The 288358-nt window shown below is 41.5% G+C and overlaps 1 non-coding gene across 1 annotated transcript; it reads right to left on the reverse strand.

Moving 5' to 3' along the window:
* Positions 1 to 154467: 154467 nt before the first annotated feature.
* On the reverse strand, positions 154468 to 154572 carry LOC115802654 (U6 spliceosomal RNA). Its single transcript, XR_004023166.1, has one exon. It is a non-coding gene; the product is annotated as a U6 spliceosomal RNA (small nuclear RNA).
* Positions 154573 to 288358: the final 133786 nt, after the last annotated feature.

Consider the following 288358-nt stretch of genomic DNA (forward strand, 5'->3'; position numbering starts at 1 on the left):
CCACCGTCTTTTCTTCTTGGTTTGGAATGGAAATATCTAGTGTAGGAGTGATGGGTGACAGGAGGGAGGAGAAACTCTAAGAATACATATATAATTTGTGTGAGAAAAACATACAGAAAACTCAGTAAAACTAAGATCACTTGTCTTTTAATTTTTTTCTGAAAGGGAGAACAGTATACTTTTAATCTTAAATACTGAAACACCTTTAATTTCTGGAAGACATTTCTGAGACACTTATTAAAAGAAAGCAGAAGCCAACTTCTTAAAGAGGCGTGCCAATGTGGCCTTTCGAGTTTATGCACTGGTCTTAATCGCAATTTAAGAATAATGTTGGAAAAATCAGTATCAGAACAATTCAAAGAAACTCACATTTTAAAATCAAGTTTAATTGTCTGCCTCCATTACTGCTGTGACTGGACTTTTTCTTCTTGGTTGTGGGAAGGGCAAATTCTAAAGATGTCTCTTCAATATCACATGACGTCATGCACATGTGGCATCTCATTTTAAAAAACGACACAAATGAACTTATTTACAAAACAAACAGACTTAACAGATATCGAAAACAAACTTACGGTTAGCAAAGGGGAAACGTGGGGGGGAGGGATAAATCAGGAGTTTGGGATGAACATAGACACACTATATATGTAAGATGGATAACCAACAAGGACCTGCTGTAGAGCAAGGGACTCTACTCAATATTCCGTGATAGCATATATGAGAAATGAATTTGAAAAAGAATGAATACGTGTATATGTAGAACTGAATCACTTTGCTGTACACCTGAAACTAACACAGCATTGTAAATCAACTATACTCCAATAAAATTAAAAACCAAAAACCAAAAAAAAAATCCACTTAAAAAAAAAAATGTCTCTTCAAGATGGCTGACCCCGGGTGGTTCAATCAAACACTCAAACACTAACCTAGGCACTGCTGTGAAGGGGCTTTGCAGACGGAATTAAGGTTACTGATCAGCTGACCTTAAGGCAGGGCAACGATCCTGAGTTTTTAGGATCATTTTTAGGAATGAGGATTCCTGGGCTCAGTGTCATCACGTGAGCTCTTAAATACAAAAGAGGGAGAGGCAGAGGGTCAGTCCAGGCTGACTGAGGGGCTTGGAGAGATGGGGAAAGGTTAGGATAGAGGGCCTGACATTGCTGACTCTGCAGGATGAAGGAAGGGGACCACCATCCAGGGCAGGTGGTGGCCTCTGGAAGCTAAGAACACCTCCCAGCCTCCAGCCAGCAAGGGAATGAGGCTCTCAGTCTACAGCTGCAAGGACCTGAATGTGGCCACTGACCTAAAAGAGCCAGGAAGTAGGTCCTCCCCAGAGCTTCCTGAGAAGAGCCGCTGGCAGACACCTTGACTTTGGATTTGTGAGACTTCAAGCAGAGAGACCAGCCAAGCTCCCTGGACTTCTGATGTAAACCACTCTGAGATAGTTAAGTCTGTGTTGTTCCAACCCCCTAAATTTGTGGTAATTTGATACGGCAGCGATGGAAAAACCACTTCATTTGCACAGCCACAGAAGAAAAAAATATTCCTATCTTTCATAAATGTTCATTTTAACATTTCTGCTAAAGTATTTCAAAACTTTGAGACAAACTTTTTGCATTTTCCAGTGGAGGCATTTTAGAGGTTCTGAATGATGAGATACCGTCGTTAGGATTTTTAGATGACTCTTGCTGCAGGAATGGTAAGCTAAATGCATCTCTCGCCAACTCCAGATAACCTAATGTGACTTTTCTTGGTTTACTACCATCAGATGGCTTGCTCTCAACATGAGTGCAGGATAATGGCACTGCTGGGTGCAAATTTCCTTTTAGTGCTTTAGGGGTGAAGCGAGTCATGCTTTAAAAAAATCCAAGATTTATAATGCTGCATAGAAAGGTCACACAGCAAAGACACTTTGAGCAGCCACAGAGCCTTGTTAAAAACAGCTCACAGGTTGCCCGTGAAGAGTCTGGTTTCACTGTCTCTCCTCGTCACTCTAAATAAGTTCTTCAATTAGAGGGTTTCTCACCTGTTATGGTACCGGTGCCATTCTCCTGATGCTGAACAAATGTTAAGGTTTTATTTAAAAGCTGTACCCTTAAGCAGCTCGTGGGCCATCCTGAGAATAACTTACAAACAAAAGACAAGACTTGTACCTTTCACTATGGGCCCAGGGCATGTGTGTTGTCTGGCTTCACTGCCCTTTGTAAATGATAATGGTTCCTGGAATTCTGGCACAAGACACACAAAACGACTTCATGAGAAAAATGTCAAGGCATCAATGCACCATAAAAATAATCTAGAAAATATAATTTGGAAACACAAGGTTTTTCTAACACTCACTTTATTATATTTACTCTTATTACCAATCCTTTTATATGTGCTAATATGGGACGGTTTTCATCTGTTAATGAATTAAGAAAAAAAGTTATAGCAAAGACAGGATAGAATGATTCCATTTTTGTGCAAAAGGGAAGCAGGGAGAGGATCCTTACATGTTATACAGATTCACCGGCTATCAGACCAGTAGACACAGTGAACGAATCCATTATTTCCAATAATCCAATATTCCCCTAAAATTCCCCAAGAAACACAATGTGCTACTTTAGTTTTAATCACAAGTACTCACCACAGAATATGTTCTTTACAGAACATGCTAAAAATCAAGTATATAGTTTATTTCCACATCAAAGAAATTGAGAATTGCTTCAGGTGTAAAGCAAAAGTTCTTTCTTTTTTTCTTCCACATGGACACACCTCAAGGACAGTGTGCCCATGACCGACACCCTCCCATCAGCACTGGCCACTGGCAGTGTGGGGAGATGTCGGGGGGGCTTGTGGGTAACAAGCAGCTACAAGGCAGCCAGCCACAGCCTTACCCCTGCTCTCCATCTGGTCTGCATCACAGCGGATGGACAGAGACACTTACCTCTAAATTAGTGGTGGTGTCCTTGGTTTGTTTGTTTGGTTTTAATTCTGATTTCCCTCACCATGGAGCCCCTGAATTACACTGGGGATGAACAGAATAGGAAGAATGAGGGTGACAAGGAGCCTTTACGAAGGATATTTGTGGTCACAGTGATCAACAGAGGTGACTAAAGAAGAAATCTTAAAAGCTGAGAAAAAAAAAGAGAGAAAAATGTAATGGAGAAAAAGAAAAGTAGTGCTAACTGGGACCTGTTCAGGGGGTTTCCTTAAACGTTATTTTGCTGTGCACCGAACACGTTAACTTGCTGGATAAATATGGTGTCACTCTTGCTCGGATCCTGTGTTACCCGCACATCTACATCCAGTCAGCCAGCAGGTTAAGTCAGCGCCAATGTCAAAGCATCTCCAGAATCCTCCTCCATGGCTACTGCCAGGTCCATAGCACTGGCATCTCTTGTCTCTTAATCGGTCTCTCTGCTTCTGCCCTCATTCTGAAACTGAGCAGGACCTTGTAGGACTCCTGGGCATAAAAGTCTGTCTGTGTCCCCCCGTTTCTTGTTTGTAGGAGATAGGCTTCATTCAGCCTCCATGACCTTCCCTGAGTCCCAAAGGGCAGGTTCAAACAGTTGGTTGCTAATTAGGGAAGAGGGGGGATGTGGAGACAAGGGAGGAGCAGTCAAAAGAAACAACAGCGCAGCCTTGGGGCAGGGTCCTGGTTCCCCCTCAAGGATACACATAACAGTATCTTTGAGCTGTTCTGCAGATACTAGAACCCTACCAGGTGGGAGAAGTTAACTGTCTGCTGCCCACAAGCACACACATCCCTTCTGGTTCTGTTGGAACCAGAAGGTTGATGATGCTGATCCCACGTACCTCCCCACAAACCAATCAGAAGAATGTCCACAAGCTCATCATGCCCTCTGCAAACCATTAGGATAAAACTCCTCACTACCCCCCCCAGGTCAGGACACACAGTTTTGAGGGCATTAGCCTGTTGTGTCCCCTTTGCCTGGCAAAGCAATGCTTTTCTACTTCACCCAAAACTCTGTCTCCGAGATTCAATTCGGTACCAGTGTATAGAGGCCAAATTTTGGCTACAGTTCCCCCACCTCCCAGGGAAGCTTCAGTGATTCTTCCAAGATGTACATTGGGGGCTTCCCTGGTGGCGCAGTGGTTGAGAGTCCGCCTGCCGATGCAGGGGACACGGGTTCGTGCCCCGGTCTGGGAAGATCCCACATGCCACGGAGCGGCTGGGCCCGTGAGCCATGGGCCCGTGAGCCATGGCCAATGAGCCTGCGCGTCTGGAACCTGTGCTTCGCAATGGGAGAGGCCACAACAGTGAGAGGCCCGCGTACCGCAAAAAAAAAAAAAAAAAAAAAAAAAGATGTACATTGGAGCACGAGTCCACCACCCCAAGACCTTCCATTGTACTCAAACTCAAGGTCCTGCCCATGGCGCATGGCTGGGACACTCTTCCTTCTTTGTCACTTGGCCAACTCCTACTCATCTTTCTTGTCTTTTTCACAGGAAGGCTTTCCCTGTTCCCCTGACTGGGTGAAATCCCTTTGTTCTATGCTCATTCATTGTACGCTTTCATAACTCTCACCCCACTTATATTACTCGCTTACTGCCCCCTGGCATCTGCCCATTCCACACTCAGGTCACAGAGCATCATGCTACTCTGGGAAAGAGCTAGAGGCTGGGCAGCTGGCCTGCAAGAAGGACAGCTGTGGGAAGGATGGGCAGCCATGCAAGCTGACAAAGTGAAGACAAACTCTGACTAGGGTTAGGAAAAAACAGACAGATGCCCTCGGCCAGCAGGTCTGCACTCCTGCACTCAGAGGCACAGGCTGGCAGTAGGCAGCCCTCGATGGTCCTGTGTCTCCACCCAGGGCCTATTTTGGTCTGTGACTAAATATGCATCGCGGCTTGTGATTGATTTCTTTGCTTGTCAAGTGGATGATAACTTTCTAGCATGGGTAGGAGACAGAGGACTAAGTGACAGCAATACTAATGTACTGTAGCCACAGAAAGGACATAAAATTGGAAACCAGCCTCCAGCCGCCCACTCCTTCTCCAGCCCTGGTCCATAGAGAGTTCAGAGACAGACCAGGCCACCTTCTTATCTCGTTAAAGGAATTTCAGGCAAGACACTCTGGAGTTGCAGGTACTGGGGCTTCTTGGGGAGCCAGGGAGAAGGATACGCACAGGGACACACCATGAACAGCTCCACACCCTTCTCTTAGCAGGTCCTGATTTGTGTAATACAATGTTTGTGAAATGTTGGCATTCATTTGTAAAGAATGGAAGTATTTTATGCTCTGAAACTCAGCCTGGGGGAGTAGAAAAGCTTTGGTGTCAAATTTCCACTCTGATATTATCAGCCTGGCCTTGGACAACACATTTAAGCTCTCTGACTCTCAGTTTCTCCATCTGTAAAGTGGGCTTATATTTGAGAGGATTAGACGAGGCATAGTCTGTGAAGCACCTAGGAGCCAGAGGGGACCCAACGCTTAGCTCTCAACTCTCCCTTGATCATTCCCAGTAGCTCCCAAGACTTTCATTCCAATTGCATGATATCTGCTGTTCAGAGCCAGCAGCCAGCAGTTAAAGTGAGTTTCCTGTGGGTCAGGCCCTGTGCCGAGCTATTTATGTGCATGGCTGCAGGACCAGCATAAGGGTGAGGTGAACGAGGCCTTTACTCAGTGCAAAATTTAGGGGGGGTACTCCAAAAATTCACTGATCATCAGAAATAATAGGTAATTTTTAATTGTGATAAAATATAAATAACAAAAGTTATCATCTTAACCTTCTTTTTTTTTTTTTTTTTTTGCGGTACGCGGGCCTCTCACTGTTGTGGCCTCTCCCGTTGCGGAGCACAGGCTCCAGACGCGCAGGCTCAGCGGCCAAGGCTCACGGGCCCAGCCGCTCCACAGCATGTGGAATCTTCCCAGACCGGGTCACAAGCCCATGCCCCCTGCATCGCCAGGCGGACTCTCAACCATTGCGCCACCAGGGAAGCCCCACCTTAACCATTTTTTAGTGTACAGTTCAGTTGTGTTGAGTACCTTTACACTGCTGTATTAAATAATTTTAACACAATATTTTTTCATCAAAATTGATGAAAAATCCATGATGAACAAAATATCAAAATTTTATTTTATTTACTTACTTTTAAGTTTTTTAAATTAAGTATTCCTTATGGAACAACTATGCCTGTCTGTTATTAACGTCAGTTCTCTGGTGCTTATAGGCATTAGAGTTTCAGAACTTTGGTACTAATGAGATCATTTCCTGTTTTTTAATTTTTAAAACATTTTTTTAATTAAAAAAAAAATTCTCTTTTTTTGGCCGCGCCATGCGGCTTGTGGGATCTTAGTTCCCTGACCAGGGATTGGGCCCAGGCCCCCAGCAGTGAAAGCACAGAGTCCTAACCACTGGGATGCCAGGGAGTTCCCTCAAATATCAACATTTTAAATAAAAGAGGGCTCCAACTCTGCACAGCTCAGCCTTCCTCGCCTCACCCTTGTCCTTGCCCTGCATCAACACCATCACCGCCGTTCATGGATGGAGAAACTGAGGCTTGGAGAGGCCACCTCAGGTGCCCAAGATCACACAGCTAGTGGGTTTCCAGTCAGATCTGGATTTGAAGGCCACTTCCTCTTGGTTTGGACTTTACAGTTAAGATGGTATCTCATAACAACATCACACCTATCTCAAAGACAGGGCGTCTGAAGCTTCTCGTGCATGGCCTGGACTGGTCCAGGCTCAGCAAACAGAGCCAGTGCCATCATGGCCCCACCTGCCCCTCAGCTCCACAATCCCCTCCCCTTGCCTCTCCCCCGCCCGCATCCTTCCTCCTCCCTGTGGGCACAGCTGAATCTCTACGGCACAGGGAACACTGTGTCTCTAACAGCTTACCGCTCCACGGTTCCCCGTGGCCTACAAAAATAAAGGAACCTCTTCAAAATGACCCTCCCTCCCAACAGTCTTAACAATCGGCTCCCAAAAGACCCTTCCCCTCCCAGGGGCCTCTCAGGTCCTTCTCTGCCAACCACACCCTGACTAGCCCCCCTCAGCCACTTGCTCAGCCCCAGTGGGCCTCGGGCTCTTCCTGCATACAGACCCTATGGCCTGGACCACACCGCTCCTCTACCCCCTTCCCCTGAAAGCCTTCCTTCCTCCCAGTGCAGGCCTCTGGGCTGTCTTCCTGGAGTCCCTCAGGTGGAATCTATGATTCCTTCACTCAGAGGTCTTCTAGAAATTCTGCATAAACTTTTTATGGCACTAAGGGCACACATTACGCCCTATAGCTCAGGTTCCCTTCCACCCTTTTAGGCCATAAGTATCATGTCTTATTCATGTGTGTTTCTCTGGCACCTAGCAGAGTCCTGGGCACATACAAGAAACTCAATACCTGTTTGTGTGGAACAAGAGACGTCACCCATTTTATCTACGCTGTTGATTTGGCACTTGACCGAGGCGATGATGAGATGGCTATGGCTGTCCTGATTCTTTACGAGTGGGGCAGGCTGGCTGCATGCTGAGTCCTGATAGGCTGACGCCGAGGCTGACCTCATGGCAGAGCATTCTATTCGATATTCGGATTCTGAAAGCCCAGGTTTAAATCTTGGCTCACAGCTTTCTACCACGAGCCCTAAGACAAATTGCTAAAGTTCTCTGAGCTGCAGTTTCTTATTTAAAATTGGGGGATAAAACCCCACACAGTAACCTATCATTTATAAAGTTGTTGTGAGAATTAAGTGATGATTAGTGATATTAGAGAGTTTTGGTCCATATTTATTATCTAACTGTGCTGATAAACCAACAGTCCAACAGCCTCCTTTCAATGAGGTGGGAGAAGTCAGCATCGTAAGAACCAGGTGTAATAAGACCAAACTGCAAGGACAAACGGAACTGAACAGGAGAAAATATATTCTGCCATTTGGTGAAACTGATTGATGTGGTGGTTTTATTTAACAGAAATATCACAAACACCCACACTGGAAAATAAGCAGGTACGTGGCTCTAACCAAGAAATTGATCTCACGGGGAAACTGGTGATCATGCAAGTAACATTCTCTCTGCAACTGGGAAGATTTTATGAGTAGCCAGGAAAGTTAAAAGGTTCCTTGCTTTGGTGAAAATTAGTACAGGACACTTTTTAGGCAGCCAGCAAAGCAGCAACAGAAGGACTGTTCACTGATTCATTCATTCATTCATTCATTCATTCAGTTAAGAGCTATTTATAGGGGTCTATCAGGGCCAGAGGCTGTTCTGGGGCAGGGAAATCTATGACGATAAAGGACACGATCCTTATGTAGATAAGAACGTAGCTTGTGGAGCAACTGGCCTGACACACACAAGAACACAGGCAAGGACATCACTCCAAACTGTCAGAAGGTTTGATCAAGAGCTCAGCATGCTTTGCAAAGGCATTAGGGAGGGGAAGGTGTTGAGGAAAGTCTCTCTGAATAGAAGACATTTAAACTGAGCCTAAAGGTAAAAAAGAGAGAATAAAGTCCTCCAGGTGCTGGGAGTCACAAGTATAGGTCCTGAGGTAGAAAAGATCTCAGTGTATAGAGCAATAGAAAAGAGGCCAGCATTGCAAACACAGTGAGGGCAGAGGGGCCCAGTGTGGGGCTGGAGGCTCGGAGTGTCTGGCCAGCTCTGACCATGTAGCTGCAGTGATTTGTTCCCAGTCCTCAGAGTTTTAAAGTGAAAACTATAACATTAACGTAGTGCCTTTCTTTTCTTTTCTTTTTTTTTTTTGCGGTACGCGGGCCTCTCACTGTTGTGGCCTCTCCCGTTGCAGAGCACAGGCTCTGGACGCGCAGGCTCAGCGGCCATGGCTCACGGGCCCAGCCGCTCCGCGGCATCTTCCCGGACCGGGGCACGAACCCGTGTCCCCTGCATGGGCAGGCGGACTCTCAACCACTGCGCCACCAGGGGAGCCCAGTGCCTTTCTTTTAAGGACTCATGCAGAGTGCTATAAAGACAAATGGCCTTAATAATCCAACAGTTGGAGAGAAAACTTCTCTGGAATGAATAGACAAAAGAAAAGGCAAACAAGGTGAGAAAAAGAGAATAGTCTAGCCCAGAAAATGTAATGGGATGGACATACATAAAATAGGCAGGGAAACAATTTGACAGTTCCTAAAATCTTATACCAAGAGGGACCATACGATCCAGCAATTCTGCTCCTAAATGTATGCCCCAAAGCATGAAAATAGGGGCTCAAACAAATAGAGGGACATGTTAATAGCAGCATTAGTCACGGTACCCAAAGGGCAGACACAGCCCAAATGTCCATCGATGGATGAATGGATAAACAGAATGTAGTATATCCATCCAAAGAAATATTCGTCAGTCCACTATAAGAAGGAATGAAGTACTCATCCAAGCTACAACATGGATGAACCTTGAAGCCATTATGCTAAGTGAAAGAAGCCAGTCACAAAAGGCTATACATTACATGACTCCATTTAAATGAAATATCCAGAATAGGTAAATCCAAAAAGACAGAACACAGACTGGTGATCACCAGGGCCAGCAGGAGGGAGAATGGGGAGTAACCATTTAATGGGTTCAGAGTTTCTTCTTGGGGTCATGAAGATATGTTGGAACTAGATAGAGATGGTTGCACTACATTGGGAATGTACTAAATGCCACTGAATCGTTCACTTCTAAATGGTTCATTTTATGTTAAATGAAAGAAAAGTAAGCTGGGGGGAAGGAAATGCTGGGGATGTAGGGGTTCATGCCAGAGTCAAAATAGAAGGGGCCCCTTGAGGAGAGGGATGCAGTTTTGCAGCTGGTCAGATTGACCCACGGGCCAGGTGAATCTGATCTTTATGGTTCATCGTACTTCTCGACCTTTGGCTTCACTTAAATCAAAGCCTTCGGAGCATAAAAAGTTCCTATATAAAGAAGAGGAATCTTACAGTCCTTGAGAGGTGACAGGTAAGGGCTCCAGAAATGTTGGCTCCAACATTTCTCCAACAATGTTCCTGTCTCAGTGGTCACGTGGGTGCTTTAGACCCACAGCTTTGCCTTTCTGAGCTGTGGTCCCCTGCTGGCCTCAGTGGAAGGATGCTCAGACACTTGTCCTCTGAAGGTCTCTGTCTAAGCTTGCAGGGGATCCTGGCTGGGTGCTTGAGAGGAAACAGGAGGATAATCTGTCTCAATCATCTCCCCTCAAATAGAAATGAGCCCTGGAAAATCATAACAGGCCCCAGCATCAGTTCCTTTGTGAGTCTATTACTAGGGGTCCTGGCTGCTGACACCTGGCTCCATCTGATTTGGGAAGCACCGGCCTCTTAATCTATTTCAGCTGCTTAAAAGTGACAGGGGTCAAGGACAAACGACATTTAATCAGGTTTGCTAGTCAGGATGGCAGTGCTGCCTGCAGAGGAGAAATAAGTAAAGTTCCTTTATGTTCTAGGAAGAAACTTATCAGCACTCCCTTCATGCGTGCTAAGGAAAAATAGCCTTTCAGGTCCTATTAAGATTCTAAGACCTGAAACCAGTTTCCTCCAAAACATGGGAGGAAGGACCCGCTCTATGCAACAGACCACAAGCCACACTTCCTGGCAGGTTTTACAAGGACGTGGTGCTTTTTCTTCCCTGAAATAATTATTTTTTGCAGTAAGCTTCATTGGCTGTAACCACTTGACCCAAACTTGTGCAAAATAGAGAGCTCTTAGAGCAGTGAGTGCCAACTGCAATGACGATGCTTTTATTTGGCAGAGCCCTCGTTTGTTTATATAAATTAGCCTGCAATTACCAATAACACTGTTGGTCCAAAATAAGGTCAGGCCAAATGTAATGCTGGGAAGAACAATGGTCTGGACACGAAAGTCCAGACAGGGCTATCATGGAGAATTATGGGGGATGATTAATTAGCTGGCCTCTTCCTGGGTATCGCCGTTCTCTCATAACATCTTTGTGCTAACACAGCTCCTTTCTGGTAATAAGTTACCTTAAGAGAAATGTAATTAGCTGTTGGGATTCATTAGCCCCAGTCAGTGCATCCACAGCACGGCATCTCCTTGCTACTGGAGTGCCTGTTAATGGGGAATAACGATGTATTTGTCTTTCCATGGGACAATAACAAATGACATAGGCTTAGTCTGAAGTCCTGGCATGTTTGTCCTTTTACTTAGCAGACTGAAAAACTGAAAGTGACTTTATGATACAGACTTAGAAAAGCACAGGGTCCTGAAAATCTAGTGTGAAGGTTGTCACGTTTTTCCTAACTATTGCTTCTTTTGCTTAAACCTTTTGGAGGCAAGAAAATGTAGACCAAGCATGAAATCTGGACAGGGCTCCCCTCTCTTTGACTTTTCTCTGCTTAAGAAGGACACTTTAGTTGGTACTTCCAGAAGCTTCTGCCACCTCAGAATGAGAACTTCCTAATAAGCACTAAAGAATGATTTTTACCTTCAGTAGCTTCCCCAGTGCTCGGGGAACTCTCTGTGAGATGCTGAGGATCGCGTAGCAGAGAGGCAACATGAAAGTCCACGATGCAGGTACCCCAGTGGGGAGTCTCTATTCTGCCCACCTGCACCTCTGCTTCTTATGATCTTCATGCAGCCATAGCTCTCTGAGTACAAAGACCCCATTTCTCATCCCTCCCTATCGCAGCTTCAAAGGGTGATGGAGAGGAACCCAGGGAACCAGACATCACAGTCAGCCTCCCCTGCAGCTGTCTGTCAAATGCCCTGCAGTGAACAGTCATGGACACCTGTACAGGGACACAAGGAAATCACTAACCCAGGAAAGGGGGCCTGTGAGAACAGGAGGGCAACTGGAAAATTTTCTACTCTTTTTTTCAAATATTCTTGGTCACCTAAGGAAGAAATTAAATTTATTTCAAATAGACCCAAGGAAGAGAATAAGGAGAGCGGCAGAATTAAGAGACAGGCTGGGTGGGGCAGAGCTGCACATCCAGCTCTTCACTCTGAATCCATAAGATGGTGGCTAGGAGGGTGCTCTCTGAACTGGTGCTTCTGGACAATGTTATTCATGGCTCTCATTGACTATGTTTGTCTTTCCTCCAAGAGCAGTCATAACTGCAAGTTGGAGATCTTCATCAATGTTACTGAACATGGGTTAGCCTCTGTGTGTGCTCTGATGTTCTTCTATGAATTGTACCACCTCCTTGGTTGTTTTGTCCCAACTCTGGTAAATATTGGCTCTATTTCAAAATAAATGTCACTTTGAAAAGGGAAAGGAGAAATGGTATGAAAACAGATGGATTGAAGTATTGGAGAAGATTAGTATGTAAGCAATAAGTAAAACTGTTTGGCGAGCTCTTTCTTCTTCAATTTACGGTTAATAGACTTGTTTCTTAGCTTTTCCTCCAGGGAAGCTACTTCTGAAGCAATGTAATATAATTTGGGAGGCAGAAGAAGGAAAATTATATTTTTAATATTAAGAAGTTATGAAAGATTTTAAGAAGGAACCAGCACTTACAATTTGCTTTTTATTTATCAGGGAGCTAACACTTTATAACCCAATGGTTTACAGGAATAAATATTAAACATCATTGTCTACCAATTGGGAATTAACTAAACTTTCTCATTTAACCTTTTTTTTGGTTTTTTTTGTTTTTGCGATATGCGGGCCTCTCACTGTTGTGGCCTCTCCCGTTGCGGAGCACAGGCTCCGGATGCGCAGGCCCAGCGGCCATGGCTCACGGGCCCAGCCGCTCCACGGCATGTGGGATCCTCCCGGACTGGGGCACAAACCCGCGTCCCCCGCATCGGCAGGCGGACTCTCAACCACTGCGCCACCAGGGAAGCCCCGCTGTTTTGTTTTTGTTTTTTTTTTGGTTAGGGAATAAGTACGATTTTGGCTTTGTTATACAATAAATTAAAATAGGCTTCATACTGGTCAACATGACCTTGCTAGAAGAATGTTCTAATTTATTAAAAATTGTTTCCCAAAGTGAGAACAGACAGTGAAAGCCAACTATTGGAGTATTATTATGGGCTGAATTATGTCCTTCCCAAGCTCAGATGTTAGGTCCTAACCCCCTGTACCTCAGAATGTTACTGTATATAAAAATTGTCTTCAAAGAGGTAATTAAGATAAAAGAAGGTCTTTAGCCTGGGCCCTAATCCAATATGGTGTCCTTAGAGAAAGAGGAGATCAGGACACAGACGCACAGAGGGGAGACCAAGTGAGGACATGGCCAGTAGGCGGCCACCTGCAAGCTGAGGACAGAGGCCTCTGAGAACCAGCCCTGCCAACATCCTAATCTTAGACTTCTAAGCTCTAGAACTGTGATACAACAAATTTCTGTGGTTTAAGCCACCCCACCTGTAGTGCCTTGTTACGACAGCCCAAGCAAAGTGATAAGGGTACAAACCACCATCTCCTTCTGATTAGGTAAGAGGAAGTGAGTTAGAGGCATTGGGGTGCACCATGGAAACTGGAGCCCCCGTCAGTGATGGAGCTGCAGAGATGGGTAAACCAACCATCCTCTCTGATGGACTCCTAAGACCCCCTACTCATTCTGTCCCTCTGAATTCTGTTCCCTTCCTTCAAAGAGGACCTTTATCATTGAGTCATGACTCAAGAAAACCATCCACTTTGCCTCCGTAATAGATACACTGATCAGGAAGTGGAGAACTGCTCAGGTGGGGAGCACCCTCTGCTTTGGGAGCACCCTCTGCTTTGGGAGCAGGTGTGGGAAGATGGAGTGTGGAAGGGGTGAGTGATGTCGTGTCTGTGCACAGCATCCACGTAGACTAGGTCCTCCCCTTTTCAGGGCCTGGGTAAGAGTACTCAATTCAGTGGCAACACAAGATTGGGATAAATCCAGAGCTCATTCTACAAGACTTAAAAATACTTTAAAAAACAGATTCTTTTTTATGCATTAGATGCATAAATGTTATGCATTAACATCTAATATTATGCATTAGATGCATAACACTGGCAACCAACTGAACTTAACATAAAAATAATAATAATAATTCTTTCCTGCGTTTAACACAAGAGTAAACCAGATAAAATAAATTTCCTAGGAGCTTTCTAGGGAGAGTGTGATTATCACTAGTATGACTTCGTGATGGGGTTTTCTCAAGGTCACTCTAGAATTAGTGGCACCACGGGACCAAGCGCTCATCCATTATATGGGTTAAAATGACTAATTGAGGGTCTGAGTTTAATTATACTCATAAGCAAAGGCACAGTGCAGCCCTTTTGACGGCCTTAATAACATTCTCTGTACACAAAGAGAGATGGAAAAAATTAGGGTTGTATATTGTTGTCCTTCCAGACAAGATGCTGAAGTGGGACCAGAATAATAAAAATAAAGAAATGACTGGGCGGCACCAGGAAATGAGCTGTGGATGTTAGTTAGCAATGCCAGCCTTATGTAAATTATTTCCGCTGGAGATGAAGTCCTACGTGCTCACGACGAAATGTAACACAGACAGACCGTAATGCCGATCCGATCCGAATTGCCATTTTGAGCTGGCAGATTTTTAAAAAGTGAAAAGGGATACTCAGCAAGGCTTTACCCACAGTTCACGCTGAAATGATAATAATGGCCAGGAAGAGATCTTTAGGATATTGATTTATGACATTTTATCATTAAAAAAATATATTTATTTATTTATTTTTGGCTATGTTGGGTCTTTGTTGCGGTGCGCGGGCTTCTCATTGCCATGGCTTCTCTTGTTGCAGAGCACGGGCTCTAGGCGTGCAGGCTTCAGTAGTTGTGGCACGTGGGCTCAGCAGTTGTGGCTCGTGGGCTCTAGAGCACAGGCTCAGTAGTTGTGGCGCATGGGCTTAGTTGCTCCGCGGCACGTAGGATCTTCCCGGACCAGGGATCGAACACCTGTCCCCTGCACTGGCAGGCGGATTCTTAACCACCGCGCCACCAGGGAAGTCCCTGATTTGTGATATTTTAAATGGAAAAACACAGTCACCTTTCATACTAAATCCAGAGAGCATTCATTCTGTACACAGCTGCTGGAGCCGACTTCCTTAAATGAGACTTAAGTCATGTCACGTGCTCTGCACGAGACCCGAGAATGACTGCTGGCTGTCCATGGTACCCAACAAGTTCACAGTCAACAAGTCCTCTTAGCTTTCAGAAGCAAGTTCAAAGTCAGGAGGGAAAGGGAGCCTGGCTCACAAATGGGCAGAAAACATAAGCCTCGGATCCACACGTGGGGAGATGCTTCTTTCACAGCCACCCACCAAAGAGGTTGGATTTGAACTTCTCTGGCGGAGGCAGCCTCACCTGGGCTTGCAGAGCCAATCCTGCTGCAGGGGGTGAGCTGCCTTGAACGTGAGCTATGGAGGGGAATGGCCTTGGCTTAGGGAAAAATGACTTTCTATCTGGATCTGTTTGTATCTGTTCAGGGTGTGGGCACTGTTTGGGGACAAGCAGCTTCTCTGAGTTATTCACCCCTTAATTTCCCTGTGCTATGTCCTCTGGTGGCTGCTCTGCTTGGCAGACTCCACTGGGTTCCTTACTAGGGTGACCTTATCAGGCTCCTGGAGCTGCCGGAACAAAGTGCCACGGTCTGGTGGTCTAAAGGACAGAATGTTATTCTTGCATAGTTCTGGAGATTATAAGTCCAAAACCAAGGTGTCAGCAGGGCTGTGATCTCTCTGAAGGCTCTGGAGAAGAACCCTTTACCTCCTCCTAGCTTCCCGTGGTTGTTGGCAGCCCTTGTCATTCCTTGGCTTACAGCTGCATCACTCCAGTCTCTGCCTCTGTCTTCACACAGATTTCCTCTCTGTGTGTCTCTGTGTGTATGTCCTCTTCTTATAAAGATACCATGCTTTAGGTCTTTGCTGGTGGCACAGTGGTTAAGAATCCACCTGCCAATGCAGGGGACATGGGATCGAGCCCTGGTCTGGGAAGATCCCACATGCTGCGGAGCAACTAAGCCCATGCACCACAACTACTGGGCCTGCGCTCTAGAGCCCACAAGCCACAACTACTGAGCCCACGAGCCACAACTACTGAGCCTGCTCTCTAGAGCCAGCGAGCCACAACTACTGAGCTCGTGCGCTTAGAGCTTGTGCTCCGCAACAATAGAAGCCACCACAACAAGAAGCCTGTGCACCACAACGAAAAGTAGCCCCTGCTCGCCACAACTAGAGAAAGCCTGCACGCAGCAACCAAGACCCAACGCAGCCAGAAATAAATAAATAAATTAATTTATTAAAAAATAAATAAATAAAGATAACACACTTTAGATTTAGGGCCTACTCTAATTCAGTGTGACCTCATTTTTTAAAAAAAATTTATTGTATAGTTGGTTTACAATGTTGTGTTAATTTCTGTTATATAGCTAAGTGATTCAATTTTACACATACACATTCTTTTTCATATTCTTTTCCATTATGGTTTATCACAATCTATTGAATATAGTTTCCTGTGCTCTACAGTAGGACCCTGTTGTTTATCCATTCTATATACAATACTTTGCACCTGCTAATCCCAAACTCCCAATCAATCCCTCTCCCACACCCCCTCCCCCTTGGCAACCACAAGTCTGTTCTCTATGTCTGTGAGTCTGTTTCTCTTTCGTAGATATGTTCACTTGTGTCGTATTTTAGATTGCACATATGAGTTACATCATATGGTATTTGCAGTATGACCTTACCTTAACTTAACTAATTATATCTGCAAAGACCCTATTTCCAAACAGGGTCACATTCTGAGGTTCCTGGTTGACACAGATTTTGGGGGACACTTATCCAACCTACTGCAATGACCTCAGCTAAAATGAGCTTGTCCATAGGCTGAGTCAGTGTGACCTTCACTAGTGAGCCTTCAGTGTGCGGTTGGTCAACACACATTTTGGCTGAAGGTGATAATTATTCCAGCCAAAGGTTACTGGAAGGTATTTGATTACACACTGTGCAGTGAAACAATCACAGGTACATAATTGAATCAATTTCAAGGTCTAAATCACTTGATTAAGGCCATAGAAAAGTGGTTTCCCTGGAGGCATCCTTAAGCATAAAAAAGAAAATACTACCACAATAACTTCATGCATAATTAAGTCCTAGGCTGATCTAACATTTTCCCAAATTTATTTTAGGACATATTTATAATTTTTTATTAAAAATTAAAGCTTTAATTGAGCAGAATTGGAACAGAAGACAAAATTAGAAAAGGGGAACAAATGAGGCGTGTGCACTGGGGACAGGGTGGGAGAGGGTGGGGTTGGGAGGAAGTGTGCAGAGATGAGGCCCACCCCCTGCCCAGCACCCCCAGCTCTAACTGCCACCAGCCCCACATGCCACCACCTCCCAGAATCCCATAATCTAGCTGTGATCACTCTTACCAACTCATTTCTCCAACAAAATTTAAGAGATCTGCTTTTCCCTTTCTATCCTCTTTTCTCAGTGATGGATAGATATTTCAGGGACAAACAGGTCAGCTTTTGAGAAATTTCATTTCCTACCCCCAAAATGAATTTTAAATGGAAAAGGACTAAGGGCTTTACCTTTTCATTTTATATTTTATATGTGCTTAAATTTTTGCTATGTCAACGTGATATGCCATTTCCTATGAAGATTCACCATGTCTTTTTAGAAAAGGCAAAGCCCACAAAAGGAAACGAAATTGAGTTATTTCTAGTGAGGTGGATGGACCTAGAGTCTGTCATACAGAATGAAGTAAGTCAGAAGGAGAAAAACAAATACCATATGCTAACACATATATATGGAATATTAAAAACAAAAAATGGTTCTGAAGAACCTAGGGGCAGGACAGGAATAAAGACGCAGACATAGAGAATGGACCTGAGGACACGGAGAGGGGGAAGGGTAAGCTGGGACAAAGTAAGAGAGTGGCATGGACATATATACACTACCAAATGTAAAATAGATAGCTAGTGGGAAGCAGCCACATAGCACAGGGAGATCAGCTAGGTACTTTGTGACCACCTAGAGGGGTGGGATAGGGAGGGTGGGAGGGAGGGAGACACAAGAGGGAAGAGATATGGGAACATATGTATATGTACAGCTGATTCACTTTGTTATAGAGCAGAAACTAACACACCATTGTAAAGCAATTATACTCCAATAAAGATGTTAAAAAAAAAAAAAAAGACAGAAAAGGCAAAGCCAAGAGGCTCTTCTCTTTAGAATGTTCCCAGTTAGTATGTCCTGTGCTTGAGGCTGGTGGGGTGGGCACCACCATCGATATTGGTACAACATGTACTGCCAAAGAGAAGGCTCAAGAAACTGGACCGTCCTTTAAGATATTTTAATTTGTCTAAAGATTGGACAATGTTAGTGTTCTAGATTTTAGCTTACTAAGGCATAGACCGTTTTTCCAACTTAAATTTCACTCTGATAAGCTTTTGAATATTTAAGAGTGGTACAATTTGCATTTATAATCTTTTTTTTTCTTTCTGAAAAATAAAAAGGTGTACTCCTTCAGAATAGTAATTGCTTACATGCCTAACCTCAGCCTCCCGCCCTGAAATGACTTAAACAAGTTTGAATACTGCTAGGAACAAAATTTGAGAATAATGTTCTCTGATAATGATCTGATCAATTTACTTTTACCTACCATATGCTCCTACTCGAGTTATAAGGTACACTAGGTTAGGAAATACTATCCTTGGAAAAGAGTTTTATTTTCTTTTACATTTCATTTTCTTTATATATTCTTGAAACTGTAGCTATAGAAACAAGCCAAAAATATTAACTCATTTTATGTCATCAGTAAAAGGATGGAGGAATCTAAGGACTGGATAAATAATGTCAACTCTACTATCTAGAACATGCCTTAAAATTTAATCTTAAAAAAAAAGACACTCATCATTCTAATTGTCAAAATTAAGATTTAAGATGGAGATGGAGAGAAGGGACTTAGGTAGGGCTTTGTGACTAACTCTGTCTGGGTTCCCTGCCATCCATACTTTGGGTCTTAGAGGAGGAGAAGGGAAAGTAAGAAATAAGGGGGAGGGAGAAGACAGATGACAATTAAAGGCAAAAGGGATGTTGGCTAAGTGGATGTCACTTGGTAAATGTTGAGAAGCAAATTAAAAGAACCAGCATGCTGTCCATTCATTGGTCGTGTGTTTGTTTGTGTTGCTCTAGCACAGATCTGCAATTTCATCTCACATAACATTATATTTCCCCTCAGTGTGGTAGAGTGGGGATGGTCTGGATCAGGAGTCAGGATGTGGGTGAAAATACTGGCTTCACGACTTGCTACACATGAACTTTTGAACTTATGATAAATACGAGAATGAATGATGTATTCAAAGCAGAACTTCCTGGTCCTTGGAAGTCAGGAATTTTATGAATAAAAATTCTCATTTTAATTTTACATAAAAATCGTGTCTCTATTCACAGTGTGTAAAATGATTGAATGAATATCTACTATGTTGCCAGGTCATAACTTGCAATGACTGAATGAACAAACTGCCCCCCCATACACTCAAACAAAACACAGGCACACAGACACACACACACACACACAGCTCCCATCTTCAATTTCTCTGCATTTCTTGGGAAAGGAGACTTCCTATTCCGACTCAATATCAGAGATAATATCACCTGAGGACAGATACTGAATCCAAATTAACTGACATCTCACATATTAAATATATTAAATAGTGACCTCATGCTATCTTGCTTATTGTACTTTTTTTTACACAAAGTATTGTTTGACAATGAATGGTAATGAGAAAAATACAATCTCAAAACAAATTTATAAAATGTATGATTATGTCAAGGACTAAATTTTATTTAACTCCCAACAGAGGCTTTGGAGAATTTCTATAACTGAAGTATATAAAAGGAAATAATTTAAAAGAATTTTTGACAACAGAATGGTCCTTGACAATAATGCCTTAGTTTTCAAGATGGTTCCCTAATAAAGAAGATCTAAAAAAGGAAGAGAAGTTCAGTAGTAAGAAATATTTTGTACACAGTTTATTTTCTTACAGTTACTAATTTTCTTTGCCTTGACCCAGTGGAATACCCATAAATCACACCAAGGGAACTGAATTGTTTTCCGGTTGTGACAACTTACTTGGTTTATACCAAAGTAGTCACACACACACACACACGCGCGCATGCACACACGCGTGCGCGCACACACACGCGCGCGCGCACACACGGCACACTTTGTAGAACAAATGCAAGTTATTGTTTTCTTTTACCAGATAAACAAGGTCCTAAATCACATGCTTATGTTTTAGCCTGATTTCATGGAATATCATAGTGATGGTTATGACACATTGGAAAAGACTTATAACATGCAACTGAGGCATTTTTACAAAATTTAGGTAACTTTCAAGAGTAAAAAGAGTGTTCAGTTGGGGAATTAAGGATAAAGGAGCAGCAGCTGCTCAGGGAAGGATTTTTTTTCTGGCAATGGGAGAAGTACAAGAGAGCAAATCCAACTCCAAGAAAATATTGAAGTCTCTCCTGTGTCGTGTTTGGCAAGTTCCCAAATAGAGGCAATTTTTGGACTCAGGGCCCACTGCCTGAAATCCTGGCTGAGTCCCTAGAAGGAAAAAGACCCTGTAACATATCTATGTGGCTGACAGGGTCTTGGTGCTCAGGCCTGCTGTCAGGCCTGAACCTCTGAGGTGGGAGAGCCAAGTTCAGGACATTGGACCACCAGAGACGTCCTGGCACCATGAAATATCAGTCGGTGAGAGCTCTCCCAGAGACCTCCGTCTCAACACTAAGACCCAGCCCTACCCAATGGCCAGCAAGCCCCAGTGCTGGATGCCCCATGCCAAACAATTAGGAAGATAGGAACACAACACCACCCATTAGCAGAGAGGCTGTCTAAAATCATACTAAGTTCACAGACACCTCAAAATACACCACCAGACGAGGCCCTGCCCACCAGAAAGACAAGATCCAGCCCCACCCAGCAGAACACAGGCTCCAGTCCCCTCCACCAGGAAGCCTGCACAAGCCACTGAACGAACCTCACCCACTGACGGCAGACACCAAAAACAATGGGAACTATGAACCTGCAGCCTGTGAAAAGGAGATCCCAAACAAAGTAAGGTAAACAAAATGAGAAGACAAAGAAATATGCAGCAGATGAAGGAGCAAGGTAAAACCCTACCAGACCAAACAAATGAAGAGGAAATAGGCAGTCTACCTGAAAAAGAATTCAGGGTAATGATAGTAAAGATGATCCAAAATCTTGGAAATAGAATGGAGGAAATACAAGAAATGTTTAACAAGGACCTAGAAGAATTAAAGAACAAACAAACAATGATGAACAATAAATGAAATTAAAAATTCTCTAGAAGGAATCAATAGCAGAATAACTGAGGCAGAAGAACAGATAAGTGGCCTGGAAGATAAAATAGTGGATATAACTACCACAGAGCAGAATAAAGAAAAAACAATGAAAAGAATTGAGGACAGTCTCAGAGACCTCTGGGACAACATTAAACAAAGCAACATGTGAATTATAGGAGTCCCAGAAGAAGAAGAGAAAAAGAAAGGGTCTGAGAAAATATTTGAATAGATTATACTTGAAAACTTCCCTAACATGGGAAAGGAAATAGTTAATCAAGTCCAGGAAGCACAGAGAGTCCCATACAGGATAAATCCAAGGAGAAACACACCAAGACACATAGTAATCAAATGATCAAAGTTAAACACAAAGAAAAAATATTAAAGCAGCAAGGGAAAAGCAACAAATAACATAGAAGGGAATCCCCATAAGGTTAACAGCTGATCTTTCAGCAGAAACTCTACAAGCCAGAAGGGAGCGGCAGGACATATTTAAACTGATGAAAGGGAAAAACCTACAACCAAGATTACTCTACCCAGCAAGGATATCATTCAGATTCAACAGATAAATTAAAAGCTTTACAGACAAGCAAAAGTTAAGAGAATTCCACACCCCCAAACCAGCTCTAAAACAAATGCTAAAGGAACTTCTCTAGGCAGGAAACACAATAGAAGGAAGAGATCAAAAATCAAACCCAAAAGAATTAAGAAAAAGGTGATAGGAACATACATATCGATATTACATTAATGTAAATGGATTAAACACTCCAACCAAAAGACACAGACTGGCTGAATGGATACAAAAACAAGACCCGTATATATGCTGTCTACAAGAGACCCACTTCAGACCTAGGGACACATACAGACTGAAAGCGGGGGGATGGAAAAAGATATTCCATGCAAATGGAAATCAAAAGAAAGCTGGAGTAGCAATACTCATATGAGACAAGACAGACTTTAAAATAAAGACTATTACAAGAGACAAAGAAGGACACTACATAATGATCAAGGGATCAATCCAAGAAGAAGATATAACAATTGTAAATATTTATGCATTCAGCATAGGATCACCTCAATACATTCGGCAAAAGCTAACAGCCATAAAAGGGGAATTTGACAGTAACACAATCATAGTAGGGGACTTTAACACCCCACTTTCACCAATGGACAGATCATCCAAAATGAAAATAAATAAGGAAACACAAGCTTTAAATGATACATTAAACAAGATGGACTTGATTGATATTTATGGATATTCCATCCAAAAACAACAGAATACACATTCTTCTCAAGTGCTCATGGAACATTCTCCAGGATAGATCATATCTTGGGTCACAAATCAAGCCTTGGTAAATTTAATAAAATTGAAATCATATCAAGTTTCTTTCCCAACCACATGCCATGACACTAGATCTCAGTTACAGGAAAAAATCTGTGAAAAAAACAAACACATGGCAGCTAAACAATACACTACTTAATAACCAAGAGATCACCAAAGAAATCAAAGAGGAAGTCAAAAAATACCTAAAAACAAATGACAATGAAAACACGATGACCCAAAACCTATGGGATGCAGCAAAAGCAGTTGTAAGAGGGAAGTTTATAGCAATACAATCCTACCTCAAGAAACAAGAAACATCTCAAATAAACAACCCAGCCTTACACCTAAAGCAATTAGAGAAAGAAGAACAATAAAAGCCCAAAGTTAGCAGAAGGAAAGAAATCATAAAGATCAGATCAGAAATAAGTGAAAAAGAAATGAAAAAAACAATAACAAAGATCAATAAAACTAAAAGCTGGTTCTTTGAGAAGATAAACAAAATTGATAACCCATTAGCCAGACTCATCAAGAAACAAACGGAGAAGACTCAAATCAATAGAATTAGAAATGAAAAAGGAGAAGTAACAACTGACACTGCAGAAATACAAAGGATCATGAGAGATTACTACAAGCATCTATATGCCAACAAAATGGACAACCTGGAAGAAATGGAAAAATTCTTCGAAGAGCACAACCTTCCAAGACTGAAGCAGGAAGAAATAGAAAATATAAACAGAGCAATCATAAGCAATGAAACTGAAACTGTGATTAAAAATTTTCCAAAAATCAAAAGTCCAGGACCAGATGGCTTCACAGGCAAATGCTAGCAAACATTTAGAGAAGACCTAACACCTATCCTTCTCAAACACTTCTAAAATATAGCAGAGGGAGGAACACTCCCAAACTCATTCTACGAGGCCACCATCACCCTGATAACAAAACCAGACAAAGCTGTTACAAAAAAAGAAAACTACAGGCCAATATCAATGATGAACATAGATGTAAAAATCCGCAACAGAATACTAACAAACAGAATCCAGCAGCACATTAAAAGGATCATACACCATGATCAAGTGGGGTTTGCCCCAGGAATACAAGGATTCCTCAACATACGCAAATCAATCAATGTGGTAGAGCATATTAACAAACTGAAGGAGAAAAACCATATGATCATCTCAATATATGCAGAAAAAGCTTTCCACAAAATTCTACACCCATTTATGATAAAAACCCTCCAGAAAGTAGGCATAGAGGGAACCAACCTCAACATAATAAAGGCCATATATGACAAACCCACAGCCAACATCATTCTCAATGGTGAAACTGAAACCATTTTCTCTAAGAGCAGGAACAAGACAAGGTTGCCCAGTCTCACTGCTATTATTCAACATAGTTTTGGAAGTTTTAGCCACAGCTATCAGAGAAAAAAAAGAAATGAAAGGAATACAAATCAGAAAAGAAGAAGTAAAACCGTCACTGTTTGCAGATGACATGATCCTATACATAGAGAATCCTAAAGATGCTATCAGAAAACCACTAGGACTAATCAATGGATTTGGTAAAGTAGCAGGATACAAAATTAATGCACAGAAATTGCTTGCATTCCTATACACTAACGATAAAAAATCTGAAAGAGAAATCAAGGAAACAATCCCATTTACCATTGCAACAAAAAGAATAAAATACCTAGGAATAAACCTACCTAAGGAGACAAAAGACCTATATGCAGAACTATAAGACACTGATGAAAGAAATTAAAGATGATACAAACAGGTGGAAAGATATACCATACTCCTGGATTGGAAAAATCAACATTGTGAAAATGACTATACTACCCAAAGCAATCTACAGATTCAATGCAATCCCTATAAAACTACCAATGGCATTTTTCACAGAATTAGAACAAAAATTTTCACAATTTGTGTGGAAACACAAAAGACCCCGAATAGCCAAAGCAATCTTGAGAAAGAAAAACGGAGCTGGAGGAATCAGGCTCCCTGACTTCAGACTATATTACAAAGCTACAATAATCAAGACAGTATGGTACTGGAACAAAAACAGAAATATAGGTCAGTGGAACAGGATAGAAAGCCCATAGATAAACCCACACGTATGTGGTCACCTTATCTTTGATAAAGGAGGCAAGAATATACAACGGAGAAAAGCCAGTCTCTTCAATAAGTGGCGCTGGGAAAACTGGACAGCTACATGTAAAAGAATGAAACTAGAACACTCCCTAACACCAAACATAAAAATAAACTCAAAATGGATCAAAGACCTAAATGTAAGGCCAGACACTATCAAACTCTTAGAGGAAAACATAGGCAGAACACTGTATGACATAAATCACAGCAAGATCCTTTTTGACCCACCTCCTAGAGAAATGGAAATAAATACGAAACTAAACAAATGGGACCCAATGAAACTGAAAAGCTTTTTCACAGCAAAGGAAGCCATAAGCAAGATGAAAGGACAACCCTCAGAATGGGAGAAAATATTTGCAAACGAAGCAATGGACAAAGGATTAATCTCCAAAATATACAAGCAGCCCATTTAGCTCAATATCAAAAAAACAAACAACCCAATCCAAAAATGGGCAGAAGACCTAAATAGACACTTCTCTGAAGAAGATATACAAATCTTGGGTATGCAAATATTACACAAACCCGCTATATCATCTTCTTGTACAAATTCACTGTATCATTTTTCATATAAATATATATATTTAATGCATAAAAATGACTAGAAGAACAAGTGCTGTGCGTTTATTTTCTGCTTTCAGAAGCACCAAAGACATGGACATATATACACTACCAAACGTAAAATAGATAGCTAGTGGGAAGCAGCCGCATAGCACAGGGAGATCAGCTCGGTGCTTTGTGACCACCTAGAGGGGTGGGATGGGGAGGGTGGGAGGGAGGGAGACACAAGAGGGAAGAGATATGGGAACATATGTATATGTACAACTGATTCACTTTGTTATAAAGCAGAAACCAACACACCATTGTAAAGCAATAAAGATGTAAAAAAATAAAATTAAAAAATTAAGAAATTAAAAAAAAAGGAGCACCAAAGAACCAAATTCTTTCTAAATATTGTGATAGAAAAAAAATGTTCCCTGCAAAGGTATAAGCCCAGATCTGATTTATAAATTGAGATGATCTGGTTATTAATTTACATTTTAAGGACTACATTGAAATCATTTATGCAGTGCCAGGAGGACTTTTGCTGAGTCTACTGCATTATCCATAATTTAGCATAGTTATATGTGTTTGAAATCCTTTTGTTTTGGTGGATTTGATTTATTAAACCTCAATTACATACAAATAATGGTATGTGCCATAAAACTTCTCTAACATTTGATAAGATATAGAAGCTACCATTTTAATAAGAATAGTATGACTAAAAAGAAGAAAAAAATTCCAAGATAAAAAGTAGAACTACAACAGCTATGGAGATAGTTCTCATAGCTACAAATCAGTGATGGTTAAATTAATCGAATGGAACAAAATATTGATATTTACTGTTGTCTACAGGAGGTACCTTAGAAATGAAGCCTGCAGGGCAGCCCATCAATTTACAGCTCTGCTCTTAATGTCACCTCTCCCCTCCCTACCCGCTTCTACTCTGTCCTGTAAAATTGCTCCCAGACATAGCTGACCATTGTGTTCTCTTGGTCAAAGCTTCACCATAGCTCTCTGTTCCTCACAGACTCAAGTCTATTCTTCTTAGCTCTGCTTTGAATGCCCTTTATCACCTGGAATGAAACAACTAAACAAGCTGCACTTCCTAAAGTCTGCTAGGTTTGTAGACTGCCTGCAGATCCTGGAGTTAGTTCTCCCACGTCAGCGTCAGGGTGTTCCTGCTGTTCCTCTGGCCTCGAGCATCTCCCAAAGCATTGACTGGTGATGCCCTTTCTCTGCTTGACCCCAGTCTCACCTGGTTCTTGAAACGTTTTGTGACCACGCTCACTGAGTTAGCCACTCCCTTCCCAGGTTTTCTTTCTATACTATCCTAATCATAGCTTTATATTATACTAAGATATAACACTAGACTCATTGTATGGGTACCACCGTCTTCCACTAGAGGAGGAGTTTCTGAAGGGCAGAAGAGGTTGCCATGTTTATTTCAGCCTCCCTGGCCCTTCCCTGGCACACAGCAGGCACTTAGCAAATGCTCATGGATCAAACTGCTGAAAAGCAGGAACAGCATACATAGTAATTTCTTCACGGTAAATAAAGATCTAGGTTTTGTTGAAAAAATTAAGAATGTAACTACAACCTCACATACTAATATGTAGAATCTTCCATCATGATATAAATATTTATGACTGTTTTGGTGTGTTTCCAACTTGGTTCTAAGTAAATGGTAATAGTAGAAATTTCTTGAAATCTTTTATCTGCTGAGTCTTTATTTGGTAAGTTCATTTTGGCCCCTTCCCAAGGCTATTTTCTTCCTCTCTTAGTCCAACCTGTTCATTAATGTAGACTGATTCATAAACACATTTAAATAAGAGAGAAAAAATTATATTTCTTTTTGTGAGAAGGGAAGTGTAACCGAGCAGGACACTGTAAGGTCTTCCCAGAATAGACTCCCACCTATGTCGTCCACCTGCCTTTTGTCTGTAGAAAAACTTTAGCCAAAGAATACATTGAATCAGAGAAGTGAGAAAATGCAAAAAGAAAGGAAAACAGGCAAGCAAGACAAAGTAATAATACTTTATCTATTAAACAAAGTCAAGCACCTTTAGTTCCTCCTCAAGGACTATAGATGATATTCTGAGCCATGTCCTTTGAGCTGTTTTGCAGATACTGAAACGCCCACCAGGTGGGAGAAGTTAACTGTACGCTGCCCACAAGCACGCAGACCCCAGACCAGCTGGAACCAGAAAGTTGATGATGCTAACTCTTGATTACGAGCCACCAACCAATCAGAGGAATGTCCATGAGCTGACCACGCCCCGCTCATTGAACACTATAAGGCCCTTCACTGCCCCCTCCCGTGTGGGACACACTGTCTTGAGGGCAGTAGCCCGCTGTGGTCCCCTTGGCCTGGCAAAGCAATAAAGCTATTTCTTTCTACCCCACCCCAAACTCTGCCTCTGCATTTCTATTTGGCACCAGTGAACAAAGGCCAAGTTTTGGCAACGGAAGGAGTTTAATGAATTAAGAGGGAAGTGAAATATTCATATTTTGATAGATCTTGCTTTGTCATTCACATGATAAACTCTGAAAAGTGGGAAAACCCTAAACCTGGTTTCAACTGGACTAAAAAAAAACGATTAGGCTACATGAAACACTTTCTAAATCAGATGTCCTCCTTTTTGCTTCCTGTGATGTGGTCAATCCTGGCTGGCAGCAGAAGCAGCACCGCTCAAGCCTCTGTGTGTGCGAATTTGGCCAGATGACCTACAAAGGGGACCGGTGAACTGACACTAGTCTGGTTTCTTCATCTGACTTTTCATCAAATGAAGCTGAATGCTCGTATATCAGTATCCTTCATCCTTATGTCAAACATCCTGAATATATAATTATGTTACTATATTATTCAGAGAGAATTTTAACTGATGGAACTTAGCAGATCTTTACAGACTATATGTATACAATTGATTGAGGCACTTCCTTCCACAATCTTCATTAGGAACAATGACACTCTTTACAAGTCAAGGATGTTAAGAAAGGAAAATTACTTGTAACAGCTGCATATAACTGAAATAGAAATATTGGGTAAGGAGGGTCAGAAGTGCTTATAGTTTTAGCTTTGGAAGAGTTATATTTCTGCTGGTGGGGCAGGAGGTTTCTGAAGGATAATAGAATTTAAGAGGTTATAAGATGGACGTCTCAAAAGTGGGGTTTAGAAAACTGTAAATTTGACTTATGGAGGAGCCTATCCAGAGAAATCATGCCAAAAGATCATTATTTCATGACCTTGAGGAAAAGCAAAATTGTCAGAGGGTTTCCTATTCCTGCCCATGAATGCACACTGATATTTATGGAGGCCAACTCTCTTTATCTCCCTTTATGCATGCCCCATTCACACAAACACACACACCCCTCTCAAGACTGCAGGCTGAGAGCACTGTTGTAAATATACATGAGATCATTATTATTAATGTCACCAAGGTGATTCTGTTCTTTCTCCAGGAGAGACTGGTTCTTATACCTAGAAACTGATCAACTGTAAGAGAAATGGCAGCTTTGAGGCAGCCAAGCTGAAGCAATTCTGTACATTTTACTTTTGAAATAGAGATTATTTGACTAGGTATTTTAAATCACACCCATCCTATCATTAAGTTTAACCGGCAGAGATTTCCCACTTTGGTACAACGTACAACATCCTTGGGAACACAGTTTCTAGAGTATGGAAGAAGTATACATTGATTATTACATTCTTTTCTGAGAGCAAAAACTAAACAAAACATCTAAAACATCTCAAGAGATTTCCGGGTGATGAGTTTTGAAAGAAGGCATTGGGAGATAATTAGAACACATTTGCTACTTTTATTATTTTAAAAAGACATTTCACACCACAGTCCTTATTAAGGAGCTATTTTCAAGAAACACAGGCTCTTGCAGTCACACTGAAATTTTTTTAAAAATAAAAATAGCTACTGGAGACAGTTAACTAGATCCCTATGTATTTGTCATAGACTCTTCTTCTAACCAATTGGTCTGCCTGGTTATTCAAGATGCATGATATATCACAACAGGGAAATGACTGTTAACTATTGTTTTCAATCAAAGAAAACTATTTTTGGTTGGAATGAAAATATTTATTTCTTTGCCTAAGGCCTAAGAAAGCATGTTAAATAAGTCAAATACTGGGGTAGGTAGAGGACAGTGGAAGATGCATATATGTCTTCAGTACCTCGTTAGAAATGATCTTCACCAGCTTCTTGCACTGTTGCCGTATCAGTATTCCAAAACACTCTGATCCTTAGCAAAACAGCAATTAAAGTTACAGAAACAAAAAGCACCCGTTGACAGAGGGAGGTAGCAACAACACGGGACTCACCTTAGGCATCCAGTGGCATTTCGCAGCACCTGTGAGGAATGCAGCTGTATCTTCCGATCGTCCTGAAGAGGTGAATTTTCCCAGCCTGAGTGGGGGATGATCACGGCATTGGTCAACACGGCCAGGGTGTCCTGTATGATTGGCATTTTGAGTGCATCGCAAGATGAAAGGTTCCAAAGGACTCCTGCAAGATACACACAAACAGAGCTTTTGGACGGCCACTGTTTTCCCCAGTTAAGAGCACAGGGAGGAGAGACAAAGATGGTGTAAGCACGTGTGCTAGGGCGTGCCCTTCATTTTAGAGCATCTGTGTGAAGCCATTACGAACGTGCTGTGAAAATCTGACAAGTACGCAGAGGAACTATAACATGATTATCTTTGCTCCATCGTGGAGAGTAACTGAGGTTGAGGGCGCTCATGGAATTGAGGATACCAACCAGGCTTCCATCCACAATTAGTACAATGGACCCAAGTACCCAAATTCTAACCAAGACCAAAGAGCTGTGAAAGTTATCTGAAACAGGCTAGTAAGACATCTGAAATAGACTAGTGAGACATCTTTGTTTTATCCAGGACCTCAATATGCACCTGTGGTCTGTTTGATTCACTTAGTTTCCATATAGAACCAGCCATCATTGTACAGGACCTTTCAAGAATCTAGTATCAGGTCTGATGATAACAAGCCCAACACGAAATGTAAATTTAGTGTCACTTGTGACCGTTCTGTAAGCTTTTCTCTGAAAACAATGTCCATGGAGGGCCTACAGATTGTTAACAACAAAGAAAGCAGGAGAAAGGGGAGGGCGTGTGAACAATAGACAAAGAGACTTTAAAGTGGGATTAACTTTAGAAAAGGCCTTAAGAATTACATATACGTTATAATATCATTTGAAGATGCTTTTAAAATAATTACTTTTTGTTGTTCAAAATTGTACACCTAAAGGTAAAAAAACTACAGCAAAGAATAATATTCTCTTTTCGTATGAAAGAAAGACTGCACTTTCCTCAAGACTAACGTAAATAGACACCATCACTATGAATAAAATATCATAGTCATCTTTAGAAACACAACTTCCATTTTACTTGTTTAATAAGCTTTCAATAGATTTTAAAATGAGGTTGTGTTCCATTTACCATGTTATGAATAAACAGAACTCACTTATTTCTGAAATTTGTTTTATTAGTTTCTTGCATTGCACATGTTGAACTATCCAAAGGCATTAATAACACTAACCTGAAAGTTAATGATATTTGCTTGTTAATAACTAAAATAACAGTTTTAAATCAGTTCTATAAAAAGTGTGACTTTAGAGACAAACTTTTCCACTGGTCTTTCAAAAGAACATTTGCTGGGAACTTTATTTAGGTAAATGCAAAGGAAACAATATGGTTTTGGTGCTGAGAATGTATAAGTCAGTCCTTCAGTACAGAGGATTGGACTGAGGGCGAATCCTGCCTGTCTGTTTTTGTAAATAAAGTTTTATTGGAACATGGCCCTGCCTGTTCACTTACATATTATCTATGGCTGCCTCTGTCCTACAAGGGAAAAGCTTGAGATTTTGTGACAGAGACAGTATGGCTCACAAGCCTAAACAATTTACTGTCTGGCCTTTTACAGAAAAATCTTGTGCACCTCTGTGTTAGTATGTGGATCATTTTCTACACATTTCTGTGTGTGTGTTTACCTTGCCATTAGAACCCTAAATTGACTGTATAAAAAAATGCTTATTGGTACACAGAAGTTGCTCAAAATATATTCTGACTTGGACAGATGTGAAATGCTAGGAGTATTATCATATGCATTTATTTTGAATTAAATAATATATGAAGCTTTTTTTTTATTCATCCCATTAGGAAATGTTTTACTGAATTTTGGGTAATCAAAATAATCAAAATGAATACTTCCATTCACTTGTAGTCTAACAACAGTATTCCTTTTCCTAGTAAAATAATCAGTTTTCAGCTTAAAAAAAGCACATTTAGGACTTCTCTGGTGGTGCAGTGGTTAAGAATCCACCTGCCAATGCAGGGAACACAGGTTCGAGCCCTGGTCTGGGAAGAGCCCATATGCCTTGGAGCAACTAAGCCCGTGTGCCACAACTACTGAGTCCATTCGCCATAACTACTGAAGCCCGTGCACCTAGAGCCCTTGCTCTGCAACAAGAGAAGCCACCATGATGAGAAGCCTGTGCATCGCAATGAAGAGTAGCCACCGCTGGCTGCCAGCGTGCAACAACAAAGACCCAAGGCAGCCAAAAAAAAAAAGGACATTTAAATGAAATTACTATTTACACCATATTTGAGGATAACTTTTAAAAATATCATATTAAAGGGTTTTTGTCTGTTTTTTTTTTAACTAAGGTATAGTTGACTTACAATATTTGCATTAGTTTCAGGTGTACATCAAAGTGATTCACTTATATATATATATTTTTTCTGATCCTTTTCCATTATAGGTTATTGTTTTTCTAAGTACACAACACACTTATGCAGACACAAAACAATTTTTTTTCATTCCTAAATCCTGATTTGAAAATGCCAATACATGAAAACTGAGGCTTGTAAATGTTTTAAATATGGGTGGCATATTTTGCTATAAAATACATTTCCTCTAAAGACTAAATAGTAAAAGACTTTTGCATTTTTCCATGCAATGAATTTAAAAGAATCTAAAGGCATTCTATGATAATAAAACAATTTTTACTGTTTCCTAACAAACAGAAAAGAGGTAGGAAAGGAAAGGGGGAAAATCAAGAAAAGGTAAAGGCCTAATCTAATATCTGACGAGAAGTGAAAAGGATGGGAAAGAAGATGGCCTTTCAGGTAACTATCGGGCTGTTCTCTGCATTACCTTTCTCATGAATTCATCAATTAGTGTAACCGAATTCCGAACCAGGCACGGAGAGAAGCTTCCTATTCACATTCCCTCTGCCTATCCAGACGGCTCCATCTGTGTTTCACATTCCAGTGAACTTACCACAGTACTTGACCCAAATCTCTGAACTTTCTATCCCAGTTTCTATCTGCAGCCCACGTGTGCTTCCTGGACTTACAAGAAACGCAGCGGATCTCTGGTCAGGGGTACTTTTACCACGTCTGCTTGGATGAGGACTTGGTCAAGTGGATGCAACATGGCAGAATTTCTTTTGGGGGAATTCAGCAAACCAGTTAGTTGCAGGGTGCCCTCCAAACCTGGAGTTTTGGTTAGATTATCTGGACACAGAAACAAGCTTGAGTGTAGAATCAGCAGTCTCTGGGGACGCTGAGATAAATGTCTGGCAGGAGTCAAAAGTGGGAAACAGCTGGGAAGCCTATACCTGTCTTGCCAGACACACACACACACACACACTTACATCTATGCATACACATTCACACACTCACATACACACACCCCCACCCTCACAACTATGCACACACTCACACACACTCACACCTATGCACGCACACATTCACACACTCACATACACACACATCCCACACTCACATCTATGCACATACACATTCACACACACATCCATGCACACACACATACACATGCCCCACACTCACATCTATGCATACACATTCACACACTCACATACACATACACACACACTCACATCTATGCACACACATTCACACTCACACACATCCACACACATCCACACACTCACATCTATGCACACACATCCACACACGCACATTCACACACTCACACATCCACACTCACATCTATGCACACACACATTCACACACACTCACATCTACACACACATTCACACACTCACACACATCCATACACATCCACGTTCACATCTACACACACACATTCACACACTCACACACACGCATTACATATACTCACACATACATACACACACCTACACACACAACATATTTACACATTCACACATATACAAACTCAGACACATACACTGACACACACACACACACACACGCTCACACACAGACATTCACACACACACATCCATTAGTCCCCGACGAAGGGAGAGAGATTAGTGGAGAAAAACGGACGTATCTAGGCATTCTCTGTGAACAGAGGAGAAATAGGTGTTTTGCTCAAATTTCTCTTCACTTCTCCCTCTCCTTCTTCTGGGGTGGTTTTCTGACATTCCCTTCAAACGCAGGAGCCCGACCCTTCTTCCCCTGAGTGAGGGCTGCACTTAGTGCCTCGCTTCTGACCCGCAGAATACGGAGGTGGTAACTGAGTGACTTCTGAGACGAGGTCAGGGAAGAGGTACTGCTGCTCCCGCCCAGCTGTGTCTGGGGTTGCCTGTCGGAGGGGGAGCCTGCCGTCACCCTGTGAGGACCCTCAAGCAGTATGAGAAGAGGCCTATGGGGAGAGGAACGGAGGCCTCCCGCCAGTAGCCAGTAGGGAGCCGTCTTGGAAGTGGACCCTCCAGCCCGAGTCAAATCTTCAGACGATACAGCCTCATCCGCGTGGGACCCTGAGCCAGAAACACGCAAACCTGCCACTCCTGGGTTCACTCAGACACTGTATGGGATAAACGTCTGTTGTTTTAAATTGTTAAATGGGGGGGGGGGCTGTAATTTGTTATGCAGCAATGGTAATTAATGTTCCTTCCTTTCCCTTCCTTCTCCTATCCCTCTGTCTGCTGGACACTTTTCCCTTTACAGCACTTTCTTCCTAGTTATGCCTCTCATTCTGACTTAGATTCACTGCTTTTCTCCTTCCCTACAAGCCCTCCATCCTCTCCTAAGGTCTACTGTGAGAGTACAGGAGATACAGGAAGGGAATCCAGCTCAACCTTGTAACTAAATTTAAAATGCATTTTAATTTAGGTGACAAATGATATTTACCTTTTAAAAAGGCATCGCTCTTCATGTTTGTGACTTATGAGATGGCCAAACTTTAATTTGGAATAATCTTGTATTAGTTTCCTATTGCTGCTGTAACAAGTTACTGCAAGTGTAGTGCTTAAAATAAGGCACATTTGTTATCTTACAGTTCTGGAGGTCTGAAGTCTATAATTGACCAGCAGGCAGTGCTCCTTCTGGAGGCTCCAGGGGAGAATTTCCTTGTCTTTTTTTTGGTTTGTTTTTGTTTTAGTTTATTGCGATACACGGGCCTCTCACTGTTGTGGCCTCTCCCGTTGCAGAACACAGGCTCCAGACGTGCAGGCTCAGCGGCCATGGCTCACGGGCCCAGCCGCTCCGCGGCATGTGGGATCTTCCCGGACCGGGGCACGAACCCGTGTCCCCTGCATCAGCAGGCGGACTCTCAACCACTGTGCCACCAGGGAAGCCCCCTTGTCTTTTTAAGCTTCTAAAGGCTGCCCACGCTCCATGGCTTGAAGCCTGCATCATTGCAACCTCAGCATCCATGACCAAATCCTCTTCTCTGACTGATCCCCCTCCCTCCCTGTTACAAGGACACTTGTGATTACATTGAGCCTGGCTAGATAATCCAGGATCATCTCCCCGCATTTCAAGATCCTTAACTTAATCCTATCTGCACAGTCCCTTTTATCACGGAAGATAACATCCACAGGCTCTGAGATTTAGGACCGTGGACATCTTCAGGGGGCCATTGTTCAGTCTACCACGCATCCCTTAAAATATTGTCATGCTTCAAATAAAATTAAACTTCTGACTGTAGTTTCATGATCAGGCCCTTTTCCCTAATTCTCTAAATTCATTTTGAATCAGATTCTTTGGTTCATTCATTTACCCAGTCTGCGCATATTAAGGACCAGGCTCTGTTGGATACAGTGGGAACATTAGTGAACAAAACAAAAAGTCCCTGCCCTCATGGCTCTGCCATGGCTGTAACTCATTACGCTCTTGTCATTGTCGCCTTATTTCTTCTCCTTGGACAACAAGCTCGTTGGTAACTCACATTTCTTGGACTTGCTGCTCTCTCAGTTTGGAACACTCTCCAAGGCTGATCCTTCTTTCTGTTCACATTTACCTTAAATGTGCTAAACTCAGACAAGCTTTTTTGGATCTGTCTAAACTACCTTCCCAGACTCTTGCTCTCAGATCTCCTATTTTAATTTTCAGCAGAGACCGCATCACCATCTCATATTTCCCATGCTTTTTCTTTGTTCCCCCAGTTTTATGCAGATGTTATCGACAGGCAGCACTGGGTGAATTTAAGGTGTCCAGCATAAGGATCCGACTTACACACGCCATGAAATGATGACTACAATAGGTTTAGCGAACATCCATCACCTCATAAAGACACAACATCAACAAAATAGAAAAAAAATTTTTTTCTTGTAATGAGAACTCTTAGGATTTAGTCTCTTAACGACTTCCACATATAATGTACAGTAGTGTTAACTACGTTTATCATGTTGTATGTTATAACCCTAGTACTTATAACTGGAAGTTTGTATCTTTTGACTGTCTTCATCCAATTCCCCCTTCTCCCGTCCTCTGCTGCTGGTAACCACAAATCTGATCTTCTATGAGTTTGTTTTTGAAATATAATTGACCTACAACACTATGTTAGTTCCTGTTACACAACACAGTGATTTGATATTTCCATACATTTTGAAACGATCACCATATAAGCCTATTGTCGTCTGTCACCATACAAAAATATTACGTAATTATTGACTATATTATCAACACTGTATGTTTCATACCTGTGGCTCATTTATTTTGTAACCGAATGTTCATATCTCTTACCCTCTCCCTCACCTATTTCTCTCCTTCCCCCCAGCCCCCCATTCCCATGCTTTTTCATTACTTGCTTTTCTTTCATTCTCTCACTGCTCTTCTCCACAAGGTCCCAGCCAAGACATGAAGGCAAGGACCCTGAGTGTTCAGAGCATACAGAACACGTACAGCACACAGAATATGCTCTGACACACATTAGGTGCTCACCTAATCGGTGTTAAATGATTACAAGAATTAATAATTGGCTGATATGACCTTTATAGGATGATGCGTGCTCCAAGCAGTGAACATTTTAAAAGTATTCTACTGTTAGCAAAATGAAGTAATGATTTGAAAGAATAAAATAGCAGATGCAGGGCTTCCCTGGTGGCGTAGTGGTTGACAGTCTGCCTGCCGATGCAGGGGACGCAGGTTCGTGCCCCGGTCCGGGAAGATCCCACATGCTGCGGAGCGGCTAGGCCCGTGAGCCATGGCTGCTGAGCCTGCGCGTCCAGAGCCTGTGTTCCACAACGGGAGAGGCCACAACAGTGAGAGGCCCGCATACCGCCAAAAAAAAAACAAAAAAAAGAAACAAAAAAAAAAAACAAAAAAAAAAACTGGGGCTCTGAACTTATACTGTGTGCATTTGTGTGTGAGCACATGTGTGTATGAATATACAAACGTGCAAGAGTATGCATGTGTGTATACGCGTGAGTGTACATACGTGCACATGCACACACAAGCATGTGTCTATGTGTGTGTGCACACTGTAATATGAGTATTTGTGTGCATCACATAAATACTCTCACCTTGTCCCTCAGACGTCATGACCTTCAAGGTGCAATTGTTGAATTAGAATTGTTTTGAGAATCCTTCCAGACGGTATATGTGATAGCCTCAAAAGATTAATAAACCACACTAATTTAAGGCTTTTAAAAATAAAAGCATTGATCTTGAGACAATGCTAAAGTTTACCAAAATGTTGCTGTAATAATGGATAGTTCAAAGCAATAATCAGGTGGGACTACATCAAAAGTAAAAAGCTTCTGCGCAACAAAAACAATAACAAAATGACAAGGCAACCTATGAAATGGGAGAAAATAATTGCAAACCATAGATCAGAAAAGGGGTTCACCTCTAAAATATAGAAGAAAATCATACAGCTCAATAACAAAAAAAAGAATAAACAATCTGATTAAAAAATAGAGGAACTGAGTAGACATTTTTCTAAGAAAGATACCCAAATGGCCAACAGGTACATAACAAGATGCTTAGCATCACTACTCATCAGGAAAATGCAAATCAAAATCACAATGAAATATTGCCTCCTACCCATTAGAATGCCTAACCATCAAGACAAGAGATAACAAGTGCTGACGAGGATGTAGAGAAAAGGAAACCTTTGTGCATTGTTGGTAGGAATGTATGTTGGTGCAGCATTCTTCACAATAACAAAAATATGGAAACAACCTAAATGTCCCTCAACAGACGGACTGAAAATGAAGATGTGGTACAATGGAATATTATTCAGTCATGAAAAAGAAGGAAATTCTGCCATTTGGACAACGCAGATGGACCCTGAGGGTATTATGCTAAGTGCGATAAGTCAGACAGAGAAATACAAATACTGTATGATATCACTCATGTGGAATCTAAAATAGCCAAACTCATAAAAACAGAGAGTGGAATGGTGGTTACCAGGGGATTGGGGTCAGAGAATTGAGGAGATATTGTTTAAGGTACAAACTTGCAACTAATGGTTAAATAAGTCCTGGAGATCTAATGTACAGCACAGTGATCACAGTCAACATTACTGTATTATGAACTTCAAAGGTGCTAAGAGACTAGATCTTAATTGCTATCACCACAAAAAAGAAGATAATTATGTGACATGATAGAAGTGTTAACTAACACAAAGATGGTAATCATATTGTAATATAAAGGTGAATCAAATCAACACATTGTATACCTTAAACTCACACAATGTTATATGTCAATTAGATCTCATTAAATAACTAGAAATTATTTTTTAAAAGTGTGTTATGTAAAGGCCACTTGGATAAGTGTGTTATTTCAGGTAATGGATGTGATAAGAAATGTGTGTGTAATGCATGCAGGGAAGTGTTTAAAAATACATGTAATAAAGATGGTTATGAGTGCATTAAACAAAGAAAAATAATTTTATTTTAATACCTAGTGTCTTGCATCATAGGAAATTTTATTTTTTCTTTATTTTAAAACATTTTATTTTATATTGGAGTATAGTTGATTTACAATGTTGTGTTAGTTTCCGATGTACAGCAAAGTGATTTGGTTATACATAGACATATATCTATTTTTTTTCAGATTCTTAGGAAATTAAAAAAATAACTGTATATATTAAAGTTTCAGAAAATTAGAGTAGGATGATGGATATAGTGACAGAGCCTTAATGGATTTTATCAATGGAATATAAGTATTTTCAGGATATGTGTGGGGAAATAAGTTCTATTTGAACTTTTGTCTTCCTTTGTAAACCTTCTCTCAAGAGCAATTCATTCTTTGACAATAAATGGTCCCACCAATTTATAATAAACCTGAGATCATCGAAAAATAATTTTAAAAAACTAAAAAATGGGTAGTTCCTTAAGCCAAAACTCCTCAAGTTTTCTTTTAGGGGTCCCGGGAGTTGGCTGACCAGAAAAGTGACCTCTGAGTTCTCCTCTTTAATATTCCCAGGGAGGAAACTGCGATGACCTTGGGGCTTAGGTGAGGGTTAATCCTTTTAGAATCTGACTCACTGAATCATTGTAAGTTGAGAGTCTCACAGAGGTGATGACCAGATCAGAGGGCTGCAGGGGCTGGTAAATGTCTGTGGTGAGCAGGCAGAAGAACTGGGTTGTCACGGTCAATAACTATACACTGTCACCCTACTGTTGCCACCTACGGCTTCTGGTCCAAATACAGAATTCTTTTAAAAATAATCACATATGCAGAAACATTGGGAGATCAAACAGATTTACCCTTGCTTATTTTCAAAATATGTACAGAATATGCTTAACTTCAGGATGGATGAAGAATGGGCTGTTCTTTACACTAGAAAGCAATTCAGATCTTCGCTATTACACACCAGGGAAATTCTGGTTTAAGCCGATTAAATCCACCTGGGCCCCCCTGAGACATTTTAATTCCCGAAGTTCTAAATCAACTGTGTTACAAGATACAGCCATCAATGTTGAGGTGTTGGCTTGTTCCAAAGCCAAAACTGATCCCAGCAACACTCTCATATTTAAATTTTAGCACCAGCAGCTTATATTAAAAGTTTAAATCAAGCTGGTATAGATGAACAAAAAAGGCCCATGTTTGCTTAAATTTTTGATGAGTAGTTGAGAAACTGACCTTTACTGTTGTTTCAGAGCCTGAATTAATGTCATTTAAAACAAAGTAATTTTACAGACAAAAGATGATGACTAACTTTTTTTGAAGAAAGAATCAAGACTCAGGTGTGTCTATGTTGGGGTCTGCAGATTCTAGTTTCTTTAGAATTCTTCTATTAAGTGTTTACAACAAAGGAATAACAGGTCAGATTCTACTCATGGGAATTGAGTCTTGTCTCCAGCTGGGACAAGGCAATGTAGCACCTAAGAATGGGGAAGCTCTTCCCAGGGTAATTTTTAAAAAAAAATTAAATTGCAGTTGAAAATAGCTTGGATGTGAAGGATACCGAATGTGCCACCCTGAAATATGCCTCTGTGGCGTATGTATAATTTTGAGCTAAAGGCCAATGAGCACCAACAGAGGCAGGAGGAGCTCTCAAATCAGCACAAGTTCTCCTTTAATAAAGGAAATTTCCATTGGTCAAGAAGTCTACCTCTCTTATACCAGGAAGAGGAATATTCTTAACAACTCATCAATGAAGAAGGCACTGACTTAAATTTGCATAACAAACCGAAACATACAATCCTTGTTTACCATACTTTTCCGAGTCATCTTCCCATAACTTATCTCCCCCTCCTGGAAGTCCACACTCCTTTTCCTTTGTTTAGCCTAAGATGGTATATAAGCCCAAGGTCTACCCACCTCTTTGGGTTATTCATCACTGGGTACTCCCATAGGTATGTGCCATGCACATGGTAATAAACTTCTGTTTTTCTCTTGTTAATCTGTCTTCTGCCTGTCTAAATTACAGGACCTCAGCTGGGCAACCTAAGATGGGCACAGGAAAAAAAATCTCCTCCCCTACAGATATCAGTGTCTGATAGTAACCATCTGTGACAGTCACGGGTTCATGGCTGATCACAGCATTTTGTAAGTGAACCATAGAATTCTCTATTTCTCAATTCCCAAGTGATCAAATTGGGAATATAAAAGTGGGCTTGCTTGAAACTATAACCTTCCCCAATGACCTTGGATATGCCAGAACCTTGGAAAAATGTCACCAAAGCACCCAGGCTAAATTTTATAATCTCTGGAAACTGGCCCTGGGCCTCTTTTTCTAAAAGTGATGGCAGTTAAAGATGATGTCCTTTTTCTGACAATTATCATATTCTTATACGTGCTAATAAAAATAATTTCTTATTACTTTGGTTGTGTTTCTTGGCAGTTTTGTGCCCTCAAAGTATATGTATTAAATAAAGTAGCTTATGTTTGGGCCTTTCATAAATGACCGAGAAAAGAGAGCGAGAGAGGGAGGGAGTAAAAGAAAGACAGACTGATGGACAGACTGTGTGTGTGTTTGTGTTTGTGTGTGTGTGCGCACATACACGTGCGTGCAGGGAGAGAGAGTCAAAGGCAAACATTCTCATTATATAATGATTGGGGAAAAATGTGGGAAGTAAACCACCATAATTTCTGGTACAAACTATTAGGTATAAAATAAGCTACAAGGATATACTGTACAACCCAGGGAACACAGCCAATATTTTCTAAAAACTAGAAATGGAGGATAACCTTTAAAAATTGTGAATCACTATATTGTATACATGTAACATATAATACTGTACAGCAACTACACTTCAATGAAAATTTTATTTAAAAAGCACACCCTTAGTTCCTATGGCTCTCAAAAAAAAAAGCAGTCTTGATGAAGACACAGATGGGTAGAGTAAAAACAGCTGGGAACCAGAGACTGAAGTTTTAATTCAGCTCTCACATAATCAGGATTGAAGAGAATTTAGTTTTTAGTAAGCTTGCAATAGGTGCCTTCCTGAATGGATGAGTAATTGAATGAATGAACAAGTAAACGAATGAAGTTACTGGGATATGATGATGTACAAGGATCCCAAATTTTCACAGAGCGTGGCTGAGTCAGGCATCCAAATAAGATCACGCTGAAAAAAACGAGAATAATAATAGCCAAAAATACCTAACATTTTTGAGTTCTTGTTATACACTCGGGTCTTTGCTAATCACCCAGTACGTATTAACTCAGATAAACTTCAACCAACTCCATTTTACAGATGAGGAAACAGACACAGAGAAAGTGAGTCCCTCATCCAATGGCATTGCACTTGTAGGTGAAAGTGAAGGTCAGATGAGTCTGACTATGATATATATGAACAATCAGACAAATGTCAGACATATAAATCTGCTACTTGAAATGCGAGAGAGGTGATGTGGCATGCAGTCCTTTGAAGCAGAATACATGAACAGGAGAGAATGTTCTCCTTTTCATCTCTTGCCAGTTCCTTTTTAGCCTCAGGTCATATAACTTGAGAAATTTCAGGAAGTCATTTAAGTTCATAGAATGAAGAACATTCAGTTTTGAAACAACTTTTACAAATAATTTTTCTTGCAAACATTTAATTCTGCTGACCTCTACTAAAAATATTATACACACATAGCTATAATCGTCCATGGAAAATACTGAACAAAAAATCAGACTGAGATGAAGGGTAGTTTAAAAAACTCAATCCTTCCTCTGTCCACCATATTCATTTTAAAACTAGGTCTTATTTTCAGTTACATCAAAATTGTCTGACACTGGTGTTCCATCATAATGATACTAATGGTAATCATAAGCCCTCATTTATAGGGACAATATCAGGTCACATGCACTGTTTTATTAAATCCTTAACCCAAGCCTGGGAGGGAGGTACTGCTATTGATTTCATTTTACAGATTCATAACTAAAGATTTAAGAGGCTACACAATCTCCCAAGGACAGGTAACAAACAAGAGAGACAGAGCTGGGCTATAAATACAGGCTCTCACACTCCAAATTATCTTGCCTCTTAGAGAGACTCCATTCAGAGGTTATTTTTCATGGAAAATATGATGACAGTGAATTAGAACATTAAGACGCAATTATAATCTCTGATGATCAATCTCAAATTTATATTTCTGAGTTTCACTTGCGTAACTCCAAGTTCGAACATTCATTATTGCATATTTTCCTTCACACGTATTTTCTTCTCTCTTACATTCCTCAAGAAAATCGCTTACCCAAATCAGAGATTTGGGAAAATGTGCATTTCTTTGTGTCATTTCTACGGTTTTAAGTTTTCAGCAGACATTCTGAGTGCCTAAAAACAAGGTATTGCTAGGAACTCTGGGTAGTATATAGTAAATTAAGCAGAGTCTACTTGGGAAGATAAAATGTACACTTGCCTGATGAAAAATGAAATTTACACTATAGAGTTGTATACAATAAAACCCATTAACTGCCAGAGATGATATGCCATGAAAATTCAGGTTAGGAAAGATCACCAAGGAGGGGATCAGAAAGGCTATATGGGGGAGGGGTCTTTAATGAGCCCTTGAGGGACGAGAAGAATTATCCAGGGAATCTGAGCAAGGCATCCAGAAAGAGAAAGCAAATGCCTGAAGGTGTGAACGGGTAACAATCAACGTCCATGGACCTAATTGTATGGTAGATACCCACTAAAATGTCATTGAGTAAAAAAATACATTTCTCAACAATCAAATGGATACTTATCATTTAGACAATCATAGTCTTACATTAGAACAGTAGTTGTCGTTCTATCCACCATGGGGAAATTAAGAATAATACTGATGCAGTCTCCATCTCTGGAAATTCTGATATAAGTGGTCTCGGGTGGGCCCTGACACCAGCATATTTTTTAAAGTAGCCAGAGTGAAGAATTACTGGAATTTATTGTATCTTAGCCTTGGTGAATTTAATTGAGTTATGGTCAGTTTCTTCCATGATGACTTCTCGCTGAAGAACACAGAAAAACTACCAGTTATGACTAAAGGAAAGTGATTAATGAGCCTCATACTTTGAGATCTTGGTACCTGAACATCATCATGACCCAACAGCATCATTCAATCCTTTACTTGTTCATTCATTTGATTATTTGTCCATCCAGTCAATAGAATATTCTTTGTCTGAAAGAACTGTTTCAAGCCTTAGAGCAAGCGAGCCACCTAAGAATTCAATTTCACAAAATTCAGCCATTTTATTGGAGCTGAGCTGGGGAGACAGCAATGAAAATGCGGCAGCAGAGGTCTCAAGTGTCAAGGAGCTTTGGTGGAGCTACTGAGAGTAGCACGTCAAAAGGTCTTGCAAAAGTCAAGTCAGACAGAGAGAACATCCTCTTTAGGAAACACAAGGAAGGTCTGTGTGGTTAGACAGCGTCTGGGGTGGGGCAATGGGCATGCCATCTGCTCCCTCTGCACTAAGTGATTTTCAGAAAAGACGATATAGTTTACGTCAAGACTATGAGAAGAGAGTGGGATGTAGGTGTTCTGTGTTTAGGATCCAAGGAAAATCCCTGTGCTTTTGTCTTTTACGTGTCTAGATAGGAAAACTGATGTTCAATGATAAAGTCAAGGCATTTGATGTTCACTTTCCTACCAAATCCGTGTCAACAACACTATGACGTCTTTTTTATTTTTAGTTGTTTTTTGGCTGTGTTGGGTCTTCATTGCTGCGCGCAGGCTGTCTCTAGTTGCGGCGAGCGGGGGCTGCTCTTCGTTGTGGTGCGCAGGCTTCTCATTGCGGCGGCTTCTCTTGTTGCAGAGCACGAGCTCTGGGTGCACGGGCTCAGTAGTTGTGGCATACGGGCTCTAGAGCGCAGGCTCATAGTTGTGGCACACGGGCTCAGTAGTTGTGGCTCGTGGGCTCTAGAGCGCAAGCTCAGTAGTTGCGGTGCACGGGCTTAGTTGCTCTGCAGCATGTGGGATCTTTCCGGGCCAGGGCTCAAACCCGCGTCCCCTGCATTGGCAGGTGGATTCTTAACCACTGTGCCACCAGGGAAGTCCAGCACTATGGTGTCTAATACTGTCTGTAGTCAGGATTCACATTGCTCTTTAAAAATATCACCTGTGCCCTTGTGCTGAACCCCCCAGGCACCCATGCCCTCAAACATGCAGTTGGTTTCAGCCAATGGAGAAATCTGTGGGCAGTCAGGAGGCACGAGGTGAGAGGGCTGGGGTGTTTCTGTTCCCCATGCTCCCCCCTCCTCCGTTATACCTGTAGGGCTGAGACCCTTAGTCACTAGAGCACCCCCAGTCCAAGGCTCCTGATCTCCTGGGCTCTGGAAACACTGTTTCCTCCCACTGCTTCTACTGATAATAGACACTGTCTGCCTGACCACCTCTGGCTCGGTCCCTTAGTGCTGTCCACACCTTGGAAAAGAGTCCCTTCATATAAGTCTCTCCAGCATCCTAGCTGAATGTGCCTTCCGTGTCCTGCCAGCACCCTGATGAGAGCAGGTGAGCGGGGCGGGGGGCACATCTTAAAAAGGGTCTTGGAGGCCACGATCAGAAGTTTCTGTTTGAATCGATAAGTGCAGAGGGACATCACTTAGCAGGTAACTGTCATGATTGGATCTTTGTTTTACAAGGTTTCATTCTTTCCTAGTGCATCTACAGCATGAAAAAACGAAGGGCAGGGCTTCCCTGGGGGCGCAGTGGTTGAGAGTCCGCCTGCTGATGCAGGGGACACGGGTTCATGCCCTGGTCTGGGAAGATCCCACATGCCACAGAGCAGCTGTGCCCGTGAGCCATGGCCGCTGAGCCTGCGCGTCCGGAGCCTGTGCTCCACAACGGGAGAGGCCACAGCAGTGAGAGGCCGGTGTACCGAAAAAAAAAAAAAAAAAAATGAAGTGCAACATAAATTCCCAATTGTTTGCCCAGCTACAAGGGTAACTTAACAATTTCTCTTTAAATTATTAAGATGAAATTCATATAACATACAATTAACCATTTTAAAGTATACAATCAGTGGCATTTAGGGCATTCACCATGATGTGCAACCATCACGTCTATCCATCCCAAAACATTTCCATCACCCCTAAAAGACAGTTGGTTTTTAAAGACACCATTCTGGAGGTTTTCAGCAGAGAATGGGCTGAAATGAGACAAGGAATGAGCAGACCAGTGAGAAGCCTACTTCGGATTTCCAGGGGAGACATGATCAGGTCGGCAGAGACGGAGGTGGTCAAGCTAGACCTGGCAGATGGGCTGGGTGGAGGGGCTGAGGAAATAGAGATATTCCGGCCTTGTGCAACAGGGGTGAGGCGGACTGGAGGACACAGAGGTCTGGAGGGCAAGCACAGATTGCAGCCTGGGGTGTGTCATCTTTGAGATGCCAGTTAGACACCCGGTGGCGATGTCAAGAGGCAGCTGGATGCAGGAGTCTGGAGCGCAGCACTCGACAGAGAAATCTAGATGGGATTTGAAACTGTGGGACTAGATGACGTCACAGAAATAGCGTTCAAACCAAGAACCGAAAGCCCAGGGCTGGTCCTAAGCACGCCTACATTTAGAGTCTGGTGGTGAAGGCATTTTGGCACAAAGAAGAAAAGCACTAGAAAAAATGTAGCTGCACAAACGGTTAACCTTGGGAAACACTGCTCCCAAGAGTCTGAGCTGACACCTTCCTCTGTTAGTTACTGTTTTTGTTTTGTTTTGTTTTGTTTTAATCACAGGTAATCTGAAAATTCAAGTTCTTTTGTTACGCGCGTTCATGAGAAACAGCCACAGTTCTCATTTAAAAGTATCTGTTTTAGGTCCATTGGTGGGCTGACTGAGGACAAATGAAAACGCGTTATCCAGACGATCATTACAGCATGTATTCAGTGACTTTAGGTAGAACAAATGACATGAGGGGATAAAATCACTTATTTTCGGTATTTCCCGAATCAAAGCGGTAGCAACAGAATCACAGCGTGGCAAAGCATGCATAATGGCAAAGCCTCTATTATGATTGGAATGTAAAACGTAATAGGATTTTCAGAAAACAATTTAGGAAAAGTGACAATCTTGCTTATTTAAATGCTATGTGACATTCAGTATTATTCCTTCAGGTAAAATTACAAAATTGATAAAATGACTTTTAGAGATACTGCTGAATATGCTGAACAAATGTGGTGCATTTATCTGTTGACTAACTCTTAGGTTAGTGTAAAAACTACACTGTTTCCTGAGAATTGAAGGCAACTTTTCCTGAGTCATCATGCCCAAACTTTGGAGTTTCTAGGCTTTGTCTATTTCAAAACAAATTTTAGAATGCATCTATTTTTTTGACATTAGCAATTTCTCTGTATGGATATATAGACTATAAAATGAATTCTCTTTTACAGTATAGTTAATTTTTATCAGATTTTAAGTTTCCCGAAGTGCATGTCTTGCTATATATTTTAAAGTTTTCTAAGAAAACAATAGCTATTTTTTTTCTGATTATAAAATTAACACAAGGTAACCTTAAAAACTGTCTATTAAAAAAGGATGAAGGATAAAGGGAAAAAAATCTACCAAGAGATATTCAGATTTGAGGGAACACTTTTCTGTACATTTCTCTGTGCTTATCATGCACTCACGTGTGTCACTTTACAGAAACAGAACCACAGCACAAGTGCTGTTTAATATGTTTTTTGCACTCAACATATGTCATGGATATATTTTGATATCAACAAATATCTAGACACATCTTAATTTTTAACGCCTGGTAATGTTCTATTTGATGGACTGTTTTCATCCAATTGGGTACTGTTGGACATTTAGATCATTTCTGAATTTCTTTTTCCTTTGGCTAACATTGGCTCCTACTGTGTGCCAGAGAATATTTTAAATACATTCTATATATTAACTCATCTGCTCTGAAGATTTTTCTTAGTGGCTCCTCAATATAAATTCCTAAAACTTGAATTGCTGGATAAAGAGTCTTTACATTTTAAATACTGAGGCATATTGCCAAAATGCTCTCCAGAAAGATGGTAGTCATGACACTTTTACCAATAGTGCCCGTTTTGCAAGCCCTAGCTAACACTGCATGCCAGCAATCATTTTCATCTTTGGAGATCCAATACCAAACACAGTGTCTCCTTCCCATTGGCATTCCTTTTAATTAAACCTCTTCTTATGAGCATACGAGCTACTTGCATGATGTTTTTTTGAAATGCCAGTTCATATTTTTTGTTATTGTATTTCCCAATTGGGTCATGCATGGGAACAAACACATAAATAAAGCTACTAAAAGTTGCAAAGTTGTAAAGATCCCGAAGAATTTAGAAGGTATCAGAAGTAGTACTGATGCCCACAACCATTATTTATTCTTTTTATTTCTAATCTTCATCTTTTTGTGATCCTTAGTCTACTGATGCCTACATTTCACTTTTAATGGCACCTTTTAATTCATCTGTTTTCTATGACTAATACTTCTTTTTAAAATCCAGTTGGCATTTGTCTTTGCTATTTCCCCCTGACATGATTTGTCTACCTTGTGTCCTGCTAGGAGCAAGCTTACGCAATTATAAACAGAATGTGTAAAAAGACTTTGAGAACCTGCAGCCAAAGGACATGTACAGTTGACAATGGATGTTAACATTTACACACTGCCTCAAGGGCAAACTCTTTTCTCTGTTACCAGAGTCTAAGGCCATAAAGCTCTAGTCATCCATGTTAGTAAGTATATCCGTTGTATTGTGTTTGTAGGTTGAAGATGGTAGCATCAGTATGGTTGAAGAGCGGGATGAACTCAATCCATGGGATGAGCTCTTATCTATCTAGTAATTTCCACCCCTCTCTCCACACCATGCTACTCTGCGAAGCCCAGTTTCCTTACCCCAACTTGCAATAATGGGAACTCAGGATCCAGTATCATCCTAATTGGGCTCTATTGTCACAATTCTGGTTCATTATGTCTAGCTTAAAATCCCACATCATTTCTAACTTGAAATCCCACGATAATCTGACTGTCCTCACCACCTCTGTTTATCCCAGACCAGGCTATTTATTCCAATCCATCATGTCACTGCTGTCAGATTAGTGTTCCTACCCAGCAGTAGGGATTCATGTCACTGCCCTACTCAACAACCATCTGCTTGGCCCCATCACCAACAGATTTAAGGAAAATGACAGAATAAGAGAGCAAACTACATAAGAGCAAGGTGGTAGGATTTGCTGATATGCTTTCCATACTAGTTTCTTATATAAACTCTTAGCAAGAGTTAAGGATGATAACGTTAAAAGACAAGCTCTCTTCTGGGGTCTGAGCTAATGACGTTCAGGTACACAGTCCCGTGACTGAACGTTATAGACAGATGGAGTTTATAACACCTGTAAAGTTGGGTGAGTATTATATCTCTTAGCTAACCTCAACAAATTCCCAAGCACTTAGATTTTCAGCACGGAGTAAAGAAGAGCTTAGAGTTCTAAGAAGAGTGGGTTGTAGATATTCTGTGCCTTAGACTCAAGGAAAATCCTTGTGTTTTTGTTTCTAGGTGTCGAGATAGGAAAACTGATGTTCAATCACAAAATTCAAGGCATTGGATTTTCAGTTTCCTGCCAACTCTATATCTACAATACGTGATATCTAACAAACTATCTGTGAGTCAGGATTCACATTGTTATTAAAAAATAAAAACAGCAAACAAATCCTTGTCTACTCAAGGATCAAAGGCACTACTTAGACTCCAAAGTTTCTAAGAGAGAAATAATCAAAATATACGTAAAACATATAAGCACTGTAAATGATTAAGAACGACTTTTAACTATCATCTCCTAGAGACTGAAAAAATATTTATGAGAACATATTGAGGGTCATCATTTCTTTGGATCTTGCTCAGAGTAATTAGATCCACAATATCATTAAACTACATGGAATTGCTATTAGAAATGTTTGCATCATCCATTTGCATTCTGAAAAATATCTTGCAGAAACAAGTTTTGTGATCTTTGATATTGAGTTGCTCCTCATGGCAATATTTAGATAGCATTGTCAATTATTTTTCCAAGTGAATTATGCTTTGTGATAATAAAACATGTCATTCAATGGAAGGTATCCTTGATTTTATTACAGGAAAACATGCATCAATTTATCTAAAAACTATGTTAAGTTGTTTATATCAGATAAAGGTATATAAGGTAACACATTGATTCCAGGTAGCTACTGGTATGGTGATGGTGAAGACCGTGGTGGTGGTGAAGACTGTGGTAGTGGTGGTGATGGTGATGGTGGTGGAATTGGAGATGGTGATGGAGGTGGGGGTGGTGATGGTGATGGTGGTAGAGATGGTGATGGTGGTGATGGTTTGATGATGGTGGTGATAGTGATGGTGATGGTGGTGGTAGTACAGGAGGTGATGGTGGTGATGGTGTGATGGTGGTGGTGGTAGAGGTGGTAATGGTGGTGATGGTGTGATGATGATGGTGATGGTGATGGTGATGGAGGTGGTAATAGTGATGGAGGTGGGGGTGGTGATGGTGATGGTGGTAGAGGTGGTGATGGTGTGATGATGGTGGTGATAGTGATGGTGATGGTGGTGGTAATGGTGATGGTGATGGTAGTACAGGAGGTGATGGTGGTGATGGTGTGATGATGGTAGTGGTGGTAGAGGTGGTAATGGTGGTGATGGTGTGATGATGGTGGTGATAGTGATGGTGGTGGAGGCGGTGATGGTGATGGTGGTGGAACTGGAGATGGTGATGGAGGTTGGGGTGGTGATGGTGATGGTGGTGGAGGGGTGATGACGATGGAGGTGGTGATGGTGATGGTGGTAGAGGAGGTGATGGTGATGGTGGTAGAGGAGGTGATGGTGGTGATGGTGTGATGATGGTGGTGATGGTGATGGTGAGGGTGATGGAGGTGGTAATAGTGATGGTGGTGGAGGTGGTGATGGTGATGGCATTGAAAGTAATGAAACAGAAAAGGAAGAGTTGAAAAAGACAAAAAGTTGGCCTAGAATTCAAGCTGGGTTTATACTGTTTGAGGTGGTAATGAGATCTCTTTGCCCATTCTAACCCTTGCAATAGTGTTCAGGTATTCTCTACAGAAGGGTTAACATACTTTCACCTAGCAAGCTCCGACTCTGAAATCAGAGACAGATGAGCAGTCACTGAACCGGAGTAAGTCCACCGCTGCTCTAGTACTCTCTCTTAGCAAATAAAAGGAGAACAGTGGTTATTATCTGAGGAGTATGTTTGAGAGCACATGTGCAGCTTACTAAGGATGAATCTGGAACAGAGCTTCCAAATTAATCCAGGAGGGGTTTCTTGAGCACTAACTATGTGCTGGGTTGAGCACTGTGGACACACAGATGACTATGACACTGTCCCTGCCCTTAAGGAGCTTGTGGGTTAATGTTCACAATAGAAGATCATATCAAATATCTGCTATACAACGTAAACGGGAAATCTGTCCTATCAGCACTGGCTGGGGAAAGTATGATTAATAATGGCTCATGATGGAAGATGGTACCCACAAAATGAAAGGAAGGGCAAATGAGGAAGCCTGGTGTATCCGAGATGAGAGGAGTCGATGGAGCCTTGTAGAATTTTACAACTTTTAAAAGTGTATGCAAAATTAGAAATTTATAGTATATAAATTTTTGTCATTAAAATTAGACTCAGAGGAGTTGCAACTTTTAATCATTTCAACCTAGAAAAGAATATAATGATTGTTATCAAGTTAGTGTACAAGGAAGACAAATATATCATGAATCCTCTATTTAAATTTAGCTGTTAGAAAGATATTCTTAAAAAAAAAGACCTATGTTTTAGTGTTCTTTTTGAGACTACATAACTACTATATTCATAGCTCAAAAATTTTTATTTAAAATTACCCCACAGAGATAACTCGAATATTTTACAACTATTTATTAATTATGGAGTTGGTTGGTACGTTCCATAATAAGCAATTTTTCATAGCTTAAGTTTTCTCCATTTCAGATGGGCACATTTTCCTCGATGGAAACATCTCAAGATAAATCACATGGACATTCATTTTAAAGATAAAAGCAGAACACTGTACTGTATTTTCTAAAACAAGGCTATAGTTTAAAATATGGACTATGCCTTTAAATACATATATACATATATATTTACAGATATATCACACTGACACTCTATAATACCTCTAATTCTTTTCACAAAGGGATGTTTTGTTAGAGATGTGGTCTTATGAAATCATATTCTGACCTTCACTCCTAAAAGTTAGTAAGTTTGAGGTCTGAGGACATTTCATCTTATTTATATTCTCCAATTAAAGGTTTAAATTATTCTCAGAATAGGCAAGCCTGGATAATATCTAATTTTATAAATACATGTAACTGGCTTGGAGAAAGCATGTATTGGTATTCTAATAATTGATTCTATTTAAATAAGAAAGAACTTTTGGTTTGGGACATATGATGTTAGCCTTTCAATGTCCCCTTCTCATCCCAACATGGAGATAATGACAATGACACACTTTTCACTTGCTGGGAATAATGAACTAAGGACTCTGCTCTTTGAGGAAATAACTTACAACACTGATCTTCATGGAAGGAAGGCTGTGCCTAGGGCACTCATTCTGAAACTAGCAAAGAAAGTAGGAAGATGTGGACTTAAATTGTAACACACTTATTTCGAAGGTAGAATTCCAGGTTAATATTTAAAGCATTAAAAGAAAAAAAGATAATTGTGATTGGTTGAGAACTCACTTTAACATTTTAGACACTGAATCATAAATGATGCTCATGTTGTAGCATCTCTGCATCACGGTGCCTGCAAGGAGGTGGGCTGATCTATTGAGGTCCCTGACCCCCAAGGCAGGTAACACCTGTCCCTTCTCCGTCTTTGCCCAAAGGGCTCAGCTGGGCAAGACCTTCCTGGTCTGCTACTCCACAGCAAACATGGAGATGCAAGCTGGTTCCTCAGAGAACCCGACTGAAATATGCACACTTGTTATGATGCAAGCTGACTACTGCCATAAAGGATTCATGTGTGGCAGGGATGCTGACTCAAATCTAAGCTGGTACTTGTGTCCACTGCTGAGTTCAGACAGGACTTGGCACTCCTGGCAGCCTGGAGACATGGAGCTGGCAGAATCTGTTAGAATAGAGATTCAGGACGTTCTGGGGAAAAACTCAAGCCCTGTGCACCGTGGGGACCTAGATGTATCTGGGGAGGTCAGTCAGGCTAGGCCGTAACTGACCAGTGGGGCGGGAAAGCCTCCTAGGAGGGAACTGACTTGAGTGAGAACCAGCCACCAGATACCATGAGCAGGATGGAGTGATGGGGAACATGGACTCGGTGACCAGAGGGGAAGCCTTTACTTAGATCTGTCTCCAGCCCAGCAAGCAGAAAGGCACAGAAGTAAAGATGGAAAAAAGGTATTTGTGTAATGCCTGGGGCAGAAGAAACTCTGTAGGGGATTCCAGAACAAATGATAATGCAAAGGGCAGCCGGTCATTCCTCCTCTCTGGGTCACATACTACCTCTTAGCTACAGCCTCCTGGGGGCTCAGGACAGACACCTCTGGGGGTACTTCTCCCAGGGAGCAGAAGGCGAGACCATGTCAACAGGAGAGCAGTGCCTGCCATGCCCAGGGAAGCTGCGGTGAGCAGCGGGGAGGAAACTGCTGGAGAATTATAAGGTCCCTGCTAAGTCCAGGGTATAAAACAGTTACCCAAAGGGAGCTGGGGACAGCAGTCCTTCTAAGGCAGAACTGGGCCTGGCAGAGTAAGGATAGGGCTGTGCAAGGGACCTAAATGTTTGACAAACCCGGGGCTCCTCGCATGTGTGTGTGTCAGTGTGTGTGTATCTGTGTAAGCATGCCCGCAGGGCACAGACACGCTTGATTGAGTGTGTGCATGCCTAGGTAGGCGTACGTATGGCAGCGCCTTTTATTTTTTGGAGAAGAGGGATGAAAGGGAGACAGTTGGCATTTTAAGCAGATCTACCTTAACTTCAGCCTCTCTCCCCCCCCCCCCCCCGTGTCTGGGTAACTTTATTCTTCCACATCTCCCAAAGCTCTCAGAACACTTACTGCAGGTGATTCCCTCAACTTACTGCCTTCAGCTCTGACTACCAGTGATCTCTACCAAGGATTCAACAGTGTTTGTATAAAACAGATACAGCAGAAGAAATTGGGGACAGTTGGAAGACACGATGCCAAGAGTGGCTGCAGGCTAGGGTCCTTGAAAATTTCATTCGTCAGACAGACTTTTTGTGGCCTAATGATTTTTTTAAAACTAATTTGCATAGATGTAGCTGTTTCGACAGCAACTCAGATACTGTTACATTACATCTCGGCCCTAATGGAAGCTGTAGCAAAGCTACCTAGAGATGGCATGGGGACTCCCTGGGGTAAAAAGACTTTGAATAAGACCCTGATGTTTGGAGGTTCACCTGAAAACTGTAGCAAGGTATCCCTTTCCTTTCACTGATTGTGTGGCTTATTTAGTCAGACTTAGTGCTTGCCTATAGGAAAGTCCTCATCCTGGAATCACATGGCCATTTCTTTCTTTTCGATCCCATTTTCATTAGGTTCAAGTTATAAACACCTAGTTGTGCTCAATGTGAAGTTTATACATGACAATAAAATTTCACATCTGTGTTTACATACTCGAATAACTAAGTTAATATCAAGGGTAGTTTTGCAGAAAATTATTAAATTGACAAACTGCTTGAAAATCCTAAATGATGCATGTTCATCTTATAACTACAACTGAGGGTTAAACACAAATTTCTACTTCCTGTTAATTTAACAAAGCATTGGGAAGTCTCCTGAAAATGGCATGGAGGGTAAAGCAGTTTAACACCATCCCGCCTATAAATGCCCTTCGTGAAGGATACGTGTGATGGGGGGTGTATAAGTGATTACACATATCAGAAAATGACTTCAGAGTCAAAGGAAAAAGGGGAGCATCTGGAAAAGATACCCCGGAGCTGAGGCTCCACTGCCAAAGAGAAACAAATGTACTTTTCTTCTCTCTCTCTCTCTTTTTTAAACTTTTATTTCATTGCCCTGAGCATGCTTGGAACCAATATAAAATTAAACACCTGCTCCATCCAGACTATAAAGCCACTTAGAAAGCAAACAAAGAACTGAAACAAAACAAAAACTGCTACAGTTAATATCCAAGATCTCTTTTTATTAATAAAAACATTTTCTGACTGCTTTGGAGTTCGTATTTCCCAGCCTTACATTCCAAGCATGTTACAGCCTCTCACTAACTTTACAGGAAAAAAACTGTGAATGAAGAATAAAAAACGGAGGATAATGTTTTTTAGTCTAAAAAAAAAAAACTCAACATAAAATGTGACGAATGGAAGTAGCCTTTTTACTACTGATACTTATGAATGTAAAATATAACTATTAAATATATCTGGAAATCAGATTAGAATACCTGCTTATGTTTGCTTTTAGTTAGTAACTGCAAAGATAAGCTTCAAAACTATATTTCTGAACAGAGCGGGTATGCCATTTGAAGATGGAAATCAGTTTATGAATTAAAATCCATTTTCTCTAACAAAAAAAAATCCAACATGCGTGAAAGCCACATGGAATGTAGGGCAAGTGGCTCTTTCAGCTAATGTCTCTCATTATTTTAAATACTACATGCATTTGTTATGGGACTACTCAAAGTGAAGTACTGAATACTTTAATGCTCAAATTTCTATGTTTTAACAATTATTTGAAAAAATTTCCAAACTTTTAAGTTGGACAACTCTCATTCGCATAGTAAATTAATTCCTGATCACTCTTTGTTTGTGAATTAAGAGCGTGTGCACGTTGTTTCTCACTGAAGGGAACAATGCTGACCCTGGGAGGACCTCCATCAATATTCAGGTGAAGCAGATCAAGTTACATAGAGAATGGTAAAGCACCATCCTGAGGATGCCCTCCCCGCGAAAGGCGCTCGGCTTCTAGAAGGGTAAGAGATTAAAAGGTACACATGGATGGAGAGAGAAAACCGGAACTGTTTGAAGCAGGCGGCCTTGGGCCTTGAGGCGAGGAGAGGGGCAACATCAGAGATACAGAAGGGACTGACTCTCTGGGGAGAGCGCGGGGGGCCGGGGGCGGGGAGGGCACATGCTCTCCCACGCATGCGCGGGAGTGATGCACTCAGTTCATTCTTATTGGAGGAGAGGTGATTCTAGGATAACCTAGGGGAGCTTTAACCCCACTACCTTCTGGACTCGTGTTTTAGTCTCCTGCTACAATTATCTGAAAGCCAAACTCATGTCCATCTTTAAAACCCATGAGAGTCGTACCCCTTTGTCTGAGGGGGATGCGTTCGTTCCAAGATGCCCGATGGATGCCTGAAACCGCAGGCAGTACTGAACACTACGTAGAGTATGTTGTTTTCCTATACATAAGTACCTATGATAAAGTTTAATTTGTAAATTAGGCAGGGCAAGAGAATACCCGAATTGCCAGCATCACTACTTTTGCACTTCGAGGCCACTATGAAATACAATAAGGGTGACTCAAACACAAGCATTGCGATACCCCGACGGTCCATCCGATAACCCAGCCAGCTACTAAGTGACTAATGGGCGGGACACGCTGGACAAAGGGGCGATTCACTTCCGGGCGTGAAGATTTCATCACACCGCTCAGAACGGCACACGATTTAAAACTTATCAGCATTGCTTATTTCTGGAATTTTTACATAGTTTCAGACCATGGTTGACTGCAGGTAACTGAAACCGTGGAAGTGAAACCTCGGATAAGAGGAGAGTACTGTTCAAACAGTGCTTTCCTCGGTAAGTCTATCTTGATCTCTTCGACTGAGAATTCTCTTTGCTCCTGTAAGTTCTTATGGCTCTTTCTCGGTGCTTACTTTGTACCCATGTGTCTCCTCTCTCATACTTGACTGACAACTCCTTGCGGACAGAGCTCATACCTACATCATTTTTATATTTTACGTCATCCACTTGACCTTGCACAGGTATACACTGGAGAACACAGGAAAGAAAGAAGATGGACAGGAAGCCTGCCTGCTTATTTCTCTGGGATTACAGGTCTCTATGATACAGGTCCCTGTGTTAAGAAATCATTTCACAGAGATTCTTCTTCTGGGCATTCCCATGGGGGGAGGAGGGGGACACCTCATCAATGGCACCCAGCTGCCGTGATGGCAAATATACCCTCAGTCATGATGGGCAGCCCACTGGAAGAGAAAGTCGGTCTGTGAAGATAATTTAGTGCACGCAAACCCAAACCGAAGCTTCTCCCTGCCAGGCTGAGCTTCATCCTCTAAGGCAGGGGTCCCCAACCTCCGGGATCTAATGTCTGATGAACTGAGGTGCAGCTGATGTAATAATAATAGAGATAAAGTGCACAGTGAATGCAATGCGCTTGAATCATCCCGAAACCATCCCGCTCCCCCACCCCACCCCCGGTCCGTGGAAAAACTGTCTTCCACGAAACCAGTCCCTGGTGCCAAAAAGATTGGGGACTGCTGCTCTAAGGGACAACCAGGGAGGAAGTTTGTTTTGACCATTTCGTGGAGAATAACAAATAAAAACATCTACTGGGAAGGAAACCAGGTGTTGGGCTGGGGATGCAGACATTCTTTAATTCTCTCCTCTCCTCCAGGGTCCGGTGGGGATTTCGATGTGTGTTCGTTAACACTAGTTAATGTAATTTTTGTGATAATTGTAGAACAAATAGAGCAAACTCTCAAATATAATTAGGGAAAAGTGCTTCTAATTAACTTGTATCTCGTGGGTTGCAAAGTAGAGCCACAAATGAGTTATGCACTGTCAGACCTAACAAGTAAAACACACTGTACGTTTCCAACCAGACAAATAAACACAGCAAGACACAGTGCCCCTGGCAATACTTTCCTTTGAACCTTTCCGACGTGCGGGCGTGCTCTGAAACTTAATTGTAGGTAACCATGGGTATGTTTCACGTCATCAGCAACCAATGATCATGGCAGTGAAAAATGAAGACAACCTCAGACAGTCTGGGAACATCCAACACGTTACCTCGGCAGCATGGAAAATGGGATGCACTCGTGCAGTAGGCTCAGAGGTCCTGAGGAAACCCCAAAAGGTTTTTCAGGGAAGTAGAGGGCTGTGACAGTGGCAAGCCCCATCCCAGCTCACAGTACCAGCAATAACAGTTGCTTACTGCAGGCTGTAAGTTAGGGAACTGTTATAGGCAATTTCTGCTATGTTTGTTAGAAGTCACCCCACTGTTTCTCTCTCACCTGGGCAAGCACATTAGAATAAGCGGTAACCTCAAATTCTTTCTAATTTGCAAAAAATGATAAATGAGCCACATGTTTTCATAACTCAGTTACTATTAGCAACAAACTGCTCTGGCATCTCTCAAAATACGTCCATGCCTCCTAACCCACAGTGGTAACTGTTGGCCTGGAGAGAATAGAAAGTGATATTCCTGAAACATCCATGATCATGAGAACTGCTGTCGGATTTTATTAAAAACGTGGAGTCCCAGGCTATTACCATAGAGATCCTGGGCCTGGAAATCTGTATTTGATTGCTGGCGGTGGGGACTGGGAAATCATTGTTGTAAAGCAAACAGGCACTGGAAATAGAGGCCCAGGCATGTACCAGAGCCCAGCGGTGACATTGAGCAACTCCTTTAATTCCAGGCTCAGGGGACCCAGCACAATGATTGGTAAGTGGTGGGTATTGAGGAATGTTTGTTCATCCCTTTCGGGGATACAAGAATGCAGAGAATACCCTGATTCTTAGGTTAGGCACGTTGAAGAGCAGGAAGAATGTAATTCACAGGAAACAATATGACATGACAGCTGTAGATACATTCTCTGGTGTTCTACCCTATGGAACGTGTAATAAAGACGGGTTGTAGAACTGATTTACAGTCAACGTCTCATCTTACCATAACATAAGGAAGCATAAACTCCTTTAAAACACTGTATATCAAAATGTCTAGCTCATTGGAACACAGGTGCCACCATCTTGGTCGTTAATAAGAGAGCCACACCCTAAAGAATATGATCTATGACTGGATGGAGGCTGGGTTTCTAAAGACTATGGGACACAGCTGTGTTATCACCTACAACCTTCAGGCTTCATTTATGGGAGAGAGAAAGAAATGTCCATCTTAGTGAACACACCTTTATTTGGGGCTTTTCAATTTTTTTAAGCTGAGCTTCATTCCAAGTAATAAATTCCCATCACTTTCTGATCTCCTTAGCCGGCTTCATTTTTCATCACGGTACTTGCTACTCCCTGAAATTACAGGTTTATTATCTGTCTTGTCCACTGCAACATAAGCTCTACGGTGGCAGGCCTCTGAGTTCCTAGCTTGAAACATTCTGAAATGGTTCTGTTGATGCATATTGAAATTACACTTAAAGTCTTGCTATAGTTCACTTCTTTACTTTGAAATCAGCTGAAGTCCACGATCTCTCCCAACTGTGCCCTTTTTTTTCTCTCTTTCTCCATCCAGCTCCCTGGAGCACAGGTACCACCATCTTGGCCATTAGGAGGAGTGCCATACCCTAGAGATGGTCTCTGGCTAGAAGGTACCTGGGTACTTATTCCTATATGGCAAGCACCTAAACCTCACTGCCACATAGTAGACACTCCAGAAGCATTTGTTTAATGAATAATTAGACCCACGGCCTACAGACCTCCTTCAATCTCTAGGACTAACAGTAGGGGTGGGCAAGAAGTTAATGGCCTAAATTTCCTAATTTGATTAGGTCTGGTTGGAGAGGAAATCAGAACTACTGCTGAGGTTTGCTTTTGTCTTTTGTATTTGGATATAACAGGGCAATCTACTATAGAGAGAGGTAACCCTTAAAATGGTTAAAATGACAGAGGATAAGAGCAGACATCTCTATAAAAAAATGTGTGAGATACAGAGTTGGTTAGGAGATGAGCTGGGGTCAAGAGGCAGACGAAGCACAAACACTGATTTCTTCTCGCCTTCAGGGATCCATCAGAATTCACAGCAATCGGTTGGTGGGGAATGATTCTTCCCCAGGGCTGTTGTTTCCTTTCTCTGAATGGAGCACAATGAATGTAAAACAGTCTTCTCCCACACCCCTCACTCATTCTTCCCCTGGGAGTGGAGGGACTGATTCAGGTAGTCAGTGGCACGCAGGGCTTGGATCAGCTCTGAGTGGCCACGGGGAACTCTGGTTCCCCTGGGCTCCACGGGATGTGTCCCTGGAGGCTGGTAGCGGGGGAGGAAGGCTGCCCTGGCCCCTCTGCGGCTGTGCGTTGGTGGATACCTCTGCCTAATTCTGAGCTTCTGGATTAGCAAAACTGCTGGGCAAACAAACCTGCAGCCTGGGCTCCAACTTGACCCCTTAGAGTAAGGAGCTGATGAGGTAGCTTCCCTCTTTATTGCATCCAGAATTTGGCTGCGGAAGAGACGGTGTAACAGAGGGTCCTATGAACTATGACCTGGGTGCCAGCCACTTGCTTTTATGTATAATGTTTTATTAAAACACTGCCACGCCCATTTGTTTCCGTATTGTCTACAGCTGCTTTCACCCGGTATTAGAACTGAATAGTTGTAACAGAGACTCTATGGCCTACAAGCTAAAACAGTCACCATCTGGCCCTTTACAGAAAAAGTTTGCCAACTCCTGTTCTGGAATCTAGAGGAATGTTAGAAAAGCACATCGCTGCTAGAGTGCTTTCAGGTTCAAGGGCAAAGGGAAAGTAAAGGGAACGCAGAACTCAATTCCAGCAAACAGTTCTCTCCCTACGCAAGTTAGGAAGCAGCGTCCAACCAAGGAAGCCAGTGTAGCAGGTGGAAACTCGACCGAGTTCTCCTGAAAGGTATGGGGCACGAGCAGAGGGGAATGCTTCACAGACATGCATCCCATCGCAGCGGTTAAAAGGAAGACGTGGATCTCAGGGCCCAGAACACGAACAGAGACAGAGACTTGAGCAGCACAGAGCAGAGGTGCCCCTGGAAGCGCCCTTTTCAGCGACATCAACAGTGTCTTCAGGGACTTCCCTGGCGGTCCAGTGGTTAAGACTTCCCCTTCCAATGCAGGGGGTGCAGGTTGGATCCCTGGTCGGGGAGCTAGGATCCCACACGGCTCGTGGCCAAAAAACCAAAACGTAAAACAGAAGCAACGTTGTAACAACTTCAATAAAGACTTTAAAAATGGTTCACATCAAAAAATAAAAAACTTAAAAAAAAAACAAGAAAGAGTGTCTTCAGTCTGGGAATCTGTGGAGGGTGATTCTGCACCCTGCACGGGGCTAGGCGATTTCACAATTCCAAAGTACAAAGCAGGGAAAGGACTGTGTGGCACAGGGTTGAGAGACATCTGTGAACAAGTGAGCGTGGAAGGCATGTCATCAGACAGGACACACGCCCTCGGCGCAGAGCTGAGACACCCAACTCCCAAAGAGGAAATTAACAGTCAAAGGTTTCAAGCACGCAGGAAGGGAAAGGAGTCCCCTCTGGTGACACCTGCTGTGGTGGGTCCGTGCTGTGTCACCCCGCAGAGCTGCAGCCACGCCTCCCAGAATTCCCTTCCCTGCACGTTCCAGGTTGAGGTTGTCAGGGGAGAAATCTGCAGGCAATCTGGAAGGTTCGGGGGAGCAGCAGGCGGTGAGCTCTGGAGGGCGGGGGGCACCATGCTTCCCCACGTCCTGGGCCAGGCAAAGGGCTACGGCAAAGGGCGCCAGCTTTCGTGTGTCTCTCATGTAGCCAGCATGCAGCCAAGGAGAGGCAGAAGAGGGCGCCAGGCTATCCTCACGGGTGCCCGCTGGCCCTCGCTCTCCCCTGCTTCATATTCAGCTTTCCTTCCTCATCTTTACCTGCCGACCTACGTCAACTTCAGCCTCAGTGCCAGACACAGAGTTACAGCCTTCCGCAGACTTCTTCACCAGCTCCTGCTGGGATGTCAGGTCTCATTCTGATAATAAATCCCTTTCTCCAGACCACTCATTTTGCTCATGCTTCTCTGGTCAAACCCCAGCTGAACACACCTGGTGAAGGCATCTAAATATTCCAAGATGGCAGCAACGTATACAATTGCAATTTCCCAAAGAGGAGACTATATGCATGAATGCATAACACCTAGAGGAACCTTTGGCTGGGATTTTTTTCTCCTGAGTCAATTTAAGTTCACCCATTGTGGACTCTGGAAGCCGGGTACCACCAGACTGGTCTCGTCGGACTCACTGAATCCAAGGAGATCTTCATTTACTCATCTTTCCTCTGATACTGTGGTTGGCAAAATAATGGTCCTCCAACCATGTCCACAGAACCTGTGAATATGTTACCTTATATGGCAAAAGGGACTCTGAAGCTGCAATTAATTTAAGGATCTTGAGATGAGTTGAGTCTCCTGGAGATACCGGTGGGCCCAGTCTAGGTACGTGGGTCCTTAAAAGCAGAAGACCGTTCCAGGCAGCAGTCATGGGGAATGTGACTGTGGAAGACTCATCACTGATGCCATGTTGCCAGTTTTGAAAACAGAGGAAGTGGGTCACAGTTAGGGGATGTGGATGGCCTCTAGAAGCTGGAAAAGGCAAGGCCTGCCCCCCGTAAAGTCTCCAGAAAGGAACACAGTCCTGCTGACACCTTGATTTTAGCCATTTTAGCCCAGTGAGACTTGTGTTGGACTTCTAGCCTCCAGTGGAAGATAATAAATTTGCATTGTTTTAAGGGCTAAATTTGTGGAAATGTGTTGTAGCGGCAATAGGTAATCAATACGGACTTCAGTAAGTGACTGCCAGGGTCTTGACTCCGGCTGGTCCTGGGTACCCACCTGTGTCTGGGATAACCGTTCTTGAGGGCTGAGGGTGGCTTCTTTCTTAAAGGTGATGGGCACACGCCAGGGTTCACATCCTTAAACAGTGAGAAGAGTGGGAGCTGACACTGAAATAATGCATCTTCTGAGGGCCCTGAAAGTATGTCACCAGTTCCAGTGTGAGGTAGCCCCTGTTGCTGAAGAAACCAAACCCCAGAGAACCCTTCTGGCAGAGACTAATAAAGAAGTCTAGAGAAGAATAAAGAAGTTGGGGAGGATGGTTTTTACACTTTAGTTAACTTAAGAATCGTGGTCTTTGAACTTTAACACACAATGGCAAGAGATATTGATTTTTTTGGCTTTAATTCCTTTGAACTTTAATGTCTTTGGACTTCAACATGAAAGTGGATTTAAACTTCGATTTTTAATTTCTCCTTGGGAATTTGGTATTTGGTGGGGATTATATTAAAATTCAAAGCATCTCTACATTGCTGGCATTTCATTACTTGAATGTCTCTGTTCATTTTTACCTTTATGATGATACTTAACATTATTGCAAAACCTCTGATATGCTACGTTGGATAACATGGCTGGACATTATTTGGGATAAAAAATAAATCTGGATTTTAATTTTAAATCTTGGGAAGACAGTGACCCTGGATTGACTTAAATAATGTGCTATTCTGACCCATTTCATACCGCTTGGTATAATTTATAAAATGCCCACCAGGAGTCCCAGGTGAAGACCAAAAAGCCCCAGGAAGATGGAAGAAAGGCTACTTTGACAAAATGCTTGGCTCCTGCTTTGGAGAGATAAGCCATGCCTCTGGCTGATCATACAAATAAAATAAGAGAAAAAAACAAGGCTGGAGGATGCTAGTGGGGAAAATGCTTCTCCTCTGTTCCAATGTCTCCTTCCAAAAAGGGTGTTTGTTACACCCCAGAATTCTTTTGAAACAGTAAGCCCACTGGCTAACAGACACAGAGTAATGCCTCCAACCTGGCTTCCATCGGCAGTAGAGATAATATTTAGTAATATTTACACTTTGTCTACCAGACTTATGGTTTTGGAGGCTAGAAATCCAAGATCAAGGTTTCAGCAGGCTTGGTTCCTTCGGAAGCTGTGAGGGAGAATCTGACCACGCCTTTCTCCTGGCTTCTGGTGGTTTGCTGTCCATCTTTGGTGTTCCTTGGCTTGTAGAAGCACCACCTCGATCTCTGCCTTCATCTTCACATGGCCTTCTCCCTGTGTGTGTCTGTGTCCAAATTTCCTTTTTTCATAAAGACATCAGCTATATCAGATTAGGGGCCTATCCTACTCTAGCATCCGAACTTAACTAATTACATCTGAGTCACGTTTTGAGGGTCTGTGGGTTAGGACTTCAACATATGAATTTTGAGGGCATATAACTCAACTTTGGAGCCCTTTGGAGACTAGGCATTAAATCAAATGACCTAATGCCAGTAAGTAAAATAGTTAAACTGAGGCCTGTCTCCTTAATTAAAAGAAAAGACTATTTGGGTACACGAAGCATAAAATGAAAAAATATACTCTGCTCTTGGAGAAGTAGAACTCTTAAGGACACTTGCTTTCAACAGAAATAAAACTTATTTATTAAGTGTTATGGTTTAATAAAGATTGTTTTATTATGATTTGTAAAGCATTCTGAAATCTTTAGTTGGGCATTTCAAAATTTAGGTTATTTCCATCTTTAGGGAGAGAAAAGTTGTATTAATCAAGCCCAAAGGACAGGCAGCAGTTCTAATCAAAGTTTATTTGCTTAGGAACATTTCAAGTAATGACCAGCATGAAATAGCTTCAACTGGATTTAAATAAAATTCTGATCATCATCTCATAGTAATTATTGCATAGGAAGAAAATTATTTATTGCAAGGCCTAACAGGCAGTGGCAAAATATATTCTGCTATGAATAGATACTGAAGTGCAAACAGACAGCTGTTTTTTTTAAGCAAGCATGGTTATGTGTTGAATGTAAATGCATGTAAATAGCTCAATTTTTAACATTTTATTACTGTTCAAACTGTTTGCCAAGGAATACTCAGTAAATAATGTAAAGTTCTGCAAAGTCATTTAGTTCTTTTAGTCTTTTATTGTCTATAATTTGGTGCTCTCGACCCTTCTGGATACAGAGCTTAAGTCTAATCTAAAGTCTGGTTTATAAACATGCTTTATTTTTTTTTAAGTCACTAAAATTGTTCTTTCGAATATTTGTTTACAAAACATCCTAGTTTGTAAATATCTAGAGAGGAATTCAAAGTGTCTGTCACCCTCCCTTCCCCTATAATTTTTTTTTCAATGCACATCTATTTTCACAAATTCACTAACAGGCAGGAAGGAAAATACAACAGAAAAAACTTCGTGTACTAGAGGGGCCTGGGATGTCTTTATTCCTTGCTGAACGATTAGGTCTGTTGAAGAATTACAAAGGAAGTAATGGGCAGACTTGTTACGCTTGAATCACTGTTTTTTTGATTCATGCACGAGTGTCTAACCTAATTCCAAAAAGGTTTTGAGGAGGGTCCTTGTGACAACAGAAGTGAAGTGATCCTTTTACCCTCTACTCCACCCTCCAAAGCCATCACCTCTTTTTTTTTCCATAAATTTATTTATTTATTTTTGGCTGCATTGGGTCTTTGTTGCTGCGCACAGGCTTTCTCTAGTTGCGGCGAGCGGGGGCTGCTCTTCGTTGCAGTGCGTGGGCTTCTCATTGCGGTGGCTTCTCTTGTCGTGGAGCACAGGCTCTAGGTGCATGGGCTTCAGTAGCTGTGGCACACGGGCTCAGTAGTTGTGGCGTGCAGGCTCAGTAGTTGTGGCACACGGGCTTAGTTGCTCTGCGGCATGTGGGATCTTCCTGGACCAGGGCTCGAACCCGTGTTCCCTGCACTGGCAGGCGGATTCTTAACCACTGTGCGACCAGGGAAGCCCGCCATCACCTCTTTTTATGCTCATCTAGTTAAGCTTCTAAAACATGGACACATTTGCCAGGACATCTCTTTTAACAATTAGCAGCTAGTAATGCCAGGGTGTGACAATTCACAACAGTGTCCCCAACCATTACAACAGGCATTGGCAGAAGCATCAAGGTGGCTGTGCTGGTGTGGGTTAGCTGACCGCCAAGCCTGCATGTGCAGACGTCCAAGGCTTAGCACACACCCGATGCCCATAGACATTCAAAAGCATTTGAGAAATGAGCAACTAAGGAATGAGTGAAAGGCCTGGACTCACAGAGAAAGGCTTACTGGAGTAAAAAGCTCAACAGACTTGGGCAGAGACTGAAACCAAGCAGGACCCTGTGGGGCTCCTAGGCACAGAAGCCTTTCTGTGTCGCCCCCTCCCCGCCACAGCCCCGTTCCTTGTTTGTAGGGAACGGACCGCAGCTTCCATGTCCTTCCCTGGGTCCCAAAGGGCAGATTCAACCATTTGCTAATCAGACAAGAGCGGGAACAGAGAGACAAGGGAGGATCAGCCAGAAAACAACAGTGCAGCCTTGGGGCAGGTCCTGGTTCCTCAAGGGATACACAGAAGATATCTTCTGAGCTCTTTTTTTTTTTTTTTTTTTTTGCGGTACGCGTGCATCTCACTGTTATGGTCTCTCCCGCTGCAGAGCACAGGCTCCGGACACGCAGGCTCAGCGGCCATGGCTCACGGGCCCAGTCACCCCGCGGCACGTGGGATCTTCCCGGACCAGGGCACGAACCCGTGTCCCCTGCATCTCAGACTCTCAACCACTGCGCCACCAGGGAAGCCCTTTTGAGCTCTTTATAGAACTAAAACCCCCAATAAATAGAAGATGTCAGCATTCTTCATTCTAGAGAAGACCACCTGAGGCCAGATTAAAAGGAACCAGAGAAGCTCATCAAGAAGATCACCTGAGACCAGATGAAAGGAGTGCAGGCCCTGCACACACCCTAATCTTATCAGCAGCCCCACCTTTGAACTATGGTTATAAAACTCCTCCCCAAATCCCCCTGGGTTAGGATGCACAGGGACACACAGGAGCCTGCTGGCAAAGCAATAAAGCTATTCTTTTCTACTTCACCCAAAACTCTGTCTCTGAGATTCGATTCGGCACTGGTGCACAGAAGCCGAGTCCAAGACTCTCAGAGGAGAGGAAAGAGGATAACACATAAGAGAAATGGAGGACTGGATAACCTTGAAGTTCAATTGAGTTGGCGGTACTAAAATCGTGGATTCTCAAAGCTCTGCAGGAGCCAGCGGAACCCCAGCTCTCACAGCTCACTTTGGCGGTTGACCATGGCTGGTGCTAAAGATGAAAATGACTCTCTAAGCCTCTTGGAGGTGAATCCGTTTGCCTCATTTGACTTTTTTCTTCAGGCAGTGGAGTCAGCTTTGGCTAGATTTGCACCTTGCTGCTCTGTTTAAATGGAAGTCAGCGAGCCTCGCAGGCTTCCAGGCGGCCCCAGGTTTCCACCAGCGTGGAAATTTAGAAGGCTTTGTCACTAAAGACTGACCTGCAGCGGCAATTCCTTCCATGCTGGATTGCTCTCCTAGATGCTTGCCTCGGACTTCCTTTTCTAGAGGGGGAGCTTGGCCAACGTGCTTGTCGTTTTGCAACAGCATCCACCGTGGCAATTCCCGAAACCAGGAGCTTCAGCCAGTCTAAATGTTTTGACAACCTAGTTTTCTTTGAAAAAGGTGAAATTCGTGCCTGAAGTTCAGCCAGGCACAATAAGACCCTGCCTCTGGAAAGGCAGAAAACATCTATTGAAGTAGCAACCACTGTCACCCTGAATCTATTCGGCTCTGATGGCTTGGATGGCGTCATGGCAGAAAACAGCATTTTTTCTAGGAGAGAGTCTGGGCCACAAGCTCATGATGATGAGGAAACAGTGGGTCATGATTTGATAATGGGTGCAAACTTTTGTTCTTCTCAAAAGGAGCAGAATAAGAGGCATACGTTTTCTAGGTATAACAAGTCCAAGCATCTTTCCTACAGCCAAAGCTTCACCAGGAAAGGAAACTTGTGGACATTCTGAAGAGTTTATCTGCCTTTGATGTTTCCAAATGGGGCTCACACAGAAATTTTTGATGTTGCTCAGGGGCACATAATGAGTGACACCCAGCATCTGTCAGAAGCAGAGCTAAAGGCAAGGGAGGAGCCAGCCTTCATTTCTTTCACAGCGGCTTCAAATATCACAAGAAGCGCAGGGCGTGCTGTGGTAGACAGCGTCATGGGGCACAGGCATTGCTGCCATCTCCTTTCTGATTGAAGCCATCAACACCTCAACCTTTTGCATGGGGCTGAGTTTCTCTGGCAATGAGATAAGCCACCACAGAGAGTGCTTCAAGACAAGGGATCTGTGCTGGAGCAAATCCAAATTTTGGTAGAATCCAATTCTTTTCAAATCATGAAATGGATGCGTAAGTACACAGCAGGGTGTTCCTTTAGTTGTGTTGGCCTCATCCATCCACTGGCAAGGAAGCCAATGCACAGAAGCACCATGGTGTTTGTTTTCCATCATGCACATTGAGTCCTTTCACTTGCAGGCATTTCCAGTTTAAACATGATCCATAAAAATAAGCACAGGTGTTCATAACTTTAATGGCAGGGTATGTTTTCAGTTATTTCACTCATCCCCAAATTATCCTACACATCACAATATGTGCATAACAACAGTTTTTCCTTCCCTGACCATGTCACCCCATGCTAGTTTAGTGTGAAACATTACTATCATAACACAACCCTTGACAACTTTTTTTTTCCCCACAAAGACAATCCTCCACGTAGAGAAAGAAAAAAAAAAAAAAAAAGAAAAGGAAAAAGAAAAAAACAAAAGGAAAGACAATTGGGAGTCTAGTTCTAATTTAGCTAAGTACAAAGGAGATGTGACAATAATCTTAAAGGGTGTAAGTTAAAGAAAACATACTGCAGCTGGGAGTCCTGACCCAAGAATGAACAAATATTTATGACTCTAGCTTCGGTAATGTATTTTCTTAAATGAGCAACTGCGCAAATGCTCATCGGCATAGTTTCAAGGAACTTTTAGAGTTGAGACAGAAGGTCAGTGGAAACATGAATAATTAAAAGATCCTTCTCTGAGAGTCAACCTTGCAATCCCCTTGCCAAATACTTGAAGGAGTACTTTGATGAGCCAAAAAACAAATATCACATAGAACAGCAATATATGCATATATATATAATCAAGAAGAGTGATTTGAAATTCTGTCCTGAGACCACCGATACCCATAGCCCTCCAACAAGTAAAACTGCACATGTAAAAAGTGAGGGGCAACAGCAAATGACTAATGTTTCCTGTATCCATACATATTCCACAAAGGCACATGCTAAATGCTTTACATTTTTTCATGGATTAATCCTATGGCTCTATAAGGTAGTTACCATAATTATGTCCATTTCACAAAACTCCAAAGTCCTATGCCCATGGAAAGGCTTTCTCTTATGATCACTTTTGAGAAATTCCTTAATCTGTAATTTTATATAACCTAGGGGCTTTTACTAGGCATAAATATTTTATCCAAGAGATTAACTGTTAAGTACAATAAGCTCTCTGTTGTTAACCACACTCTAAACCAGAATATATACCTGATTAACAGTAACTCACATGCCCTGTCCTTTCATCAATTATGATTAATGTCATTCTAATGATGACCCATGGGTATTGTAAGATGTCAACTACTTCTAAATCAAATGACAAAGACTGAAACACGGTCATAGAATTTTAGGAGGGTTATGTTTACTGGATGCTAGTTATTTAATATGACCCATCTACCGGCATGACACCTGATACCCTTTCATTCACGTTTGTTATTTACGGAGACACATCGGGACGACTGGTGTTATTAGCTCTCAGAGAGGCCGGGACCATAATACTTGGTGAGCACATTGCAGCCGTGCTGGATGATGGGAAATTTATCTGAGAGTCAGTCATGCCGTTAATAAGGATTCTGACCTGTGACCAGCTCTCGGATCTCCAAGTCGGTGGTCTTGCGGAGCAACCTGACCAGTGCCGGGATGCCGCCACAGTTCTTCAGGGCGATTTTGTTGTCATCGTTGGCTTTCCCATACACCAAGTTTCTCAACGCCCCACAGGCACTACGGTGGACTTCTGTCATCCGATGGTCCAGCAGGTCCACCAGGAGCTGAATACCTCCTTGTCTCCTTATCTGAAGGAGTAAAGGAGAAAGGAAGGTTGCCTTAGAGAGGATGATTTCACTATTTAAACCCCAACAGGTTTTCCATATGAGGTAGTTGCTATCCATACAATTAATTACACTTAACTGAATGAAGGCCTTTTACAAAGGGAAAAGAAAACAAATTATTGCTCTCTTTAGATTCTATTGCTTTTACTTGTTTTAATATCCTACCAATAAAAATTCAAATGCATTTCCTTTCAAGGTGCAAAATTTTGAAAAGATGATTTTAACCTCCTAATGGGTGTCTCAGCCATTTCTCTCTATAAAAATATGCCACAGGGCTTCCCTGGTGGCGCAGTGGTTGAGAGTCCGCCTGCCGATGCAGGGGACACGGGTTCGTGCCCGGTCCGGGAAGATCCCACATGCCATGGAGCGTCTGGGCCCGTGAGCCATGGCCGCTGAGCCTGCGCGTCTGGAGCCTGTGCTCCGCAACGGGAGAGGCCACAGCAGTGAGAGGCCCGCGTACCGCAAAAAAAAAAAAGCCACATACTCAGGGCATGAAGCAGATGGATGGGCAAAAGAATGCTTCTCACTCCTAAGACTTATTAAATGTAACCGCTGTCTTAAAGGGTTGCAGGATTGCTGTACAAAATGTGAAAATGATGCTTCATAGGGGAATGCTTCCCTAACCTTTCAAAGGAACCAGAAGCCAAATGAAAAACCAGAAATGACACAAGTCTTTTCATCTGAGAAGACCTGGAAACTAAGAATGTCACCCACAATGGCAGCTGGTCTGAACACGAGGACCGAGTCATGTTCTGCGGAACGTAGGTATTTGATTAATAACAACAGTAAAATAATATTACATTTGGGTGTTCTTTTTACCCAAAGAAAACGTTTCTTTTTTTAAATAAGTAAATAAATTTAAAAAAAGCCCTTGCACTATGTTTCCAGATGTGTTTTCTCCTTGCTGTCCTTTAATAGTCAGACCCATTTCAAAATTTAAACTGCAAACAAATGGTCTAGTTAACATACAGAACATTTCATGGAGTTTTCATTAGCAGAGCTCTATTTGAATATTTCTGAATTTGGAAGAAGAATACATACCATTCACTCAGTAATATTCTTTCCTTCTTTTAATCTCAATATCCCTCAGGGGTTGAAGAATTATAATTTGGCATGAATAAATATAATCTGACACCTTCCCTACTTAGTTTTCTGATTACAGAAAACTCATTCATCCCACAGATGTGCAGGGGCACAGGGCCGAATCCCCAGACTCTTTCTACAGTGCTCTAGTGCCACGTTCTCCAGGAGGCCACTCAGCTACACTGTTTAAAACTGCCATCTGAATCACACCACCTCCCTAATCCAGCAGTCTCGTTTCACCTTAATCTATCATAGAATCCTTCATAGCATTTGTCCTAACTTCTTTATTATGTTTCTTGTTATTGTCTGTCTTCTGCTAGAATGTATATTCTTGGAAGGCAAGTCTCTTTGTCTTGTTCATTGTAGACCCCCATCCCTATTCCAAGTGCAATGCCAGGTACACAGTAGAAGTTCAGTAAGTATTTGAGTAAATGCGGAGGGATTACTTGTTATAGCAGTGTTTCTCAGGTCAGCTAACTCAAAACTGAGTAATAGTCCTCTTTAAAGGAAAACAAAACAAACAAACAAACAAAAAGCCCTTTTGTAAACATCTAAGAACATCTCCAAGGGGCTACTGCAGCTCTTCTGGGACCAGCTTACAAAAAAATGAGGATGCATGTCTCACACATAAGGTGGACCATCTCATGATTCAGAATATGCCTGGAGGAATTATTTTCATCCATCAACCAAATGGAAACAGAGAAAGTTGAAATCCTCCCAGAACTCATGGACTCTAGGTCCCTAATTTAGAAAACATGACTGTGGTGTCACACCTCCCGTGAGATCAGGACCAGGGATAGAGGAGAGGAGAGGAGAGGAGACCTCCACACAGCTCCACCCCCAGAGGGGGACAGGGGTGTAGAGACAGGCGTTAATGTCCCCGAGGTGACTGTACAGTCTGCATTAGTGATAGCACCGGTCCAAGGTGGCTAAAGGGACCATTGGGGCAATTAGAAAAAGCTATCAAAGGATCAGAAAACCACTTTTTCTCAACCTACAGTTTGACCCAGGGCCTGCTTGGCACTCACCCAAGAGAGCTGAAATCTCTTGCTATACATGTGACCCATAAATACGTCTGAGCTTTAACACATGCATTTTATTTTTATTTCCATTTGTACAAAAAAGGTTAAACTATGAATGTCATTTTCTCAATGTTTTTGTGTCTGCATGTATGTGCTGTATGTTAAAATTATCTAGGTTTAATTATTTTAATAATGAAACTATTATAAAAGTGGTAATAAAGCCATTCTTACAGTTCACCAATTGGTTATGTATTAAAGATAAATGGTGAAGTAAATCCATCTATCTCTCTACCTTAGCTATTCTGTATATTATAGTTAAGATTCCTAATTTACGATAATATATTTCCCATTCATATAACTTAATGAATTAAGCTATTAAAATACTATTCCAAAGCTTGAAAAGGGAAGATGAATTCAAAATGAAGGCAATATCAATTCTTAATGTATAATGAGAAAATGCTGTTTTCAGTGTGACCCTAATTAATGCCATATATCCAACTTTATAATGAAACCTTCAATTCTATTTTAACCCATTTAGAGCAACACAAAAAAGATGATAAACTTTTTCATTTGCTCTTATTTTGAGGGTCACCGGATCATCAATATAAAAAAAAAACTTTTGTTTTCTTGGGATTGAATTTTACCTAAGCATATGAGAATCCTACTTCAGTTTTCTGAAGCCAAACATTCGTCACAGTTGACCATCACAGACGTGAATGTGATGGTCAGGTCCTTGGTTCTGCCCCCTCCTGCAGTCTCCCCGCTCCCAGCAGGACCCGAAAGAGAGCCGTAGGGCAGACTTTCAATTCTCTTGCAGGGTCTTGATTCCTTGCAGGACCTCTGGTGGTATGGATGGGTCCAATGTTGCCCTGTTCACTTCCCCTCTGCTTTTCCCCTGGATCCTCTCTCTCTTCAACTTCTCCTGGCATCCAATTCTTCTAGTTTCTTCTTGTGTCCAACCTTAAGCTCTTATAAGGCTCCAAACAAACCCACTGTAAACATTAACAAAGTACAACTCTCTTTGAAAGATGATCAGGGGAAACTCTCCTTTCTAAAAAGGTACCTTTTTAAAAGGTACTTCCTCTCCCACTATTTTTCTTTAAAGCAGTCTATTTTTCTTTAATCCTCTCCAACGATCACTCCACATCCAAGAGGCGGGGCCCTTGTTTTGGTCCCCATGCTATCATTTCAGGCCAGTGTACCCCTTCTTCTTCCTCCCTTCATCATCCTCACGCAGAATTCTTCAAAAGTCAAATCTTTAAAAATTCTAGGTCTACTATTATTGAAACCAAGTCAATAAGATATTATATAATATTATATCCAATCTCTACAAATCATAAAATCAAACCCAGTAGCAGAATGCCTGTCATAGAGCGCTGAGTCAATAAATATGGATCAGATGAGTGGAAGAATGGTACAGTGCTTATCGTATGTCAGTTTCCTTCTCTCTCTTTAAAAAGTTTCTTTTAATAGAAGTTATTTTTTAGAGCAGTTTTTTGTTCACAGCACGTTTGAGCAGAAAGTACAGAGATTTCCCATATACCACTGCCCTTACACATGCACGGTCTCCTCCATTATCAACATCCTCCCCAGAGCCCTACATCTGTTACGATCTGTGCACCTACACTGATACACCATTATCACCCAAAGTACACAGTTTACATTAGGGTTCACTCTTGGGTGTTGTACATTCTATGGGTCTTGATAAGCATATAATGACATGTATCCACCATTATAGTGTCACATAGAATAATTTCACTGCCCTAAAAGCCCTCTTTGCTCTGCCTGTTCATCCCCCCCACCCCTCCTCATGAACCCCTGGAGAAATCACTGATCTTTTTACGGTCTCCACAGTTTTGCCTTTTCTAGAATGTCATCGAGTGGGAATCATCCAGTAAGCAGCCTTCTCAGACTGGCTTCTTTCACCTAGTGTATGCATTTAAGATTCCTCCATGTCTTTGCACAGTTTTGGCAGCTCGTTTTTTTTTTTAGTGATGAATCACATTTCACCGTCTAGATGTAACATAGATGATCCATTCACCTACTAAAAGACATCTTGGTTGCTTCTAAGTTTTGACAATTAGGAAGAAAGCTGCTATAAACATCTGTGTGCAAGTTTCTGTGAGGACATAAATTTTTAACTTCTTTGCGTAAATACCAAAGAGAGCTATTGCTGGGTTGTACAGTGAGAGGATGTTTAGTTTTGTAAGAAACCACCAAACTGTCTTCCCAAGTGGCTGTACCATTTTGCATCCCACCAGTAGTGAATGAGAGTTTCTGTTGCTACACATCCTCGCCATCATTTTGTGTTGTCAGTGCTCTGCATTTTGGCCATTCTACTAGATTGTAGTAGTATCTTATTGTTGTGTTTCTTTCTCTTTTCATTCTGACTGTGTGATTCCAATTTATTTACATTAATACAAATCATTGAAAAAAACTATCAATACTGAAATACATATAGGGAAACAATAGCTTGAGTTGGATCTGGACTGAACAAATCTCACATCTCCTACTTTCTTGAACTTGACAGGGAATGACTGGAGAGGGCTTTTCCTACATAATCTGATTAGACAATCTTTTTTTTTTTTTTTTGCGGTACACTTTTTTTTTTGTTTTGTTTTGTTTTGTTGCGGTACGCGGGTCTCTCACTTCTGTGGCCTCTCTCGCTGCGGAGCACAGGCTCCTGACGCGCAGGCTCAGTGGCCATGGCTCACGGGCCCAGCCGCTCCGCGGCATGTGGGATCTTCCCAGACCGGGGCACGAACCCGTGTTCCCTGCATCGGCAGGCGGACTCTCAACCACTGCGCCACCAGGGAAGCCCTGATTAGATAATCTTAAATTCGTTTATTAAATGATTCTTTGATACATGGTCCACTTTAGTTCCTGTGCCAATAGCTCATGTTTATTTCTCTGCTAAGCTGTGAACTTCAGGAATTTAGATGGAGGAAGTAATCTATATAAGAAGTAAGAAAGTTGGAGGCTAATGAACTCCATACCCAGGGGAAATAAAAATGAATTAACCAATCAAACAAAGCAAAACTTTGCCCTGCTACCTGTCCTTTTAGGTTGTTTACAAAGAGAACCTTCTTAAACCTAATGTAGACAGTCTCTTGGGGATGAAAGCTGGGTTGTATGCGCAAAGAATCAGTAAAGCTCATCCAGTTTGCACCAGGGAAGAATGAAACAGCTTATATACCTTTGCCATCCAGTCCACTGTTTTAAAGAGCTTTTTTCAATTTAGACTCTGGAACTAAAATTATCTAAAAATCATTCAGGAGTAGGATGCAGTGGTTTTCTTCTTTGTCCTTTCATAACAAGGCAGAATATATATAAAACCCTTTTAACTCAGAAAACAAATGGTTGGGCAATTAAATTAAATACAAGAAAAATGCGAGTAATGCAATATCGCCCATTGCAAAAAATGGGGCCTCACCATTTAATGGATCTGGTGCTCTTAACGTTATTTGCATTTATTGAGAATAAACTATATTTACCAAATGAATTAGCTATTATCATTAAGTTGATATCAACATCAATGAATAATTTAGAACATATCCAAGTAAAGCAGTGTTTGTATGTTAATGACAGCGTTCATAAAACTTTAATGGTGATGATGATGTATATCGGGTGGAAAAGTTATCAGGAAACAGGATTCCTCTTGGGAGGTACCGGCCTTCATTTAGAAAAATAGTATGAAAGGTTAGTTTGAGGATAGTCAGACCCTGAGGGCATGGGTTACAGGTGTTCATGGCAACAAATGAGATTGCTCACCTACTCTGCATTTAAAAGGGAGAGGAATTTGGAGCTGGGATTAGAAGAGAAAAGAGACTGGAGTGGCCTTTTGTCAACCTACTGGTTGGCGAGATAAGGACCTCAAACAGCTAAGGACCTGGGTATACATTTCTCTGCCTCTCTGGGATCTAGTCTACTGGAAGCAACATGGATATATTTTTGTGCTTCTGGCTTTGTGCTAAAAGAAACTAGGCTGGACCTGAGATGCAAAGTAAATTTAAATCCTAGTCTGCAGGACTAAGAACACATAGTACTTCCTCTTGCTCGAGATATTTATGATCAAGGCACAATGTCTGAGAACTGGTTTATAGAAAGCTGACTAAAAAGAAGTACTCAGTGATTTCAGTAAATTTCCAATTAACTGTTATTTTTCAATGGTGTTGGTTAGAAAAATTGGCAAAAAAGATACAGTTGTTTTATATTCCTTATGAATGTTTAAAAATTAAGTAATTTTCTCTGCTTAAAAAGCTACTGGAATGGGCTTCCCTGGTGGCGCAGTGGTTGAGAGTCTGCCTGCTGATGCAGGGGACGTGGGTTCGTGCCCCGGTCCGGGAAGATCCCACATGCCATGGAGCGGCTGGTCCCGTGAGCCATGGCCGCTGAGCCTGCGCGTCCGGAGCCTGTGCTCCGCAACGGGAGAGGCCACGGCAGTGAGAGGCCCGCGTACCGCCAAAAAAAAAAAAAAAAAAAAAAGCTACCGGAAGACACAAAGTTTGTAGATCTGAAACCAGAGGCTTAACCAGAGGTAACTGAATCTCACCGTCAACTTTAATGCAGAAATTGCAAGGTTATCAGTTTGTAAAATACATATTTTATCTCAACGAACTCCACCTCTCGTCCTCATAGTTAAGCCATCGTAGTTTCTGTATAATTTGAGTTGATGTATGTACATGCAGTTGCCTCTGAGTAAAATTGAAGTACAATTCTTAAAGGCTAAAATCTTTTTTGGTTTTATGATAGAAACTATTTTTGAGAATTTTGAGAGAAAATACATCTCTCTTTACAGTTGTGGGAAATGATCTACTTTCTCCATTCAACAGGTAAACCAAGATGACTTATGTTTCTTTTCAAATTATGTTTTAGAAAGAGGGTCTATTGTGTTTTGGTGGTGCTGGCTATGAAGCTGGAGCAACTGGATTCAAATCATCCCTCCTTCTCTTAAAACCCATGTACCCCGAGGCAAGTTACTTAAATGTCTGTAAAACATGAACAGAATGTGAACCTGTCTCATAGGGTTGTTTTTAGGATTAAATGAAATCTCAAATGTGAATTGTTTAACAATGAGCTCAGTAAATATCTGTCAAGGAACTATCCACTGTATCAACTTGTTAAAGGATGTTCTTAATTGACTTATTACCTGGTCAATATATGACTCAACTTAAATATGCTCATATAACATATGATAGAATCAGTGAAAGGCATACAATTCAGAGTTATAACTTCATCAATTTCATTGAGTGTATAAACTGAATATTATTGAATATGCCATTAATCCATTCTGGTATACCACTAATGAGATTATATAAGGGATATATTTATTCTAGAATGAGCTGTGTGAATTGTATTGGTCATGTATAAGAAACAATATCAAAGTCTGCTGCGTCAATATTGAACCCCTGAGATATTTTGCTAGATATATTTCCAAGGGAAGTACAGTGAATTAATTGATCTATATTTTAAGAAGAACAGAAATGCAATGGTTTTTCTTGTTATAGTAACTGAATTGATCAGGAAAATAAAAAAGGCATTCAAAATAATTTTGAGGTGATACTAGTTCTGGGAAAAAGAGAAAATTTTTTTCCTGAAATATAGAGAGAATTATTAGGCAAAAAGAGAGAAGGACCATGTTTTGATTTTAACAAATTAGCCTGTAATAAAAAAATGCAACCAGCAGCAAAACATATAAACAGTAACAAGTTAAATGTCTGTGAAGGTTCTAGTTTCACGTAGATTCTCCCAGATGCTACTCATGCGCCATGATGTAGGACGAGTAGGGGTTTTGGTTTCATCTCTGTGTGTAGCAGAAAGCTCTTTGGTTTTTGTAACTGACATGGAAAGAATAAACAAGTCTACAACTACATTATTATTGTTATTTGAGTTCCCTTATTTTTCCAATCCAAAGGCCCCTACACTCCTAGAATCTTTGTCACCCTGGACAGATTTCCAAATCCAGCCCCCACTCCACCGAACTTGACTTCAGCTGGCACTGAAGACCATCACAGAGGTAACCGCATGAACATATAACAAAATGGTAGGGGGGAATCTGAACATGTTTTCCCTTTTTAAAATTTTTTTTATTTACTTATTTTTTATAAATTTATTTATTTTATTTTATTTATTTTTGGCTGTGTTGGGTCTTCATTGCTGAACGTGGGCTTTCTCTAGTTGCGGTGAGCGGGGGCTACTCTTCATCGCGGTGCACGGGCTTGTCATTGCAGTGGCTTCTCTTGTTGCAGAGCACGGGTTCTAGGCACGCAGGCTTCAGTAGTTGTGGCACGTAGGCTCAGTAGTTGTGGCTCACAGGCTCTAGAGCGCAGGCTCAGTAGGTGTGGCGCACGGGCTTAGTTGCCCCACGGCATGAGGGATCTTCCCGGACCAGGGCTCGAACCCGTGTCCCCTGCATTGGCAGGCGGATTCTTTACCACTGCGCCACCAGGGAAGCCCATCTTTTTTTTTTTAAACTATCCTCAATTTAAGAGAAGTAGCTGATATTGTATAAGTTATGTATTAGTAAAAGGTTCCTGTCCATATCTCTGTTTAAAGAAAACTATTTCCCATCAAAATCTCTGAAATGATCTGTTTTACAGCAGTTTGAACATTCACGTTCTCATCACCCTCATTATCCTATAATTTAAAGAGATAAAGGTAAAAGGAGAAAAGCCCTTTCTTTTAGTCTGAACATGAATCATTATTCCACCCAGTGAAGCATTTTACAAAACACTTTAAAAGGAAAAAAACACCTGAATCATTGCAAACAAATTACATATACCAGAGTCCTTGCCCCTTTCGATTCCCCTCTTGTTAGCTGCGATCATAAGCAGAGAAGTTTTCTAGACGTTCCCCCATTGCAGAATGAAATAGTCAGTCTAAGTGGATGAGAAGCCAGCAGCACGATTCTCTACTCAAAAACTTGCTGCCACCAGTGAAGCGGGCAGGAGGTCAAAAGGGGCCTCAGAGCTGTGCAGCTAGAGACTGGGAGCTGACACCCTCCACAAACACTCCTGGGCACTCAGAATTGCTGTGAGTTTCAACATTATTCTGTAAGAGCACTCAGGAAAGGCCCCTCTTTTCTTTTTTAACAAGCAAGAATTTCAATGGATTCCACAAATTCACTTTCTGAAGATGCCACTCAGACACACTCAAATGTTCTAAATATGGCTAATGGTTTCCATTACCTGGCGTAAGTGTTGAGCTGTCCTTGCACATACAAGATACAAAATCACTAAGTAGTGGCAATTACAAAGAATGCCTCCAATAAAAGTCTCTGTTATTGTGTTCCAAACTGAACTCAATCTAACATATCGTAAGCGGCAACACTAAATTCAGACACTTCAGCATCTCAAAAGAGAATTTTAGATGAGCGCACATAAATTTTGAAAACACAAACTTGTGTAAGGCAGATGTATAACTTAACTATTTAAAAATTATTAAAAGATCTCAGGATGTGAATGCAGGAAGCCCACAAATATTAACCCCAAAGCTTTCACTGTTGTACAGATTGGACAGTCCCTCTTTGACCCATGGTTATGGAATGGCTAGTCTGTTCAGGTGCTGGGCTCAGAGTGGGGGAGATGGACCGGGTCCTTCCTTTAAAGGAGGCCACATATCTGTAGAGGAATCAGAAACCAAAGAAACAAGCAATGAAGCTAATAAGATCATTTCAGTAGTGAAAAACAGAGGCAGCTCTACCTGAAGGAGGACCTAGCAATTTTCTAGTTATAATTTTGATCCTTAAAGAGGATCCATCAAACTGTACAAGCTTTAAGCCCCTCAAAACCCAGATCTTCTCTGGTGATAAGAACCATATAGAAGAGAGGAAAAGAGGATGGAGCACGCAGGAAGGTGTTGCATGGGGCCAGTCCGGGTACCATGATTAGGGAATGTTTGAGCAGAGACCAATGACACGAGGGAGTGATGGAGGGTCCCAAGTAAGGGCAAGGAGTTCGGTGTGGCTGGAGCAGAGTGAAGGAGAGATGAGATGGGGTGACAGCTAGGTGGTGCAGGGCTGGATCTGGGGCCTTTTGGCCACGAGGGCATTGGGTGTACTCTGAAGAAGATGGGAATGAGAGTTGACCTAACATGCTTATTTAAAGACTGTTGCATGTGCCATGTGGAGAACAGACTGTAGGGGCCCCAAGGTAGAGGCAGGGACACCAGTGAGATTGTCCAGGTTTGAGAAACTCGGTAGCTTTAGATCGGAATGATGGGAATGCAAGTGCCAAGAAATGGTGAAATTCTAGATCTGTGTTGCAGGTAGAAAAATGGGGAAAATATGGGGTCTGACCGAAAGAAAGGAATCACTAGTGACTAAGGTTTTTGGCCTTTCATTTTTAATAAAACAAGTATGTTGATTATCATCACAATAGTTTTTGGTTGACCGACAGATGGCAGTGTTTATGAAAGACACAGCGTCTCACTTAAATTTCTATTTCACTGGCGTTACGAAAGTGCACATTTAAAAAATTGTGATTCTTCTGTTATTGCCAGATGGAAAAGAACATCTTTCTAAAATATAAAAATATGCTAAATACAGACATAGCAATAATAGAGAAATTGTTTCATATCTTAGATAGCCTATGGTTATAACAAATAATGAATATTAAAGTAAACCTAACATATTCCACCAAAAGGAGTTATGATAGATATGTAGAGAAAACTTTCCTATGCATTTATTTTTAAGTTAAATATCTAAATTTTTAAAAATTTAAACTATATCAAGTAAAACTTTCATTATACCTACAAAAATTGTACAGAATATAAAATTTGCTTAAGTGTTTTCCTGTTGTGCATATGTCCTTTTTTCTTTTTTTTCTATTTTAGGTGACAAAGTCACCTATATGTCCGGGAGATATATTTGTTCATAGGCTCTTTTGTGGTAGCAACAAGCCAACATTTACTGGAGTAAACATTGGTTGAGAAAGGAATTTTAGGTTTGTTCAGTGCAGCTGATATTTACTAAGCTCTGTTCTATGCTCCTTGAGGGTCTCATGGACAGGAGATACGCACAGGAACAAACAAGGTGCTCTGAAGCCCACAGGAAAGGCATGGAACCAGCCTCCTTGGGAAGTGGAGCGGGGGAATTACTTCTGGAAGAAATAACAGCTGAATTGATTTTAAGAAGATTGAAACTGGTGAACTATACAGTGTAGAACATGATTAAATTCTAAAATGCTTGGGGTAGTCCATGCTTAGAAAGTGGGGGACAAGTTACGGTAGGGTTGCGGGGGAAGAGTAGGCATCAGTGTGTTAGATGGTGGTACATCTTCTTGGCCCTTAAATTTACCCAAAGATTAGGGGGTATTATTATTATTATTACTACTACTATTATTTTATAATCAGACTTGGACACTTTACGAAGTAGAATATAAGACTTGTGGGATTTTAAAGAAAAATCGCTGAACTTAAGGGAATGGTATGCTTGTAGGAAGTTTCTTTGGCCAGTAGCCCAAGATTCCTGCAGCTCACATGGATGATGGCTCTGAAGAGCGATCAGCAGCGGAGGTGGGAGAGCATGGGAGGCGCGTGGAGAGGAGCATCTGTCTGCATAGAGCACCTCCCAGAGGCGGGATCCAGGAAATGTTGGGATGCCGGCAAGGGGCCAGGCTAAGGCTGGCACTGAAACCCACAAGAACAAGGAAAATTTCAGCGGCCATAGGATGTGGAGACCCACTCATGCTTTTTGAGCAGAGGGATGGCAGTTGTGGCAATGAGGCAAGAGAATTAACTTGACAGTGTCACAAAGAAGGCGTCATGTGTCGTGCAGAAGTATATCCTAGATATCAAACATTTTCTGACCACTTTCCTGGCATCTGGGAATTTATAGAGTGTAACATGCATGCTGGGTTTCCTGCATCTCTCAATCATTTGTTTAAATTAACTTTGATTTTCTTATTTTGCTAGCTCTGTGCTCTGAGCCCCACCAAGGAAACTGGAGAAGCCCGTCTCATACTTCTCCAGTTAGCTCTGCCTCCAGAATCAGAGTGGAGGCTGCAGGGGATCCCAGAAGCTGAGCAAAAGGTAAAACCATAAGTTCCACCACTCAGAGCTCCCCGCTCGTCGGGTTCAACCGCTGTGACCAGTGCTTTTGAGAATCCACAAACCGGAACATGTCAACCTCATTTCCCCCCATGTTTCTCTTGAACACAAAGAAAGCTGTTACCAGGGAAATCCGTCTGCAACATGGCATCTTGAAATATGAGTTATTCAATGATACTGTCAGCTGATTAAATGTTATTCACTCTTCATTTTGTCCATCAGCCCAAGCAGAACATTTATATGACACTTGGATCTTGGTGTAATAAGAAAACACACTTGTTTGGTGCGTCTGTGACCTTTTAAATTTTAAAAATTAGGTACTAAGAAATCCCATCAAGTGCAATGCAGTGCAGCCTAAACCCGTGTGTCATCCTTTATGAGGAAAGAGACTTTACTCCAGGCATCAGTTGGATGGTACCTTACAAATTCTAACAGCATCACAACTGCCCTAGTAATTTTAGTAAGTGACTAGTACTAAATCACACCCATGTCTATAATTTGACACGCATATACACTAGAGTGTTACACACATATCATAATATAGAAAATAGTTACCAATAAATGTATATGTACAAACAAATAAATATATATTTATACAGGCATACCTCGTTTTATTATACTTCGGTTTATCGTGCTTTGCAGATACTGTGTTTTTTACAAGTTGAAGGTCTGTGGCAACCCTGTGTTGAGCAAGTCTACTGGTGCTATTTTTCCAACAGTACTTGCTCACTTCATGTCTCTGTGTCACATTTTGGTAATTCTCGCAAACTTTCAAACTTTTTCATTATTATTATATTTGTTATCGTGATTTCTTTTTAAAATTATTTTTTAAACTTTTTATTCTATATTGGAGTACAGTTGATTAACAATGTTGTGTTAGTTTCAGGTGTACAGCAAAGTTGATTCACTTATACATATACACGTATCTATTCTTTTTCAAGTTCTTCTCCCATTTAGGTTGTTACATAACATGAAGCAGAGCTCCCTGTGCGATACAGCAGGTCCTTGCTGGTTATCCATTTTAAATATAGTAGTGTGTACATGTCAACCCCAAACTCCCTAACTATCCATCCCCCCAACCCTTCCCCTCTGGTAACCATGTGACGGTGATTTCTGATCAGTGATCAACTGCAAGAAGATTGTGACTCGCTGAAGACTCACATGATGGTTAGCATTTTTTAGCACTAAAGTATTTTTTAAATAAGGTATGGAGATTGTTTTTCAGGTATAATGCTGTTGCACACTTAATAAACTACAGGATAGTGTAAACAGAATTTTTATATGCACCGGGAAACCAAAAAAATTTGTGTGACCTGCTTTATTTCGATCTTCCATTTATTGTGGTGGTCTGGGGCCGAATCCACAATATGTCTGAACTACGCCTATATGTACATATTTAAAAGGGAAAGCAATTCAGAAATGTCTCCTTTCCCTTCCCCTACCAACATGGGAGTCATTCAGTTCTTTCAATTATTTTATTCCAATTTAAGTTTTGTAGCACTCATTTTCCTTGTTTTTATAACTCACACTTGTGGGTTTAAAGGACCTGCCCAGTAGGTATTCTACCTTCTAATAATAAAAAGAAAACAGCTACAGAGATGGAGAAGACTGTTATTTCTCTAAATTAATAATTTTGGTTCAAAGATCTTCTGTCCTGGAGTGTACCAGGTTAAATGATAAGAGCCCCGATTCTAAAGGATAAAATGCTTTTACCCTATTTTCAGATTTTAGTTCTCCGCATAGTTTATCGATACTCTTTTTAAAAATCTTCAACATATAATATCCCAGGTTTAAAAAGTTTCCTTATTTTCTGTCTTATTTACTGATTTTCTAACTATTCATTTAAAACATGCTAGATACATGAATGCTTTGGTTTGCATTTTTAATTCTTTAAGAATTTTCAAATGAGTTACGTGTGCTATTGCATATACGTTTTTTTTCCAGACTAGAAGGAAATCGACAGTTATACTCTGTTGTTAACAGGCTGGTAGCTGTGGAGCACTAATAACAAAGCAGGGACCTAAGGGAGAATTTTGTTTTGTTTTGAAATTCTGTACACACAGCAGTCGGTCAGAATCCGCTCAGCCTGATAAACCATCAAAACTAGCACGTGACTCTACACCACTCCCCCTCCTCTCCTGGTCCATGTCCCCATCTCTGGATTCCTCCTTCGCTCCCATTTACCACCTAGTACATTTCATATACATATTTCTCTGTTGATTTTCTGCCCCACTCCTACCCAGAAGGATATAAAGCTGTGAGAGCAGAAATCTTGCCTGATTTGTTCAACACTGAATCCCCAGGGCTGAGAGAATTATCTGGCACACAGATGATCCATATTATGTTTTGAGCAATGCAGTTTTGATGATAAAATTTTTGAAATTTTGAAATAAAGCCAGTTTTTACAGTCCACCCTTCAGGAGAAATATCATATGCCAAGCAAGCAAATTAGAACTTAGGAACAAAGACTTCCGGTGCCTAAAAAGAGATCTTAGAACCTTAGAATATGGTACAACTGTAAATATAATGAGAGTGGACCAGCAAATGTTATGCACATTTAAAAAATGCTTTTCTGGGCTTCCCTGGTGGCGCAGTGGTTGAGAATCTGCCTGCCGATTCAGGGGACACAGGTTCGAGCCCTGGTCTGGGAAGATCCCACATGCCGCGGAGCAACTAGGCCCGTGAGCCACAAGTACTGAGCCTGCACGTCTGGAGCTTGTGCTCCATAACAAGAGAGGCCGCGACAGTGAGAGGCCCATGCACCGCGATGAAGATTGGCCCCCGCTCGCCACAACTAGAGAAAGCCCACGCACAGAAACGAAGACCCAACACAGTCATAAATAAATAAATAAAAATTTAAAAAAAGTTTTTCTTATAACTTTATCTTTTCACTTCATGAAGTGAGAGTACTTTTTCCCACAAGTGAAAGCCAACACTACGTATAAAATGCTTCTCTACTACATACACCTGCATCTTGTTTATAGGAGCCAATGCTGAATATATTAGCTAATTATAGGTATGCAAATTTCTTGTCTTCTTTGATGCAAAAAAACATATAAAAGCATGTGAAATAGTGTAGCACTCAGGCCCATAGATGAATATCCAATTTCCATTAGATGAACTTGGGCTAAACGGTAAAGAGACAGATAAAAGTCAGAACAATAAGGAAGATTATTCATAATTCAAAATCTTCACATTCCGCTGTCACTCTTCAGGGTTGAAGACACTAAAATGGAAAAATCTAAATTGCAAAGCAAATTATCATCTATTGATTCATTTCTTAGGATGCTTATTGCAGAAAAAAATTAAATCTAGAGCCTGGAAGACTAGCAAAAAGGAGAAAAATGTTAGCTTTGGAAACTCTGCGAGGTAATATGAAAAACTGTGGGATATTTATTAATATAGATATCCATGCTCACAGGGGTGGGGACCTGGCAAGTTTCAATGACAAAATGAAGAAAATTGTGATTTACATTAAAATACTTGGAAGGGACTTTTCATAACAAGAATTGGCACCTGCCCAACACATGATCAGTGCACTTGCTTTCGAGACCCCGTGGCCATCAAGATGAAACAGACTGATGTGACAAAGCCAACCTAATCAAGGGAAAAGTGCTTTCTTAGTGGGAAGAATCCAGAACCTTATCTGTAGGCAGAGAGCTCCACAGAGCCGGAGGTCACGTGGCATCCTTCAGTCAGAGGTATGGCTTGCCAGGGTTTCTTTGCTCTAACAGGTTGTGTAGGCAGAATAATGCCATCCCAAAGACGTCCATATCCTAATCCCTGAAACCTACAAATATGCACGTTACATGGCAAAGGGGAATGAAGGCTCTACATGGAATTAAGGCTGCTGGTCAGCTGACCTTAAAGAGTTTATCCTGGGTGATCTGGGTGAGGCGAGTGTCTTCATGAAGTTCTTTTACATAAGAGGAAGAGGGAGACAGAAGAGTCAGAATCAGAAGGATGGCAGCATGAGAAAGACTCACCGAGCTACCACTGGCCTCAAAGATCGAAGGGGCCATAAACCAAGGAATGTGGGAAGCCTCTAGAAACAGGGGAAGGTAAGAAAACGAATTCTTCCCTAGTTAAGCCCAGTAAGACCAATTTTGGACTTCTGAGCTCCAGAGCTATTAGATAATAAAGTTACATTCTGTTAAAGCACTACATTTTTGGTAATTTGTTACAACAGCAATACGAAGCCCATACACAGGTTGACTCAGTCAATCTATTGTCGATCTACTGTTGATCTATCATGTGTTCATGAGCTGCCCTCCAGGCTTCACTGCTTCTATCAGCCCACTTGTGGAGAGCACAGGGCTGCTCTGCCCATCCATTTCCAACGCCTAAGTTACTGTCTACATAGTCAGGACCAACAGATCACCTCCTGCCTAACCACCAGGGCTTATCCTTTGGCTGTTGGTTGACGTGTATTTAGATCGCCAGGACAAATTTAAGTCTGGTAGAACCAAGGCAGTCTCATATCTCTCTGTATATTTGCTCTGTATAAAGAAGTACCAAGGATAGGGCATCGCTCTTTGCCCATTTTCTGGACTCAATGGCTAATCCACTGGTCACTGCACACCAGCCAGTGCTACATGATTCTCTCTTGAGATAACTTCAATGAGGAAAGACAGAAAGAGTCCTCCTAATGGGGCAGGTTGCACGCTGGATGGCTGAACCTGTCTATACGAGTAATGAATGACTCTCTATAACTAGTATTTCAGATGATCATTCAGAAGAATACAACATGGCCAACTAGGAGGATAAACTCTGGTGTTTTGGTTTTGGTTTTTGTCCTGTTAACATTAACTTTTTGAAAAACTAGGTTGGAAGGAGGCAGCCTTCCCAAAGTGTTCCTCCTGCATCGTTTTAATGCTCTTGTCTGCAAGTCCTGCTCTTGCTGGACTTGTTCTGGGAAGGAGGCATAGTTTGGGCCTCTGATTTCTCTGTAGAAGAGGATGAAAAAGATAAAGCAGGGAACCTGGGTTCTAAGGCATCTAAGGCATCCTGTTCATGCATCTAGTGGACACCTTTGGTAAGCCAAACCTAGAGTTTCTTGAGCAAATCCTTGCACTTAATCAGAGAGATTTTGGACAGACCGTTTCTTATGTCAGTGTTTCCTCCAAGGCTCAAAAGGAATTTCAGGCCTCAAATGTCTCTTGAAGATGCAAGTAATCTCTACTAGTGCCCAGAGCAAGCCACGGATCACCTTCTACAAAGTAAATACCTAAAGGTGGAGTGAGGCAGTCAGTATGTTCAAAACCTTAAGGTTGTCCTTCTGCTGCCCTTACTCGATTTTGCCATAAACTCCAGTCTCATTGGGTATTTGTCACTGTTTGGATAAAGAAGTGTGGATTTTAGGCATGTGGAAGTTATACTCGATACTCTTATCCACTGAAGACCTTAAGAAGTTTTGTTGTTGGGACGACCTTCAAAAGCGACTCTCAGGCTTCCCTGGTGGCGCAGTGGTTGGGAGTCCGCCTGCCGATGCAGGGGACGCGGGTTCGTGCCCCGGTCCGCGAGGATCCCACATGCCGCGGAGCGGCTGGGCCCGTGAGCCATGGCCGCTGAGACTGCGCGTCCAGAGCCTGTGCTCCGCAACGGGAGAGGCCACAGCAGTGAGAGGCCCGCGTACCGCAAAAAAAAAAAAAAAAAAAAAAAAGCGACTCTCTTTCTTTCCTTTTCTTTTTTTCCTTCTCTTTCCCCTTCTTTTCTTTTATTCTAATGGGACTTGATAATATCCCCAGATTTGAGATATGATTTCTCCAGGACCCAAGGAGTTCTACCAAGTATTATGTTTCTTATTCATTTCAGAGTGGCATCAGGAGAATATTTTTCGTCAGTTGAGAAATAGCCCTGATTCTTCAAATATTCCTTGTTGGGTCACCCCTCATAATTCTGCAGAATTTACAAGCCAGCTTCACCTTGTCATGAGTCACCCTAGTTGCAATTCTGTTGGCCTGCTCTTTTATAGGCCTGATAATCATTACACCATCAAAGTCATATATCAGAGTATCTTCCACCATCAGTAAATGTGAGTCCCTTCACAAGAATTTTGGCCACGGGTAAGAGAATTAACATATCCTGTGTGAGAACTGTTACAATAGACGGTACGGTCTCTCGGGTATAGGCCAATTGAGATTGGCTTTTTCTCAGAAATTGGAATTGGGGCAAAAAATAAAGAATTTTCCAGATCAATGACAGCACTGAAATCCCTGGTGCCCACTGAGTTTCCTTATTAGCCTGAACTATATTGGATACTGTCAAAGCCATAGGGAGAACACTCTATTTAGACGCTAATAATCTACAAAGCTGACCTAGAAAAGCTGACTTGCTTTGGTAAAATAAGTCTTTTGTATAAGGAGGTGTTGGGAGCCAGGGGACCAGTTCCTACTACCTCCTTTGTTAATATAGATATTGCTAGCACCTCTCTAGAAAATCTATTTTGTTTTAGTTTTGAGCATGTTGGACCTTGGTTGGCCAAGGGGCTTTCACTTAGTTTATATAATCACAACTGGATTATGCCACCATACCTACTCCCCTTGTGTGTTATGGGAATGTGAACTCACCGTGGTCTGCACATGTGGTGTGTCTAGGCCAGCGGGTATGAAAAATCACCCTTTGTTTCTGAACAGCTACCTTACCATTCTCTTTCCAAACAACCTCTAATTCTTTAGTGTGATGGCCAGGTAAAATTACATTGATTAAGCCCAGAAAATATGGTTTCCCAGATTCTTGCCAATCAAACAAGCCTCATCATGTGGCCTCAACTCTCCTGTTGGGAATGTCACAAGAGTAACTCAGCCTCCCCACCCCCTTGCAGTAATTTGTTATAGCAGCAAGAGGAAACTAATACAACCTATATGACAACTGTTTTTCCATTTCTTTCATTAATGACCACACCAACGCCTCCCAAATCGAATCTGTCCTAGGTTGCCCTGTCCCATTTTTGTCTAGCCTTTCTGTTGCCTGTGATTCCTCATCTTTTCATGGCTGTTTGCACCAGCTTGACCAAAGAATCCACTAGCCTCTTTCATGGTAAGTCAGGCAAGAGTGCCCTAACTTCCTCTTGGACATCTTCAACTAATTAAAAAATCAAGAAATATGGGGGTCCTCTAAAAGAGGGCTCCCCAGATCACTGTACCATCCATTGTTTGATCCAAAAAGATATTTCGTGCCATTTGATCTGGGGCATGGTCACAGGTCAATCCAAGTTGGCTTCATCTGTCCATACCCCCTCTCTTCAGGATCAGTGATGGGGTTGGAGGTAATATAGATAATTCTACCCTTTGGGGTAAGCCTTATACACCATGTTTTCTACCCAGGTCAGAGGGACATAACCTTGGATTAGAGGCAAAAGCATTAGGCTCCATAGCTACTACCTATGATTAATACTTATTCTACTTAAAGCCTGATATCACTAATATCCATCGGAGACTACTAGTCTTTGGTTCATTATCAATATCCCTGGTAATACTTTTACCTGAATCCTTGCTTATATTCATTGGAACAATTTCCCAGTTCTTTTGCGCCCAAACCTCTACAGTCCCAAGTCCATGGCTCTCTGGACACGTCTAATAATGACAGATGGGACTAAAGAGAGACATTACTCCTTGAAGAGAACATTTTACCAAGAGCCAAGTTCCCCTTTCACATCTGCCCCACCTGTCTACAATACAGATACTAGCACACCAAGTACACTTTATATCCTTGCTAAATGACTCAGACATCTCTGCTTGCTTGGTAAGACCCAATGGGAACAATCCTTTCTCTTTGGATTATAATTTCTACACAATATAATGTTGTGACACCCAGAATCAAGGGGATAGTGGACATATTCCACTGAAGTAGTTCCTTTCTTTCATAAATGCAAAGTTGTATGGTTTCATACTCAGAATCATCTGGCCACCAAGATGGTATTACAGAATTATCTCCATCCCTTTCAGTTTTCGTATGTGTGCTCCACACCATCTTAACAAATTCTGTGAAGTCTGTGTATCAATCCCACTTTGGACACCAATCTGCATGGTCGATATGAACTGTGCTGTGTGTTCCCACAAGAGACTGAGAGGCTGGGGAGCTTAGGGACAGTCACCACCCACTAGAGATGAGACACATTCTTGGCTTTGTACAGGTAAGTTTCTCTGTAAATTAAAGAACATGGCAAGGAGTTTGAGCCTAAATGGTGAACTGCTGTTCCTTAGACCTATTTGGGCATGCTGAACAAGCTTTGGGGACTGAAAAAAGGGGGAGTTGGGCAGCTGGATCCAGTAGCAAGGACTTAATGGTTAAGAAGAGGGATAATTCTGGGTACAGCCTGGTTTTTAACTCTTGGATTAACTGGCCTTTCTTGGAGTCCTATACGGACCATACAAAATATGGAGGTTATAAGTAAAATTGGTGGTATCTGTTTTATTTTGTTGCTTTCTTGATCCATATAAGAAACAGAAACACTAAATCAGGAGTAGTACAGATACACTCTCACCACTTTTGACATTTTTTAGGCTTTGAAAGATCTATCACACTCATGGCACGGGTAATGGTTGATGCAAGGAGATGGTGATACCCATGAGAAGAGGCAACAGTGCCTGGCAAGGGTGGCCGGCTTTGGTGAAATACAGTGATGGAGAGTGTCAGAGGTGCTTGGCAGGCCAGGCCAGGAGGGAGCAATTGGAATAAGGGCACCAGCTAAGGACGGCTTGCTTATAATCAGCACCATCGACTCCTGAGGGCACTGGGCTCCCTCTGCATGCAGCCAACAGCAGCAAGAGAGGAAAGAAACGGTGCCTCTCATCCCACAGCTGATAGGCATGTTTCTGAACATAGATACTTGTCAGGTGACCACTGGAAATAACTTGATGTGTATGTGGCGGGGAGAGGGGTGACTCTGGAGTATCTTTATCAGCAGAAAGAGGAAATATTCAGGGAAACAGGAATTCAGAAACATGCCTGACTAAAAGAACTTGATGGAATTTCAGAGTCTCCGTTGACAGAGTTCTTTCTCCTGTGATCTGATTTCAGTATCTCTTAGAACAGGATAGGGTTATTTCAGCCTGCAAATAGGGGGCCCAATTCTCACCCCACCTCCCCAGCTCCACCCTGCTTCTCACCAGGAGTCCCCAAACAGCTCCATCTTGAAAGGAGAACGCTACGAGACACCGAGAGAAACTTTCTGTCAAGTGTACAAGCCGCCATTCTACCATCTATATGTGACATTATTTGTGTCTTTAAGATGTAAGAGGAAAACAGAGGGGTGATATTTATGAGGGAAACATTTTATTCCTGGTATGCTTCTCCATCACCTGTGAAGGCAGTAAAATCTATATAAAACATCAACATTGAGCGTATTTGCATCATATATAAAAGAATAGGGGATGGCTGGGAAGATAATCCTCTTCTTCTCTAGTGGACCAGGAGGGAGAGAAACTGGCTTAAGAGCTATAGGTGGTGGCAGTAGAAAGGACAGTAGTTAAAGGAGAAGCAAATGAAGCCAGTGTCAGGGAGTCGGTGAGGTCTGGGGACTTTCACTGGGCTATAAGGGTAACTCAGAGCAGACCTCCTGCTCTCCACATTTTTTAGTTTGCAACCTCCTAGAATCCAGTTTTGACCCATCCCCAATCCCCCTTCATTCGGTCCACACCACAGAGTCTCAGAGCCCACCCACCCTCCCCCAAATAACACTTATTGTTTTCCTGCTGCCTTTCATCTGTCTCTATTTTCCTTGAGCCCCTGCCCCAGACAGCAGATTCCATCACTTGTAGTTTGTAGCAAGGATGGTGTCCACTCCCACCCCAAAACCCACAGGGAAGGTACGGTGAACCTGCCTTCTAAGCAGAGCACTGGAGGTGAGATCCCCGCATTCCCACTGGAACACATTTTGCCTTTCCTCATGAATACAGACTGGATATTGTAGTACTGTTCACCCACTGCTACAATTTCACCCACTGTTATAGTACAGGGACATTTTGGGATAGTGAGGCTTTTCTGAGCTGGCCTGGGGAGACTGGTCTCCTTATATACCACTATGTTAGTGGAAAATACATTTCAATCATAAGATTCTTCCTTTCAAACAATCTTTGGAAATTGAAGACAGCTTGTATAGATCCAAAGGAAATGCACAAATTGTTCCATCCAAAAATTAAATATGAGTAACAAAAGAATTAATGCCCACTCAGTGTTTTACTCTGTGTTCAAGAGGCAAATTAATGAAGGAGGATTGTAAATACAGGAGACCAATTTGAATTCTGAAGAGCCCTTAACAAAAGAGATTTTTTTCTTTCACTTATATTAAAGGTTTGGTTGAAAAGTGCACTGGGGCTACCAAACATGAACTGTTATCGTATAATGATCACTGGTAGCTTTCCTTGAAACATTTAAAAAAAAGCTGTAATGATGAAGTGCACCTAATAGGGGAGAGGTGTGACAAAACATATACAGGATAGTTTGGGTATAAAGACACATTTCTTCCAATAAGAGTCTGATTCTGAGTGACTGAAATACGAGCTAGAAACTCACATATGCTTAAAATAAGTCAGAGAGGCTCTTGTCCTGCATGGTATCTGGCTCCAGTGGTGTTAACCATTTCCAAGATGGCGCACACAAGCACGCAGAGAGCAGGGTCATTAGTGAATATACAAGTGCCATCAGGTTGACGAGGTCTGATGGATTTAGAATGAACTGGAACAATAGCCTTGGTGAAGCTGAAGAAGTGATCAAAGGCTCAAAAGAGGTGACAGCAAAATCATTTACTTAGAGTGGATTAATGAAACTGATAGCAGAAATAGAGGCAAGCACAGAGCCACAATGACATCATAAAAAAAGAGAAGTGTGCACCATAATCTATGTATGAGCCTAATCTGATGTAGAAGCTTCTGTGCTGTTTCTACCAGTATTTTGACAAAATGTTCTCTCTAGTTCTCTGTGCCTGGAAAACGCAGAGACTGTTCAGAAGGGAAAAAATCAAAAGGATGACAGATAAACAAGATGCCTCTTCCTTGGTTCGATGATTTAGAGATTTCTCACCTAGAAACAAGGTCTAATGGTGATAAATCAGCAGCAGTAAGAAGCAAAGTGTTAGCAGGATGACAGAGGCCAGGTGTTTTCTGCCAACTCTCCTAAAGGCCAAAGGAAAAAAAGTGACTCTAACGCGGGCTGAAGAAGTTTAGGGTGGATATACAGTTGGACTATGCCCCTGAATGAGGGGTTCGTTCTTCAGGTAGAGGTCTTCTTTTCTAAAATATGATATAGGAGCTCTCATTCGGAAATGTGGCCGGAAAAAGAAAGCCTGGTGAGAAATTGCTAGGTTAGACCCGGGGTCCTCTACCTGTGACAGAAATGCAATAGGTTGACATTTAGATAGGTCATCTGTTTCTTTTGTTAATTATCGGAAAGAATACAAACTGATTCACGGGGTGGGCAGATAAAAAGATAATTCATTAAAATAGAAGGAGAGCGCGGCCCAAAGACGAAATGAAGTGAAAATAACCCAAGCGAATTTTAGCAGTCCCAGCAAGGAAACTTCAAAGATTAGAAAAATACCTGCTACATCATTGTTCCTGAGTCCTGACCCCATAAATTGCTCTCTGACTCATCCCTGTCTTGCCAAGAGAACCTTCTGTACTTGGTGGTTTTAGTCAGGACTCTCGCAGCAGGCTGGCTCTATTTCAACACCATATCAGTCTGATTGCTTAACTTTCATTCACTTTAGGTTATTAAAATGGTCTCATTCCAGTTACAAAGAATGTTGCTTGACCATTTTGGCTTCAGTCCTAGTCTCCTACCCATCCTCCAACATCCCAGCCTCAGGAAGCAGGCTGGACCATGACCTTCAGCCTCTGGTTCTCCTCTCCCCTCCCCTTCTTCCTCTTTCTTTCTCTTGTACTGCTGTGGGGAGGGAGGAGAGATGTTTCCTGCACTGAAGCAGCCGGAGGAGGCTCTGACACCAGTCTCCTCTGCCTATGTGGTCCATGGCTGTAGAAGCCGTGCGACCAGGTGGCTGTAACTCTCTGATGCCCCAAGTGGACGGCCTCACTCTGCATCTTCTGACCCCATCTTGCTTCACCCTGAGCTTCCAGACTCCTGCAGGAACACACCCACATCCCCGACACCCCTGGACTCCTCTCTCCTGCAGGGGTCCATCTTCCTTGAAGGGACCTTCAACTTGAGGGAACACTGTCCTTGCCCACTACGTCTGACCATACCTCTATGCTGTCTCTCCCCTGTGCCCTGGTGGCACAAGGCAAGTCACCAGCTCTGAAGCTGAGCTGACAGCCAGTCTGGGAAGAAGATGCCAGTCTTCCTTTTTTGCTGCCACCTACAAACTACGGCCTGTTTTTATCCGTATGACCACTCTTTCCCCAACATGGCTTCCTTCTTTCTCTCACTTCTCCTGTTAAACTTCTCAACAGAAAAGGCCATCAAACCAGAGAGGTCTCTGGCTGTTTCTTTCACCCGTTCTGTTTCAGCTCCCGGCTGCGATGTAGCTCAGCATGGATCACATATCACAGGGCTCCTGCGTTCATAAAGGTTGTGGTCCCTGAGAAGCCTTAGCTTCTCCATCGAGCCAACACTTCCGCAACACCCAGAAGCCATCTCCTTTGGGAGTGTCCAGCACTCCTGGCCTTTGTCACGCTGTGTACCCTCCCTCCTGCTCCTGATGGAACTGAAAAATGATGAGATCACATATTTTGGAAACAGGTCTGTTACGTACGGTGTGACATGATCTCAAACTCATGTGTTTATGACTTTCGTCATTTTCATGTCAGGATGTTAACCTCTCATCTGTTGTCACTGATAAGCACTTAGTAGCCCAACTGCTGAGGGGCCCGCTGGGGGCTTCTCAGTAAGAACATGTGGAGAAGCAAGTGGACATTTAGACTATAAACTCTGGGAGCTGGTGAGGAATATCGCGAGAGTTCCAGTCTGGGCAAACCTACCCTTGGCAGCTCTAGTTCTCCGAAGGTCTCGAGACTCTTGTTCAAGGCCGGGCTGCCGTGGGCCAGCAGTGGTGCTGAGATAAGCAGCAGCTCCAGGAAGAGAAGGGACACTGTTCTTGCCTCGGCAAGGCACTCCTTGTAGGCAGTGGCCCAAGCTCTGCAGCCGTCCCTGGAGTGATAACCCTGGCCGGCCCGCCGACTCAGGTGCCTTTGTTCCCCAGCAACCAGCCTTAGCAACAAGGGACCTGGGTTTTGCCCTGGCAGCTAGAAGTCAGATCCGGCTTGGTGAAGCCAGCTCTCCTGAGAAAGCAAACTTGCATAAAAGGTGCAGCTCAACTTAATTCTGACTTTCTTTCTGTATCTCCCCTTGCCTGGAACAAAAGCGTAATTAACCCATCATTTGTTTGGAGGAGGCTATTTCTCTATTGGTTCATTAAGAGACATTATCCTCTCTGCTATTAGCTTGTGAAATTATTACAAATCCCGCTGTGCACCTGTGTTAAATAAACTACAGGCAAAGACAATTTCAGTCTCTGAGCATAATTTGCTACCACCTGACCCCCCAATACAGCAAGGTCTTAGAGTGTAGCTTGTTAAAGTCACTGCCTTTCTCCTTTTTCTCTATGCAGATCTAATGGTCACTTATCACCAGCCGTTTCCACCTCCTCACGTTCCCTCATCTGCCGCTTGGCTGCTGGCCACCTCTCCACAGTGTTTTCTGGAAGGTTGTCAGTCAGCTGCCCTGCCACCCCTCCTACAGATGGAGAGCCTCTCATTTCTAAGTCTTCCTCCTTTATGTCAGAGTTTTCCAAATGCTCCCCTGTCCCCTCCGAAACTACCCACACTTCCCTCAGATGCAGTGGCCACTTTGTTCTTCTCCCACTTTCTCAATCTCTTTGAGATAGCCACAGGAGGCTACCCGAGGTTACCTCCCTTCCTTTTCTGGCTTCTTCTGACTCAGAAGTCTACCTTTCTACATTTTCTGGGACGATCCTGCCCACTTCATTTAACCATTTACTGTCTCTATGCATGCCTCTCCTCATGTTTTTTCGTATCACCAGCTACCCTCTCCTCTGAACCATTTCATAGGTTCCAAAATCTCCCTAAGCATCCTTTCTTGAAATGTGCTACTTCCCAAAATAGCCTGCCAAAAAGTGGGCCCCAGATTTCTCTTCTCTGAAGGTAACCTGCCAAGCCTACGTGACCCAGCCCTGGACACTCAGCGCTCTACTCTCATCTTCACCCCTCTTCCCCTCGCTTACCAGCTTCCAGCCACACTCCTTGTTAGTCAGCGTTATGGGTTGAATTGTGCCCTCTCAAAGATACACTGAAATCCTAACCCCAGGTACCTCTGAAAGTGAGCTTATTTAAAAACAGGGTCTTTGCAGATGTAATCAAATTAACATCAGGTCATTAGAGTGGGCCCTAATCCAATATGACTTGTGTCCTTATCAGAGGAGAAGAGGCGCAGACAGAGACACAGAGAGGAGAAGGCCATGGGATGTCAGAGGCAGTAATTGTAGTGATGCACAGATAAGCCGAGGAACAGCCAGGACTGAGGGCCACACCAGAAGCCAGGAAGAGGCGAGGAAGCATTCATTCTACCAGAACCTCCGAGGGAGCCTGGCCCTGCTCATACCTTGATCTTGGACTTCCGGCTCCAGAACTGTGGAGAATCAATTTCTGTTGTTTTAGGCCCTCCCCAAAGCGTGGTACTGTGTTCCAGCAGCCCTAGGGGACCAACACACTCCTGGAGTACACGCAGCCCAGCCTGCCTCCGGCTGCTTTGTGCCGGGACACTTCTCCTCAGAGGCTAACTCTGTGCTCCCCTCTCACTGCTTCCGGGCTCTGCTCAAACGCTGTTCCTCAGAGATGACTTTCCTGAGCATCTTACACGAAACAGAAGTCGATTCCTGCCGCCCTCCATCACCCTCTGCCTTCACTTCCCTGCTACGTTTTCTTCATGGTCGGCACCACCATCTGACACGTGATAGACCTACATGTTTATTTGTTTACTGTTGCCTCCCCCCATTCATCTGAGTCTAGTTCATTCACTGCCGTACGGCCAGGGCCAAGAACAGAGCCTGGGATTGTATGGCTGATCAATGAATATCTGTTGAATGAATATACTCATGAATTCCACTTTCACATAATAACAGTGTATCAATCATTGGGACCTGTTTGCTTGTTCTTTTATGCTGGCATGTGCAAATGGTCCTTTGATTCTAACTTCCCAGCGGCAGTGGCTGAATCTATTTGTTTCAACAGTGGCTCAGCACAGGGTCACACACAATGCATGCTTTCAATGTGTGCTCGAGCCCATAACGGATTTCAAAATGTGAATCATGAACAATACAAGTAAAGCAGATACATATAGACATTCTGTCTATAACACTATGAGACTGTCAGGAAGAGATTTCCTTAATTTATATTTTCCACATATACTAACAATAACCCACATGTCTTAACCCACTTACTCTGACTGGCAGTCTGTGTGCATTTTCTCCGCAGCGATGCGGATTCATTTTGCGGTCTGGGAGACGAAAGCTCAGAGGGGTAAAGAAACTTGCCCGAGATCACAGAGCTAGAAAGTAGGAGAGCAGCCAGGGTTCAAAGGCAGGCAGCCCAGCTCCAGGGCCCGTGCTGTCAGCTCAGTGGTGCGCTGTCTCCTGACATCTAGTAACTCATAGAGGCTCTTTCTCAAAAACTGTGGAACAATTTATGATGAAGGAAACAGAAGAAATGATTCAAAACTAATCAACTGAAAAGATGGATAGCACCTTCTCTTGAATTCTGTGAGGTAGAAAGAACCGGGAATAAAATAGAAACTACGAAGCACTTTATGTGTAGTAGATAGGAACAAGTCTGAATTGTTTTTTTTAACATATGAAACGCTCTAAATCAGTCTGAGTAGAATAAAAATGATGGGAAGGGGGGACAGTATGCATATTTTTATACAGAGAAGTCAATTTCTAATTTCTAGTTAACAGCACTAAAGAAAATAATGCTACTGGGAAAAAATGAGTGTAAATGGCACAAACATTTTGAAACTATATGGACATGATCTCATACACACACTCGCACACACACACACAGGCGCGCGCGCGCGCACGCGCTCTCCAGAGGACTGATAACCTTAAGCCTAACCCCTATTCCATCAAGTCTAAGTGAGTGTGACTTTGGCTATATTTTCTGGCAACTTCTAATTTAAAATCCAGTGTACTCATCCCTGTAGGAAGTAGGAATTTTTCTCTGGCTCCACAAGGCTAGGTTTCAAGACTCCACAAGGCTAGGTTTCAAGACTCCACAAGGCTAGGTTTCAAGACTCCACAAGGCTAGGTTTTAAAAGACTCCACAAGGCTAGGTTTCAAGACTCCACAAGGCTAGGTTTTAAGCATTTTGCAAACAGACTCACAGGATATGGGGATTTGCTTTTCCATGGAGCTTATTTGCACAAGGTGTTATATTGCCCTGTTTACATGTTGCTCCTCCAGGGGGTTGTGGATCCCTTAAAGGTAGGATCTATGTTATTAATATTTGATTCTCCTACTAACCCAGAACAGGCTGTCGATAAGCTCTTCTTTCCACTAGAACTGGAAATTCCATTTCTTTAAAAACAAGAAATGTTTTACTGGAGTTAGGATGACGATAATTGGGGAGAGTATCGTTGGGAGTTAGCAAAATAAAATCAGTGTTGGTTTCTTAGAGAAAATGTTCTTGTCTTCAGATTGCATACGTTTACTGTCTAAGATCTTCAAATACTTGGGTTACACATTTGATGGCGGAAGACAATTTTTCACATACAAAGAGGCCATCAGGCCAAAATCTAAATTAAATCAGTGGTGGCCACCAGCCATTCTTCCATTACAGAGACATGGATATAAGTCCTTCTCACGTGTAACATCATACAATAAAGTCTGAGTTTTTACAAAGGCACATTATTTAAATGAATGGTCTTATGTTTAAAAAATACATTTTAAAATTATAAAAATTTTTAGATTTAATTGTATTAAACTTTTATTAAATTTAATTTATTAATTTATAATGAAATAAAGTATTCAAACATTTAACATTAATCCCTTCTTGTCACATAAAAAATGTGCAACTACCTTTTTATCTCTAGACAACATACTGCTTTGAATGCCACCATGTAGCACACCCGTGGCTACATATACCCCTGTCTGTGTATGCCTGCCCGTTGTGAACTGGGGGTGCCCACCTGCCTACTCTATTTATGCATGAGAAGAAATGGGGGAAAACACAGGAGGGAGGAGTGTAAATAAATCCGAATCATTATAACTCATGAGAGGCACTTAGTATTATCCCTAAATCAATGGGATGTCCTTAATGTTCTTAACTGATGAAGGTTCCCGGAAAGAATGAAAAAAGGATTTTTGAAAAACCATTAAAAAATTATCAACATTTAGGCACCTCCTAAAAGATGCCTACAGTACATACACATGAGCAGGTTTTCATGTCTAAAAACTACCTAGATTATCTAAAGCTCATTTTATTATGACATTCCCGACAATTTAGGAGGCAGCGTGCATGGCAGACATAGTTCAAATATTACTGACAGCCATCCACGCCAATCACACCTCTGCTCTTTAAAGCTGGGGGACCCGCCTACATCTTAGCTACTCGTCAGCCCACGGAAATGAGCTGCACCAGATGAGCTGTGGGGTGTTTTCTACAATGCCTGGATCTTCTGCTTCCACTGTCTCCTTCCCCCCTCCTCTTTTGTTTTTCCTCAACTGCTTTTCTTCTGATCTTATCTCAGTCTGACTTTAAACTCTTGTTTGCATGACACCCTCCTATCCCAATTTTTGGACACTTGCTGGTCTTCAAAGTATTTCCTGACTGAATGTTGTGGCCCGGGTCAGGGCACCCAGTGGATTGCAGACTCTCCCATAGTCACTGGTGGTTGCTGGACTAACCACACCCATCCTTCGCCCCTCATTTCCACCTCCCTGCTGGGAGGGAACCAGGAGAATGCCTAAAATCCAAGTTCACTAGACCAGTAGGAGAAGTTAGGGACACGGTTTCTGTCTGCTGATTTATGGAAGTGAATTCTCAACTTTGTACCTATGAGATCCAGCATCATTTTGAACAAAACTTAACTTCTTGGCTTCATTCTATGAAAACTATACAAAGCACTGTAAAAAGGAATGAGAGAGCCATGATTTATGACCCTCCACATACAGGAGATTTAATTCTGCCCTTTGCTCAGCAGGCTATCCATTGTGTGGACAAAGTCAATACCAATAATGAAATGTAGATGGGAGGGCTAAATCAATTCAATAAAACGCAATAGAAAGACTAGAAGACTGAGCAAATTTGGAAAGTATTTGGACAATAGGTAATTACAAAAATCAATGCCCGTATATGAAGAGATGATAGGCAGCCATCCATCACAAAGGGAGAACCATTAATGATGGTTTGGGCTTGAGTTAGAATGAGAGAACAAAATAGGTCTGTGCAAAGTCCCTACACATCTGTGTATCTGTGTGTGTGTGTGTGTGTGTGTGTGTGTATACACAAGCACACACGTGGGCTCCCAGTGTGACTGAAGGAGAGACGAAGAGAAACTCCAGATGGCTCACTCTGCATTTTATGTAGGCCTCCTACCTTTGCCTGGTTCCTTTGGCTCACCTTTACTAAGTTTGATCTCATTTTGTCAACATGACATCAGGCTGTGCCCTACATACCTTCCCCTTCCTTGTCATCACAGCCTCCCAGGTACCCGGGGGACATTATCATGAGGTCCTGTCTGCGTCCGGAGCCTTTAGAAGGTGGAGGAGAGGAATGAATTCCACATGAACCACAGCTCTAAGGACGAGCTGTCGGGAAAGGTGATACAGGCAACCTTCGGGGGCACCCACAGCAAAATTAAAAAGTGATCACACATACACCAAGACATATACATACACACATAAGATAAAATAGTAACTTAAGTGTCTTAACTGTGTTCCTGGCCAAAAAAGAATATGAATAACTGAGTAAGTCACCACTTAGCAGTTTGCATCCATTAAGTCATTTAGTCCCTACAGAGACTCTACAGGGGAGGTATCAGCATCTCTATTTTAAAGATAAGAGTCAACAATCAATTTGTTCAAGGAGACACAGCTGGTGAGTAGGGAAGCGGTGTGGGAAGATGTATCTCTCTGACACTGATGTGTGTGCTGGTCACCCCTTCCCTCACACCACGTTTTGTCTCCACAGGGCATGGGGATGCTTCTGATGTGGCCATACACGAGTCCGTAGTCAGTTAGCTGTTGGGTGCCATTGCTATGGAGAGGCTTCAAGGCCAGTCATGGATCAAATAGACAGAGGCAGCGACTTTGAACTTGTCCAGTCATGGCATCTGACTGTGTTGTTTCATGTTTGGCCCCTGACAGATCTTTCTCTTCTGCCCACAGCTGAGCAAGCTGATAACAAAGCTCTCATGCCTCTTCCTTTGGCACCAGTAGGAGGTTCAAACCATGCAAGTCCCTGTCTGCACGTACGAACCCCACCCTGGTACAGCCCATAACCACTGCCAAATCCCTGAGCCATTCTTCTTCCCTGTGCTCTCCAGCCAAGTTCAGCCCCTTATGGGAGCCGCCCTGCTCACCCTCATAAGCCTCATTATGTGAGTAACACACCTTTTCACACCCTCGCCGGGTGTGTGCAGTGTCCTCAGTCTTGACATCAGAACCAAATCTGGGGGAGGAGTCCTGCTGTTGAGGGGTAGCCACACCACTTCTGAATCAACTTTATGCCAGTCATGGGATGAAACACTTTCATGGTCTTTAGAGAAACCCCCAAAGGCATCATCTTCCAAAAATGATGGTACGTTACCCCTTAATCAGAAATCTATCCTTCATTTTGAGTGGCTACTTTGTTTTTTTACTAAAGGCAGAGAATAATTACAATAATTACTATTTGGGACAGGAGCCACATAACTTTATTCTTAGATCATTTTAAGAGTATTTTGTGACACTTGAAGGTTATCTTAGATGAACAATCATTTCTTTGATCTCAGCCTTGGCGCTACTGATATTTGGGTCTGGACAATTCCTCGTTAGGGAGGCTGCCCTGTGTGTTACAGAATGTTCTGCAGCATCCTTCGTAACCGAGCAGGACCCTATGGGGCCTTCCCAGGACAGACCCTCTGTGTTGTCCACCTGTCTCTTGTCTGTAGAAAAACTTTAGCCAAAGAATAAATTTAATCAGAGAAGTGAGAAAATGCAGAAAGAGAGGGAAACAGTCAAGCAAGACAAAGTAATAATAGTTCGGCCATTAAACAAAGTCGAAGACCTTTAGTTCCTCCCCAAGGGCTACAGGTAATATGCTGAGCCATATTCTTTGAGCTGATTTGTAGATACTGAAACACCCACCTGGCGGAAGAAGTTAACTACATGATGCCCAGACTGAAGCCGTGACATAAGCTGCTCCATCTCGCACAACTCCAAGAACTGGCCTCAAGGACATGGGAACAAGCCGACCCTGGAACTGAAGACTAACTGTGCTTAAAACAATCCAGATGACCCTGATCAGACCATGGCGTGACCAATTTCGAGATGACCGTCAGAGCTGACTGTGCTGTCCTGCACGTAGCCACGTCCGCCACCTGTACACCCCCGAAACCCCCCTTTCAAAGCGCTTGCCCCCTGAGCAGCAGTTGGTAGTTGCTTCTTGGACACAGGTCCACCTTCTCCCCAGGTTGCTGGCCTCCTGAATAAAGCAATCTTTCCTTTCCTACCAACACTTGTCTCTCAAGTACCAGCTTTTGAGCGGTGAGCGTCTGAACCTGAGTTGGGTTAAAACCCTGACTGCTACCCACTAGATGCTGAAGGCTCCACCACAACCTTCTTCAGTTCTGACGACCAAAGATACCTCCAGATGTTGTCAAGTGTCCCTCGGGAGGCAAAATCACACCTGGTTGAGAAACACTGCCCTATATTCTTTCCATAAAGAAATATGACTGTTCTAGTAAGAATGAGCATGGGTCAAGCCCTCCATAGTCCCAGGGAAAGAGAGACAGGAAAAAAAAAAAAAAAAGAAAAGCTGCTAGGCTATATACATCTCAATGCAAGCAAGCAAAATCTATAATAAATTGCAATTATATCTTCAAATCTCTTCTTTCCACTCTTAAACTAATTTAGACTCATCCTCAAAATTGCTTACATGCTATGGAGATGACTCTTTGTAGCTTATAAAATCTCTTCTAAAAATTTGATTACTCAGCTGCTCATATGCAAACGCTTTGTCCCTTGTCTAAAAAATCAGAGTTAGCTGTGCTGACCACTGTGATTTTCCAGAAATATCACACACCACAATTTATGCACTTTAAAGTATTCCAAAAACTTAGAGCATGTTAACAATTGTTCACATGCTGGACACAGATAGTAGTCTCTTTAACAGAACACATGTGTCTGTATGATATCCACTGGCATCTTTGTAAATGGCTCAGAATGCTTGGTTATAACGCAAAGCTGGTTTATTGCCTAAAGTTCCCACCTTACCAATGAGTTTTCCAGAAAGGACAGAGGATACCATATACTGATGTGGTAATCTTGCTGTAATTTGACAAGACAACAAAGATGCTTTGTATTTCTTTAGGATTTAGAAGCAGAGATGACTCCAGAGATGGAATTGGGAAGAAAAAGGCGAATCACACCAAAAGTATAGCATTTCATAATCTTGCCTCTGTGGTACTAGCATATATCCTTGGTCCTCTATTCCTTCAGTATTCAAATATAAAATAGAAGAATGTATACATAGGCATGCTAAATACTTAGATGAAAAGTGCTATGCTTCAGTCATAAATGTGGATCTAAGTTTTGATAACATAACTTTAAGTTTCGTGTTTCTTTCTCTTTCAACATTACTCTGAACACCTAAGAGGTGATGAATCTGATACCAGTCGTTTGCGATTCCAAGTAGTGCTTACCTCGGCTTTAATTTTATTGTCTCCAAAGCAGAGGTGCTGTAAATAGGCTGCAGCATTAGACTGGACCGAAGGAAACTGATGTTGCAACATCTGAATCACTTCAGGCAGTTCCGGGTCTCTCCATCCAAATTCTCTGAACAAAAGGAAGGCAGGAGAACATGAGAGGGAAATCCTGCAGTACTGTTAGCCTATGGTTAACTCACTTATGTAACGCCTATGAGAGTTTACACGGGAATATTTCACAACTGATTGTTCTGGTTTCCTTGCCCATGCACCAACTTAAAAAAGGATTTGAAAAGATTTCCTTGAGTAAATGGTTTGTAAGTATATACATGTGTACATATACATATATAATCTTAAATGTATCAACTGAAGTTACATGTTTATGAAGATTGAAAAAAATGACTTAAAATGGCACATGATTTTATTAATATAGACATGTTTCATTTAGGCTTCAGTAGATAATTTATAAGATCACATTTATTGTCTAATATGTTATTTCAACAGTCTTGTTCAGGTACAGCATTTAGTTAAATTATCAGACAAGAGAAAATATAACTGGATGGGTCCAATCTAAAATGTCACGATAGCAGTTAATGCCATCTTTGTTATATTTATAATTATTATTGTTATTATCATAACACAACAATTTTCTAGGGATAAAAATATTGTAACAAGAAGCCTTTATAGGGCTTCCCTGGCGGCACAGTGGTTAAGAATCTGCCTGCCAAGGCAGGGGACATGGTTTGAGCCCTTGTCTGGGAAGATCCCACATGCCGTGGAGCAACTAAGCCCGTGAGCCACAACTACTGAGCCCATGTGTTACAACTACTGAGGCTGTGAGCCACAACTACTGAGCCTGCACTCTAGAGCCTGGGAACCACAACTACTGAAGCCAGCGGGTCTAGAGCCCATGCTCCGCAACAAGAGAAGCCACCTCAGTGAGAAGCCCACGCACTGCAACAAAGAGTAGCCCCCGCTCGCCGCAACTAGAGAAAGCCCGCACATAGCAACGAAGACCCAACGCAGCCAAAAATAAAATAAATTAAAAATAAATAAATACATTTGTAAAAAAAACGAAGAAGGCTTTATAAAAGGAAATTATTTATTTAAAGAGTTAGGTTTATTCAAACAATGTTAATAAACCTTATGCATGGTGCATTCTTTTCCTGTATCCTCCTGTTTACATCTGAGCTACTCCAAGAAGCTGGTTGTTTATTTAACTTTAAGAAATATGCTCCAGGATACTTAAATCCATTCTAAAACACAAGGTTAACTGTACCATTATGCAAATGAATATTCTTTCGTGAAATCGATCAGCTCAACCAGTCAAAGCATGGCGCTAACAGGGCCGGATGTATGGGTTCCATTCTTGCATCAGGGAGTCAATTTTTAAGAGAGACATAAAAAAGCAACCTCTGAGACCACAGATAAAACCCTGACCCCACGAGCCACAAAAGGGTACTATTTCTCCGAAGGCCAGACTGGAAGAGAGACAGCTTTGCAGCAATCACTTGACTCCTGGAAAAAACAACTCAAAAGCATACATCCTATTGATGTTGTCACCAGGTCAGTGTTGTCACCTCAGAAGAGGAGTCATGAAAAATGGGACAGAGACGGAGCAGACAAAGGTTAAAAGTTTCCTCATAGATTCTAACCTGTTCTCTTTATCTTTTCTTTATTACGACTGGTAGAGGTTGTCAAGTAAACCGTGAAGCATGTTGGTGCCTCCTTACAGCTACTAAAGACAATGTGGAATAGGGTTCCTTTTGAATTGGCTCAGTTTTTATGGGAAAGATAAAGCATTCGATTTAATGTGCAGTAAGTACCTAATAAATTTACCTAAAATCTTAGGCAGACACCCATTTTCAAATGGGCATATAGTACATGAACACCTTTGCCACAAAACATACTTAAGTGGTTGCTGATAATGGACAAACTATCGGATTTTTTTTTGGCTAGGTGATCACAGTAGAAAAAAATTATGGATGAAAACACAGGAAGCCTGTTTTTCTTTTTAATTTCATTTCCTTCCGTTGCATGATCCTAAACTACCTCAATGTGCAACATCCAGAAAGCACAGTCTTTGTTCTTATAATAGCAGCCTCTTAAAATTATATCCTTTGTTCAGGTTAAATCAAAATCTACAGAACACCTGTAAATTAAAATTAGAAGTATCATGTAAAGACACTGGATGGCTAAGATGAATTCAGGTAAGCCCGTGCTATTGGAAAGTGATTAGTAAAGAATTCATTTCAGCCTATTTTATTAACCAGATGGGAATTGCTCTATTAGGCTTATACAGCATAGATCAAGAACGTCTTTGAACAAGAGCTCTGGAGGAACAGTCTTAGGGGCTCTGCACACACGCAAACACACGGCCTTGCTTGTGTCGATGCATGCATGCACAGATGCACACGTGAGAGTGCACGTGTACGTGCACATGCATGCACACACGCACACACATGCACATGCGCACACACATGCACACGCACACGCACAGCCCAAAATCAACAGAAGGAGGAAAATTCCAAAGAGTCATCCAAGTCTCTTTTTCTAGAAAAGCTTTGTGTTACCTAGATGAGATTCTGCTTGGATTTTGTGCTACCTATGTGCTTCTAGGGAAGAGCTAGAGGAAATAAAATGTCTATCTTATTTGGGCCAGAATTCAGTACAAGGCATGGATTCTTTACATGAGGTCTTTTTTTTTTTTTTTTTTCAATTGAAGTATAGTTGATTTACAGTGTTGTTTCACATGTATAGCAAAGTGATTCAGATATATATGTGTGTGTGTGTGTGTGTGTGTGTGTGTGTGTGTGTGTGTGTGTGTGTTCTTTTTCAGGTTCTTTTCCCATATAATTATTACAAAACATTGGGTATAGTTCCCTGTGCCATACCGTAGGTCCTTGTTGGTTATCCTTCACACGAGGTCTTAATCCTTAAGAACAAACAGTGCTCACAAGACAAAAAAAAAGTTCTGGAAGAGACAAAACCAGCAGAAGAACAGCACGAGGGAAGATATGGGGCCATAAGAGGGGTTGACAGATTTGGGAAAGGTGTGCATTCAGCCGGGCTGGCTGTGGGACAGGAGGCCGTTGGGGGCACGGGGGCGCTGCCTGGGAATTGAGGGGCGGGTGGTGGAGATGAAGCTGGAAAGCAAGGTTAGCATGAGATCACGTAGAGCCTTTCACTCAGATACGAAAAGTCTGGGCCTGGTCTGCGGTCAGTACTGTGACAAAGAAATCTAAGGAAATTTAGATATGTTTAGGCTTATAGAACAGACAAAAAAATAATCTTAAGTAATACTGCGAGTACAAACCAAAAGTCGGTTGCCAAGGTTCCCCGTTCACATGCTTTCACGCTTTAATCCTTAACTAGCCTTATGTAGTTTCCTTTCATTTCACGCAGGAGAAAATTTAGACTTAGAGATGTTCATGAACTTAAGTGGTGGGGCGGAAATAAAACTCTAGCTTTCTGCTTTCAAATAGATAAATTTAACCGTCTAACAATGATGCCTGCTGTAATCACTGCCTTGAAGTAATGTCTAAAGCAGAAATAATGTCTAAAACAGTGATTTTTCTTAGACAATGTCTAAAAAATAAACATGTTTAAAACCGTGTCCCTAGGGGACATCTGACGATGCCAGAAGACAGTCTTGGTTGTCACAACTGGAAGATGCTACTGGCATCCGGGGAGCAGAGGCCAGGGATACTGCTCAACATGCTACAGTGCAGATACAATCCCCCACGACAAAGAACTGTCTGTCCCAAGATATCATTAGAGCCAGGATTGAGATACCCTGGTCTAAACATGGACTGTATTTGACCATTTTTGTTGAGTAAGCATGTTATGAATCTTTTACTCCGTGATTACTGTAGCAGAGCCGGCACAGGATTTGGCATCAGGATAATTAGGAAAGAGTTCAGAACCTGAGCATCTGGCTTTCTCCCTTCTAGACTATAAATACAGGAGAGTCCCTCAGTGCTTGCTGGTCTTGGTTTCCATGGATCAAATACAGAGAATAATACCATCTATTTCATGGGACTTCTTTTTAAAAGCCACCATAAAATAATCTATATGAAAGTGAAAGTGCTTGGCAAACTATTAAAAGCTAGATATATACTACTAATTGTTACTCTAAGGCTGTTATAAGGGTATATATATATATATATATATATATATGTATATTTTAAAAATTTATATCATACCCATTTAATTAAAAAAATAACCTTTTACTGTTGTGTATTCATTTGGACATTAGACTCACTTGAAGGAATATAAGTGTAAGAAGAGATACTACTGTAGCCTGTAGTAAAAACTGTGCATTAAAACGTGCCATTTTGAAATGATTTTTCCCCCATCTCCCTTCAGAGGTAGAGTCCTAGGAAGGGCAAAGTGTTCTGGATACAGTCAGAGTTGGCTCAGATGCTGTTCCTCTGTGAGCATTCCTCCTGTCTGTGTCTTCTTTGCTGCTGAATCTCCACTGGCTGGCATGCGAGGTCTGCTCTGAGTAAATGTCCATGGAGTCCATCTGTTATACTGAGATAATAATTTCTACCTTAGAGTGTTGTTGGGATGAGTAGAAGTAATATATAGGAACCCCTTAGAGCAATGTCTGGCACACAGTGTGGACCCTCAAGAAATGTCAGGTATTGTATATAACTAGATGAAGAAGAGAAGAATGAAAAATAAGAACCATCTACAATTTTCTACAGAAGCCCAGCTCATAACTCTCATTTGTTACTGGGCTTCACTTGAGAAATGTTCATGGAACTGGAGAACATGCAAATGTAACCTTTTCTCCATTAAAACTTGTCACACAGACCGACAATATTGTGACTAAACCATCACTCTTATAAGGACTCTCTGAGTTGTTAAAATTACAAGGCGCTTAGCACGGAGCTAAATAGCAAACAGTTTGAAATTTGTTACTGTGTTAGGCTGCCGATGAAACAGAGCCGATGTACTGTCACAACATTTTTATCAAGTTGACTTCCATGTCGAAAAGAGCCCCAGGGCAATCAGAGTCTTCAGAAATTCAAACTGTGATTTTTCAGCAAAGCTTTATGTCGGAGGGAGAGAGTTCACTTTTGACTGCAAGGTCAATAAACTACATTGGTAGCGGGGCTGTAGGGACATTATTTAAGGGTATGAAAATCTCAACCGTTTATAATCTTTTGAACTCTAACTAAAAGTTTTAAAGACCATATTGGCTTTAACTTTTCCATCCAGAGCCAATGAGATGAGGTGTTTTGTTTTTTGATTTGGTCTTGTTGAAATGATGGGGTTAAGGGGATGCAGAGACAGTGGTCACAAGAATAAGTTAGGTGGAAAGATTTTTATTTTTTCTTAAAATGGAAATGTTTTCATGCTTGTTGACAGATAAGAACTTATCCAATGATAAACACATGGAAGCACGAATGTCTTAATTCTCATCCCTGAACAGTTTGTCGCCAAAACAAAAAGCTGCCCTTTATATGGTTAATCACATTTAAAAACACATCTTTGCTTTTATATAAATGGTAGCACTGGAATTATGACTGCCTAGAAAGCAAACACAATTGCCATAGTTTGTAGAAAGCAGTATCTCTCTCCAAGCTCTACATTCTGAGAAACCAGCAGCGTTAATTCACTCAACCATCGTTTCTCGACCTGTCTCTGGATGGAGCAACCGTACTACTCCTTGTAGACACGTTTAGCTCCCGGGAAACTAGAAACTGGGACCCCGAAGCCAGCAGTTCTTCCCTATTGTCAGTGACTTTTTTCTCATCTAAAATCTGTATTATTAATTATACCCTCTCTTTTCAAGAAATATTGAAGCAACTCAGACGAATCACCTATGAGGATGTGATGAAACAGGAATGAAAAATCAAGCACATGAAAGAGAGAGACTGCAAATGCGATGAGCAAAAGGCCAGCATGCTTGCTTAACTTGTTGCAGATTTGACTCTTTCTTTACAAACTGCTCTGCTGTCAGAAGAGAAACTCACAGAGGAGAGAAGGGGCCGTCCCTGTTAGGTGAAAGGACACAATCCCCACCACTTCATGCACTATGAAACCAGGAGGAAAGAATCTGGGCTCTCTCTACGTGTCCCGCTATTTGTGGCAGGTCTCTGGTTAGGGTACTGGGGTAGAGACTGAATCATGCTCCAAAGGTGTCCAGGTCTTAATCCTTGGAACATGTTCATGTCACCTTACATGGCAGAACAAACTGCACAGAGAATCAGAAGGTAACAGACCACTGAAGTAAGATGACACGCTGCTGCTTCTGAGAACACAGGACGGGGCCAGGAGCCAAGGAATGCAAGGGATGCGGCACTTGAAGCTGGAAAAGGCAAGGAGAAGGATTTTGCCCAGAACCTCTGGAAGCAGCATGGCCTTGCGGACACCTTACTCACGGGCCAGTACACCTGATTTCAGACTTCTGGCCTTCAGAACCATAAGGGAAGAAACGTGTTTTTTTACATCACTGACTGTGTTCATTTGTGTATCAGATGCAGAGGCCCATCTGACCCCAGAATATGGCCCTCCTAAGCCTAGAAGAGACCACCCCATTGGAGTGACTCCAAGGGTGTAGCGGGAGCTGTCTGGAGTATCCTAAGAGGCACCACCTCCAATTCATGCCTCTGCGAGTCCTCCCTGACTTCTGATTATCAGGCAGACGCCTCTATTAATTTACCCTGAATTCCCAACCACCTCCTGTTTATCTATTCGGAACTGCAATTTCTCTGACCCTCAGCTGCCTGGCTGCCTGCTTCACCTTGGGATTCAGCCATGAACCCCTCCCTCCTCCAGCCAACGTTCACTGAGTGGCCACTGAGGATGCAGTAGTGGACGTGGCAAAAGTTCCTGTCCTTGGGGAACCTTCTAATGGTAACTGCCAATTAATTCCTGAAAGGGCAAAATATATTATTTGCCAGATAGCGATAAGTGTGTATTGGGTTGAATAGTGTTCCCCCCACCACAATTCAAGTCCACTCGGAACCTCAGAATGTAACTTTATTTGAAACAGGGTCTTTGCAAATGTAATTCAGGACCAAGATGGGCTCTCACTGGATTAGGATGGGCCCTAAATCCAATGGCAGTGTGCTTATAAGAGACAGAAAAGGACACACAGAGACAGAGAGAGGAGGTGACGAGAAGATGGAAGCAGAGATGGCAGGGATGTGGCTACAAGCCCAGGGATGCCAAGGATTTCCTGCAACTGCCAGAAGGAGAGAGGCATGGCGTGGTTTCTGCTTCGGAGCCTCTAGACAGAACCAACCCTGCCAACACCTTGATTTGGGACTTCTGATCTCCCGAACCCTTACAGTATAATTTCTGCTGTTTTCAGCCACCTAGTTTGTGGTACTTTGTTATGGCAGCCACAGGAAACTGATACAAGCGTGATGGGAAGAATAAAGCAGAGCAGACGTAGGTCAGATGTGTGTGTGTGTGTGTGTGTGTGTGTGTCCGTTGACACTGCAAGTACAGTGGCTGTGGAAGACCTTCCCGAGAAGGTGACCTGGGGCACAGACCTACAGGTGCTGCCGGGTGGAAGGGACGTTGCAAAAGGGAGAAAGGTCACAAGACACTGAGGCAGGAGCATGCTTGGCATGTCAGACAAGAGGTGAGAAGGCCAGCGAGCGAAGTGGAGCAAGTCTTGGGGACCATGCTGAGAGAGGCAATGGGGTGCAGATTACACAGCATTTGTCAGCCTCAGCGGGCCGTTGGCTTCTTCTCCGACAGATCTGGGAGCCATCCGAGTGTCGTGATCTGGTTCATATTTTTAGAGGATCACTCTGTCGGTGGTTGCAAGGATGTATGCATCTGTCAAAACTCATAAGCTACAGGCCTAAAATGGCATGTCTATTGTCTATACCTTGATAACACTGTTGTACCTTGATAACGCTGGGTCTACAGAGGGGATCCCTCTGGCTGTGGGGTTGAGAACAGACTGTGGGGGGCTGGATGGATGCCAAAGAGATGCCCAGTGAATCCCTCCCGTAAGCCCCCTCTCCTTCTCCCATCTGCTGGTCCCCATGAACTGGCGACCCCTGTTGCCTCACATCTCAGGCCCAGCCTGGAGCCAGTGGGGTGGACTGGTTAGGCTAGGACCCCCTTTTGGGGACTGGTGTCTATTATTTCAGAATAAGCAGGAGCAGTTTCAACTAGAAAGTTTTCTACCGGGCTGAACTGCAGAGAGACAAACAGTAAAATAACGGGAAAATCAGTTATTTCTGAACCATTACAGATACTGGGCACCTTAAGTAAATCTTAGCCCAGCAGTAGCCTTTTAGGGGTTGAGAGGCGAAAATAATGTAAAATGTGCAGGCAAGATTTATGCCATTATTTCCCATTTTTAATCACATGTATTTTAAGTGCCAGTGAATTTCTGCCTCTATTGAAGACTTCTAAAAGTGCATTAGATTACAAAGAATCTTATCAGTTTTACTGTAATACTTATTCAGTAACAATTGAGTTTTAAATACTATTTATTTATTCATTAATGCAACTAGACTTTTTCAATAAAAACATGCCCCACAATAAAAAATTAACTTCATACCTACAAGCATTTAGTTGCCCTGGAAATTCTAAAAGGGTGTGCTTAGTGATAACAGCCCAAGGGAAATGAACGACAAATTAGTACCCATAAACTTCTCCTTGTAAGCCATAATGACTTTATGGAAAATGTTTATATTCTATGACTACGTACCCATTTTAAAATTAACAATCCATTATGCTTAGGAAAATCACCTGGTCCTGTGAACCTTCAGTGACAACAAGAGGGAAGGGATTTGATGCCCAAGATCCTGGTTAGGAGTATAACATTCATGTTTTTTTTTTTTTTTTTTTTGCGGTACGCGGGACTCTCACTGTTGTGGCCTCTCCCATCGCGGAGCACAGGCTCCGGACGCACAGGCTCAGTGGCCATGGCTCATGGGCCCAGCTGCTCCGCGGCATGCGGGATCTTCCAGGACCGGGGCACGAACCCGTGTCCCCTGCATCGGCAGGCAGACTCTCAACCACTGCGCCACCAGGGAAGCCCCATTCACGTATTTTTAAGCAAGTTTTTACCTTGTCAATATCAGGAGATGATCAGGATTCTACCTCGGGATTAGATTAAGAATCTGAGAGAAGGCCACAAAGGCCTGGATCATCCTCAAAAGGTTTTACTATACTATATATATACGTGTGTGTGTATTAAAGAGGACTTAATGTTAAACAATATCAAATAATGGACTAGAAATATACTGTGTATAAATCATAGAACGCAGCACACTTATTAATCAGGTAACTGGATCATCTGACAATTCTCTGTGAAACAATTAAAACAGTGCTTGTAATGATTCTGTTGATGAAAACTTCTGAACTTCTGACAGAAGTCACATTGTATTGGGAGATATATTCTAAAGGCAGGGACACCATCTCTTAAGTTACCATGGGAGGCTCCACGTTTCTGGAAGTGAGAACGTGTCCCATGGCACTTGCCATGGTGTCTTTACAAAGTAAGCTGTGAGCGCATACTTGAGGGCCGATTGCTAACCAGAGTCCGCTCTGGGCGACAGCAATTACTTTACCATATCCATTGTTGATTTTAGTCCTGTAAATATTTGAAGCATGTTTCACACATACAGGTACATATTTGTCACCTTATTTTAGTTCTCCAAAGGATGAGAACTTAATTTATTTCAGATAACAGTGAACAGAGATACTTCCTTTAAATAAAATCTGAATAAAATCTTAATTTCTAACAAAATTTGGTCTTAGAAGAGGTACCAAGTGAGAAAGTTATTTGAAGATATTCTTTAAAATGAGGTAACCAATTGTCTGAAAATAGCACCCATGCATTGTCTCCCTCCAGAAGTATTTGATAGGACTTTTAATGAATTAGGACTAGTCCTAGGTCCTGGGGATACGAATATTGAGTCCTGACTACAAACCGCTTATAGTTTAGTGGAGAAGACAAACTATAAATAGGTAATGATCACACACTGAGTAAGAGACATTATTCAGAAAATGCAAGAGCTGCATTTAAAGCCCTTGTAGGTGACCTCTCTCCTTCAGGATGGTGCTGGATTCAAATCAGTCTAAACGATAACAGAAATAGGAATTGAAAGCAGCTCTTTTGCCCCTTTCCTGTTTGCCCATTTCTGTTCCCCTCTAACTGTAAAAGAACCTAATTATAGGAATGAGATCACTAAGCAACTGAAACTAACTCCTGACTTATGCTCTCCTGAATGTACACCGGTGTCTTGTCTAACCTGTTGATTCTTCTCCTAGATAAAAAGAAGTAAGACTAGCTTTCTACCCCCAGTAGCCCCCCCCCAAGCAATCCTGCAGGTAGATCACGTGGGCAAGATAACATCTGAAGAAAGAGTCAGCCAGTCTTCTCCCCAGATTGCCGGCTTTTCTGATTAAAGAAGCTTTCCTTTCTACTGACACTTGCCTCTCGAGTTATTGGCTTATGAGCGGTGAGTGGCCAAACCTGAGTTCAGTTACATTATTACTAACATTTATAAATAACTATACCATCATGAATAGCCATAATGATGGCTTGTAATTTCCAACTTTCACATATGTATTTGTGTTTGATTTTCTTTACATTTTGAAGTGGGAAGGGACCTTTGCTGGCATTTCCTGTGCTTACTGTGGAGACGGGGAAACTCAGGTCAGACAGTTCAGTGACTTGACCAAGGTCACAGATGAGTCTGTGAATGGACCCTGGTGCCCAATTGTCAAGATTCAAAGCTTAATCAAAGTGACATTTGCCCGAGCTAACTCGTCCACCAGCGTGTGCTGCAGTGCACTCAAGCCTCTGGCTCCAAACATTCCGGCCTCTGGATCGTAGCAGTCAGTAATGTGGGAGCATTATTATCTAGTAGAAAAAGCGTGTTATCTAAGAAGGAAGAGAGCGCTAATTCTTATGGTTTTGTGGATAATTTCCTGATGGACACGGGGTCATGGGGTGTAAGGGGGTGGTTATTCAGGAAGAGTAAACTTCAAAAACCAAGTGGCTCGCATGTTGATGCCATCCAGACAAGACCATCAGGACCACACGTGCCCACGGCTTGTTGCTCCCAAGAAAGAACCTACATCACGGGACTGTGGGGCATTTCACTAAGACGGTGTTAGAATATACTTCCAGGATTTGGGCTTCGTGCTTTGGGAAGATTCAAGGCAGCAGGACTTTGTTCTGGATTGGCTGCTGCCAGGATGAGGGGGAAATTCTGTGACTGAGTATCTTAAAGATTCTTAGAAGAAGGAAGAACGGAGCAAGGCTCAAACCATGACTGGTGAAGAAACAGCAGTCATTCAAATGATCCAGGAAAGGTGGTTGTTTTCATCAGTCTGTGGTTCAGACAATGTTCATGTTTTGTCTGTGTTCAGACATGATTAAAAAGGGGCCTTGATTTTGTCTGGAACCATCATTGTGGCTCATCAGAGTGGCCTCATGAGATGTTTATATTCTGTGAAATTGTTTACGCTCAAGAGAAAAACAGGCCTCACTGTGGATGCCTGACCAGCTCTTCTCTTTCTTGGCCACAAGGCCTGGGCTGCCCAGTGAGAACCAGGGAAAGGGAAGGGAAGGCGCTAAAGACAAACCTCCTTTTCTGACACTGGCTGCCTCTGCAGAGGTGTCACTCTGGGGGTTAAATGGTGTTGTTCAGCTCTGTCAACATGATACCAAAACTACAAGTGACAAGAAAAGGAAAGAAAAGAGAAGAAACCAGTGGCTCTGTCTCCATGAAGCCACACTCCAACTCTTTTTGTATCGCTGACTGGTTATTTTGCAATCTTATAGACAGCAAGTCTGACACTTGGGTATAAAATCCTGATGAATGGCTTCATGTACCATGTCTCTTAGCACTTTTTGTTGTTGTTACCTGAAGAAATGCACTAGGAATGGAAGGAAAGATTTTGAGAGTCGTTGTTTAGCTGCTAAAATAGGGAAGAAAAAAAAAAAAACAACCCAAACTATCGACATTCAGTTAGGTCTGTTGTTACTAGTGTCCATATCAAAAACACGTTTATCTAGGTCTATTACTTCACATTGCTCTTAAAGGGATTCTAAAGAAGCTGTGAATACTCTGGGTAAACTCTTAATGTTAGAAAAAAGAATACAGTGTTCAAGTGGCCATTCACAATTATTTCTCACGACTAGACATTAGGTGCAAAGGAATTCCATCCATAGATATTTCCTTTCATCATATTTCACAGTACTTTTGCTACAAAACTATTAATTTACCTCCATTTCTGGTGTCTGGATGTTTCCAAACATAAAATGCAGAGGATATAATCACCTTTTATTTTGAATAAAATAACCAACACTGGCTGTTTATTAGTAGCTCTTACAGATGACGGGTGAAAGGGGTAGGGAGCGGCCAGCTGTATACCGCTATACTGAAAGATTCCATACATGTGCAACTGAATACATTAAAGCTTCTTTTTAAAGCGCCATAGTAAAAAAAAAAAAAAAAAGAAGAAGAAAGTATTTCTTTCAAGATGATAGTGTTCAATAACCTTTAATTCCTACACATTGATGAAGTCTTAGACTAGGCTTTTATTACCTCTGTATCCACCTAACTCTCAGTGGAATGGCTGTGATTAATTTGAAAATTAATTGAAAACTGCAATGAGTTTAAAGACATTGTTATCGCTGCCACAGACTCTTACAACTTAAACCAAGGTAGATGGGTGGACAGGGCTGATGTAATAGTTTTGATTACAGAAAAAAAAAGAGCAAATGGCAGATAAATATAGTTTCCTTTATGCAGATAATAAAAGCATACAATGTTTCTTTTACATTTTTCCACTAATTAACAATTACGGTTTCTTCATCAAACATTTCTTTATTCACTAGAAAAACATTGCTTTAAGTTCAGCAGCAAACTGAAGCCACAAGGAAACAAATAATTTGGCTCTTGAAGAAAACTAATTTAATATTTAATTGTATAAACTCAATTTTTGAATCAAATACTTTTTCTTTGTGAGGAGTGACTGAATACAATAATTGGGCAGAGCTTGACTTTGTATCATTTCAGAGGCTCCCAAACCTCGTAGATCACAGGGCCCTTTGTGTCTGTCAGTGTTTCACATGGTGCCCCTGGGCCCAAAGAGATGCCTGACCATTTCATTTGCTAAGAAGTCAGGTCGGGGCGTGGAGGCAAAGATAAATCAGGAGCTTGGGATTAACATACACGCACGACTATATGTAAAATAGGTAACCAACAAGGACCTGCTGTAGAGCACAGGGAACTCTGCTCAATACTCTGTAATAGCCATATAAGGGAAAAGAATCTGAAACAGAATAGATACATATATATAATTTATGTAGAACTGAATCACTTTGCTGTGTACCTGAAACTAACCCAACATTATAAATTAACTATACTTCAATTAAAAAAAAACAAAAAAGGAGTCAGGTCCAAACAACTTAAGAATTCTCTCTGTCTTGATGAGCTAGTGCCTTCTGGGCTGCACACTTCTCAAACCTTGACATCAAACATTGCCATCTTTGGTTCCTCTCCTGTCAATGTTCACAAGGCATTTGTGGTTTTTTTTAAATTAATTTATTCTTTTATTATTATTTCTTTTTATTGGAGTATAACGGTTTTACAATGTTACCTTAATTTCTGCCATACAGCAAAGTGATTCAGTTTTTTTCTTCTTTAGATCCTTTCTACCAGTAGGTGTTACCTTTTCTTTTTAAAATATTTATTTATTTTTGCCTGTGACGGGTCTTAGGTGCATCATGAGGGCTCTCTAGCTGTGGTGCACGAGCTTGGTTGCCCCACAGCCTGTGGGATCTTAGCTCCCCGACCAGGGATCAAACCCACGTCCCCTGTATTGGAAAGCGGATTCTTTACTGCTGGACCACCAGGGAAGTCTGGGTACAATTGAATTTTGAAACTGAACTAAGTCAAACTCATGCTTCACTTGGCATCTGACAGATGCTGTGTGATTTTGCTGGGTCGCCCTGGGGCTCCTTGGCACACAGCTTGGGAACAGCAGTAAATGAATGGTCCTTCCAATAGCTATGACCTAAACCTAAATAAGGAATTTTAGCATAACAAAGAATTATTGGGGAAGGGGAATTTATATTGTAAGTTTAAATATAGAATTTCAATTAAGTGACGCAGAATATAAGTTTAATGAACAAAAACACCTATCATCTGGGAAAATATTCTTACTCATTTGTAACAACTTCTCCTTTGGTAAATGTTTTCAAGTGTATTATTTTATGACTTTTAAAGGCCTGAATCAGCATTCCTTAATGACTCTTCGAGTATTTAAAAGATGCTTACAACAGAATTTGGGGAGGTACCAACATTTAAAATTGTCTTCTCTCTCTTTTTCTTCTTTTTAGCAAGAAAGAGTATAGTAAATGGACTCATGAAATGTTCACGACAAAAATTCCACTTTAGTGCCAGTGGCATTACTGTAAACACTTCTTTTATTGTATCCAACATGCTGTTTACTGTCTCAAATTGCCGTTAAAGTTTTCATCCGTGCGCTTGACTTTGAGGGGCCTCCTGCATAGGCACTTCCTGCCCTTGCTCCAGGGTCTCTGTTGGGCTCTATGGACTTAGATTGCCAGATAAGAAATCGCATGAGGGACGAGAGAGCCAAGGAAAGCAAATGGGGTCAGTGATATGAAAACTCTGCTCTCGGGTGAATGTAACAGGCACTCTTTCTAGATTTGACTGCACTGGAATGATCAGAGATTATACAGAGAAAATATTTTATCCACTACCTCCAGAGACCATTACAGATTTAATAATCAGCAAGAATATCTCCTTACACAACATGACTTGACATTAAGCACTGACATGACTGTCCTTCGCACAAACAGAAGTCAACGCAGTTAAGAGCTCACGTTTATTGAGCCCCTCCTGCATGCTCGGAGCTGCTCTGGACACCTTACCTACTTTATACCCACTGCAGTCCCATCAGGGTGGTGCCATTAACATCCTGATTTTATAGATGTAGCAACTGTGGCACAGAGGGCTTTAACAACTTGCCTGAAGTCCCAGAGACAGTCGAGTGACGGGGCCAGAATTAAAATTCAGAGAGATCCGGTTCAGAGCCCACACTCTTAACCAGGATGCTACACTGTCTAACCAAACAGTTTTCATTACTATTTCGACAAACCACTGGAAGTTAGAATGCATCTCTATCCCTTAGAAATTTCATTAGGAGAGGACAGAATTCATCTAAATCAGGACTAACACCATGTCTATTATGTATTATCCAGTGGCAATTGATTTCTCTCTTTAAATCACAAATTGTATCATTTTAAAATTATCAATAACTCACACAAAGACATGTTATATCGCTGACTTTTACAAAGCGGCAACATTATTTTTAAGCACACATGTCTGTTGTGCTTCCTCTATTTACAATTTCAGGCAATACTGTAAGGGTCCCAGGTCTCAGAGACAAGTGATGGAACAGAGAATGAGAGGCCTTACCGGAGAAAGAGCAATAACATTTTCCAGATATAATACATTTTCCTAATTTCTATTCTTCTACTAACCTTAGTGTCCTCCCGCTTTTGTCTTCCATAAGGGATTTTCTATGCCAATCAAAATCTGCTGGTTGGGATTAAACCCAGATATGTTCTTTAAAGAAGGTCTGATATAAACTAGTTCTTTCTTTACCCTCAGTATATTCATTTATTTATATTTATTTACCCGATGTAATATATTACCTTATCCCCAAACTATGTAGTATTTTCTATTAAAATCCACTATGAGAGGGCTTCCCTGGTGGCGCAGTGGTTGAGAGTCCGCCTGCCGATGCAGGGGACACGGGTTCGTGCCCCGGTCCGGGAGGATCCCACGTGCCGCGGAGCGGCTGGGCCCGTGAGCCGTGGCCGCTGAGCCTGCGCGTCCGGAGCCTGTGCTCCGCAACGGGAGAGGCCACAACGGTGAGAGGCCCGCGTACAGCAACAAACAAACAAACAAATTCACTATGAGGACCACATAAAGCTTTTCATTGCGTGGATGTTCGGAATATGATGACTGTCTAAATCTAATAAGCTAAAATCTTGACTAGATCTTTTAAGTTTACATGAATCACCCCAGTTTTAATATATCTGACTTAGCAGAGTGATAGGCCTTTGTAGTTGCTAAATAAATATTAGTAGTCAATTGAGTTTTCTTCCCGAGGACTCTGTAAGGTAGGGTCTATGATTATCTTTACTTTAAAGATGAGGAGACTGCGGTTCAGAGAGTTTAAGTGATTTGCCCAAAGTTGGTAGAAGGAAGCCCCAAGAGTCACATTGGGTTTCCATAAGTCCACAGCATATGCTCACTGCATGAAGCTGAACCCATCCCATTCATGGCTGTGGTTCTCAGGGATGGTTAAGGAAGCTGGACTTTGGGCACAAAGGAGTAATTTATTCACAGGTGGTGCAAAGAATACTGTTCCTGTTTTGCAAGATAAAATTAAACACACTCAAGCTTTTTGGTGTTCTGTAGGGAGTGTCTGACTTCCATCTAAATAAGTAACAGAGGTACAGGCTGTGCTCAGAGGCAAGATCTCAAAGAAGGCTTTCTTCCACTAGGTCACAGGAGATGCACATTTCCTCAAGTTATGAGAGCACTGAGATTCATTCTACCGGGGATGTAAAAATGAAAAAGCAGAAGATTTGGTCTAGATTTTTCTGTTTTTAAAATCCAAACAGAAGGTGTAATATCTATGAAATATTTCTCGAAGTTAACAGAAGCAAGTGTCATCCTCCTTCGCAGATTTGAAAATACTTACGGTTGACTAAAATGTTATGTTCGGTTTGTTAGTCAAGACATCAGCTATAAAAGGCACTACTTTAGGTGAAAAACACTGACAATTCAGCTGAGTATCTTCATTGCTCAGAGTAATGCCAAGTGGTTTGGGTGGTTGTTTTAATTTAAGATCTGTACTCTGGAGGACGCCAGAACTCAAAGTTTAGGGATCCGTTTTAAACACCTTCCCTTCATCCCCTATTATGTATGTGTCATAGATGAGTGTTTGTAACTGTGCCTTGGCCTATTTATGTTGAGTCTCTGAAATACTTGAGACTGTAAGTTACTGCCTATTGTGTGATTTAGAGGCTGGAATCAGTAATGTAGGGGAGGGGATGGAACAAAACTAAACCTTATTTATGGAAAACATGGGCCTTTCCAGCTGCAGCCGAGACTCCCAGGTCTGGGCTCCTTCCTGCTGCAGTGTGGCATACAGCTCTCTCCCAACACCCTTCCCAGGGAGCAGACTGCATCTGCTGGTTTTACACACAACCCAACCAGAACTTCAGGCAGGCAAGTGTATGACAAAGAAGCATCTTTGGATCCTAGCTGTTTTTCCGTTCATTTAGCAGCTGGGGAGATAGCAACTATTTTTGAGAAAAGACTCTTAGAACTAAAATCACCATAATATTATAACATAGAGAAGAAGTCAATCTTGTCTCATTTTCTCTGAAATGTAAACTCCGTAAGTTGCCATGAACATGATGGTTACCCAATCTAGAAGGATGGTGATGAAGGGCTAGGCAGGCACCATTATCCCATAAGAACATGACTAGTTACAAGGGACTCTTTCTTCTTTACCAGTTGGGAAGAAAATATTACCGCAAATAAAAGAGTCCTTATTAAGTTCCTCCCTCTCTCTCAACTCGCAGTATCCAATCAGACACGAGAACTGTAAATTCAATTTCCACAGCAGTCCCATTGCTGGAGCCGTGGCCCACGGCCTCATTACTCCTTGCTTTGAAAACTGTGACGTTTCCTAATGGGCTCCCTCACTCCAGGCTGGAACCCCCAGTTTATCCTGCACACTACCACTGCTGTGTTCTAGAAGCTTTAAAGCTGCAGTGCTTCTAAAGGTAAACCCAAACATCTCACGGACCTTCTAGAAACCCTCCACTTGCATTCCTTCACTCACAGGACTTTGCTCCAGAAAAATCCCCATACACCGGCCCCTGCTCCCTCCCACTGCTGTACTGTTTGTAGTTCCCTACTCAGGCCTGGCAGCGCCACCTCTTCCACTGCTAACTTGGCTCATTTCCCATTTGCCTGGCAAATGCTATTCTGCACCAGCATTAGTACCTGCAAAAGCCCTTTTCTGATGACAAAGAAGTTGATAATATCTATAGCGATATTGGTATGTTAGCCTAGATACTTAAACTATCACCCGTGGGTCACACCACTATGGAGAAAATGGTATCTAGTTCCTGACACTATGGAAATTTCTCTGGCTTCTCTTGTGGCAAGCCAACAGAGTTTGTAGCACTTGTCGCCCGAAATTTTACACTTATCTGTGTAACTGGTTAATGATGGTTTTCTTCACTAGCGAAGCAAACTCCAGCGAGCAGGGGTCATGGGGTTTTTGAACTCATTACAACGCTCCTAGTGTATATAAGCACACCGGCTCATGTTTAGTAGGTACTCAGTGAACAAATGAAATTATTCCAAGGTAAAAACATCTCAAGGACAAACAGTAACAATGAAAGAAAGTATATAAGTGCAAATATCATCTAAGTCCTAACTTAATAGTTACCCGCTCCCTTGCTTGCCATACCTCCCTGACCCCATTCCTTCATTCTTCACTATTTACCGAGTGTCAAGGAGACACAGCGAATAATGTTAAGATTGCGGGCCGCCAGGAGCTTCGGTCTGGGAGGCTGAGGAGTGAGGGAAGAGGGAGAAGACACACGACTAGGGCAGGTCTGCTCACCCTCAGCACTACGGACTTCTGGGGTTGGATAATTCTGGGTTAGGGAAGCGAGGGGCTTCTTTGGATTGTAAGATGGTTTTGCAACATCCCTGGCCTCGACCAATTAGATGCCAGTACAGGTATCCCCTTACACCACTTTGCTTTTAGGAAAGACCTACATTAGTATCCATGTTTACTAACCGAAAGAAATCCGAAAAGGGTTTCCCCTTTTACAAAAAAAAAAAAAAAAAGACAAAAAGTGAAAATTGCTTCTTCGCTTCACACCATTTCGGCTTATGAAAGGTTTCCTAGGAACACTTTACGTCATGATAGTGGCATAACACTTTGACAACCCCAAATGTCCCCAGGTATTGCCCAATATCCTGGGAAGTGGGGCTGCAGAATCGCCCCCTGTTGAGAACGACTGGCAGACTTTTGAAGCCACCAGAGAAAGGCCACAGGAAACTAACCGGCTCCGGTCCTATGACGTAGGTTTCCGCCAACTCCTTTCCTGCTGATAAAGTTGCCGAAAGACAGAGTAGGCTTCCTGCATGGGATTTCAGGGAGTTCTGGTCTAGAATTGTGGGTCTGAAGGAAAGAGTAGGGGGAAGGTGTACAGTAAATACCTCTTTTACCTTCGGTTCAGGCACCTAAGTGAATGAATAGGCGTCCGCCCTGCATGAGGCGCAGAGAACCCCGTGGCAGGTGGCAGGTGGAGAGGGGATGTTCTAGGACTTCGTCAGCCACCCCGGCGGCAGACTGATGGCCGACAGGCCTTCTACAGCACAGCCTGCCTTCTCAGAGCTCACTACAACCATGGGCTGAAGGGATGACTATTTTATGCTGGTTCCCCACAGGCAGCTCTGCAGTCTGTGCATATATTTGCAAGAAAAGGCACCTGGGTGTCCCGGTACTAAACAACTCTCCTCATGCCTTTTAACATCATCGTCGTTCTCCTGTTACCCTGCCAGACCATCCTCCATCAAGGACTAGAGCTGGGGTCGCTTTTTCAGTCGTTACATTCCTGGGGTGAATAAAGCTCTGCAACTGATCTGGTGTCTCAATCAAACCGAGATCTCACTGAAAGTCAGATCCTTTCAGCCCCGCTTCCATGAGCACCGTGATGGCAGGAAGCCAGCCTGGTACCTCAGGCTTAATGGATTTCCTGTAACAAACCCCAGACATCAGAGCAGCACAAAACCCTTCCCATCAGGGATCCCGTCATATGTTGCCTTGTAACAAGGACCACAGGCAAGGCAGGCAACAGACATATGGGCCAGAGGGGCTGGAAAGCTGGTAAAGCTGAAAGCATTTGGAGGGGCTGGCTCCGGACCTTGCTCTCCTTAACTTTATCCCCCTGGAAACATAGTGGCTTCCATGTGGTTACCTCAAACCCTTTCAAACATTAACTTGTCAACACTGTAAAATAAGCGTATGCTCAGGCACCAGCTTGGCAGGAGAATGATTCAAGGGCACACAGAAAAATCTTAAAGAAGCTGAAAAAGATTTCCATGTTTTAATTCTTCCTCCAAGTCAAGAGCATCTGGTCATCACTTCATCCTTATTAAAAGGAAATCACCCCGGGCTTCCCTGGTGGCACAGTGGTTGAGAGTCCACCTGCCGATGCAGGGGGCACGGGTTCGTGCCCCGGTCCGGGAAGATCCCGCGTGCCGTGGAGCGGCTGGGCCCGTGAGCCGCTTGCGCGTCCGGAGCCTGTGCTCCGCAACGGGAGAGGCCGCCACAACAGTGAGAGGCCCGTGTACCACAAGAAAAAAAAAAGGAAATCATCCAATCTTGGTAAGTTTTTGGCTACTCTTCATTTTTGCACCAAAAAAGGTTTTTAAAATTTTAATTGAAGAGGTTACACAAAACACTAAGTAATTTTTTCATCTTTGGAATGAAAGAAGGTCATTGTATCTGAGATAAAGGATATAAAAGAAAGGAAACATTCTTCACCATGATCAAGAGAAAAAGCAGTCATGCTTCCGAACTTTGTGAAATTCAAAAAAATAACCCCCCAAGAATTTTAGGTCATTTAAAACAGTATTCCTATTTTTAGATTTCATAAGGTTTTAACCAAGTTGCACTGAAAGAGAAAAGGTCTGTATATTCTCCATAATCTTTTATTTACTCTTTACTTCTGATTTCCCTCTGCACACAAAAGACCAGCGAATTAGAAGATTCTCGTGTCCTTCTCCTGTTTTTCATTTATCTCCATTACCTTAACTGCTGTTTCTTCATAGATACTGTGAAGGTTAGTTATACATCAACTTGGCTAGGCTACAGACCCAGTTATTTAATTAAACACTAATTTAGGTGGTGCCTTGAAGGTATTTTCAGCTGAGATTAACATTTACAAGCAGTTGACTTTAAGATTACCGTTGTTGGGACACATGGCAAGCCGCCCCAAATATGCCAAAGTGGCACATTGATTATTTTGAATTAAAATGACTTAAGAAACAGCCAGTGCAAGAAGGACACTCTGACCTTCCCTTCTGTCTCACTGAAAGTAGGAAACAAATCTCCCATGTAAAAGGTACCCTCCCGGTACAGGAGGTGGAGAGACATTCTTACCACCAGAGAGAGGGAATTCAGGGCCAAGAAGCCTGTAAAAGCAAACCTGGTTCGTTCTTCACAATTTACTAACACAAGCCCAAGTTTCTGTGTCTTGTCAGCTCTTCATAAATTCATTGTTTCTTTGTCTGAGAAGTAGAAAGCTGCCTGCTTTGGCCATGTCTTGGGTTCCATATCCATGAGACCTCTGTATGTACAACTTAGATTTGATTTTTTTGTTGTTGTTGTTGTTATTCTGTCTTGCGGCAATTTAATTATTAGACCAGTCAAAAGAACTGAGAAGGGCGGGGGTAACCTCCCCCTCCCCGACAGCTGGCATAGTCAGCAGGATACTGGCTGGACCCTATTTTCCCGTGAGTCTGCTGCAGCTTAGAAACCCTGGGACATCTGACAAAGGCCTGCAGAAGGTAAGATTTCTTACCAGATCTCTGCCTGCAGGGCCCAGTGTAAGGGAAAGTGGTAAAATCGTTTTTCCCTCTTTCTGAACTTATATTAGCAAGAGAAAATATTTGGGGAACTAGTTTCTTAGATATAACCACTCTGGCATTGAACCTTTTCCTCCCAGGGATGGTCACTGTTTTTCTTTGTCTTTTATGTCACTTGTCATAAGAAGGAAGAACCACAGGGCTGAAGAGCAAGAAAAGTCCCTGTAAATCTGCTGTTCCTGCCAGCCTCACAGGCTGGCGAGTTAATGGTTCTCACTAGACAGGTGTCCATTTAGACCAACTTTGCGGTGGGTTCCCTACGTAAAAAAACAGATGAGGTTTTTTCCTTTCATCTTGTTCTATGTCCTGAGAGCTTGGCTTTATGACCATCCGGAGGGTGCACTTAGCAGGGTGCACTTTGCTGGCCAGAGACTAAGGTTCCGAGACACGAAGTCACAAGCAGAACTTCGTCTAGCTGTGACAGCTCTCAGAGGAGTTTGTCATAACGGGTTCCAAGCCATAAGGGGCCTTTGTTGTCTCAACGCCCCCGTTGCTTTGTTAATGCTGGAAAAATCCCATTCCAGTAGGTCTGCCAGGTGTCACAGATTAGCAGGTTTATATCTGGAGGCATCTCCTGTTCCTTGAGAAACTGGAAATACCATTTTCACTATACCATTCTTATCACCTGTAACAATGAAGGGCTTTTACTTTCTTAGACTAACTCTGAGAGTAAACTTTCTGGATCTTTTGAGGACTGCCTACTCTTGTGGGACACCTCGTGGATCTTCAGGTAAGCCATAAAAAGGCTTATTGGTTTGAGTCACTATTTGAGATTACTATAAGATCCTACTTAACAATGGCCAGACGATGGATCCTAGGAATGGGCTATATATATATATACATATATTTTTTCAAAATAAATTTACTTATTTTTTATTTTATTTATTTTTGGCTGCATTGGGTCTTCGTTGCTGCATGCAGGTTTTCTCTAGTTGCGGCAAGCGGGGGGTTACTCTTCGTTGCGGCGCGCGGGTTTCTCATTGCGGTGGCTTCTCTTGTTGTGGAGCACGGGCTCTAGGCACGCGGGCTTCAGTAGTTGTGGCTCGCAGGCTCTAGAGCGAGGCTCAGTAGTTGTGGCGCACGGGCTTAGTTGCTCCACAGCACGTGGGATCTTCCCGGACCAGGGCTCGAACCCGTGTCCCCTGCACTGGCAGGCAGATTCTTAACCACTGTGCTACCAGGGAAGTCCCAGAATAGGCTATATTTAAAAAGAAAAAATATAGAGAGCTTTCACCTAAAACCAAATTAAAAAGTGGGTTAAAAAATATATATATATATATTATACATATATATAGTATATAAGGGTTAGCCTTAGGGATGCCCTAACAAGATGAAAGAAGAGAAATTAGTTTTTTTTTTTAAGATTTTTTTCTTTTTTGATGTGGACCATTTTTAAAGTCTTTATTGAATTTGTTATAATATTGCTTCTGTTTTATGTTTTGGTTTTTTGGCCCTGAGGTGTGTGGGATCTTAGCTCCCTGACCAGGGATCGAACCCGTACCCCCTACATTTGGAAGGCGAAGTCTTAACCACTGGGCTGCCAGAGAAGTCCCAGAAATCAGGTTTAAAACAAAACAAAACAAAACCAAAAAACCCAATGTAAATTCCCCTTCTTGAAATCCACCCCGATAGCCTCAGCAATTCCCCCAGGCCCTCCTACAAATAATCAGAAAATGGATCAGCTGGAAGCCAGTATTCAAAGGCTAATAGAAGCAACGGTCTTTGTCTTGCAAATCTCCACAAAACCAGAAATGCGAGTCACGGCCCACCTATCTTTACCAGTCCTCAAACCCTGCCTGTTCCTCTCAAAATGCCTGTAGGTATTGGGAACAAAATTGTCCTCTACTCAAAAAAAAAGTAATTCCCGAGACTTCTGATAGTAGATAAATATGCTCCAACATTCCTAGAAGAAAACATATTTTCTTCCTCTGTCTCTTGAAGGTGTAAATCTTACCAAATCTTTAAAATGTAAACACAGCCCACAATCACCTGATAATGAAAGGAAAAAAAAAAAAAAAGGGAAAAAAGCCATTTTAAACACAAACTGCTAAAGTGCCCTCTTTGCTCAAATTCTAAATCACAGCCTCCTTAAGACTGTCAGGGGCAAACACAAATCTTAAAAGCCTTCTCCACAAATAATAAAAGACTTTAGCCATCTCAGTGAGTAAACTGAATTTAGTCCAACTGTTAGTTACTAACTGGTGAATTTTGTATTGTACCTGACTCATGGCTAAAATTTTAAAATGGAAGTTAAGAGAACTCTGTTTGTGTCTGTCTGTATGTCTATATATGTACATTACAGGTATGGTGTTTTTCTACCTTCAGACGGTATTGCCAAAATTATTTTGTCAAAGAGCTCTGCTTAATTGACTTAAAAATAAAGAAGTGATTATATGAATTAAAATATAAGAGAAACCAACCCAAATGCTTTTCAAGTTCACCTGGTCTAAGATTAATCTTTAGTAAGCTGAAGCTAGTTTAAGGATGTTGGTTTAATTAAAGCAGGCATACTTTAAAGTTATTAACATTGAATATAATGCAAACAGGCAACTTTTATAGTACCCAAGCTTCTTAATCAAGTAAGTTCACGTTACAAAATTTGTCAGCAAAAAAAAAGTAACTTGGTATGATGAAATGTTCATGAGTAATCTAAACCCAATTGTTGAAAACAAATAAATTAAGTAAACATAAGTGGAATAAAAGTTTTTAGGTGAATTTTTAAACAATAATTGTTTTATGGTATGTTTACTTAAAAATAGGTACCCAAATCTCTCTGGTGGCTTACACTGTTAAGAATTTTGCTAATTTAAATGATAGAATTTCATTGGCTATCTAGATCATTTCTAAAAAAGATAAAATATTTGAACATTAATTCCTCAGCACAGGTTTATCTACTTTTGGCTTCTTTTCACAAAAGAAATAAACATAATATGATCTATTAGTAAGCATGTTTTATGACACACAGAAATTTTCTATGAGAAAGGATATGTTTCTAGAAATTATAAAGAGCATTTATACATTTGCTAACCCACAGAATGTTAATGTAAAAGACAGCTCATAATTGTTTACTTTTTAGTTATCACTAGAAATTAAAGGTTTCTAAGGGTTAAAAATTCAAATATATGTGATTAAAGCTCCTAGAAATAATAAGGGAAGCAATTCTGTATGCAAAGAAAATAAAATGTATTTGCGGATAAGAAAAGGTATGAGGTATGGAGATGCATTTTCTTGAGAAAAAAGAGAGTATTAAAGCTGGTTATTTTAAGAACAGGAAAAAGAACAAGGGACAAACTAATATGAACACAGAAAATTATAGAAGTTTTATTGAAAAGGAATCTTGGGAAAGGAATTTTATATGTGATCAAGCTGGATAAGATTAAATGCATTTATTATAAAGGTTTTAAAAACAAGCTTTAATATCATTAGTGTACTTATGTAAACGTGGTATTTAATTGTTTTCATCTGCTGAAAGAACAAAGTTTACTTGGACTATTGGTCTGCTCCTGGTAAGCCAATTATAAAGGTTTTCTTTACCTTTTAAAGTAATCTGCCTATAAACAAAACAAAAACAAAGATTCTATGTTTTATCAAAAGAATACCCTGTGTTTGCTGTCTTCATCAGGCTTTTGATTAGTTTAGTAAACCAAGTCTTTTCAATGTTAAAAGAGCTAAGACTTTTTACAACTATTTAACCTTCTGATGTCTTTGCCACTTTGGTTAACACATAACTAAGCACTGTTTCACAGTGACCTAAGATCCTATTTGACCAAGTGTTTTAAAACCTTTTGACATTTTGGACAAACTTCCCCAAATCAAATTCTAAGTAAGTCTTCCTGACCTGAAAATAACTTTGGGGTTTTCCAGAGGGCCCCTGGAACACTCAAAAGATTTGTTTTACCTCCTTATAAAAGAGAGATATTAAACTAATTAGGCTTATTTGGGATGTTAAATTACATGGGAAGCATTGTCAAATAAGTGATGATAAGCTGTCTTAGGTTATATTGTATGGGTAAATGTTAGTAACATAAATGTTCTAGAAATTATATGAAATTCCTAAAATTTGTATATGTTGTGGTATAATGTTATCATTCATAATTGTAGTCATTATCTTAAATGTTGTATGTCACAGAAATAACCAAATTGCCTTGTCAGTTCCATCATTAGAGAATCAGATCTTTAAAAATGAAAATTTATCATTTACTGTTATTGTTTTGCTCAGATGCTTTTACAAAAGCTTTTTGCAAATGTGTTTTATCTTCAGAGAAATTCATGAGAAGGAATCTAAGAAGTACTCTAGAATACAAGTTTCTGATAAGCTTTAAATCATAACACTGAACTGGGTAAACATTTACAAACCCTAATTGAAAAAAAAAAGAAAAACCTTATGGCTTCAAAACTTTCTAACAAAACAACAAGCAGAAAAACGGGAGTGAACGAACTGATGAGGATGATTATAATTTTTAATGTATTTTTTCAAATTTGAAACTGCTTGATTTTGTTTTGTTTTGTTTTATTTCCCCAGATTTAAAGAAACTTCCTACTCTTTTCTCTTAAGCTAACTATGACTTGGGGAAATTTGGTAAATTATACCTTTGTAAGTGGAACAGAAACATTTATCTTTTTCTCCCTATCCGATCCCTTCAGAATTTAGAAACTCTCAGTGAGCGTTCTTATTTTCTTGAAAATATATTTATTTACATAAATTCAATAAAAATCTGTTCTCCTTATCACACAACACAATTGGAAACTGGTTATATTATCAAGGCTTTAACCAGAGTGTCATATTTGAGAGAGACATACATAGGCTCAGATATGACCAGACAGCTTTCAGAAGCTAAGACTGACTTTATGAAACCAATAAAGCCCCTTGGAAAATCGGCCTGGTACCTTGTTTACAGGGTTCCCAGCAGCCTTACTAGGTGAATAAGGGAGGTCACTTCCTGGCAGGCCCAGAAACCTCAGGGTATTTTAGAAACCTCAAGAAGAAAGGAATTCATTCAAATTTATAGGTATTGCTAGCAAAGTCTGATGGCAAATATTTCAACTGACTTCTTAGCTTTAAGAGCTTATTGAAAGTTCAATCTGGAGATTCTTTATAAAAGGTTCCAGCAAAGCAAACTTAAAAGAGCCTATATGATCAACCGTTATTCATGCTGCACTTCTGTAAATAACCAGGCCAAGTTTATCTAGACTTATTTTGCAAACAAATTAGTCTTAACTTGGGTATCTTTGGTAAAAATGGAGGTGATTTTATAGAAGAAAATTACGTTTCTATAGAAATAATACTATACACTTGTGGATATCAGGTTCTAGTTCTATTAAATGTCTTTGAGATTTTGTTTTCTACTTGTAAGCTGGACTGGATCCCGAATTCTTCTAGTTTCCTACATATTTGGCTACAACTCTCCAAACTAACATTTCCAATTGTCGCTCCCATCCTTTTAACTTGGAATCATTGAGAACTACAACTGCCCTTTTTCCAGAAGCCCTCCAAACCGAAGCTACATGACTTAATTTAATCTTCAGAAAAACTGCCACCACAGTTTATGTTTCGATACTCTTCTTTGTGCCTGTTGCTGTGTGAGCCACTCAAAAGTTTGCCTGAACACCTGATGCCATCATCAGGGACATCTCAAACTGCAAAAGATGCTTTGACACTGAGATCTAGAAATCTCTTGACTAGCTGCCCCCTGGGCTCAGAAACTGGAGCAGAGTCGGCTCCAAATCATTAACCTTTGTGTTCTTCTGTTTCCTTAGATATGCCTCTTGTTAAACACCTGATTGCTTGGGTAATGTAGCCGAACTCTATCACTGCCTCCTGAAATGAACTGAACTGACCTACTCTCAAGACTAGGAAAGGGATTCAATGACATAATGGAGCAATGTACCAGCTCAGCTTTTCATACGTGAAACTTCCAGGGACCTTTCAGAGGCGGAAACTATTGGGGCTCAGGGCAAGCTGCCCCCAAATATGCCAAAGTGGCATATGGATTATTTTGAATTAAAATTACTTAAGAAACCGCCAGTGCCAGAAGGACACCCTGACCCTCACTTCTGTCTCCCTGAGTGCAGGAAAGAAATCCCCCCTCCCTGCAGCAGGAGGTAGAGAGACATTCTTATCACCAGAGATAAGGAATTTGGGGCTGAGAAGCCTGTATAAACAAACCTTGTTACTTCTTCACTAATTGACTGCCCAAGCCCAAACTTATTTGTCTTGTCATCTCTTCACAAATTTACTGTCTCTTTGTCTAAAAATTATAAAAGCTTCCTGCTTTGGCCACTTCTTGGGTTCCATATCTATAAGACCTCTGTACGTCCAAATATTTTTTCTCTCCTGTTAATCTGTCTGTGCCAATTTAATGATCAGACCAGCCAAAGAACTCAGGAAGAGTCTCCCCCAGGCCACAACACCCTCCCTAACACGAGTGGGCCTCCTCCCATCAACTGAAAGTCCATAAGAGTAAAAACACACTTCCAGAAGTAATTCTGTTTCAGAAATGCAATATTAACTCCTGCCTGATTTCTAGCCTACTGGTCTGTCCTACAAATTTCAGACCAGCTAACCACAATCTCATGAGACAATTTCTTAAAATCTACATCTCTCTCTCTCTCTCTCTCTCTCTCTCTGAGTGTGTGTGTGTGTGTGTGTTGTGTGCATGTGTGTGTGATGTATACAAGTATCTAGACATACACATATACACACACTCACATACATTTATATAAAGACTGAAAGAGAAAATAGGAATTCTGTACGTCAGATCTCAAATGATGGCTGTATTTGGTGCTGCGGGAAGTTAAAGAAGCCACCAGCTCCTTCCCTGTCCTGTCCTCACACCTACTCCCCACCTCAAGAGGTGGAGTGCTGTCATCTCCCCGCTGCCCCCCTCCGTGACTGGGGCTGGGCTAAGTAACTTGCCTGCATTAACAGAGTATGGCTCTGAGGTCAGGTCATAAGAAGCCTTATGGCTTCCATCTTGGTCTCTTGGGATGTTCGCTCTTAGAGACTCCCTCTTGGATTCCAGCCACCATGCTGAGAGCCCAAGTCACATGGCGTAGGTGTTCTGGTCACCCACGCCAGCTGAGCTTCTAGCTGGCATCCAGAATCAACTGCCTGTTTGAGAGGGCACCACCTCAGAGGCCAAAGGGTAGCAGAGTGGGCCACCCCCGAACAGGCTGTTTTGGCATAAGGGTTATTTTGAGCTGAATATTTTGGAGAAACAACAGATACAGAAGATGCTCTGAAAACAGAGTAGAAGCCACTCTTTTGTGACAAACATTTACATTTATAAAAGAAATCTCCGTTTGTAATGGTGTCTTCCTCTCTGTACCAGGAAGAGTAAGATGACACTAAATTACAAGAAACTTATCAATGGAGAAGGCAGAAACTTAAAATCTGCATAACAAACCTTACCCTTATTTACCATGCTTTTCCTGGTACCCTCCCACAACTGGCCATTCCCCCCCACCAATCCTACCCCCAACATCTCTTCTGTCTTTAGCTGAAGATGTTTACTTAAATGGTGGCTTGGGCCATCTTGGGGAGCCACCCATTTTTCCTGGGGATCTTCCACGTATATATGAAGTATACATGTTAATAAACTTGTTTCTTTTTCTCTTGTTAATTTTTTATCACCAGGGTGGAGGAGTTTCAGCCAATAACTCAGAAGGGCAGAGGGAGAATTATTTTCCCTCCCCTACAACATCCAGCCCTCTGTGAGGCCATTACATAACCAGAGTCCCACCAGCCTCTCACCAAATCCTCAGGAAGATACACAGGAGAACTTGCAGCTAAGCCCAGTCTACCCAGAGGCCTGTAGACCAAGAATGCTGCCTGCCACGTCAGTAAATAAAGGATGTTGCAGCCATCAGTGACTGCAGCCATCCACAAGGGTGAGCCCTGAGGGAACTCAGGATGGAAATAAGAAATGCCTGCCATCTAGCAGGCAAGAGACTGCAGTCACCACCCCCCCCCACCCAGCTTGAGGAAATTCAGGATGAGAAAACACAGGATACCAGCCTCAGAGAGCTGAAGTGCATATCAAAGGAATGATTTCAGTGAGCCCAGACTCTTGCATCTTTCTATACATAGAAAAACACTAAATTTCTTAACTTGAAATATCTCATTTTCTTTTGCTGACAATGTACCTTTTGTTCTCACTACCTGGTTTTGTTGCAAAAACTCCTGTATATCCTGGCCTACCCGACCCACCCCTCCAATCCCACAACAGTTTTCTCACAGTTATCTGAGATGCTGTCTCCCAGGCTTGAAGTCCTAAGAATGTCTGCCAAGTAAAACATAACACTCAGCTTTTAGGTTGTGCATTTTTTTTCCAGTGGACAGAACCAAGAGGCTATGATACATCGTTGTTCTAAGCCACTCGATTTTGTGGTGGTTTGTTATAAGGCAACAGGTAACTACAGCCTATAGGAACCGCTTTTGTCACATTGTTCTTAAGGTGCAACTGGATGAAATGTACCCAAACGGTGCCTTGATGTTAAATTCTTTCCCACCAGACAGGAATAAAAGGTCTGAGAGAACCATTTTGAGACCATCAGCCTGTTGCTAAAAACCCAGAAGATGGGGCTTCCCTGGTGGCGCAGTGGTTGAGAGTCTGCCTGCCGACGCAGGGGACACGGGTTCGTGCCCCGGTCCAGGAAGATCCCACATGCCGTGTAGCGGCTGGGCCCGTGAGCCATGGCCACTGAGTCTGCGTGTCCAGAGACTGTGCTCCGGAACAAGAGAGGCCACAACAGTGAGAGGCCCGCGTACAGCAAAAAAAAAAACAAAAAAAAAAACCCAGAAGATGACACTAATGGACCTGCCTCACCTGTATCAAGACTGTGGGTGGGGACTTCCCTGGTGGTGCAGTGGTTACGAAGCCGCCTGCCAATGCAGGGGACACGGGTTCGAGCCCTGGTCTGGGAAGATCCCACATGCCACAGAGCAACGAAGCCCGTGAGCCACAACTACTGAGCCCACGAGCCACAACTACTGAGCCCGCATGCCTAGAGCATGTGCTCCACAACAGAAGAAGCCACCGCAATGAGAAGCCTGTGCACCGCAACGAAGAGTAGCCTCCGCTCACCGCAACTTGAGAAAGCCTACGTGCAGCAACAAAGACCCAACACAGCCAAAAATAAATAAATAAATTAATTAATTAAAAAGAAATTAAAAGACTGTGGGTGGGTCTGGAGGGGAGTTCATCTCCTAGCCTTCTCACTAACATTTTTAAAGGGCTAAACTCACTGTATTGCATATATTTTTAACTTCCTGTACGCTATGTTTCAACATCTTAAGAAAACCTTTCTAGTGAGGAGAGACTGCCCCTTCTTGGGGCTCCCAATTCTTAGGGTAGCCAAGGACCCAGCGAACTAACTAACCCAGAGCCACATCTCTGTCTGGCCTGTGCATCCCAGGATGTTAATATTAAGGCAGTATTTCTCTGCCTTAATCATCCCAGGGCCAGAGGCCAGGCCACTAGGGAGCATCCCTCTAGTTGAGAGCCCACTGGGATTATTCCCAGCAGCCAGTCCTAAGCTGTTCTCTCTGTCCTTCCTTGCCTTTCCCACAGAAACCCTATTCAAGGCTGGGGCCTGTGTGCTACCCTCCTGCCTTCTCTGAGCGCTCTGATGTCTCCACGTGGCCCTGTGTGGTGTGCGGGCCTCTTGTCCTCAGATCTGTGAGAATAACAAAGACTCTTCTCTGTCTCCTCATGTGGCCACACCTGACCGACGGTCTCATAAAAGAATAAAAAACACACGCTCTTTAAGCCACTTGAAAATTGTCCTAAAATGGAGATAACGCAGATGCGACCTAACTTCTCCTCACCTGCGCCTCTCTCTATGGCACTTGGCTGCATCGGGCCGTTTCATTTCAAGTGGAGAGGTCCCTATCTGGAGTGATGTGTGCATGTCTAATATTTACCGCCTGAAGTGTGTCGCTAGGAGTGAGGAACAGAAGATGAGAACGAGAAAGAGGAATAGAGCAGGTGTACAAATGTGTTGCACAGACAACCACTCACTCGTGCAGAGAGGTTAAAGGACAAAATGGTCCTGCCCGGTGGTTAGACCTCTCTGGAAGGTCTGGCCCATAGAGCTATTAAGTAACAAATGACCACTATACTGTATAAAGTATGACACATTTTTAAAGTCTTACTTCTTCTAAAGGCTCTAACTTACAATCTAAAAGGGGGGGCTTAAAAAACACAAGATCTCAAGTGAAAACACAGTGAGAAGACCACACAACTAATTTTTTAATCTAAAAATGTTTTAAAATATCATGTAATTTGGATTTTTAATGTACACAAAAAGGACAGTCGATAATCTGAAAAAAAGGGCAAGGTGACAAGTAAAGATTATGATGTTCCTGGCGGTCATTCAGGAAGTCACATTAAATTTAGTGTTACTGGGAAGTGGGCTCGATGAGTCAGTGGGTAGAGAATTAATCTGTATAAAGGTTATTATTAAATTATTATTATTATTAAATTAATTCTGACATAATTACAACTAGCCCAAGAGCAGGGCGCTGAAGATTTTCACTGTCGTTGGCACCCACATCTTGGAGGAATGAGTCTGGCTCCAAGTACAGGCTGATGCAGGCAGGGCTGGGACGTTTTCAGCATGATACAGAGCCACAGTCACGTGTGTGCATGTATGTACTTGCACTTCACCTTGGCCCAGAAGGGATTTAGGGTGGTTTCCTTTACTCTAATAAAAAATTAAACATTAAGGCTCTAAATATGGAGGCAAATGATCCAGTAAGCATTAGAAACAAGGCCCTGGTCTTTCATGGATCCATGCTGTCTCTTGGTTTTGCCCCGAAGTTAGACAAGGAGGTGAGGCTTGAGCCTTTTTGCATTTGGGGGGTTCCTTCCTCCAGAGCTTGCTGATAGACTACTGCATCTGTTATTTGTGCATGCTGACTCAGTGCTTAGGCTTTGGCAAGCGACCCAGTGTCCTCCTGGGTGCCTGGCAAGGGAGACCAACAGATACCCAGCTGAAAAGGCAGTTAACTCTCCCCATGACAGAGTCACTCAGCATTTTTATTTGGCCTCCGTCTCAGACACTAAACAGCCCTCAGAATCCTGCTGAACAAACCAAGGGCCATTTGTTTCTCCAGCTGTGGAGTGGGACAGTCGAAGGACAAATATAGGCTTGACCTGTAAGTTCTACTGGCCCTGAAGCAGATATAGAATGTGTGAGGACCTCCAGTGGCCTTTGGTCTTTCCAACCTACAGCTAGTATTGGTAAATGAAAAAAAAAGAAAAAGCGGGGAATCGGATGGATTTTGTAGCTATATCTGCAAATGAATTGGCTCACAATTTTCCGTGCTGAAAGTCAACCTGAAGTTAAAGTGCTAGGATGATACAGCATAAAACAACTCAGTGACTACCCAGACCAGCAATGTTACACAACGATTTAAAGTTAAAAAAAAAAAAATCTTACGTCTAAGGTCTAAGTTAACCAAGAAATCTAGGTGTATTAGAACTTATCCCACACGTTAGTTATTTAAATCACAGTTTGTCTATGAAAGATATCAGGAGTTTCATGGGCACTTTTTACATTCACAGCCCAATTTTCTTGATCCTTCGGACTCCTTTCAACAACAGGTTATAAAAAATCTGTTTCTTGAAAAAGGACTTTCCAGTCCGAGTCATTTAATTTATTTACACATGGCCTACGATGCTCAAGCGGGAATTTCCGACGGCTCTTATAATTGCTGCCTGCCGCTTTGTTCTCACACCCACTGCGTGCCCTTCATATCTGCTTACATCAAATACCAAGTCTTCCTCATCTGGTGAGATTCTGAGTATTTTGCCCTCTCCTCTGAACACACTCCGGTTTGCCTTCTTCACAAGCTGCCAACCGTGGACACAGTGTCCCAGGTGTGACCTGCCTGGCTCAGGTGCAGTGGATGTGGTCCCCCTTGCCCTGGACAGGGTCCTTCTAACCGGTCATCTGAGCTCATGTTGCCTCTGGTGGCCTGTCATCTGAAATCTCATGTTTACCTTTCAATCAACTAAACAGAGATGTCCTTTCAAAAAATGTGTTGCTAACAGCAGTTTGGTTAGTCTTTATTATTAGTTCCAGGCATCAAAATGACTGACTGCAATATTTACTTCAGTCATCTATTTTGCGCTAACATATATTCTAAAATATAAGGACAATTATCCATTTTCTAAAGGGAGTTACTTGATGTTATAGGTTGGATTCTGTATTTTTTGATAAGATACGTTGCTAGGTTAAAGTCTTAACCCCCAGAACCTGCGAGTGTGACCTTATTTGGAAATAGGGTCTTTGCAGATGGAATAGAGTTGCGAGGTCATCTTGATTAGGGTGGGCTCTCACCTAATGACCGGCATCCTTAAGGCAAGAGAGAAATTTAGACACAGACACTCATAGAGAGAAGACCATGTGAAGACAGACACAGGGGTCACTCTGTGACTACAGAGGCAGGGATTGGAGTGGTGTGTCTGCAAGCCAAGGACACCAAGGACTGCAGCCACCAGCAGCTGTAAGAGACCAGGAAGGACCCTCCCCTAATTTCTTCAGAGAGAGTATGGCCCTGCTGATACCACGACCTTGGACTTTCAGCCTCTGAACTGTGAGACAATAAATTTCTGTTGTTTTAAGCCATCCTGGTGGGTGGTAACTTTTTATGGCCATTCCAGGAAACCACTACATTGGGGAACGTGCCATGATATATGTATTTATAATCAACATCTGCTTAAGTGATAAACGATGCCTTTACTTTAGAAAATATTTTTAAAGAAAAGTAGTTTCATTGTGATTAACTTGAGGGCTTAATGATATCTCATCTCATGTCCTCTTCATAACTCATATCTCATATCTCATCTAATATCTCATCTCATGTCCTCTTCATAACTAATTCTCTACCAGTGAAGTAAAAGTGGATTTAACAAGATAATAACATTTAAATAATAATAATTAAAATTGTCAACATATATTGAATGCTTGCAATGTGCCAAGCGTTATGCTGAAACCTTTATATGCATATTACATACGTATATGCACACACATGTATGTAGGTCGTATTATACGCACAAAGGTTTTTATGTTTTATACACAAACACATAAATTTACTATTCCATCTAGGGATCAGCAAACCTTTCCTGTTAAGAGATGGAAAATAAATATCTTAGGCTTCGCTGGCCACACAGTCTCTGTCACAACTATTCAACTCTGCAGTTGTAGCTCAAAAGCAGCCACAGACGAGATGTAAAAACTGGGCACGGCTGTGTTCCAATAAAACTTTATTTACAAAAACAGGTGGTGGGCAGGACTTCCCTGGTGGCACAGTGGTTTAGAATCCACCTGCCAATGCAGGGGACGTGGGTTCAATCCCTGGTCCGGGACGATCCCACATGCCGCGGAGCAACTAAGCCCGTGTGCCACAACTACTGAGCCCACGTACCACAACTACTGAAGCCTGCATACCTAGAGCCCGTGCTCCACAGCAAGAGAAGCCACTGCGATGAGAAGCCCACGCACCGCAACGAAGAGTAGCCCCTGCTCGCCACCACTAGAGAAAGCCCGCACGCAGCTACGAAGACCCAACGCAGCCAAAAAAAAAAAAATAATAATAATAAATAAATGAATACATTTATTTAAAAAAAAGCAAAACAGGTGGTGGGCTGGACTTGGCCCTTGGGCTTTGGTTTGCTGACCCTTGCTATAAACTTTTGAGGAAGATAATCAATGATTTTACTGGTTCACAGGTGAGGGAACTGAGGCTGAAAGTTAAAAACTTTGTGCAAAGTCACACAGTTACTACGGGGTAGTTCTGGAGTCTCAACCCGACATCAAATCTTCAGAAACTATGGTTGTAATCATTCAGCAACACTGTCTCATCTCACAGGCAAGAACAATTTCATACTTTCCTCAAAAGTGTATTGATTAAATAATGAACTTTAAGAAACTTTCTGATGCCAATACTATCTTGGCATAAAGAAAAGTAACGACACGTTAGAAGTACAACAAAGGCAGGCTAAATTTTATGAAGTCAAAAAAGAAACTGCTATAAATGCTCTAAAGAACATACAGACATTTCAGAAAAGGTTTAGGAAATTCCAGTTCAAAGTCAGGGTTATTGATTGTTAGTGTCTCAAACAACTATGTGTAAGACTGCTCAGCAATACTGCACATAAGAAATGAGAGAAAACAGATATTTAAAGGAATCAGTAAAACTCTGATGCACATCTCGACATTTCTGTTGGTTTTCTAGCTGAAGAAAAGCAATTGAAGGGATTTTTTAACATTCCCCGGAAACACAGAAGAAACAGTGAGGTGTGACGTCCCACGACATCAGCCCCCTCCTTTTACTGGATGGTCACATCCTCTGTAAAGGACCCCTCTTCATCAGGTCCTTTTAACACTCGGGGCTTTGCTAGATTCTTCCAGACTCTCTAGCAGTGTTCAACTGGGCGTCAGGTCACTCTGCTCAGAAGGCATATGAACATTTCATTTTCCCAAATTAGCTGAAAAATCACTCAGCATCACTGTATGTATTCTCTATGTTAAAAAAAAAAAATAGTACCTCTCATTTAGCTAGTTCAGGTGGCTTTGATCAAGGAACACAGGAAACCCACCGTACTGATAAGACTCTAGCTGAAAGGATTAAATGACTAACTATTTCTTCATGTACTCACAGCATGATGATAACATCTCTCAGATCCTTTGAATTGATAGCTTTGGAACAAAAGGCAGATGACTGCCACTTGAGCTTGTTTTGATTCTAAGTAAAAAGAATTTATTTCCCAGAATACAGCTTTAGTGGAGCTTGGCAAAATCACATTGGGACGATGGATCCTCACCTCATTTTCGTAATTATCATAAATGCACACAGAAGCATAAGTAAAGAATAAAGAATTAACTTCACGCGTATACTTGGGATAGGACATAAAGCGGCAGAGTGTCACTGCATTTAACTCTCTGCTGTAATAAATGCCACAGACAAATAGAGTTAAATGGGTTAATTAGTCACTGGTGGCTATTTTAATTGCAGTATTGAAAATCAGAGGCAAACGCTAGAAGAATTCTCACCATCAGGGTTACCTGGGCTTTTGATGGGAGTGTTCGCCTGGGACGGCAGCATCTCTATAACATCACGAAACTGGTTACCCCTCTTCCTCTCCTTTACCTTTCATAATGAGCTGCACACGATTAACTTAGTGCACATTTATCTACAACAATTCTCAATTCAGACCGCGAAGAACCTTTCTGGTCTATAATTACACTCCAGCTTAATTAGCATAATTTCCACTGCACATATTTGAATGGAGAAGCTGCCATGATGGCTCAGCTCCCCGTGTGGAAACTCTTCCAGGGAACATCACGAGGAGAGACAAATGCCTCCTGCTGGTGAATGGCCACAAAGGCGCTGAGATGACCTGAAGGCTACTTTCCATGAGAGATGAGTCTTGGGAAGGGCATGGAGGGGACCTGATGGAATCTCCCAAACTGCCATGGTCCTCCTAGGGCAGGAGTAGCCCTTAGAGGGTTCACCTTTCCTAATTACCCATTGTCAATTGGGCCACGTGGTGCTGGGGTTTGCCCTCATCAGTCTGTAAATGCCTAGTCCGAGGTGTGAAAACATCTCTGCAGTTTGTTTTGGATCTTCATCTGCAAGGGATGGCCATTTGAGTGCCTCAAATCCACCCACCACCAGAGGTCATCAGTTAGTAACTGAGACACAGATAAATGAGGCCTTTAAGAGATTTTTTACCAACTTGCAAGACCCTCTTCCAAGGCTCCCTTGCGGGAGACCAACCAACCATGAGAGGGAGTCGTCCCACCCATCTGGCACTAAACTGTCAAATACCTATTGTGTGATTTAGTAGGACCGCACTCATTGTCCAAGTATTGCAAATTTGTCCTAATAATAACCAAAGGCATCTGGTTTGGAAAATCAGATGACTGATTAAAGGAAAATCTTCTGTTCTAGTAGCTCATTATATTTTGCATGGATATTTAACTATTCAAATGACTTCACAAAAGAGCGTGTGCCAATGGTTTTGGTGTTAACATTTTAACCAAGCCCTGCGTTGTTTCTATTTGTTACTCAGAGGGAAGCCTGGGGCATTTGCTCCCTCTGAGTCTGCAACACTGAAAGGGAAGGGACAGTATCAGAGAAGGGTTAAAAGTCTAGAGAGGGGTGAGAAGTTGTCGCTGTTAGGCAGACAAACTCTATAAAAGAAAAGTCTGGAGGAAGCAGGTGGATCTAAACAATGACGATGAAACCCAAGAAACTCTGCCTGTAATGTGAAAGTGCTGATGGCAGAAGGCGTGATTCAGGGGTCTTGTATGAAGTGGCCACAGGACATGTGTCTCCTCTACCTCAATACTTCCACATTTTCTTTTCCAGATGTATATTAGAATCTTGAAGCCTATTTTAAAGAAAATTCTGAGGGAGCTTAAAGAGTCATTTCATTAAGATACCTATTTACTTTCTCAATCACCAAAGGTACAACTTAAAAATAACAATCGGGGGTCCCTGGTGGCGCAGTGGTTGAGAGTCCGCCTGCCGATGCAGGGGACACGGGTTCGTGCCCCGGTCCAGGAAGATCCCATATGCTGCGGAGCGGCTGGGCCCGTGAGCCATGGCCACTGAGCGCGCATCCGGAGCCTGTGCTCTGCAACGGGAGAGGCCACAACAGTGAGAGGCCCGCGTACCGCAAACAAAACAAAACAAAACAAACAAAAAACAAATGCACGTCAAGCATTATCACACTATTTACACTAAACAAAATGAAAATTATATAATGAAGGCTCATGTATGACACCGCAATCTGTATTTTTCTCAGTGTCACTTTTCAACCAGTTACAGCTCACGGGTCTGGTGAACAGTTAAATTAAATTTGTACTTATTTCTTCAAAATTATGCATAAGTGTCTTTTCCTTTGCAATAGGATTTTCATAATAATGAGCAATATGTATACTGACCTTTTTCCCAATAGAATTCTCACAGGTGACTGAGGACGTATGGGGTGTTCGTCAACCAAGCTAAGCTATCTTCATTTCAACCACGGCACTGACATTTACTCTGTTCCTTTTCTTTCTTTTATCAAATGTTTCATTTAAAAATACATCATGGCTAAGAGCTCGGCCTCTGGAGGCACCCTGCCTTGGGGTGAGCCAGGCTCTTCTACTTATTGGCTGTGAGACCATGGGCCAGGTACATGGGCTCCGTGGGACTTGGTTTGCACGCCTACAAAATGGGGAGATACCAGCATCCAGCCTATAGGGTTACAGAGAAGTCAGGGAGGTACGGCAGGGAGAGAGCTTAGCACAATGCCCGCCCCAGCAAGAGATACCAACTCACTCATCTTTCATCATTCCCTGGCCTTGAGAAATATAAGAGAACAGCTTTATAACACTTTGGGCTCTTAAATCTGAATAATTTGAAATCTATTCCGGGCTATAAAGGAAACGCTAGAAAAATGTTTTCTCTGGTTTATTGTTCTTGACCAAAATAGATACAGTCTTCAATGTAAAAAGAGCAGACTGTTTCTTCACTTAAAAACTTCAACCTACATTTATGTTGCATCCATACCTCACGTCCAACTGGACCACAGCACATGCTGAACTCGTAGTGTTGTCAGGCGGCCAAATGAACTGACGCAGGTTTACATGTGTAATGAAAGAAACCGGTGCTCTGGTGTCAACAAAGTGTATACGTACATGAAGTTCACAGCACATGTTTGGCATAAATGTAAATACTTACAAAAAGGGTGCCTCTTTTTGAAACTGTTGCCAGAGTTCCTCTCTACGCTTGCCCTTGGGAACCCTGCAGGATGATTTTCACAGGAGTAAGCCCTCCCCGTCAGAATATGCAGGACATCATCAATATTCACATTCACATAACGTAAACCAAAAGGCAGCAATGTTCAGAAAGTTAGATGTCTATCTATGAACTATAGAATAAAAAAACATAGCAGTGATGGAAAATTATTACACATGGAGCCTGGAACTGTATGATTATGTCAACTTTGGGTATTGTAATCATATAATAACTATTTTCCAAAAGCTCCCATGTTTGTAAAACACTGACATTCACAAACACTGTATTTCACCACTTCTGAATTCCAAGGTGCAAACAAAATCTTCAAGATGAACTTGAATGAAATTTGTATTTAAGCCCTCAATTTCAAGTTCACTTTCCACAGTGTTAGAATTTACTAGAATTTGTTCCTATTAGAAGGCTTCCCCAACGTAGGGCTGTTTTTATTTTTATTTTGCTCACAAACAAAAAGTTCAAGCACAGTAGGATTTTTGCCTCTACATTATTTCTCAAGTTCTAACAAGAAACTACTAAGTTATATACCTAGAGACCCACACGTTAAGTAATGCATTCATATGTAGTTAGTATACACTGGCTAATACCAGCTGGTGGAATACCACACATAACAACTATGCCACTTATCAGGTACATTATTGTGTTTTCTAGAAGCTTACTCTTTGTATTCATTCAAAGGAAAACAATATGGTAAAAAAACAAACAAAAAGTCCATTGTAATATTTGAACTGTGAGAATTCTCACGCTTTTGCAGTGTCAGATTTCTGGCTGGACTGATTTTTATGCAACAGGGAAACAACAGATTATGTAACACTCATAAAAAATACAGGATCCCTGCTTCAACACATGGTGTCATTAGAAGCAGTATTATTGAGGATTAAGCTCTTTTCTCCCTAAATCAGTGTTCAACATTATACTTCCAGGCTATGTCTCTTTTTTTTCCTGAATTTTTGAATTTTATTTAATTTTTTTTTATACAGCAGGTTCTTATTAGTTATCTGTTTTACACATATTAGTGTATATATGTCAATCCCAATCTCCCAGTTCATCACACCATCAGGTTATGTCTCTTAATACCTTCTTTGATTGGCGTTATTGGATTACTGCAACCCAATGCTTAGTCTTATTATCGAAAGAAAGCTTAAATTAGCAGATAAAAAAACCCTACAATAACCAGCAGATAGAAAAAGCTAACTAAATAAGTTCATGTGAATTCCATGTGGAACCAAACATACAAATGTTTATCTAAATTAAATTATGTGATGCACTTCCAGGAAGTAACCTACTAATTATTATGCTTTGGCACATGGTGATAAAATACACTCTATCCAGGAGAATAAAAGGCACATGTTAATCACTGCTGTCACTGAGACTTCAGTGCTGTCTCTCAGGACTGTTTCCAATGAAATGCAATGTGAAATATTTGCAACTCAGTTCATACAAACCCAAGCACACATAAATGTGTACCTAATTCAGTGGGGAAAAGCTATCCCGACAAAGATACCTGCATTTAGATAGCTTCTGTTCTGTTCTATTCTACTCTGTTCGATTCTATTAAATTATTTTCCGAACTGCTGTTCATGACCAATAAAAGGATTTTACTACCCACTGAGGGGTCATAATCTGCAATTTAAAAAATGTGTGTATATACACACACACACACACATATATATATATACATATATACACATATATATGTATATAGACACACATATATACACACACATCTGTGTACAGAAGTATGTACAATATATGTATATACATTTAGTATATATTAATATATGAGTGTTAGATAATCGTGCATACACACATCACATATAAAGTATTGCATATAAAATTATACTTCTTTAACAATTTGCGTACTAATTAACTCCGAAGGCTAAAATTAGACTGGGGGGAAAGATGACTTTAATTTTATTTAAACTCCTGATCTACTCAGTACTTGGCCCCTCGCCGTCTTTCACACGTATGAACACTTTACAGAAACACACGAAGATGACGACAATGACAGTGACAGTGACAATACTGCCCACTTCCACCTGGACACTCATCTCAGTTCTCAGTTGGGCCCTACTGCCCTTATGAAATATTTTATATTCAAATGAAGAGGGAACACTGGGCTTCCATGATCACTGGGAAGGACCACGTGGTCCCTTTGAGTATCTCATGTCACCTACAGTTTTGGCTCCAAGTACTGGATGAGTCCCTACCAAGGACTGGCTGAATGAGAAATGAATGGGAGGTTGAAATAAAGAGGCAGAGAGAAGAGACTTCATTCTGAGATACAAGCCATCCCACTTAACGTAAGGAGAAAACAACTTTTACAAGGAAAGAGAAAAATTGTGTAAAATACGATGCCTAAGCTGTTTTCAGAATGCGAACTAAAATATTTAAAAATATATTTTTTACAACTATAATTTCTATTTTCTAACAAGCACATGCAGTTATAATACCAATTCCTGACAAATAAAGGAAGAGTTTAGATTATTTTTGCACTCAAATTTGTGGACTGATTCAGAAAACACAGCAATGTGACATTATTTTCTTGACAGAATTATGTCATTTCTTCCTCTGATCACTCAACATCTACTGTGGAAAACACTACGCCATAGCCACACAAATTAATTTATACCCATCAGTTATGACATAATTTATTAGTATTGAACAGCTGGAGGTATTTGATAATGTTGTTACTCTGTCAGCATCTAGGAGATTTTTTTGAATGTATTATTTGGGGAAAGGAAATACTTCTCAGCGTTTTGCATATATTTTGCATTAAGACCCACAGTAAAAATATATCTTAGACTCACAGACATACACACACACACACACACACACACACACTCACATGTCTGACACCTCTTTTCCAAGACACCAAACCAAACTTTCCTTACTATGGGCGTTGTAATCATTTTAGGCTATCCTATTCGATCTTTTAAATGCTTGTCAAAAACCTCTAAACTGACTTGACTACTCACTCATAGGTGGTCCCCATTTGGAAAACAAAACTGTACTAATCCAATCAGGCCATGGACTCCTGACTTCTATAAGAGATAGACAGATATAGGAGATTCTACAGATAGAATGCATCTATTTCATAAAAATATAGAAATTCATTTTAATCACTTAAACTCACGGGCTACCTTATTAAAACATATAAGGGCAAAGTATCAACTTTTTTTTTTTTTTTTGCGGTACGCGGGCCTCTCACTGTTGCGGCCTCTCCCGTTGCGGAGCACAGGGTCCGGACGCGCAGGCTCTGCGGCCATGGCTCACGGGCCCAGCCGCTCCGTGGCATGTGGGATCCTCCCGGACCGGGGCACGAACCCGTGTCCCCTGCATCGGCAGGCGGACTCTCAACCACTGCGCCACCAGGGAAGCCCAAAATATCAACTTTTATATTTACGAGAAGAAGACCTGAATTATAACCATGAGCACGTAAAATCAACAATATGTTTGAGCAGGGTTAGTACCTGGGCCAAATCCAGGCCACCTCCTGTGTTTGTGTGGCCTGCCAGCTAGAAATGGCTTTAACAGACAGGCAGTTACAATAAATTTGATGATAGGGAACATTAAAATCTTGAAGTCCAATTACACGAAATGTTATCTCCCCCAAATAATCTCATTCTTATTGATAGACATCTATTAAAAAACATTATTATTAACATTTTATTATATTTTGGATTTCATTAATAATACTTTTGTAGAAATTTGTTTCCTCTCTTCTTATATAAGTATCTACATAATATTCTTGATTTGCCCCTTGGCCCACAAAAACTAAAATATTGGCTATCTGACCCCTTTACGGAAACTTTGCTCATCCATGCATTAGAGTGTCATTTTTAAATTGTTATAATAATTTCTATTAATACTAATCAGTATTAATTAAACAGTGATCTGACTGCAGCCTTAACCACACCCTGGTACCCAGGTGAGCACGCAGGTGACAGATGCTCCAGGTTCATGACTAAGTGCAGGAATTCCCCACCCTACCTCCCCAACCCCCCCAGCTCCAGATGTGAAATTATCCCTTTGGTTCTAGGGAAAACCATTCCCCTGGGGAGGAGAATCTCTCTGTAACCAAGGCAACTCAGACGCCTTTGTTAAAAATAACTTTGCAAGTTATTTGGGAGAGAGACGCAAGAGATATGGAAACATATGTATCTGTATAGCTGATTCACTTTGTTGTAGAGCAGAAACTAGCACACCATTGTGGGGCAATTATACTCCAATAAACATGTTAAAAAAAAAAAAAAGAAGACAGAAAATAATAATAAAACATCTGGGGAAATCTCCCAAGGGCCAGGAGGACAGAAAAGCTCAAAAAACAAAACAAAACAAAAAAACTTTGCTTTTGTTTTATTAAGATCCATAAGCTCAAAGGGAAATTGGGCTTTTCTTTCAATGAAATTACTTTTCGCCTAGTTCTGGAGATGTCACAGGAGGTGCACAGAGCTGCAGCAGGAGACGATCTACTTAATAAGCATCTCAGTAAAAGGAGCACTTCCTGTCTCCTCACCATAGCAACTGCACTCTGGATAACTGCCACTTCTGGGTCCAGATAAATGGGGCTATTGAACAACCTCATGTTTATTACATTTAAGAAATTCTTATTTGTTTTCAGGTGGACATGAAGCAACATGGTTGAGCTCCCTCTGTGTACATTTTCCACTAGAAAAAAACATTTTACTCTACCCTGATACACAGGAAGTTTCCCTGAAAAAGATGTGTTGCCCTTTGGGGTATTAAGGTTTTAAAATTTAGCAGTGGACAAACACAATTTGAATAAATACAAAGAGTTTCTGGGGAGTATTTATGTTTTCTGCTTTAAATTTTTACCATGTTTTACCTTGATTGCTCCTGTTTCTTTCTCTCCCTCTTTCCAATCATCATAAATACTTCTCTTTAGAACACGCTTAATGGAAAACCTTAAACAACGATCTTCATCAATATTCATCCCTTCTTTGCATTTTAACTAGGGGGTGAGCCAAGGTGTACCTTACTGGCATGATCATTGATGGTTTTACTTATCCTGTGGGCAATATTTTACAACTTCATGAAAATCTTAATTTTCACATGACATATTAATCAAAGCCTTGTTTTTAAGGCCTCTGGGTTTATTTATGTGTGGCAATTTGTATGTCTGCTTTGGGTCCTTATTAAATTTTTGTTGGTTGTATGTCTGTTTTAACAATACACAATAACTTTTTCTTATAAAACTACCATGTTGTTAAATCCCCATTTCATGTGAACACACAGTGAGGTTCATTAGTAAAAATGCTAGAGAAAACTATGCATGAAAAAAGCATCCTCTAGGGCTTCCCTGGTGGCGCAGTGGTTGAGAGTCCGCCTGCCGATGCAGGGGACACGGGTTTGTGCCCGGGTCCGGGAAGATCCCACATGCCGCGGAGCGGCTGGACCCGTGAGCCATGGCCACTGAGCCTGCGCGTCCAGAGCCTGTGCTCCACAACGGGAGAGGCCACAACAGTGAGAGGCCCGCGTACCGCAAAAAAAAAAAAAAAAAAAAAGCATCCTCAATGTCAAATTACAAACATCTTTGGAAAGTAATTTGAAAACCAACATTCAGAAACAAATAAAACTATTTCCACAAAAAAATCTAGTTGATATAAAAAAAAGCAACAGAACATGTTAAAAATTTCCCTGGAACAAGATTTGTTCAAGGTTTATTTAGCACAGTCTTGGCACATAGATTAAATTAAATATGATCCCTCTGGAAATAGATTCTAAACTCAAATAATCAAGTCTAATAATTAATGATTATTTTCTCCCTGCATAAAATGCTATAGCTCATTTTTGCCCTTAAGCCTCTGATAAAAATAGTGTATCTTTTTTTTTCTTTTTCCAAGCAAAGGTTGTTTTTGAACAAAGAGTTGGTTTTCAATGACAGAATTAGGCAGATTTAGAACTACAGATGTACAAGAAAGTTCTAAAAAAAAAAAACTAAAAATTTTTTTGTTAATAGCTAATGCAAATCTCAAAAATCTTTGTATTGAAATAAAAACAGTACCTGTTGGGCTTAACTGGTATTTGGTTCTCGTAGGGCATTTCACCAGTTAGGCATCTCATTATACAGGATTTGAAGGTGAGGTGAAAGGACTGACTCTCACACTCTTTATCTGAATAAATGTACCCTGGTGAGAGAAGGGGGGGACCAGCTCTGCTCAACAGGGCTTCTAAGTGCCTGTCACTGTCGCAAGTGCTTTATGTATAAATCCCTCCATTTAATCCTCACACAACTCTACAAGGGAGGCGCTAATATCATCCCCACTTTACAGATGGGGAAACTGAGGCACATAGGAAGTGACCCAAGGTCACAGAGCAAGCAAGGAGCACAGACGGGTTTCAAAACCTGGCCTCTTGTGCCAGAGGTGGGCGCTCTCAACAACCTCACAGTTCCATCTCTTGATCAGCACTCAGGTTCACGGGTGGGTAAGTGGTGAAGTCAGAACAGGAACAAAACTGACTTCTGCTCCGTCTTCACACTCCAAATCCTGCCTTTGTTGGCTCCTAGCTGTGCTCTGGGCTGTGTCCTGGACACGGTCACTTCGACAATGAGACAGGACAGACTCAATCCATCTCCCTGAGTTGCTCTGATAATGAATGAAATTCCAGGATGAGAGCACTTTTCATCAAGTAGATGCTTAATAAACGTCATTCCCTCCCCCTTACACCTGCATCTTAAACGTCTCTCTGTTCCCAGCTTATTCACAAACTCCTACAGCTTAACGTTTAAGGGAAACAATCATTTGAAACAAGCGGAACTGAAGTTCGACATGACTTCAAATTAATCAGGATTCTATTTTGTGCCAATCCGTGGAGAATGTGCTGAACAAAATATATTTCTTCAAAAGACATTTTCCTAACTGTATTTTCTAGTCGATTTACCGTCAGCAAGAGAAACATGCAATTTTCAGATTGCTGAATATCTGATTTTAATTCCCAAGTCATCCATTCCTTACACATGATCTAGAATATACAATTAAAGAATGAACTTAGTTGTTTCTTTGAAACTGAAAACTATTTTATTTATTTATATAATTATTTTAACTGATGCAACTCTCCAGAACACAAAATAACAATGACACAAGAAATAAATCACATCTCAAATTACAAAATGACACATAGTGAGTTGCAAAGGGGCCCCTGAAAAGATATGCCCAAGTCCTAACCTTCAGTACCTATGAATATGACTTTATTTGAAATAGGGTCCTTGTAGACATATTTAAGGGTCTCAACACAAAACCATCTTGGATTTAGAGTGGGCCCTCAATCCAATGACTGGTGTCCTCATAAGGGAAAAGAGAGAGGAATTTGAGACAGACACACAGGGAAGAAGGTGACGTGAAGACAGAGGCAGAGACTGGAGGGATGCAGCCCCAAGCCAAGCAGCCCCTGGAGCCTCCAAGATCTGGAAGAGGAGAGGAAGGACCCTCCCCTAGAGCCTTCGGAAGGAGTGTGGCCCTGCTGACACCGTGGTTTCAGATTTATGGATTCCAGAGTTGTGAGGGAATATAGTTCTCTCAGCTCTGGGGTAATTTGTTATGGCAGCCCTATGAAACAAATACACTATATTTTTGAAGAGAAAAAGAAAAATATGGAATGAAAATATTCTTCAATGTACAGAACTACTTGAAAGTGCCCCTTGCCTTTTTCTCCTCCCCTGGAGCAGTGGGAGAAAAGATTTAAACAACAGTCCTAAGAGCATAATCTAAGCATACAACTCAACAGGTGTGCTGGTTCTCTAGCATTCTTTAAGAAAACGTAAGCATTTAAAACTATCGTTTTTATTATGAGCAACAGAAATTACTGGGGTTTTCTCCCTGCTTTTATAGTTTCCCTCTTTAAGGAAGAATAAATAATTGACTTAAAAAATAAAACATGAACTCATGTGTTAATTAAAAAAAGAAAAGAACCGTAGAACAGCTTGAGTCCCAGAAACCGCAAGGGCCAGTTTCCAGGTACTGCTGTGGTCGGCCGTGGGGTGATGTGGCTGCTCTGGGCCTTTCTGCTTCAAAGCTGTTGCACTTGGGAGATGGCAGCTCCCCTGTGCTCCCTCCGCCCTGGACACCCAACCTCGACCTCGCCCGTGCTCCCCCCCCACCTCAGTGGACCTCCACATCTGCACCTGTGCCGAAAGCCTGTCCTTGCTTCCCTGCATCCCACCCTGTTCACCTCTTTGCTTGCTAATTTCCCCCCACTCCAGCGCCTCTGTTCTGCTCCAGCATCTTCTCAAAACGGCCCCGCAACGCCCACCAGCCCCTTCAACCATAATGTGCTCCTTAATTTCTCATCAGCTCAGTTCTCTTGGTGGCACTCCACCTGGGCAGTGGTCTCAAGGGACCAGCAAACCCAATGCTTCTGTGCACTCGTGATTCTACTCAACCTCTTCGCAATATGGATGAGTTTTCCTTCCATCGGTGTCTGCACTTGAACTATCCTTGCCACCCTCCCCCCTCTGACTACTCGCTGGGCTTCCTTCACAGGTCCTGTTTCTTTTTCTGTCATTCATTTATTCCACAAATATTCATGGAGCACCTATTATGTGCCAGGCAGGGAAACAAATAGAGAAAGAGTCCTTCCTCCATGGAGCTCACATCCTTTGGGACAGGCGAGCAGTAGGGGAGACATGAAGGTACCTCCAATATTCCTATGTGCTAAAGAGAACGAACAGGAAATGAAATGGGGAAAGGGCTGCCATAAAAGCCAGCGTCCAGGGGCGCCTTTGACGAGGAGGTGGCATCTGTGGGGATCTTACGTGGCTGCTATCAGGAGAGGAGACGGGGGCAGGGGCAAGATTGAAGTAGGGAGGCCAGTTAGGAAGCTCAGGGTGTAAGGAGATGAGTCTACACACACCTTGGTAATGAAAGCCTCAAGCCTGGATGGGCTCATGGGGAAATGAATGAAGGTGGACAGAGAAGACACCCAAGGGCTGTGCCTGCAGGGGCCCTGCACTGGTCATCCTACCTTCTCAATACACCGTCTACTGGGACCTGACCCTCTCCTGGTCACCTTCTTTCACAGGCCCTTTCTCTGTCTCCTTTGCTGGCCTCTCTCATCGCTTGACCTCTAAATGGCGGCATCCCCAGGGCTCATCCCGCTTCTCTTCTTTGCTTTATCTTCACCCCCTGCCATAGTGCTCCCATCTCATATCATGATTTTAATCAGACTAGGGGTAGATTAAACTGATGATGAAATTTGTTGGATAATTACACTGGGGGTAAAAACGGCATTGGATTATCTTGGGCATCTGAGAAAGTATGGTTGCTTGATTCCGTACACAAATGCCTCTTGGGTTTACACTGCCAATCCAGATCTACCTGTCTTCCAGGATTGGCTACTGGAGCCTCTGCGATTCTGCCCTCAGACGTTTCTGTGACATTTCACACTTAACGTGACCCAACGGTGACTGTGAAATTGCCTCCAGAACTGTTCCCCTCACCATCTCCGGCATCTCAGTGAACGACAGCCCCAATCTCACAGCTGCCTGGGCCTAAAGCCTGCTTTGAGATGGCAGCCAAGCCTGTCTCCTCTGCCTTCAAAATATACCTGTAACCTGAGCCCTCCTTACTCCCAGCCCTGCACCACACTGGCCTAAGCCACCGCCATCTCTACCCCAGATTTCTGCAGCGGCCTCCTCAACAGCAAGCTTCCCTGCTTCGAATCTTGCCCCCGGAGTCTACTTTCAAGGTAGTCAGAGCGATCCGCCCCAGAGCTAAGTAAGGTCCTGCCCTTCTGGTGCTCAATCCCTTTGGTGCCTCATCTCACACAGAGGAAGAGACCCAGCCACACTCAGTTCAAAAGTCTGGTGTCTTCTATTCTGTAACTTATATCTGCTTTCCCCTCCCCCTCATCTCTATAAGCAGCACTTATTGTAAATTTCAGATACTTACAATCCAGAAATAGCTTACTGCATATGGAGAGGGACACGCAGAGGCCAGCCAGTATTAATATCAATGTACTAAAAGCAGACCAGTATCATGGGTGGAATAATAGATGTCTTAGTCTACTCAGGCTGCCTTAACAAAGGACCACAGACTCAGTGACTTAAACAGCGGACATAATTTTTCACAGTTCTGGAGGCTGGGAAGTCTAAGGTCAGGGTGACACCTTGACTGGGTTCTGGTGAGGGCTCTCTTCCTGGCTTGCAGACAGCAGCCTTCTCACTGCATCCTCACAGGGTGGGGAGAGAGAGAGCTCTGGTATCTCTTCCTCTTTCACAAAGACACCTATTCCATCAGACCAGGGCTCCACCTTATGACCTCATTTAACCTAATTGCCTCTTCAAAGGCTCTGTCTCCAAATACAGTCACATACAGGGGGGTTTAGGTTTCAACATATACATTCGGGGAGACATGATTCAGTCCACAGCATTAGGTTAAAGTGTCTACTTGCATGTTTCTCTTTTACACACTCTGTTACAATCACCAAATGCTTTCAGTTGTGTCCCTTGGGTCTCTTCCTTCCCCCTAGTTTTTTTTTTTTTGTGTGGTATGCGGGCCTCTCACTGTTGTGGCCTCTCCCGTTGTGGAGCACAGGCTCCGGACGCGCAGGCTCAGTGGCCATGGCTCATGGGCCTAGCTGCTCCACGGCATGTGGGATCTTCCCGAACCGGGGCACAAACCTGTGTCCCCTGCATTGGCAGGCGGACTCTCAACCACTGCGCCACCAGGGAAGCCCCCCCCTAGTTTTTGTCTGAAGGTTTCATTCTGCCCCAGCCCTGAATATTCTATTAACCAGCCCAGTCTCCTCCTTCTGCAGACCCCCAGCCCCCTTCAACTGTGTGTCTTCAACTCCCAGGACACAGCAATGAGCAAACAGGAATGCATGTGGATGGTGCTGGCTGGAGAAAGGCTTGCTCTGCATTACCCAGAGAGGGGTGGCCAACAAGTAACAAGAATATCAGGATTTATCCTCTTTAAAATAGTACCTACTGATTACCACATGTGAAATCCTCAAGATAAATCAGAATTAATGAACGTGTAGCTAGTTGACTGCAAAAAACATTGTATCAAACATTTTATCTTTTTAGCCCTTTAATAGCAGCTCTTTTCTCCTTGGGGCAAATGTTTTCTTCACCTTTCAGAAATAATTACACAAGCCCAGTGAATTCCAGAGGAGATAAGTTCAGTGAGGGAAAGGAAAGGTCATGGATGTTTACATTACTGGCTAGAAGAGGTCTGGGTAAGCCACGTGTTAGGAGAAGTTCAGAAAATCCACCAGCTTTTATAAAATGTTCCCTTTAACTGACTGGCATTGTTACCCCATGAAAGGTGTTAGTGCTACTGAAATCATTCAATCATAGGAAACAGCATCCATGAAGCAACAGGAAACGAATGGCCAATAGCAAACACTTGAAGGATTGTACAAATGAAGTCAAACCTTGGAGACTGAATCTGTTTTCCTATTGCATGTATTAGTTTGCAAGAGCTGCCATAACAAAATACCACAAACTGGGTGGCTTAAAAAATGAGCATTTGTTTTCCCACAGTTCTAGAGGCTGTAAGTCCAGCCAAGACCAAGGTGTCAGCAGATCTGGTTTCTTCTTCTTTTTAAACTGAGGTAACACTGGTTTATGTAAGTTTATGTGTACCTTATAATTTGACTTCTGGTTACACTACAGCATGCTCATCACCAAAAACTACGCAATGCTTCATGAATTTGCAAGGGTATCCTTGCCCAAGGGCCACGCTAATCTCTGTACCCTTCCAATTTTAGTATCTATGCTGCTGAAGCGAGCACAGGGTTGGTTTCTTCTGAGGCCCCTCTCCTTGGCTTGTAGATAGACGTCTTCTCTCTGCATCCTTTTACATGGCCTTTCTTCTGGGTCTGTGCATCCCTGGTGTTTCACATTCAAATTTCCTCTTCTTCTAAGAACACCGATCCTACTGGATTAGAGCTCACCCTAATGACCTCGTTTAAAATTAATCACTTCTCAAAGACCCTATGTCCAAATGCAGTCACATTCTGAGATCCTGGGGGGTACGTCCTCAAAGCATGAATTTGGGGGGACACAATTCAGCCCATAACATAGTGCCTAACAAATACTCCAACACTTAGTAATTTGAAACAACATTTATTCTGCTCACAAATCTAATTGCACAGGGCTCAGCAGGGACAGATCATCTCTGCTCCAGGTTGTGTAATGTGGGGAAACTCAGCTAGGGTTGTAGAATCCTGTCTTCAGATGGTTCATGACCACGGCTGACAAGCTGGTGGGGTTGGCTGTGAGCTGGGCACTCAGCGTGGGGTGGGGGTTATGGGCTAGAGATCTCAGTCCCATCAGCAGCAGTAGTCAATGTTCTTAGATGCTCAAGACGTGGCAAATCAAGCCTTCTGCCTGATGTTTCTAACCTTTCTACACCAACACCCAGCAGGGTGACGGGCATGAAGCAGATATTAAACAAATACTGAACTGTTTTTGTTTTTTAATAGACTTTGTTTTTTAGAGAGTTTTAGGTTCATTAGCAGAACTGAGTGGAAGGTACAGAGGTGTCCTCTACGACCCCTGCCCCCACCCCTGCATAGCATCTCTGGTTATCAACGTCCCCTCCAGAGTGGGAGCATTTGTTACAAATGTTGAGGCAATGCTGACACATCATAATCACCCAAAGTCCACAGTTTACACCCGGGTTCACTCTTGATGATGTACAACCTATGGGTTTCGACAAATGTATAGTGACATGTACCCACCATTAAAGTATCATACCAAGTAGTTTCAGAGCCCCCAAAATACTGATTTTTAAATCACCAAAGAAGGTATACTTGATAGGGACACTCAAGAGGGTTGGGCATTGGTACACTACTCTCCCTTCTAGAAAGAAATACCTGATTTGGGGAATGTTATGAGCCAGAGAATCATGTGTCCTTTCAAAAAGCACTCTTTTAAAAGCACCTATTAAAAAGTGGTGGACCTAGAGACTGTCATACAGAGTGAAGTAAGTCAGAAAAAGAAAAACAAATATGGTATATTAATGCATATATGTGGAATCTAGAAAAATGGTATAGATGATCTCATTTGCAAAGCAGAAATAGAGACACAGATGTAGAGAAAAAATGTATGCACACCAAGGGGGGAAAGGAGGAGGGTGGGATGAATTGGGAGATTGGGATTGACATATATACACTACTGATACTATGTATAAAATAGATAACTAATGAGAACTGACTGTATAGCTCAGGGAAAACTCTACTCAATGCTCTGTGGTGACCTAAATGGGAAGGAAATCCAAAAAAGAGGGGAGACAGATATATATATATATATATATATATATATATATATATATATATATATACTTTGCTGTACAGTAGAAACTAACACAACACTGTAAAGCAACTATACTCCAATAAAAATTAATTAAAAAATAAAATAGATAACTAATAAGGACCTACTGTATAGCACAGGGAACTCTACCCAATACTCTTTAATGACCTATATGGGAAAAAAAAAAAATCTAAGAAAGAGTGGATGTATGTATATGTATAACTGACTCACTTTGCTGTACACCTGAAACTAACACAACACTGTAAATCAACTATACTCCAATAAAAAATATATTAAAAAATGAAAAAAAAAAGTGGTTCTAATAAGACCCCAATGTGGTCTTGGTTTATGGAGGACCAGTAGTGACGACCTGAAGCCAGCACTCCCAGGTGCCCACTTTTATGGTATGACTGTTGTGTCTTCCAAGGTGCTAGGAATCAACATTGACTTAGGGCACCCCGGTGGGTGTGACTTAATCTCTTTTTGAATCGGTAAATTGTGATAAAAAGTAGACTTTCATGGGCTTCCCTGGTGGCGCAGTGGTTAAGAATCCACCTGCCAATGCAGGGGACATGGGTTTGAGCCCTGGTCCGGGAAGATCCCACATGCCACGGAGCAACTAAGCCTGTGCACCACAACTACTGAGCCTGTGCTCTACAGCCCACGAGCCACAACTACTGAGCCCACGTGCCACAACTATTGAAGCCCACACGCCTAGAGCCTGTGCTCTGCAATAAGAGAAGCCACCACAATGAGAAGCCCACACACCACAATGAAGAGTAGCCCCCGCTCGCCACAACCAGAGAAAGCCCCTGTGCAGCAACGAAGAACCAACACAGCCAAAAAATAAATAAATTAAATAAATTTTAAAAAATAAGTAGACTTCCATGAATTTCATGAATAGTGGACTTGCATTTAACACTTATAGAACAATGAACCATGAGTAAATGTAATACTGACAAATTATTACTTTTAAATTTTTAATTGCTATATAGATTTAACTACAACCTTAACTAACAACAATTAATATCCCTGCTACTGTGCCCTCCAAGTACTAATAGATCTTTGCCACAGAACTTTTACTCACAACGTAGGAAACTCATGTTAAAACTTGTTGCAATCTAGCATTTTTTTCTCCTCAGATCTTTGTAAGATGAAAGAGTGAAAAGTGAAGTCCCTGGAGCCAACCTAACAAGCTCACCTGATTTAATCTTCAATGGCTGGTCTTAAAATCCTCCAAAAATGTGGTTACCTTTACAATTTTCTTCTTTTTTCCACAGTCTCTTAGGAATTTCCCACCCACTGACCTCCTCATCCACTCCTTGGCTATAAATACCGACTATTTCTTGGATTCAGGATTGAGCTCAGGTCTATATTGGGGTCTCCTTGCCCCTGTTGCAATAATTCCTGAATAAAATCTGGTTTTGCCACTTTAATTGCTGCCCAGCTCTGGTTCTCTTTGACAGGCCCCAGTCTAAAAGTTTTCCTGAACAAGAACAGAGGAAGACCAAAGCTCACAGGTACATCTGATGTCTGACTCTTGGTACGATCTCACCTATGCTTATTAACCCTCCCACCTGCCCTGTGCATCTGCCCTCTGCCCACCCACCGAATTAGGGAGGAATGCCTTCTATTTGGTGAGCAGTTTTGCAGTTACAGACTTCATGTATCTGTATCCTCTGAATTTGAAAAAGAAATGACTACTCTTGCTAGTATTTCCTTTTGTTGTTCAAGCATGTGGCAGAAGAAAAGAATTAAATTGGGCCTAAAAACAACGACTGAAGTATAAAGTGGCCATTGGTATGTATGGATTAAATGAAAAGACACTATCTTAGAATTCGTTTGTAATGGTTAGAAATGGAAAGTCACATAATGGATAATAAGTTTTTAGTCTCTGATTCTGTTACCAAATAAAATCTATATTGCTTGTAATACTCCTCTAGTATGCTTTTTTTCCTTTGCAATGTATTCTTATGCATATCATTATTATTTAATTTTTGGATGACTTGCATTGTCCATCCTTGAATTTTAGGAAATATTGGAAATATTAGGACATTTAAGAACTTTAGGAAATACTGAAAGGTAGGTGCTTCAGAGCATTAGGGAAGAACACAGCTTACACCCTTTGTACAATGTAAGCTCACAACCACTTTGGGTTTCAAAAGACAGTTTTTGAAGTGGATACACTAGTCTGACAGCCAGAGTGCATTCACTGGAAGAAGGGACAGAAAAAAAAGACTTTTGGAATGCTACACAAAAACTTGGCTTTGTAAATCAAACACAAGCCTGGTTTAGAGAAGTTACTGAGAGCCACGGAACCGGGAGGAACACAAGTTGACATCATGCCAGGAAGAGACCAGAACTCTCTCTGGACAGGAAAAAGAGTTCTAGAAAAGACTAGAGGAGAAAACCAGTAGGATATGGATGCTAGTGTGAGGTGCTAGACCATACTTTCTGCCCCTTAGGTTTAGGGACCCAAAAAGAGGGGGATTTTCCCCTCTGCCCTCCAGGGAGTAGTAGGCAGGTGGCCATTCTCTAAGGACTGGGCATGACAGCAGTAGAACTGGTGCCTTTGAGCAGGGGGGCCTGAGATAAAGCTCCGTCCTCTTGATCCATCCCTCCCCTCCCCTCCCCTCCCAACCTGGGTCCTCAGTAGTTCCTATGAGCCCTGGGCTCTCTCCTGCTGCCCACAGGAATGAAGAAGGTAATTGGGAACTGAAAGCCAGGGTGTATTTCTGGGAGTGGGAGGGGAGGCAGACCTGTACATATATGTTAAACACAACGTGGTTTTAAAAATCTTTACGAATACACACCATGATGTAAGTGTTAATAAGAGAGCATAGGTGGATGCCGATAAATAACGTGATGCCACCTTATACAGTCAGAGGTAATATTACAAATCAGAGGGGGCAAAGGTGCTGGAAAAATAAGGGCCTTTCCAAAAACTGCTATTAATATGAAAAATAAAATAAAATTAAATCCCTACTTCACGCCATACACAACAATAAGTTCAAGATCCATTAGAGAACAAATCTGAAGAATTAAATCTTAAATATTTTAATAAGAAAATAAAGGAGACTGATCCTATGAACTTAGCTGAGGGGAGGATTTCTTAGACATAGGAAGAACAAAATTTGAATACATTAAAATTTAAAAGCAAAAAAAAAAAAAACCCATTAAGAGACATGTCGTAAGTTGGGGGAATATATTAGAATCAAGATAACGTCAAGAATGTATAAATATCTCCTATTTTTATTAATAATGGCTTTCCTTTATTGAACACCAAGCCCATTTAAGTACTGTACGTGTTGTAATTTATTAAGAACAGACAACTCTAACAAGGTAGATAATTGTATTAGTCTCATTTTAACGATTAAGATAAACTACAGGCAATCAAGATTAAATTTGTACAAGAGTGCACAATTAGAGGTGTGGGATCTACACCCAGGTAACAGTCTCATCTAAAAAATACCTTCAGGTGCTGGTTCCAGCACCCTCGCTCTTAATCCAATAGTAAAATGGGAAAGGGTGTGAACAGGCATTTCTCAGACAACTAACAACTCTGAAGATGCTAAACTTCAGGGATAACTGAGGAAATGCAAATTGAAACAACAGACCCATCAAATTGGCCAAGATTTAAAAGGCTGACAATACCAAGAGTTGGCACATATGGGGTGAAACAGGAACTGTTGTTAACTGATAGTGAGAGTGTCAACTGGCACAACCATTTCAGACGACAATGAAAGGTAGCTCTTAAATTTGAAGATGCACATCCCTCTGGTCCAACAATTTCAAAGGACACACATACAAAGACAGTCTTTACTTGCTAAATGTTCACCAAGAAGAGTGTGGAAACCATCTAAATATCTATCAATCAGAGAACGGATAAATACATTGCAGTCTATGCATGCCATGGGATACGACAAAGCACAAAAATGCATGAAGTATGTATACATACGTTTATGTGGATAAATCTCAACGAGGTTGAGTCAAAAAAGCAAGGTTTAGGTGGATCTATATATCCATATCTATATCTATGTAGTATGATGCTGTTATGGTTAATTTTATGTGTCAACATGGTACTCAGATATTCGGCTAAACATTATCCCAGATGTTTCTGTGAAGGTATTTTTTAGATGAGACTAACTTTCAATTCAGCAGACTTTGAGCAAAGCAGATTGCTCTCCATAATCTGGGTGGGCCTCATCAAATCAGCTGAAGGTCTGTAAAGAAAAAGATTGACTTTCTGGGAAGGAGAGGGAATTCTGCCAGCAGACTGCCTTTGGACTCAAATCACAACTCTTCCCTGGGTCTCCAGCCTGATGACCTACCCTGCAGAATTTGGATTTGCCCACACTTCACAATTACATGAGCCAATTCCTGAAATAAATCTCTCTTTATCTATACATCCTGTTGGCTCTGTTTCTTTGGAGAAGGCTGACTCATAGAGATGATGATATAAATGTCACAAACGCACAGAACAGTTTATGGACACACATATGTGAATGACATTCCTAGGGCTGTACGGTAATGTCCTGCTTATTTCTCAGTGTAATAAAGAGTGGGCCATACACAACCTTCATGGCACTGCAGAGGATGGCTTAAGATTCCCATTAACATGCAAGAAGTGCTGGGGGACAGACAATTCCGAGAGTTGCATTTAGAGTGAGTTTCATTTTTCAGGAAAGTGAATATGCCTCATTTTCCAGCATGAGACTAAGATGACTTGATTTTCCTCAACTATAATTTAAATCACTGGACCAGTTCTAAAAGCTGTACTGAAGTGTTATATCAGAATAAAAACTTCACATCAATCAATTGATACAGTCAGTGCAAACTACCCATTTTCCTGGGCTGTCGTTTTTTTTTTTTTTTATTTTGTAACAGAAAATAATTTATCTGCCAATGTGTATTATACTTTACAATGTGTTTTTTCATTACGAATTAGAGAAAAGTATGCTGTGCTGGTTTCTGGACCATGTCAGACATCATTCAGATATGACACAAATAATTCAATGCATTCTAAGTTATTATGTTACTGTAGGCAGATTCATGGCTGCAGGTCATTTCTCTTTTTGCATGAAACATTATGCCAATATTTCAAGGTGATGTGGCATGGGAACCACCTGCTGCATATTTAAAGCCCTATGAGATCAGAATTCCAAAAGAAACACAAATACTAAGTGACACTAATATATTAAAAATCATCTACAGTCATACATATTCTTGTTTTTGTATAGAAACAGCTCATAAAATGTTTTCTAGTGTGCCTTCAAGAAATTTCTTTAAAGATGACTCAGAAAAAACAATTGCTAATTAATTTTAACACCATGTCAATTATGTTAATAAAATTCTAATTAAAATCCTTGTGATGTAAATCAGTCCTTCTTTGTGTGTGTATGTGTGTTATTATACAGGCTGTCAGCCATCAGATAACTTATTAAGTTTACATGAACCTATAGAATGAGCTTGGCTGTATACAGATCTTTTGACATATCTAGTTCTGCCTGCCATAAGCATTGGGCAAATTAATGGTGATAGTCTAATATTTAAGGTACCATGGAGGTAGGCTAATTGATGCTCATTAGGGAAATGAAATATCCTGGGAGGCAAGAAGGGACTGAGGGGTAAGAACTAGCTTTTTTAAAAAGAGTCAGAAACAGTGGATAGGGCAATTTGGACATTATCATATTTCAGGCTGATTATATGCGATTGTATAATGAAAAATATATAAATCTACAGCAACTTCTATGCTGTAAGATATAAGGGTTCCTTTGCGGGGGGGGGGATGTTCTGGACATTGTAACTTCAGACGCTGCTAAATATGGAAACCCCAGCAAAGCAAGTATGTCCATTTCGGTCCCTGCTACTTGCCTGGCCCTGTGCTAGGTTCTGGGAACACCACTAAATAAGACACAGACACGGCTTTAAAGCAGGATGCTTGCCTGGCAGGGACAGAAGCAGTAAGCCAGAAAGTGTAGTACAGAGTGTGTTGGGCTATAAGGGGCACCTCATCCAGGCTGAGAATCAAGGAGACCTTCCTGGAAGAGATGGCTTTTGAGCACAGTTCTAAACGTCACGGTTGTTGACAAAGAGGGGGCAGGAAGGCATTTCACATAGAGAAGCAGCGTTGCCTAAAGGCTCCTAAATGAGAGACAGCAGGTTCACTGAGGGGATTGATATCGATCATCTGTGGGTGTAGCTTAGCACTGCAGTAGAGGGGTGTTAATAAAAGAGAAGGCTGCAACGAGAAACAGGAATAAGATCATGACTGAGCTTGTTGCCCATCAAACAGGATTTTATGTTGAAAATTCTCCTCTTCTATTTGTAAATGAATTTGCAAGGCAGCAATGGCTCTTGTGTGGTAGAGAAGTAACACCTGGTTTCAGGCTCCCAAGTTGCCACCCTCATCGTGTAGGAAGAGAATAGATGGGAAAAGGGCCTGACACCTCCAAAGAGCAAACACTTATTTCGATGATCAGGTAGCGAAGTGGATGGCGAAGTGTTTATCTTTACATCCACAACAGCAATCAGCTCAAGACATCATCTTGTCATGGGTCCCAGGAGACACGGAGGGCTAATTAGGATAACGAAAACCTCCCTGCTTCTCCACTACGTGTGTGCAATTAGTCAAACCATCTATGCCTAAAAAAGTGACCTCTGGGAAACCACACATGGCACATATTTGCTTTATGAATCTGACAAGTCTATAATTAGGATTTCGCCACTTCTAAATTCCACTGAGGTTCGAAGAAAATGTTGAAACCTAACCAAAGCAGAGGCAGACACGAAGGCACTAAATCTTCTCTACGTTTATGGAAACACCTGGGTTCGAATCCTCATTTCCTGATATACGTGTGCTCTGGAAAAGCTCATCTCGGTATGGGCCTCTTCTCCATGAGGGACCAGAGTTCTTGGTGATTTATCCTTCCTGTTGTCAGCATCTTTAATTCCCAGGCTGCCTTTACTACTGGATTCCTAAGTGATGAGAAGCCAGGGATGTAAATGAACCTTTATGTTCCGCCTTCTTCCAAGAGACATAAATAATTCAAGTGAGACAGAAAGAATGTTTCTTTTGCGTAAAAAACAAATAATTTTCACTTGTAAATGCAGTTTTTTTAATACTACAAAAATGTGGACCCTCCAGGGAGTATCAGATAAATTAGTCCAACTGAAGAAGAACAAGCCAGAAAGTTTGCAAACTAAAATCCACGGTGGGGTCAGTGTGGCGATCCTGGAAGGAGCAGGCTGTGTTAGGACTCAGGATGCTGGACTCCACTCCCCTTTTGTTATTTCACTAGATGAAAAGCGCCTGAATCCAAATCGTGTGACAGACATGAGAGCCATACCGGGCAGAGCAGAAGCTTCTTGGTGTCTCATGGCCCACCTCTAATTTCGGCCACTGCTGCCGGGGACGTTTCTCTGTGAGTTCAGATGACACAGCAGTATCTGCCATGGTCTTGTACTTTCTGCCTGGGGCCGTCACCAAAACCACGGCAGCCCACTTGGCTGCAAGTAAGCACAGCCCAGAAGCTCAGGGAAGTTAATGACCCCAGGCAACCCACAACCAATGAAAGCTGGCGGATAAACAGCCCACCTCCCCGGACCGCTAGGGGAGGCATTCGTCTGCTTCCTAGAAATCAACCTTTCACTCAGTGCCAAAGGCAGTGACCTTGATGGTCAATGCTTAGGTTATTTTCCCTCCTTCCCTGACTCACTCTCCCGCTTGCATCCAAGTCTTTGTCTCAGGTGTGGCTTTTAGGGGTCCCAACTTTGGCCAGCGCTAGAGAAGAGAGATCACCAAACTGGTCTGAATCGCCAGGTTGCCTGGTGAAAGCAGGGTGCTCGGGGGGAAGAAGGAGGACAAGTCCAGCTGAGGTACCAGCAGGAGGTGAGCCGCGGGCCTGTTCGGTAATGAGATGCCGAGATGCTGGCCTGAAGGTGGTCAGGAGTCACCTTGGCCTGAGCATCCATCTGGAATTCTAAGAATCCTGCTGTTTCCCAAGCAGCTGAGCCGTCAGCTGACCTCACTTCCGCTGGGACACAGTGCCCAGACCACTACTGGTTTTGCCACTTTTTTCCTGTAACCTTTGCTAAGAAATACATTTTGCTTGGCAGCCAGAGCTTATGTACATGTACACAAGTACATATGCATATTTATATTTATTATTCACTGAGTACATAAATGAACAAAAAGGTCAGAAACTTTATGCCTACTATACATGATGAAATCTGACCTCTTCCATTCTGTCATATTCTCTCTTTCTGACTCTTGTTTCACAAAGTTGATTTCAAAACCCTTATCTATCAGTTGCAACCTGCAGCTTAAAAATCATTAGTCTAGACCAGTCTTCCTAGGAGCTTGAAGATACCATCCGTGCTCTTTGTGCCTTGCTTTTATTACTTGGTAAAAGTAAGAAATAATGAAGAGGAGATGATCCGATGATAGAAGTCCTTCCTGTCTTTCAAAGAATTTTATGTGTTGATGTCAGATTCATAATAAAGTATCAGATTATACAGTCCCTATTCCATTAATTTTAGTTGTTAACAGAAGACACAGTTTAAATGGAAAAACTATATGTTGTGTTACATTTTTCCCAGAAAATACATTTGCTAAGATGCTGTATACCCTTTCAGCAACATCATACTTTTAGATTCAGAATTAGGATATAAAGTCATAAAACATTTGCAAAGATATAGCCTTAATTTAATTTCTTTATCTCTGATATATTCTAGGCTTTTAAAAAAAATCATCAGTTCCGCTTCTTACACCATTCTTCTCACTCTGTTGCCCTAAAAGTGACCACGTGCCTTTATAGTTAACGGTCCCCTCCGTCTAGCTAGAGACAGCCTGCCAGTCTCAGCCCGGGTGCTCCCCCTTGCCTGGAAGCCTCCCTGACCTGACCTCCTCCTTGGCCGTGTCCCCACGTCACTGTCTGCACACCTCTAGTCTCATCAGATCCTGGGGTTGTCATCTGTTTACGTGGCTCTGAGTGCCTGAAGAATGGAACCTGTGTTATTCTTAGCATCCTGAGCACCCCACACAGTACCTGGCACAACGCAGGGGACCATCAGACGTCCACGATAGGAATAAAATACATCCCGTCTTTTACATTTTCACTCAGATGCTCCTAGGTGCCCATATCCTGACCTCGGGCTCTGATGCCATTTCTCAAGGGAGAGCAGCTACTTAGTAGCACAATGAAAACAGTCACATTCTAATGCATCTGGCATCTGGCGTCTTCTTTATCAAACTGAATTTGGTCAAAAGAACACCAGTTGAGCACTGGGAAAGTTATTCATAGTGTCCGCTCACAAGAGAGCAACCCCTCACTCTCCAAACAGTGCATCATGAGGACAGGCTCATTCTCCTGCAGATCAAGTTCTGAGGTGCTCCTCTGTATTAATCAGAATCCTCTGGTTGCAAGTGACAACAACACAAAAGGAAAAGAGCAACACGCAAGCAAACAACAACAGTGGCTTCCCAGGCCAGGGGACTTTATCATCGGGCTCCAGTAACCTCCAAAAGAGCAGGCTCAAAAAGAGCCTCACGGTCCCTCTCGCCCAGGTCCCCATCACTGCTCCTCTCCAAATGCAGTCCCTCATCTCTTCTAAGGACTCCCCTGCTTCCAGCTCTTCACTCTTCACCACCAGAGATAAATGCACATCACCCTTTCTGGTCCCAAGTCCAGAATTTCCAGGGAAGGGCTGCCATGGCTCCGCCTGGGTGAGGTACTGAATCGTGGATCGTCACTGTCAGCAGGAGGGAGGCCCTGATTGGTCGCCACTGGAAAAAGTCACCATCCTTCCGCAGCCTCAGAAAACGGCCGCTCCCCTGGCAACCACGTGGATGGAGCACAGAGACACACCTTTTGCAGAAGACTGGGAGCTATTATTCTGGACACAGAAACTGATGAGTGTCTACTGCACACTCCTGGAGTGTATCTCCATTTTCACATGGTTTTACAATATTCATTTGTAGCACTTTCCCCTACTCGTGAGCAAAGATCCACTCTCTTACTGCCTAAGTCTCTTTAAGTAATTTAAATTTGCATCTCATCCCTTAAACTCGATTTTAAGCTATATGAGAACAAAAGTAGCTTTTAAATTTTGTTTACAACTGCCTATGAGGTATCTAACAGGATGTTCTGGCCCAAGAAGAGCTCCACTAACCACACATGACTGTGTCTTTCTTCTCAGCACTTTGGATTTGCTGCTCACATAGTCAATGATAGTGCATTCCACACCCACCTTCAGTTTCAACAATAAAGATGATGACTTGTCTTGGACCATTTCTACTTCCACCATGTCTTTATTCCTTCAAATAATCACTTTTATTTTGAGAGTTATATTTTATCCATCCATACATGACCTCATATGAATAAATATCCCTAATTTCATGATGTCAGATGAACAAATGATCCTGAATGCAACCAGAATTGACCTTCAGAGAGGACTTTTTAAAAACTATAAAAGGATCATATAAAAGGATACGTTCCATTGAGAACATCTGTTTTACCCAACATTGGTCTTTCTACGTAATCTCTGACGTCATCCCTCAGATTCAGATTCCTCTTCCACATGAAAAGAGATAAATGAAAATCTGAGTCTTTTTAAAAGACTCTTATGAGTTTAACAAAAAGTAACCTCAGTTGTTACTTTAACTTAATAAAGTAAAGCAGGATACGCTGGGCCCCAAATATGGGACGTGTGATGGCAGCTGGTTTTGTGCGGTTTAACAGTGCTGTCGATTTGAGCAGAGCCCCAGGGAATTAACATTTCGCCTACCTTAGGGTCCTGACAGACAAAGTTAAGCTACTGGAGAGAGAGAAGTTGGATACTTAGCAGAGAAGCTAAGACAGAGGCATCAAGTATGAGCCATCTTCAAGGAACGACGTGTTTAATGGCTGGTGTCAGGTTCTTCTCTGACATCATGGGGTCGTTGCTTCTGACCCAGGTTCCCTCTGAGTGGGATTCCTCCACCCGGTGTGTGATGTCAACTGAAGGCAAATGGCTTCTCCCCACAAATCTGTTTCCTCTCTGGACTTCCCTTTCTCAATTCTTCTTCAGCAATACCAGGTTTTCCCATTATCCTAGGCTAGAAATTCTGGAGTAAATTTCAATTGCCCTGTCCCTGTTTACGTTCAGTCTCCAAATACCATCATGATTTCCTCCATGGGTTTCTCCTATTCATTGGTCCCTGTTTGATCCCTTTCCTGTGGGTGAATCTAATCATCCCCTGAGTTCCCCGTGCCAGTGCCCACCACTTCCAGTCCATTACACAATCACTTCCAGATTAGTCTTCCGAAAATACAGCCTTGTGCATGCCAATTACCTGCTCAAAGCCCTCAATGCTTTCCCATGGCCTTTAGGAAAACGAAGAAAAAAATCTGGTCCTCTACTACCTGGCTCCAACCTACTCCAGATGAATCTCTTGAATTCCCTTGTGGCTCCTGTCAAACTAGTCTATTCATTTTTCTCCAAACATGTCTCTAGTTTTACAACTTGTTAGTTCCCCAAACCTCTCAAATACCTGGTAACTTGCAACAAAAATTATTTGAATGCCTGGTACAGAATAAGCAGTTGATGAGTGTCTGTGGAATGAATGAAAGCATTTGTATGTAATACATAGACAAAACTTTTTTCTGTTGATTGGCAAAATTTTACCTTAAACCGATGTTTCTTCTTCAGGATTTCATTACAATTTTTACTTGATATACCAACCAGATATATAAAATGTTCCTAAATTACAAAAAAATGCACACCCTTGACCCATCCACTTCCCCCTTCTCCCCACCGACTCTGCTCCTCCTTTTGAGTTTCCATTGGTCGTTATGGCAGTTATGTATCTATCCAGTAGTTGTCAAAACTAGAACCTCAGAATTGTCCTCAGTTCTAACTTCTCCTATTCACCATGTAAGAGTTACCTGCATTGCAATATAACAACAAAACAACAATAGCAAAACCTTACATTTATTGAGGGCTTACTAAATGTTATGGGTTCAGCTGTATCCCCCCAAATTCATCCGTTGAAGTCCTAACCCCCAGTACTTCAGAATGCATCTTTATTAGGCACATTTCGTTAATCTGAGGTCATCCTGCAGTAAGGTGGATGGAGTCCACCTAATCTGGTATGATTGGCTAGACTCCTCGTAACTAGGGGCCATTTGGGCACAGACGTGCACACAGGGAGAACGCCACGCGCAGTTTGGAGTTTCCTAAAGCTACTAGAGGATCCTCCCTTAGCGCCTTCAGAAGGACCATGACTTTGCCAACACCCTGATCTCAGACTTCCAGCTTCCAGAACTAGGAGACAGTCAATTTCTATCGTGGAAGCCCCTGAGTTTCTGGCACTTTGCTATGGCAGCCCTAGTAAACTAATACGCTGAGTTCCAGCCAATGTGCTGGGAAGTTTTGCAGACTGACGGTTATTTAATGCTCATAGTAGCCAGGGGGTCATCTACAGTTAGGGGTTCACACCACCATTACCCCATTTTACATCTAGAAACAAATGCTTAGAAAAATTAAGTACTGAGGCCATCTCCTGGATATAAATAGCTGAGCAAACCAAAGCATCTGTGATTCTAAAACTCAAGCTCATACCCACTCTACTCCTGGCCCCTGGAGGACCTCTTCTGACACCTTCCCAGGCTGGGACAAGGTCACACAGGTGGCACTCACAGAGCTTCAGTTCTCTACACTATAGAGTTTCCACTTAAGATAATCCTTCAGGTGCTGCATGTAAATAGAAACTTGAATAAAATAATTCATTTTATTTTAGACAAGCCCACATTCACCGAAAGGTCCCAAAGGCAACTTTATCTTTATCTAATTTATCAGATGTATTATTTAAAATGAAATGAATCATAAACAAATCAAACATGATGGCTGCACATTTTTTACTGTTTCTTTTATGAGGCAAACATGCTATTGCTAAAAGAAATTAAAATGGTAGCATCACGCTGTGCACAAATAAGGAAAATTAAATTCTGAACACATTTCAAAATTTATATTTGGTCTTAATATGCAGTGTGTGAATGAATGAAAAAGCAACCAACAACCCAAACATTTGCTCGCTATTTCAAAGAGAGGAATGATGTAAACTACTAAATACAGAACATAACTGTGTTTTCTTTAAGCATTAAACACTACTCAAAGAAATGTGTAGTTTGTTTTTTGTTTGTTTGTTTGTTTTAAATATCCCAGGGGAGAGTTGTGAGTTTTTCTGTAAAATTCTCTTTGAGGGAAAGCAGTCCTCAAACCAGCACAGACCACGGCTAATCTAGAGGGGCAGTTCTCAAAATCCGGTCCAGGAACCTCATTCTGGGACTCTATAAGACTACTGTCAGATTGCTACTAAGATTATATTTGTACTTTCAACTTTGTTGACATTTCCGCTGAAGCTGCAGAAGCAACGGTGGGTAAAATTGCTTGTACCTTCCTTTGCAGCATTCAAGCCAGTGACATCAAACTGTTCTTGTAGCCATTATATTCTTCGTTGTCACATAGTCGCAGTAAAAAAAAAAAGCCAGTTCCACTTAAGACTGTCCTTGACATAGCAGTAAAAATTGATTATTTTTATTAAATCTTGACCCTTGATTGCACTTCTGTTAAATATTCTGGGTGATAAAGTGGAAAATACAGATAAGGCTCTTCTGCCTTAAAATGGTTTTCTCCTGGAGAAACATATTTGTGTGTTGAGTTGTGAAATGAATTGGCTGCTCTTTGCGGGGACACTAATTTTACGTGGAAGAAAGACTGACAGACAAGCTACAGCTACTCAGTCTTGGGTATGTGCAGGCATTTTCTTATGGACCACAATGACAAGGAGCTTCCCTCTTCAAGGAAAGTTACAGACAGTACTCAAAGGTTCATGGAAACATTAGAATGTGGGAAAACCTGGACCAGCCACCTTGAATTTAAACATTTCCCAGTACTTAAAGACATTCTCATGAGATTGTTGGTAATACTAACGAATACAACTTGAAAAAATATATCATTTAATAAAACATATCACCATTTAGACTACCTTCATAATCAGCAACATATGCCAACATCATCATGGGCAAGAGATCCATTCAACACATTCATGATCCATTCAAGATAGAGCAATGGATTTTAAGTAACACAGTCCAAAAAGTTCATTGCTATATTTGAAAATTCCTTATTTCTACTAACCTTTAGGGGAATAAAACTTATAGAGTTTTGGTGTAGTATCAAAGAATATCCACAATTATCTAAAAAGCTACGAAAATAATCCTTCCTTTTCCAATTACATATCTATGTGAGGCCAGATTTTCTTCCCATATTTCAAACAAAATATATCACAACAGGCTAAACAAAGAAGCAGGCATGAGAACATAGCTGCCTTCTATTAAGCCAGACAGTAGAATATATAAAATAGATAATAAGGACCTACAGTAGAGCACAGGGAACTCTACTCAACACTGCAATAACCTATATGGGAAAAGAAGCTGAAAAAGAATAGGTACAGGTATATGTATAACTGAATCACTTTGCTGTAAACCTGAAACTAACACAACATTGTAAATCCACAACACTCCAATATAAAATTTTAAAAGCCAATAGACTGAATTTTGGGGGGTCATAATATTACCCCAATTTGGCTTCTTCCTCTTTGGTCAGGGAGGTCCCTTCATAACCCCTAGGAAACTTCACAGGGAATTATTTGAAACTCAAGGATGGAATGCTTCTGAAAGACTCACATAAATTGTAAAACCCTAGACAACTAGTCATTGCTTCATTAAATTATTATAAGAATACCAGCAAAAAAGAAAAAAAAAAGCCAGAAAGTAGAGAGATTTTCAAAAATAAAAAACAGGGAGGGCCTTCAAGATGGTGGAGGAGTAAGACGTGGAGATCACATTCCTCCCCACAAAAACATCAAAAATACATCTACATGTGAAACAGCTCCGACAGAACACCTACTGAATGCTGGCAGAAGACCTCAGACCGCCCAAAAGGCAAGAAACTCCCCACATACCTGGCCATGTGGTTGACAGGGTCTTGGTACTCTGGCCAGGTGTCAGGCCTGAGTCTCTGAGGTGGGAGAGCCGAGTTCAGGACATTGGACCACCAGAGACCTCCCGGCCCCATGTAATATCAACAGGCGAGAGCTCTCCCAGAGATCTCTGTCTCAATGCTAAGACCCAGCTCCACTCAATGACCAGCAAGTGACAGTGCTGGACATCCCATGCCAAACAACTAGCAAGACAGCAACACAACCCCCACCCATTGGTAGAGAGGCTGCCTAAAATCATACTATGTTCACAGACATCCCAAAACACACCACCGGATGTGGTCCTGCCCACCAGAAAGACAAGATCCAGCCTCATTAACCAGAACACAGGCACCAGTCCCCTCCACAGGAAGCCTACACAACCCACTGAACCAACCTTAGCCACTGGGGGCAGACACCAAAAACAACAGGAAGTACGAAGCTGCAGCCTGTGAAAAGAAGACCCCAAACACAGTAAGTTAAGAAAAATGAGAAGACAGAGAAATACGCAGCAGATGAAGGAGCAACGTAAAAACCCACCAGACCAAACAAGTGAAGAGAAAATAGGCAGTCTACCTGAAAAAGAACTCAGAGTAATGATAGGAAAGATGATCCAAAATCTTGGAAACAGAATGGAGAAAATACAAGAAACGTTTAACAAGGACCTAGAAGAACTAAAGAGCAAACAAACAATGATGAAAAACACAGTAAATGAAATTAAAAATACTCTAGAAGGAATCAATAGCAGTATAACTGAGGCAGAAAAATGGATAAGTCACCTGGAAGATAAAATAGTGGAACTAACGACCGCAGAGCAGAAAAGAGAAAGAAGAATAAAAAGAATTGAGGACAGTCTCAGAGACCTCTGGGAAAACATTATATGCACCAACATTCGAATTATAGGGGTCCCAGAAGAAGAAGAGAAAAAGAAAGGGTATGAGAAAGTATTTGAAGAGATTATAGTTGAAAACATCCCTAACATGGGAAATGAAAGAGTCAATCAAGTTCAGGAAGTGCAGAGTCTCATACAGGATAAATCCAAGGAAAAACACACCAAGACACATATTATACTATCAAAAATTAAATATCAAAGAAAAAATATTAAAAGCAGCAAGGGAAAAGGAACAAATAACATACAAGGGAATCCCCATAAGATTAACAGCTGATCTTTCTGCAGAAACTCTGCAAGCCAGAAGGAAGTGGTGGGACATATTTAAAGTGATGAAAGGGAAAAACCTACAACCAAGATTACTCGACCCAGCAAGGGTCTCATTCAGATTCGATGGAGAAATTAAAACCCTTACAGATAAGCAAAAGCTAAGAGAATTCAGCATCCCCAAACCAGCTTTACAACAAATGCTAAAGGAACTCCTCTAGGCAGCAAACACAAGAGAAGGAAAAGACCTACAAAAATAAACCCAAAATAATTAAGAAAATGGTAATAGGAACATACATATCGATAATTACCTTAAATGTAAATGGATTAAATGCTCCAACCAAAAGACATACACTGGCTGAAAGCATACAAAAACAAGACCCATCTATATGCTGTCTACAAGAGACCCACTTCAGACCTAGGGACACATACAGACTGAAAGGGAGGGGATGGAATAACATATTCCATGCAAATCGAAATCAAAAGAAAGCTGGAGTATTTCTCCGTAATGATCAAGGGATCCATCTAAGAAGAAAATATAACAATTGTAAATATTTAGGCACCCAACATAGGAGCACCTCAATATATAAGGCAAATGCTAACAGCCATAAAAGGGGAAATCGACAGCAACACAGTAATAGTAGGGGACTTTAACACCCTACTTTCACCAATGGACAGATCATCCAAAATGAAAATGAATAAGGAAACACAAACTTTAAATGACGCATTAAACAAGATGGACTTAATTGATATTCATAGGACATTCCATCCAAAAACAACAGAATACACTTTTTTCTCAAGTGCTCATGGAACATTCTCCAGGACAGACCATATCCTGGGTCACAAATCAAGCCTTGGTAAATTTAAGAAAACTAAAATCGTATCAAGTATCTTTTCTGACCACAACGCTATGAGACTAGGTATCAATTACAGGAAAAAAACTGTAAAAAATACAAACACATGGAGGCTAAATAATATGCTATTAAATAACCAAGAGATCACTGAAGAAATCAAAGAGGAAATCAAGAGATACATACAAACAAATGACAATGAAAACACGATGACCCAAAACCTATGGGATGCAGCAAAAGCAGCTCTAAGAGAGAAGTTTATAGAAATACAATCCTACCTCAAGAAACAAGAAAAAGCTCAAATAAACAACCTAACCTTACACCTAAAGCAATTAGAGAAAGCAGAGCAAAAAACGCCCAAAGTTAGCAGAAGGAAAGAAATCATAAAGATCAGAACAGAAATAAATTAAAGAGAAATAAAGGTCAATAGCAAAGATCAATAAAACCAAAAGCTGGTTCTTTGAGAAGATAAACAAAATTGATAAACCATTAGCCAGACTCATCAAGAAAAAAAGGGAGATGACTCAAATCAATAGAATTAGAAATGAAAAAGGAGAAGTAGCAACTGACACTGCAGAAATACAAAGGATCATGAGAGACTACTACAGGCAACTATATGCCAATAAAATGGACAGCCTGGAAGAAACGGACAAATTCTTAGAAAAGCACAACCTTCCGAGACTGAACCAGGAAGAAATAGAAAATATAAACATACCAATCAGAAGCACTGAAATTGAGAGTATGATGAAAAATCTTCCAACAAACAGAAGCTGAGGACCAGATGGCTTCACAGGTGAATTCTATCAAACATTTAGAGAAGAGCTAACACCTATCCTTCTCAAACTCTTCCAAAATATAGCAGAGGGAGGAACACTCCCAAATTCATTCTACGAGGCCACCATCACCCTGATACAAAAACCAGACAAAGATGTCACAAAAAAAGAAAACTACAGGCCAATATCACTGATGAACATAGATGCAAAAATCCTCAACAAAATACTAGCAAACAGAATCCAGCAGCACATTAAAAGGATCATACACCATGATCAAGTGGGGTTTATCCCAGGAATGCAAGGATTCTTCAATATACACAAATCAATCAATGTGATATACCATATTAACAAATTGAAGGAGAAAAACCATATGATAATCTCAATAGATGCAGAAAAAGCTTTCGACAAAATTCAACACCCATGTATGATAAAAACCCTGCAGAAAGTAGGCATAGGGGGAACTTACCTCAACATAATAAAGGCCATATATGACAAATCACAGCCAACATCATTGTCAATGGTGAAAAACTGAATCCATTTCCACTAAGATCAGGAACAAGACAAGGTTGCCCACTCTCACCAGTATTATTCAACATAGTTTTGGAAGGTTTAACCACAGTAATCAGAAAAGAAAAAGAAATAAAAGGAATCCAAATCAGAAAAGAAGAAGTAAAACTGTCACTGTTTGCAGATGACATGATACTATACATAAGAATCCTAAAGATGCTAGCAGAAAACTACTAGAGCTAATCAATTAATTTGGTAAAGTGTCAGGATACAATAGTAATGCACAGAAATCTCCTGCATTCCTATACACTAATGATGAAAAACCTGAAAGAGAAATTAAGGAAACATTTACCATGGTGACAAAAAGAATAAAATACCTAGGAATAAACCTACCTAAGGAGATAAAAGACCTATATGCAGAAAACTATAAGACACTGATGAAAGATATCAAAGATGATAGAAACAGATGGAGAGATATACCATGTTCTTGGATTGGAAGAATCAACATTGTGAAAATGACTATACTACCCAAAGCAATCTGCAGATTCAATGCAATCCCTATGAAACTACCAATGGCATTTTCCACAGAACTGGAAAAAAAAATTGAACAATCTGTATGGAAACAAAAAAGACACTGAAGAGCTAAAGCAATCTTGAGAAAGAAAAATGCAGCCGGAGGAATCAGGCTCCCTGACTTCAGACTATACTACAAAGCTACAGTAATCAAGACAGTATGGTACTGGCACAAAAACAGAAATATAGGTCAGTGGAACAGGATAGAAAGCCCAGAGATAAACTCACCCACATGTGGTCACCTTATCTTTGATAAAGGAGGCAAGAATATACAATGGAGAATAGCCAGTCTCATCAATAAGTGGTGCTGGGAAAACTGGACAGCTACATGTAAAAGAATGAAACTAGAACACTCCATAACACCATACACAAAAATAAACTCAAAATGGATTAAAGACCTAAATGTAAGGCCAGACACTATCAAACTCTTAGAGGAAAACACAGGCAGAACACTCTATGACATAAATCACAGCAAGATCCTTTTTGACCCACTTCCTAGAGAAATGGAAATAAAAACAAAAATAAACAAATGGGACCTAATGAAACTTAAAAGCTTTTGCACAGCAAAGGAAACCATAAAAAAGATGAAAAGACAACCCTCAGAATGGGGGAATATATTTGCAAATGAAGCAAGAGACAAAGGATTAACCTCCAAAACATAAAAGCAGCTTGTGCAGCTCAATATCAAAAAAACAAACAACTCAATCCAAAAAATGGACAGAAGACCTAAACAGACATTTCTCCAAAGAAGATACACAGATTGGCAACAAACACATGAACGGATGCTCAACATCACTAATCATTAGAGAAATGCAAATCAAAACTACAATGAGGTATCACCTCACACTTGTCAGAATGGCCATCATCAGAAAATCTACAAACAATAAATGCTGGAGAGGGTGTGGAGTAAAGGGAACCCTCTTGCACTGTTGGTGGGAATGTAAATTGATACAGCCACTATGGAGAACAGTATGGAGGTTCCTTAAAAAACTAAAAATAGAACTACTATATGACCCAGCAATCCCACTACTGGGCATATACCCTGAGAAAACCATAATTCAAAAAGAGTCATGTACCACAATGTTCATTGCAGCTCTATTTACAATAGCCAGGACATGGAAGTAACCTAAGTGTCCATCGACAGATGAATGGATAAAGAAGATATGGCACATATATACAATGGAATATTAGCCATAAAAAGAAACGAAACTGAGTTATTCGTAATGAGGTAGATGGATCTAGAGTCTTTCATACAGAGTGAAGTTAAGTCAGAAAGAGAAAAACAAATACCGTATGTTAACACACATATATGGAATCTAAAAAAAAAAAAAAATGTTCCTGAAGAACCTAGGGGCAGGACAGGAATAAGGATGCAGATGTAGACAATGGACTTGAGGACATGGGGAGGGGGACTGGTAAGCTGGGACGAAGTGAGAGAGTGGCATTGACATATAAACACTACCAAATGTAAAACAGATGGCTAGTGGGAAGCAGCTGCATAGCACAGGGTGATCAGCTCGGTGCTTTGTGTCCACCTAGAGGGGTGGGACAGAGGCTCAAGAGAGAGGGGATATGGGGATATATGTATACTTACAGCTGATTCACTTTGTAATACAGCAGAAACTAACACAATGATGTAAAGCAAGTATACTCTAATCTAGATGTTAAAAAATAAATAGGTAAGTAAATAAAAATAAAAAAGAATGCCATATTTGGAAAAATGTAGTAATTTTAAAACAAATATATCGATATGTAATGGATTCATTGTAACTTTAAAATGAATTCTTATTGAACATGTTGAACTCTATATTTAAACATTTCCAAGTTTAGTATCTGATACAGTAAATATTAATAGACATAATTCACATAGATAAAAGCTCTTTGAGTTTTTCTGTATGTTTTAAGCATGTAGAAGAGGTTTTGAGAACCACTGTCCCAAAGGATTTGGGTGGGAGGAGTGGGGACGATCAAAAAACAGGCTAAAGTATGCATTAGTCTGGATTTTATTCCAAGACGCAGAAATGTATTTCACCTCCCATCATCAAACAAATTTCCAAGCATCACGTTTAGTTACTTTCAGCTGAAAATGTACAGTGACAATTGAGACAAAATGGAAACACCATCCATCCTAATGTTGAAATCCCAATTAGCACCGTATACTCTGGACAAGTTGGCTGACAAAGGACTTTGATGCTGAGCACAGCCTTACAAAGTTGCCTTTCTTTCCATCTGTCCAAGGAAGTTGCATTTCTAAGTGAGTAACTTTTACAAAAGGCACTAAGCCACTGAAACTCTGTCCCGTCATCAAAGCTTCATGCCTTACCAAAAGCACGACAGCTTTAAAATTATAACAAAATCCTTAGGAAATAAATGGCTGTCTCTTGTTTCCTAATTAGATGCTAAAGCTTGGAAATGAATGTGTAAGTCAGAAGGGTAAAATTCCTTTTCTCCTGAGCTCTTTATACTTCACTTTGAAAATGTCTGAATAATTGGATTATCTCTCATTTTGTTATGTCTCTCATCAAGCTAGTTCTATTAATTCTATGATTTTGTTTCTGGTGATTTTATCTATAAACGTTCCTTATGGGAATATTTTTTTAAATATTTATTTATTTGGCTGCGTCCTGTCTTAGTTGCAGCACACGGCACCTTCGTTGCGGCGCGCGGGTTTCTCTCTAGTTGTGGCACGCAGGCTCAGTAATTGTGGCGTGCGGGTTTAGTTGCCCCGCGGCACGTGGGATCTTAGTTCCCTGACCAGGGATCAAAGCCTCGTTCCCTGCATTGGAAGGCGGGTTCTTAAGCACTGGACCACCAGGGAAGTCCCCCTCTTAGGGGAAATTTTTAAATTGCTTCTGCCAGGCTGGTTTGCATAGTCGGTATAAAAATAAGTTTCAGGGCACAGGCTATAATGATGAAGCCAAACTCCACCATATACATCTGAGTGATGCTGAACAAATTACACATGTGTCTATGCCTCAGCTTGCTCAGCTATGATATGGGGTTAGTAACAGTACTTCAGAGAGTTTGGTGAGAATTAAAATGAGTTCTAATTGGTGAACACCTCAAGTGTGGTGGCCACTTATTATAATACAGCTGATAAATCTGTTTACTTGGGTCATCTTTCTATTACCAGCATGCAGAAGCTCTTGTGGTACAAATGGATAAATGCTCTCTCTGGATATGAGTTAAGGGTCTCTTTAGTGGATTATGTTATTAGAGAATAAAATGATATATTGCCTCTCCATCAGCTCTAAGTCAACTCTTTAGGTTGTCTTTCTCTTTGCTTCTTTTCTCATCTTAGTATCTATTTTGTTTACCTACCAGTTCGTAGGGTTTTGATTGGCTGTCCTGCACTATTTTGTCTAAATTTAGATGTTCAACTTGTGAAGGTTTAACTACCATTTGTGTATTTATCATACAGAAGCAGACGCCAAGCTCTTTTCATACCTTTTATCTCAACAAGCTGAGACCTCAACACAATCACTTCCATTTCACAGTTGAAGAAAGTGAGGCTCAGCATGGAAAGGGTCCCGCCCAAGGTCACAAAACTCAAAATAGCCGAGGCGAGACGGAACTCGAACTGTTTGGCTCCCAATTCCACACATGCCAAGGACACACATTTGTTGAGATGATACTCCTGAAGAGCTACAGTCTTTCCTGTTGTCACATCTCATGGTCCACATGCAGGTGTTTCTACTCTACATGCTCATCACCTCGAGAGAAACTTCTTGAGAAGCTATCACAGCCTACCAGCAGGATCTGTGGGTTCTCCAGGGTAGAAACACCTGTAAGGGCCATATTGTTGTGTGGCCCTGAGATGGGTCTGATCCCTTGCTGAGGGCACTTCCAGACTAAGGCCACTGAGGAAGACAACCACAAAGCCTTGACCGTCAGAATGCCAGGGGGCCTTGGCCAGCCATGAAAATGCCAGCCTTGGCATTTTCAGATAGCTTGGGTCCTTAAGTAGTCATGGGGCTGGTGAGGGAGATTCAGCAAGGGTAGGTGTCTCATTACTCTGATGCATCATGTAAAAACAGTGGCCTTTATGTTTTGCTGATTGACGGCAATAAAACATACATGCGAAAACATTACACATGATGCTTTCAAAAGAAATAATCAGCTTTCCTGGTTGCTGTCATTCAGTTGTTCACTTCTAAGTTTGATCATCTTAGATGCTATGGAGTCTGTGGTCTCTGGGGGAGTACAGACCCCCTTTCAGGAGGGATCTCAATTCCCTATGCCCATGGCATCACAAATCCTGTGGATAACACTCAGATTCCTTGAATGGGGAAAATAGATAAGACTCCCTGCTCTTGTGAGAAGAGAGTAGGATGGTGGTCCTGGAGAAGGGAATGTGGGTGGGAACTCCACCAAAAGGCAGGGTAGGTGGAGGAAGCGCAAGGCTATGTCATATCTGGGGAGACAAGTGGAGGAAACTATTCTGTCTGGTGGCCCTCTGGTCCTTGGTCATCACAGGCAACCTTAGAGATGCCCACTGTCATATTTTCATGATCCCTTGGGTCCAGTCAGCCTCCGCACATGCTCATCTCTCCTGGACGTTTCCAGTATGAGGACCAGGCTAGGAGCTCTACTCACTACAGAACCCCTTAGTCGTCCACACTCTCCTCCAGGCCAGAAGTTTCCAGATTTAGCAAATAAACATATAGGAGGCCCAATTAAACTTGAATTTCAGACAAACAACAAGTTTGTAGTGTAAGTATGTCCCATGCAATATTCGACATAGTTATACTAAAATGTGTCTGTTTATCTGAAATTTAAACTTATCTGGATGTCCCGTCTTTTAGCTGGCAGCCCCCAGCCCCACCCCATTATCTGCTCAGCCCTGCCTCCTACTAGGAGCAGCCCCGCCCTCTCCATCCCATACCCTGAAGGGAACAGGTTTCTGGAAACGGGGAGCAGGCAGGGGTGCTGTCCTCAGACAACATGGGACTGCAGCACAGTCTTCCCCTGGGATTACAGATGATGGCGGGGGAGGAAAGTAAAACAGAGCTAAACAGTAACTAGTGTCTTAGTATATGATCCTCCCACATCTTCCTTATCTAGGGTCCAGAAAACAGGAAGCAGCTTTGATCCTCTCAAGTGGAGTAGCTGAAATGAACTAGGAGATAAAGTAGATTCCAAAGCCTGTGGTTCCAAGACTATGGGTTGAGGGGTGAACCCCGAAGGGTCTGTATCACCACTGGAAAAATTTAATACAAACAACCAGGAATGGCTTGTTTTTCAAGGACTTCCTCAAACTTGATGCTCTTTCCCCTATTTTGCTCCTTTCCAAGACACCAAAAAATATAAAACAATGTATTTTTTTTCCCCCCTGAAGATTCACCGTCGAGAAAGAAGAAATCACATTTCTAGCTGCTCACGGCTCCCTCAGCACCACGATGAAGGACAGTCTGAAGGCAGGCAGGGCGTGAGTTAAAACATTTTTGTTTCAATCCTAAAATGTGCATTTTTACATTAAAATCACATACCTCACGTCCACTACAAACACTGGAAGCTCTACCTGGTCTTGCCCCTCCTACCCCAGGAAAGAAGAAAATACTCCATTCTTTGCAAACTCAATTGCCCTAGATTTTCCTATCATCTCTCCTAAGGAAATGACACTTCTGCTGGAACACGATGGCCCTTACTGTCCCATTATGTTCTGTCCTGCGTTGCTTTCAACCTGAATAACTGAGTGTGTCCTCAGGAAAATGGGTAAATCAGAGGAGGGCAGGGACAGTCCTTAGAAGGAGCAGCTGGGAGCCAGGTCCTTGGAGGGCTTGTAGCTGGGACTGGTGTGGGAATCAGATCGTTGTCGAATCACAAACCTACACTAAATTCGCTTTCTTAGGCGTGCCTCTGGCTTTTGCTTTGTCAGTAATCGCTCTCTGCTCCCTGTGGTTTTGGATAAAATTCTTCCCCCAAGGTTGACCTGTCTCATTTGTTCTAAGAAGGATGGAGGGATGGAGGGCTGTGTTTCTCTCTGCAGTGCTCTCCTAGAGGCTGGGTATGACCATCGCCCCTGATCAGAAGGAAGGCCATCGGCACAGGGAAAGGTCAAGGGAGATGGAGGCGGTGTTGTTTGTACAGAGCCTTCCCCCATCTGGAGATGGTTGTTCTCACCCTGGGATGCCCTGGGCTGCAATCTTGGAGGTGTGTGCTCTGGTTTTCACTGTCCGCTCCTGTGCTAACTATGTATATGGGGTCCTGGGAGAGAGAAAGGAATAGTGCATACCTTTATCAGGGGCGAGGCTGGAGGCTTACAACAAATCCCATAAATACTGACTCTGAGAAGAACTGAGCTCACCAGCCTCAGGTTGACTTAAGAGACAGGCAGAAAAAAACAAAGCCTCCCCAAGTTCTGTTATGATACTTGCCCTGCTCTCTACTAACACTTACTGGAGAGGAAACCATGCCGAAGAGTTATGTGCAATTACAAAGGTGGCCTCTGGTCCCCAGCTCTGCCAAGCTGCCTGGGACCACTGAGAGCAGTGGGGTGAAATCCGCCTCCTGGCAAAAGGAGGAGGTGAAAATGCCTGGCACATGCTGCCTGTATCCTGAGGCATCCCCTGGCAGGTTTCACAAATGCAGAGGATAGCCACGGAGGTCACTGCAGCTGCCCTTTCTCCTCCAGAGATCCCCGTTCCTCCCCTTTGAGGGTTGGGGGTTCCAGGAGGAAAGGTTAAGGATGCCAAGAAGCCTTTTCATAAAGAATGTGATTTAGCTGGGCAGGTGGTGGTGAAGTCAAGAACATGCTTCTCTTGCGCACACCTGAGAGCCCAGTAGGGTTGGTCCAGTGAGAAGGGTGGGGCATGTCCAAGGCAGAGGGTTGCCCGTGGGAAGGGCTTGAGGTGGAAATGAGACTGGCCCATTGAAGGCACGGAAAGAAGGCCTCCCAGGCTGAGTCAGGATGCACAGGATGAAGGGGGATGGGACATGTGGATGAGATGAGATCCAGGCGGGCTGGACCAGGCACAGCCTTAGGGGGTATTTTGTTGACGACTTCAGACCTTGATCTTAAATGTCATGGGAAGACACTGAAGGATTTGCACTGGGGAGGGAGGCAAGCTGATTTCCATAACTGCAAAATAAATATTCTGTCTGCTGTGAGAAGCGTGGGTTAGAAGGGAGTAAGACAAGAAGCGGGAAGAAGCCAGTGAGGAGGCTGGTCCGCAGTGGTCCAGGCAGGAGACGATGCCAGCTCAGAGCAAGGACGCGCAGGTGCTGCTGAAGGTGACTGAATGGATCTGTGCTAAAGTTGGAGGGTAGGTTTGGGCAAGTGGCTGTTCTCGATAAACATTTGTTATGTGAATTAAAGAATGGACTCTTGGCCTCATCTTCTCCTTCTTTTACTCATCGTGTACCTAGATTTCTATTTCTAAAATTAAGTCCGATAGCACTCTGCCTGCAGGATATTACCCACATTTCTGAGAGTGCTAACTTCTAAAACCTCAATATCCTCTTCCAACCTGTGTGTCTTTCTTTCCCATCACAGGACCAAGGCCCCGTCAGTTATCAGCACTCCTTAAATGGACCCCTTGCCGCCATCACTGATCATCCTCATTCCACGTCTGCCAGGTTTGCATTCCCCTAGCTCTTTGCCTCCAAATCCTACTCATCCTTCAAAGCTCCGTGGGCCTAGTCTGTAGCCTTTCTGATTCCCCGGTGTGGGTTCATCACTCTTTCTCCTCTTTTCTCCACCAGCATATTTTCTCAAGAATATATAAACCAAGTAAGTAAGGCACTGGAACCAATCCCATACAGTTAGTATGATAACATGCAATATATGGTTATCAAATTATCTCTCTCTATTTTCTGCCTATAGTTTTTTTGGCAACAGATCAGAAGCCAGATGCTTCCATCAATGTTGTTTGGAAAATAGGCTCCTTGGGCCAGCATGGGGTGAATCTAGGGATGTCTGTTTTCCTACAGTCATTTTCTTATTGAAAAGGTACCAGAATCATCATATTATCCATTTGATTGAGAATCAAGCTACTTGTCATTCAGTTGCCTTGGAAACAGGAAGAATTGAGGTTTCTTGATCTGCTAACTTTTCAGAACACACAGGTTCACCTTGGGCCCTGTTACGCAAGGCACAGCTATCTTTAAAATGTAGGGGTGTGCTTTTATATCCACATGTACGCACAGGACTGTTTGATGCTTTGATAATTTACCGTGTTGCTGAGTCAAAATGGCAAAATGCCTCAAAGGTTTGGCTTGCACTGTGCCCAAAAGGCACAGCGGACCAAGTCCGACCTTAAATTCATACAATCTGGTCTTCTATCTTTAGTGACAGTGCCACATTCTGCCTCAAAACTGAGGATGGCCGCCTTCCCAGGGGCTGTGTTTCCCTTCCGGATCCCTCTCCGGGACGATGCTCGTGGTCTGGGTGCAGGGCTCATCCATGTGGCCTGGCGGCGGAGTTTTAACCAGTGTTCTTTATGGCTGTAGGGATTCTTTCCACCTGCCACACTCAGAAGTATGTTCGTCCTCCTTCTCTGCTTTTGAGTCGATCATAAAGTGAGGGCAGATCAGAGGCCCACGTTGCTGAGATAATACCCAAACCACAGAGTAGTGTGTATGTGTGTGTGTGCCCGTGTGTGTGAACATATGGCTATGTGTGTGCACATGTGTTCACGGGCACGGAGCACAAAGTAAAGGGGCCAGTTGGCGGAGGCAGCCTGGTGGAGGGAAAGCCTTCTTATTCCAGCGTGAGACAGACCACGTGAGACCCGATTTGTGACGGATGTGTTGTAAACAAAAATAACAGAGGCCAAGGGGCTAAGGGACACTCCAGTAGTTGAGTGCTGCCTGTATTTTTAAAGAGGTTCACACTGATAATAATTTGCATTATATTAACTCATTGTCTAACGAGATCGTTGTATGCTCATATTAACTGGCGCTCACTAAACAATTATCTAGGGGAAAAATATCACGATTGCCTAAGAAAACAAACATCAGTACATAGTTTGGTTTAACGATATAAAAACTGTGGATTATCGAAAATTTTGCAGAATAAAGGAAATTTATCACTTTTAAGTATATTCATTACATTGGACTCACAGTACTGCCTATGAAGAGCCTTACTTTAATCACTACGTGTAAAGGTGTTCTGTAATCAGTGTTGCCGACTGCATGCCTAAGAAACATTACCCTTTGCTTAGATTACATTTTTTTTAAGCAAGCTGTCAATCTACTGCATTTGCAAACCTGCTTTTAACTTACCACACACTGGTTTAGAAGCAGGGGTAAGCAAACTTCTTCTGTAAAGATCCAGACAGTAAACATTTTAGGTTTTGCAGGACAGTCTCACAATTACTCAGTTCCTCCTTGTAGTACAAAAACAGCCACAGACAATACATCAACAGTGAGCATGGCTATGTTACAATAAAACTTTATTTAAAAATCAGGCTGTGGGCTGGATCTGCCGACCCTGATTTAGGGAATGTAGGTTCACTTTCCCCTAGGCTCCATTAATCAAAAACTGAAAATTAGTGATGAACTCCCTGCAACGTGAAGTCTTTGTTAATTTTCCAATAGCTATTGGTTTTGTTTTTATTTTGAAAAATGAATTTAGCTTCATTCAAGGCAAAAGTAATCAGAAGCAATTAGTAATGATGCAAATCTAGGCAGCATGTGTAATTGCTTAGATTTTTCCATGTGAGTGTACCACAGTCTGTTTGCTACCTGCTTCATTTATTACAAATATCTGAGCTCTTCCAGTGGGCTGGGTCCTGTGCTAGGTGGTGTCTAAACAGAAATAAATCAAACTGCCCCCTTATAGGGTTCCTGCTGCACGGGGCCTGAATGCTCTCAGTGCCTTGTTCACTACAGCTCCAGCACTGAGGCAGGCCTGGTGCCTAGTAGTTGTTCAAAACATCTTTGTTGATAAACTGAACTTCAGTATCCTCTTTGACACCCCCGAAGTGAATCCTTACCTTCCCCTAAAACTTAATTTCTCCTTCTGCCTTCATTTCTTCTATTTATAACATTGCTGTCTAAGGTTTAAAACTCCAAAGTCATCTTTGGTGACAGCTCACAGATCCGTCCCTTCATGCCATCCTACACATTATAATCACCGTAATCTTCCTACAACTCAGAACTGGTTCTGTCAGTCCTCGTTCATGACACCTGGGGAGTTGTCTTTTACTTTCAAAAACAAAGGCCCACTGCTCTGCGATGTGGAAATCATCCGTAGCACCCAGATTTACCTGTGCGCTCCCTCTGAGTGTGGGGTGCCTCGTCCCCAGCCCACGTCCCTCTCAGGACCTTCCTTTGAGACACAGACCCTCAAATACTCCCAGAGTCCCCTGGACAGCCTGCCTTTTGCGCATACTCCTGTATTTTCTCAACAACATTTTGCTTGGTGTTTCATCCATCCTTTTAGGATAACTTGATCTGCATTTCAAAACACGGGTAAAAATCAGTTTCCACTCCCCCTCCTCCATGGAGAATTACAGGGCCTGTGCTTTCCAGCTCCTTTTGTCCTTATCACATCCTGCTGGAGCAGGTGGAAATCTCAACATTACTAATCTCTAGCGCAGAAATGGGACTGCCTCCTTTTCCTCTAAATAAACTCCCACCGGTTCCAGAGCCTCTATTTGCTTGGGCCTCACACTCTCCTCCATTCCATTTAGAATCTGGTGCTTCGTAAGTTACAGTCAACTCCTAGAGATGTGTCTCATTTTCAACCTTGCTACCCAGAGGAAAATCCTCATGTTGTTCAGAATGTCTTCCCCTGCCTCCTTCTCCCCCCCCCCCCCCAGAGCAAGACCTGGGTCATGGGCAGGAAGCTAGGCTAGGGTCTCCATGGTGCTCAGGTCCAAGGGCAGCACAAGCCCCGGCAACAAAGACCCAAGGACCGCATCCCTCTTGGGGGATGGTCCTGACACCCTCCTTCAAGTGCCTGACACTCCGATGCTTCTGCAGGGATCCTGGGGAAACATGTGGAATTCCTGCAGGCTGAGAGAAAGGGGAGGTCCCACCATGCCACACTGCCTTCCTGCTTGACCACTTGGGCGCTTCCAGAAGCCCACAGAGGAGTAGCCACCCTTTCTGGGGTTTCTGATGTGTCAACTCCTACTCACCCTGAACCTCAGGAGGTGGGATCCACCGGGTTCCTTCGTGAGGGTCCCACGCAGCGGCAAACCCCAGACCAGCCTTCTCTAAATTTCTTGACTTCCTGATTTTTGCTCCATCTTTCAACTTCTTTCCAGAATTCAGGAAATCTGCTTGGTGTTCTCTCTGGTTTTTTGCCTGCTCTCTGGCCAACCTCCAAGCTGTGGTTTGGGGACCCCGTAAGTCTTCCCCCAACTACATCACAGCCTGGCTTTTTCAAATCAAAGAATCTTGTTGGCACACCAAACTTTAGCTAACTGCTTTCAAATGTCTATTTGAAGCTTAGAGCTGAGGGGTAATCTTCGAGTTCTTGGATTCCTGTCTCCGTGAAGAAGTTAGTGCCTTGGCTGCAGTGTGGGAGAGGCCAATCAGGTGTGGCTGGCAGGGTTACAGATTAAATGCGCTCAGTTACATGTGAATTTCAGATAAACAATACTGACAAACTTTCAGTATGAGTATGTCCAAAATATTGCACAAAGCATATTATACTAAATATAACTGATTGACTATCTGAAATATAAATTTAACTGGGTGTCATGTATCTTCATTTACCTCTAAAAATAATTATTAATTCTAACTTCCCAGCTTTTCTATTAGGTTCTATTAGTTCACAGTAAGAACTCTAAATAGAAACAGGTGTGGCTGGTAGCAGAGGATTCACCAGGAATGAAATACATCAGTTTAATGTTTTCAAAATGAGGGTCTTCTTTATACTACACTTAACTATAAAAAGTGGAGCAGATAAGGCTTCCCTGGTGGCGCAGTGGTTGAGAGTCCGCCTGCCGATGCAGGGGACACGGGTTCGTGCCCCGGTCCGGGAAGATCCCACATGCCACGGAGTGGCTGGGGCCGTGAACCATGGCCGCTGAGCCTGCGCGTCGGGAGACTGTGCTCCGCAACGGGAGAGGCCACAACAGTGAGGGGCCCGCGTACCGCCAAAAAAAAAAAAAAAGTGGAGCAGATAAAGCAATGATCCCATATGACAATCTCTTCAATAGAGGAGTAGGGCTTTTTGTTATCATTTTATTAGTTTAAAGATGATATAATTTAGAGGTTAATGGAGACCTTAAATTACTTTATACTCTGCGTTTCTGAAAGATTAAATTAATTTATAAATAATTCTATACTGTTGACTTTTTTTTTTGCATTTCACCAGCTTTTATGGTAAAAATTTATATCAAGGAAGTTTTAATTTTAGAATTATCATTGTTAGCACAACCTGATGAAATAACTTGGAAATTATAATAATATTTTGATTTAAAATGTTATTAATACACACATAAATGAGAATATCTATGTTAAACACAGGAAATTCAGAGATCAATTGATTTTTGTGGCTGGGTAGCAGAAATTCACAGCTTTTCAACTTTTTCCTCTCAGTTATTCTGAGAGCTAATTAATTTTGTAGAACGTGTTGGAGTTCTGCTATTAAAAACTTCAGTTTTCAGCGTTCTAGTTCAATGACATACTCACTGGTCGAGATTGGCAGGCTTTGCCTTGGCCATGGAAATGGATGGTTAAAATTCCTAATCTTTGGTTGGTCCTACACAGTAAGCCTGACAGCAGAGTTTGACTTGAGTGAATTTATAAATAACATTGGGCTGGAACACTCAGCCCTCCCATAGCCAGCAGACAGAAATTAATTTCAGATAATCCTCGAGCAGTTAATAAAAAAGACCACTTTTGGCCATTATCCACCTGGACTAATGTGCCTCCAGAGACCAAGAGGTAAGAAGCATTTGATCCCATTAATTAAGATATTTTTTGACAGTTCTTTTTATTAACAAGTCTTCTAAATGTTAAAACTGATTCCAGACCTCAACTAGAAGGTTACAGCCAAGGGGAAAACAAAATACTACCTTTTGAATATCTCATTAAGTTACATTTTTTTTAAGTTGAAAAGCAAGGTCAACAGTTACCATTTTTTGAACCCTTATTAGCTGCTAGATACATTCTACACACCTGAGATGCATTATCTCTTTTCATCCTTAAAAACATCTCCATGAGGTAGGTATTTTTATTTTAACCCCATATTACAGGCTAAGAAACTGAGGTTTATCGAGGTTTATTATGTAGCTTAGAGTCACACAGCCAATTAGTAGCAAATGAAGATTTGAACCCATTCACTGTAGATTCCCTGGTTTTACCTGCTGTACACCATTTACTACATCCTTTTTTCACTGATAACAGCTTCTTGGTGCCTCTGGTAGCATAGTCAGCTAGAAAATTAATACTTTAATACCCAGAGAGCACACTTAGTTAGGTACATTCTTGCATAATTTCTAAATATTATTACTACTCATCTTGCTTTTTCCCTACAATATATAATAGATTCCAAATTACCCACTGGATTGAATTTTGAACATTGTATAAACCTTTATGTATTCCTATATTGTACTTTGTCCTTTTAAAGTATAGTTCTTGAGCTAATTATAAGTAATTTTTAATTATCTTTTAATTTCAACTAATTCCTTCCAGCCAAGAGCATATCTTCTACACAAAGCATTTTTAAATTCTGAATATCACCATTGCTTTACACTCAAATGATAATTAGTATTTTATGTAATGCAGAGTTTTAAAGCAGGGCTTCTCAACCTGGGGTTCCCACGCCTATAGATGGAATTCCCTAGCCCTCAAGTAACACTGGAATTGTATACGGAATTTTGCCAGGATATCTGACTACATGCAAAGTTGGTAATATTAAGATGCTCATAGCTTTCATCGGAGTTTTTTTGAAAAAGTCCATGACTTCAAGTGTAGTACCCAGTGGATTATGCTACTAAAATAATACCTGGATTCTGATGCTTCTTTGTACTGGAGCTCCTGCTGAAGCTGAGCAGAGTCCTCAGGTTAAGAGTTAGCCTCAGCCCTTGGACACCTGCTAGGGGCATAGGTGGCGTGCTTGAGGTGCTCAGAGGTGCCCGGGGAGCCCTGTGTCACTCCCGGTGGAAATTCAGGATTTGAGTCTCACGACCCCTGACTTTGGCAGACTCAGGGAATCTGTTATTTCTTTCAAGGAAACCTTCAACACACGGACCCTCTCACCTTTTCACCATCTGTCACCTATGCGTTGCTCCCGCACCCTGGCTCTCCCCACTGGCTGACACTCAGAGTCGAGATGAGACCACCCCTTGTTCCTCTGTCCCTCCACTGAGTCACCTGGCAAAACCTCTAGGCTGGTGACATTGGGCTCACCGCCTGCTCTGCCTAGGGTCTTGAACATCACTGAAGACAAATCCCAAACCAAGCCACAGGGTCTCCCTTTAGTTTACGACCACTCACCTCAAGCGGGCTCTCAGCCCTGCCCTGAAATCTCACATCTGTCCTCCAGTCCCTGCACCCTCCCCTTATGCTCAACTGAGAAGCAGGCTTTTATCCTGGCCAGAAAGCAAAATCAGCCCCCCTTTCTTCACCAGGTCTTCCAACCCAGCTATGTCTGTACCAATCCCCTCTGCCTCTCCTTTTCTTCAAATTAATAAAGTGTCCCCCATTCCCTTTGGTACCACTAAATCCGCTGCTTCTTCCATATGTAAGATCCTTACCTACAATTCTCCTCTCCCTCCTGCACCACTAATTTTTAATCCTTCTTCTGGGGCATTCCCACCGGGATTAGAACATGCTGTACAATCTCTTACCTGAAATAAAACAAAAGCAAGCAAACACACACACACAAACACTCCTGACCCCGCGCTGACCTCTAAGCACTATGCTATTTTCCCTTCCCTGCTCTCCCTAGAAAAAAAATTCTTAGAAATGCTTAAAATGATAATGGTACCAAAAATAAAATATTAATAATGATAGCAAACACCTATGTAATGCCAAACACTGTTTTCAGTATTTTGCACGTATTAACTTAATGACTCTACACAACAATCCTATAACTGTCAACAATAAAGTAAGGACCGTTATCATCCTCATTTTACATGTGACTAAACGGAGTCACACAGAGGTTAAAGGTCCCAGGTCACATCAGCCAAGACCCAGATGAGCTAAGAGTCGAACCATGGTAGCTCATACTCTCAACCATCTCTCTGAACTTTATCTGCATTCGATGCCTACATTTCCTCTCCCATATTCTGGTGAAGCCAGTAAATCGGGGTTTAGCACCTCACCCCCCGAAACCTCATGCTGTGAAATCCGGTGGTTAATTCTCAACCCTCATCGTACTGGTCCTGTCAGCAGCACGGGACAATCAGGATTACTTCCTCTTTCTCTGGTCACTGTCTTCTTGATACCAGACACGGCATTGACCTGGGTCTCCTAGCTCGCTCAGTTTTCTCTGCTGGACCCTTCTCTCTGCACAGCCCTTACAAGCTGCAGGGGTTCCTGCATGTCTTCGCTTGTCTCTGGGAGATTCCAATCTCTTGGGATTTACATACTGATGACTCCCAAAGTTTTCTCCCACCTATCCCCTGAGCTCCAGTTTCCAGTCTCTACTTGGATATAAAATAGTATCTCATAATGGACAAGGCCCAAACTGTTTCCCTCTCCCCCCTCCCCCCAACCTGTGGATCTCCTGGAATCTCCCATCTAGGAAATGGAATCCCTATTCTTCCCACCACTCAGGACAAAACCACTGCAATTGTCCTTACCTCCTCCTTGTTTCTAACATCCTAAAGTCAGTTCATCAGTACACCCTGTGGGTTCTGCCTTCAAAATACTTTACTTCAGACGTACCACCCAGGCCTGTGCCTCAGGGCCCTTGAACATCCAGTTCCCAGCAGCTCAAATACTCTTCTCCCAGCTGTCTGCTGAATGACACCCATTTCTCATTTCAGTCTTTATTCAAACGTCACTTCCATAGAAAAGCTTTCCCTACTGCCCTGTGTAAAGCAGCACACCACTTCATCCTCTAGCTCCTTATCTTGCTTCATTTTCTTCAGCACCCTTTATCTACCTGTGATTGTATTTCTTTGTTTAACATCTCTTTCCTCTGACTACTCTGTAAGTTCCAACATAATAGAAACTGTGTTTGTTTTCCAACACCCGAAAAAGTACCAGGTCCACGGTTGATGCTCATATAAGTATTTGTTAAATAAAGAATGTTAAATACCTACACCATGATTTTGTGCAATATAGATATTTTTAAGAAGACCCCAAATAAATATTTATAAATTAAAAATGTACGTTCAACGAACATCTTAAAGTAATCCTGCCACGTCATTTGCAAAATTTTTTGCATGACAAATCACAGGCTAAGTCCACAGTTCTTTTCAATTTTGCATATTTGGATTTTCTTTAACTGATGGTCAGAATATTTTAGTAGATCATATTTTACTCCGAAATGATTAGCGTGTTTCCTGTTTCCATGAAGCCATTGTGCCTACTGCTGTAGATGTACGTGCACCGACCTGGCATTTGAAAAAGCTAATCACACTTGAAACGGAAATGATGCTGAGCGTTGTACGGTTGTATAACCGAACAGTTGTACCACTCTACACGGACTTCACCTTCAAGCTCATAAGTCACGGGCATTGCTAACTCGATTCAACTGGCACAGTCCACTTACAAGAGAAGCAAGTATCAAAAGGATATTAAATTGATGCTCAAATGCATTTGGCGTAACTCCTTTTTCTTTAGTTTTTGTCAAGTCAGTTGACAGGTTTTGGCAGGAAAGAGTTCTTTGGGAATATTAATATAGCTCACTTTCACTCCTAGAAGTAAAATTGCTTCACTTTTTGTTATTTTTTTTTCATTCAGTTTTTGTTGATCTAAATATTGGCGCCCTCAGACAAACCGGCAACTAAATTACAGTTTAAAAAAAAAACCTCTGTGGGTGAGGAAATAGTATAGAATATTAAACATTTAATCAGCCCACAAATAGAAAAGGAAAAGTATCTTAAAGCGAAACAAAAAAGGGTACCCTTTAATCTTCAAAAATTCTGAAAAGAAACACCAATGCTTAAGATTAAAGAAACAGAATGTAACACAGCTTTATGTGATCTATTTTCCAGCTTGATAAATATGAAGATGTCTTCAATATATTATGCAAAAAATAATATCTACTATGTTAAAAATTCACACACATTATCCTTTCTTTCTCAGATAAATGCAGAGCTTAACAGTGCATTCTAAAAATCAGTTTATCATCTTTCTAATACATGTGACATAAAACTGAAATGGTAATGGATCCACCACCAAGCAAAGTAGAATTCAAACAGTTTGAGCTATCAGAAAACTCGACAGAAAAGTGGATAATATTTTACAAAATAGTGATTTTCTACATACGCATGTTGCTGCACTGAAAAGATTTACTTGTCCATTTTTGTCACCTGCAGACGTGAGTGATAATAAAGATGATTAGGTCAAATCAATATTACCCTCCATGGATCACCCACTATGTCCTACAGTATGGTTGCCGCCAGCCCATTGTCCTGGGTTCATCTCCACGCTCTACCCAGGTGACAGTGGTAACAGGACACAGGTTTAAAGCTTCAGACGACAGTCATCAAGCCAGAGAAAGTTGCTCTGATTTACTGCTAATATTACACTCTTCATCACACCTGCACATACCGCTATTAAAGAAAGACCTGTCATCACTTGCAAAAGCCATCCCAAATTACGGCCAGATCAACACAAGACATTTAGATAATGACGTAATAAAAATGTAAAGTTGCAATTCTGATAAGTTCATAAAAAATGGAAAGTAATACAGTTGAAAGAGAAAGATGGGAAACATGTGTGGGAACAGACTGCTTGGTTTCAAAGAGATTGCAGAAATACCACACGCAGGCACACGTGCGTGCGCACACACATACACACACGCACACAAGTGTAATGAACAAGTACTGGGTCAAGATGTGGTCACTGGTGAAGAGGTTTTGAACACAGAAGACTAGCTATTAGCACTGTCTCCCGTGTCTGATCCTAAAGCAGAGGCCAGTTTCCTAAGTCCACCCCCACCCCCTACCTTTTATGACCTTGATTTGAGACACAATGAAATCTGATTACATCATCTCCCAGTCCCAAGTCCTTCTGACCAATGCAAAGGCTCACACACCATGTCCCCTGGTGGGGTCATGTCTCCACCTCTCCTCCGTATATCTGCACCTTCCATGCTGGATAACTTTTGCTCCCTGAATGCAACATACTCTTCTTTCATGTGAAACTCATCATCAACCTGCCTTAGGAACTGCCTCTTCTCCAATCACCTCATGCAATTTGCTCTGGAAAGCCTTCTCTAGGACTTCCCTGGTGGCACAGTGGTTAAGAATCCACCTGCCAATACAGGGGACATGGGTTCGATCCCTGGTCCGGGAAGATCCCACATGCCGCAGAACAGCTAAGCCCGTGCTCCACAACTACTGAGCCTGTGCTCTAGAGCCCACAAGCCACAACTACTGAGCCCACGCACCATAACTACTGAAGCCCCCACACCTAGAGCCCGTGCTCCACAACAAGAGGAGCCACCGCAATGAGAAGCCCGTGCACCACAATGAAGAGTAGCCCCCATTCGCCACAACTAGAGAAAGCCCGTGCGCAGCAACAAAGACCCAACCCAGCCAAAACGTAAATTAATTTAAAAAAAGAGAAAAAAAGTTTTCAAACATTGCTAAAAAAAAAAAAAAACAGCTTTCCCTACCTCCTGTCATTAAATGCTCCCACTCCAGAGCTCAGCATTTTACTAGCACATGTATAGGACTGGAACTAGAGATCTGTCACTTTCCACAGACATCTCAAAGTTTTTTGAAAATGTGTATACATCTTAATCATCTCCATAATTTTAATGATATCGCAGTATTTGCTGCAAAGAATCTCTGATGACATAAGGAAGGCAGAGTTGTAGAATAATATGTAATAAGTATTTGTGAATTGCCTCCAAAAAGATTAGCGACATAAATGCACTATCCCCCATAAAAGTTTCATTGAAGTGTCATTTTTGTATATAAAAAAGCAGTAAAGTTATTACATTGGGGTGATACTTGTTTTCGATATTTTATGGAATTGCACAATAATATATATGTATTTTGAGTGGCCTCTTGAATGCATTTACTATGTAAGCTCTGTTCATCTGGACAGCTATAAGATAAAAAGCTATTTTACTACAAGCAAGAGACTTGAATAATGTGTATGGTATAGAATGAAACATATGTAAAGTCAAAATAGATTTCTCTCAAAGTATGGGTGTTCTCCTTTGGCAGGTAATAAAGCACATGTATGTAATTTTTTGAGGAATTCAATACTTTCAAAAAGCTCCTATGTATACCTACTCTGTGTATGGAGATACCTGCACTCTGGGGAACGCTACAGGGCATTTTGTTGAAAGATATATGTGTGAACTTAAGTGATAAGAGGGCAAAAGTAACACGGTCTTTAGTTCAGTGGGCAGATGTGATCATCTGTCAGCAATCTTTGGCCACAGTGTAGTTTATTTCATGAATACATGAGACACCGCTTTAGCACATGAGATATACTTCTGAATTTTTTCCACACACTCTGACTCTTATATTCAAAGCATTTTGAAAGTCAGTGAGTCACATGATCTAGGATGACAAACCAGTGGAGAAAGGTAACTAGTCAGTCTGCCATCAGAGAGGAGGCGGCCACTAGGTAAGTTCTTCCCTCCCAGTGGCACCATTCTGAAAAGGTTTGAAATCAACCTGCCCTCCCTGGTTTTGAACTTGACCCCCAAGAGAAAGAGCATCACATGCTGAAAACCTCCTGAGGGTAACTAATAAGACTCATGGTTGATAACTTCACTTCATGTTTCTTCCAAATACTTCATGCTTTATGCTTACTTTTTCCTTATCTTTAGGAGAGTTTTCAAAGATGGTAGATGACAAAGACAAGTCTCTTTGGATTCAAAGACTTTAAAATCAGCACTCCATTTCACTTCTCCACTAGAAAGACCTGCTTCACAAAGGTCTCTGTCGACTCTGAGGGTGAGATTCTTCCACATCTTTCCAAACACCCCAAGCCCAGCAAACCATGGCAAGTTTGGGGAAGAGCTTCACACTTTATATCATTCTAGTTTTAAAAATTAAGAATGTTGTCAAATAAGATATTAGTAAAAGTGAAGTAAGAAAGAAAGAAGCTGTAAAGTCACCTGTACTATTAGTAAATGGACTCAGACAGTGGCAAGAAATAAGTTCCTGCAGGAGACCTACTACCTCTAGGTAGTTTAAAAGAACATAATATAGACCTTGAACTATCTCACTGTGTAATCAACTAGTTTATCACTTCTTTACAACAACATAAGAAACTTTTTCAAGGGCTTTTTCAAAATAAATGGCATACCTTTGCATCATTCCTAATGTTTAAATCTAATAACTTTATTAAAAACCTAAATTGACATTAGCTTGCCATTACTCAATCTCCGTAAAAATGTGGTGGTCTTTAATGGTCCCTACTTTCTTTTCAATGTGCTAATATTTTTATTAACATTTTCAAGATTTTTTTTTTCCTAAAAGATAAATCTGGGGCATAATGATCTCTAGTCTCCAGAATTAAACTCCGTGTGTGTGTGTGTGTGTGTGAAAACTGGGCATTTGCCAAGGTTCCATTCCTCTGGAAAATCTTTCGCTTCCAAATTTCTCAAATTATAGGGCTCTGGGTTTTTTTTTTTCCTCTCTTTCCTTTACCTTCCCATCCTTTCTTTAGACAAATCTGCAGGTTTCTGTAGACCCTCCAGGAGGAGCACAGAGAGAGGCAAAAGAGATCATACTCGATACTGGAAGAAGGATTTGAATTTTCCAGAAGAAGGGAAAAGGGCCTTTCCGTTGAGAGAAGAGATTGTGAAAAAGCACAGCAGCCTCAAAGGGCACAAAATCTCCTGTAAAGGTGGAGCGCTGGATCACACAGACAGTGGAATGGAGGAGAAGGGTAGAGATGGGGTCCAGCACGTCAGGTGGTACAAAGTTGCAGAGAGTCTTTTATTTCAGAGTGTGGATTTGGATTTTATTCCGTAGGCAACAGAGCATGAGTGAAAGCTCCTAAGAAGGAGAATGATGTGATCAAGGTAGTTTTGACCATGGTGTTTTGGGGGCAGGAAGGAGGATGCTTAGAACTGAGAACCGGGGTCAGTGGGACCAGGTGAATGGCTTTGCGTCTTTCCAGGTAAGTGATGAAAAGCGTCTGCATTAAGGGAAAAGCAATGGGGCTGGAGGGGGAAGTCTAGATGAATGGGATGTCAGAGATAAAGCCAACGGCCAATGTTGTGATCTGGGAGGAGGAGAGGGACTTGACAATTCTGTCCAGGTTTTTAACTTAGGATATAGAAGGCTGCAGGGGGCACAGACTTGAGGGGCCAGAACAGATTTAGAGTCTTTGGAGATAAAATAGAAGGCTTCTGAGGTATCCGGTACAATTACCCAATGCGTGCAAACATGGCCCTCAGGAGAGGAGCCTGGCGGTGAGGATATAGTCTGGGCAGGTGGGCTGCGGGCAGGTTAAGCAGACGGCAGCTGGAAATTCTGACCAGCAAGGAGCCCAGGACGGGATTCCAGCCTCCACGAAGGGATGGGAATCACCAGAGCAGATAAGCACCTCGCTTTAGGGGCGCTGAGCTGAGATGCTGCATTTTCAAGGTGGGCTCAGGCCCTTGATTCAACTTGCTGTTGAATCCTACGAAAATGACTGACACTCTCTTCATCGTTTCTGATTCCAGGGCCTAGAGGGGCTACACCTGCTGATAGGGGCAGAAGGGACTCTGGACAAGCCCAAGGAACCCTGTTCTTAAGTCCCTATGCCAAATATCCACAGGTTCCAAAGCAACAATAAAGAATAACACCCAGACCCCTTTACAGGTAATGTTTCCCATCAGACAGAAATCCTGCTACACGGCACCTAGGCAACAGCCTCCCTGCGTGCGGTGTTCTCCAGGTTACAGCCTACCTATCATTTGCCACGCGTAACCACTTGAAACCCACCTGGGGAAACATTGAAGGGTGCGTATTAGAAGGTAATCTCATGCTCTCTTTGTCACTGAAATTTACTAACGAGACTTTTCCCATCCATTGCAAGGATCATTGAAAGAAAATATGTTCTCTGCTTCATTAACCACCTTGGAAGTATTTGAGAGTATCTCCTTTTGCTTCTCTTTTCTTAATAATATGAAAAAACGAAATGGTGTCTATCTAACAGGGTCGGGGGCACATCAGGTGACTGGCAGGGGAGAATTCTGGCTTCCTTGAAAAGATGAAACGCCCAAGGCTTCTCAGCCTGAGGGCAGCCTGCCATCGCTGCCACAGTGTGCCATTGACCTCGGAGAGGGTAAAAGGATGGGAAAAAGTATAGTTGGACCATTGTTTAAAAGGGACTCCACACATCCTCATTGGCTGTGTATTAATTGAAAGAAACCATTTGTTTTGTGGCTAAAATAGTTTGCTTCTGAAATCTGCTAAGGAATGATTTCTCAAAAAAACTCAAAGCCAAGTTTAATTATTCCAGCTTTCAACCTAGGGACACATTATCCTTTTTTTTCTAAAGAGTGAAAGCCTTACATGGAAATCAAAGTCTGAAGCACAAGAACTAACCCTCTTTGCCTGAACTGGTGTTTAACAAGAGCGGACACTACACATTTCCTTTCTTCTGAGAAACTAGTTCAGAGGTCAAGCCTAATGGAAGTCTTCAGAAGTTTTATTTTCCTTTGCAGGCTTAATGAGAGGCTCCGAGCTTGACCCAGTAAAATCTAGATGATGAAGTAATCTCAGATGTTGAAGGACCTCCATGATCTTTCCCTTTAAAATAACCATCTGTAGGAGATCAAAAGACAGTGCCTGGTTATTTCATTAAAATACCGCATAAACAGGTCCATATACATATACCTTTATGTCCTTTGTTTCCCACAATCATAAAGATCTAACTGTAAATTCTTTCTTTAGGTTTGAGCTATGATCATGGACGTGAAGAGTACTCAATGATCAAAACATATGATGATAAGAGCATACAATATTTGATACACTGTTATTAAATATAAGACATAATTTTATTTAAAATGCTTCCTTTGATGAGAAGGATATAGCGTTTGAAAAAATTAGTTTATGACTCCATGAACGAATGTTATTTTTTGCTAGAATGAGACAGGTCAGGACCAATCTTTCTATTTTGGGCTCTTATAGATGCCAGTTTTGAGAACCCTGTTCACATAACTATACAGCGAGGTCCTGGATGAGTGCGAGGTTGGCCTTTCTTTGTAAAGAAGGTGGAGAGAAAGGGAGGTAGAAAGGAGAAGAGGTGAAAGGCAGATAGATGTTGGTGAAGTTGAGCATATTGAAATTGATGCCTTGGAAGGCTCAGTGTTCCTCGCCCCACCTGGGACACACCGCCTCAGCCTCACAGCTACCTGCCCAGGATTTAGGGGGTACAACTCCTATTCTGAACCTCAGAAAGCATCAGGACAACAGAGACAGTATTGCTGCTGCCTTCCGGGTGTGTCTTACTTTCTCTCTCCTCCCTCCCAAGGGCTCCAGGTCCCTGTGCTTCCTGACAGCTTAGTTCCAGACTCTTCATCGGGGGTGCAAACTCCACAACAATGTGTGACAACATATCAAGGCCTTTTCTTAATGAGGCAGAACCAAAATGCCTGGACAATACTGACCTTCAGATCAGGGCTTCCTAAACTGAAGTGCATCCCTGGGGATCTTGTTAAAATGCAGATTCTGAGCAGCAGGTCAGGGGTGGGGTCTGGGATTCCACATTTTCTAAAGGGCTCTGCTTGGGAGGCACTTTGGCTGTAGAGGATGGTCTTGCATCCACCTCCATGCTGGCCACCTGATTTGGTAGAAGCAGCGCACAAGGCACGGCTGAATCCCCAAAGAGCATGAAATGCCTGCCTCCACGATGAGGGGGCTCAGGCTACAGGGGGATGCCCTGGGCTGAAACTAATCAGAGAGATTGGATGTGGCTAAGTATGACGATGGATCTGCTGGAGGTCAAGGGCAGGCAGGTAAGGGAAAAGAGAGGAGAAATAATAAGGCTGTGAGCAAATCTAAGCGATTCGGGCACGATTCATTCAGATGACCCCAGCTAGTTGAGGAAGGCTCCAGAGGAGAAAAAAGAGACATTAGGAGGATTTGGCTGGGATTAGGGAAAGGGAAGGAATTGTTGGGTATCTTTGACAGGCAAGCTGAAAATTTTGTTTTAAAGGGAACAACATCATCTCATAAATCCCAGTACTTGGATAATAATCAAAGAAAACAGTTCCCTGAAGAGAGCACTTGAAAACAATCCATGGGGGGATGAAGCAAACTGTGTTACAACTTAGACTGTGGATGCAATGGTTAACTGAATAAAGTCGGCCTACATATTTTGACAGAAAAGATGACCAAGACATATCACATGAATAAAAAAAAGCTACAAATAATAAAGATATGATACAATTATTGCAAAAATACAAAAGAAGGGGAATAGATATTGTGATAAAATTTTTAAAAGTAAATTATGTCCTTACAAATTCATGCTGCAACGTTTTGAAAGGCGACTTTAAATTTTGTTGATTATATGATCAACTATATATTTTGAACACGTGGGTTACTAAATTCAGACTTTTCTTCAAATAAGAGAAAACTCTTACAGCAAAAGTCAAACGATCCTCGTGCCTTATTATGCCACTAATATTCCAATACGATAAAAAGCACACTTGCGAGGTCAAATATGATTAACATCTTAATGTCATAGCTTGATTTCTAACTTCTGCAATAAACCAGATGTGATATTTAAGATGTTTCTCACTATAGATCAGTGATTCACTTTCACGTGCACAGAAATCACCTTGGTGTCTTGTTAAATTGCAGATTCTCATACAGTAAATGGATTTCTAACCAGCACCCAGGTCCTGGACCACAGTTTGGATAACAAGGCTCTAGAGAAGGAGCTAGAAAGTGTAAGTTTTGGTCATTTTAGCATTTGTATTTTTTTAAGTACAAAGATATAGTCTAATATAAGATTCAAAATGTGGTGGATCGAGATACTTTATTTCAATGATTTTAAAACTGATGGAATGAAACAGAAAAGACAGTGATTATTTTGTAGAAATTATTCCATTCCATAAGTGGGTATGACCAATTTATCAAAGCACTAGTGACTTATTATATGAGGTTGGTCATAGGTTTAATGGTTTACGTGTAAAATTAGTAAAACTACTCTTTGATTTGGAATCTCATTTTCCATAACCTACACAAACTTTTTCAAATTTACGGAAGATAAAGTATACATGTGGACCTACATGTGATATTTTAAACACTATACAAAATTCATCTTCAGGGCTTCCCTGGTGGCGCAGTGGTTAAGAATCTGCCTGCCAACTTAAGGGACACGGGTTCGAGCTCTGGCCCGGGAAGATCCCACATGCCGCGGAGCAACTAAGCCCGTGCACCATGACTACTGAGCCTGCACTCTGGAGCCCGTGAGCCTCAACTACTGAGCCCATGCACCACAACTACTGAGCCCATGCTGTAGAGCCTGCAAGCCACAACTACTGAGCCCATGAGCCACAACTACTGAAGCCTGCGTACCTAGAGCCCGTGCTCCGCAACAAGAGAAGCCACTGCAGCGAGAAGCCCACGCACTGCAACGAAGAGTAACCCCTGCTCACCACAACTAGAGAAAGCTGGCACACAGCAACGACAATCCAACACAGCCAAAAATAAAAACAAAACAAAAAATAAATAAATTTATTAAAAACAATTCATATTCAGAAAAGGTACATCTATATGAGCAGAATGACTGGCCAGGTAAACTGTCTCCTTTGGGGCCTTCTGAGAGTGGCGATCATACCCCCAAAAGCCCTCCTCTGGGGACGCATATAACTTAGATTATTGTAAAATCTCACCACAGCTGAATACCTTTGGGATTCCCACTGAACCAAAGGCAGCTCTGCCTAAGAGCTCCATACAATGTGTTTTACCCTGGACACCCACTGGTAGCTCCAAACACAGCCTCTTGCATTTGTCTGCTAGGGCTGCCATCACAGAAACCACAGGCTGGAAGTTGATTTTATCACAGTTCTGGAGGCTAGAAACCCAAGATCAAGGTGCTAGCAGGTCTGGTTTCTCCCGAGGCCTCTCTCCTTGGCTTGCATATGGCCACCCTCTCCTTGTGTCCTCACATGGCCTTTTCTCTTATAAGGACACCAGTCTTGTTGGATTAGGGCCCCATCCTGATGGCTTCATTAACTTAATCACCTCTTCAATGACCTTCTCTCCATATACGGTCCCATTCTGAGGTCCTGGGGGTTGGAACTTCAACATATGAATTTGAGGAGACACATTTCAGCCCTCTTGAATTCAAATCTGAATTTAAGGCACTGTAGAGTGACACACAACTGAAGAGGGATGTAGAGAGAAGACAGGGCAGTCCTGGCAGTCAGTGTTAAGAGACAAGAAGGAGAAGGGAAGGGGGTCAGAGGGGGACAGGGGGCAGTGGCAGAGTGGCCGAGGCCCCACATCCCAAAGCTCTGCACGAGGCCCCAGTAAATGCCTACTTCTCAGGGCCGTGCTCGGGAGTTCCTGCCAGGGCCCCAAAGCAGCTTTTGTATCCAGAGCCGTGATCTGGTTTTCAATGAGACCCGTCTAGCTGGGGCTGCTGAAACAGCTTCCTGTCTCTTTCATACCCCTCTGGAAACTTACAACAAGCTCCTATTGACTGAGGTAACCAGAGGGCATTTTTATTCCTTGCAATTTGTAAGTGCTTATTGCAGTGAGGGAGCTAATGCTGCATGTTACATACAAGCGCTTCAGTAGATGGTATGGCTTGAATGACCTGTATGTTCTATGGAGATGTACCTAAGGGTCTTGTTATATGTTGCATGCTTTGCCTTCTTTTTTATTAAAGCAACGGTGTAGGGTAATCAAACAGAAACTCCTTTCCTTTCTAATGGATACAAATGAAAATTTACAGTCATCAAGGATTCGCAGTTACTTAAACAGGGCAGGTCTAGCCTGTGTGTGAGCATGCACACTGCTTCACAGACACGCCCAGATTCTGTGTTCCTAATGGCCACTTTGACAATATGAGCAGTACTGCCTATTTCTTTCACGCTGATTTATGGTGAATTTAAATCTGGTAACGTTTCAATAATCTTCAAAACAAAGCCCAGCAAGTATCTTGGAAGGCCCCCTGCAGAAACATGGTAGTTTATCTAAAAGACTCTATGTTTTACATTTTCTTCTTTAAAGTCAGAAGCATTTTTACTGCAGTAGAGATGTTAATTGCCACTTATCTTAATGACTTCTTTTCTGATATAAAATAGCCTGGCTTGAAATACAGCAGACTTTTTTGTCAAGAAGAGACAGGAATAGGAGGTCTGTTGGCTCCTGGGAGAAATGGGACGCTTTTTCTTTTCTGTCTGCTTGGTTTGTGTTGGTTGCAGGCTTTCTGATTTAGGACCTTTGAGGTCTGAGTTACCGCCTTCATCTTCAGCGTGAGGGAAAACGAACCCCAGGAGAAGCCATGAAATAGAACTTAGGCTCTGAAAGCAAAAACCACAGTAGGAGCTCCTGAGGTTATTAAAATAGAATTATGTGGTAGCTGGTATAACCAGTTACTAAGGGAAATTTTTAATAAAACTGTAGCGGACAGTTTTTGTTTAAATTTGATTTATTTTTAAGTTTATATGATTTCAAATGAGATTTTTTCCTATTTGTTTCCTAGTTAATATTCCTACCTCATCGCTCCTATCCAAAATTTTCTAGTGTCCAAAAGGGTGCTGGCTGGCTGTTGGTACTCAATAAATATTTGTTAAATGACTGAATGAAAACATTTCAAACTTATAACCCTTAGGTAGTATTTCTCAAATAATATGAATAACTAGTTTTATTCTACAGAATAATATTGTGCCACCTAATTGAAGAAGCTCCTTCACATTCATGATTTTAACTGTGAGTCTTACAGCTAATATATTAGCTAATATATGATTATAATATATTATTATTTTATTTAATCATAAGATTAAATATCTATATATAAGTGTATATTATGTATATTAAAAGTATATGTATAACTGAATCACTTTGCTGTACACCGAAACTAACACAACATTGTTAATCAACGATGTGCCAATATAAAATAAAAAAAAGAAAAGAAAATGTTAGCAAGAGATTAAAGAGCTCATATTAGGTAACATATCTGGCAAGTAATAAATGATATAGGACACTGAGTATGTTCTCCTTACAAATGGGCTTCAGAGCTTCCCACAAAGTGGTCGAAGGCACTGTTTTGCAAGGGGTTACGTTCAAGAGCCCCGGAGCCATTTCCATTCATTCTTCTTCCCCATGGTCCCATCTGCTGCTCCTCCAGATGACCTTGGTTTCTGTCTATTAGTAGTGCCTGGGCAGCCTTTAGCTGGCTGTTTTACTTTCTTTCCTTTTTATTGTGGTAAAATAAACGTAACATAAAATGTACCATTTCAACCATTTTTAAGTCTACAGTTCACCATACACTGCCGTGCAACCACCACCATCCCTGTGCAGAACTTTTTCATCATCCCCAACAGAAACTCTATCCATTAAACACAAATTTCCCAACTCCCTCCTCCTCCTTGCCCCTGGCAACCACTACTCTAATTTCTGTCTCTCTGTTTTTGACTACTCTAGGGACCTTATACACGTGGAATCATACAGGAGTTGTCTTTTTATATCCGGATTATTTCACTTATCATAACATCTTTAAGGCTCATCCATGTTGTAACATGTGTCTTCCTTTTTAAGGCTGAATAATATTCAATCCAGTGTACAGACCATATTTTGTTTATCCATTCACCCTTTGATGGATGCTTGGGTTCAAACAAGAAAAGGGGAAAGGGAGATTCACAGAAGATACTGGAAGGAAAGGCCAACTACCTTGGTGAGATGACCAGTCAGATTAAGCATAACAAATCATCCCACAACTCAAAGGCTAAAGACAATAAGCATCATTAATTATCTCATGGCTTCTTTGTGCAGTAATTCAAGACAGAGAAGAGCAGGGACAATTAGTCTCTACTCCACAATGTCTGGGATCTAAGCTGGAAGACCCAAAGGCCTGACTGGCACTGGGGGATCTACTTTGAAAGTGGCTCCCTCACATGGTGGGCCAACTGGTTCTTCCCCATGCAGACCTCTCCAGTGGGATGCTGAGAGCCTTAGGATGTTGAACTGGTCCCAGAGGCCACCTCTGATTCAGAGTGAGAGAGGGCCCACAAAGGTGTGAGCACCAGATGACAGTGTGATCGGGGACATCTTGGACACCACCTACTACAAACCTTATTACTGCTCATTATATAAAGTAGGCTAAATATTTGGAGATTTTCCAGAAATGATTAATATTTTAGAATATTACTGCTTTGAAAAACTTGAAAATATTCAGAAGAAATGTATAATTCTAGTCAGTCAGCAAATATATTCAAAACTGTATATACATGCACCCCAATGCTCACAGCATCACCATTTACAGTAGCCAAGACATGGAAGCAGCCTGAGTGTCTGCCGATAGACGGATGGGCAAAGAAGATGCGGTGTAGGCACAACGGAGCATTACTCAGCCATAAAAAAGAATGAAATAATGCCATTTGCAGAAACATGGATGGACCTAGAGATGATCAGACTAAGTGAAGTAAGTCAGACAGAGAATGATGAATATCTCATGATATCACCTATATGTGGAATCTAAAAAAATGATACAAATGAACTTACTTACAAAACGGAAATAGACTCACAGACACAGAAAACAAACTTATAGTTACCAGAAGGGAAAGGGGGGGAGGGATAAATTTCGAATCTGGTATTAACAGACTCTGACAACTATACATAAACTAGATAAACGATGAGGACCTACTGAAAAGCGCAGGGAACTATATTCAATATCTTGTAATAACCTATAATGGAAAAGAATCTGAAAAAGAATATATATATATATATATATATATATATATACATATACATATAACTGAGTCACTGCTGTACACCTGAAACACTGTAAATCAACTATACTTCAATAAAAAAATAAAAATTAAAAACAAAAACAGAAAAAACAACCCAGTATACACAAGCAAAGAGAATAAGGTAAAAGGCCAGGATTTCTTTTTCACATTCACTGGAATAATAGAGAGCATCTTAAGCTAATTTTACATTACCCACCTGTTCAGAGAAATTATTTCTGCTACATTGTGGCTTCTAAGCCAATGGTTCCCAGACGTTTGTCTGAAACCAACTTTGATTTTTTTTCATAGGGGCCCCTTTATGCAACTGAAAAGACTGTCCTATATTCCAAGGTTATTTCATGTCTGCCTTTCCTGTGTGCTAAGAAGTGGCTGGAGGAGACTACCTGCAAAGTAAAAGCCCAGCTACCCTGGGCTGGCACCCACGTGGCTTTTGGAATGGAACTAGTGTTTGTATTCCAAAAATGCTGGGAATCACTGTGTCACATTTCAGTCATGGGGAGTCACCCCGGGGGCTCACTGTAGCATCTGTCAGTACAGAGCAGCTGAGGGTAGATGGAGGCCCTCACTTTTGGGGCCTCTATGCAAATGGCTCAGTTACCAAACACAATCAGAGTTGTCTTGGTGTGGTGGCTTCAGCTCTAAAGAGCTTCCAAAACTGGTGGACCATGGGCCCTGTTCTAGCATGAAATCTTAAGCAACAGGCACATCGAAAGAGCAAAGCACAGAGCGAAATGCCCCTAGAACACTGAAAAGGTAAAACAATGAAAAGAATGAGGACACAGGTCGCATCTCACTTGATGAGATGCCTTTCACTACGTAAAATATTCTGTTTTGCAGGAACCCCGCCCACTGGATTTCCCACTGGATATCTTCTTCTCTTCCTACTCTTCCCCTTCCCCATGTTTCTACTCTTCTTATAGAATTAAGTGGATGTTAGAACACACTCAGTTCAGCAAACCGGTTAAGGTAGTTGGACGTGATCTTCAGTAGATGAAAGAATTTAAGTTACTAGATTTATAATGTATCATGAACAATGGAAATATCAGTTCCAAATGTACTTTTTCTTACTATAAAATGCTCACTTTCTCTCTACAGATGTCAGTGCCTCCAAATTAATGAGCACTATTAGCTGCAAAACATCTCAAGAAGCGCTGGAAGTTAATTTCCATTAGTTACAAACTGACAGTCAACTACCACCTGCCTTGTAAGACAATAAAAGTTCTGAATGCTCCATTTTGGTCCTCAATTAAATGTTCAAAGTCAGATGGTGAAGAAAAGTGACTTAAGCCATCCAGAAAAATATTAAAACTGGTTTGTGTGTGAAATGACCAAAGGGGATTTCAGATTTTCGCTTGTGGTAGGATAAACAGGGAGGTTTTGAGGGTAGACTGAGATTGGCTTTCCATAGTTACAGCAAAATAAGTTGAATAATGAAGAAAGGAAATTTTTTTCATAATATGGTCACGTTCTCTGAGAAGCATACAGCCCTTTAAAGAGCACATAATTTCAAAAGGTTGAGCATAACTATGTGGATGCTGATTAAAGACGGAAATAAACAGCCAGGATGTGCTTTCCAATATTCTCACAGCTACTGGGATTTCTGAAGGGAAAACAAATGTTGCATTTCTCTCGTTTTGTGAATTTATATTTTTAGTTTTCAACATTCTATCAACATTGACTTGAAGAATGGAACCTATTTAGAATGACTTTTTTGAAATGGTAAAACAAAATAAAAGCAAAGCACAGAAGTTGGGAAAGCAAACTGATGGATAAACAGACAAGAAGCAAAATCAATACCTTGTTACTATGTGTCTTTTGTCGCATTAAAAATCAAGTTCTTACGTAAGTTTTGCAAATCTTATCTCTGGGTAACTGTGTGCAGAGCCGATTAACAGATAGTTTATTTATGTACATATACACACATAATATATGTATATGTATACACATAATCTATGTGGCATATATGTAGATGCCACTTTCCTTAATAAAATCAAATGTAGGGCTGTGAAGGTTCCCCCTAGAAGGAGACAGTCCTTGAGGAATGACTGACCAAGGAAGACAGTTCTGTCACCTGGATTTTCTTGGTTTCTCTTTTTTCCTGGGGGGGGGGGTTTCCATTCGTGGGAACCAACCTTGGGGAAGAGGGATGCTCTTGTCTGTTTTTATAATCTTATTCAATACTGGACCCACAGAACTTTCCTTTGATTCCTTTTGAAGCACAAACCCTTCTTTTGATTCCTTCAAACCACTTCCCAGAACTCTAGAAAGCATCAAGTGGGAAGTGAAAGGAGAGCACGCAGAAGGGAAATAGAGGCAGAGACCCCAAAACGGAGCCCTGAGATTTAGGTGCTTCTGTTCCATGTCTGTGGGCCTCTCTAACCCTCCTTGAGATACCAAGGAAAGAGGCTGCCTCATTTTTGGTTCTCAGCTTGTTTCTAAGGGGCGCTGTTTTTAATATTCACACCCTTTTGGGCTCTTCAATATTCTGATCATTTCTTTCACAAGGAAGATGAAGAGAGAGATTTACTTCCTCCCTCCCACCTGTAGCTTAGCTTTCTGCTTCATCCTAAATGACTGTCAAAGAATGACTTCACCTGTAAGATCCTACTCTCTCTTCAGTGTGAGAACATCTAAGTGCAATAGACAACACACAGACACAAACATATGAACCTGGTTATCAGTGAGAAAACAGAGATTAACCTTAAGGCAAGAAGTAAGATGAATTACTAGCAAAAGTAATACACTGAGGGCTGATAACAACACTGCAAACTAATTATTTGTTTTACTTAGGAATCCAATATGCCATTCCTTTAAACCATCAATTATCTTTATTTTGATGTTATCATTGTACTTATCATTACTGGGGACCTTAATATTAAGACTAAAGTTGCTTGATGTTTCAGAGTTCTGACTTCTAGGGAGCTGAGGTGGTCCCCTGATGCTAAATGGTGTCACCAGAGTTCATCTCTCCTATAAACAGATTGGGTAAAGATTTCATGATAATTAAATTATTGAATGGAACTTCTCAGTTGCTTTGAATCAGGGGAAAGATGCTATTTCTGTTCCTGAAACAGGGAATGAGTGTAGTTGGCTTTAAGTAGAGGGGTTAACATTAAGTTCTGGAAAGACTGCATCAGGATATATGACAGACACACTGGCAGATCATTAGAGACACAACTTAAGTGACCAAAGACAAATACTCCTGGCTTCATAATGGAGACCAAACCCAGGATCACCACGGCCACCTTCAGAGAGGCTGGGTAGGGGAGGGGGAACTCTGCTGGGACGAAGGGGAGGGTGTACAACAGCCTTTGCTCCCGTGGTAGGCTCCAGGTAGTATGGATTTGGCTTTTTGCCCTAAATGAGGCAGGAAAGTCCAGTGGCCCACTTTCGAGAGCAGGGACTTGATTTTCTCAGGCTCCTCTGCACCCCTGGGGGTCTGGCTAGTGGGTGGAGGCCCCAATGAGTGGTTGGCTCTTGGAACAGGTGTGAGCTACAGGCTCACCTTCTGAACCTGGGGTAGAGCCTGTTTTACCAAAAGCATGTGGACTGAGGGGAAGGACGGGGCTGGTTCTCAGGAGGAAGGCCTGTAAACGAGAAAAACACAAAGCAGAGATTGCTACCATCACAACTGATGGAGTATCTGCTAATGACTCATTAACCAACTAATTAGTACCCTGGGTAGAAGGATGCATCTGGGATGTTTCCAAGGTCCCTATGCCAGAACCCGCTTTGGTATAAACGAGGTGAGGGCGTAGTATTACAAACGAGTCGCTCTTTTAGAAATGCAATTGTTCACTCCTACGAGGGATTCCGAAGACAGACGGCAAAATGAGTAATCTGGGCTCTGGGAGAATCAAGATGGGCACAGACAAGTATGTGTGTAAACACTGCTTTCCTTTCAGTTGATAAAAGGAATCCTGAAAAGGAGGCTTTTGTAAAACAAACAAAATCCTTTTGCAGTTGGAGTCTTCCCTTCCATCTTCCGATTCTGCTTCCTGGTCGTGAGGGCCCAGGTCTCAGTTTTCCCTCCTTGCCGCCCCTGCTGGCCTGTGCTCTGGCCTCCCCAGATGCCCTCCCATCCCTGGCCTCCCAGCAGGGCATCCCCCCAGGATCTGCTCCCCGGTCTTTGCCACTCGGCAGCACACGGCCTCTGTGCCTTCACCCACTTCTTCCACGTCTCTGACTCCCAAGTGCCATTCTCAGCACGAGGCTTGGGCCACAGGTGCCCCTGATGGCAGGCGCCATGTTGGCAGCAGAGAGGCAGTGGTGGCAACGGTGGGCCCTTCCCTATGCCGGGAAACGCCCCAAAGACCTTGAGGTCTGAACACGCGTCATCTCACAACGACTTCATGAGGAAGGTGCTTTGATCATTTCCGCTTTACATACACGGACGCTGAAGACAGAGCAGGTGGGCATCACACCTGGAATCATGACTTGCTGAGAATCCTTTCCCCTGGGTATTAGACGCCCTTTACAACCCAGACCTCCTCTACTCTTCCTGTGGTGGATGAGAGCCTGCACTGCAGGGCTGCACAAGATCATCACCTGGGCTGAGAGGGGAGAACATTTTAAATTCTACTTATTTACTTAACCAAACAAAATAAAGCAACTCAGAACGATCATTCTCCACAGGTTGGCACTGGCCCTTTCACTGGGCCCACATTTCAGATGACGGTGCATTTTTTACTGGAAGCCACAACACAGCAAGGATGACAGTCACACCCTTGCTAATTTGACCACTAGGGCTCCTTATTGCTATTGATGTGTGCCGGTCCATGTGAAGTTTTAGATTACATGATCTAGCTTTAAACTAACCCTCCCAATGCGAACAAGGTAGCACAAATGATTCAAGCATGGCCAAGGCCTAAGAAAATAGCTATGCTCACCCATCTATCCACACCTGGAGGGATGAACATCAGCCATGTTAACCAGCAAAAACAGTGATAATATACTCAGATCTAACACATTCAACCATATTGCTCTTTCTAAAGAAAGGTTTTTATTTTTTATTAATTTATTTATTTATTATTATTATTTATTTTTGCGGTACGCGGGCCTCTCACTGTTGTGGCCTCTCCCGTTGCAGAGCACAGGCTCCAGACGCGCAGGCTCAGCGGCCGTGGCTCACGGGCCTAGCCGCTCCATGGCATGTGGGATCTTCCCAGACCGGGGCACGAACCCGCGTCCCCTGCATCGGCAGGCGGACTCTCAACCACTGTGCCACCAGGGAATCCCTAAAGAAAGGTTTTTATGATTAAAAGTGTATACTGGTTTTTCACAGCTCCCTAAATGTCCATTGACAGATGAATGAATAAAGAAGATGTGGTATATATATATGATGGAATATTACTCCGTCGTAAAATAAGTATGAAATAGTACCATTTGCTGTAACATGGATGCAACTAGAGATTATCACACTAAGTGAAGTAAGTGAGAAAGAGAAAGGCAAATGCCATATGATAGCATTTATATGTGGAATCTAAAGTATGGCACAAATGAACCTATCTACAAAGCAGACTCACAGTCATAGAGAACAGACATGTGGTTGCCAAGGGGGAGGGGGTGGGGAGGGATGGATTGGGACTTTGGGATTAGCAGGTGCAAACTATTATACACAGAACGGATAAACAACAAGGTCCTACTGTACAACACAGGGAACTCTATTCAATATCCTGTGATAAACCATAATGGGAAAGAATATGAAAAAGAAAGCATGTATATGTACAACTGAGTCACACTGCTGTATAGCAGAAATTAACACAACATTGTAAATCAACTATACTTCAATAAAAGAAATTTTAAAAATGTAAACGGAAATAAAAACGTTTAATTGCGGTGTTTTATCTTTAACATCCCCTGTTTCAAGTCCTATCTTTAGTGCACATCTATTTTACAGTGTAAATAGTGTAATAGTACACTGAAACGTGTAGTTAGTTGAGTTAGTGTCTCTCCCCAAAATTCATATCTATTCAGAAGCTCAGAATATGGCCTTATGTGGAAATAGTGTCTTTGCAGATGTAATTAGGTGAAGATGAAGTCGTGCTGGATTAGCGTGGATCCTGAATACAGTGACTGGTGTCTTCATAGGAACAGCATGGGAGACGTGAGACAGAGAGGAAGGTGTAAGTGAAGACACAGGCAGAGACTGAAGCTCTGCAGCCACATTCAAGGGATGGTGGGGCCACCCCAGACCCTTTGGAGGGAGCATGACCCTGCTCAGGCCGTGATTTTTCAGACTTCTGGCCTCCACAACCGTAAGAGAATACATTTTTGTTGGTTGAAGCCACCCAGTTTGCGGTAATTTGTATGGCAAGGCAGCCCTAGGAAATTAACATACCATGTTCATAATTTATAAGTAAAAAAATCCGCATACAGAGATGCAAGCTAACATTTCTTGCTGATTCGGTGGGTGGACAGCTGCCCTCCCATCCCAGCCCAACCAGGCTGGAGTACTTCAAACAGGCACCACCCCCGACTTCCAGCCCTCCTTTCTTTTCAACTAGAGAGCTTTCTCTCCCATTTTTTCATATGTAAATATCAACTATTCCTCAAGGTTCCGGCCAACCACTCAATTCCGCCTCTGTACTTCTATCACATCTGTCTTATTTACCCAATGCACTACAGTCATTTGTGGATATACCTTTCTCTCTCACATACCTTTAAAACTCCTTAAAGAATGAAGCTCTTTACATGCTATCATTGCACCTGCAGAGTTCATCCTACAGTATTCCCCAGAAAAGTCACCGAGAACACATGTGCCTTCAGATGGACCTGGAGGGAAGAGTTTAAAGGAATGAGAGCTACAGGGCTGTGTCCCTGCCCAGCTCTGGCCATGTGTTGATAAAACCTCGCTGAGGACATATATGTGTGCTTTTCATATTTCCAAGTGGCATGAGCAGTGCATTATAATAATCATGCTGGATAACAAAACTGGAGTCTGAAGTATCACATAACAGAATCACCCCCAACAAGAACTGAATGTAAAGCCCCTCATTTAAGTTAGAAAGAAAATTATATATATATATATATATATATATATAAAATTTCATTTTATATATATAATGGAATACTACTTAGCCATTAAGAAAAAGAATGAAATAATGCCATTTGCAGCAACATGGATGGCCCTAGAGCTTATGATACTAAGTGTAGTAAGTCAGACAGAGAAAGACTAATACCATTTGATATCACGTATATGTGGAATCTAAAATATGACACAAATGAGCTTATTTACAGAACAGAAACAGATTCACAGACATAGAAAACAAGCTTATGGTTACCAACAGGGAAAGGGGGGAGGGGAGGGATAAATTAGGAGTTTGCGATTAGCAGATACACACTACTATATATAAAATAGATAAACAACAAGGTCCTACTGTACAGCACAGGGAACTATATCCAGTACCCTGTGATAAACCATAATGGAAAAGAATATGAAAAAGAATATATATACATATATATATAGATATCTGAATCATTTTGCTGTACTCCTGAAACATTGTAAATCAACTATACTTCAATAAAAAAAATAATAAATTAACTAAAGTCTCACTGAGAAGGCACTGGGGGGAGGAGTAATAACTGTCCTCAGGGCTGTCTCTGAAGAAGGGATAGACGTATTCTAACGTGACTGCAAAGGTCAGAAACAAGATCAGGGAGTGAACTTACAAGGGGTGAAGATTTCAATATAAATGAGTGTACAAGGCTTGAATTATTCAAGAAATTAATAAAATGCTTCAAGAGATGGTGAGTGGCCCATTTCGAGAGGCATTCAAACAGAGACTGAATGGCCAATCGTTGGGCTTGCTCTTGGCCTCACTGAATAAATGACGTCCAAGTGCTCTTCACACTGAGGGTCTTTAAATTGCAGATGCTGTATTTTTCCCCCTCTGACATTTCCCCAGTTAAATAAATGATTATTGAACATTTAAAGTGAAAAACAAACTCCCCAGAGATTCACCACCCCATAACTGAACTAGGAAGAATATTATGACTGCTTTATTGCAAACACTTCAGACATGTTACCTAAATGACATAATAATGGCGCTTTAAACGTTAATAAAGATACTAAAAATATGTTTTAAATCTTCACCTTTAAAAAAGCATCTTTGTATATATTTTGTTTCCTGAGCATTCATTTCACTATATGCTATGTGTGGTTATGGAGTGGGCAGGTAAGCAATGAAAAAAACTCCAGCATTTGGAAAACATTCTTAACCTAGGTTTACCTAATGATATTTATAAGTAGTATTACTTAATAATATATACTAATACAACATCCAATAATAAAATAATTTTAGTAATACACTAGGTAATTCCTTAAAAGTGCATATTTTTAGATTATTGGTCAAATACTGTGGCTTGAAACAAAACATGGAGAACAAGTTTGATAGAGCCAACTGAAAATGCAGTTGCTAATTTGAGCTCAAATTCAGCATAAAGATGTGTCATTGCATTTATTTCTCTGTTATACTGCATAACAAAAAGAAGATAGAAGTTTATTGTGAATCATGTTTACAGTAAGTTAGATTCCTTTAGCATGCTTGAAAAACTGCTTCTGAGGTAGTTTACATCAAGGATTACAATATCCTGAAAAGGGATTAATCCAACTTGATTAAAAGATGCCATTCATGCTGCAACCTACACATTAAGTTATGTCAGTAAATGTCTTACCCATAACTTTTCTTCTTATATAGACAAGAACATTTATAGCATCATTAGTACACCAGGTACATCAGTCTTGCTTTTTTTCTGGTTATTTCATCAATCACATTTTCAAAATAAAGATGCTATGACTTATCACTCCCAACATCACTGAGCTGGGATGAGTCCTTTCGTATAATTTAAATATTTATATTTGGCCTACATGTTTAAAAGCACTGTATAAAACTCAATATCTGGTATAGTACCAACAACGTATTAGCTGTGATAATTCTTAAGAAATTCACATTTTATGGAAGATAACATGCAATTAACAAATAAAAAGTTCTCAGCAAACGTGGCTGTAAAGCAAACATTATATATATAAATTTGCTTTTCGAAGTGATTGCTGACTTAAAAAGGCAATCAGATTCTACCATCTCCTTTTATAAAAGGTTTCTGTGCATTCTTTGCTGGAGTACAGTAGGGGCAATTAAAAGTGAAAAGTCCAAAGTTTTGCCCCGATGTATATGACTCAGCCAAGTAAGCTAGAAAAACCTAATCCTTCAGAACCAATCCTTTCATATCCTACGGCTTAGAAAAAAATTTTAAAAATTGTTTTAAAGAATATATATATGTATAACTGAAGCACTTTGCTGTACATCTGAAACTAATGCAACACTGTATATCAACTATACCTCAATTAAAAAAAATAAATTAGGGCTTCCCTGGTGGCACAGTGGTTGAGAGTCCGCCTGCCGATGCAGGGAACACGGGTTCGTGCCCCGGTCTGGGAAGATCCCACATGCCGCGGAGCGGCTGGGCCCGTGAGCCATGGCCGCTGAGCCTGCGCATCCGGAGCCTGTGCTCCGCAACGGGAGAGGCCACAACAGTGAGAGGCCCGCGTACCGAAAAAAAAAAAAAAAAAATAAAAAAAATAAATAAATAAATAAATTTTAAAAATAAAATAAAATAGCCTAAATAAATAAATAAATGTCATTAAAATATCAAAAAAAAAAAAAGATAACAGGGAGTTTCTGGTTTCAAGTCTAATGACCGAATTGGGGCTACCTTGATTTCAAATTCTTATTTTAAAATGGATGATTTGCTTGAAAACTCCTCACTGAAGCTCCTTAATAGAGAAAAGATACTGGTCTGCAATAAGACAGATAGGCAGATAGTAGAAGAGAAAAGAAAGGAAAAACAAAACAAAGACCACATATCCATAAGCAATTATCAGAGAGACCAGACCTATTTAGACAATTTGTATCATTTCCTTCATTCCTTCACTCACTCCTACACACAGAAAACTGGTGCTGTCATTTACTCATCCTCCAAGAAAATCATAAAAGATGTGAGTATAGTCTTTCCTTTTCCTTTTTATTTTTTATAAAGAAATATAAATGTCCATGCCAATACATGCCCCGTGTCCTAAAAGTGTGGATTCTAGCCTGTGTACCCACAGGTCATTTATTCCAATTCTCCATTTATTTAAGGCACAAAATATGGGGATATCAGTTTTCTCCCACAAAGGAGAATTAAGTTAAAGATGTAAGGAAAAGTGCTTTGAGAATTGTAATGTGCTATAAATACATGTTTGCAATGGCAAAGAGGCTTACATGGTCTGGTATTTAATGATAAATAAAATTTTAACAAATTCTCTTCAAAAATGTATGTATAAAAGCTTGAAAGAAATCTAAAAGCTGGAAAAGTTTAAATCGTAAGTTATAATGCTGAAAAAACAATTTTGAACCCCCAAAGTAAAAGATACCCGTTCTAGTAATATTCACCTAGGAAGAACCAAAATTCATTATTCAAAAGAAGATGCAAAGATGTTATCATAAAAGAAGCATTAGATTGTGGACTAGAATTTTAGATTAGATTTGGCTGTCTCAATTAAATCTGAACACTTTGACATATTCCTTTATTAAAAAAAAACTCTACAAGAAAGGCATTATTGTATTTTATATACCCATTTTGCATAATGCCAGGTTATTATTATTAGTTCCTTTTACATTAAGCCATAATAATTCAGTTCTGGTTCTAGATCTCGTTCTGTTTGTTTTGATTCTATACCTGACCTTAGGATGGTGGTATGATTTTTTTTTCAAAATTAACACATATTTAAAGCCAATGCTTAGCATTCTTAAAAATAAAACAGTAAACTGTAATTCCTATAACACTGAGTTGTATATAAGTTCACACCTACAAAAGGTCAGTGGCCAGTATACTCTTATTCATTCTAACATTTCTTATTGGTGTTTCTCTTTTTTGGTTTATAATGGGCACTCAATAAATATATGTCATATAATCCATAACTTAAAAAGATAATAGCCATGATACACTGAAAGAAGAAAAAAGGCTATAAAAGTGACAGTAACATAAAATGAGAAGGCTATGCCATTTAATAAAATAAAATGCATTTAATACACAGTATAAAATAAAGAAGCGAAGCTGTAGCTAGAGAGACATAAATTTGGGTTCCTATCAAGCCAAATTCCCCTAATATGAAATTTTAAAACCTTTCCACTGAAGATTAAACGCTTAGCCTCAATTTAAGTATACAATGTTCAATAAAGCAATGCCAATCCAATTATGTATTTTTCTATTTAGCATTTCCTAAGAGTTTACTTCTATTTCTACATGCTTTCAATAGCATGTCTAGAAAAATTATTTAAAAATAGAGAGTGTTGGGGGAGGGATGGATTGGGAGTTTGGGGTTAGCAGATGCAAACTATTATATATAGAATGGATAAACAACAAGACAGTACTGCAGAGCACAGGGAACTATATTCAATATCCTGGGATAAACCATAATGGAAAATAGTATAAAAAAGAATGCATATATATGTATAACGGAGCCACTTTGCTGCACAGCAGAAACTAACACAACATTGTAAATCAACTATACTCCAATAAAAAAATAATAAATATTGAATAAAGAAAGAAAGAAAGAAATAGAGAATGTTGAGGTGTTGTTATCTGAAGAACATTCTACCCACACATGCCAAGAATACTGAAGGATCTGGGGCAGATTTCAGGACCAAGACAATAGAGATCCCTGTTTCGACTGAAAATCTAGAGAAGCAGGATGCCGGACAATGTAAGTATAAGAATTCTTCTTATTTCTAGTAGTTAGCAGTGAGCACTTATTACAATTCACCTTTACAATGGAGGTTCTACCACATATAATATTTAACATAAACCCTCCAAGCAGGTTTGAATTGTGCTAAAGAAGCTATCTCAAAGAATACCAAATGGTCCCATTCTGCCTTTTATGTATGTAGAAGTGATTTCTTTTTACAAAAGAATCTATGCAAACCCCTCAATATAGTACCCATGCACTTGTGTGCTCTATCAGAGAAAATATCCAAAAATTCCTTGAGATGAATTTTACCGCCAGATTCAAGTCACATGTCCCATTACAAAGACATACCAGGAATCTGATATATCTATAGTATTCACAGATGCAGATATATTTATGGGGCTCTGCATAAATTAAATGCCTATGAATAAAACATCATTTAACTCTACAGAAATTCAATTCCAATTTCAGAAGTAGAGTATCACTAAATCCCTCACCACGGTTGAAAAAAGAAAGCAAAAAAGAAACACTTCTCAATAATAATTTCTTTAATATATTATATTCAAGTTTTTAATCAATGTCCAATCAGCTTCAGCCTAATGTTTATTTTCAGACACTAAAATGAAGGTAATAAGGGTTTTCTAAATGTCCAATTTTTAGTATAACCTGGTAGGTGTGCCACTTTCCACTCTGATGAATGGAAACATACAGCATGACAAAGCATGCTTCTACTGAGACAAGAAAATACCTAGACCACAGTATTTGAAGTCAAATGATATAACCCCCCAATCCTCCATTTCTACTGCATGAAAGAAAACTGTTCAACATCTCATCAAATAGCTGAAACCTTCAAGCACCTACAAATGTTCTGATCAAAAGATCGTCTTTGCTGTTGAACCAAGAAGATACTCGGGATCCATGATCGATACCAATATTCCAAATCAAACAGAAGATTATAAAACCCAACCAAAGTCAACACTTTCATACTCAGCCAGTGACATGGAGGCAATAACGCGACGCAAAAAGAAATCATGTAGTAACAAGGCCTGGTTTGAAAACCTCTTTAGCAGTGATTGGGAAGAGAAAAAGTTGGTACCCACCTGGGATCTTTCTGAATGCTATCGATGGACGGGGATCTGGCCAATGTGCCTTCGGGAGGGAGGGCAGGGCCGGATTTGCTGTACGGAGACTCGACGGAAGGACAATACTGCAGCTGCCGGTAGGGGTCCGCGTAGCTGGAGGCTGGGCCGGCGGCGTAGCTGGCCCTCTGGAAGGTGGCCACGGCAGCGCTCTGTGGGCCATGCTGGCTGCCTGTGCGCTGCAAGGGGACGGAGTCGACACCGGGGGAAGACGGGGCTAGGACAGGAAAGTAGGGACAAAGTAAAAAATTGAGGACCTGCTCACAGAAACGGTTAACCAGGTCTAGGCAGGGGGGAAAATTACACACATACAAAAACAGAAACAAAAACAAGGGTTTGAAAGAATAAAAAAAAAAAATTCTGTCATATTTGAACTAACACATTCGATGTTACCCATTAAAGTGATAATTAGCATGCCATTTCAGGAATAAACCTTTCCACTCTAGGGCGAAAACGCATCTGCAGTGTGTTTGCTGCTTACCAACCTCCACGAGAAGGTTTGTTAATCGGAAATGTAAACTCTGTGCGGAGCTAAAACCCAGAAGAAATGTAAGGAACATCTTCTAAGGAATCATGTACAGTGACTTCTTTACTGTTTAGGTTGAGAAAACTCAGAAAGTGCTTGCTCAGGTGATGTTATGTTAATTCTATTCAGGGTGTGGAAGAAATTTAGTAATGTGGTTAATTTCTCCTAAATAAAAGAAAATAAGGCAACGTGAGAGGATGTGTATGCATGGGGGTGGAGGTGGACACAGGTCCATAGTTAGTACTCGAGCATTAAAAGCAGGACTGTCCTAGTTCTTGTAAAGTTTAACAAACACCCACAGGAGTTTTATATGCCTCTTTCTCAAGTTGAGCTGTCATAGTAACAAATACATTTGGTGAAGGGTGGGCATGGGAGAGGAGATGAAGACCTGCCCAACTGCAACACAAACAAAATAAGAAGCTGACTTGGCTTTTCCAGAAGTATTTGCATCTTTTCAATACGCCTAAATTGTTTGGAGAAGATTTGACACCAGTTACTAAAATTGGTTTGACTATTTCCAAACTGAATTTCAGTTTTTTGTTTCCTTCCTGGGTTCTTTGGAGTTTGTTTCCTGTCATTATTTTTATCTGGTTCTCAGAAATACTTGACGTCTAAGGTTTAGTTGACATATAAAATGAAAATAGCATCTTCCATATTAATAGAATGCGACCTGTTATTAATTGTTGTGATATTTAGCCATGATCAATATTAGATAGCACCTTTACTTTCTAGCACTGTAGATCGGAATATATCCCAAATACAGCCAGTGTCTAGATAAGGCCGTTTACCATGCAAGCTCTACGTGGAATTAGTTTCCGATTACGAATCACACCCCACAACTCGGACTTTCTGAGAGCTTCATAGTGGATGGTGATAGAGCTTATTTTATCCTCTCTCTCATTAGAAGACATATGTGAAATCAAATACAAAAGAAATTATGTCACATTGAGGAAACAATGTTAATGTTAAAAGTTAAGGATATCCTGTCGAAATGACAAAAAGTTGCAAAGTGAACTGGAGAAACATATCCTAATATGAGAGCTGATTTTAACAGAGTTCAGGGCTTCTCATCCCAATGAACTTTTAATACTTAATCTTATAATAACCAAAATTAGGAGACTAGGCGCTGTGACATGGTGAAGACCAGAAAAATATTTAAGAAAACTTTCTAAACAAAAAGTGCCTATTTTCCCAGAAGAGCAGTATTTTGAAATGATGAGGGCTGCCCTGATGGATTAAGTTTCAAAGTCATTGGATTAGACTAATAAACATTAAGTTCACAACCAGAAAATCTGTCTTACGTCTTTAGGCAATTTATGGAGCATTTAGATTGTCTCCAAAATTTTACAAGCATGTCTAATTAAAATTCATGTTTTAAAATTTATGAACAATGTGCTTTATGTCATGGAGACAGGGGTTAAAAATTCAGGCCAGGCATAACCATGCTCTTGGAAGAACAAATGCAAAGAGGTAAACAAAATTTCATTTTCTAGAAGAGTTGTGAAAAGCCAGCCAGCAAATCAAGGGCAAACGGGGAAAACTAACTATAACTTGACATTTTTCAGATAAATGCATGTTTTCCATTCAGGAACTAAATATCTGTACTTAAGTTTGCTGAAAAGGTTACTAATATCAGAAAAGAATCCTTTTCTATGCAAAATTATTTGTTATCCGTACATTAGATATAGTGATTAACAGGAAGGGAGGGCAAAATGGCAGAGATCAGGATTTAATAATGAAACGTGAAGAAACACTCTTGTTAAAAAAATGATAATATATTGGGCTTCTCTGGTGGCGCAGCGGTTGAGAGTCCGCCTGCTGATGCAGGGGACACGGGTTCGTGCCCCGGTCCGGGAGGATCCCACATGCCGCGGAGCGGCTGGGCCCGTGAGCCATGGCCGCAGAGCCTGTGCGTCCGGAGCCTGTGCTCCGCAATGGGAGAGGCCACAACAGTGAGAGGCCCCCATACCACAAAAAAAAAGAAAAAAAAAAAAAAAAAAGAGAGTGGACTATGAAATTTAAGACGGGTAAACAACTTCCAGAAAGATCATATTTGAAAAAAAAAATCGCAATCACATTTCTGCCACTTGACAAATGGCCTTTCAGAAGTATCATTCCTGAAGCCATAAGTTTCAACTTTTTTAGGTCACAATAAATAGAGTACCCAATGAGAATTTCAAAATATAAAACTAGAACTCAAACTGATACTGTCAAATTCAAATAAATTAGAGACTGATCAATGCAAGGAAAATAATGCAAAGTAGCAATACAAATGGGGAGAAAAATACACTATTTTAAAGGGTAGGTTATATGATCATATAGAAGAAAATGCATGAGAAACGAAGAGATCTCAAACTAGCCATCGGTAATGTAAAAATGTAATACTTTCTATTTTTTTAAGCATGAGGTAAAAGACTGATTTCAACACGTTAAAACTGATTTCTCCCTTTTTGCCTTGCCTGTTCAGACTGCGGTGTGTTTGATGCAGACTGTGGCTCTCTATTAATACAGATAAGCCGATACCGCTCACACGATTAAAAGACTTTTCTTTAACACAAATTTTCCCTTAATTTCTGTCCTGTTATACTCGGTTGGCCAAAAAGTGCGTTCGGGTTGTTTGTAAGATGGTACGGAGGAACCCGAAACGACGTTATGGCCTACGTTTTCTCTCATTTGAGTTTTAGAGCTCAGTTGACCAAATCACCCACCTTGGAGGATTACTCTATTCAACTGAACTTTCTTATGGCAAACATTTGAAGTAAAAGGTGCTTTATCAGCTCTGTAAACACTCCTCTCTCTTCTCACCTGCTCTGCAAACAGCCCCTTCTCCCCTCAATAAGCTCTTCCAACTCAATGAATCACACTGCTGGTCTCCTTGGGGAGAGTTTAAAAGTAGCCTCTTCAGCAGTTGACCTGATACTTCGCCTTTTCACGCTGCTCATGAAATTATCTGTTTTCCGAAGAGCTACACAAATAAAGGTCTAGTGCGTAAAGGGAAAAAAAAATAGATGTTTTATGTGTTGTATTTTGTTTGAAAGAAGGGAAGGGAGATCCTTTTTAATAAAAGCAAACATTCTATTTTGATGAGGATAGATGGTTACATGCATTATTTACTGACAATGGAAAAAAAGGAGAACAGAATAAAATACAAGACTCTGGCACATGAAGAAACTTGGGAGATGGAATATAAAGTAGGGTTCAACAGAAGAAAAAACATTTATTTTTGTTTTCATATTATTTATCTTTGCTTTTATGTATATTTGTACATAGAGAGATATGAAAACATAAAATACTTTTACACATGTTATAAAATACAAAGTAAGCAAACAATAAGCTGATTAAATAACATTCCTTCTGCAAGCTCAGAAAATAAAAATGGCTTAGGTGACAATAGGTCCAAAAACATGGCCTATATACCTTTAAAGTTATTACTTAAATAATAACAACTCTATCATTTCAGGGATGAGGAACCTTCACCACCCAATCCACTATATTCCCAATAGTATTATCATCTAGAACTGAATTATACATGTCTTCCAGTTTTCTGCACTCTGCACAGGTTGATCCAAGCTGAGCTCAATGGAAAAATATTCAAGGGTAAATTTAACATAATCTTTTAACTTCATATGTCATTATTTTTGTGGGGGGGGAGGCATTTAATGCAGGATTATTATTAGTGTTGATGTTGATTACTGGTGTTGATGTTGCTGTTTCTAAATTTTATCGACTGTTCTACCAGCAAACACTCTGTTCTCCTTCAGCTGTAATTACTTTGTATTTACACCATTTTAGGTGAATTGATATAGGTAAGCATCTGGAAGCTCGTCTTGGTTTTAAGATGATATTTATCACTGGGCTCATTAAAAATTTCCAGTTGGGTAATCATGTGCCCCTGACTTTTTAGATTTAAAAGAGGTAAAAATTTTAACTAAGAGGTTACGGAGGATCTAATTTGACTTACTCCAGTGGGAAGCAATCATTTTTACAATTTGAAGTAACAGCCTTTAATAAGTAATAAACTGTTAATATTACATTTTTTGTGGACTCAAAAGATGAATTTCACTGAAAATGTTATTTATATTTTATTGAAGAATAGCAATAAAATTTTATGAATATGAAGGTTCTATGTAATCCCTCTATAACTTTACGAAGTATTGACTCTTACTGCAGAAAGTTAAGTTTTTAAAAAAATGCTTTCTCCATATGGGCAAATATTTTCATCCCATTCTTATTTCTTGTTACGTTGCAATATTTGTCAACCTCATAAGGATATTTAGCAGGTTTTCTCCTTGCAGCGTACCTACGCTAATTCATTCTTTATTAGAAGCTGACACATTCATCACAGAAAGCTTGTTTTCTCCACTCAGGATCACATTTATCCGAAAGGAAATGCATGTGACTATCAACCCAGCCGATGTTGGCCATTTTTGCTAGTTTAGAAAGATGTGTTTGGGGGGTTGTCAGAGTCAAGTATTTACGTTCATCAAAGGACTCCTAAGTTGACAGTCATTGATATGTTTGAGCTTGAAATAAAAATCTGTGTCATCTTAATAGACTTTAGCATAAGCAAATCCATGAGAGTCACACGTTCTCTGTCTGGCCGTGTTCCTTATTATATAAGCTCTGTTTGGACAAGGTTTATCCCGGACAAAAGGTATATTCTATTTAAACCGACGCCCAAATTAAAAGTGTGCCTCTTTAAATTTTCATTGTGCAAGAAGTAAAGACTCAGACGTTGGGTGGATGGTCCTGGAAGAGCAGGTGGGGATATTAGCTCTACTGCCCCACTCACTGCTCAGTGGCCTGGTCTTCTGCTGCAGCCACAGCATCCTGTCTCCTTGCGCAGGGAGACAGCACGGATGCATCTGATAAGAGGGTCCCCTCTGGGGAGCCCTGTTGAGTGGCGACCACTGCTGATTCAGGAAGTGACCCTTTTATGTTCTCTCATGCTGCCAGATTTCTGGGGCCACCATGCTGGCTCCTGTCTCAGTCCTGTCCTGGTGCCCCTAGGGGCAGCTTCTCTACTGTCTCTGCCACCCTACGAAGTCACAGCTGGGCCCAGGGAGGCTGGGGTGGTCATCCTCCAAGCCTGCTCCCTTCTGCTGGGACAGAGTGGGGGAAAAGGTCTGTGGTTCTTGTTGCCAACTAAAAGCTGGTACTTGCCACCTGCCTCTACAGGGATGAAATCACAAGCTCCTGCGACCGCTGACCTTCAACACACCCTGAAAGGAGTTCAAGGTGGAGATGAGGAATGCTGCCCTCTGTGCTCTGGGTAAAACTGGCAGAACAGGTCTTCAGGTAGTTAGATACTTTCAGGGGAAGATTTTATGAGCCCACTTCCTGCATCTCCTCATATCTAGAAAAGAACTAAAATCATTAACGGTGACGTCTGCTCCTGGTGACTAGCAGAAACCTTCTGCAAAAAATATGTGCTTGATTGCATGTACTCCCCCTTCACCAAAATCACATCTATACTGACCTTCCCCCCTACCTCTTTGGACCAGTTCCTCAGAGCTATCTGAGATGCTGTCTCCCAGGCTATAGTCCTCATTTTGCCCCAAATAAAACAACTCACACCTCTCACGTTGTGCCTTTTTTTTTTCAGTTGACATTGTCCAGCACTGGCTGGGGTGCCCAAGCAGGAAGGGTCAGAGCTAGGTCTGGGGTGCGGGCAGAAGACCCTCTTCAGACCATGCTCCCTGACACAGCCATGGCCCACAGAGTGCTGGCCCAGCTGAATAAAATCCGATTGATTTCTTGTGTCTGAGTTGTGAACCCTGTTGTATGTTTTACCATCCACCACCCTGGAGTGGGAGAGGGGAGAAGTGGGATTTGTCAACCCTGATTCTCTAGCACGCACACAAATGTATACAAATGCACAAACATAAGGCTCTGACATTATGGTTAGGAAGCTTTTTGGTTTGGGAAAGGCTCGAGGACCTTTTTGAACACCCAAAGGTAGACTGTGCTTCTTGTCTGAATCGGGATCTAAGTCAGTCTTCATAATAAAGTAACAAGGGTGAGAGGGTAACTATGGCAGCCAAGACGGAGGGATGGAAAAAAGATGGCGGTAGGTTGGGTATAGGGGGAGAAGCTAACTGAGAAATCGCCTTTGGAGGGGAAGTTTAGGGAGCTTCAATCTGTCTCATCTTCGAGGGCTACAGCTGTTTCCTGCTCTTCTCGGTATAGTCATCTCGGTGTATCTCTCAGCTCTAGCACAATCTATAACTCAGGATGGCCTTAGTGGTGTTTGGAAAGGGAGGCCCAGGGATGGGGTCAGCATGGGCCTGAACAGGGATGGGAGAGAAGAGTGGCCATGGGAGATAATGCCCGGGACCCTGAGCCAGGTGGAAGCAGAGCTGAAGCACTGAGCGACCAAGAGTGGGTACCATTCCACAGCCCCACTCCCTGCTGAGAAACTAAAGGATGACCTGGGAGGGCAGCAGGAATCGTTTATAGTGCAATCTTGAGTTACATGTTATCTAGGAAAGAAACGACAGTATGTTGTTCTGTGCTTTTTTTTTTTTACAGTTAAGGTCATTTTAATTTTGCAATTGTATAAAGAAGAGGGGAGTTTTTTTTTCCCAGTTTTTCCTGTGAGAGGAAAATACATATTAGTAAGTAAAATTATTTCAGTTTAGTTGAATTTGTGCCAAATCTAAGCAAGTGAGTCAGGCATCCAAGAAACTAATTTGAATGGCTGACCTTTCAAAGGAGTTACTTTTGAGCCTCTGAGTCCAGGGTCATCAGTTGAGGGATGTCCTTTTCTCTTTTGTAATGATCCTGCTTGCTTAATTTTGAATATGTTCTATTTTTTTGGTGCTTTTCTTAATACTCTGTCTTCATTTTTGTCTGGAATATTCATTTAGCCTTTAATATATTACCTTCCTTTACCAGTTATTTTGTCCTATTTTAGGTCCTTCTCTGAAACTAAAATGAGCATGCGTGAGGACAAAGTTGGTTTAAGCTTCTTTGGACCTGAAGCCCATCGAGCACGTGGTTTGTTTTCAACAGATATTATCCGATTAATACAGGACACAGGAAATCCTGACGCTCTCTAGATGAAAATGGGTATATATTTATTTATTTATGTTTGCTGTACGCGGGCCTCTCACTGCTGTGGCCTCTCCCGTTGCGGAGCACAGGCTCCGGATGCGCAGGCTCAGCGGCCATGGCTCACGGGCCCAGCCGCTCCGCGGCATGTGGGATCCTCCCGGACCGGGGCACGAACCCGTGTCCCCTGCATCGGCAGGCGGACTCTCAACCACTGCGCCAACAGAGAAGCCCTTTATTTTGTTTTTGAATGATGATTTTTACAAATGCAGGGTTAACCAAGATGACTGTTAAGAGCCCAGGTCCCAGGGCAAAACTGCCTGGGTGTGAAGCTTTAAAGACTGGCTCCATACCACCTGTGTGACCTTGGGCAGATTACTCAACATCTCTGTGCCTCAGTATTCTGATTTGTAAAGTGAGCATCAAAATAGCACCTCTTTCATAGGGCGGTTCTGAGGATTAGTAAATACATTCAAAGCATTGAGAACCATGGCTGAAAGTGGCAGACATGCTGTATGCTTTGTCATCCTGTCTCACCTGCTTGATGCTATGGCACCACCTAGTAATTGCCAAATTGTGAAGGCCAATACACTTGACTTCACTCCCAAGTGGGGATTCCCTCAAGAGCAGCAAGTGGCCTTCAATTCCCCTGCCCCACTCTCCTGGAAGTATCCTCTGGAAATGCTCTACAGATGGAACTGAAGGACCTCCGGCCAGTGGCCTTACTTCACAGCAGAGAGGTGAGGCTGAAGAGCCGCCTTGGCCACCGATCTGAGCCAAAAGCCAGTGACCCCGGAACAGTTCAGGTCTAACAGGCCTCGTAAGAACCTGTCCTCTTCTCTCAAGGAATTATGGTATTTGCTCTGACTCTGGACGCTTCTTAAAAGTCTGTACCAGTGGTGGCACGAAGTGTGGGGTGTGTATAGCACAGAGGATGTGAAAAATAACCCTCTGGATATAGAAAAGCAATCTTTTTTTTTTTTTTTTACTTTATTTTTTTGGTTGCACCGCACGGCTTGTGGGATCTTAGTTCCCCGATCAGGGATCGAACCGGGGCCCCCGACAGTGAGAGCACGGTGTCCTAACCACTGGACCGCCAGGGAATTCCTGGGAAAGCAATCTTAAAATGTTTCTTTATTGAAGTTTAATCTTGCCTTTACTAGATATAATTTAATACTATTGTATAATATGTATGTAATTTATAAGTGAGAGATATATACCCGTATTAAAAGCTTTTTCTCAAACATGTGGGTTCTGATAGAGACAGTTCCTGGAGGTGCAGGGTTAGCTGGGAAAGGGTAAGGACTTGAAATGAATTCAGGATAGAAATAGGGAGTAACCTGAGCAGGGGTGAGGGAGAGAGGGCTTGCGGCTTTATGCTTAGGAGCTGGAGAGGTGGCTTCTCCCCACCTGTCCCCAAGAGACCACTCATGGACTTCTGTAAATTTCCATAGTGTTGTGGAAATCAGCATATTTCCTCAAAAGTGCCTCAAGTTCAAAGATGCGGGCAGGGAGGGTGTCTTGGGCATCTGGATGGCACACCTCAACAGATCTCGGCCAGGACAGAGGTTACTATTAGTGGGAAAGGGCTGGACAAACAGATTGTCCCCTCTGAAGCACTCAGAGGACACTCTTGCCTTCTCTCAGAGGAGAGATAGGAGAAAAACACTCATTTATTCATTCAGCCTGGTTCTCCACTGATGGCTTAGAATGGGGGTCAGCAAACTTCTGTAAAGTGCCAGTAAGTAAGTATTCTCAGCTTAACCAACCATATGGTCTCTGTCACTATTCAACTGGGCTGCTGCAGGGTGACAGCAACTACAGATGATCTGGAAACAAAAGGGTGGGGCTGTATTCCAATAAATGTTTATGGACTCCACAATTTGGATTTCATATGACTTTTACATATCCCCAAATATTATCCATCTTTTGACTGCAAACCATTTAAAAATGTGATAATCGTTTTTAACGCGCAAGCACTACTACCACAGGTGACGAGCTGGATTTAGACTGTGAGCCATCGTTTGCCAACCCTTGGCTTAGAGAAAACACTACTTTTGTTGTCGTCGTTGTTTTTTTTGTTGTTGTTCTTAAGTGTGAACATCAGTCCTGGTCCTTAATTTGAGATCGATGAATGAAATATTTTTTTTCCTATTGTAGCTAATTTTTCATTAAACCTCCAGAAGTTTATCAACGAGAGCTAATTCTAAAAGCCTATGAATATGGAACAGAGAATCAACATAATCCCTTTTGTTGTCAGTTTTTCTTCAAATTAGATTTTGAATGTCACCGAGATTGTTATCTTTGTCTATTATAAGGAGTGGGTGGAAATAAAATTACCCTAGTTAATAATATGCAACAAGCTAAATGTTAAAATAGCCCAGCCTCAGACTGGAGTAGATTTAGCAGGCTGAAGGTGAGAGAAACTCTGACAGAAGAATAAATGGGTATTCTTTCTACCTAAACTAAGATATGTACTATTAACACTGGATGGCATTTACAACGTCAAGAGTAAAATCAAGGAGTATTTTGTGCTTTTCTTCCTATGATGCAGTGAAATGCTGAAATGTAAATATCAGTAATCAGCTAGAAAAGCAACGTAGCTTGCCTGGATTTCAAAACATATAAGTCAGTATCACAATGAAGTTTAACAAAGTTGCTATGATCTACTTCTTGGGCACTGGAAGTTACAGCAGTCTGAAGATGAAGTGCCCGGTGCCAAGGCCTGGACCAGAGCTTCCGCATCCCCATACCTCGGCCCCTGCCCGGGATGATAATGTGTATCATTAGAAATGAAGGAGACAGCTCTACTGTCTGCAAACCGGCAGCATAATGTTTTCTAAGCTAACTTAGCCATGGGAGGCTTTAGAGGAAGTGCAATTCTCAGTATCTTCTTAATGATATTGATTTTACAGATAAGATAAGTGTGCTCTAGCACATTTAATCGTGATATTTGACCAGTTATTTTGCAAATGGCTTCATGTTCTGGAAAACAATTGTCCTTCTTCACGTGGCCTAAGGTTGTGTCAAGTTAAAATATATATTTAATCCAGGAAAGCTATACAGTTGAATGAACCATATGCAATTGCCAATAACTGACTTTTCAGAAATAATTTCATAGGATTCAACCTAATAGTGTGCATGAAATAAATTCTCAGTTGGCTTTACAAAATATGCTACATTTTTTAGTAAATATGCTTCCTTCCCACCAAGCTTGCCAAACAGGTAGACTGTGTCATTAAAAAAAACACAGCGGGCTTCCCGGTGGCGCAGTGGTTGAGAGTCTGCCTGCTGATGCAGGGGACACAGGTTCGTGCCCCGGTCCGGGAAGATCCCACATGCCGCGGAGCGGCTGGGCCCGTGAGCCATGGCCACTGAGCCTGCACGTCCGGAGCCTGTGCTCCTCAACGGGAGAGGCCACAACAGTGAGAGGCCCGCATACCACAAAAAAAAAAGAAAAGAAAAGAAAAAAAAAACACAGCATGAGGCATATGCCTTTATATGTCCTGTACAGTGACTGTGCTTTCCTAAAGTAGTTATATTCATTAAATACGTTAATAATGATGTACAAAAAATTGGTACTGCTTCCTTCGATTTGCCTGTGTGACAAAATGAGCTGACAACCCCCCTATACTTATTCCATTTACAATCTACTCAGGGAGCTAAAGTGGAGTCATATTTGGTTTCTATCCTCATCACAAACATTAACGAGAGAAGCAGGTATATCATAATGCTTCTGAGGAAACAGGACATACACGCACGCACACACACACACACACACACACACACACACCCCTTTCACAAGGGAGTGTTCTTTTAAGCTTCCAAGCAGGCCCACCCCTCTGTGGACAGGTCCCCCTAAGTGGACAAGCCACCTCTGTGGACAGGCCCCACTCTGTGGACAAGCCACCCCTCTGTGGACAGACCCCCGTCTGTGGACAAGCCTGTGGACAGGCCACTCCACTGTGGACAGGCCAACCCTCTGTGGACAGGCCCACCCTCTGTGGACAGGCCCACCCCTCTGTGGACAGGCCCGCCCCTCTGTGGACAGGCCCACCCTCTGTGGACAGGTCCCCCACCGGGGTCCTGAATACACACCTGTGCTCGTGCGGTACGTGCCCGTGTGTGCTGGCGGCAGAGGGTCCCCCTGGCTCTGGCTGAGACTCCTCATGGGGGGCTTCTGATAGACGCGGTCTTCATAGATGGGGTCTATGTGGTGCTCTGGGGACTGCAGGGCTCGCAGCTCCGGGCCCAGGTGGCCGTGCTGGCTGCTGTATGAGGCCCGGGACCCAGCTGAAAGGAATGGACAAGGAGACAGTAAGACCCAACCGACATTCAAACAGAACTTGTTTTAACCAAGACATATTTGAATCTGGGGGGGACAGGAATGTTGAACTCTGCAGAAAATCAGATGAATGGCAGGAAGAGGTCAAGCTGATCAGCTTATCTGCATCACCCAGCTGCCTTGCTTTGCGCCCAAACCTGATCTCTGTATAAGGATGATAATGATTCTGAGATAAATGCCCATTGAACAGGGCCAGTGAAACAGCATCTTTCCCAGCCTAACGAATGTAACAGGTTTCCTCATTAAAGAGATCAGTCAGACTGAAGTCAAACCTAAAAAGCTCTTATTATCCCTTAGTCCTTGCACCTGAAATTTTACGACAGGCATTCTTATTTAAAACGATGAGCAAATGCATAAGCCGTGGTGGCCATCTTGATGTTGTTCCTGAAAAATGGACCAGAATTTGTTCTCTCATCAGCAGTTTTTCCCTGGACAATGAATGAACCAAAATGTTCGGACTTACAGTAGTCTAAATCCCTGAGAGAAGCAGATTTTAAAGAAAAAGGTTTTCAAGTTACGTTTTCCTCTACTCTTACCCTCCAAATGGAAGGATCTGCGTTTAGTCTACCTTCCTCTGAAACAGTTCAAATGGTTGCCACAAACTGGTTTAATTTATAAATCGAGGCTACATAGCATTTGCCTGTAGTGGTCGTAAATCCTTATTTGTGTCTTTTTTTTTTCTTTTCTTTCTTGCACTGTATAGGAAGAGGTGTGGCTTTGAAGCAGTGCTGTGGGACAGGGAATCTCTGCGCAAGAGGAAACGCTCTCATGAGGGTTAAGAGTTTGAGTTGACACACGAAAAAGAAGATGTTGACTGAGAGCGAATATTTCGTCCGAGGGAAAGCCAGAGTCACAGGAGTAGACATGCCAGGAGAATCATCTCCACGGGGACAGATGGACTGGAGGACATCTAGGGACAGTGAAGGGGCATCAAGGAGAGACGGTTATCTAACAATGGTGAGTACAGGACACACACAAAACCCAAACAAGGCTACAGATGATTTTAGCAAAGACCCTTCAGCTAACTCTCCAAAGCTAATAACCCGCATGGCACGCTGGGATTTAACTGTCAACTGCCTTTGAATCGTCCCAACTGGGAGCCCTCCATTCCAGCTTAAAGTTAGAGGGAGCTGGAATTCCTTGATTTTGGTAGTGTTTGTGGACACTTCTCCCTCTGTCCTGCTGCTTCCCGGCCTTCACCGGTGGCCACCTTAAAGCCAATATCTTCAGTGCTCAGTGATTGGGCTGCTTCCTCAGAATGATCTAACCCCAAAGATTTTGATATTCTTGTCTAGTATATTTGAGGACAAAGCCATGCAAAAGTTTTGAAATTGCCAACAGATAAATGTTTTACTGGTTTATTTTACACAGGCTGCTTTATATTTAAATCAACAGAATAGAGCAATTCTGAAGGAGTGGGGGCAGTGCTAAGACTTCTATGAATTCAGTCTGGATAACAAACACTGAATGCTTTGAGGAAGGGAAGGGAATCAAGTGGGCAAGTTCCTTACCTTTCCCTTTGCTAGTAATTAAATAAGTTCTGATTTAGAGAGCGTTCAGATGAGTGATAGATTCAAAATAACTGTTTTACATAATTAGGTTCATTGCATCTGATTTATCAAATGCCAACATCACACTGAATATTATCACATGCTTATATCTTCCAGGAATCTATTTAAGTACGATATGCCTTGAGTTCCTGCTGTCAGTTCTTTCTACCTCTGAAGGTTTTGATAATATTGCCAAGGACTTACAAGTGTAAAAAACAAGGAAACAGTCATTACATCCAAATGTCATATAGTTAAATAAAAGTTATCCATCCCTGGTAGATTTAGAGGTGTAACTTTATCACCATTCCTTGGTTCTAAGCAGCTAAAAATATCCAACAATGAACAGTAAAAGGACCTGCTGATCTTTTAAGTGGCGACATGAGCTGAGGGTATATGTGAAAATCCTCTTCTTATAAGCATTTACTGGGCATTAGGAAATTTTTATTAGTATCATAAATCAGAAATTAATGGCCAAGGGTCCTAGGCAAGGAGCAAGGATCTTAAGATAAGGCCTACCTCTGTGGATATCAGAATTTCTATGTGCTGGTATTCAGAAAAATGCAATAGTACAATTATTAAATATTTGAAGAGTATACTACACTTTTTTATTAGCATGCTTTTGACAGAACTGTAAGTTCACAGTATTTCCCTGTGGAGACACTTGTACAAAATATCTTTGCATATTTAAGCATTATGCATAGAGCTAAGGCATTTTAAACCAAGCATTGTTTGCACTCCTTTTATCCACTGTGGTCAGGTTTTAGTTGCTCGTGGCTGGGTGGGCACAGTTAATGGGAAGAGAGACAGAACTAGGAGAAAAAAGAGGGGCAAGGAATTAAAGGCTAAAAGTGCAACTTCTGGAATTCATGCCCTCTACCACTCTTGCAAGAAAGAACATATCAGGCCCCTACTAACAAGGCCTGTTTTATTTTGGGCAATTTCAAGAAAAAAATAATCTCATACAACCTCTTCTCCGAATAGGCTCCAAAATTTCATGAGATGGTGTATACATTTGCTGATTCAACGAAAATACACTTTTCTTGATACATGCACCCCAGTGTTCATTGCAGCACTATTTACAATAGCCAGGGCATGGAAGCAACCTAAGTGTCCATCAACAGAGGAATGGGTAAAGAAGATGTGGTGTATATATACAATAGAATATAACTCAGCCATAAAAAGGAACGAAATTGTGCCCTTTGCAGAGACGTGGATGGACCTAGATACTGTCATACAGAATGAAGTAAGTCAGAAAGAGAAAAGCAAATATCGTATATTAACACATATATGTAGAATCTAAAAAAATGGTATAGATGAGCTTATTTGCAAAGCGGAAGTAGAGACACAGACGTAGAGAACAAACATACGGACACCAAGGGGGGAAGTTGGGGGTGGGATGAATTGGGAGACTGGGATTGACATATATCCATTACTATGTATAAAACAGAGAACTAATGAGAACTGACTGTATAGCACAGGGAACTCTACTCAGTGCCTGTGGTGACCTAAATGGGAAGGAAATCCAAGGAAGAGGGGATATATGTATACATGTGGCTGATTCACTTTGCTGCACAGCAGACACTAACACAACGTTGTAAAGCAACTATACTCCAATTTAAAAACAAGAAAAAAAAAAAGAAAATACGCTTTCCTTTAGTAGTAATTTTCTTTTACCACCTAGTTCTATTTGACAGTGAGTTCTCAGCGTTAACACTGGACTCAAAACACCACTAGTAAACAGCTGCATCTTTGCCAGAAACTGGAACAATGTTAACAAGAAACTCTGACTTCGTTAAAATGTCACAGATGTCCAGGTCAATTATGTTGGTGGAGAACAATTCTGAGAGCCTCACCTGGACCAAGCTGAGGGCTCAGAACAGCAGTGTGACAAAGGGCAATGGAAACATGGATGGGCCCAAGAGAAAAGGGAAAGCAGACCCCACGGACCAGCCCAACCCCATCAACCGGTCCCCCGCCATTGCAGACCCAGGTCATGCAAGTATAATACCTGTGTCCAGACTTTATGACCGATTTCTGCCACAACGCTTACAGCATCCAATGTTAACCTTTCAATGCTATCATATGCTTTTACTCGTCCTACTTCTCCTCTTCAGAAGACAAAGTTTGGGTCTAGAGAGCCCAGGCCCTGGCAGTGTACATATATATAGTATGTTTCTGAAATCAATGGGTTTTAAGACTCACATCTGAAGCATGAATGCTCAGCTTACAGGCTAAGAGAGGTTGTGATCCAGGAGGGCTGAAGGGTAGTGTAACAACCACATGGGTGCTCTGTGCAGGCCAGGCCCTCCTGCAGGTCCAGGAGCCCTGGAGGACTGGGAAGAACCTGCAAACTGATGTAGGAACAGGCTTGAGACATTTGCTGCACAAGAGCTACCATGTGTCCTAGGACCTCAGTCACTGGCCCACTGCTGCTAGGGCTGACTTGGAAGGATGTTCAGATGGCTCAGAACAGGTCACTCCTGGCCACTCAGCTGTGGCGCTGGTAACGGGAGGTGAGAGGAAAGGTTCAGTTCTGTGGCAGAGATGTGTAACCAAGCAGGACCCTATGGGGTCTTCCTGGGACAGACCCCTCCCCCCATGTCCTCTGCTGTAGCTCCTCTCTGAAGTACCTTGATAACAGTACCTGATGCACGCTTCCTGAGTTGTTTTACAGATGCTAAAACCACCACCAAGTGGAAGAAATTAACTACCGGATGACCGTGAGCCCCGAGACCTATAGATGCCTAAGGATTGATAATGTTAACTGTCCTGTTACCTCACCATCAACCAATCAGAGAACTGTGCACAATCACATACCCTGTGACCCCCTCCCTCACCTGGCTTTTAAAAATGCTTTGCTGAAACCCTTCAGGGAGTTCGGGGTCTCTTGAGCACAAGCCACCCATTCTCCTTGCTTGGCCTTGGCCCTGCAATAAACCTTTCTCTGATCCAATCATTGACGTTTGGGTTTGTCTCACTGTGCGTCGGGCACAGGAACTTGCATTGGGTAACAGATGGAGATATGGGCTCCAGGGGCTCAGGGGGCAGACTGGACCCTGGGGAGTAGAGGGGCCCTAGACCTGGGACATCCCCTGGAGCTCTGTAGGTACCTTCACTCCAGCACCACCACTTACAAGAGCAACTCCTACACAGAAGTGTAAGCAGGTAGGTTAGGGAGTTCCTGGAGAAAGAGAACCAGGAATGGCTTTCTTGACAGAAGAGAACCCATTTTGGTCTAAGCCATTTTGTGATCTACGCCTGGCTACAGTGCTTGCCATTGAACAGATCTCAGTAATTAGTGATCTTAAGGGAGGGGATGCAGAAACAAGGGAGGAGCATTCAAGAAACAACAGTGCAGCCTTGGGGCAGGGTCCTGGTTCCTTAAGGGATATACATAACAATATACCTTTGAGTTCTGCAGAAACTAAAACCCTCACTCCGGTAGAGGATGGAAGGATGATGCTGACCTTCCTGACTTCAATCAGCTAAAGCTTGGCCTCTGTCAACCTGTGCCCCAATTCTATGCTGAATTCTCCTCTGCTCAAGCCCCCTCATGAATATGCCTGGACCCTTAGCTTAAAACGTCCCCAATTTTGCTGTTTGGGGAGACTCTGCTTTGGCAAAGATCCCCTGTGTTCTCCTTATTCACTGCAAGTAATAAATCTTTCCTCTCCCTGCTCTCTGGCTTGGTTGTGGCTACTGGCTCAACACCCACCAAGAAGTGAACCCAGTTTTCGGGGAACAGAAGCTTGAAAGCATGGCTGCCCCTCCAATTCTGCACACAAAAGGGAGCCTTAGGAGCACAGACGTATAATGTCCAACAGTTTGAAGTAAACTCAAATAGCATCTAAAGTAGTAATTCTACTGCTCTTTTCTTGTGTCATTTTTTTCCCAAACAAACTGAAATAGGGAGACATGATTTGGGCTCCAGATCTGTGTTTAACCAGCTGGGCAAATCAAGGCAAGTCATTGAACCTCTCTGAGCCCTGGTTACCTCTAGTGTAAAAATACAAATAATAGTTTGTGTTTGTATGACATGGCATTGTGGGAGGATCAAGGTCAGAGAAATCTGTGTGAAGGGCTGTGCAATTGATAAAGCAGCGTAAACACAGGTATTCTCACGTCACTCGATCTTAGAATCAAGAAATTGTTATCTCATGAAAATACATCTTTTGATTCTAAAACACAATCAAACACTGTAATTTAAACTATCAAAATATCAAAAACAACTTAAGAGATTTAATTGTGAAATATTATAAATGGAAAAAAGCTGATAATTTTGTGAAATATTATTGGAAAATGTAAATTTTAAGGTTTTATTTTTTCTTAAAAAATTAATGTTGCTTTTTAATGGATAATTGTAAAGAATGAAGGAATGAATGAAGTTCAAAGGGAAAGAAATATTGAAAAAACCAAGAGAAGGTGAAATCCTTTTTAGAAAGGGATATGGCATAAATTAAACTTGCTGAGCGAAGATAGCAAACATCTGCTGATCCAGAAGGAAGCCAGCGATGGACCTGCAGGGAGTTCTTGACATGGAAAATAATTACAAAGCTGAAAGGGCAAAGTATCCTCACTGCCTTGCTCGTCTCACGCCTCCACCCCACAGAGAGAGAATCCAACAGGCTCTGTTCCATTTGACCAGCAATAGAAAACACTTCTAGACTGATTTGCAAATAAATTTCTACTTGCTAGACTTTACCTAGAGCGTTCACCCGTGCCAGTTAATCCATATTGATTGATACGTTCACTCATTTAACACATATTTACTGAGTGAGCAACTTCTAGGAGTTTTGGACACCATGATGCTTAAGACTCACAAGGTCCCTGGCCTTGAAAATAAATCGGTCATCACATTTAGAGATACAGGTACTGAAGGAAAATAAAGGAGGGTGGGGAGGGTAGACAGTGTCAGAGGGTATACTGTTTTCATATGGTGGTCAAGAAAGTTCTTTATGAGGATCTGACATTTCAGCAGCAGACTACTTAAGGGAGCCATGCTGGAGGGAGATCCATGTGTTTCTCAGATAGAGGGGACCAGAAGTGAGAGCAAAGGCCCTCTGTCGGAGAGTCAATTCAGAATACTTACAGAAGTGACCACCATATTGTCTTTTAAAAGAAATGCCAGTTAGTATACGAACTCTTTATAAGTTCATACCACAACTGATTATAAAAACTGAACAGATATTTTTTAACTCACAATTTCACAATCACAGTAACCACATTTTCAGCAAAAGGATTTGAAATATTCAACAGGAGATCACACATAAGGAACTCATGAGAACTGCATGACCAAAGATTCAGCTCAAATACATATATATATATATATATGTGTGTGTGTGTGTGTGTGTGTGTGTATGTATACACACATACATACATATATATACACACACATACATACATATATATATTTGCATTTGAATTTTCATTCCTTAGAATATGAGTAGTTCTCAAATCTTCATTTCTTCCTTGCAGGATCATCTGCGAGACTTTGAAGCACTGATTTCCGAACACAACCCCCAAAAGATTCTAACTCAGTCCATCTGAGCGTGGAGCGGCGAGGTGCATTTAATGGGCACCCCATATGCCTCATCACTCTACTACAGGAATCACCTCGACAGCCTCCCTGTCCCAGATAAATCAAAGAGAGAGGAGACAGGCATATCCGAAAAACATCAGTATCTAATGTGTTACAACCCTCAATTTACCATTTCTTGCTTTCTTCAAATAATATCATTTACTACCACATTATGCCAATTACTTTACTGAACAGAACGAAACAAATTCATTCTGTTTTTCACTGGGACCCATTCACATTCTCTTATTTCTATACGATACAATTTCTGGCTCTCTAATTCAATGTGAATTCACTTGCTTTTGCAAAGAAATAATGTTTGCAGGTTTTCATTTGGAAATATCAATATTAGGTTCTTAAGGACACGCTGCCATTGACCTGTTCTCTTCAAATTTGGGAGCCAGTTTCACATACTCATTTGCAAAGAAATGGAAGAATCTAAATGACATACCGGTCAGTAGACCAGAGCAAGCTGACTCGATGAGTTTGTGACCAGGTGGCAGAGCTGAGTACTTTCATTTCTGAGATAAAGAGCTGTCTTCAGAAGAAGAGCTATAACCTACTTGTGCTATGAAGTAAAGTCCAAAGTAAAATCTAAGAATTCAGGGTTTTTTAAAAAAAATTCTGTGTGCAATCAGCTCATGCATTGCTATTTATTAGTGAAACCACATCTTTGAAGGGCAAAATAGGACTTTTATAGAGACACATAGAGCCTGGAATAAAAGCAGATTTCCCCTCGCAAATCCCCACTGCACCTCTTCCTTGCTGAATGCTCTGATTTCAGGGTATGTTCCCTGCAGATATGTTGGCATCACTAGGCGACGTGGCCAAGCAGCATGGCCTGTGTAGGCAGAACGCCTTCCCTCTGTGAGAGTTTATGGCTTTGAACTAGGTATTTTGTGGACTTTGAACTTCTTAAAAAGTCTGGCTTGATATTTGTTATCATTAAACTCCTGGGAAAAAAATGACCTCAGCAAAAGCACTTTCAGAAATACAAAAGGTCACATAATTTTGGTTAACTTTTTAATATCATAAATGGGTTCTAAGTAAATTGCCAAGAGATGCAAATATTACACCGTAGATGTAAGAAATGCTCGCCATGATACTTACTTGATTTATTCTTGCTTTTTGCTTTTTGACACAAATCAAAATTCCAAAATCTAATTCCTACTCCTATGCCAATTCACATATTAATTTCAGTATTTAAAGGACCCTCAAATATTTCCTGTGTATATTGAGTCAAGTCCATGCACTAAATTTCATTTGCCAATGATCATCATTCACTGAATTAGTTTGACATCTTATCTCATATTGTTATAAATGTTAAAATATATGGACACATTTCTTATACTATAGGCTACGAGCCATATTTGTTTGGAAGGGAGATTATTAATTCATTTGTATTCAGTGGTAAAATTGTACTGAAGCTTAATAATTTCAATGTAACAAACATGCCATCTGATGATATAAAATGATTCTATGATAAGTCTGTTTTGGAAAGCAAAAAATTTCCTCCTGTTCCATCTTTTTCATAAATCCTAGCTTTTTCCTATATTTTGCCAACGTAATACAGCTTTGCTGCTATCACGAAGAACTTGAACGCTCACACGGTCTCTGACAATGAATAAACGCAGAAGCATTTGCTTCTGTAATTTTCTTGATAAAGTTTCCAATACAACTTATTGTAATTATGACACTTTACCTCACCTTTTACCAAATGAATACTGTCATCTATTGGGGCTCAAATACTTTACAGTGAGAATAATTTAAAGGCCAAAATCCCTGGTCAGGATGCAGCAGTAAGTGTGCCCCTGTGATCTTATCTCCTTGTCTTTCCTCTCTAACCACAAGCATTTCTTCCGAAGCTGTTAGAAAAAAAGGCTTCTTTTGTTCAATTCCTTTTGTGACAGGCAGGAATGCACGAAGTGATGAGACAGTGGTAATGAAGCATGAGTAATGTGGAGTCTGACATCTTTGCATTCTTAGGATGGACCATTTCCATTTTTATTTTCAGTCCAGGGTCATGTGGCTCCCTGCCCACACTGAACTGGATGATGTTCTGTGTCAACTCACACATAGCTCCAAGTAAAGAGCCTGTGCAAACCTACTTGTCTAAGACGGTACTAGTACTAGTGAAACACACAAGATAGACAGTGGTGGTTTGGCGCCCATCTGTTTTTGGTTTCTTATCTCAGGGTAGGTAGAGAGTAGCTCTGAGTGGACTAGCTGTGTGTTTCAGTATTTCTCAAAATGTCATGGGCATATGAGTCCCCTGATTAACATTCAGGTTCTGACTCAACAGGTTTGGGGAAGGGCCTGAGGTCCTGCATTTTTAACAAGGTCTTGGGCAATCTTGGTGCTGCTGGTCCACAGACCACCCTTTGAGAAGCCAGGACTTACTGATTTAGCTATGGATGTATACCTTGGCTGCTAGACGTTTTCAACTTTGGCATCCTTCTGGAGCCCTGGAGATAGTCTCACATCCACACAGACACTCTTCTTCATCAACAAGGTAGATAAAACTCAACGAGTGTCATTTTCTCTCTCCACAGATGTTTCTCAATACCCCATCAGTGCAACGTTCCAACAGTACATCTGGAGTCTGGCTCGCAGACCCAATCGCTAGGGACAATTAAGAATCTTTGCAAGAAAAGAATCCAGGACAAGGTGTTTCTGACCCATCTTTTTTGTTATATCGAGATGCAAAGACAGACTTCGGCTGGGAGGGATGGGAAATCTTCATTCTGCTTTCCAAAGAGCTAACTGCTGTGGGGACTAAAGCTCAGTTTTCATTTTTGTGCATGTGGTTTCTGCCCATCAAAGGGCACAGAGGAAATTCTCAATGTACAGATAAAGAGAAGGGTTGTATCAGGCAAAAGTAAGCTAAGGTATGCAATTTTCTTCATAAATTGCTTTAAATATTTTGAAAAATATCTGAACTGAGATGTTCTGCATCTCAGCATCTTAAACAGAGGACTTTTACTCAGATTGTACTAGATATACCATAGATAGATGTATACATTCCTTTTCAAAAATGTGATATTTATCTGATAAAACGCAAGCTTCAAATGTATTCTCCCTGTATCATTTTTCTACTGCTTTCTATGTTTCACCAATACCCACGGAATGGCGTTAGTGATAATTGCAGAAGCAAAAGACACCATTAACTCTCAACATAATTTTGGGGGGAAAAATGGCAAATAAGTTGTTTCATAGATTAGTCATTCTCTATATTTACATTTTATAATTTCTGTATATCAACACTTTTATTAAAGTTTTATTACCTTACTCAACATAATACTTGGCATACAAAAAAAGAGTTTGAGAGGGGAGGAATTATGCTGTGTAATAAACAGTTCCGAGGACTAAAATTCTTCTTTGATTCTTCTCCGGTAAAAGCTTTAATATGTGTATGTGTGTGTTTTAGAATCCAGTTAGTCACTGAATTACACATGAGTAATTACTATTTGAATACAAGTTATATTAAAACATTAACTCCCTAATAAATGCACGATTGATGAGACCTATTAATTCTCTCACCCATTTTTTTTGGTCTGTTACGTTATCCAAAGAAGTTACTACTAACCACCAATTGCTATGGTACAGTAGTGATGTTACCGGTGCTTTCCTAGTACAGAAATTTGTATTGATTCTTCCAGTGCAGAACAAATACTACATATGCTAGAAGACTGTCAAGGTGAAGGGTCTGTTTGTGGCAGTGTCAACCACAATCATCTACTGACTCAGCCACAGAAGGGACTGTGGCACGATCTGATTCTAACCAGCTGAGCTTATGACCTAAATTAATACATGTGTGTGTGCGCGCATGCGCGTATGTGTGCACTTAACTCCTAGGGGAGGTTTTGACCCCTTTCATATGTTGCCAGTCCATTCAAGGAGAGCTAGGGTTGAAGCCAGAAACACCAAGGAATGCAGGCAGGTATCAGTCCAGATCAGGACGGGCTCGCCCTCTTTAATAGCATGGCACCCGTGGGCCCAGGCACCATCCAGGAACCCAGACAGGAAAAATCAATGCTATCAAGTATGTGTGAAGATATTTACAAGCAAATAGAAATTTGAAGCGCTGCTCAAGTCCACTGGGTCAAGACCATTAATGGTTTTCTTTGGTTCCTTTGCTGCCAAGTCTCTACCTGCAGGTTCCTGGGCAGGTCCTTAGCATATACAGACGTCACAGAATAAGCAGTCTGTTTTATGATCGCTTTCGTCTCTGGAGTTACACACAGGGAGCTGCTAGCTCTCCAGGTGAGCCTATGACATTCCACGGACCGCTGTCTGGGCGTCTGTTAATACTGTGATACCTAAAGACATAGGAAGCCACTTTCCAAAGCACTGGGAAACTCAGAGGTGAGAGGACAGGCATTTTACCCTTCAGATTTTTAATACCCATTGAGCCAAGTTTTTCTGTTAGCTGTTGGTAATTTTTTCATATTTCACTCACTTTGGGGAGAACCTGGTATCTCTTTGTGTTCATGCTTCGCTTTGTACTAAGGATGATTTCCAATTATCAATGGGATGTAACACTTTCACCAACCAGCTAGCTTTATAATAGCTAGTTGAAGACATTTGTTGAATATCTACTAGATGAGGCGTGGTGAGGCATTCTGAAATATGCAGAAGGCTCAGCTGCCCTCAGGGAGCCCATAAACCCACTTATTTAAATGCTCTGCCTCTTCTGATTGCAGAAAATTCAGGATACTTTCTTCTTTGTAGCAAAGTCAGTGCTTTCGTAATACACAGCACAAAAAAATACATATATTGATCAATAGATCTGCTTGAGATTAGCCTTTAGAGATTGTAGGTATTTCACTTTAGTTATCCCATGGCAAATGAAAAGTCTTATCCATATATAAAACTACCCCCCCACATATATATACACACACACATATATGTGTATGTATATATACATACACATGGGTGTGTGCATAGTGATTTTTGTCATACATTTAGAATATAGATAATAAGCAGAAATATGTATTATACGTAACATATATATTATGTATAACATGGACTAAATATATGACAAATTTTTTAACATTACAAAATGCAATTGACACAACATTGTAAGTCAACTATATTTCAATAAAATAAATTTTAAAAAATTATAAAATGCACATTGGTTAAATATTGTGGTGGGAGGGATTCTGATGCAGGCTTGGTTGCAAATGAACTCCATTTTGAGAGATTTTGAGTTATTAATTATCAAAGGTTATTTTCACAGCTACTAAAACTATTGGTCTCTCCATAATCCCTCTTGCTTAGATAAAAAGAAAAAATGTTTAAAAGAAGCCTCACACTTATTAATGCAGAGATATTGGCTAACTAGGATCATTGATACTTAAAGTGAGTGGCTACCACAGACACCTGTTTGCCCAAATTAACCCACACCGGTGACCTAAATTGTGTAAGCACTGCTGAGGAACCAAGGCATTATTTTACCATCGATGTCCCATTGGCCCTAAGTTCAGAAGCACGGAGTCTGACGAGTGGAAGAAACTCACACCATGGCGTCAGATACAAGCTAGGTTTTCTCACTGTTGGGTGCTGGGGACCCCCTAGGAAGCCACAGTCCAGGTGACCAACCAAGGCAGGGCTGCGTGTGTCTCCGTGTCTCTCTCTTCCCATCTTATCACTTCCTTCTCTGATTCGACATTATATCTAAAAGCATTTTTCCAGCAGACTCCTATTTCTACCAGCCGTCCATGTGATCTGCAGCACTGAGGAAATAAGACGGGTTTCTAGACTTCAGGACCAAAGAAACACCTGGCTGAACACTACCTGGCCTGTTTCTCAATGAGGGAAAAAGGGGATTGTCCTGAGAGTTGGCTCATTTCTGGGGCTGGAGAACTTGTCCCTTTTTTTTTTTTTTCTTTAAATTTTTATTGGAGTAGAGTTGATTTACAATGTTGTGTTAGTTTCAGGTGTACAGCAAAGTGAATCAGTTATACATAAACATACATCCATTCTTTTTTAGATTCTTTTCCCATATAGGTCATTACACAGTATTAAGAAGAGTTCCCTGTGCTCTACAGTAGGTCCTTATTTTTACCTATCTATCTATCTATCTATCTATCTATCTATCTATCTATCTATCTATCCATCCATCCATCCATCCACCCATCAACCCATCCACCCAACCACCTATCCACCCACCCATCCATCCATCCATCCATCCATCCACTTTTGGCCTCACCTCGCAGCATCAGGTCCTTTTTTAATCTGTTCCTCTTCAAACCCCTCACACCCTCACCTTGCCTCCATGTCCATCGTCTCAAATAGTCATTCCCATACACCTGGGGTCCTAATCCCAAGTGAAAAGAAGCTTACAAGGTGTTCTGGTGAAATTATTATTTCAAAAAAATCTCATGGACCCTGATTAAAAAAAAAGTGGGATAAAAATCTCTATTCAGAAAAACCACCCCTAGCTCCCGCGTGCTTCCTGAGTGTGGTCAGACCTCCTTGGAGCCAAGCTCAGGAGAGCAGACCTCAGACCACGTGTGGCTTCGACCTCACGTACATCCCCGGTGCCTGCCCTAAGCTCTACCTTAAACCTGCATGGACTCAGGGCACCACTGGACACTTACCCATAACCGATATGTAGCCCGTCCCTCCCTAGCTATACCTCGTTCTGCTACTTGACTGAACCTGTCCGGTTGCACTTCGTTAAACTCCCCCCTCAAATGCTGCCTTCTTCAAGAGCCCTTTCCTGATCCTCCGACCTGGATGTGCCTCTCCCTCCACAGATGCCCCCAGCCTTTGGTCCTCTCTCACAGCTCTTGGTATCAGAAGATACTTCTGAACTGATGTCACTCCTACCCCCTTCCAGTCAAGGGAGACCCCCGGAGTCATGACTTTCATTGTATGTATATGTGAATGTCCAGTAGAGCCGGGCTGATATCATGATTCTCCATAGTAACAATAGTTATTTATTGGGCCCTTTTAACATGCAGACATGCTAATAAACAACTGATAGGCATGATCTCAATCTCATAGGATCTTTGTAATGACTCTGTATAATTGCTGCAGTATTGTTATCCCCACAATAGGATACGCAAACAATCTCAGAGAAGCCCCATTTTGTTCCCCAAACAGGCTAAGCATGATTTCACCTCAGGACTCCTGCACTGGCTATTCCCTCTGCCTGGTACATCCTTCCCCAGGTCCATTTGCCATGGCTCCTGGCTTCAGGTGTTTGCTCAGTGGACACCTTATCGTGGAGGGCTTGGCCACCCTGCCCTAGAACATCTCTAATTCTCTTAGTCTTTCTCCACCTGGCTCTTCTCACCACCTAATATCCTATCAGCATCAGACCATTACCTCTAAGAGGACAGGGGCTTTGGCCTCTGTTGTTCACAGGTGTGTGTCCAGCACCTAGAAGAGCGGCTGGCACAAAACAGGTGCTCAGTAAAGACTTGTTGAACCAAACTCAACTACCCAAGGTCACGGAGCTGGTAATGGAACCAAGATATGCACCCATGTCTGTCTAGCCCCTCAATCCATGCTGTTAATCACTGCATCCTGTATTTGTGTAACTCAACATAATGCAATGATTTCTTCTACAACTGCAAGTAAATTCATTACTCTTACTCATGCTTCTACTTGCTCTGTCACCAATATTAAGATGCCTCAGACTCCTTTGGAATTTCCCCAACATTCCATTCCTGACTGTCAACATTCATGTGTTGAGTCTCACCTTTCTACCTCCCAGGGATTTCTTTTCATCGCCTTCTGGTCAGCATACATTGCTTCCCTGGGTACCATGTTTTCCTCTTGTTTTATGCCCTTATTTAGCTAGAATACATCCTCCAATTGTGGTAACTTTCTAGGAAACGGTGCCTAAGAGAGAGATTTCATGAGTACTTGCAAGTCTGAAAATATCTGATACTCTTTTTATAGATGACGGATAATTTGGCCATGTACAGATTTTAGGTTGAAACTTACTTTCCCTCAGAACTTTGAGAGCATCACCTGAGTGTTCTTTTCCTACCATATCACTACTGAAAGTCAGGTGGCATCTGTTTTATTCCTCTCCCTAGGTTTCAGGGTCTATTTTATGTCGGTGCTGTGAAATTTCATGATGTAGAAGACGAAATATTTTCTATTCCAAGTGTAGGGTATTTCCTATGAAGACACACGTCCCCCAGCTCTGAGGAATTGTTCTGCATTACTTCATCGATAATTTGCTTCTCTCCATTTTCTTTCTGGGGCTGTTAGTAATATGTCAGATCTCCCAGGTTTGTCCTTTATGGCTCTTGCTGCGTTATTCTCATTTTCTGTCTCTTTCCCTTTATGTTCTCCTTTCCCAGTGATTTCCTTGACTATTTCCCACTCATTCTATCAAATTTTTAATGTGGGTAGTTATATTTTTTACAGCCTAAAGAGATTTTCTTGTTCTTTGATCCTTTCACATATCAACACAGTTCTTACTTAATAAATACAAGATCTTCTTAAATCTTTCTCAGTATTGAATCTAAAGTTTTATCTTGTTTCTTTTAATCTCCCCCTTTTCTGTAAATCATCTCTGTTTCTTCTGAGAGGCAGTTCATTTTTCTGTTTTTTTTTTTCAATGCCACTAATTCACCCAAATTCCTCAGTAATCCTTGCTAATTTCTCACATTTGAGAAGGAGAAACCCAGAGGCAGCGTCTTCTGCTACGACATCAATAGAAATGTTTTCCACTGTGCATCCCTGTATTAGAATTTATGATGAGGAGGGTGGGCATATGGGCTGGCAGCCTTCCTGCAGAATGAGAATGTGGGTGGCAGCTCTCAGCCCCCTGCCAGCCCATCACCCCACAAGCCTGTATGCAATGAACTTTATCTAGGCCACTAACAGCCATAACTGAAGTCTCACTTTCTCAGGCAGTTTGTTCAGTTTTTTTAAGAGATCACACCTGGTCTTCCCCCTGGAGTAAACGCTGGCCACAGGGTCGCCATCTTGGTAGGAGGGAGGGGATGCAATGGGAGGAGGGAGCCACTGTCTCAAGCTCTGGCTTTCAATGAATCCCTCCACCTTGAGCCTCACTTCTCTTCAGCCCCCCAGCTGAACTCTGAAGGTTGAACCTGGCCAAACATTCACGTGAGACAGCCACCTCTGCCAGGCTGACATAGCAGATTCTTGGGAGAAACTTCTACATTTTCATTGCTTATCATTCCTATCTACTCTGCTTTCTAGAACATTTTCAATGGCTTGCTTGTTGGTGACACCCACCCGCTGGTCTCTGTGTTCTTGTCTCTTTTGTGACTGCATTCTCCATTGTAATTCTGTACTCTATTTTTCAGAGGGTCTGAGACTGGGGGAGGCAAATGAGCGGAGAGAGTCATGTTAGCTTAACTGTTGTCCAAGACACACTGTCTTTTTTAAAATTTACATGTTCCCCGTTAAATTAAAGCATGATCAAAATCATGTAAGTATCAATAACATTGGAAAGGCTAGCACAGAAGTCTACATAAAGATGCCACTCTCTTACAAAAGAACAAAAAAGACCTGTTTACCCCATTTTAACTAGCAAGGTCGCCATGTGGTAGGGAGAGAAGGGAAGATATTAATTTCTGTGAATAAACAAAAAAGAAAGGCATCAGGAAAGCCATTGGGGTCCCTAGCATCCCAAACACTTCGTTCCAGATCCAGCTATTAACTCACAGAAACGGAATATTAAAACGACACTGCCTGCTGCTGTCTGACCTGGATGGACAGCAATTGGAGAGCAATCAGATACTGCACGGAGTGACTTTAAAAGGAATGTCTGGAAGTCCCGGGCCCCCAGGCACATGGAGGCTGTTAGACAGGGGTCAGCAAGTACAGAGGAGGTTTGCTGAAGAGATTTTAGTACCTGCTGTCTCTGGAGAGAAAGCCTGGAGAGAGCGGGCTTCCACTCAGATGTGGGTTCCCTGCTGTGAAATGGGATCCCAGAGTTGTAGAGGGTAAATGGCTGGCTGACTAATCACTTTATTGGTGGAAGCTGGAGACAGTCAATGAGTGGGAATCGGCCCATTCTCCCCAAGTGCATTGGGGCGCAGGATGGCTCAGTGCACAGTGCAAGAGAGAGATCTATTTTACTTTCTGAGCCAGAAGGAGATGCCTGGGCAGGGCCGGGGCTCTAAGAGCATGAGCTTCTCAGGAGGGGGAAGGGGCTGAGGGGCATGGCCAGCGGGGAAAGCACTGGGGCTTCTGCAGTTGGGGAAGGGTCCCCAGTGAGGTCCAGTTCCAAAGAACCCCTGGAAGTTCTAGACAGCCAGCTGTAACCACCTTGGAAAGAAGATGAAAGTGTTGACTGATATCACAGGCTGATCACATTCTAATTAGTAAATCTAAACTGGGATTTTTTTCTTTTCTTTTTTCACTTGAGGGTGAGCCAGAAGGTTCACAAGAGTTGTTCAAGCATTTGTCCACAGGCAGGGAGAGATCACCTTCAGGAAATGCAATTTAAAGGGGCCGAAGCAGCCAGGTATCACATTGCATTCCAACCACATCCCAAGGGCTGTGGGATAAACAAACTCGCTCATTACCTGAGGAGACTTCAGGTTTCCTCTGAGAATCTGACAGCGCAGATTGCAAAGCTTTTTATCTAGGATTAGGCTTTTTTTTTTCTTTTTCTTTCTTATAACAGGTGCACCTGAAAGTATTAACAAATCAGGGAATGAATCAGATCTCCAAATATGTGGAATGTGGGATTTATAGTGTGTGATGCCCTCTAAACAGTACGTTTGATGTCCCTTTGGCAGGGTTACAAGACAGACACGCCTGGACCAAATTCCTCTCCATATTAGGTCAGTTTTGATTACAATCGTTGGCTAAGAATCTTCATTTAATCCATTTCATTTTTACTTAAAAATAAGCTTCTGATGTTTGACTTAACTTTAATACATATTTACAACTCAGATTTCTATTTTTAACAGGATTAATTTTGCTCTAAACTGGAAAATGAAAGGATTATGTAATCTGCTTTATGAAATTGAACAAAAATTGGTGCTGCTAGTCATATTCAACAGGATGTTGACACATTTTTGAGATATTTTTGCTTCTTGAAAATCACTGGTCATCTAAATAAGTTGAAAACTTATACTGTATTTCTACATCTACATCATAACACAAAATACACTACCTCTATCCATGTATCATGTGTATTGAAGAGTATAGAGATGCTGGATTCAAAGTGATCTAGGTTCAAATCGCATCCCTGTCATTTCCAGCCAAAGTATCGATAACTTTGGGCAAGAGACTTATCATTGATAATAAGCCTCAGTTTTCAAATCTGCTGAATGGGGTTAAGAATCACACCTACCTCATTAAGTTTTTGTTAGAAACTACATGAGACATGCTATTCTCTTGGCTTCTAGAAATGACACTGACCTACACTTCTGGCTTATCTTTCTTTTGTCTGGGTTCCCGCTCAGCTCCTAGACCTCTACATTGGTGGGAGGCATCTGGGCTCACTCCTTGGACCTCCTCTCTCTAAACTTACTTCCTATGTAGTATCTTCTAAGACTCATGGTTTCAAATACCATCTACTTGCTGATGACTCCCTAATTTTTATATCCAGCCTGGGCTTCTCCCCTGAGCTCCAATTTGTGTATCCAACAGTCTACTTCACATGTACCTTTTGATAGACAGATATCACACGTCCAAATCCATGATCTTAATATACACCAGCACTGCCCCCAAACCAACCAGATCCCTCTGTAACCTGCCCCATCTCAGTCAATGGTGACTCCATTCTACTGGTTGTTGAGTCGGTGGCATCCTTGAGTCCTCTTTCTCTTACTGTCATCACCTAGTCCATGAGACAATCCGGTCAGCTCTACCATATATACATATCCAGGATTACACCGCTTTTCATAACCTCCAATGCTACCATGCCGGCCCAAGCCATCACTGTCTCTTGCCTACATTTTACTGTAATTACCTCCCAACATGTATTCTTGCTCTTGCCCTTGATCCCCTACAGCGTATTCTGTTACAGACTAAGCCACATTGTGTCACTCCTCTGCACAGATGCACAACAGCTCCCGGGGAGGGGCACAGCCAGCATCCTGAAATCTTCATCAAGACTGATGATATGAGGCCTTCCAGCCCCACGTTGCTAGTCACTTTGCTGACCTTGTGTCATTTCTTTGCCCCCTTTTCTCTGATGCACCCTCACTGGTCTTCTTGCTCTTCTGCAATCACATCAGACACGCCTCCATTTACCAGCCTTTGAAACTGCTGTTCCTTCTGGTCAGAACACCATTCCGCTGGATATTAATACGGCCAGCACCCTCACTGCCTTCATAATTGACTCAAAAGTTACCTTGTAAGTGGAGCTTTCCCTGGCCAATCTGCTAAGAATTCCTGTGACTTTTCTGTCTTCTCCAGCTGAAATGAGGCCAGGGATTTTGGTTGATATTGATGAATTCTGTATCCCTAGGGTCTAAATCAGTGCCAGTACCTAAGAGATGCTTAATAAATAATTAAAGGAATGAATGTACCCAACAGTGTAAGTCACTGTCTACTCTGTATTCACACTTCCTAGCTATCAGTGACAAATCTCCAAAATCACAATCCTGAAAACGCAAATGCTATTTTTCAGTCTTGACTTTGTGCTTTCAGTGAGCAAACCAGGTGGCTCCAAACTTTACGATGCCTGGAATGGTACCAAGCATACAGATTTAGGTATGGAGGCCAAAAGCTCCAAGATTCCTGATCTCTCACAAAGGTTAGAATCGGTCCCCACACCTTTCCTGGGCCATAGTTTGCTAAATTCTAAATAGGGCCAAGGATCTTATGCAACCCAAGTATTTATGCAGAGTTATAGAATAATTTGGAACTCAAAAACCCACCAGCAGCGATTTGCATGAAAAAACCTTTAAATGAATATTTAAAAGTATGCATTTGAAACAAAGTAATTCAAACATGAAAAGTGCTCGCTGTAGCTCATAAATCAAGAATCTTCAATGGCACAACGAATTCTTTTCCCACCAGGGAGCAAAAATGAAATCGTGTCAGAGAATTTGAGGAATGGATGGAAATGAGGAGGGAAGTGAAGGCACATGGGATTGTGTTGAACAACTGAAGTTCTCTTAATTCTGGCCAAAGCCTTCCTACCCACAAACAGACAGACAGACACACACACACACACACACACACACACACACACGCATCATATCCTCAGAAACATTCACTCCAGATATTAGAGTATAAGCGATCTTCACAACACATTTACTTTTAAAGCCTCTTCCTACATTCAGTGACATAAGGAGCTGTCAGGCTCTCTCCCCGCCCCATTCACATCCCCCCGCCACCAGACCCACACTCCCTATTTTTACTAAAGTGATAGAGTGGAACATGCCCAAGTTTAGCAAGTATGATCACTGAGATAAAGAGCTGCAAGCTAAGACTCCTGGTTTCTTTCCCCAGGTCTGTGCAGGGGATGAAATGGCCTTTAGCAAGTCACCTGGGCCTCTCTGGGGCTGAGCTGCCTCTTCTCTCTGGTGGCTGGGAAGTGGGTCCTGGGGCTTGAGTCTTCCACAAGCTCCCCCAGGTTCCCACTCCTTGCCACGACCTAGTAACTTATTTTACACACTTCTAAAACAAAGTTTCCAAACTTATATAAAAGAAGATTCCATACAGGTCTCCCTAGCCCTGTCTTCCAACTAGATTGCCACTCCTGAGTCCCTACATAATAGGTATTTGGATACTGGCACTAGGTTGGCACCAGTGAGTGTCACTTCCAAAATTCAATTACAGAGAGAGAAGGAGTGAGTGAGAGAATAAGCATTCTTAACAGATTTGGGGGGCAGCGGAATTGCAGCCTGCGTCCTGCTATGCCAGGCCAGTCCACACCAGCAATTACTGTGTTGAATTGAAAAGGCCCTTGGACATGCCTCTCGCATGCTTCCAAGTTCCTTTTATTTAATCTTATTTATCTTCACAGTCATCCATTTATGTCAAGAAGGGAAACATATGAGTGCAGCATGTTACTAGAGTGACACAATTAACAAATACCTTCAAAAGAGGAAAAAAAAAAAAAAGACAGTAAATCCGGGTTAGTTGTCAGATGTTTTAGGAGACACAACTTTAGTCGTTCAATCATAGTGTCTTGTTTAAGCTGAACATATGGTGCTACCAGCAGACACTCGCCAGTTCAGCCTGGTTTTTGATGGGCATAACGACCACAGAAGTGTCACCTCCTCTGAACTGGCAGAGAAAAGCAGGCTTCATCCCAAAACCCCAGTCCAGCCCAGCTCCCCCGTCCCTTTAATAAGCAGGCAACAAACTCAAGGGACTTGATCACTGGTTACTTTTTCCCCATTGCTGGAATCTATGTAATTTCAATGACAGGTATGGGAGCGACCTTTCCTTTTCCCAGTGACTAAACTTAGACAAAATATAATAAATTCGAGCCATCACAAAGTAGTAAAAATTCAAGGCCATTAGTCATGGGTTAATTTTTCATTACTACTTAAATCTTTGTAAGGTGAATATCTGCTTTGGGAAAACTCCTTACTTTTTTCTACAACTGAATGTAGATAACTGCCTGGGTGATCACAGAAACAGTGTTATTTTTATTCTCTGCCCTCTTTGTCTGGATACGATCAACAGGTCTATGTGATTCTTTTTTTTTTTTTTTTTTTTTTTTACGGTACGCGGGCCTCTCACTGTTGTGGCCTCTCCCGTTGCAGAGCACAGGCTCCGGACGCGCAGGCTCAGCGGCCATGGCTCACGGGCCCAGCCGCTCCGCGGCATGTGGGATCTTCCCGGACCGGGGCACGAACCCGTGTCCCCTGCATCGGCAGGCGGACTCTCAGCCACTGCACCACCAGGGAAGCCCTACGTGATTCTTTATTAAACTTGACTTTAAGGATGGATATCTTCGTCTTCAGATTGGCGGGGGATGGGAGGGAGAGAGAGGGAGAGGGAGAAGGGGAGAGGGGTACAGAGGGAGAGGGAGAGAGAGAGACACAGAGACAGAGAGAGTGAGAGAGAGAGAGAACACTAAGAGTTTGGGAGACTGCATTACTTCCAAACAGAAGCAACCGATAGCTTTGAGTTCAGATGCTACCACAGCCTACCTAGGGACACCCTGGCCTTCCCTTCCTTCAGCGGATGCTGAAAACCTGCCCACGGACACGCCCAGCCTGAGTTGGCTCCAGCCCAGCCGCCTGCCTGCCTCATGCCCGGGGCCCCAGCACTCGCCCAGGCGCCCCCGGGGCCGAGCCGCGGGAGGCGGGCGGCGAGCCCTTTACCTGCCAGGCTGCCCGGCCTCTGGAGGGTGGCCGTGGCATACAGCTCCTGCGTGTGTTTGCCGTACGGCTCGGACGCGTGGACCAGACGCTTGGTGGGCGACAGGGTGGCGTACGTGCCGATGGTGGAGCTCAGCTGGTGGATGGGCGAGGAGGAGAGGGTGGACTGCACGGTGGGGGGCGAGGTCACGCGGATCGGGGACAGGCCGGCCGAGGACACGACGATGTTGATGGGCGAGCTGGTGCTGTAGGACTTGGCCAGGCGGCTGGGCGACTGCTTGGGCGAGGAGCCGCGCGGCGCGGCGTAGGAGGCGCCCTCGGGGGCCGAGCCTCCGCGCTGCAGCTTGGTGGGCGAGCCGCCCTGGGGCGCGGCCAGCGGGGAGCCCCCGCGCGGGGGCGCGGGCAGCGTGGAGCTCGAGTAGTAGAGCGCGGCGGCGGCGGCGGCGGCGGCGGCGGCGGGCGGCGCGTCGGGCAGGTGGAAGGCGCTGCCCAGGCTGGGCGCGAACGGCTCCCGCAGCGGCGGCGGCGGCGGCGGCGGCGGCGCGGGCTCGGGCCCCGCCAGGTGCCCCGCGCGGCTCGTGGTGCCCTGTGCGCGGGAGAGCAGAGAACACGCGCTCTTAGCCAGCGGCAAGCAGAGGGAACCCCCCGCGCGCGCCGCCCGGCCCCGGCGATCCCGGGCGGCGCGGGCGCGCCGGGGCCCCCGAGAAGCAGAACTGCTAGGGGTATGGAGACGCACGCGCCCCTCCGGCCGCTTGGGAGCGGCTCCTGTCCGACCGAAAGAAAAAACAAACAAACAAAAACCGGAGAGCAAGGGGCGGCTGACCAGGGGATGGGGATCCCGTCTGACAAGTGGGACACGTATGCTGCTCACAAATCTCAGAGGTTTCTGGAAGAGCAGAGGCATCGCAATAGTCTCCGAACGCTTTGAAAAGGCCAGCCAGCGGGGCCATCGGGATCTACTTGCAGGCAATCCCGATCTGTTAGTTTTAACGAGAAATTCAGGCGTCCAGCCTTTCCTTCCCCCCCCCCCCCGATCCCCACTCGCACGGGCATTTCATTGGATACAGTTTCTACCTCTGAAATTGGCCAAGTTGCCTACTTATCTGGAGAACGTAAGAAATAAGCATACTTCGTGGAGTTTATTCTGTTGCCATTTTCCCGTTGGTTCTTCTTTGTGGATAAGTTAAAAGGAGGGGAAAATATGAAGTCGGAATAAATATGCTTGGGCTTTCAGGCTTTAAAAGAAAAAGCATTTCCAGAGGAAGCAGAGCAGTTGTAAAAGACTAAAAAACCCTCCCTTTTCTAGATTTTAACGCTGGGCTCCAAATCTTTCAGCATCTCTGTCTCTCTCTCTCTCTCTCTCTGTCTCTCTCTCTCTCTCTCTCTCTCTCTCTCTCTGTCTCTCTGTCTCTCTGTCTCTCTCCAGCTCGCTTTTAAGAGCCCCCTGCAGCTGTGTCTTCAAATTAAAAGCCAGTTGCCTCTGGTCTATTTTCGAGAACAGAAAAGACAACAAGGGCTGGGGTGGAGCTGGAGAGACAGTTGGAGGGGAAAGCACTTTCCTTGAATCTGATCCAGAGATATATTTGCATTCGAATGAAAACACTACATTGTCAACCACTTCTGGGCAGGAGCTCTGGGATCTTCCAGGCTTTCCCGGAGGAGCAGAAAAGTTTTTTGAGAGCAGGCTGGTGTGAAAAGGGGGTAGGACTGTACACAGAAAAAGAGAAACTGGGGAGAGCAGGTTCTGAAATTAGGAGTGGGAATTAGGTAGGGAGGAGGACGCGGGTGAGATGGAGGGAAGGGGGAGAGAGACAGACCGAACAGATGCTCTCCATTAAGAGTTTCAATGTTGCCTCTCCACTCGCTTTGGAACTGCAATTGGCAAAAAAACAGACCATCGCACACACAGCGATCCAAATTTTATCTGGATGTCAGGTTCATGTGAAGATCTGAGGGAGTTAGTCGACCAATATCAAAATCCTCTATTAAGAGTATCCTAGATAGGAAGAGAGTCTGTTGAAAGACATTCTGTGGGAGATGTGTGTGTGTGTGTGTGTATTTATTCATATATGATGTATATATTTCACATATTTGCATATGTGGGTATATATATATATGTGTGTGTGCATTCATATATGATGTATATATTTCACATATTTGCATATATGGGTGTGTATATGTACGTATTTATCAATCCACTGACAAAGTTTCTCTCCTTGACCAAACTCTAGTCAGGCTCCTCTGAACTCCCTTCTCAATATGGCTCTACACTGCCCAGTTTTAGCAAGAATCCTCCACTCTCAGCGTCTGGTCACCCTCCATACCTGTTCCAGTTCCTCATTCTCCACCATCTCCCAGGCAATGTCGCATCACTGTGGCCTGTCTTCAGCAAGAATCCTGTTAGGTCTGTTTAGCCAGAATCTCCCCCCAAGCCCTGACATTTCCTCTTAGTGATTTTCCACCCACTGACCTCCAACCTACTCCTTGGCTAAACATTCCTCCTTTTCCTTGTTGTTTTCAAAATTGAGCCCAGTTATATACTGAGGTCTCTCTTCCCCTAGTGCAATACTTAAATTCTTTTCTGAATCGAAATGGTATTTGCTGCTTTAACTACTATCCAGTTCTGGTTTTTCTTTAGCATCACAAAGCAATTATTTTGAGTCCAACAGTAGGAGTGGAAATAAAATGTAAGCTCCATGATTTTGTGCAGTAATGCGCCTCCAGCAACAAGAACAAGAAGGATTCATAGCAGAGATACCACGAATGTTTGTGGAATCAGTGAAGGAATGGTTAATAAAACTGGTCCCGAGGCTTTGGCGTGAGGGTTTCCATGGTGGAGAAGCTCTGCAGAGCTGGTGTGCTCACCTGGACCCCAGAGATATAGTCTAATATCATCCAGAGTCATGGTGGGGGGAGCTGCTTACATCTAATTGTGCTTCCCTCCCAGTAGAAGTTCTGAGCATGAAATGTATAGCCTGGGCTTCTCAAACCTGGCTGCATGTTATAATTGCCAGGGGAACTTTTGAAAAAAATCTCAGTACCCAGGCTGTATCCACTAGCCATTTAATTCAGGATCTCTGGAGGGGGGACCCAAACATCAGGCTTTGGGGAAGCTCACCAGGTGATTCTAATGTACAATCGAATATAAGAACAAGTCATCCCTAGGGCAGTGGTTTTCCAAGTGTGGTCCCCGTTCCATCAGTCAGCATTAGAAGTAGCAACAGCATCACCCCACATTTACTGAGTGGGGAACTCTGGGGGAGGGGCCCAGGGATCTGTGTTTTATCATGTTCTCAAGGTGATGAGGATGCTTGTTTAAAGTTTGCAAGCCTCTGATCTAGAAGAGATTCTGATTCAGGGCTCTGAAGTGAGCCTGAGGGCCTGCATTGCTAACAATCTCCCGGAAGATGCTGCTGGTCTGAGAACTACTGCTAAGGTGCAGATAGGGACTGTCTTTCTTCACTTTTCTTAGGAAGCTCTCCTGGGGCCTGAGCAACATTCCACTGTGCAGAACCCAGCTGTCAAGTGACAGAAAAGCCTCCAACAGGAATTTCTGGAAATCTTTCCCACAGGCACATGAGGAGGAGAAAGAACCCCAGAGGGTCTAAGGAGAGTTCCCTGCTGACAACAGGACAAATACTTTTTGGTATGTCTTGGATATATAATATTAATAACCCTATGTGACATCAAAGATCCTATTCCCTAGTAGCATAGTTTTCAATAAAATAAATACTAAAGTACCCTAATATAAATTTAAAAAGCATCATGTAGTATTCTAGTCTTTAAGTATTAGAATAACATGGATCCTAGGGAAACCTTGAATAAATTTTGCAAATAATTTATTTTCCCTTTAATACGTTGGAACTTCCAACTGGAGAAGTGCTAACTCTGCTGAATATTATTCATAAGGATTGTTAAATGGCCCCCAAATCTATAAAAGTTTTGAGAACTGCCAAACTATTTCCAGGTACTTTGACAGGCTATAGCAACCAATTCAAAAACCTTTTAAAATACGGTAGGATCTTGGTGAAATGTTGCCAGTAACTTTTCTACAAGTAAAAAAGAAAAACATAAACAATAAAACTGTATATGCATTTTAAGATGGGTATTGTCTATGTTGGAAATGTTCTATATCTGTACTGTCCAATATGGTAGCCACTAGACACATGGGCCCTAGACACACGCACTGGATTTTAACACACATTTAATTTGAATTAATTTGAATTTAAACTGCCAAATGTATCTAGTGGCTACCTTCCTGGATCGCACAGTTAGGTAAGCCCTTCTGCAGTTTTTAATAAATAATCTGGGGGTATTATACTCCATTCCAATAGTCTACAGAATAATAAGTACCTAAGAATGGTCCTTGGCTAAACAGAAAAATCTATTTGTAGCACCAATTGAACAAAGAGTAATCTTTTGGGAGCTTATCTCCACTCTTGTGTTTATGTTTTGTTCCATTATGTAATTTCATTTAGCAACTCTTAAGGATATATTTCAAGACAGCTGCATGATTCATAGGATGGTTTATTATGACCTAGGTCATTGGATTAAAGATAATATAAGCGCATTTCAACACACATAGAATTTCATCTACTTTACTGTCATGGAAGCTCAATTCTACCTTAAACATATGTTAGAACTATAAATAAAACTGTAAATCCAATGTTAAAGTTCTAAAACTTAACTTTTTCTTAAACTAATGACTATTACATCCTACTATTTGGAAATATGTGTGTACAAGTGATGAGCATTGAAAATTTTTTTACTGATAATGATAAATAAGAGATAAATGATGATACAAGATTTTTTGGAAACATTTGGATAAGATGGAGCCCCAATACTGTCCTGGATCACACAGTACGGGCTACTGACCAGGACAATTCCTACTGGGGCTGTCATTCCCAGCTCTTTGAATCAGTCTCAAACCAAAGGACTACTTTAAATGTCCTTCCCACCCCTCCAAAGTGGGGAACCCATCTATGTGAAACTGACAAGGAAGCAGAACACTGTTAAGTAGATGCTCTGATTAAAGAGTTTCCAGTAGGCAGACTCTGGTGCACATTATCTTAACATTATTTTGGAGATCTAAAATTGCTATATTTTTGTTGTTACAGAATAATATCTGGCTCACAATTACATTGTTTGTTTTGTTTTGTTTTTTTATTGGGAAGTTCCAACCCCCAAAATATGGCTCTCTTGGACCAGAACATGGCATTAGGCCTGAATACTCAGCATAGCTGTTTCCTGACCTTTTCAGGTTGTATCTTCTGTAAAGAGGGTAGAGACAGCATAAGGGTGACAAGGGGGAAAAATTCTTCAAACTTGGAAACTTATTTAAGCCTCACTCTCGATTTGGCAGCACAAAAGACCAAAACAAAAACCCAGTGCTTACAGCCAGTTAACAAGGGACTTGACAGCCTGAACTCTCTAAGGAATCGTGACTTTGGATCATGAGTTAGCACTGTCACCGAGCACAACCACGTTTTATAGAGCAGACCCATGATTTACAAGCAGTCCTTGTGAAGATGCATTTAGACCTGCCGAGTTTCCTGGAATTGTCAGTGAGGCCCCTGACTCTGGGTCAGGAGGAATATCTGCCCAGAATGCTGGGCAGCCGGGCCAGCAATGTCAGGAATGGGAAGCTGGAGCCTGTGTTTTGTGGCCTCCCAGATGGGAGCCTAATGGCTTGGGATCAGCAGTCTGCTCCCCCAGCAGACTGTGTTCATCACTTTTCATTTTCCTGGCATCACTCATCTCCCGGTTTCTCCCTTTTGTAGGTCACCCTGGTTGTAGGGACTGAGGTCACCGCCAGGAATGGTGCTCCTGGGCACAAACGGTGTCACAGAGTCAGAGCTGGAGAGTACGTTTCAAAGGAAGGCAGAGGAGCCCACAGAAGAGCCCAAACACGGGAATGGAGAGTGGATTTGGTGGGAAGGAGTCTGACTGGTGTTTGAAGGAATGCAAATGCAGATAGGAGTAAGTGGCGAGAAAATAATAGCGATGACCAGAGAACATTCTTTCAGTGAGTTAAGAAGCCTGAATAACTTTTGAATACAAACGAAAAAAAGAGGACATGGCTTTAAGATGACATCTTTGAAGAAATCCATTGCTAAACCAGAACGATCTGGTAACACGATTTTGTAATATCAGCTATGCGCTGCTGATTAAAATGTCTGAGAATGTGTTGAACTTTCTAGGGTAAGTTGGCACAGGGTTCTAGGCTTGCACGGGAAGATGGACAGAGCCATCTACTCTCACAACTTGGAAACAAGAAGAAACCACCAACTCCAAAATGCCAAAGTCTCATTTCGGTATTATATGAAGTGTGCCTGTAATACAATACAATGCAAGTAAAATGAATCTACACCCCCAAAGTAAGTTTTGTGCCCTTGACTCTCTGGGCTGAAATCAATTTGCTTGAACACTACTATCATGGCTCCCCAAATCTCAGTAACTTCTCTTTTGAAATTGTCCTCAGAAGAAAGGCCACTCTCTAAATAATTCCCAAGATAGAAAATCCTGGTTCTGTGAGAAAGATTTGATTTTGGAAATAGCCAAATAAAATCAAGTGCCTTGTCTAGCAATTCCTTTGAGGAGTGCTGCTTGGGGTGAAAACTCATATGAAACGTAAAATGAAGAGACAGCTTCTGTGCGCAGTTTACACACCATCCCTGAAGGCATCACCACTGGGATGAAGTGAGGAAAGGAAGGCTGGGTTTACCTGGTGGGGAAGTTACACTAACACTGAAAGGTGGTACCCAGAGCAAATTAAACTTAAGTAATTGCAAAATGAAGACACTTGAAAAGAATTTCTTCCTCGGATGAGAACATCTCAATTAAATAAGAGCTATAATGTTTGAGATAATAATGGGGGCCACCCTTATTGCCTTCTCTTTGCATGAGGGCCCCCAAATTATGGAGGATCAAGAGGGAGGGATGGAGAGAGAGAGAGAGAAAGTGAGAGAGAGAAATACCTTGCAAACAACATCACCCCTGTCACTGCAGGCAGGCAGGCAGAAGGACAAGGGGGTGGTAGTGGTCCATTGCCCAGGACCCCTAAGTCACTAGTATAAACAGGGTAGTGCAGACTTTTGCACGCTGGGTACTGGTTTTTCCTTCCCTCTGACATCCCTTTAATAAAAGTATGATTAGGGTCATTATCAATATATATTCTCAAAAGTATTTCACGTGACCATTTCTATGGTCTACCTAGTGGAAAGAAAATAGAGAAGAAAAAACTAAAACAATGACATGAGTGTCATATAAATTTATCTTTAAGAGAGATTTTTTTGATGGCAACTCTCCAAAACAACATGAGCCTTGACAAAAATACACTCTGTAAAACTTTTACTTCAGCAAGGGGCTCACTTAGTATAACTTTAATACCCCCAAACTTTTACTCAGAAGAAATGTTATAGTAAAACACGTACACACCCTCCCCACAACGAGAAATGTTTCAGTTATTGAAACCAGATTAAATATATTTCTACTGGAAAGAGAAAATGGATAAGATTTTAAAGCAGAGCATGGAGAAAGGATTTCCCACAGGTAATCTTCTGAAACCTACCTTAAAGACAAATAAGCTGCCGGTTTCCCACAGATATGCCAGACAACATATACAAAATGACATGACTTCTCCTCTAAATGCAGCATAGTGTATACATTCTACACTAAAGACATCTCACCAATTTTGTGGTTTCCAAGTTTTTTAGTGACTTTTCTCTTTACAGGTGCTACCAGCAACAACTTCTTTCCTAATTCAACAAACTGGAGTGATGTCACACCAGCTCTCTGTATAACTTTTTGCATTCAGTAATCAAGAAGCAGGTGTTTATTGGGGGATTGCTGCCTCCTTTGAGCCCTGTGTGTCTCTGTGTCCATCCCACCACCATCCAGAGTTCTCCATCCCCTTGACCTTCACATCAACCTGATGTAAAAGTGCACCAATAACCAATGTTCCAAACTCGTCAGCCTCTGGCAGGAGTGAGCAGATGGTGTATTTATAATTATAATATAGCACAAATGAGAACTTTTAAGACATAAAAGGCAGTGCAACATTAAATAGACAGGCCAGATCAAAAGAAATGGCAAGTTGCTTCTCGAAAAGCTGACTGCTTTTTTAGTGTATCTACCACTGTTCAAGCTTTATTTTAATAAACTGTCATACAATTCTTAATTTCCTGCAGTAAGCAGGCATTTCCTAGGATCATGAATGCACACAAGGCTCACTTCAGTTCTGCTGGATATGAAAGTGGTTTTAAAATCTTTCGGTTCCTGTACTTCTTTGCCAGTATTCTGTGTACAGGTGTATACTTTCCTATTTCTTGCTTATTTTGTTTCTTTGAGGAAGGAAACACTTGATAAGACTACTTTGTGTTTGGCCATGGGGAGAAACCAACATTTTTAGAGGGACTCTTCTGGGCCAGAAGTTTTACGTTCGGCATTTCATATAATGCACAGGAAATTGGATGTGAGTGGAAGCAGGCAAAACCTGGAGAAGACCCAGTTTCTGCACCCATCCACAGCCTTTACAGTATGAGCATCAAGAAGGCTGCAGTTTGAGGAACGTGATGAATATTTGGTGAACCCTGGGTCAGTCACTCAAGATATGGACATTAATTTTGTATGGTTTCCTCTCTTACAGCAGGGCCATCTGATAGGAAGAGATAGACTTATATGCAACTAACTATAGGATGTTATATGTGAGATGACAAAATGATGCTTTCAACACATAAGTCGGGCCACGTTGTGCCTCTGCTCAAAATTCTCTGCCACCTCCTCTTTCCACTTCCAGTAAAGGACAAGGTCATCATGATGATCAACTTGGCTTCCCATCTACTTACAAACTCCTGCTCCCCTCTCTGGCCACCTGGGCCTCCTTGCTGTCCTGTCAACATGCCAGGTCACCTCATCCAGGAGCCTCTGCCTTTGCTGTCCCCCAGACAGCCACACAGCTTCCCTCTCTTCTCCTTCGTGTCTTTGCCCCAAACTTGGGGCAAAGGCCCCATATGCCACATCCCATCCTGGACTCTGGAGGCCGCTCATTCTAGTCTGCATCGTTTCCTTCCTTATAGAATTCATCACCTTCTAACAAACTATGCAACTTACTTATTCACTGTGTTGACTTTCTGAATTACCATTGCTGCTACTAGAATATAAGTTCCTTAAGGACAGGGATCATGTCTGTTCTCTTTACTTCTCCAGCCCAAGCACATATAATAGCTCATGGCATACAGTAAGCACACATAACATCTTGAAGGCATTAAAGAATAGCCCAGAGGGGCTTCCCTGGTGGCGCAGTGGTTGAGAGTCCGCCTGCCGATGCAGGGGACACGGGTTCATGCCCCGGTCCGGGAAGATCCCACATGCCGCGGAGCGGCTGGGCCCGTGAGCCATGGCTGCTGAGCCTGCGCGTCCGAAGCCTGTGATCCGCAACAGGAGAGGCCACAACAGTGAGAGGCCCGTGTACCGCAAAAAAAAAAAAAAAAAAAAAAAAAAAAAGAATAGCCCAGAGATCTATAAATGCAACTGGAAAAGCAGCTCTGTTTTGATTGGGGCACCTCACAGGAGCCACACAAAGCCCAAGGTTGACTCAGACGAGGAAGAGCGGGATGGAGGGGTAGTCTACACACAGGCTTAGAGGCTGGGATGGGGAGCTTGCAGGGCGGCTGAGCAGAGCGCTGGGGTGCGGCAAAGAATAACTATGAATCAGCTCACGTCACTTTCTGGAAAGGCCTTGGGGTCTGATGGGAAGGATCTTACGCTCTCTCTCTCCTCCAGCCCAGTCCCGTGAACTCATCTTAGAGTCTGAAGAGAATGACTTTCAAGGATTTTAGTATTTTATGGCAATTCTGTGACTCACAGTTCTTTCAGACTGACATGGTAGGGCAAGGCAGGCTATGCACCAGGGCCTAGAGTACAGCCTGGTGATGATCACCCAACAAACATTTATTATGTTGAATAAACTAGCGTTTGTTAAAAATTGAAAGAATCTTTGAACATGATGTTCCTTTGAAATTACATTCTGACATGATTTATGAGCCAGATTATTGACCTTATTAACCTGGTCTGGCATCTGTGAGCCATTATTTGAACTTTACTGGCCCTTTTGGCACTTTATGACAATAGGATATTCTAAAAATCAATCTAGCCTGGAAGGAATGAGCCATTCAGAATATTGAAAAGAATGTGTCACAGGGATGTGCAAAACCCCTGGAAGACAGGGATTCTTAGGATAATCTGAACAAAGGAGATGTTACGGGAATGGGATGTAGCCTCCCTACTTTCAAGGGTATTATAACACTAAATGCTGAGTAAAAATACTGATTTACTAGTTCAGCATTTCTCCGACATGATTTTGAAGTCACAATAAAACACGCCTTTCACACTACAGCATATGGAAGCTGAAAGTGAATCATGGTACCAGATCCGCCACTTTGCTAAAATAAACAGGATTCCGCTATCCACCGGCAGCCTCCCTCCCGCTAATGAAGTGGATTAGAATAACCCCCTGGTTTGAATATTCAGACTTCAACCACCCACCTGTCAGGTAAATGAGTGTAGGCCAGTAACCTTTGGCTCAAACTGAAGTTATCACCTTGAACATGCACATTTATAGATGCCTTCAAATATAGAGCTTTGATATCTTTACAACCAAGTTTTCTGATTAAACTTTAAGGCAGACTTTTAGTGTGAGGCCCAATCTGTCCTTTGCGCTTTCACTGTTTCACTTCCATGGCGACTGGTGGATGATAGAAATAACTCCAGCAACATGGAAGTAGATCAATCACCATATTGTTTGTCCACATGTATAGAGCTCTTAATAGGGTCAAGCTGTAGATATATTTAATTGAAACAGTCAACATATAAAAGGAAACCTACGAAACACTCTTTCGAAATGATTAGACTTCAATTCAGTCAAGAATCCGTCCCCATTCTTACTACTGCTGCCTTAAAATGGTACAACTTCTCTAAATGTGTTGAGTTTTAGTTTTTGCACCTTTAAAATGTAAATGTTAGTACAGCCCTGTTGTGGGGATGAAATAAGAGGATGTACGTAAAATAGATTACTTCCAGGCCTCAATAAATGGTAACGATTAATTTTATAAATAAGAAAGCTTTGATTTAACAGTTAGTCCTATGTGTGAATTGAGCTTATAAGATGCTCACAAATCGAGTTGATAATTAACTGATTTTTTTGTTTTGATACTGATAGTTCCATTTTCCATGATGCCCAGCTATGGGAAATCTGATTTTTTTTTTCATTTGACTTAATGTTTTCAACTCAAATTACAGGGGTCTTAGATATTTATGAGAAAAAGCCAAGGATGAGTATTAAATGAGTTCAAAATAAAAATAAAAGAAAGGCAGAACTTTATTGTTTTACTAGCTACATGTCTTAGAAGTTCTAGAAAACTGGTAAAAGCTAAATTCATACCTTTCATAGGTTAATTTGAGTATACAATATTCCTTATTTCTGAATATTTCTGGCCCCTTGGACCTAGAAGTATGGACAGATAGAAGGGTAAAAAAAGGGCTGTAATCCACTTGTTTGCTTCCAAAGGATTCAAAATTACATATATTCCACCATGATCACTGTATCACTGTCAAAGAGAGTCAGTATAGATGGGAAGATGAAAAATAGTTCCTTTCGAGAATGGGATGCTTTTGAGAGAAAAAAACAAAACAAAACTATACCTAGTGAAAAAATATCCTATAGCTTCCATTTCATCTTTTAATAAAACAAAATGAGATTAAAAAATCTAATAACGTTTGCTATGCTAATAACATCACTCAGTATTTCAAACATTATATAATGTTCTTATGTAAGCAAACAATAAGGACTATTTTGTATATATGATAAATGCACGTATATCAAATAATTTTTTCTAATTAATTAAAAAACACTTTTTTTTAGACATTCCCTCTTGTGTCCTAAAACATTTCTGTAAGGGAGGCAGAAAAGACCAGTGCTTTGAAAGAGCAGTGATCCAGGAGCTGGGAAATAGCACAACTCCAGGGTTAGTCTGTGTGCGTGGACCTGGACTCAGTGACTTCGAGGTCCTTCCCTTCCCAAGCACCATACACCTCCAGCTCTCCATCTAAAGTGGGTGCACCCTCTGAACCGGGTCATGCACTAGACCACCACAGGGGGACGGGTCCATCTCAGTGGGATGTTTTATTTACCATCCCCTTTTATCCACATAACCTTGGCATCACAAGAAGGTAAAAGTTACAAAGCCACTGATGGATCAGGGTTTTACCTGAAAAAGACAATCATGTTTTTAATAGATAGCTGGGACAATCATTTAACTTTAATAGTTGAAATGCACTGAGACTTTTCAGCTTATGCTTCACTTATGTTCATATCACCTATGAAAAGCATCTCACGGTGACCGTACGATGCCATTTAAAAAAAAATAAATTTATTTATTTATTTATTTTTGGCTGAGTGAGTTGGGTCTCTGTTGCTGCACGTGGGCTTTCTCTAGTTGCACCGAGCTGGGGCTACTCTTGGTTGTGGTGCGCGGGTTTCTCGTTGCGGTGGCTTCTCTTGTTGCGGAGCACGGGCTCTAGGCATGCGGGCTCAGTAGTTGTGGCATGTGGGCTCAGTAGTTGTGGCTCGCGGGCTCTGGAGAGCAGGCTCAGTAGTTGTGGTGCACGGGCTTAGCTGCTACGCGGCATGTGGGATCTTCCCGGACCAGAGCTTGAACCCGCGTCCCCTGCATTGGCAGGCGGACTCTCAACCACTGCGCCACCCGGGAATGCACGCTGACATTCTAACTCTCACTGCCTCCTCTCTGTCTGCAGACATTTCTTGGGGGCCATGTGGATGGCTAGGGCCTGGTGATAGAAGATGAAAATGGCCCTGCCCTGAGGTAGCTTTTAGTTTAGTTGGAAAGACATATGGATGCATAATAACCATAAATTGGTGACAGAGATGAGTTTTGTGGTTACAGTAGCCTGTGGTAGGTAGTGGGCCTGGGGAAGGGTTTCTGGTCTAGAGGCACTGCCCAATAAATGCAGAAAGGAGGAAATTAAGCTCTTCAGTTTAAGGAGTGCTTTTGGGGTTGTGGGTTCTTCATTCCAGGAATGAATGCACAGAGATTAAAAGGTCTCAGGCCCTTTTATACTGAAAATAAGTATAAAATAGCTTAAAACAAGATAGGCCTCCAATAGATTAATTCTGGAGGGCTGATTGAATATAGCCTGCACACCAAAATTATCAAAACTGAAGTACTAAATGGTACACACACACACACACACACACACACACACACACACACACACTACAACATTTATATGTTTTTGAAAAAAAAATTGAGGTTGGTAGCCACTTTTTACCAAGAGCTGATTTTAACTGCAGCTTATAAATGTGTACATTGAAACTATAAGAGCAAGTACATATCTTAAAGAAACAACTAAGGGCACATTTCAAAATCAAACTTGACAAAGTGTAACTATTCCTACCCTAACCACAATTATTTTCAGAACAGTTCTGTATATGTGTTGATGCATTTATACTGTGTTCCTTTATATGATTAACCCCAAATAATAATTTCATGCTTTTTTTTTTTATGGAGAGAAAATGTGTTCCAGGTGCCCTTACAAACTCAGAATGTATGTCATATTTACATCACATATCAACACGGAAATAGGAACCAGGCACACATTTGCATATTTACATAGGTAAGTATATATAAAGCAGATAGAACATGAGCAATTCACAGACATTCCTGCAGAAAATATGCTTATAACTCCGAGTTACTCTATAATCATATTGTATTATTCATTTCCTTCACTCACAGCACAGAGGGCATCTCTCCAAAGTTGTAGAGCACTCGTAAAAAAGGCAGGAGGGGACACCATAGCCAGTTGACAACCCTGCTTCCTGCCTGGCTCCTTGGAGCCCAAAGTCCAACACAGCAGAGGGCCCCATCCCCACACGTACCTGGCTGAAACTCTGGCCTGCACCTCGGGCTTGTGCGCTGCGGGCTGGGAGCTGCGACGGGGCTGTCTCACCCAGGGCCAAGGTCTGGTTGCTATGGTAGCTGGCTGGATACTGGAAGGACCCTTCAGGTTTGGAATTGAGCTGGAGTGCACTCTGGGAGAGCAGGCTGGGCCCTGCATTGAAAGTCATTTAGAGCAGTAAGTGACAGCTTCAGTGAAGCAGAAATGACATGTATTATTTATTGAAGAGTAGCCTAGAATTATAACACGCACATGATTCCAGCCATCTATGCTTTGAATTCTGAGAACTAAAATGACCGTATAATTCGACTCCAGGTCTTAAGTGGGATTTTTCTTTTCTTTTGGTGGTTTAAAAGTTCTCCAAAGAGTAGATTTTTTTTCAAATGATCTCATCCTGACCTACATAAAGACATTTCTAACAAGACAAATTAGTTAATCAAGCAGTTGTTTTTATATCAGACAATATCGGAAACATTTGAAATAACTGAAAGGTCTACCTTTTGATAGTTATGTTAATTGCATTAATATAATTATATCTCCTACTTAATTATCAGGATGCTAAAACACTCAAAACCTTCCAATCAGTAACACATTCTCTCGTATAAATAGTGATGTAATACCTCAATGCCTGAAGGGTAGACAGTATGTAAAATATTAATGGCTCTCATACAACGTAGAATTCACCCTGATCTCACATGATCTCTTATGGCTGGTTATCTTTGCCATCACAGCAACGCACAGTAGGAGAACAAAGAGGAGGTACAGTGTTTAAATCGGTGCCGCTAACGTGGCTGGTACTACAAGTGATGGAGAAAGGAGTTCCTGGCCTCATTATTTAATCATACGTTGTATGAGAAAATGTGGTTTATTTTCTTACTTTCTTTTTAGATGGGATCTTTGCCACAGTTTGCCCATTTCCTTTGTAAGCAAATTTTCTTTAATCAAATTTCATACTCACTTTGGGAATGAAAAGAAGTATAGAAGAGTGTAAGTATACTACTACTTTTTACTGTGTGTGTTTGAGAGGGGACTGGGGTAAGTAGAGTGAGTTGGGTGGGGGAGGGAGGACGTGACATCACAAGTTTTCTCATGTTATCTTAACCATCATACAAAGCCACTTCTTTTTTGAAGGAGGGTAATTATATACACATGGATTATGGTATAATCATTATCCCATCCTTAATCTGCCTCTTTGGCTGTTTTTTAGACAATAGTATAATTTCTAATAAGTATAAACAAACTTCAAGTTCCTTACTTCTTTCTTTCTAAGGACAGAACATGTTTTATTTATTTCAAATGAGACTTCAGATTTGACATGACATGGGCCATTTTTTTTGCGGGAAAATAACATGTCTTCTCTTAATAAGCATAGGTTCACATAACCTTTGCCTTCAAGACCTTACCCTTCCCTCTAATTCCTTGATGGAATGTCTAAAAATTGCAAAAATAGTTTTTCCTCATCAGATATTGGATAATAAGTCAATTAGCTAAAATAGGTAAGACCTGGTATTTCGGAATCTATACAGTTTCTGGAAAAAAAGTCAAGCAAGGAAATAAAACCATTTCCATCCAGTCCCAATTTCATCATGAAGGGCATAACAAAAGTACAGTTATAATCCTTTTTCTTGCAATTTAGAAAACAGAGTCCCAAGAAAATAGTACATACCAGATGGTGAAGTTTGTGATAGCTTGCAAAAAATCATTTAATCCATACTAATGGTATAATAGGGCTAATCACCAGAATATAATGCATCTACGGGGAGTGCATTCAGAGTTTCATTCTGGATGCCAAGAACATAGTTTCCCCACTGCTGCTGTTGAAGCTGTCAGGCATGGAGACGGAGTCAAGGGGTGATCTCTGATGCCCAGGCCATGGGCAGGCTGAGATGTGGGAGAGCCTCTGGAAGGGAAGAAGGACCAATGATGGGGCAGAGGCAGATGGGAACTGACTGCAAAATGGAGGAGAATGAGGTAGGTACTGGGACGACACTGATGAACTGTAGCCAAGGGCTTTCCCCCTTGTCCCTATCCTCCTGGAGGTCACTGCTCAATGGAGGGGAGTGAGTCACGGCAGAATAAGAGGGGGCCTTTAAGGTTAGTGGTCAGCATTCTACCTACCAATGGGCAGCTTCCCACTGAGACTCCTTTGGCTATTTCTTTCAGGACAGTCCACCCTGACACAATGGCTTGCACTGGCCATGTCCCCTCCTCCACGATAATGCATCTCCAGGGCAATGAAAGTTGAAACAGATACAATAGTGCAAAGACTTTTGGAGATGTCAATAAAATGGAAAAAAATCTTTACTGTCATATAAATAATTTAACAATCTATAAAGCAAAAACATTGCATGTCCTGGTTATTTGCTTTTTTAAAGAGATGATGTGACTTTGCTCTGATGAACTTGCATATGTAGCTAGCAAGTCAAACAAAGTTGTCAATTCTGAATAGATTCATAAAATAGTCGCTAGAAACCTACAAATGCTCTCCAGGCAGGATCTAAAGGTGGCACTTGAGAGTCCCGTTTTGATTTTTGTTTTTTTTAACATCTTTATTGGAGTATAATTGCTTTACAGTGGTGTGTTAGTTTCTGATTTGTAACAAAGTGAATCAGCTATACATATACATACATCCCCATATCTCCTCCCTCTTGCGTCTCCCTTGCACCCTCCCTATCCCACCCCTCTGGGTGGTCACAAAGCACCGAGCTGATCTCCCTGTGCTATGTGGCTGCTTCCAACTAGCTATCTGTTTTACGTTTGGTAGTGTATATATGTCCATGCCACTCTCACTTCATCCCAGCTTACCCTTCCCCCTCCCCGTGTCTTCAACTCCATTCTCTATGTCTGTGTCTTTATTCCTGTCCTGCCCCTAGGTTTTTCAGAACCATTTTTTTTTTAGATTCCATATATATGTGTTAACATACGGTATTTGTTTTTCTCTTTCTGACTTACTTCACTCTGTATGACAGTCTCTAGGTCCATCCACCTCACTACAAATAGACAGTCCCATTTTAAAGCAATTTCAATCAAAAATATGATTTATGTGCTCCTGAAATATGCATCATGAAATAATCAAATCTGTGCATGTTTTATAGAATCAGTCGTGTATTTGATCAATACTTCATGAAAACAAACCACGATTCTCTGTCTCATTACTTGGTTCACACATGTCAAGCACGGAACCAAGATGTACTTCGACAAAGGTAATTGCGACAATAAGCAATATATCATAATATTACAACCCTGACATAGCACCTGGCAAGGACAAAACAGTCAGGACAATAGCCAAAACACCACATGCATTTTAGAATGATTTTCCCATTGCTTACTAGGTTTCAAATGGATGGCATTTATTCACTCCAATTTTAGAGAGGACAGATATACGAGAATATGAAAAAGGTTGAATTTACAGGACAATTCTTAATTAGTTTATAATAAAAGTAAAATTTACATGTAACTAACTCTTGATTAGCTTTATTAACATTACTGTGCATTGGGGTAGAAAATACAATTTTCCAGAGATTTCAAAAACATTTTTAGTTTTGGGCTTTAAATGATGATTTTTTTATTTTCTCAAGAACTTAGGACTTTCCATCAAGTCTTGTTTGGGCTAGAGGTAAAATTAGGCTGTATTCCTGAGGACATGAAGTATATCTACCACTGGGGGATGGGGACAATGTAAGAGGATTTCTTGGGATGCTCAGTGGGGACAGGAAGAGACTGGGATTTAAAATTCCAGCTAGGGAAATGGAATGTTGCCTTTAGTGTAATTAATTGCTTCAGAGGAAACTTCAACTATGGGCAACAGTCGATCACCATGTCCTATTAGGTCACCAAAAGCAGAAGCCACCCTCTCGCATGTATGCTTCCAGGACATTGACCTAAGAGGTCACAGGTGACTTCTTTGACCTTTCTGGACCTTCTCCATCTTGGGACAGTCCTCAAAGCTAAGCCCAGGGGTCCTATTCAAAATATCTCAGCCCTGGGGGCTAGGAAGGAGAGGGGAAACTGTTTACTGATGAACTGATAAAAGTCAAAAGAGTATGTGCCCCTAATCTGCTCAAGACACACTATTTCAGGGACTTCCCTGGTGGTCCAGTGGTTAAAGACTCCACGCTTCAAAGGCAGGGGGCACTGGTTCGATCCCTGGTTGGGGAATTAAGATCCCATACTCTGCATGGTGTGGACAAAAAAAAAAAAAAGACACACTAGTTCCAAATGGACAGAGGGGAGAAATTCCGAAGGAACTACAGAGTTGGGGGACATGGGGCCCGCCATTGATCCTAGAAGAGCATCTTAGTGTTATACCAATATCTTAATATGTCTTCAAATATCAATATATGAATTGACTAAAGACCACCTAGCAACCCGTGAAAAAAAATGCCCTTGTATGTTTGTCATTATTCTGAGAAGTATAAACAGGAGTGTGGAGAGGTTAAGCGGTCGGCCAGTGTCGTACACTCCGTAAAATGAAGATGAGACCCTATTCTTGTCTTCCACCTTCAGCTCTGGGAGTTGTGGTTGGTTAACATCAAAGCATATTGAAGTCATATACACACATCAACATTTTAAGGTTGAAAAATTCTTTCATCAGTTTATTTGCGGGAGAGATCTTCATGCCTCAGATTGTAGTACTGCTTCCCCAAAAAACCTCTCCTTAGAGATTCCAGGTGTTGGCTGGAGGAAGTCTGCTGTCCTCCAGGAGTGGGGCAGAAGTCAACCTCAGCAGATGGAAAGGCTGAAGTGTTCATTTCTTGCATAAAACTTCAGACTCACTTATAGGTTGTATTAACATACACTAAAACATATAGTAAGTTTCTCCTTAAATTAACTAGATAGTTTAGAGTTTTCCTGATTATGCGCACTCATTATCTTTACACGGATTTAAAAAAGACTTCATTTGGAATGGCTTATTCTTGTCTCCTTTAGCTAAATATTGGTCCCAGAAAACTGTAAACCTTAATTAAATTACATACTTTGAAAGTATGAAAGAAAGAAAGAAAAGGCCAGAGGTGTACAAAGTGGCATTCCCAAGTCATTATTTGGGTCACAATCATGCCAGTTGGAACAGATGTGTGTTGGAAAAAAATCCAGGACTGGAACTCAGCAGACCTGGTGGACTCTAGTCCATTTCCACGTTTATGAAAGCATAGATGATGATGAAGATAGATGAGGAGGGGGCTTCCCTGGTGGCGCGGTGGTTGAGAGTCCGCCTGCCGATGCAGGGGACACGGGTTCGTGCCCCGGTCCGGGAAGATCCCACGTGCCGCGGAGCGGCTGGGCCCGTGAGCCATGGCCGCTGAGCCCGTGCGTCAAGAGCCTGTGCTCCGCAACGGGAGAGGCCGCAACAGTGAGAGGCCCGCGTACCGCAAAAAAAAAAAAAAAAGAGAAGATGAGGATGAAGAAGAAGAAGAAGAAGAAGAAGATGAGGACATCAATACCAGCTCACCTTTCCTGAGTGCTAAGTTCCAGGAACTGTCCTGGGCAGTTTACATCTATTAACCCCTGGAATCTTAACAAGATCCCAATAAACGTGCCGTTATCCCCCTTTACGACGACAGAGCTGAAGGTCCCAATGACTGAGACCACACACACTGATGCCTGGTGCAAGCAAGGCATTCTGGCTTCAGAGTGTGTGTTCTTTCCACGCTTCATTATTTGTTCTCTAAAATTTTAATATCTACAAATTTGAGTACCTAATGAGATAATGGATGTGAAAGTGCTTGGAAAAATATAAACTGCTACACAAATGTCGGTTATTAGTATTATTATCTAATTATCTAATTACTGAGCCACATGATCTGAGAATAAAATGCTGATTGGAATTTGTCCTGAAAACCTTATTATAGTACTGTCCCATATATCAGTGTTTTCTTTCAACAGACTGTGAGCTTTCATTCTGCAAAGGAGACATACAAGGCATAGATCATTAAAATGGCTTGAAATTCAAACCAAACCAAATAAAACCTAGTGTCAGAGCCAAGAGATGGGGAAGAGAAAGTTCTCTCTTAGCCTGAAATTCCCATCTTTATCAACCTCAAAACATTCTCAAACTTCAAGTGCTGTTTAAATGTTGCCTCCTCCATGCAGCCTGCCCTGATGCCTGATTGCCCGGAGGAAATTAACCCTACCCCCATCATGCTACCTTAACACTCTGCATAGACCAGACTCTGAGAAATTTCAACAGAGATATGTGTACAGTATTATACAGAAGTAGAGTAATAGGATAAAAACAGGGAGTCTGAACATTCATGTGAAAGCAGCAGGACTCTGGGATTGGATACTTGGAGACACTAGAGGCCAGGGATTTCCTGGAGTGCAGAGAAAGGAAACCGGTAATAATGGAGGAAACATGAACTGCGGTAGTGGCCATGGTAGGAAGGAAGAGAAAGTGCACATTTAAGAGGCATCCTTTTTAAAAAGCTCATCGGTATTTGGGGACTAAGAAGAAGGGAAGGACAGCTGAAATGACTGGCCACTCTTCAGCTGATCTCTAGCAGGATCTCGCTGACACTGCACTGGGTGCTGGGGAGATTCCCACAGTGCAGAGTAAGTCCTTTTAGAAAGCCGAGCAGACAAGACAGAACTCTTAGTGTCAGGTGCACACCTTCTGTTTCTACAAGTTTTAAGGTGATTTATTGGCAGTTGCTAATTCTGGTCTGCTTCAGTTGAACATCTGTCCCAGAACTCAGCAAATATTCACTAAAGGAGTGTGAAAAAAGCAAAAACTCCCCTCACGTATCATTCCAAGGGAAGGATTAGCAAGAGACATATGTTGGGGACCCCGTTTTTTTGGGGAAGGACAGGCTTAATCTTAAAATTACAGAGTTGTTGGAGATGGTGGGAGTTCACATAGTTAGAAAGGGAGTCTGGGCTTGATTTTAATACTGGCTCTAACAGACCTGACTCTCTTTCTAGATCTTAAAAAATTTCCAAGATCAAAGTTTGGTTATATGTTAGTAAAATTTTAGGACAGAGATGTAATTTTCCAAGTCATCAGTGGTGGAAGCTGAAGCCACAAGAACAAGACAAGGTCTCTAAGTGGTAACTAAGATATCAATTTAATTCCGAGGGATTATTTTACCATCAAAAGAGTTATTGACAAGAATGCACTGAAATAAAGAGCTATGAGATCTAGGCAATGTCTCGCATAGGCGCTCAATGAATGTTTTGTTAGATTGCTAATTCAGGATAATCAGGAATAATAAACACACAAGTTGAGACAGACAAATTCAGGACCGAATAACTGACAAAGGCAGCTTTGTTTAGATTTCCGTCTGTCAGGAAGTTTAGAAACATTCTTTACTTACTCTTAGGTTAAACTGACTCTTTCAAAATAACATAAAATCTCATCTTTACGTAGACCATGAAAAATAAAGCCAAGAAGATTCACACACGTCGATAACCGTCAGAGAATCTGCATTCATTTCCACCCTCTTGTTATCCAATCTTTGTGGAAGGCTAAGAATAATTTGAAGGTTACGTATTATTTTATTTTAAATGAGAACAAAATCTTAGAGCAGCAACACATAAAAAGAAAGGGGAAATCTTTTAGTGGGAAATGTTGAGTAAGAAGAAAGGAAATAGCTAGTGGAAATTATGTATATATATGTGTGTGTATATATATACACACAGAAAAGGGCTATTATAAATTCGAAAATCAATGAGAAAAACTGTCAATTATTTGTAAGGTGATTGAACTGATTTAAATCAAGCTTAAAGCACTTTAGTCCTATCTAACTGCAAGTTAACTCTACACCGTACAAGTGCTGACTTTTGCTTAAACTGCACTATTAATTAGCTTCGTTCACAGCCGCAGTTTCCTCTTTATGGGCTTTGGATGAACTTTTGCCAATTTACAGACCCACTCGGAATAACACGTAGTTAGTAGTGATAAACTAGTTGTTTTCTCCTGATCTTCACTAGTAACTTGAAAAGATCACAGGAAGGAGTTTCACTAACCTAAAATCTACCATCCCTAAAATTAACTGGGGGCAAAAGCTTGAGCGACCCACCTATGTAAGAAGGCTCAGGGCTGATGTGGTTGTTCTATAGGCAGACGTGTTCCTAAACTTGATTTCTAAGTCTCTTTCTTCAGAATATCAGTTTCACCTGGTCAGCTCCTTTCACTGTATAATGCTTTACTAAAAGTGAGAACTTTAATGGTCCCAAGAATACAGAAGTACTCATTTAGTTTTTAAACTGATTTAGATTCAAGCAATGCTACAGGCCTAGCTAGTCCGCTCTTTCAAGTTTGACTACTGTATGTGAAATAACCAAAGATGGGTAAAGCTTTCACACTAAATACAATAACTCAGTTTCTTTACATCTGTATACAATGGAGGGAAATGAGCAAAATGACATTTATCACAAAAAATAAACTTCAAATATAAAACTTTGGTTTAAAATGTACAGCTCAAGAATTTTACTGGGCATAGGATTTTTACATAATGTTATAATCATAGAATGGTATTTTTTTTTTTTTTTTTTTTTTTTTGCGTTATGCGGGCCTCTAACCACTGCGGCCTCCCCTGCTGCAGAGCACAGGCCCCGGACGCGCAGGCCCAGGGGCCATGGCTCACGGGCCCACCTGCTCCGCGGCATGTGGGATCCTCCCGGACCAGGTCACGAACCCGCGTCCCCTGCATCAGCAGGCAGACTCCCAACCACCGCACCACCAGGGAAGCTCCATAGAATGGTATTTTTATAGCTTGCTCTAGTCCCCAACTATTTCCTTGAACAGTTTTGTCTTTGGATTATTTACCATTTAAAAAAATTAATGTAGCACAAAATGAGGAAAAGCATTACATATATTTCTTTATAAATTAACAGTCTAAAGATAATAGATTTATATTTCTCACTATCAATAACTGTGAAAAGAAATAGAAAACTAATACAAATCAGTTTAGGAGAAAACAAAATTTAAAAGCCAAATTCTGAAAACATTACAATGTATTTATGGAATTACACTAGCTTAAAGAAAAAGTTTTTGGTTTGCTGCAAATCACAGACTTTTCCCTAGATGCCTGCATGGTTTGCTCACACATTTATTCAGGTCCCTGATCAAGTATCTTTTCACAAAGGATGACTTCCTGGCCCTTTGATCATCCTCTCAAAAGTAGAGTAGTTTTGGGACTTCGCTGGAGGTCCAGTGGTTAAGATGGCGCTTCCACTCCAGGGGGTACGGGTTCAATCCCTGGTCGGGGAACTAAGACCCCACATGCCCCAAAGAGCTTTTATTTACCATATGAGTGACATAGAATACTATTTACGATACTAAAACTGGGAAGTGTTTAAAAGAGAAGGCTGCATCACACACTTTCCATGAGCCGTCAGAGCAATGATGCTATCAAGTGCCACGTAGCATCTGGGAAGCTTCACTGAACACTCATCATGTGTGACTCTCATTCTTTTTTTGTCGTTGTTTATTTTATTGAAGTATAGTTGATGTACAATGTTGTGTTAATTTCTGCTGTACAGCAAAGTGATTCATTTATACATATATATACATTCTTTTTCATATTCTTTTCCATTATGGTTTATCACGGGATAATGAATACAGTTCCCTGTGCTCTACAGTAGGACCCTGCTGTTTATCCATCCTATATATAATAGTTTGCATCTGCTAACCCCAAACTCTCACTCCATCCCTCTCCCACTGCGCCCCGCCCTTGGTAACCACAAGTCTGTTCTCTATGTGACTCTCATTCTCCCTCTCGCTCTCATTGTGTGAAAATGAGCATGGAAAGGCAACGAGCATCATGGGATTACTGTGAAAATGGGTGCCTTTGCAGCCCTCCTTGAAAAGTTCTCAAGGACCCCCAGGAATCCCAAGTGCACTCTGGGAAACACTGTCCTACTCTATCCCCCACTGGCTTTGTCATTGCTGGAGGCAACTACCTACCTGACTTTACAGTATTTAGAGTGCTTGATTTCAGCCTTTTTTGCCTAGAATGTAAATGCCACAAGGGCAGAGACTCTCTGTGCTACAGTTAATAAGTGCTTAATACAGACGTTTAAAACAAGAATGTAACACTTACCTGTGCCTATAGTGATACAATAAAAAGCCAGTATGTTAAGGTTTGATTTTATCAATTGCTGTTGAAGTGACTTAGTGTTTGATCAGTGGCAGTTTTAATGTTTTAACTTCTGGGGGAATCCTATATGACATCTCCATAAGGTATTACCAGGAGACCCCTCCCTCCACTGTGCCCCGGGGAAAAGTCTGCTTAATCTGACTTTCTCACCAGAGCTTTCTGCCTCTTTACTTTTCCTCACTGCCACCAGCTTTCATCTGACCCTCATGTTTGTGTGTTGTGCACCTAGAGTGCCTTGACAATTTCAAAACCCAATTATATTTTCATTAAAAATTTCCCCATGGGCTTCCCTGGTGGCGCAGCGGTTGAGAGTCCGCCTGCCGATGCAGGGGACACGGGTTCGTGCCCTGGTCCGAGAAGATCCCACGTGCCGCAGAGCGGCTGGACCCGTGAGCTATGGCCGCTGAGTCTGCGTGTCCGGAGCCTGTGCTCCACAACGGGAGAGGCCACAGCAGCGAGAGGCCCGCGTACCGCAAAAAAAAAAAAAACATTTCCCCAGGCTCTAAACTCTGTGCTTGATTCTAGGAGACCTGGATTACACAGATGAGAATGATGTTTTTAGTGAGAAATTTGCATTGTTTTCTCTTGCTTAGGGAATGTATAAGGAGCACTTGGTATTTTACATCTTTGCACATCAGTGGTGGAAGCTGAAGCCACAAGAACAAGACAAGCTCTCAATTCCGAGGTCTGCCTCTGAGCTGGTGACCTCTTTGGAGAAGGTATAGCATGCTTCTTAAATGTCTATGTGAAAGAAGGAAATTTAAGAGAAAGAAGTGAACATTAGCTGAAAAACAGGTGGAGAGAAAATCTGGAGGGAAAGATAATGATAGCTCCCTGGAGGATATCTACTACAGCCTGTGGGCTACCTGGGTGATTTCCCTCACCTTTTGCTCACACCTTCCACTGCTAACTTCCCATTGGCTCTATAACGCCAAAGGTAGTGGAGGAGGTGGGTGTGAGAGAAGTTGGAAAGGAAACAAAAGGACACATGTAGCATCAGACGACTTCAGGCTTGAACCATGACAAACTTCTGCAGAGGAGACTCTCGTGTCTGTATTTCAAAAATTTGGACCAAAGGGCATATGATGCAGTAATTTCACAAGAAATGAACAATTCAAGGATGTACTCAACTAACTTGAATAAATGTATGTCCAGGAAAGGACTTGGGGTCTCCAGAGCCCAGGTGACAGTCGTCAACCACTGGTGGAGTGAGGGGAACAGCAGGACTTGAATCCAGGTCTTATGGTTCCAAGGGCAGGATGGGCTACCTTGAACACCTACCCAGAGGCTCTCCACCCCATCGGGTCTAACTGAGGACCTGGTTTCCACCATAACAGGTTATCAATATTGTGAGCCACATTATGTATATATTTATTATTTTGATTATTCTAATTACTATAAAAATCTTATACTCTTAAACCACTTCTGAATCCTTTGTTGCCATGCTTGCCCGGAGTTATGAAAATATTCACTTCACAAGGAAGTCTCTTACCTTTGTTATTATTACATAAGAATATATGGGATAACATTTTATAGCATTTTAATAACCTGATCTCTCAACAATTTTCTCACCACATAGAATTAAGTATATTCACAGTAATTAAATGAAAATGACAGACTGTAAATCAAGAGTAAGTAATATATTCCCTTCTGTCAAACTACATATGATTATTCTATTTGGATTTTACCTGCTCAGAATGGTAACTTACATGATTGATTCTTGATTTCTTGAATATATTCTGATTTGAGAACTCAATAAGATAACACTGCTTTCTTTGCCATAATACTCAGAATATCTTAAGTTCCTAAGATTTCCTTCCTACTGAATGCTGGGATTTTCTAGAATATGGTGGAATTTCAATTTGTCCAGCTGCTATAGAAAAATACTTGCTATTTCAAAATATAATAATTAAACAAATTAACAATCTCTATAAACATATAGGCCCTTTTCCCCCAAGTTGTCCATTCTCTTTCTGATTTCGACTGACAAATACTTTCATTAACTTTTGGCTGAGATATAATGACCCTTATTTCTGAGTTTGTATCTCCAAGGATGCATGGATTAAATATGGTACTTGGTCCATGGCAGTTTAGGTCAAGCTGTATATTATATGAGAAGCTAATGGCCCTGAGCTTCTGTCAATAACTTTTTTTTTTTCCCAGTAAAGCAGCAGCAATTCTGGTGACTCCATGACACGTATTTATTAGAACTGCAATTACACAGCCGGCAGTCACAAAATAGTGGTGGGTGGCAGAGGTTGTACACATGATTTACATACTGTTTACGATGGCACTTTGTAAAAAATGCGAAGTGTTGGAAAACACTGATAACTGTAGGACGCTACAGTCTGTATACTAGAGCAGTTATTGCTTGCCTTAGGGTCAAGAAGATGGGTTTACTAAGATTCAAATTTTACTTTAATCAGATCTTGGAAAGAAAGATAACAAAAGCTTTTAAACAACAAATTCCGTACTATGTGCTTAGGGGCTGAGACTGGTTGCCATTGTAGTAATGTTTCAAGCTGGTTTTAGACTGTATTTCGTGTTGTTTGAGTCTCTTTCGGGTTAGGACTAAGACACTGGCTCTCAAGGGCAGCGTGCCAGGTCCAATTTAGCATCAGCTATTTCATGTCTGTTCTAGCTAATGAGTCTATTGATTGAATCATCACACAAACAAGGGACGAGCAGAATCTCATAGGCCTGTGCTAATTATATGAAACGTGTCAAACAGTCATTACATATTATATGCGTTATGTTTATATAAATATAAACACGTATATTGTTCTAGTATTGAGTAGAAGGTTGTGCTGATTATTCTCTTTGTTCCACATATTCATTCTCCACCCTTCTCCCCACAGAGACTGTATCACAAGGGTCACTTGGCACTTGGTTTGTGATTGGACTTGGCCAGCGAGAGGCACGAGAAGGGCATCAGAGGTTAGAGGAGAGAGAGGCCAGGATATTTATTTCTCTGCTCCCGCCAGCCTTGCGTCTTGACTCTGCTGGCACTAGTCCCTCGATTTTTCCTTCGGGACTAAGGGTAGCAAGGGTTTCCATCGGTTGCTACCCCCTGAGTACTTCTGCAGGCATTGATTGCTCCCTGAATCTTGCTCAGTTCTTTGTAAATCGTCCCCTAATTAAATTCTCTTCAGTTAAACTTTCTTTGAGTAGACTCTATTTCCCATCTGGACCCTGATGCAAATACAAACAGCAATTAGGATTTTTTTTTTTTTTTGGTGCGGTACGGTACGCAGGCCTCTCACTGTTGTGGCCTCTCACGTTGTGGAGCACAGGCTCCGGACGCGCAGGCTCAGCGGCCATGGCTCACGGGCCTAGCCGCTCCGCGGCATGTGGGATCTTCCTGGACCGGGGCACGAACCCTCATCCCCTGCATCGGCAGGCGGTCTCTCAACCACTGCGCCACCAGGGAAGCCCAGGATTTTTAATTTATGATAGTCTCAGTACTTAAAATTAGCAATAATTGATCCCCCAAATGATAGCTGTCTACTCAATATTTTTAAATTAACTTCCTAAACTTTATTCAATTCGTTCAGTCTCAAACTGACTCTGAAAATGTTAAGAACAAACATTTCATAAGAACATAAATATTCCACATTTCACTGTGGTTCAGATATTTTGGTATAAAATTTTCAAGTGGCATTTTCATCACCTGTGTTTTTTGTCTGTTTGTTCGTTTTTTTATTTTGCTTTGTTTCTTTTCCTATCTTCAAACAAGGAAGCAGGGCCTTCCAAAAAGAATAATTAACTAAAATCCTAGGAGTCTTCAAAAAGATAATTCACTACCTAATAACATAAACTAAGTAATATTTCTGAAAACCAACTAATTCAGCAGTTAGCAAATACATTTCAAAAAAATCTTACTGGAGTATTTAAATTTCCCATAATAAAGATACATCTTTTGTAGATAGTGTTTGAAAACATTCTGCAGAAATACAAAAGTGAACACTAAAAGTTCTTTCTATTTCTCCTGGGTGTAGCAGAGTGTCTCAATTCAGAAATTCAGGATTATTAATTGACTTAAAGTTTTTTTTTAAAGTTCATATACTTATCCTTTCTATTATTTTATTTATCTCTTTTACTATTCATTTATTTATTTCTTCTACTCTTTTTTTATATTACTTTATCTCTGAATTGCTTCTAGTATTTCCATCTTCCTAGCTTCTTTTGGTTTATTTAACTCTTTTTATGGTGTCCCAGTAATGAATACACATCTCTTTACTTTGTCTTTTATTTTTAATAATAAAATTCTGATTTCCTCTGAGTGCAGTTTTTTACCATACACTTATGTTTTCATTATAAAATGTTGCTATTCTATTTGCTTTGTAAATAGCATGTAATTTTCTTTTTGCTTCCGTTTTGATTCACAGTAGCCAAAAGTATGTCTCTTAATTTTAATGTGATTATATGTTTGCTTAGCATTTTATTATTTACTTTTAATTTTACTGAATTATCATCAAAGAACGTGGCCTTCCTACGCTTTTTAATTTTTAGGATTGTCTTTACAGTCCATCAGCTGATCAATTTTTATAAATTTTCCTTGGACATATATAACAAGTGTTTATTATTGTTCAAAAAATGTTTTTAATTTATTTAATGCATTGATTTGTTAATTACTTATTCCAACTTTCTGTGGCTTTTTCTTTTAGGATTCAGTCTGATTCTGAATACTAAAAGAAAAAGTGTTCACAATATTTTTCATCACCTTCTTACATTTTTAATAATTTTTAATATTCAGGTGCTATTTTGTTTGGCACATACATATTCACCAGATTTTACCACATAATTATAAGTTAAGATATTTTTACTGGATAATTCCTTTTTGACCCTGCTTAGTGCTTCTGCATTAAAGTCCACGTCACCTTACATTATTCTTCCCAATCCCACTCCTTGTGTTCATTGTATTTGCTGTCACTACTTTGTCTATTCCTTTAATTTCAATATTTATTTCATTAATATAAGTGTGTATATTAAACATAACATCACTTTTATTTTCATTTACTGCAAATTTGAATTTTCATTCTTTTCAGAGAATTTAGTGCTTACATATAGTGCTAGATTGATATACTTGATTTATCACTTCTATTTTAATTTGCTTCTTAATTTACTCTTTTCTTCCTTCTTTTTTCTGTACTTTCTATGAATAAAAGGTTATCTCCCTCCTAAAATCATAATAAAATATATTTCTCTATTATTCTATAAAAAATAAGATAGCCAATATCATCCTCCCGAGACACATTATTTTATCTCTGCTTTCCTTACTCTATAATAAAATGAGTACATGTGCCTCAAATATTAATTAAATATAGTTCTAACTACAACTACCCCTACAAAAGAAATATATTTATAGACTTTGAGAAAAAAGAGGTAGCAATCTTACATTTTAAAATATAAAACACAGAGAACAAGTATAATACAAATCATGCATCTTACTTTAGGAGTTTTATTAAGGGGATGCATATGGTTAAAATAAATCTGGATATTCATGATGATGTTACCCTAAGAGTCGTGGTATTATAAAGATCATAGAGAAATGAACTAATATATAAATTGAATGGTTTTGAGATCACTATGCTATCTTACTCTTATATCTTTCTTTTATATAGCAAACCTTGATGGGTATTCAAGGAAATTTTACTTTTTTAAATTAAGGAATAAAATGCTCCACTGATTTCTCATGTAGAAATTATCAGGGTAAGGTACACTTTAATGATTTAATTTTTAGCTTTTTGTGGGATTTTATTAAAATAGGTCAAGAGAATTTTATAATTTATTAAAATGAGGCTCATTTCAATTCATAGAACTTTAATTTCAAAGCCTCAGCTACTCTGGTTGAAAAATATATAACTAAGTAAAAGAAAGAAATCTTTAAATATTCTATTGAGATTAATATAGCTATGCAAGATAGCTAAACACAGAAATAGAAGGAGTTATTGCATAGTACTATAGCATGGTACTAAATAGTACTGCATATGTTACATCATTTTTTTTTCTATTTTGTTATATAATTGCTCTACCGTTTAAGATCTCTACCAACAATAATCTGTATGAGTAAAGCATTGATAGTTAACTTTAAAGCAGACACTGTGTTGATTAAACAACTAAATGATGAATTCGTACAATGTGCTACTCTAGATGCCAAAAAGGATATCAGAGAATTGGTGAGGATCACCAATATGTCAATAATTGGCGAGAAATCTAGATGATAATTACTGACTTAAGAGAGTTTCTAATCAAATGTGAATTAGTGTGGGGTAATGTCGGAAGGAAGTAGGTGAGAGAGGAGTGAGATGGATAAAACAAGTATAAACACATCTTGAAGTCCTATTAGATATGACTCATGATATAAATTATAATAATATTATAATATTAATGACATAATGCTCTTATATTTTAATTGTCTTCAAGCTTAACTGTCATTTGACTTACTTTCACTTGTTGAATAGTCTTGTGGGTCAAGTATTCCTGATTCCTGCAGTGATCTAATACAGGAGTCCACCAATTCAAGGCCTGTTGTGAGCTCATCTTCGATATCTTTTTGACCATCTGAAATATAATATTTTAAAGACATGAACAAATACATGGTAATGTCAATATTAAAGCTTAAGACTATCATTTAATAATAAAAACTATCCTAACCAAAGATATTATCTTTTTGAAATGCTCATTAGATATCACATTGTAACCCTTGGTCAACCACCATTAATTAAAAACCAAGGCCAGCCAAGTCCATGTATCCATGAAGAACATAAAGTTCCTAGGGAATTGGGAGAACTTAACTCCCACGAAATCTTGAGCTATCAGAACAGCTTCATCTAATTTTAGTGTCATGTGTTGTCATATTCATTTTCATAAGTCTCTTCCTAAAGTTCACAAGAAAATTAATCAACAGAGATATATGCAGCAGTAAGTATAAATGCTCATCAAGAAGCTGTACTTTCAATCTAAATGTCCATCAACAGAAGAATGGATAAAGAAGATGTGGTGCGTAGATATATACAATGGAATATTACTCAGCCATAAAAAAGAGTGAAATAATGCCATTTGCAGCAACATGGATGGACTTAGAGATGATCATGCTAAGTGAAGTAAGTCAAAGAGAGAAAGGCAAATACCATATGATATCACTTGTGTGTGAAACCTAAAATATGATACAAGTGAATTTATTTGCAAAATAGAAAACAGACTCACAGACATAGAAAACAAACTTATGGTTGCCAAAGGGGAAACGGGGTAAGGGATGGATAAATTAGGAGTTTGGGATTAGCAGATACAAACTACTTTATGTAAAATAGATAAACAACAAGGACCTACTGTATAGCACAGGGAACTATATCGAATATCTTGTAATAAACCATAATGGAAAGGAATATGAAAAAGAATATATATATATATGTGTGTGTCTGTGTGTGAATCACTTTGCTGTACACCAGGAACTAACACAAAACTGTAAATCAGCTATACTTCAATAAAAAAAAGAAGCTGTACTTTACCTTGTGATTGCCAGTGAAACTGCTCTTCTGCTGAACTATAAAAGAGAGAATACATAGGTATAATGAATCGGTTAGAAACAAAAGAACTCTAGACTATAAGACACAAAGGCACATGAGGGTAGTAATGGTGGCTCCATGGAACTCCCTTTAATTTCTGACTGAGAAAAGGGATCCCATTTTAACACGATCTTAGCTTTAATATGTTTGATGTATACCTCTTTTGAATCACAGGTATTAGCATGTTATAAATGGACGTCGTTCAGTAATTTTCAGAAGAACAGCTCACTTTTTACAAATCCCAACATATCATACTTATTCCTTACAATAATTTCTACATACATACAGTTCTATTCAACTTTAGTCATTTTAAAATACAAATCTGAATAGTTTCATGTAGACTTTGTAAGGTATTCTAACAAAGAAATAACTTTCTCTATTTTCATTATAAAGAGATAAAATAAATCTATACCTTCTTCTAGACATATCATATAAGGAGTTCCTTTCAGCTGTTTATTATATTTTAAATTAAGTAATATAAAAGTTTTAACACTTTACACCAATTGAATATACAGTTCCCAAATTCTCACTTTATAAGTACATCTTATAAAATGACCCAGGTAGAAAGGGTTGCTCATCTAAATGATATGCCAAAGATACTGTGCAGATTGTAATGATGTAGGCACATAAATTTATTCTGAATGATCTATTAAAATACATAAATAAATTTAAAATTTCTAAATATGAACAGCTCTTTCATTATATATGCAAATAGTTCCAACATACCCTTTTTTAATATGTCAATAATTTGTGAGAAATCTAGAGGCCAATTACACACAGGTATCATTTTGAGAATGACTTTCTACCCTTATTTCACTAGATCTTTTACTCTGATCAAGCAGCTTCTATGAATAGCTCATCAGTTTCACAACAGCAAGCAGGTTTTAGAACTTTAATCTGTACCTTAGAGATGGCTTCTGAATACATTTGCTGGGGGAAAAGGAAATTCTGGTATAAATCATCATTCAGAATAGCCATGATTGATATACATGAATATAAGAGGAGTCCCTTAAGAGACATATGACTTTTTTAGGCTATCTTTCTTCTCAGCCAATCCATTTTAGAAAAGTGGAAAATGGTTTTGCAATGATGAGAGCTATAGACAATTGATACATGAAATGATAACATTACAAATTCAGTCCAATGCAACTTCTTGCTTCAAAAAGATATAGCATGATAAAGTAGTAAGGTCTACCTGCAAAGTTTAACACTTAAAACAGAAATGTAATCCTATAATTAATATTTTAAAAATTACAAAGCATGTTCACTTAGTAAGTGGCATTTAATATAGGGGTGGAAAATGCTTTCATAATTGTAGTGAGTTGAATGGTGCCCTTCCCCCGCAAAAGATATGTCCACACCAAATCCCTAGAAATTGTGAATGGTTACTTATTGGAAAAGGGTTTTCACAGATGTAATTAAGTTAAAGATCTTCAGATAAGATCATCCTAAATCCAATGGCAAGTGTCCTTAAAAAAGATCCTTAGAGGAGAAAGATGCAGAGGAGAAGGGCAGAGGCAGAGGAAGAGACTGGAGTTATGCATCTTTAAGCCAAGGAATGTCTGGAGCCAGCAGAACCTGGAAGAGTTAAGAAAAACTCCTCCCCTTTAGCCTTCCTAGGGAACATAGCCCTGTCGACAGAACTTGATTCTGAACTTCTGGACTCCCAAACTGTGAGATAATAAATGTCTTTTATTTTAAGCCACTCAGTTGTAGTAATTTGTTATGGCAGCCCAAGGAAGCCAATACAGTATTCTTCTGATACAGTAAAAATATTCTCATGCTATATCCTTCAAGATTTACTACTATCTCTATGCTACTACATTCCTTTTACCAGTTTAGTCCTTTGCTGAGTACTTACTGTACACCAAGGCTCTGCTAATTCACAACAATCATTAACATCTTTTGGTGGATGGGGAATAACTGGCTTATTGATGTTAAATAACTTGACCACACACATCATAAGGAACTCAGCAGGGATTTAAACTAATCTGTCCAACTCCAAAAGTCATAGAACAGAGCTGGAATAATCAGGCTCCCTGTCTTCAGACTATACTACAAAGCTCTAGTAATCAAAAGAGTATGGTACTGGCGCAAAAACACACATATAGATCAATGGAATAGAATAAAGAGTCCAGAAATAAACCCACACACTTTTGGTCAATTAGTCTATGACAAAGGAGGCAAGAATATACAATGGAGAGAAGACAGTCTCTTCAATAAGTGGTGCTGGAAAAACTGGACAGCTACACGTAAAAGAATGAAATTAGAACATTCTCTATCATCATATACAAAGATAAACTCAAACTGGAGTAAGACCAGATACTATAAAACCCATAGAGGAAAACGTAGGCAGAACACTCTTTGACATAAATCTCAGCAATATTTTTTTTATTGGATCCATATCCTAAAGCAAAGGAAACAAAAGTAAAAATAAACTAATGGGACCTCATTAAACTTAAAAGCTTTTCCACAAGAAAGGAAACCATCGACAAAATGACAACACAACCTACTGAATGGGAGAAGGTATTTGCAAATGATATGACCAAAAAGGGCTTAATTCCAAAATATACAAATAGCTCATACAACTCGATATCAAAAAAATAAACAACCCAATTAAAAAATGGGCAAAAGAACTGAATAGACATTTTTTTCAAAGAGGAAATGCAGATGGCCACCAGGCACATGAAAAGATACTCAATATTGCTAGTCATCAGGGAAATGCAAATCAAAACCGCAATGAGATATCACCTCACACCTGTCAGAATGGCTATCATCAAAAAGAACACTAATAATAGATGTTGGCAAGGATGTGGAAAAAAGGGAATCCTTGTACACTGTTGGTGGGAATGTAAATTGCTGCAGTCACTGTGGAAAACAGTATGGAGGTTTCTCAAAAAACTAGAAACAGAACTACATATGAGCCAGCAATTCCACTCCTGGGTATATATCCAAAAAACACCCCACTATTTTGAAAAGATAGTGCACTCCAATGTTCATAGCAGCATTGTTTACAATTGCCAAGCTATGGAAGCAACTGAGGTGTCCATCAGCAGATGAATGGATAAAGAAGATATGATATATAATGGAATACTACTCAGCAATACAAAAGAAGGAAATTTTGCCATTTGCAGCAACATGGATGGACTTAGAGGGCATTATGCTAAATGAAATAAGTCAGACAGGGCTTCCCTGGTGGCGCAGTGGTTGAGAGTCTGCCTGCTGATGCAGGGGATGCAGGTTCGTGCCCTGGTCCGGGAAGATCCCACATGCCGCAGAGCGGCTGGGCCTGTGAGCCATGGTCTCTGAGCCTGCGCGTCCGGAGCCTGTGCTCCGCAGCGGGAGAGGCCACAACAGTGAGAGGCCCGCGTACCACAAAAAAAAAAAAAAAAAAAAAAAAAAGTCAGACAGAGAAAGACAAATACTGTAAAATATCACTTATAGGTGGAATCTAAAAACAAAAACAAAAAAACCCAACACACTAGAGAACAGGAAAAAAGCAGACTCACAGGTGTAGAGGACAAACTAGTGGTTACCAGTGGGGAGAGGGAAGAAGGGAGGGGTAAGAAAGGGGTAGAGGGAAAAAAGGGTTATTATAGAATTATATAAAATCATGTGTCTGAAACTTTTGAAAATTGTAAAGCACCACAGAATTTAAAGAATCCTCCATTCAATGAAAACAAAAAAAAAGAAGTCATGGAGGGAAACACACTTGTTACTTCCCACTTGAAACAATAAGAATGCCCAAGTCACTGGAAGCTTCTCCCATGTCTCATCAAAGCCCTGTTCTCTTCTCCTTCCAGGCACATTGAAGAGCACACTTCCCTGCCCCCTTGCATGTAGATGGGGGCATGTGCCACCTCCTTCCCCAAGCACAGAAGGGCAGGTACGCGATCTCCATGCACTTCCTTGTTAAGTCCTGAGTTGAGGTGGGTCTCTGAGTAACCGTGCGAAGGGAAGCTTTCCGCCAACCCAGAGAAGATACAACACAAGTGAGAAATAAACCACTGTTTTGCTGAAACTCTGAAGTTGGAGGGTTGTTTGTTTTGGTAGAATAAATGTAACACTGACTAATACAGAAATGTGCCATTATTTGAGTTCATAAGGCATTTTCTATTTCTCCATCTTTCATTTCCACAGCTCAGAGCTGGAAGACAATGTCCTGGGTCACCTAGCACAAATAAGGTGGTACCACCACTTTCACGCATCCTTTGAGATTTATCCACTCATCCACCATAATGGGTGATTTTATATACAGAACTACACAACACACTGTTAAATAATATTTACTTTTTGTCTCTTTCAAAAAATGTTTCGATTTTATGTGCAACAGAAACAAGAAGGAACATTTTTTATTAAAATTGAAAAAATAACACTGACACTGAATATGAAACTATGTTCTCAAAGCATGAGCATCCTCCTTTTGAGTAGACAAAGAGCGCTAATCACTTAAATGGTTTCCTGATTCCTTTAGCACAGTTAAAATGCATTAAAAGTATGACTGATCACAGAAAATAGAAGTCCCAAGAGAAACTGGGTTTAGGTTTTATTTCCTCTAAGTGCACACTTTACTCTGTCTGTTAGGGGATTCTATACAACTGCATATTTTATGCATTT

This window comes from Delphinapterus leucas, chromosome 3 (genome assembly GCF_059928025.1).
Source record: "Delphinapterus leucas isolate spDelLeu-1000000601 "Yukka" chromosome 3, BTC_Dleu_Yukka2, whole genome shotgun sequence".
Lineage (NCBI taxonomy): Eukaryota > Metazoa > Chordata > Mammalia > Artiodactyla > Monodontidae > Delphinapterus > Delphinapterus leucas.